This window comes from Haliotis rufescens, unplaced genomic scaffold (assembly GCF_023055435.1).
Source record: "Haliotis rufescens isolate VD_foot unplaced genomic scaffold, xgHalRufe1.0.p SCAF_22, whole genome shotgun sequence".
Classification (NCBI taxonomy): domain Eukaryota; kingdom Metazoa; phylum Mollusca; class Gastropoda; order Lepetellida; family Haliotidae; genus Haliotis; species Haliotis rufescens.
The window spans coordinates 3,827,593-4,060,017 of NW_025963913.1; the positions used below are offsets into that span (position 1 = coordinate 3,827,593).

Here is a 232,425-nt window from a genome sequence, read left to right on the forward strand (position 1 = left end):
TTATTTGTAACGTTAAATAGTGAAGTATCTGCATGAAGTTGCAGAACCAGCAGCAGTGAGTAGGTAGCAGGGCTCAGTCCTGCCACACATGCAAACACAGGTTATAACCACATGGTGTCTCCTCACTTCCACTCACCCTGCAGCAAATACACACTCATCCCTGGTAGATTTGAAACCTTCTGCAACAAATAGGGAGCTTGGGTTGTATTGTCAGGCAGTGTAGTATGTTATTCTCACAGGAATCTATTCTTTTCTTGATTAATTATTGAAAACATCCATACCATTGGAATTTTTATTGTTGACAGATTTACATGTAAGTCTTGTAAAACTCTGTTCTCGGTGATAATAATTAGAGTTGGAAAAGTAGAGTACCCGTGTACTAGTGTTTAGAAATAAGACTTGATCTAAAGAAAATATTGCGGGATGCATAGTTTTTTATCATTTTGACATTCCATCTTGTGGTTGATTATTTTTTTTGTGTGTGATAATAAGACAGTTAGACAATGTAGTATCAATCACATCCTGATTTCCTAGTGTATTATACATGTATTATGATGAGTACTGATGACCCCATAGCTTCTTTTGGGAAGTAATGTAACATCTCAGTCTGTCCTACTCCTACCTCTAATACAGCACAGAATTTCTCTCAATCATGAGCTTGATATCAACAACCCAAATATTAGGCATACATCTGATTTCGTCCGAGGGAGCCCTCGATATATTTTAATCAAATCGGGAGACTTACAATGGAAACAATGGACTAAATGATTTCACAAGTATTCAGAAAGATTATCAAATTTATGTGACAGGCAACAAAAACAGTGGAGTACTGGAGAATGCTCGTAAAACATATTCATGCTACAAGGTTTTTTCTGCAACAAAAATGACAGTGTTGCAAGGTTTGTAGGCTCATGGTCTTTGTTAAAAGATATCTGGCTCATGGTTTTGACACTTTACCTGAATGTCTCATAAAAATAGCATCTGCCCACCCCCCGGATTTCGAATGGTCGGTCACTAATTTGAGTGGAAGGGTACATTTAGCATCGTTTCCTTCCAACTCAAATCGAAGCTAAGGTGGCGAATGGGTCCAGGGTATGTATCATTAGAATGTGAATATAATGCACTTATATATTGATAAGGACAGGGTTCATTTCTAGATTAACAAAACCAAAAATTTAAATCCATTGTGAATCTTGTCATTGTTGTCATGTATTCTCACTTACACACTCAGGGTCATGGGTTTATTGTGGGATACCATGCATGAACATCAGCATCTTGATGTAGGTCACAATAGCTTCATGTTTTTGGAGTTGTTGCCCGATGAACAAAAGGTCATTTTGACTATTATTCTCAGATTTCACACTTGGTCCAAAGATCCTACTGAGCTTATGGCATGGCGTGTCGCCCGCCTCTCTGTTTATTGTATATTAACTTTCAGAAATTGTTTTTTTCCAAAATGCAGCAATACTGTACATGAATGTTTTGTTACCATTGCAATGTTCTTTAAAGACTTTAAATTCATAAAGAATATTCCATTGGAATCATACAGCCTTCATAAGATGGCCACTCTTTCTTTACATGATGAATAGGTGGCTACATTTTTCACTTCATATAACATTCAGCCCAGTTGGATGTATCTTGATGGGCAACGGTGCCTTGGCGCATTTTGTTACAGCTAGATTCATACATGTATTGTAAAGTAAATCATTCTAACTCTTACTTTAAGTGTATTGTGTTTGATTTTTCTTTCTGTAGCCTATTGTTCATTAAAAGTTTATAAACTTGCTTTTATCTTTGTTATTTGTCTTCTCAATATTGTTATATGATCACATTGCACTTAGGGGAGCTAGGGTAGCCTAACAGTTGCAGGGTTCGCCTGTCTGGGTTTCATTTCCCATATGTCTATTTTTCAATCGGGAGTACACTGATTCCATGACATTATTGATTGGGTGTCCTCGATAGGATAGAATGCTGCTCATAATATCAATCGACAGGGTTGTCTTGTCCACCCTTGTATGTTTACATGTTGCTAGGTGCGGCATTAAACATCAAACAGCTTTCTAAGAAATGAGTGCCTTTTACGCAATTTTAGCTTTATTCAGTTATAGTGAGCGATGCCCAAGGATGGACTACACACATTGTTTCCATAGTGGGTATGCTTAGTAGGCATTAACCACGAGGCCATGTTGGTATTTTGGGCAGAATAAGTTGGGGGAGAGGGGTGGGGTCAGAATGTTTGACCTGGTTGATTGTGTGGCATGGATTGGTAATGCTATCAACCACTGGTTTGCAAAGATAATGACTATAATGTCATTTACGTCATGTATGCTGAACTCTGTACTATTCTGTACCTTTTCCCATGAGAGATGATATGAAAAATTTAACCTCATTCAATATGAATGCAGCTTGCAAAACCTGTCAAGCACAAAGTTACTTCTTTTGGTAACAAGTGTGTGTTTGAGGCAAATGACACATATCCTTGGTAAGAGAGAAAATTACATATTACAAACATGTGAATAAAATAGAGTCATTTTCAATTGTTTTCAGTTGTGTGTATGTGGCAAGCCCTACTTGCATGTAATGCGGGGGGATATAGCGATCAGCCAGTCCGTCTGTCCGTCCGTCCGTCCGTAATCATTTCCTCGAATCTTGGCAAAGCTATCAGGCACATACTGAACAGGTGCCTTTTGATATTTTGGGATTTTTCTATTTTCTATTTTTATAATTTTTTTATGGAATGAAGTTGGACATAGACTCAATTGGGGATGGTGTTTGTTTCCGGGAAAGAATTCGAAAACCATTCAGTGTATTTGATTGAAACTTGGCAAAGCTATCAGGCACATACTGAACTGGTGCCTTTTGATATTTTGGGATTTTTCTAAATTTTTATTTTTTTAAATTTTTATGGAATGAAGTTGGACATAGACTCAATTGGGGTGGGGTTCGTTTCCGGGGCAGAATTCGCAAACAATTCAGTGTATTTGATTGAAACTTAACAAAGCTATCAGGCACATACTGAAGTGGTGCCTTTTGATATTTTGGGATTTTTCTAATTTTTTATTTTTTTATTTTTATGGAATGAAGTTAGACATAGACTCAATTGGGGTGGGATTCACTTATAACAAGTAAACTGTTAAATATTTCCTTGCCAAACATTGCATGTCTCTCTGCCGGGGGATATGTCATCTTTCTGATGACTCTTGTTAAGTTTACATGTTTATGTTTTTGTTTTTGGTTTGGTTTGTTGTTTAACGCTGCACTCAGCATTATTCCAGCTATATGACGGCGGTCTGTAAATAATCAAGTCTGGACCAGATAATCCAGTGACGGATATAATGAGCATTGATCCACGCAATTGGGATCGATAACATGCATCAACCAAGTCAGCGAGCCTGACCACCCGATCCCGTTTGTCGCTTCTTACGACAAGCATAGTCGCCTTTTACGACAAGCATAGGTTGTTGAAGACCCATTCTACCCCGGATCCTCACGGGTCACATGTTTATGGAAACAATTCTGGCAATTCTCGTCAGACCGATTTTCAAGTGACATGTAAAGAATCTTTTCAACATTAGCGTTATCCTTTGTTCTTGTGTGACTACAGAAAGTTGACATTTCTTCTCGGAATGTTTTCCCAATAGTCGCACATGACATTTTTGAAATGATCACAGTAATCTTGTCGATAAATTGCTAACTTCTGTCAAGACAATCACAATCTCAGGCGCACGTAAAATCTTTTACAACGCCACCACACTCCAAATGTGACAAGGGTCTCGTCCTGTGAGGCGCATCACTAAATTAACATAATTATAGAATGCATATTACTGACACTGGTATTGTCTTTTATCACTCGATCTAACATTGAAATCCCTATCTACAACAGGTTTCCGAGCATGTGCAATGATACCACATGATATCTTGGAAATGACATGAAGCGTGTCTGGAGTAGCCTAGTGGTTAAAGCGTTCGCTCGGCACGTTGAAGACCTGGGTTCGATTCCCGACATCGCTACGATGTGTGAAGCCCGTTTCTGGTGTCCCCCGCCAAGATAATGCTGGAATATTGCTAAAAGCGGCGTAAATCCTTACTCACTCACTCAATCAGTCTGGCAGACAATAGAGGCATTTGTGACGGGACGGAAAAGAAAGAAATTGTGGATGAAGTGATACTTGCAACCCTCTTCTTAGCTTCATGGAAGGAGATATTTTGTTTGTGCTTGAATTTTAGGATTTGGGATTCTCGTTGCCACAATGCGCAGAATATAGAAGAGGCTATGTAGTTCCAACCGCAGTTTGCAGTTTTCTTCCTGATGTCAGTGCTCTCGTGCTCGTCATCACAGCGGTGGCAAACAGCAGAGGCATGGCATGACTTGCATACACGTTTGGCAGGAGTAGCACCGGAGTGGGTTCGGGAAATACAGTGCCGCTCCTATAACCAGCTTTGACAGATTGAGGGATAGAGGTTCCCAGCAAATGTGAAGAGATAGGTGTTAGTCGGGTTCAATCTCACACGTTCGTTCTTTACAGTAAATCGTTTGACAGCTGTGAGTGTTGTTCATGTTCCTTCTGATCTTCTGTCGAGCCGGACATTGCGAGTTCAGTGTCTTGTGCACTGACACAGCAAGCTTGATATATTGACAAACTATTTTAATTTGAGCAGATATCGGTCTCCGTGCACTTTCTACAAGGAGAGAGACAGATCGAAGCTTTTTGTGATATTTTTAACCTCTCAGCAGATACCAGTGGTTCCTTTTGGTGAGTGCAAATGGATTTAGTTTCATGGGTTCTTTGTCACAAGCTTCGATAACCAAGAAACGGGGCCAATAACCAGATTGAATGAGCATATTCTCGACAGACGAGGAACTTTCAGAAGCAATGTGTGTTCTTTTTTTACCCAGGGTGTTTGAACCAGCCATGTCGAATGGAAACCGATTCTGCACCCCTTTTCCCCACCCTCCACCGAATGTCAACGAGGTCTTATTCTGCAACGGATCTCCAAGCTGCTAAGACCGAGGATAAAGGGGTGTTATACTCCCGGACATTTTACATGAAAAGCTATAGCTATCTATCAAATGAAGAGTCAGGCTGGTTCGGTCCATGACAATCAATTGGAGACGTACAGTATTCGGAGGTCAGGATTACCAGATTAGATTGCCACCGTCTTCTCAGCATAGCCCTCTAAGTATGTTGATAGATGGATACATACATAATAGAAAGTTAAAATGAAACGTTTTGTTTGGCCAAGAACAATTTCAAAATACCAACATTTTGCGCAACATATTATATGCACAGGGCATGACATGACCAGCTGATTGATAGAATCAGGCCCATTCTATCACACGTCTAGATACAGTAAGGGTAGAAGTGGTGTGTTATTCTAAGGAACACTGTTGCCGGTGTCACGAAGTATATTCGCCCCCAGAATAAAATCTCCCCCCGGCCAATTTATACCGGTACAGTTCCGCCCCTCTCGAAATAAACTCTCCCCCCACCTACGAAGTAAAATCTCCCCCCAGAATATATCCTCTCCCTCCCCCCCCCCCCCCCCCTAAACCTTCGGTCGTTTTATAAATACTTGCCATGCAGTTCAATAGTTAATAGTTGAGGGCATTTCCTAAAAGTCGGGCGGACAAAAGTGTTATTGGCTAATTACTTAATTATCGGCGATCATACCTACATATTATTGATGCAACATACACATATGCCATTACTGAACAATCACCAAGCAAAAACGTGCACCATAATTAAGTAATTCGGAGTAAATCACTTGAAAACCAGAAAGTGGAGCTGTGTGTAAGCGTCGCTATCGAGGTAACATGTAAAAGATCAATCGTTAAACGAAATAAGATTTGAAAAGTATCAAATACTTCAAGCTATCGTGATACAAATTTCCATCTGTCGGCGTAGCGTTTATATTCATAGGAACGTACTATATCTAAGTAAATACCACTTAATAATGTCACTGTTCATCGTATTTAAACCAGACGCGTTGGTTAAAGTAGACCTCTTCTCCCCATACTCTCAACAGTCTCACAAGTGTTCGGTCGGTGTTGGCCCGGGCCGTCAAAATTAACTTAAACCCCACAGATCTAACATGAAATGAATTCACACCTATAGATTAGTATTTTATCTACCTATATACCACTGTATAGTGTCTCAGATCGCGGATTTAAAGAAAACAAGGTGCTCAAAGTGAAGCCCTTTTCCCTCTACATTCTCAACATAGTGTTTGCAATTTGCAATAATTACAATGCCGACAAGTGCATCCATGTCAACTGCAAATACAGACATCTGTGTTCCTTCTGTCGTAAACCCCACTCTGTCCTGAAGTGCCGAAGTCTAGACACAGAAGAAAGCATCAGCAAAAGAAAAGATAAAACATCTTCAAAGAAGAACTGACTAGGTGCAACTCCCTCCCCGGTTTCCGTCCATCGCCTATCTGCCAACATGCTCAACCATCCAGACAATGACTTCGTGACAAGACTAATAGCAGGGATGACAAAGGGATTCTTTACGGGTATTCAAAACCCTCCTGCTCAATCAAAATTCTGCAAGAATCTCATCTCTGCCAATAAGGATCCAAATGCCACTAATAACTTATTACAAACGGAGCTAAATAAGGGTTACCTTATTGGTCCGTTCACAGAGTCCCCGTTTCCCTATCATCGCATCAATCCCATAGGGATCGTGGAAGGCAAGTATTCTCGGAAACAACGCATGATTGTTGATTTATCAGCACCGCATAACGACCATCACAATCCCAGTCTAAACTCCCTCATCGACAAAGAACAGTACTCCCTGGTGTATGTCAAGCTGGATGACGCCATACAAATCATCAAACATCTTGGACGACACGCCTATCTGTGCAAAGCTGATATTGTGGATGCTTTCAAACTGATACCCATACATCACTCTCTCTGGCATCTACATGGTATCCATTGGGACAATTGCTTGTACTACTTTACCAGACTGGTTTTTGGATCCAGATCCAGCCCTAAAATTTTTGACCTGTTATCTCAAGCCATCTGTTGGATCGCAACCTACGTGTACCACATTCCTCATATTCTTCATCTACTTGATGATTTTCTCACAATTGACGCAAATAAGAACGAGGGCAATGCAACCATGAGCAAATTGCGACATCTCTTCAACAATCTCAAGATTCCTTTGTCACCAAGGAAAACAATTGGCCCTACGACATGTTTAGAGTACCTTGGTATCATCCTGGACACTGACAAGATGGAAGCGCGACTCCCAGCTGATAAAGTAGCTAGAATCTTTGCTGTCGTCGATTCAGTCCAAGAGAGAAGGAAGGTCACCAAACGACAACTGTTGAGTGTGTTAGGACATTTAAATTTTGCAATGCAGGTAATTAAACCAGGTAGAGCCTTTGTTAGCTACCTGCTCAAGCTGGCACATTCTGTCCCCCAGCTACATCACCATGTCAATATTACCCAGGAGTGCAAACTAGACTTCTCGATGTGGCGTTCATTTTTAACAGACTGGAATGGCATATCATTCTTCTACGAGGACGAGATCGCAGCACCAGAGATAGAACTCTACACAGATGCAGCAGCATCCATCGGTTATGGTGCTTATTATCAGGGTAAATGGTTCGCACAGCAGTGGCAAACAGACTTGCTCGATATCCTGAATGGTGACCTGTCAATAGCACTACTTGAACTGTATCCAATTGTCATGGCTGCTGCAATTTGGGGAAATTACTGGTCAAGGAAAAACATTAAATTCCATTGTGATAACAGTAGCACCGTAGAGATCATCAATAAGTGTAGATCAAAATCACCTTTCATCATGAGACTGGTCAGAAAGCTCGTACTGACCGCTGTTTGTGGTAACTTCCATTTTGTTGCTGCTCAAGTACCAGGTAAAGATAACTGCATAGCTGATTCTTTATCTCGATTACAGATGGACAGATTCAAGAAGCTAGCTCCCAAGGCAGACAGTGTGCCTACCCCATGTCTTCCAATCACAGCAATCACCATTCCACCTGCTCAGATCTCAACAAACTCTGGTCACAAGCACTCTCCACGAAAACGCAGGCGGTTTATAAATCAGGACTTCATAATTTCCTGAACTTCATGGCCATGTGAAGTGTACGCTGGTGGCCTGCTGCTTTGCCTCCTATCACAGAACAAACCCTCTTGTGCTTTGTAGCACACTGCTTCTACAAACTACATTATAAGTGTACAACAATCAGGAGCTATCTCGCTGCTGTGAGGTTTGCTTATCTAAGACATGGAATTGAGAATCCATGGTCAGTATGTAACACTCTTAGGCTAGAGACCATCATGAAAGCAATTCAACGGATACAGAGCGTGCCGGCAGCAGAGCGTTTACCTATAACTATTCATGTGTTGCACAATTTGTGTTTCCAATTGGACAAGCGTTTGTTCAATCATTATACTAAGATGTTATTGCAGGCTGTATTTAGTCTAGCCTTCTATGCCTTTTTGAGATGTGATGAATTCACTTGTGCCAAATATGTGTATCAAAAACATTTATCCATGAATTCGATTACCTTCAACGAGGAATACACCTGCTTTGATCTGTTTCTCAAGCAATCAAAGACTGATCAGCTAGGGAAAGGTGTGACAATTACTGTACATGCAGTGCCCGGACCAACTTGCCCCGTTCAGGCAATGAAAAACTATGTTAACCTGCGCAATCAGTCTCAGGCCCGTGCCTCGGACCCATTGTTCCTCACCGATTGTGGTATACCTCTCCACCGTGACTATTTTATTCATAAACTACATCAAACTCTGGCGGCAGCAGGATATGACTACAAGAAATTCAACGGACATTCTTTCAGAATCGGAGCGGCCACTTCTGCAGCTGCAGCTCATGTACCAGACCATATGATTAAAGCCTTAGGACGCTGGAAATCAGACTGCTACGCTCGGTATATCAGAGTCGATAAGGGCTCCATAGCGGCAGCTCAGCGCAATATTGCTCATACTTAGCATGCTCAGCAGCCCGTTTATCCTTGGCTATTACATTGTGTATATACTCTTTGTAGCAGTTTCTATGCAAATTCTTTGCTTCAGTGATAGTGCACTAATCTTATGGTTGACTCTTACTTTGTCTGACCTTGTCAATCTTCCTGTGCAGCCTCTCAATGGTGTAACTCCTTCAGAGTAAGCCTTGGCGTTATAGTCCAAGTCCAATGTCGTTCAGGCGTAATAATCCTATATGCCATTACTAGGTATTATTTTCTTTATGGGGTATTCTCAGCCAGCTGTATCATGGTATTTTATTTTATCCACATCTGGCTCGAATTGTGGCCTTACTATCCTCCTCAAATTGCTGGGATAGTTCCCCCTAAAGTTCAATAATCCACATCCAACTTGTAGGCTACTTGTATGCTCATTTATCGCACCATTTGTACCGTTCTGTGTAGTCACTCGCTGTGCTCTGAGGCTCAGAACTATAGCCAGCGTTTGATCCCAATGCTTGGGCATGACCGATGCTCGATCATGTACACACTTAGTGCCAACGATTTGGCCGTGTCATGTTATTATTTGCAAGTGGCCAAATCGTTTCCAATGCTTGGCATGATTGATGCTCAATCATGGGCACCCGTAATCAAACCTGAGAATTCCCCATACGCCAAATTTATAATTTTGTGTTTTATCATAATAAATGTTTGAAACTACTTTGTGTTTGGTTGTCGTTATAAATTGTTGAATTAACATTAGATAAGGTTGAGAATTAAGTGTGTGTTGTTTCAATACATCTTAGACTGGTGAGTCGTCTGCTCGATGATAACCAGCCTACTCATATTTTTACCCTTTTCCCCATTGTTGGAAAGTGTGTCGTCTGCTACCCCAGCTGGAGCCATCTGGTAACAATCAATCACAAGCTGTCAATATACAATACATCATAATGCATCAAGATGGCAGTTTCCATGTAAAGATTAAGTATTTCTAAGCAACTTAAATTTGCTTACAAATACTTAATCTTTACATGAAAACTGTCATCTTGATGTATTATTCTGTTTTGTATATTGACAGCTGGCGATTGAGTATGAGGTTATACTGTATCATTTTTACTGTTTTAATATTTTGTAATATGTTGTGGTCATCAGTTATGCAAATCAGTTTCGGTGTATCTTTTTAACAAGGTGTTTTTCATTAAGATTCACCGCCAGCCCGATTGTAACAATTACATGTACACTTTGCTTTGACGATGCCAGTTGATGTTGTTCAATACAGGCTGGCGGTGGGTGTTTTAGAATCTATTCTACATGCTAATCATTTCGGGAAGATGATACACATCTCTCTATATTTTGGGTTACTTTGCTGACATAATTTCCTATTATCATTCTTAGTTTTACTTTTTCTCTTTTGCGAAAGGGACTAAATATTTATTTAATGTTTTAAATATCCCCTAATCAGCTGTTTTACAAATGAAATACGAAATGCAAATCACACTATACTATTCTATTGTTTAGGACGTCACGATAGGCAACATATAACACAAGGTTATCGGGAGACCCCTTTCAGTATAGGGACTTGAACTTAAAATGTTAATATCTCTCTCTCTCTCTCTCTCTCTCTCTCTCTCTCTCTCTCTCTCTCTCTCTCTCTCTCTCTCTCTCTCTCTCTCTCTCTTTGAATTCAGCCCAATGCACGTATATGTGGGGCTTGGATCACAGACATACTTGTTGAAATGCCTCTGTAACTAGTCACGTGGTAGGCTGTCATAAAATGCGCTGATGACAGGCGTTAATAGTCGTTGCTCAAGCTGCATTGCACCAGTGCGCCGCTGTGAATTGACAGGTTGGTTCTGGTGAGTATATTTAGTACTTGTGATAATGCAGTCAGTTGGTATATATCTGGCGTTGTAATCTAAAACAAAAATGAATATATAGTCATGAATTTATCTGTATTAAGTGCATCTCTTTGCTATTAATTAGCCTGGATTTCTACGTTTGACTAATTTCCGGTTGATAATAATATGGAAATTACAGCAAAACATCTGTATTTTGAATTTAAATGCGACATTTGGTTTTATAAAAAACGACACGTGTGTTTTGTGGTCTTAACGCCAGGCAACGCCAGGTCCGTGACTGGGTGCTAACCCTGAGTACGATTTTTGTACTCAACTGATAACACAAACAAATATTCGATGTCAGTCGCATGACATGATCGCCATTTTACAATACAGTCCAGTCTAACACACGTCTGATTGTGTAAACGTATTGTAACGCATGGGCGGATACAGAGGGGGGTGGGGGGTGTTCTGATACTGTCATGGAAGTAGAGTTTTGCTCATGACAGTAGATCATGAAGACTGCACCAACTCGATGCATGTCTGCCATGGGAAGTGTTGGAAACTGTTGCTTTCTGCCACAACTCAGAAAGTTGTTGATGTGTAATTTTATATATGCACAGAATGTCGGATGTGTGACATTATGCTGTACATTTTCATATTGTTATGGAAGGTAATACAAATGGCTGTATGAAAGTAACTATTGAACAAGATAATTTATTTGTCATGTAAGAGGGTTTATATTTTTATGACTAATACTCAAAGATTAATTACTTGGGAGATTATTCTTCAATGGACTTTTTCAAAATGTTCCTTGGGAATTGGTTTGGTAAAATGTCCATGTCACAAGACAAAAACGTTTGTGGTTACGCTTTCCAAGAAGGGGGTATTCATGCATTTATCAGAATTGTATATGCCTACTTTAAGATGGGTACTTGCTTTGTTTAGGCTTGGGTTAAAATTATTAAAGGTTAAGGTCAGTGTTCCGATATTTCCAAAACACATTTTAATTATTGTATGAGGCATAGTTTTCTCTGTAGACATGAAACTATATATGTACATATGTCTTTACAAGCACTGCCACATTAAATGTTGGTGCTATATATGTCAATGTTCAAGGTGGCATAGGAGGTTATTGTGACACATGGTTGTATTAATTGTATTACTTGTGTAATACCAAGATTGGGTTATATTTGGATAAAGAAATTGTGATGGTTTGGACTCGAAATACATGGTAGTATTTTTAGACATTTTGAGTAAATGGGACTTTTCCTGATTTTGCAAGTATTTTCAAACATTTGCTAGTTACATTGGTTTGCATTCTAGAAAAAAATTATTCCAATGAAAATGATGGGTATAATGGTCTTTGTCATATACATGTAACCTCCAGGTATATGTCCATTCAATGTTTAGGAGCCAATGGATATAATTATTCATCTGGCATTTCTTGTGTGTTAGATTATTTTGCTGACTTATTTCAACAAACATACAAAATATTTGTGTCTACCAAATTAAGAGCTTGAATACCACATATTATAATGCTACTTTTCGCAGATGATTTTATTCTAGTGTCAGATACTGTTGTTGGTCTTCAAAGGCAATTAAATATTTTAAGTACATACACGAAAGAATGGAAATTATCAGTAAACTTGGAAAAAAACAAAATTGTGATAGTGGTCATTCGATGGTCAGTTAGTCAATATAGTAGATCACTACTCATATTTAGGAATCTGGTTCTCACACACAATGAATTGGAACAAATGTGCCCTTGACTTGTCCTTGCGTGCAAAGAAAGCTTTAATAAGTGTAATTTCTATTTCTCATAAAGTGGGATCGATGTCACCTAATATCTTCTTGAAGCTTTTTGATACCCAGATACAACCAATTTTATTGTATGGTTCTGAAGTATGGGGATTTCAACGTTATGACTGTTTAGAGAAGGTTCACTTATTAGCATGTAAAAAGTTTCTTTGTGTCGGATCTTCTACACCAAATTGCATGGTTTATGGTGAATGTGGTAGATACCCATTATATATTAACTCTCAGATCAGATGTTTAAAATACTGGTTTAAAATTCTTCATATGCATGAACAACGTCTCCCCAAATTAGCTTATAACATGCTTCTACATTTAGATAACATGGGAAAGAATACTTGGACATCGCATATAAGAAATCTTTTATTTTCGCATGGTTTTGGTTTTATATGGCTATGTCAGTCAGTTGGAAATGTCAATATGTTTCTTAATGAATTTCGGAATCGGTCTATAAATATGTTCTACCAAGAATGGCACTCCACTTTAGAGGATAGTTCACGTTATGAATATTACAAAACTTTCAAGTCTTTACTTCAACCAGAAATATATTTATCAGTACTCACTACGGAAAACTTAAGAAAACAGTTAATTAAATATCGACTTGGTTTGCTAGACCTATTTGTAAATGAAGGAAGAAAACTGTCCATTGAAAAAATGAAAAGAATTTGTCCATTGTGTAATCTAGAGATAGAAAATGAAATTCATTTTGTGTTTGTCTGTCAAGGACAAAGAACGAATCAAATATATTAAATCTTTCTCTTTATGTTAAGCATGCATTAGCCAAAAGAAATGAATTAATCAAACAGCGTGTATATCCCAATGTGTAACAAATATAATTGTATCAACATGCGTAACTCTTTCTTGTATATGGGCCGGTAGCCTTTTGTACAATAAACTTCTTTGACTTTGACATATTATTTTACTATGCCCCAAAGTGAGATTGACCAATTAGAGAGCAGAACTACTAACCCCATATGAGCCGTCAGTAAAAATCCAAGATGGTTGTTACTGACCTAATATGAGACTGTATACCGTCAGTAACAGCCATTTTTGATTTTCCAACACTCACCTTACATATTTCACATGTAAATTCTGGTACAGAAATTCGTTATTCGACACTGTTTTGTGTTTTTATATCATTAATTTTGATGTGCAAGGACGTTGTTTTTTTTGGGATCACGTTCGTGACTTTAATAAAGATTATATAAACTTAAAACTATCAACAAGGTTTGGCCTCGGAGGTTTGAAGAGTAGTCTCCCTTTGACCCTTAACGCCTTAGGTTGTAAGTGTTACGTTTTGAGTTTTAAGGTTTGACATGACATGTGCGACAAAGAAACCAAATAGTGTAAACCTTTCGGCATAATATTCGTTATGGTGTCTTTAGTTACTGTATACAGTGTCATATTAGGTTAACAAAAGAATATGACATCGCATACGGCAACCAAAGACCATAACTAATAATATCTAACATAATAATCATTTAGTCTGCCTCATTGCAATTAACATGGGTTAGAACAGGAGGACCCCAGCAATCTATTCTAGTCATAACATCTATAATAAATAGATTGGGCTGTCAGATTTGATGATTTTATTGATTGTGTGTCACCGTACCCCGATGGTGTGTATCGTTGCTCATAATAGGAATGGCTGATTTGTCTGGTCTTGATTTACAAACAGGTGGCTGGAACATGGCTGAATACAGCATTAAACAAGAGTGAAAAGATATCAAATATAAACTATCATGTAGTATGCATATGTTGCTGTTAGCTAACAATTTCTTATATGTTTTTTTTTTTCTTATGTGCCTTAGGTTTGTCATCAATAATATACAAAGGTTGTTTTGTATTTTTGTAATAAAACATCTTCAATGAACCTCATTTCTTTTGTCACGCTATGCTGAAATGTGCCCTGTGAAGTGAATACACCAACAACTAACCCCAGGAGGTGATGGATGTCTACATTCTGACTTCTCAGAAAATGTCCACCTTGACAAATGTACCTTGAACATGCTTATCTATGTTCAGCTATATACACTTAATTCTTGTATTAAGTTATCATTGAATGAATGTCTAATCGTGTGTCACAAACAAAAAGCCAATGTGAAGCTTACATCATCCCTAATTACACTATTAGAGACACTATTTAGTTCCTACATGGGAGTATTCTCTTCTTTCTTCAGATTTGAACAAAAATTTAACAGCAGACAAAACGCATGTATAATCTGATGTCAAGAACGTGTTCTATTCATGGTAATACACGTGCTTCACAGCCATTGTATATATGTGAGTGTAAAACTAATAATATACACAGATGTAGGGCACTGGTTCTGCTGACTGGTACTATCATTAGCTTGTGACACCACCCCGCCCACATGCCAATGTGTATACTTGGTGCCCTCTACCGTGACGTGTCTGGCATTATGCTCATAGCAGCATTAAAACAAACTACCTCACTGCTGCCACACTTTACTCTATTTATGTTTTCACGGGATGTCCCAAACACTTACATAGACATAGATGTCTTTTAAACAAACTGATACATTTGTACTGTTTAATTTGCCTAACCTGCACAATGGGTAGCCTGTTAGATTTGCACCAGTCCCTCAGGCCAAAATTATTAGATTTAAATATTAATTTCTAGATCATGTAAAGAGTAAGAACATGTTGACATTGGATTCATCTAGACTTGCCCATTATGAGTATAGAATTACTATACATCCATGGACTTTTCTTTCAGTACAGCCTTGGAGCAAGGCTAGTAGCCTGTATACAATACTTCTCATGCATACCAAAAATGCAAAACTAAACTCCAGTGTATTGATTAAAAAACATTATACTTTATCTGACCCTGACATGAACACCAAGACATAAACACCAATTCCAACTGGGAAGACCTGCAAACAAAACGAAAACGAATTCAATTTATTTTTTTATGGATTTACAAAACTGATATTGATCAATCATCTTGTGTGTGGGTGACACATAACTTTCTCCTCTTTCAAACTACCTGATGGGGAAGGAAAACCACTGACATTTAACCATAATTAATGTAATAAATATGAACATTATTAGCCTGGATTAGAATTTGAAATTTTGAATTTAATGTTATACTGGATATGTTTTTAAGAAAGTTATTGCGTCCATATTTAGCCCATCTAAACACACCACAAGTGAAAACGCTGAAGGAAACAGGGAGTGCATGAGAAGTAGTTGATATGGAACTTGATATATACGTTGCTATACGGGAGTTATGGCATACTGCCAACGAAAAGGAATAATTCCTATTTTAATGCCCAAATCACAGTATTTATTTTGCATGACACAATGGCAAAGTGAAAGGTGATACTGAGAATTAAATTCCTTAAAAAACACAATTGCTTACAAATACACCAACGTTTTACAAACATTTTGAGATATTTCCTCATACTTTTGCATAAAATAATGATAGTTTGCAGATTGATAAAGAAGGAACGTTTCTTCAGGTTAGGTTGTAATGCAAACAATGCAGTCTCACCGCACGCTGTGTGCTGTCACAACTCGGCAGAAGCACGATGCACTTCCGGGTTCAGGTGTGAAGCAGTGCGTACGAAATAAGTGTCACGTGCACATATAAGCCACGCCCACTCATGAATATTGTAGACTTAAGACCATTGTAGGGTTAAGAGCACAACAGGCGTCGTTCATCTCAGTGTCGTCTGTCTGTTCTGTATAAGACGTGTGTTTCGTCGTCGTAGTCCTGAAATCCCATCTAACAACAAACTTTCATATTCCAATATATCGCGTTCAATTTAACACCCGAAACGCAAGGAGTTTTATTTCATTTCAAATACAGCGCTATTTTTCACTGTGCGTTGTTGATAAAAACACAAACACATTGAGGGTTAAGACTTCGTTTCCTGGAATACTCACACCGGTAAGTTTATTGAGTAACTATAACAATTCATACCATCTGCTAGAAAAAGGTACAGTATTATTTATTACACTTGATAAAAAACCTGCCAGATCAAAATACCTGGAAGGTCTAAAGGTTCCAGGTCTTCAGCGTCCTCCTGCAAGTCCCCCTTCACTGCTCTTGTGTCCGTCACACAGTTCCACATGAATGTGGGCCACAACCAGGACCTCTTTCCTCTTTCGTCAGACATACGTAAGGGACCTAAATGGATTACTTAATCAATTATTTTACAAAAACGATAATGTTGTGATTAAGAGCCTATCATCTTCACTTACTGATTTATTAGAATGCAAAAAGCCTAAAGCCATGATTAAAATATGTTTGATCGGAGACATTGTTCTACACATGATATATTCGGTAAACGTGTCTTTCACATTTCGTTTCTTGCGATATTAACGCAAATGCAAAAATGCATACCATTTAATGTGTTCATTATTGTTGTTTTTTCACACAACAAATGTTTTGTTTGGTTGTTTGTTGTTTAACGCACTCAGAACTATTCCAATATGAAGGCGGTATGTAAATAATCGAGTCTGGACCAGACAATCCAGTGACTGACATCATGAGCACCGATTGGGCACAACCAATGTAGATAAATAACGTCTTATATGTAGATTGTACCTACCCGTTCTAGAGGGGCAGCAAAGTTTGGCCGTCTGTAATAGAGCTGATACGGGGTGAATGGTTTGGTAGTCTTGTTCAGCCCGTTGTTCTCATGGGGTTGTAAAACTCTTCTAATGGTAAGCCAGGGTAAGTTAGGATATGACCTGACAATTAACCCGGTATGACTAAATATGAGGTCCGCCCAATGGCGCGTATCATTGTGAAGAAAGGGGTAGCGGGTGGTCCGCGACAAGGAGTACCAGAGGTACCCTGAGACTGTGAAAACGGTGACAGCAAGTTTGCATAGATAACTGCATTTGAGGAGTAAAGTGACAATGAAGGGAATTCATTTGCTGTAAACATAATATACTTTTCTTTTTACTCCGGAGAAGACCCTTGAAGATGCGGGGTAGAAAAGGTCTTCAGGAACCCATGCTTGCCATAAAGAGAGACGATTCATGTCGTAAGAGGCGAATAGCGGGATTTGGATGTCAGGGTCGCTGACTTGTTTGATGCATGTTATCGTATCCAAATTGCGTGGATCGATGCTCATGTTGTCAAACACTGGATTGTATGGTCCAGACTCGATTATTAACAAACAGTTGGCATGTAGCTGGAATATTGCTGAGTGCGGCGTTAAACAACAAACCAACCCCAGAGAGCAATAACGAATAAAGTGTCACGTCATTCATCAAATGATTGTGAAGGTTGAAACCCTAACGTAGTGATAAGTGATTGTTGACTCAATCACATAATCCTTATTTAATCCAATGTGATTGTTTTATGGAGTTTATGCATACTGTAAGCATAATGTTGAGATAACTGGATAATCATAGCAATGCCTGATTATTTTTACGTGCAGATGTCCACCTGTTCCGACTGGTCAGACCAACTACTGGTAAACCAGGATAAGTTGAACCAACTCACAAAACGAGTTTCAGACAAGTAGGCATTGCACAAAATTTGGGCAATTAAACATGCCAAAGCTAGGTAAGCATGGCCAAATCACACATACATGTACGATTAAATCGCTCAACTCTTCCCTGACTCTGTGGGTGATAGCGACGTCCGTGCAATTGTACCGTTTCAAATTCTTTATCAACAGCCTCAAAGTCTCCATTGCGAAACTCTCGTCCATTATCGGACTGTAAAATAAGCGAAGCACCAAAAATATAGATGAAGTGAAGTAAACCCGCAGCTATTTCCTTTGCTGCGATCGTCTTGGTAGCATTCCCGTTATCGAATCTTTAATAGCAGACCACGATGTTGCATACGTAGGTGTGTCCTTTGTTTAGGGGGGCATCTTCTTTAAGTCTATCTGCCAACTTGATTTGGGATAGGTTTTCTTGTTCTCGTAGTTTTGGGGAGTTACACTGCACTATCGCATTGTTCGCACGAAACGTGAACGTCAAATTAGACATTGATTTTCTCTTTGTCTCTCTGACAACTGGGATCATAGAACAATGGACAGATTCGAAAATAGCGGCAGATTTTCGATGATCAATGTTGTAATTTCTCTGGATTAGTTTTGTCTTTCCTATTTGGAACAGCATCGTCGATGCAGGGATTGCATATCGGAACTTTCCTTAAAAACGTTTGTTGTGCCCTTAAACCACCTTCCCCGAAGTTTCGTCATGGAAATAATGTATATACATATACATTGTCAGGGCGGCGTATCAATGTTAAACTGTGGCATGGTAACCTCAGTGCGCCTGCACTATTATATTTGCTTGTTTGCTGCACTGCCGCATATGAGTGCGGGTCGACTTACTGCGTCGCTAAATAAGTGCAATAGTCTTGTAAATACCTACTGAATCAATACACCTCACCTTTACACATACAGTGCATCTTACACATATATCCCGTGAGTATACTCGAAATCTGCACTTCGTGTGCGCATACCCTGATTCAACTTGGAATGCACGGGTGCATCTACACCTACACTCTCTGCAACACACATTTATACAATTGGGAGTTTTTTAAATTATATACAATGTATTATCAGCGTGAAATATAACAACACTAACACAAAATCACTTGAATAGGTTTCAACAAAAGTAACACGACTTGAAACGCGCTAAAAATAATTTGTTGAATGATAAACCCCTCCTTTGAACAAATGTGTCAACGGCGCTTGGTGCGCATTGCAGCGCAAACAATTGTAGCACGTATTGTCCCCGACCAAAGAAATCTTTCTATGCCATTGAGTACATTGAACTGAAATAGATTTCCCAACAGCCTGCACATAAACTGATGTGTATTGCGCATGTATGGTTACTGTGAAGAACAGCTGTATGTGGACTTGCTGTTGTTTCGTGGAAGTCATTCCTTTTCCTGGAATTACGACTTTGGAGCTGAAGCTTGTCATGTGTTATGTGGTATTGATTCAGGATTGGTTGTGACTACGCTGTGAGTGCTAGCTGCGGAGAAGCACCTACCCCATGTAGCGAAGCGAATTACATTGATGCACCTTTTATGCGGTAGACAGGTAAGATATCATGTTGGGGGCACTTGGACATTGTAACATTACCCTTTTGTTCATAAGGTGTTGTTTATGATAAGAAACAAATTGTCCCTTGGACTGGAATCTGTCCTTCAGACATGGCAAGGAACAGCATGTACCATTAACAATTCAAGGTTTTTAAAAATTCAAGATGGTTGAACTAGAATTATCCATAGGTAGAACAAACTGACATATGGGCTCTTGTCTACAACTGCGAAGAGCGATTTTCATGTTTTATTCAAGGATTCCAGTGTCAAGGAATGTGTTCCGATTGTCTTGTAATCAGATAAATAAATCCAAGATGGCATCCAGACTACTGCTGATAATTAGAGGTTATTATCATGAATATATGGCAGTTTTCATATCATACTTTAGACCCTTGAAGATCCGGGGTAGAATAGGTCTTTTGCAAACCATGCTTGCCGTAAGAGGAGGCTAACGTGATTGGGTGGTCAGGCTCGCTGATACATGTCATCGTATCCCAATTGCGTGGATCGATGAGCATGATGGTAATCACTGGATTGTCTGGTCCAGATTTGATTATTTACAGACCACAGTCATTTAGCTGGAATGTTGCTGAGTGCGTTAAACAAAAAACAAACAAAAAAAAGCAACAACAAACAAAAAAACAACAACAAAGATATGGAGTATGACATGAGTTGTTTGTTTGTTTGTTGTTTAACGCAGCACTCAGCAATATTTCAGCTCTATGACGACGGTCTGAAAGTAATCGGGTCTGGAACAGACAATCCAGTGAGTGACATCATGAGCATCGATCCATGCAATTGGGATATGATGACATGCATCAACCAAGTCAGCGAGCCTGACCACCTGATCGACACGCATAGTCGCCTTTTACTGCAAACATGGGTTGCTGAAGACCTATTCTACTCTGGATCCCCATATCAACCCGAGACTCCCATATCAGCCTTGAGGGCCGAAGCTCTAAATAAATATATTGCAAAGTTCAGTAACATCAACACAGATTTCTATCTGGTGGAACTCTATCACATATGGGCATATGTACCATGTCACAGTGAGATATGTACCATGTCACACTGACATATCTACCATGTTACACTGAGATATGTACAATGTCACACTGACATATCTACCATGTCACACTGACATATCTACCATGTTACACTGACATATCTACCATGTCACACTGATATGTACCATGTCACACTGACATATCTACCATGTCACACTGACATATCTACCATGTCACACTGACATGTACCATGTCACACTGACATATCTACCATGTGACACTGACATATCTACCATGTTACACTGACATATCTACCATGTCACAATGCCCCAATCATCCATGCCTCAGGAATTGTAGTATGACTCTATATCATCGCAGGCTCTATATTATAGTGGTATCATAATCTACACACACTTTCGACCATCTTCCTGCGGCAAGGGAGTTAACTGTCTGTAAAAATCCAGTTTCCACCCTTGCCGTACTAGACAGCACTTATTGAGTTATGTTTTGGCTGGACTAACAAGTCCAATCAAAAATCTGTGAAGATCCGAGGTAGAATAGGTCTCCAGCAACCCATGCTTGCCATAAAAGGTGACTATGCTTGTTGTAAGAGGCGACTAACATGACTAACGGGATCGGGTAGTCAGACTCGCTGACAAGGTTGATGCTTATCATCGTATCATGGATCGATGCTCATGATGTTAATCATTGGATTGTCTGGTCCAGACTCGATTTATTTACAGACTGCCGTCATATAGCTGGAATAGTGCTGAGTGTGGCGTTAAACAACAAACAAACAAACAAATCTTATTTACCTGCTTTAATTTCAGATACAAGGAGTGACGTTTTTGATGTAGCACAGTGGTGAGCCATCCAAGGAGGCTAGCCATGAGTCAAGGTAGGTGGGAGTCTAGTCAAAATGTCAGCAGTTTTAGACAGGTTATGTGCCAATCATTTATTGTGAAGTGTATATTTCAAAAAGCATCCTATGTATCAACAGTTAGGTACATTGTTTAGCTGACTCATAGTAAGGGACCCGCTATTTGATATTCTGCTTCAAAACATGCAGTATTTTTCTGTGAAAGGTGGAGTTGATCTATTTAATGTTTTTAGGATACAGTGCATGTCAAGTTCACAATATATTTTGTGTCTGAAATCTATAAAGAAAATTAACCTTTATCTGGACCATCATTTTTTTTATAAATATTGTGTGTGCGTACATTCGTGCATGTAAATACCAGTGAAAACTAAGCTAAATCTTGTGAGTACATTCAGGGCATTGTGCTGAATTTGGAGAAAAAAATTAAAATACTCATTCTTCATACTCATTCATACAATTGCATATTTTGTTGGATGTTGCTATGGCCACAGATGAAGTGATAGTCACATTATATATAGGAAACTGTTCGTGAAAGTTTCACTTTTTCGATGACAGTTGCTAATTTCATAATTTCAATTCGACTTGTCCATTGTTGTAGATATGCATCATTTGAAAAACGCAACATTCCATTTTTTACCAAACATATTTCATATTATGCTGTAATATTGTGCACATATGCAAGTGACATGATAGACCTGGCAGAATCAGACATTCATGATTCCTTCTGCTATCTAAATGGTTTAGTCCAGTCAAGTGAATTCCTACTACAGTGAGCTTTCGATACAATGCCCCTCCATGTACTGACACCTTGGATGCAGTGCAGGGCATCCCTTGCCACCTAGGTCTTCAGCAACCCATGCTTGCCGTAAAAGGCGACTAACCGTATCGGGTGGTCATGCTCGCTGACTTGGTTGGTGCTTGTCATCGATCCCAAATTGCGTGGATCGATGCTCATTATATCAATCACTGGAATTATTTACAGACTGCCATCATATAGCTGTAATATTGCTGAGTGTGGCATTAATTAACAAACAAACAAATCTCATTTCATCATACTTCCCTGTGTTTGAGTTTGATGCATCAGAAGAGCCCATTAGACCCAGTGTATGTTCTGTACAGTGCTACTGACTCTTATCTAGGAATGATAGAATTTTGCTGGTCAGATGTTTTATGTCCTCCAAATTTAGCTCTCCTTCACATCGTATGAGCTTGTGTCTCTGATTATCGTTCGTCAGTCAGTCTGAAAACTAACATTTACTATTGAACCTATCACAGTTCATGTTCTACATATCTTTGGCTACTTAATTAGAAGACATTTCATTTGGAAAAATATGATATGGCTAACAGAGCAGCTATTTTTTTTTAAAATACAGCCTTCACACCAGCCCCTTGTGCTCAGAAGCCATGAGACATATTGTCAGCTAAACTGGTCCTCAGGACCAAAGTGAGCTTATGCCATAACATGACGTCCGTCGGCCGTCCATTGTCCGTCTGTCGTCCATCCATTGTCCGTCCGTCCGTATGTCAACATTTTTTTCAAACGACTTCTTCTTCTGAACCACTAATTGGAAATAAATGAAATTTGAGGTCAAATAGGGGTAATTTGGCTATATTGCTTTAAGCGTCTTCTCTGGAACTAAGAGAAAGATATCAACCATATTTGGTTGGGAGCATTCTCCAGTGGTGAGGTTCAAAATTGTATAAATGGAGGGGCTGACCCCCCAAGGGACTGAGGGGCGGGGCCAAATAGGGGTAATTTGGCTATATTGCTTTAAGCGACTTCTCCTCTGGAACTAAGAGAAAGATATCAACAATATTTGGTTGGGAGCATTCTCCGTTGGTGAGGATTCAAATTTTTGTAAATAGAGGGACTGACCCCTCAAGGGACTGAGGGGCGGGTCCAAATAGTGGTAATCTGGCTATATTGCTTTAAGCGACTTCTCCTCTGGAACTAAGAGATAGATATCAACCTCATTTGGGTGGAAGCATTCTCCGGTGGTGAGGATTCAAATTGGAGAAATGGAGGGTCTGAACCCATAACATACAAACATAGCAATAGCATATGATCCCCACCCTATAATAAACAGATACATTGTATACATTTGTTTGTTATGAAGAGAATAATACATTTATGCCAATAGGATTCGCCCTGGGGTCCAGCCTTGCCGCTGGAAACTTAGATCCTGGATCATAAAATGGAAACGGTTCAGATCTTTATAAATATTATAAGAAGTACATTTTCATGCAGTCTGATTTGCCATCCTCCCCTTTTAAATGCTGACAGAGTCAAAATTACGAAATATTTGCAGTATTATATTACATGTACAATGCCAATGTATATTTTGTCATGATTGCATAAATATCCAGGTGAGCCTATTGGCCTCGTGTTTTAATGTGTTTACAATGTTCCATTATATAAGTCACGAGTTAAAGTTGAGAACATGACCGCAAAAAATAAATAGAGATTATGGTATTTCCATACCATAAATACCATATATTAGCAACCACACAATGTATTATACTAGCCTTTGGGGAGCAAAATACATATTTTTTTATATTATGATATTTATGGTATGGAGGCACATTGGGGTATTATTAATCTCTTTAGCAGTTAATGTGATTCTTAAAATAATTTTGTTTAAGACGTAATTTTGCTCAGTGAATTAACCTTAGAAATCACATATGAATAGAGCGGTGCCAAATGGTTTGCATCCATGTTTGTCTGCAGGAACACCCACACAAGGGGAAACTCCTATCAACACTAACTGGGAATGAACTTAGCCAATAGTTTATTGAGCAAGCAGACATTGCATCTCTGTGTGGAGTTTAAAAGTTGTTACATGGTGACCTCAGTTGCATGTCTATCGAATCGTGCACTGCATGGCGACATATGGATGTGTTCAGCGCCAATATAATATTCCTAATACACTGCATATGTATATAATAATATATGTATACTAGTTCCCATTTGTAACCATTTTAGCCACTTGAATTACGAGAAAAACAAAATAAAAAATGTATATAAAATAAAAGTGCTTTCGTAAACTAGTGCTTGCTATAAAATGCGCCGCTGCAGGCTATATTTAGTAAACAAATATTCAAAACTCTCAACACCGCTGGGCGTATTCAAAGCCCTGGCATGTAGAGATGATAGATCACTGGGAGGAGCTTATGCACACTCGATGACCCGTGATGCCACAGGACATTGTTTCGCCGGTGAGACTTGCCAAAAATACTACAAATTACGTAATAGGGTACTGTCACGTGTTTGAAAGGCTCGTGGTACTGTATTCTAAAGGTAATTATTGTTTGTCAAGTGTTGCACAGTAGTTGGTAATATTGATTGTCAATTACTGTGGCTGTGAAATAATCACCAGCTGTGAATAAATAGCGATAAATATTGCATAATCAACTGCAAGCCATGAGATTTATGACAATCACTAGCATTGTTCATGAGAGGTTATTTTAACCTTTGCATTGATAAGCCTGACTTGTATGTTCGGTGCTGTACAGTTTTGTTGGCCTTAGCAGTAGTTCCCATGACAACAAGCATAATGGCTGGCATGAAAACAAGGGACAACATGTCAACAAAAGACAAATCTGACGAAAATGAAAAGATGAAGATGAAACTGATATGCAAAGATACCTTTGGAGATATATGGCGGACAGATTTTAACTGGCTGTGCTGTGATTAGTGCATACGTTTCATGACAGATTGAGGCTCAGTTGTGCACTTTGTGATAAAAGTATAAAACTTGGCACAGTTGTAAGTAATGACATTCAAAATATTTTTAGATACGGGGCCAGCCCCCTAAAATCCAATATGGCCACCACGATCGAATGAAATTCTAGTATAGGTTACACACAACCAAAAGTTTTCTCATAGGCTTCTATAGTAACGTTATGTTTTGTTTGAACTATCTGAGGCTATTACATGTACATGTGTGCACAGTCTGGCCTTAAAGCAGCAATAAAAACAAAAACAATTGACTAGCTTTGTCAGCTCCTTTTCCAAGTACAGGGCCCCGTTCCACAAAGCGATCTTAGCGCTACGATTGCCGTAAGTCAGTGTTAAAGAATGGGAGTTACGATCGACTTAGCGCTAAGATCACTTTGTGGAACGGGGCCAAGGAAGCTAAACACACCACCCCCAGTTCAACACTAAATGTCACTTGCTTGAAAATATCTCTGGTCACAAGTCATCATGTTACAAAAGACAGCACTAAATATAGAAAAACATGGTCAGTGTTAATTACTGTATGGATGTGCATTTAGAAAATAAAAACTTTACACAAAATCATCCAATCACTGCTGCCAGATGATTCAATCTGCACTGAAGTCTCTACAAAAATGGCTTGTCGAACAACTGATTCTGATTTGGTGTAGTAGAACCTGTATCTCGTATGAATATGATCCACAACCTAAATATATAAAGAAAAAAAGAACATTCTGGAATGTATTTACCCAACACTAGATTTGTTAAGTAAATAACCTTATCATAATAGACTATGTATCTTGATTATAATAGGTAATCTAACGTGTGAAGAAATTTAAAAAATATGCATTTCTTTCTTCTTCAGCATTTCTTTAAGACATGCTTCATCAAGGCCAATTAACTATTCCAATACTTTATTCTCATATGTTGAACACAGTGACAACAACAGAATATTTAAAGAACAAATTTTATATTTATTGAAATATGCTGTAATGGCTAATTGTTTGGTTGGCAAGGGACAATTAAATGTGATCACAGTCGCCACTACATTTGCAAAGTGGCATACTAATCAAAGGCATACTAATCAACACGGATCCTTCCACCTTGCTCTGCATCCTCTCTCCGATTTACAACTGCATCTCAGAAGCTAGCCTTGCTCCAACGCTGTACTGAAAGAAAAGTCTATGAATGCATAGTAATTCCATCCTCCTCAAATAGGCAAGTCTAGATGTGGACAGTACTCCAGTCTCCCATAGGGACAACTTGTTCTTATTATTTACAGAATCTAGAACTTATGATTCAAACTAATAATTATTGCCTTAGAGACTTGTGCAAGTCTACTCAGAAGCCCTTGGGATGACGAAGAAGCTTGTGATAGTGATCATAATGATAGGTCTGCAAATGGAATGGTTGGTGAATTGATTTCAAAAGTTTTTCCAGTCCAATCTGCTTAATTCTTAAGTCATGCAGTTTGTGACGAAGATTAAATCTCGTCATTTATTTATTTTTTGAAGGAAGTACACAACTGACTATTAACAAATCAAAATGTGAAATTTAATTATAAAGCATTTCTATTTGTTTAATGATGATGATATCTACAGGATCATCAGTACTTTCATCCTTATGGCCACAAATACTTACAATCCAATTCATGTCCCATTGGATGCAAAAGAGGTTGGGTGTTGCAATGATTGAAACTATTTAATTAAAAACATGATGATGCTTGATTTATCTAACATTTCTCTTGTGACAAATAGTGTTGGGAATTTGTTGTAAAAACATGACTGATGACTGGAAATAAAGCACAACAGTGTCAATATGTTATTCTAACTTGTATATATTTCAGACTCCGAGTCTGATGATGAAGGGTATATGTGCATGGAGCTGCCCACCCTCATCAAGCAGCTCAGGTCCGTGCTGGACCAGTACCCTGATGATGGGCAGATACTCAAGGTGAGTCCGTGCTGGACCAGTACCCTGATGATGGGCACATACTCAAGGTGAGTCCGTGCTGGACCAGTACCCTGATGATGGGCAGATACTCAAGGTGAGTCTGTGCTGGACAAGTACCCTGATGATGGGCCGATACTCAAGGTGAGTCTTTGCTGGACCAGTACCCCGATGATGGGCCGATACTCAAGGTGAGTCTTTGCTGGACCAGTATCCAGATGATGTACAGATACTCAAGGTGAGTCCGTGCTGGACCAGTACCCCGATGATGGACAGATACTCAAGGTGAGTCTGTGCTGGACCAGTACCCAGATGATGGACAGATACTCAAGGAGAGTCTGTGCTGGACCAGTACCCCGATGATGGACAGATACTCAAGGTGAGTCTGTGCTGGACCGGTACCCCGATGATGGACAGATACTCAAGGTGAGTCTGTGCTGGACCAGTACCCTGATGGTGGACAGATACTCAAGGTGAGTCTGTGCTGGACCAGTACCCCGATGATGGACAGATACTCAAGGTGAGTCTTTGCTGGACCAGTATCCAGATGATGTACAGATACTCAAGGTGAGTCTGTGCTGGACAAGTACCCCGATGATGGACAGATACTCAAGGTGAGTCTTTGCTGGACCAGTATCCAGATGATGTGCAGATACTCAAGGTGAGTCTGTGCTGGACCAGTACCCTGATGATGGACAGATACTCAAGGTGAGTCTGTGCTGGACCAGTACCCTGATGATGGGCAGATACTCAAGGTGAGTCCGTGCTGGACCAGTACCCAGATGATGGGCCGATACTCAAGGTGAGTCTGTGCTGGACCAGTACCCAGATGATGGGCAGATACTCAAGGTGAGTCTGTGCTGGACCAGTACCCTGATGATGGACAGATACTCAAGGTGAGTCCGTGCTGGACCAGTACCCAGATGATGGGCCGATACTCAAGGTGAGTCCGTGCTGGACCAGTACCCTGATGATGGGCAGATGCTGAAGGTGAGTCCGTGCTGGACCAGTACCCCGATGATTGGCAGATACTCAAGGTGAGTCTGTGCTGGACCAGTTCCCTGATGATGGGCAGATACTCAAGGTGAGTCTGTGCTGGACCAGTACCCTGATGATGGACAGATACTCAAGGTGAGTCCGTGCTGGACCAGTACCCAGATGATGGACAGATACTCAAGGTGTGTCTGTGCTGGACCAGTACCCTGATGATGGGCAGATACTCAAGGTGAGTCTGTGGTGGACCAGTACCCTGATGATGGGCAGATACTCAAGGTGAGTCTTTGCTGGACCAGTACCCTGATGATGGGCAGATACTCAAGGTGAGTCTGTGGTGGACCAGTACCCAGATGATGGACAGATACTCAAGGTGAGTCTGTGGTGGACCAGTACCCTGATGATGGGCAGATACTCAAGGTGAGTCTGTGGTGGACCAGTACCCAGATGATGGACAGATGCTCAAGGTGAGTCTGTGCTGGACCAGTACCCTGATGATGGGCAGATACTCAAGGTGAGTCTGTGGTGGACCAGTACCCAGATGATGGACAGATACTCAAGGTGAGTCTGTGCTGGACCAGTACCCAGATGATGGACAGATACTCAAGTTGAGTCTGTGGTGGACCAGTACCCAGATGATGGACAGATGCTCAAGGTGAGTCTGTGGTGGACCAGTACCCAGATGATGGACAGATGCTCAAGTTGAGTCTGTGCTTGACCAGTACCCTCATGATGGGCAGATATTCAAGGTGAGTGAGTGATGAACCAGTACCCCGATAATGGACAGATATTCAATATGAGTTAACAATTTAGGATGACATGTCATCTTCATGTGACTAAAATCAAATCTTGTCAAACCTGAAACTTTAAAACACATTTTTCCTTCAAGATGTCTGTCTCTACAACATCAATATGGAGTGTGACTTTGTTATTTTTACCAGGAGTTGATCCAGAATGCTGAAGATGCCGAGGCCAGTGAGATGAGAATACTGTATGATGTCAGACATATTGACCCTGATTCCAGACTACTGAAGAAGAAGCGTTACCTAGCCTCATTACAGGTGAACTTACTTGACAGAATGTCAGTGCAGTATCAGACTAAATCCATAGGGTAGCTCTTACCAGCTTTTGAGCATACGACAATTGGCCTTTAAAAACCAAATGGATGGAAATTTAACTACAGGATTAGAAGAATAAATGTTTTCGGTTTCAAAAGAAAACATTCCTATTAAATTATACATGGATGTTAAATGAAAAGCTTTAAAATATGACGGATACTAATAATTGCTCTGAAATAGATATTTGGTTCTCATGGTTGAATGACCCCTGACCCTGGACAAACTGCCATCAATGCCTTGTTCACAAGTAATGTACTGAACAATGTTTCAGGCCCAGCCCTGTGTGTACAATGATGCCTTGTTCACAAGTAATGTCCTGAGCTATGTTTCAGGCCCCTCCCTATGTGTGAACAATGATGTCCTTGTACACAAGTAATGTACTGAGCTATGTTTCAGACCCCAGCCCTGTGTGTGTACAATGCTGCCTTGTTCACAAGTAATGTACTGAGCTATGTTTTAGGCCCCAGGCCTGTGTGTGTACAATGCTGCCTTGTTCACAAGTAATGTACTGAGCTATGTTTTAGGCCCCAGGCCTGTGTGTGTACAATGCTGCCTTGTTCACAAGTATTGTACTGAGCTGTGTTTCAGATCCCAGCCCTGTGTGTCTACAATGCTGCCTTGTTCACAAGTAATGTACTGAGCTATGTTTTAGGCCCCAGGCCTGTGTGTGTACAATGCTGCCTTGTTCACAAGTAATGTACTGAGCTATGTTTTAGGCCCCAGGCCTGTGTGTGTACAATGCTGCCTTGTTCACAAGTATTGTACTGAGCTGTGTTTCAGATCCCAGCCCCGTGTGTCTACAATGCTGCCTTGTTCACAAGTAATGTACTGAGCTATGTTTTAGGCCCCAGGCCTGTGTGTGTACAATGATGCCTTGTTCACAAGTAATGTACTAAGATATGTTTCAGGCACCAGCCCTGTGTGTCTACAATGATGCCTTGTTCACAAGTAATGTACTGAGCTATGTTTCAGGCCCCAGCCCTGTGTGTGTACAATGATGCCTTGTTTACAAGTAATGTACTGAGCTATGTTTCAGGCCCAAACCCTGTGTGTGTACAATGATGCCCTGTTCACAAGTAATGTACTGAGCTATGTTTCAGGCCCCAGCCTTGTGTGTGTACAATGATGCCTTGTTCACGGAGAAGGACTGGCGCGGAATCAAAATGCTACATGACAGTGTCAAAGAGGAGGAACCTCTCAAAGTTGGACGGTTTGGGCTTGGATTTAAATCTGTGTTCCATGTCACTGGTAAGACCTTGGTGATTGTTTTCTTTGATCAGATGTTGGAATCAGAAAGATAACATAAACAAATGATAGGATTTAGATTTTGGAAGGTTCTTTGCATGAAATGAGTGTTGATAAGTCATTGGCTTCTTGACAAGTAAATGAACATGAACACTATGTCCTGATTAAACTTGTTCGCTTTCACAAAATTTAATGTTTCCTTTTTAGATTTCAGTTGTCTGTTAGTCGTGCGCAACCTCATTCTTGTCGTCTATTGAAACATAAACACAAACTTATATGGCTGGCCATTCGGTCAAAAAATACTAAGTTGCAAAAAAGCACTAAAGTACGCAATTAAGGTCAAATATGACAAATAAAGAACTAAATGTAACTACTAAAGGTCAAAATACAATATTAATAGTCAAATGTTATGAAAAGACGTCATAACAAGAAAAGAAAGAACAATGTGTACAAAAAAACGTCAGTGATCACGAAAGGACGTTTTCAATGAAGAACATCAGTGAGCACGAAAGGACGTTTTCAATAAAGAACGTCAGTGAGCACGAAAGGACAATGTGTACATTTATTTTTTGACCGAATGGCCGCCCATAAACTTATAGCTTCATTAGCCAATCAAATGCCACAGAATCACTTGTAATATATTTTTGGAGATATTACCACAACTGTTGCGGGTTTACATTTTGGAAGATTCCTTACAGATATTTGAATCTTCAGTTGTTATGTTGTGGAACATTTGACATGCAAGTGATATCACAAACATTATTTCATCATTAAACTTCTTTCTAAAAACTTTTCAGATTTCCCATGTGTCATAAGCGGGGACACTGTGTTGTTCATCAACCCTCAGGAGAAGAATAGTGACCGAGTCTGCTACATGAAGAAACTGAGAGATCTTTCCAATGAAATCAAGAAGATGATCCTTAATGTCTTCAGTGGCATCTTTGACTTCACATCAGACACGGTACACAAGGGCTATTACAGTGGAACCATCTTCTGGTTCCCCCTCAGAACCAACATCTCAAAGCTGTCGGACAACCTTTACACAGAGGAGAAAGTCAAGGATCTTTTCCAAGCGTTTAAGTCTGAGGCGTCCATCACTCTCTTATTTCTGAAGTCAATAGAGAAGATACAATTGTACCAGAGACTGAGCAGAAAGATACAAGTCCGGTTCTCACTGCAGCTGTCTCAAGACTGTCTCCAGCATGTGAGGACAGAGAAGCAAGATTTCATGAGAAAAGTGAAGCAGGCACAGGGAGGAATACCAGCAGCATCTGTAGAGAGTCAGTTGACTTTAACTGTGGAAACAGTGAATGTTGCAGGGCCTAAGTCCTCACAGCAATGGATTGTCATCAACTTCTACAAAGGAGGAACTATGAGTCCAAGGTTCAGAGATCTTTGCAGTGACAAAGCTCTTTCCTACGCCCCCTATGTGGGTCTGGCTGTTCCTCTGGGTCAGCAGTGTAAAGGTCATGTGTTTTGTTTCCTCCCGCTCCCCCTGGAGAGTCGCAGTCCCACAGGGCTGCAGGTTCATGTGAATGGTTTCTTTGCTTTGAATCAGAACAGGAGACACGTCAAGTGGCCAAAAGCAGATCAGCTTCAAAATCAGGCTCACACCGACAAGGCTATGGAGTGGAACAAGTGTCTTGTGAGTGAAGTTCTGCCTGAGGTGTATTATAGCATTGTAAATGCTCTTGTTCAATGTTGCAAGGTGCATACTAATTCAATTATCATCATTCAGCAAATCTACAGAATGATACCAGACATTGATGATGTTGATGTGAATTGGAAGCCCCTTGTTTCAACATTGCTGAAGCAGCTACACAATATACCTTTACTGTTCACACCGAGTCACCAGAGGATGGGGATCAAGATGAAGGACGCCTTTCTTGTGGATGTGGCCAATGACGCTTATTCGTTAATCGTTGAAATATTTACTCTGTACAAGAAATACATCGTCCCAGTACCTTCAAAACTCATGAAGACTTTAGAAAAACATTTCAGCTCCCACATTCACAAAGTGACACCTAAAGATGTCTGTGACACACTGAGATTGAGCAACAATTTTACAAGATTACCAAGACAGAAGAAACTCATGCTGTTGAAATATCTCCTGGAATCTGATCAGTACAAGCACCTGGAGGGTCTGTGTCTTCTTCCAGTGGCTGATGGCAACTTTGTGGCGTTCGGAGCACCTGCTGCTGTGTTCATCTGTGACCAGCCAGAGGATGTCAAACTCTTCCCAGGCCTGGAAAGTCAGTTGGTTTCACTGGACCTTCCTGAAGATTTACACCAAGCTCTGATGAAACGGGCAGGTGGCGGTAGGTTGCTTTTATCTTGATACAACCAATAACAGCCGTAGATATTTGCAGTTCTCCTGAAACAAAGATTCATGGAGCTTATATCCTGTCAGGGGCACGGGTGGCCCAGTCGTCTAAGGCGCCGCAATACGCTGTGCAGAGTTGCGTCCCTTAGGCACGCCAGAAACCTATGATTGTGGGTTCTAATCCTGGTTTTCCCCGATTATGTTTCTAGGTTTGTGGGTTTCACCGAAGTGGTAAAAGTCTGAGACCTGCATCACTTGGGGCTTTCCTCCCACATTAAGCTGACACGCCGTGATATGACTGGAATACTGTTAAAAGCGGTGTTAAACCCAACTCACTCACTATATCCTGTCATGTTTTCCTTTGTATACTTTAGGTTTTGGTTTTTCTGAATGGAGGCTGGTGTGTGTTTTTGCCACTTCGCATTATTTGATGTCCATTAATCCATCATTTCATCGCACATTAACTGTTTCATCATCTCGAATATAGCATGACATGTAGCATAATGGTACAACTATTTGTAAATCCCAATAATAAAACATTATTTGAAAAGAATAGGCGAACTCATAACACGACTAATGCATAGGACTACAATAGTGACCAGGATATAGATACATATTCATGAGGTCCAAGTCCAAATGATACATGGATACATGTTTCAAGTGGAAATTTTTTGGTCATTCCAGGAAAGGTAGGGGTGGGGCTACTGTCGTTTTTGCATGTAATGCAAAAGTCTTTCTACAGTAAAAACACCTATCAGTAAAAATAACCACATGAAAAAATGGCACCCTGAATCACATTGGTAGGCTATTTGACAGCTGACACATGTCCCCAGCTTGTAGACACTAATTAGCAGCTAACAAACAGTAGTTAAAAACATAACTGACAATGACATGAAGCATTTGAGCAATGCAAAGACTCATCATGGTGTATTAGTGACTGAAATGAAAGCTGATGAAATAAGGTCGTTTGTTAACTCAAGGAGCCCCAAGTAAGCCCTACACCTACATTTAGCAAACCTTACCATTGACATTTGGAATGAGGGACGCTCTTTTTGGCAATGTGCTAAACTTCGATTTGAATTTCGTACTGTAAACATTATTTCCTCAGAAATCACTGGATCAATGAAGCTGAAACGTTATCCTATACATAAACATAATGTGAACCCTTCTATTCAAATTTGGTACATGTGTTGTTGGTAGAGGGACTCAAAATGTATTTTCCATATTTCTCAACATTTTATGGGGTGACAAAAGATAGGATGGGAACCTGGAAGCAACAGCCTTGGTAATGTGCACCACATAAGCAGGTCAAGTAAACTGACAGCACATGTGAACGACCCATGAATACCAGACAGAGATGAATACCACAGATAAATCGACATCTAGGACGACAGTCTACCAGTGTCCACTATGTGCGAAGCAGTATTAATTTTGTCCGTGTCAGGGTTCAGGGGTCCAAACACAACGATTCGATTTAAAAGGCGAGTGCAAATGCATGTTTTAAGTATATATATTCTGTTATGCTTAACGTCCTCTAAATGTATGTGATAGTGTGATGTAGGATGCTTACAACCGATTACCTTTCTCTCGCAGGCCGAGGAGTACAGGGCATCTAAGAGACAATAGTCATATACAATTAATTAATTTATAGGTTAATTTTAATAAATGATAACATATAGATCAACTAAACTTCCATAACAATTTCTTCGTTTTAGTTTGATATATCTCGACCTTTACAATTTATATTTTTAGCAAAATATGTGCTATCTTGACAACAATGCGAAAATGTTATGAGCTCCTACAACAACCTATATATTTAGGATAGTATAAAAAATTGCAATGCACATATAGATCTATATCTTTAATTATTTTCAGAACTTTCATCATATTTTATTATATGATATTGACTATCTAAGGATCTAGATGTTACTAATTTTTATGAAAATATGACAAATATTATCTTGAGAAAAAATTGTGAACATGGAGGTTCGGTGAACAGTAAGCATTAGAAACTAAGATAAAAATGGATGTTTTTATTTGTCCGTTTTGACGGATAATTTGGCATTTAAAAAACAAACCTTCAGTCAATTCAACAAACATTTTGCCAAAATCAAAATTATCAAAATCATTATTTCTGAAAAGAAATAGTTCAGTAGATTTTCTTGAAATTGTGATTAAAACCCATGAAGATTATGGAAGACCTCAATAATATTTCCATGTAACCAAAAATGTCATGATATACGTAAGTGAAAATCTAAAAAAAAAGTATATTTCATATGATACAAATTTGCATAAATTTTAAACACACATAGTTCTTTAATCGGACCAATGTAACTAAGGACTTGCTTAATCCTCCACTTCATAAATTGATGCATAAATTTACAATTTTGCTGCTACTATACTTTGAAAGGACAATAGTTTAATCACGAAAACAAGACATTGGTAGCTTTCTTACACATTCTAAGTAATGACAACTCTTACCTTTAGTTCATAAAATGCTACGTAGGGGCTGCAATCTGTAAAAATCAAAACACAATGTCTTCAGATAGTGAATTACCTACGATTCTTAGTGTGCCATAGCCGACCGATGAACCCCTGCTCTGGCAATTAACACATCTCAGACCAGTGAAGACAATCAGAACAGACTGGTTATCCTACCTATATACATCTTTGGTTTGACCTTTGTACTTAAGCATGTGACCTATGAAAATCCGGGATAGAATAGGTCTTCAGCAACCCATGGTTGCCGTAATAAGCGACTACGTTTGTCGTAAGAGGCCACTAACGGGATCGGGTGGTCAGGCTTGCTGACTTGGTTTACACATGACATTGTATTCCAGTTGCATGGATCGATGCTCATTAAACAACAAACAAACAAACAAAACTAACGCAAGTTCCTTTCCCTCACAAAGAAGATGAAACTTGATCCCACCAATTGTTCAAGAGATTCAAATACAGTTTTCAATTTGGCAACCACAACAGCCATTTTTAAAAACCTATTTATTATTCAGTCGTTTTCACCTTTTGGTTGAGATACATTTTACGAGTTTTAGCTGACCTGAACTGAATTATGTCCGTCATGTTTCGGTTCCATTCCAACCTACCTAATGTGTAATGCCACCTAATAAGTTGTTTAGAAAATGAAATGGGATTTAGTTTTAAGGCAATATGTCGTTGAGCTATATGGATTTGTATGCCATATTTTAAATTTGGACCTTGATAACATAAAGTCCTCTCAAAATGCATTCTGTATGCTGTGCAGGAACTAGTCCAAGGAAGATTACATTTTGCAAACATTGCTAGTACTGATGACAACATTTATCCAAATTGTTCTGGTTCATTAGTTAATATTTTGATATATTATCTTATGTTCTGATCTTCCAGAAATTCCAGAAGAAATCTGTTTAACTACACTCAGCTTAGTGGCTGTATGACTACACTTATCTGATTTGACTGATTATAATGCTTTCCTTTTAGGATGGAAAGGCCTTTCCGTGATGTCATCTGCTGCCTTCCCTGGCCTGCTCCAGAAATGTCTGTTGAGGCATTTCCCAGAAGGTAAAGCTAAACTCCCTTCCCCATCCTTGGATGTCAGCTGGCTCAGGCAAGTGTGGATCTATATTACAGCCCATGGATTTGATGTTGAATCTGTGTTCAGTGGTTTTCTTATTGTGCCGGATATTGATGCCTCTGGAAGAGGAAGACTCCACAGCATCGATGACGTCTTCATTGCTCAGTCAGTGAGGCACTCTGAATCTTTACCTCCAAATGTAGGTGCAGCGCTGAAGAAACTAGGCATTGTCCATTTAAGGTATGTTCCTGACTTTGTGCTGAAAAATTCACATGTTCTTGGGACAATCATTCAGTACTCAAATCCAGTTGGTGTTGTAAGAGCATTAGAGAAAGTATACAGGAGGAAACTTATCACAGCTGTACAACTGTTCAACTCCGAATCCTACAAACAGGAAAGGTCTGCTTTGGTGGCCTACATGAGAACCTGCCAGCGCCAGTTGTCCAAGGGAAGTAAAGCAGTGTTGAGGAAGTTACAGCTATTTACTGCGACAGACAACAGTGATTGTTCAGTGGAAACCTTATGTACTCTGGCTCCTGATGAACAAATACCTGTACCCTACCCAGAGAGGTACATCCAGTGTTCATCTGCTGCAGTGAGACACCTGGCACTGACACTTGGTGCAACAGAAAGGCCATTTCTTGATGTCAGTCGACAAATCCTTCAAATGATGCTGCACAACAAAAGAAAATATACAGAAAGTCATACGGTAGATTTTATGGAGTTTCTCATGGAGAATCACCTTCATATTGTGAATAAGACCAGGCAAATTGCTTCAGAGGTACGGTTCCTTTCATCCAGTGGAGGGTCATCTGGACTGAGAGCTTGTGATCTGTTTAGCCAAGATGACCCATTCCTGAAAGACTTATTCCTGGGAGAAGACAAATTCCCAGCAGATAGGCACACACAAACAGACAGACTCAGAGAAGGATTACTTCTTCTTGGTCTGAAAACAGAGAAAGACATCTCAAAAAGGGATATTGTATCAACAGCAGAGACCATTAAAAAGCTATTTCAAACAAAAAGGGAATCAGAAGCAAAGTGTAAAGTGACAGCCTTGATTCTCTTCCTTAAAAATAATATTGAATGCCATGAGGACATTAAGACTGCATTACATGATATATCCTTTCTACCTGTTCTCAAGTGCCCCCCTTCCTGGCCTTTACCATGGAAAGGTGAAAAAGAAAAAAGAAAAATAGTGGCATGTCCAAAGGAATTGTATGATAAGAATCTCTCGAGTTTGGTAGCATGTTCTCAGCTAATTCTTGATCACCATGTTGACAGTAACTCAGGATTTGACATTGAACTCCTCTCCAGGCTTGGCGTTAACAGAAGGGAAGATGTTGATGTGAGTGTTGTAGCAAATCAACTGGTATATGTTTCTCAGGAAATGAATTCATTGACCAGTGATGAGAAATTCATTGAATTGGAGAGAATATGCAAAGACATATACAAATTCATGAACAAGATAGTTGAAAATGATCAGAAAAATCATGAACAGACTCTACAGTTTTTAAGAGAGAAAGACGCAGTGCTAACTGGAAAACAGATGATAAAACCCTGTCGGGTAGCTTTCAATCTTCCATGTGATTTATCTCCATTTCTGTATGAAGCTGACAAAAGTTTAAGTGTGTACAAATCATTTTTAGTGACCATTGGTGTGAGAGATAGCTTTGAAGTGAATGGAATACTGAATTGTATAGAAAAAATCACCAGAGAAGCAGATGCTAAAACTGTTTCTGAGGAAAGACTGACATGGTTAGGGCGAGCTACACTCTATCTTTCAGAACTGGTTACATCTGTGAGTTTACCAGAGGGCATTATCATTTCATTACCAGATGAATATAGAATAATGTCTCAAGTAGATTCACTTTGCCTAGATGATTGCAGATTTGTTTGTAAAAATGAAAAGATGCGATTTGTGCATCCGTGTATTCATCAGTCTGCAGCCAAATTGTTAGGTGTCAAAGGGAAGCGAGAAGTTGATCTGAAAGAAAACATTCAAAGCTTCTCACCATGTTTCTCTGAATTTGGAGCTGGTGAAGATCTTACAACGCGACTGAAAGGACTTCTTAGTGGATACCCATGTGATTCTTCAATCCTGAAAGAACTGCTACAGAATGCAGATGATGCTGAAGCAACAAAACTGATGTTTCTAAAGGATTTCAGACATCTGCCAACAGAAAAACTCCTCAATGATCGACTGAGCTCTGTTCAAGGCCCTGCACTCTGTGTTTATAACAATGCCTACTTTACAGAAGATGACCTTGAAGGTATTCAGAAATTAGGTGTAGGAAGTAAGAATGATGACCCTTTAAAGACTGGACAATATGGAGTTGGATTCAATGTTGTTTATCACCTGACTGATGTCCCCTCATTCATCACTGCAGGACCAGGAACGGACAAAACTATATGTTTCCTTGACCCACATGTGAAGTATGTACCTCATGCCACATCTGAAAAACCTGGAGTTCGAATATCACAGTTGAATGAATTGAGAGAGAAATATACAGACACATTTTCAGGTTATCTTGAAGATCGTGTTGTAATTGACATCTCAAAAGAAAATAAAGGGACACTTTTTCGATTTCCTTTAAGGACACGAGAAATGGCTGCTGAATCAAAGATAAAAGTCAAAGAAGTCAGTCCACAAGATGTTAGTGAACTTTTAGATGAATTCAGGGCTGACATGCCCGAATTTCTTCTATTTCTTCAACATGTGAAACAAATATCTATTGCCAGCATTACAGAAGATGGTAGACTTGATGTAGAATATTGTGTTGAAGCAACAATGAGTGAAAATGATATGTCTGTACATGATGGGTACATGTCTCATTTGAAAAATCAGACTCAAAAGATAAGAAATCCTTCCGTTGGTTTTGGTCTTGAAGATGTATCGCCTTTGGAAGTTGAGTTGTCTCTCAGTATCAAAGAATCTGAAGGTAGACGGCAACATTGGGTGGTATTTCTCCATTCTGGATTTTCTAAGGCAACACCTATTCCAGAAGCCCTCATATCAGCTTGGGAGGATGGAGAAATTCGTCTATTACCAAGAGGTGGTGTTGCCATGCTACTGTGTACTGAGGAGAAAAAGGAGGTAGAATTCCAAGGTAAAGCATTTTGTACCCTGCCTTTGCCGATCCACACTGGGTTGCCTGTTCATGTCAATGGCAACTTTGCCTTTGATCATGAATCAAGAAGAAACCTATGGTATGACAATAAGGACTACAGGTCATGTTGGAATGAACATGTTGTAAATGCCATCATAGTTCCTGCGTATATCGCAGCTATGCAGTCAATGAAGACAAGAACTGGATCGACCAAGGTCAAGTCACAAAACTGTGTTCATGAATATCTCGACTGCTTTTATAGCTTCTTTCCTGATAGAAGCCACACAAAAAGTCAACTATGGAATGATCTTGTTGTTTCATTTTACACAGATGTTGTGTCAAAAGAGAGAAAGCTTTTCGCTGTCGTAAAACCATCAGGAGGAATGTTTGCTGATTTCAAAAAAGAAGATAAAGAACATTTAAAATGCAAAGTTTTGTGGGTACCAGCTTCATGCAAGAAAGGTTTCCCTGGATATTTCAATAACCTTGAAATATATTTCCCTCAAAAGAAATCACAGAGTGATTCAACAAATGATTGGATCCAACAACTTCAACCACAGGAAGTCGCTTGCAGGCTTACCGAGATACTCAAAGACTTGCAGATGAAAGTTATATATTCTCCAGGCAGAATTCTGAAGATTATTGCTGACACATGCATGGAAAGTAAAATGAATTGTGTGACACCAAAATCTGTCATAGATTTTCTTAAATCTCACAGTTCTGTCTCTCAAGATAGATGTAGCCTTGGGTCAGTGGCTTTGCAGTTAGAACTCACAGTTTTGAAACATCTTAAATCACTTGAGTTGCTGACACGCTTCTGTCAGCTTCATGAAGATTTTTCTTCTGCGTTACAATCTTTACCCCTGGCAGTTACTGAATCTATGAAACTGTGCACGTTTGATGCATCAAACCCTTTTTTTGTCACAAGGTTTACAGATCTGCTTGCAGGAACACCTGATCTGCTACTGCACAAAGATATTGTTGGACTGTATGAAAACTATATAGAAACAACACCTGTTTTCAAGGAGCTTGACATTATTGCTTTTTCAAAGTTGATAGAACAAACACTTTCTAAGAATATATTTTGCACTGGAAGGCCTGTTCCTTGGCAAAACTCAGATTTTCCATCACAACATTGGATCCGAGACTTCTGGGAGTTCTTGTTCACACAGACGAACAATAGTACATCTCCTTTAGATCTGACATATGTAGAAGATTGGTCATTGTTTCCATCTACAAAAGACAATGGTGAAAATCTTATTCTCTACCCTATCAAAAAGAGTGGAAGTGTTATCGATAGTAAGTCAGTTTCCCCAAAGAAATTCGAAACAGCTTTACGTAACATGGATGTTCCACAACTTGACAGTTCTTTGTTTTGTGGCAGTGTTGATGCCACTAGAATCACTTCATCCATTGCAGCCAGCTTGACTATGCCAGTAACAGTATTGAAGTTGTTATCAAACTTTGATTTCAGCACTTGTCGGGATATCACTGCAGTAGACTGTCGAGCATTTTTACAATTCTTTAGTGAAAATGTTGACAAGATAAATGATGAAATAGGTGAACAAAGAACAAAACAGCTGCTTACACAGATTCCCATTTTCGAATCAATGTCTGAAGAACTGGTTGCTCTGCATACTCACCAGAGACACTTTGTAGTAAAGGATTACTCTACAGGGCCTAGTGATGGTGTCAGTGATTGGACCCGTGGTACAAGTATGGTATTACTTAAAGGATTTGATTCATGCACAGAACTTTACAGCTTCATGGGTATACATGTGCATACACAGGAGCAACTATATACAGATCTTATTCTTCCAAATTTTCAGTATCTGCCAACGTCTGTTCTTCCAGTACATTTGACGTATATACGTGATGAGCTGTTGAAAAAGTCTGCGGAATTTAGTGATGAGCAAAAACAACTCATTGAGAAGCTGAAAAGTGTAAAATTTATTGAAGCATCAAATGGAACACTCCAGTGCGCTAGTCAGTTCTACAGTCGGGATATTAAAGTTTTCACATTGATGTGTGACCAATCTGAATTTGCACCTCCACCCTATGATCAAGAGGTGTGGCAAATGTTTTTGAAATATGCAGGTTTACAAGACCATGTTACTTCTGAGCATTTTTTGGCATATGCTAAGCAAGTTGAAAAACTTGGGCGACAGAGAATGACTACAGATGTTGAAGAGAAGTCAAAGGCTTTGATGGCATGTCTCGGAATGATGCATGAAGAATATATTGAGGATGGATATGCACTTTCACAGATTAAGAGTATCAGATTCTTATTACCACACAGTATCACTGATGAATGCCTGGGAAAAGAATTGACAGTCATATACCCTCAGTTTGGTGAGGGAAAACATCTAGTTTCCTACTCAGAATCACTTGCCCCACATCACTGTCATTATGTCTGGACAAGCTGCCTGATGTTCCACCATGATGCAGATCCATCCTCATGGAGTTTTGCAAGGAGAAATTACAAAGAACTGCGGTCTTTATTTGGATTGCAAGACGGTCCTCACCCCAAAAAGGTTTTAAGTCATATCCAAAACATTTGCACTTCTCTTGCGAATATCCAAAATCAGAATTCTGAGGGAAAATTGTTGTCACTTGACAACACTGTTCGTCATGTCATGATGTCAATCTACAGACATTTACTCAATCCTCGTGTCCGCAATAAGATCAAGCATTGCCTGAAAGATCTTTCAATCATGTACGTTCCAACTGTACCGTGTATGGTTTCAGCTGATAAAATTGTTAAAAACATACACCCTGATGAACTTGTAAAAGGATACATGTATGCACTGCCAGATCAGTTTACACAATTCCTTGATGTATTCATTGACCTTGGTTCATCAAGGGATGTACATGCAAACCTGTATGCCTGTGTGCTGAAGACACTCTACTGCAAGACAGAAGGAAGACCATTGAATTCTAATGACCTAGGAAGTGTTAAAAAAGCAGTTGAGTCAATGTTTAATTGCCTAAAAAGGGAAAAGAAAACTGAAGAATGCACATTACAGGTGTCCTCTCTGTATCTTCCTGACAACAAGTTCCAGTTAACAGACTCTAGACACCTGGTGTTTAACAACAACACTTTACTGTCTGAAAGAGTGAGATCCCTTGATTTACAGTATTTTTTAGGATTCCAAACACTGAATTTATCCGAAATGAATATGGATCCTCTGGGTTTCTTAGCTATGCTACCAGAACGTTATCGACTGCAGACGTTGACATCTCTGGTTGAAGAAAATGTTGATCAAGGCAGTAAGCTAAGAGCATATGCAGGTGATTCAGTCAAGAAATACAAGACTAGTGTACAGGGGTCTGAATTTGTTGAAGCAATTGTGAGACTTGTCAATCATGAAAAATACCAGCAAAATGAACAAAGTCTGGAACCATTTGAAGCAAAGAGCATTGAGGAAAGCCTTGCACATTTAAAAATTCTTCAGGTCAAAAACTTGCAGACTGAACTTAGACGGAATGGAAATCTGGTGCATCAGAGTAAGGGAAAAAAGAGGTTTTGTTTGGAAAGTGAAAAAGAAGGCTCTATTTCGAAAACATGTCTATACATCAACTGCGAGATACACCAGGTGACATTACTTGTTGCTTTAGAAACAATGATTGATGAACTGACCTTATTCAAACTGGGAAGGTCGATTCGTTATGTGCATCACATTTTTAACTCAGTTCCAGAAATGATCAGAAGTCATTTAGATGACTTTGAAATTAGGACATATAATTATTTTGCAGGACAAAGAGAGCAAACAATTGTTTCTTCAACTGGGGCGTTTATACCAGAAGAAATGCACTGGCTTCTGGACAACAGTTTTGATGTGTTTAATGAAGGGGAATATGTTGGACTGGAGGTTTACGATCCCATCACTGACCCTGGTGTACAAGATGAAGTTCCTGAAAATGCCAACCCAGTTTATATCTATGCTGTTGTGAAGAAAGTACTGAGGAAGGAGGTCTTGCCAATCAGAAGAATGTATCTGGTTGAAGTTGGGGAAGGTCGATTAGAGGAAATGTCTGGACTAAAGCTTTACAACGTTTTGAGGAAAAACGTAAATCAGTGTGGAGACTCCGCATCACATACTGATCAAAGGTGTGAGGAAAATAGACACAGTCTTACACCCTTGTGGAGGAACTGTTCAGATGAGAAGGAGAGAAACACAGTGAAGAAAAGACTTTACTTGGCCCAGCACCCTGACAGGAATCCTGATAGGGAAGCTTTCTTTACCAAAATATGTTCGGACATTAAGAGAACTGCGATGGAACTTGAAAATGAGCATGCTGGGGCAACATATCCGTTCTTCTTTGAACATTTGGACAAGAGAAGTTCTGAACAACAGACCCGTTTTCAGAACTATGAACGTAGACGTCCAGATCAGGATCCATCAAAAACTAACCCACAACCACATGAGGCAAAACGATGGCTGAGACAGGCAATTGATGACTTGGCTGCAGCAAAGGATATTTTTCCTCCCTGTAGAGGTTTTAATTGGATCTGTAACAAGACTCATCAGGTATGCTTTATGAAAAACACCATTCCTAATAACCACAATGAATTCCAGCTAAACAAATAAAAGTGACAAAAACATTTCCATAATCATAAGAAATCTCTACTGAAAGCATTGTCTATGTGATTATATCAGGTGTTCGCGAAAAGGTGAGCATATCCTGCCTCAAATGTTTTAAACCCGTTCCTAACGTTCCCCTGCTAAACCCAGCATGAGGTGCGGTGACATGGGGTTTAAAGTTCTGTTCAGGACTCTTTAACTTGTATCGTGACATGCACGCACATATGTGTGTATCCATCCCTATTCCATGTACTCCTCCCACCAATATCCCCACAATGTACTCCTCCCTCCTACCCCCTGTACTCCTCCCTCCTACACCATGTACTCCTCCCTCCTACACCCTGTACTCCTCCCTCCTACACCCTGTACTCCTCTGTACTCCTCCCTCCTACACCCTGTACTCCTCCCTCCTACACCATGTACTCCTCCCTCCTACACCCTGTACTCCTCCCTCCTACACCATGTACTCCTCCACTCCTACACCATGTACTCCTCCACTCCTATACCATGTACTCCTCCACTCCTACACCATGTACTCCTCCACTCCTACACCATGTACTCCTCCACTCCTAAACCATGTACTCCTCCCTCCTACACCATGTACTCCTCCCTCCTACACCCTGTATTCCTCCCTCCTACACCATGTACTCCTCCCTCATACACCCTGTATTCCTCCCTCCTACACCATGTACTCCTCCCTCCTACACCCTGTATTCCTCCCTCCTACACCATGTACTTCTCCCTCCTACACCCTGTATTCCTCCCTCCTACACCCTGTACTCCTCCCTCCTACACCCTGTGTTCCTCCCTCCTACACCATGTACTCCTCCACTCATACACCCTGTACTCCTCCAATCCTACACCATGTACTCCTCCCTCCTACACCATGTACTCATCCATCCTACACCATGTACTCATCCCTCCTACACCATGTACTCCTCACTCCTACACCATGTACTCCTCCAATCCTACACCATGTACTCCTCCCTCCTACACCATGTACTCCTCCCTCCTACACCATGTACTCATCCATCCTACACCATGTACTCCTCCCTCCTACACCCTGTACTCCTCCACTCCTACACCATGTACTCCTCTCTCCTATACCATGTACTCCTCCCTCCTACACCATGTACTCCTCCAACCCTACACCATGTACTCATCCCTCCTAGACCATGTACTCCTCCAATCCTACACAATGTACTCCTCCCTCCTACACCATGTACTCCTCCAATCCTACACCATGTACTCCTCCCTCCTACACCATGTACTCATCCCTCCTACACCATGTACTCCTCCCTCCTACACCATGTACTCCTTCCTCCTACACCATGTACTCCTCCCTCCTACACCATGTACTCCTCCCTCCTACACCATGTACTCATCCCTCCTACACCATGTACTCCTCCCTCCTAGACCATGTACTCCTCCAATCCTACACCATGTACTCCTCCCTCCTACACCATGTACTCCTCCAATCCTACACCATGTACTCCTCCCTCCTACACCATGTACTCATCCCTCCTACACCATGTACTCCTCCACTCCTACACCATGTAATCCTCCCTCCTACACCATGTACTCCTCCAATCCTACACCATGTACTCCTCCCTCCTACACCATGTACTCATCCCTCCTACACCAAGTCCTACTCCCTCCTACACCATGTACTCACCCTCCTACACCATGTACTCATCTCTCCTACACCATGTACTCCTCCAATCCTACACAATGTACTCCTCCATCCTACACCATGTACTCCTCCATCCTACATCATGTACTCATCCACTCCTACACCATGTACTCCTCCAATCCTACACCATGTACTCCTCCAATCCTACACCATGTACTCCTCCACTCCTACACCATGTACTCCTCCAATCCTACACCATGTACTTTTCCACTCCTACACCATGTACTCCTCCCTCCTACACCATGTACTCCTCCACTCCTACACCATGTACTCCTCCCTCCTCGAAATGTACTCCTCCACTCCTACACCATGTACTCCTCTACTCCTACACCATGTACTCCTCCACTCCTACACCCTGTACTCCTCCACTCCTACACCATGTACTCCTCCACTCCTACACCATGTACTCCTCCACTCCTACACCATGTACTCCTCCACTCCTACACCATGTACTCCTCCACTCCTACACAATGTACTCCTCCCTCCTACACCATGTACTCCTCCCTCCTACACCATGTACTCCTCCCTCCTACACCATGTACTCCTCCCTCCTACACCATGTACTCCTCCACTCCTATACCATGTACTCCTCCACTCCTACACCATGTACTCCTCCACTCCTACACCATGTACTCCTCCACTCCTAAACCATGTACTCCTCCCTCCTACACCATGTACTCCTCCCTCCTACACCCTGTATTCCTCCCTCCTACACCATGTCCTCCTCCCTCATACACCCTGTATTCCTCCCTCCTACACCATGTACTCCTCCCTCCTACACCCTGTATTCCTCCCTCCTACACCATGTACTTCTCCCTCCTACACCCTGTATTCCTCCCTCCTACACCCTGTACTCCTCCCTCCTACACCCTGTGTTCCTCCCTCCTACACCATGTACTCCTCCACTCCTACACCCTGTACTCCTCCAATCCTACACCATGTAATCCTCCCTCCTACACCATGTACTCATCCATCCTACACCATGTACTCATCCCTCCTACACCATGTACTCCTCCCTCCTAGACCATGTACTCCTCCAATCCTACACCATGTACTCCTCCCTCCTACACCATGTACTCCTCCAATCCTACACCATGTACTCCTCCCTCCTACACCATGTACTCATCCCTCCTACACCATGTACTCCTCCACTCCTACACCATGTAATCCACCCTCCTACACCATGTACTCCTCCAATCCTACACCATGTACTCCTCCCTCCTACACCATGTACTCATCCCTCCTACACCATGTCCTCCTCCCTCCTACACCATGTACTCACCCTCCTACACCATGTACTCATCTCTCCTACACCATGTACTCCTCCAATCCTACACAATGTACTCCTCCACTCCTACACCATGTACTCCTCCATCCTACACCATGTACTCATCCACTCCTACACCATGTACTCCTCCAATCCTACACCATGTACTCCTCCAATCCTACACCATGTACTCCTCCACTCCTACACCATGTACTCCTCCAATCCTACACCATGTACTTTTCCACTCCTACACCATGTACTCCTCCCTCCTACACCATGTACTCCTCCACTCCTACACCATGTACTCATCCCTCCTACACCATGTACTCCTCCAATCCTACACCATGTACTCCTCCACTCCTACACCATGTACTCCTCCACTCCTACACCATGTACTCCTCCAATCCTACACAATGTACTCCTCCATCCTACACCATGTACTCATCCACTCCTACACCATGTACTCCTCCAATCCTACACCATGTACTCCTCCAATCCTACACCATGTACTCCTCCACTCCTTCACCATGTACTCCTCTACTCCTACACAATGTACTCTTCCAATCCTACACCATGTACTCCTCCAATCCTACACCATGTACTCATCCACTCCTACACCATGTACTGATCCCTCCTACACAATGTACCCCTCCCTCGTACACTAATTACCCCTCCCTCCTACACTATGTACTCCTCCACTCCTACACCATGTACTCCTCCACTCCTACACAATGTACTCCTCCCTCCTACACCATGTACTACTTCCCGTCATACCATCATTTATCATGCCTCCCACCATTACGCATAATTCACCTCTGATCCTTCTACAATCAATGTATTAGACTATATATTGCTGTCTGCGCATCATTATATACTTGTCACCATGCTCCTCTCCATTCTGCTATTGATCCTAACAATGTTCAAGTATATGTATGTATGTCCGTGTTTGTGGTTCCCAGGCTGCTGAGAAGGCGGTCCTAGCAGTATGGTACAGCAGAAGCTCAACCACAGCAGACACACTAAGAAGCAGCAATGCACTGACAGAAATCACTTCAGGATTGGACAATTCACAGTTGTTGGATTTGGCAACTCAGCTTCAATCTTTAGTTGGCGACTACAGCAGAATGTGCTACCCAGACAGGTTGTCCTTTCCAAGTATTCCTGCTGCTGTATACACAGAGAGTCACGCAAGGCAGGCATGTGTACTTGCAGAGAGTATTCTGGAATTGGTGAAGGAGTTGTTTGATGTATCAGGCGACACCCCTTTGCGTTTTTAGGATGTCAAGAACATTGATGCAGGTGTCAGGTGTCAGGTACACTGTACGTCTGTGTACTTTATATTGAACTTACTTATAAAGTAATAACATGTGCCTACACCATTAGGGTGAGTTTTCCCGTGATTCAGTAGAGTTGTTTTTCCATGTCACACACATGTATATGCACATACCGATTTTAACGATTCAGTACAGATAAAACATGTTAGGAATATTTTAAACAGTCCCAGTTTTTTGGGTTTTTTTGTATTATTATGTCATACAAATGAGCTTGTAAAAATGTTGCGTCATTTTAGGCCAAACCAGAATACCAGAAAAATAACAGTTTTTTGCCCAAACTGACAGCGACATATGCATACCTTCAAGACTGAAACTAACTGCAATCTTGTGTGTAGATTTCATAAATTTTACCAGATAAAACATATTTCAACATAATTATGAAACTGTCATCATGTGTACGGTTTTCATCTTTTGAACTAGATTAATACTATTGTATGTAATAAGTATTTAAATTAATGAAACCTTAACATTTGCATACTTTTTGCGAGTGGAAATTAATGAAACAAATGTCATGTGTGTATGTTTCATGAGTTGGACTGTATTTATGTACATAGTATTTTGCTATAACTTGTTTTTAAATTTCAAGAAAGGAACTGTAGATCAATCTTTATTGTATGTGTATATTCCACAAATTGATCTGGATGAATTGATTATATTTACATCAACTCAAAGCTACATGTACATACTATGAGCGGATCTTAGGTGTATGTATTTCATGTTTCAGCATACTGAAAGCTACATGTACATACTATGAGGGGATCTTAGGTGTATGTATTTCATGTTTCAGCATACTGAAAGCTACATGTACATACTATGAGGGGATCTTAGGTGTATGTATTTCATGTTTCAACATACTGAAAGCTACATGTACATACTATGAGGGGATCTTAGGTGTATGTATTTCATGTTTCAACATACTGAAAGCTACATGTACATACTATGAGGGGATCTTAGGTGTATGTATTTCATGTTTCAACATACTGAAAGCTACATGTACATACTATGAGGGGATCTTAGGTGTATGTATTTCATGTTTCAACATACTGAAAGCTACATGTACATACTATGAGGGGATCTTAGGTGTATGTATTTCATGTTTCAACATACTGAAAGCTACATGTACATACTATGAGCGGATCTTAGGTGTATGTATTTCATGTTTCAGCATACTGAAAGCTACATGTACATACTATGAGGGGATCTTAGGTGTATGTATTTCATGTTTCAACATACTGAAAGCTACATGTACATACTATGAGCGGATCTTAGGTGTATGTATTTCATGTTTCAACATACTGAAAGCTACATGTACATACTATGAGCGGATCTTAGGTGTATGTATTTCATGTTTCAACATACTGAAAGCTACATGTACATACTATGAGGGGATCTTAGGTGTATGTATTTCATGTTTCAACATACTGAAAGCTACATGTACATACTATGAGGGGATCTTAGGTGTATGTATTTCATGTTTCAACATACTGAAAGCTACATGTACATACTATGAGGGGATCTTAGGTGTATGTTTTTTCATGTTTCAACATACTGAAAGCTACATGTACATACTATGAGGGGATCTTAGGTGTATGTATTTCATGTTTCAACATACTGAAAGCTACATGTACATACTATGAGGGGATCTTAGGTGTATGTATTTCATGTTTCAACATACTGAAAGCTACATGTACATACTATGAGGGGATCTTAGGTGTATGTATTTCATGTTTCAACATACTGAAAGCTACATGTACATACAATGAGGGGATCTTAGGTGTATGTATTTCATGTTTCAACATACTGAAAGCTACATGTACATACTATGAGGGGATCTTAGGTGTATGTATTTCATGTTTCAGCATACTGAAAGCTACATGTACATACTATGAGGGGATCTTAGGTGTATGTATTTCATGTTTCAACATACTGAAAGCTACATGTACATACTATGAGCGGATCTTAGGTGTATGTATTTCATGTTTCAACATACTGAAAGCTACATGTACATACTATGAGGGGATCTTAGGTGTATGTATTTCATGTTTCAACATACTGAAAGCTACATGTACATACTATGAGCGGATCTTAGGTGTATGTATTTCATGTTTCAGCATACTGAAAGCTACATGTACATACTATGAGCGGATCTTAGGTGTATGTATTTCATGTTTCAACATACTGAAAGCTACATGTACATACTATGAGCGGATCTTAGGTGTATGTATTTCATGTTTCAGCATACTGAAAGCTACATGTACATACTATGAGGGGATCTTAGGTGTATGTATTTCATGTTTCAACATACTGAAAGCCTTCACATTTGCACGCGTTTCACTATTAGAAATATGAGTCAACCTCTATTGTATGTGTATATTACATTAATTGAACTGGATGAATTGCAAACATTTACATAATACTGAACTTAGTGATAGCTGCAGCATGTGCATACCTTGAGTAGAACTTAATTCAAATCTTTGTCAGACATATATATTTCGTGATTTGAAGTAAATTAATACTCTTCTATGTAATTAGTATTGAACTTACTGACAACCATAACATTTACTTACTTTTCACTACTGGACATTAATGAAACCTTTGTCATGTGTATATATTTCATAATTTGGACTGTTTCTATCCGGGGACTCAACCAAAAAAAAGTACTAGAATCTGTACTTTATTAAGAAAGTGTTATCCCAAATATAACATTTGTTACATTTGACCACTTTCTAAATGGCATTGTGTATTCTTAATATTCAACATACTCAATGCCATAACATGTTCATACATTTCAAGGAAGCAACTTATAATAAACCTTTTTTGTATGTGTATATTACAGAAATTGACCTGGATGAATTGCAAAACATTTACAAAACACTGAACTGAGTGATTATTAAGTTGCGATATGTGCAATCTTTGTCATGTGTATATATTTCATGATTTGGACTGTTTCTTCTCATTGTTTATCAGCTTAATATTCAACATACTCAATGCCATGACATGTTCATACATTTCAAGGAAGCAACTTATAATAAACCTTTTTTTGTTTTGTATATGGCATAAATTGAACTTGATAAATTCAAAACATTTACATAATACTGAACTTAGTGATAGCTGCAACATGTGCATACCTTGAGTGGAACTTAATTCTATCTTTGCCATGTGTATATATTTATTGATTTGGTCTGTTTCTATCCATTGTTTATCAATTTAATATTCAACATACTGAAAGCCATAACATGTTCATACATTTCAAGGAAGGAACTTATAATGAACCTTTTTTGTGTTGTATATTACATAAATTGAACTTGATAAATTCAAAACATTTACATAATACTGAACTTAGTGATAGTTGCGATATGTGCAATCTTTGCCATGTGTATATATTTCATGATTTGGACTGTTTCTATCCATTGTTTATCAATTTAATATTCAACATACTGAAAGCCATAACATGTTCATACATTTCAAGGAAGGAACTTATAATGAACCTTTTTTGTATGTGTATATTACATAAATTGAACTGTATGAATGCAAACATATACATAATACTGGACGCAGTGATAGTTGCGACATATGCAATCTTTGTCAGGTGTATATATTTTATGATTTGAAGTAAATTAATACTTTTCTATGTGATTAGTATTGAACTTACTGACAACCATAACATTTACTTACTTTTCACAACTGGACATTAATGAAACCTTTGTCATGTGTATATATTTCATAATTTGGACTGTTTTTATCCATTGTTTATCAATTTAACATTCAACATACTGAAGGCCACAACATGTTCATACATTTCAAGGAAGCAAATTATAATAAACCTTTTTTGCATTGTATATTGTATAAATTGAACTGGATGAATGCAAAACATTTACAAAAAAATGAACTTAGTGATAGCTGCTACATGTGCTTACTTTGAGTAGAACTTAATTCAATCTTTGTCAGGTGTCCATTTTTCATGATTTGAAGTAAATTAATACTCTTCTATGTAATTAGTATTGAATTTACTGACATCCATAACATTAAAATACTTATCACGACTGGACATTCATGAAACCTTTGTCTTGTGTATATATTTCATGATTTGGACTGCTTGTTGCCATTGTTTATCAACTTAATATTCAACATACTGAAAGCCATAACATGTTCATACATTTCAAGGAAGGAACTTATAATGAACCTTTTTTGTATGTGTATATTACATAAATTGAACTGGATGAATGCAAACATATACATAATACTGAACTCAGTGATAGTTGCGACATATGCAATCTTTGTCAGGTGTATATATTTCATGATTTGAAGTAAATTAATACTCTTCTATGTAATTAGTATTGAACTCACTGACAACCATAACATTTACTTACTTTTCACAACTGGACATTAATGAAACCTTTGTCATGTGTATATATTTCATAATTTGGACTGTTTCTATCCATTGTTTATCAAATTAACATTCAACATACTGAAGGCCACAACATGTTCATTAATTTCAAGGAAGCAACTTATAATGAACCTTTTTTGTATTGTATATTGTATAAATTGAACTTGATGAATGCAAAACATTTACAAAAAAATGAACTTAGTGATAGCTGCTACATGTGCTTACTTTGAGTAGATCTTAACATTTTTCATGATTTGAAGTAAATTAATACTCCTCCATGTAATTAGTATTGAACTTACTGACAACCACAACATGTACATACTTTTCACGACAGTAAATTAATGAAACCTTTGTTATGTGTATATATTTCATATCTAAACTGTATAAAGTACAAATGAACTTGATATTGAACTAACTGAAAGCTTTAATATTTGCATTATTTAACGACTGGAAATTAATTAAAGCTTTGTCATGTGTATATGTGTCATGATTTACACTGTATTTATACACATTATTTATCCACTTACTATTCCAAATAGAACTTTAAATAAGCCCAAATTGTATGTTTATAGTACATGATGTGAACTGAATGAAACAAACAAAACTTGACATACAGATTAACTTCCTGAAAGCCATAACGTGAATGCATTACACGAGTGGAAATTAATTAAACCCATGGCATGTGTACAGTATATATTTCATTATTTGATCTGTATTTGTGTACATTTGTATAAACTTAATATTCATTATACAGAAAGCCATGGCATGTTTCGGTCAAAAGTCAACCTTTATTGTATGTGTATTTTACATAAAGTGACCTGAATGAATTGCAAATATTTACATAAACCTGAACATAGTGAAAAGCTGCAACGTGTGCATACCTTGAATATAACTTAATATAATCATGATTTGAACTACATTAATACTATTATATTTAATTAACATCGAATTGAGGGAGTGTGGTTGTGTGTTATTTTGTTGTTTTAGGGTTTTAGCTTGGTGAGAGCACGGTCTCGAGCTTTTAGATGCGGCCTAGTGGGCCTGTTTCAATTAAGAAAATACCTAATGCTTTAAACGTTTTGTAGGTCGTTTAGTGGGTTTAGAAGTGTTGCCAGAGACATTTGGTTGTTACAGTTTATTGTTGATTTGAGGGTTGTTCTGTGTTGTTGTTAGTGTGTGCAGTGTAATAGTGCATGTTCAGGTGTTTCTATAAGGTTACAGTGGGGACATTTATCTGTTTGGTGTTTTCTGATTTTGCGTAGGTGAGAGTTTAGTTTAGTGTGTTCTGTCTGTAATTTGATTATTGCCCTGTCAAATTTTTTCATTTATGTAGGGGGGTTTTGAGTGGCTTTTGGAGCATCTATTTTAGTTAACAGATTTATTTCTGATATTAGTTTTGCCACTTTTGGAAGATTGTACTCTTAGTGATACTTTTAATCTTGGTTTCAGATATTGGCAGGTTGATGCTTATTTCTTCAAATTTTAGTGATGCTTTGGCTGCTTTGTTGGCGTGTTAGTTACCAAACACTCCGATGTGGGCAAGGATCCATACGAATTCTTTACCTAGATTGTGGAGTTTGTTTGAGCTTTTGAGTATCTGTTGAGTTAATCCAGGTCGATTTTTTGGTGTTTTTGTTTTCAGTGGCTTAGGTCTACTTAGTGAGTCAGTGAGGATTATTTTTTTTTTAATTTTGGGGTTATGTAGAGCTGTGGCCATCCCCATTATTTGGCCGTGAAAATTGATTGATTATTTGAGAGTCTGTAGCATTTTGTTTCTTTTGTGGGTTGGTATATATGGATGCCGAATCCTGTGTGTTTTGAGCACAGGTCAGAGGACCCGTCTGTTTAGATGTGACACCAATTGGGCCATTTTTCGTGTATGTATGATAGTGTGATAGCTTTAGCGGTATTAGGGTTGGTTTCTTTATTTAGTTTGAAGGAGATTGTTGTGTCTATATTGGGGATTTGTCATTTGGGTGTGAAAATGTTGTTTGGTTTTCTGTTTAGTCTTAAATCGTTTAGGTTGTGTATGTTTAAGTAGTTGATTGTGCGTTGAGAGATTAGTGTTAATCGTGGGTTTTTCCTGCTAGTATTTGGTGTTTTAGGCTTATATTGTTTTTAAGGATGTGTTGGATTGGGGTATTATGTTGGGTTGAGACCCAAAAATTTATTGTTAACTTTCTCGGTGTTAATTCAAGGGAATTTCGGCCGTTAGGGCCTGCAGTGAGGTAAGCGAGGTGCCTTGTTGTGTGCAAGTGATTATCTTAGTGTTGTGTTTAAGCTATTGTATATTCGGTATCCATAGTCTATTTTGGATCTAATTAATGATGTGTATAATGATAGTAGGGTCTCCTTGGACGCCCCCCAGTTGGAACCTGTCAGGCAGCGTAGTGTATTTCTGTCTTTACTGCATCTATTTAGTAGGTCTTTAATGTGAGCACCCCAGGTTAGATGTTCATCAAAGATTATAGTCCTAGAAATTTGGTCTGTTTTGTGAAATGTATAGGATTATTGTTTAGTTGTACTTTGGGGGGGTTTGCAAGCATGTTTTTGTGTTTGAAAACTCTCCCTGTGTTTTTTTCCGGTATGTAGTGAGAAGCCCTATTTATTTGCCAATAATTGTATTCTGTTTAATGGTTTCTGCAATAATTTTTGTGCCATATTTATGCTTCTAGTGCGGATCCAAAGGGCCCCGTCATCTGCATATTTAGATGTTTGAACTTTATTTGATATTCCCTCGAATATTTCGTTTATCATAATGTTGAAAAGAGTTGGGCTTAGAATGCTGACTTGGGTCGTGCCATTTTCTAGGGGACACTGGTCCGATAGCGTTTGGTTGATTCCGACGGTTGTTTTGCGATTTGTTAGGAAGTCTTAACTATAGAATATTATTCGGCCCTTGAGTCCTGCTTTTTGGAGTTTTTGTATTAGTCTGTTATGCCACACCATATCGAAAGCTTTAGAGAAATCTATAAATATGCCTACTGTATATTGTTTGTTCCATTGACCCGTTTTAATGTCTTGTTCTAATCGGGCGAGGTTGTCTGAGGTTGAGCAGCCTGGGGTGAATCCACTTTGGTCCTGGTTTATATTATCTTTTTGGTCTAAGTTGTGTTGGAGTCTATTTTTGACCATTGCTTCCATGATGTTACATAAATTTGGGGTTAGGGAGACTGGTCTGTAAGAATTTACCTCGCCTTCTGGTTTGTTCGGCTTTGGTATTGGGATGACCAAAGCCTCTTTCCTTGAAGTCAGACGCTGACCGTTTTGGTAGATGAGATTGTATAGTTTAAGAAGTGATTCCAGATATTTGTGGGTAGTTGTTTAATTATTTGGTATGAGGTTAGGTCCAGACCGAGGGCTGTTCCTTTTTCCGATTGTTTAAAACATGGTGTGTTACTCTGTTGGGTATGGTTGATTTATTTCTAAGTCGGGTAATTTGACATTTATTTTCATTTTTTAATTGTTTTTGGAATTCCTCAGAGAATTACTATTGCTACTAATGCCTGAGAAGTGATTTGCTAGTTTATTTGCTTTTTGTCTAGGGTTTGTTGAGTTATTCATGATTGATGTTTTTTTGTTCGTTAAATGCTTTGGATTGCATGTTTTTTACGCCATACTGTTTTTGCGTCTGTGTGATGGTTTATTTCTTTGCAGAATTTTCTCCAGGTTTTGGGGTGTTTTTTTATGTTTTGACGAGGTTTTGTACTTGGTGTTTTAGTTGATGTGCTAGCTTTAGATGTGTGTGGTCTCGTTTAGCTTTGTTAAATGCGCTTTTGCTTTTTTTTCTTGTCCCTTCAATTTCCTTATGTTGATAATGAAGGTCATGCAGAGGTTATAATCCTTATGTGTAATCCACTTGGAGGAAATGAGGAGACTGCTTGTAATGAATGCTTTGTCGGGAGATATGACCTTTCATTTTTTTTAATTCTCACAAGTACAGGATCAATTTGATAATTAAATCTAACTTCGACTGGCTTATTCATTGCACAAATAAACGTGCATGGTACACGGTGCATAATTTGCCTGATGACTGATGTGGGCATCTATCACATCTATCTATTTCAACATTTCATTTCAAAGTTTTGAATGTGTCATCAGTCTTGAAAAATGAAATGATATTATTTTTCTTATATATATATATCAACATAATTCTAAACTTAATAATTCAAAATTAATCTCATCAAACATCAAATCACATATGTATTTTTAACTGTTACAGTGTGACAAAGGCCGTCAGTCTGGAAAACTTAATGAGATTTTTTAGTTCTAATATCAACCAGCTGATTCTTAACAGTAACTAAATAATTTGAAATCAATAGTGAATAATGATCAAATAAAATGTATGCATCTTGTCTCGACAGTGTGTACGTGGATGTGTGTTAGCGCTTGTATATGCTTGCTACAAAAGTCCAAAATAGTCTCAAATTCTCTCCATTTCTTGGGCCTATTTGACAAAAGGCACACGTAGTAAACTGACAATGTGATAATGTTACTTACTTGACAAACGGTATTCGATGTGGTTTTTAAGTAGTAAATAATACTGCATGCATGTATGACTAATCACTCGTGGTTTATATTGAATAACCTATAAATAAAGGCAATGGTTTGGAATACCATATAGATGTGATTTGAACACATCCACGTCTCGTACAAAACCTTGATACTGTTCAATTTTAGTCACAACAATGTGAATGTTCTACATACATTTCACACTTAGTTATCAGTACTGGATTTGGTTAATAGCTCTATATAATCTTAAGTAGATTACTCTTGATCCTTGCTAAACATACTCTATTTGTGTAGTTTCTATTTTTATGATTTGTAACAGAACAGTTGATAGTGTTAAAAAGAAAAGACTTGTGCATTTAGTTCATGTTGATGATTACTAGACAGTGAATATGATAACTGGTACTAAATATGATAACTGTATTGAATATGATGACAGTACCGAATATAACAGTACTGAATATGATAACAGTACTGAATATGATAACAGTACTGAATATGATAACTGTACTGAATATGATAACAGTACTGAATATGATAACAGTACTGAATATGATAACAGTACTGAATATGATAACAGTACTGAATATGATAACAGTACTGAATATGATAACTGTACTGAATATGATAACAGTACTGAATATGATTCTGTTTACCGCAAAAGATAACGATGACTGAATATTATTACCACAACTGAATAGTCCCACGTAAGATTCGGGTTAGAATTGGCCTTCAACATCCCATGCTTGTCATGGGCGACTAACAGGATCAGGTGGTCAGGCTTAGTGACTTGTACAGAATTATTGTCGTGATGTCGATCACTGGATTGTCTGGTCCAGACTCGATTATTTACCGGCCAACGTCATTAAGCTGGAGTATTGCGGAGTGCCACGTTAAACAACATACAAACTACTACTACTACTACTACCACTACTACTACTACTATTGTTGTAATGAACCTGATCACTGTTTTTGTTTGTTGTTTAACCTCGACACTTGGCAATATTCCAGCTATACGATGGCGGGGAAATGATTACTAGTACTGATCATGAATATAATGACTTGTACTGAATATGTATGTGCTTCTGCTTTTTGTCCCATTACCCAATCATTTATTAAAATATTCTAACTTTGTAAAAGTCGTTGTTTTATATCTCAACAGCAGTAATGTTATGAATATACAACATGAGTGAGTAAGTTACTCTTGGGCACGCCAGAAACCTAGGATTGTGGGTTCGAATCCTGGTTCGCCCCGATTATGATTCTAGGTTTGTCAGCACCATACCCGTGCTCGTGGGTTTCACCGAAGTGGTAAACGTCTAAGACCAGCATCACTTCGGGCTTTCCTCCCACATTAAGCTGACACGCCACGACATAACTGGAATATTGTTAAAAGCGGCGTTAAGCCCAACTCACTCTTGTCCTTGTGCACCCAAAGAATACGTCTTCATGGTTTTATTCTAAAAAGATAATTTCATTAAAAAATTAAAAACATAATACGATAAAATTTGCATAATATACAACTGCTGATTGGTATCTTAGACATATTATCTTCGAAAATCTTTAAAATTACTTCTTTTTTTCAAACATAGTAGTTGCCATGTGGTTTTAAATTCATTGCTTATTTATTTTTACACAAAATTACCAAGCCACAGATTACTTTTTACAGGCTGATGCAGGAATGACTGATGGTTAAATCGACACGGGAATCGATTTTAACAGCAGTTCTTTCAATTTTCAATTCCATAAAAAAGCTCGGTATATTTTCTTTTGCTCCACTGTTTGGTTACTTGGCAATTATATTTCCCTTCTGTCAAACAAATCTGTAAACTAGGCAAGAATATACGGACTGTCACGTAAATTATCAGCCTTAATGGGGTGGCTTATAAAGATTACGTATACCTAGTAGACACACTGACATAGAAGATGGTCAGGGCGCACTTGTAGGTGCATACAACGGACACGTTATGAATGAAACACAGGGAAACAAGGGAGATCACCCTGAAATCCTTGTCTACACGTATTACTTTGTGAAGTAGTCGTAATATATCAGAGGTTCGGACACCCCGCACTGGAAGCAAAATAAACTCTTTTACTTTTGGTGTGGTGTTTACATGCGATTGACGATGGAATGCTACAAGATACAGTTAACCTATAGCTTCGTACATTGGAATAAATACATTTTTCGTACATATGTCTTATTTGAGGCAAATAAATTCATTAATAATGTTTACCGAGCCTGTTATAAGCGCTAGCCTTTAATCGCACAATCAACTGCTTTTGGCAGATATTTCTTAAGAATGTAAAAAGGGTTTTGTCGCTTTTATTTAATAAACTCCAAATCACGTTTGAAATAACTGATTTCACCCTGGTATGAACAGAAGAACTAGCAATAGCTTCCGTGGTATCGTTCTTTTTTAAACTCATTGAAATGATGGCGCGCTTGTCAGGACTTCCCCCAGAGAGGAATCGTACGGAGTAAACGATCTGATTTTAATGAGATTGCGTGTTCTCGGCGCTCTCCAGGCGCTCTTTCGATGATACGCCGTACGAAGGTTACCTGAAGCCACGGACCTATACAAGTCCGTGCTGAAGCGCACAACAATTCACTGTTAAACCGCGCGTAGCACGTCTAGTTAACAGGTTCAAAGATAGCTATGTAAAAAACCCATTCCGTTCCATTTGCAGAACGCAAATTATTGTCAACTAACGTGTCATAAGTTCATAACAAATGCTACATGGTATGGTCGTGGGTGTTCTACGAAATAGAAAAGGCAGTGAGTAGAGGTACCCATGTCAGCTGTTTGTTATTTTATAAATATAAAATTGCTAAAAATCGGTGACAGTCATCATCATTTTCATCATTTATGAAAGGACGTTCGATTTCAAGATAGCTTAACATTACCGTTATCATGACCTAGTCTTTATCAGATCCAATTAAGAAGATACGCAGAAGTATTGAGGAGTGACAGAAACGTTTACTATTAAGCAATATTTGTACAGATAATCGGGAAATGGTATGCCATGTGCTTATACAATGTCCGAATATAACAGAAGGATTTAATCGGGATTCGACAAATTATAAAGACAAAAGATGTGTCCAAACTAGCCTAAAACGGGCTTTGGGCAATCTCCATAACATCAGATATTTTGCACCCATATCCTACCTCTCTGCCTGGAGATCTGACAAATCCTCCATAGAAGATCGGGTGGGGTGAATTTTTTCAACTGCCATGCATTCAGCGTCGAAGTTTCTATATTGTCGGAACGGACGGAAGAAGCATTCAGAGTAGCACATATATATATTTCTGTAATTCGAAAACAATTAGAATTTATCTTCAGCAAGCCATACTTGTCTTAAGATCCTACTAACGGGATCGGATGGTCAGGCTCGGTGACTTGGTAGATGCAAGCCATCGTATCTCAATTACGTAGATTGATGTTCATGATGTCAATCACTGGATTATCGGGTCCAGAGTCGATTATTTACAAACCGCCGTCATAATTTTAGTTGGAATATTGCTCAGTGCGGCGTTAAACAACAAACAAAAACAAACTCGATAGCGAACGTATACGGGCAGTTCCAGGTGGAAATAAAAGTTTTTAGATTTGTCTTCATACAGAGGGGTACCTATTCTGATTAGACTAATTATTTAGCAACAAACAAATTGGAAAAATGTACAAGTTTGTTTGCAAGAAAATAAGACCGTATTATAGCACGAATACACGTTGTCGGTTAGTAATAAAAGAAATTATGTGCACATGCGATAGAGAATATCCCAAGGCAATCTCACAGTCAGTGAACGGGCATGATGTTACACCAAAGTCCGGCTTTATCCTGGCAGGCAGATGGAATAGAACATCGAGAATGGACTTCACATTTTGTATACCCATGCGGGGAATCGAACCTTGGTCCGAGACGACCTGAAGTTTTAACCAGAGGACAAACGCATATGCGTGTACTATTTAATCCCTATTCTTAGATATTAGTAATTCATGTTATGATATCGATAAAATAATCCAACCCATGCTCGCCGTAAAAGGCGACTATGCTTGTCGTAAAAGGCGACTAACGGGATCGGGTGGTCAGGCTCGCTGACTTGGTTGATGCATGTCATCGTATCTCAATTGCGTAGATCGATGCTCATGATATCAAACACTGGATTTTCTGGTCCAGACTCGATTATTTACAGACCGCCGTCATATAGCTGGAATATTGCTGAGTGTGGCGTTAAACAACAAACCAACCAACCAACCGACAAAATAATCATTGATATCACACAAAAATTGAAAATATCATTGAATAGTTACGAAATTGTGTTTTCTGAAACCCATTAATGATATATGAAAGAAGAATTACTGTTGTCAATAAATATGTGATATTACAAGTTTTAGTTTAAGATATTGCTAATGAGAATTCTTGATATCAATAAATGAATTTTTGATATCACATTATTATAGAATAATAAAACGGCGCCTCGTAGAATTTTTAAGGCATCCGACTCCAATGTGGGCATCTTGACTCCAAGGCACCTGTGAAGATCCGGGTTAGAATAGGTCTTCAGCAACCCATGCTTGCCGTAAAAGGCGACTATGCGTGTCGTAAAAGGCGACTAACGGGATCGGGTGGTCAGGCTCGCTGACTTGGTTCATGAATGTCATCGATCCCAATTGCGTGGATCGATGCTCATGATGTCAATCACTGGATTGTCTGGTCCAGACTCGATTATTTACAGACCGCCGTCATATAGCTGGAATACTGCTTAGTGCGGCGTAAAACAACAAACAAACTCCAAGGCGGGCATTTAGGATTAGAATTGGACCCCAGAACCTATGCTAGTCTAAATCGAAATTATTCCGATGGTCAGGCTCGGTGACTTGGTTAACTGTCTGTCATCGTACCCACGATGCTCACAGTATCAATCACTGGTTTAGACCCATAAAGATCCGGGGAAGAATAGGTCTTCAGCAACCCGTAACAGGCGACTATGCTTGTCGTAAGAGGCGACTAACGGATCGGGTGGTCAGGCTCGCTGACTTGCATGGTTTGTCGCAGACTGGAAGAGTTGACAGGCCGCCGTCATACATGTGGAATATTGCTTGATGCGGGTTAAACAACAACCTAGCAAACAAACGAAGACGGTGACGAGTGAAGGTAAAATCTATAATACAGGTTCTGCATGATTGATGCCTGTTCACTTCAGCAGAGGTGACACGACATTGACAGAGTCGTGTGCCAGCTGGAAAGATACATTTATAAGTCACATGTCAGTGTAACCGTGGTCTTCGTTAGACCCCGTAGGCTCTCTGGAGCAGGAAAGGCATCCATTGCCCCATGCTTGTCGTAAACGTTGACCCTAATGGAGATCAAGTGGTCAACTAATATACCCGTGAAGATCCGGGGTGGAATAGGTCTTCAGCAATCCATGCTTGCGGTAAAAGGTGACTATGCTTGTCGTAAAAGGCGACGAACGGGATCGGGGGGTCATGCTCGCTGACTTGGTTGATGCATGTCATCGGTCCCAATTGCGTGAATCGATGTTCTTGGTGTCAATCACTGGATTGTCTGGTCCAGACTCGATTATTTTCAGACAGCCGTCATATAGCTGGAACATTGCCGTGTGCGGCGTCAAACAACAAACAAACAAACAAACTTATGTTATATATTGTCCTGCTTCGTTTTTTTCCAAATCGAACAAATTAGGAAGGTAAATTTAGAAGAAAAACATTTCATTGACATATTGAAAATATTTAGGCTGACTGTATGAATGAGGGTTATTTCCCTTTGTCTAATATATGACACTAAATATGAACAGGCTCGCTTTGACTAGCATTTGATGTGATCACCCATGACGGTGTGGGTTTCTATATGTACATAGTATATGATGTATACATGCTGATAGGATGTCAAAAGATGAATATGAAGACTAGGTACTTGAATGAGGGTACGTCTTGTGAATATAACATAATTTAATATCTGATCGTTTGTTAAACAAATAAAAATGGACTACAAGGTTTTCATTTCTCCATGTCATAATACTTCTTTTTGTCTTTATAGCGCACAAACACAATAAATAAAGTAGCAATTGATTTCTATTTAAACGGACATTTTCTACCCGCTGCTGTTAAACTGTTAAACCTGCTGTTAAACTGGGCGTAAATTATTTATTATTCTATTGAACGGTTGGAATTGTATACCAACAAAAGGTAATTTACTCGTTGTTGATTCCGGGACAAGTTACCATTCCATAACAATGGAGTCGTCAAAAAATATCACGAACTTGTTTTGTGGAAAGCAGCTGCGTTAACAATTTTGAATGGTATGCACTGTAACAAAGTAAATAATGGCATACTATAAAAGAAAAACATTAGATTTTTTACTGTTGTAACTCTATTTGAACGAAAATAAATTATTATGATACTTTTTTCCCTCTTGTTGGAAAATATTTCATTTCAACGGATAAAAAAAGTTTTCAATCAGCTTTCATAAATATGTATAGACATCACACTGAAAATGTCTGTCTCATCTGTATTGATAAAATATTCAAGAGAATTCAACGTTTTGATTACGCGTGATATCAACACCTGGTTGGCCGTAGCGGTTTAGCAGACGACGGTTTTCGGAACAGGTGCTTGTTACGTCATGCTTATCACGTGACCCGGGTTTCCCCAACAACACCCTATGCTACACACAAATATGGCGGACAGGCGCGGCAAGCATGAAAGACTAGCAACTATGTAAGTATGTATGCTTGAGTTTATCCTTGTAAATGAACAAGGGTAAGAGAAAAATCTATGTGTTATTGTCTTGTCGTAGGAACGGCGATGAGCGAGATCTCTGACAAAGAGTCATAAATCAGAAACTCTCAAGGACCTCGCGCTGTCAAGCCCCAGATTTCGACTAGGCAACGTAATCTTACTTGACGTGTGTGTTTGATTCGCTGATTCAAGTAGATCTTTACCTTACCGGACGAGTTGACATCGGCATGTATATGTTAAACGGACATTGGAGGTGCCACAATGGTTCTCACAGTCCTTATTTTGTATTTAGCAAAGTTATTGAAATTGAATATTACGATGCCTATTGACAGCCGTGTTACATGTAAAATTGACACCTGTTGAATCAGTTTCGATTATTTGTGTATCTGTGATATGTGTAGTGTTTTCCTGTGTGATTAGAATGGTGAAACAATTAATTTGAAATTATGCTCAATTGGTATTCAAAGAATTTTTCACTGTTTTATTCATTGATGCATTAGAAGCAACTAATTAACATTGTCATTAATGATAGCATTAGGGCTGGGATGGGTAACTCGGGTACAAGGGTCAGGTGGGTCCTGAGTAGGACCCGGTTACCGTGATATATTGTTTAATGACAAAAACTCACTATTAAACAGTGGTTACACTACAAGTTGCTAATTTTTGCATTTCTTTCTGACGATGCACACATTCCTTTTGACTTGTATATGTTTGAGAAAAGATAAAGCTTCACTCAACTTCAGTGAATGCATGGTCTGATTGTTTAATAAATGTATTGAGATAGTTTTGGCCCAGGACTGCAATAAAACATTAACCAATCAGACATTTTTTTTCCAACTCTTGAGACCTGCAGTGGGTACCCGGGTAGGGTCGGGTTATAGCTAGGGTGTCGGGTACCCGGGTAGTAAATTTAGACTCGTCCCAGCCCTAGATAGCATAAAGGTTTCTGGCCAAATATCAGCTGTTTGAAAGGAGCATGTGACTAATATTCGTCAGCGAGTTTATGTATAGTGTATGATATTTGTTACATGATCCTGTGGTTTCCTGTATTTATATTTATGCATTGAATAGATATGAAGCAACAATGTAACTCTTGGATTTAATTATCCTTCAACCTTTTGTTATGTGAGAAACAATGTGCAACATTGTAGATATGTGATATTTACAAATATAATGACAACACAAACACAGTCACATAAATAAACTTCATATTATTTGTAATAAAGTTCTGTACACATTACAGAAATACATATGAACAATTCCTCATTATTATCAGCCATGAACATTGTCTCTCCACCTATTCAAGGAATTCCTGTTTACACTTCTCTCACACCACAAGGTCTAATACGAAATTCGAATTTTTAAGCTACCCACACATTTACCCATGGTGATGTCTTTCATACCCCATTTGGTTTCAACAAAGACTTGCTCCAGTTAACATGTGTGTTTTTTTACCCCCTGCTGTATGTTCAAGGACAATGTGTTCAGTATACAATAGCACCATGAATTCTGTTATAATTCACACACACACACATACACACACACACAGATATTAAAAACAACAACTTCAAATAAAACTTTTCAAAACAAGGAATGAAACCTTTTTTAGCACAGATACATGAAATACTGTAGGCTGTTTGTCAGTTTCACTTAGCGGCATTTTTGGAAAGTACAATCTCTCTGCGACTATAGCTGGAGGTACATGTGGATTTTGAAGAGCACTTCACATGACTGGTTTCTTAGTGATGTGTTAGCATCATGAAATGATTTCATTATCAGTATTTCAAACCCATGGTACCATTCAGTGTGTATTACTTATCAAAGTAGTTGGTAGATAATGATTGATAAACATACATCAAGATTTTAGAATTATAAAAGTAGCGTAGGATATCAGCAAAATATTTCTCAATTACAATTTCAGTTATTTGGTTTTGAAGCCCCCAGTTTTTATCTGGATAAACCCGATGACAAGTGTTGCAAGTTGATTAATATAGTTTTAATCAAGCTCCAGAATGGTAAATCACAGCCAGTACCTTGTAGGTCTCTGTTAGTAACAAGTACATTCATTTCTTATCATGCAGAGGCTAGACCTTGGCATATGGGAGTGTTAAACCAAGTCGGACTGTTTACTTATGTTCTAGCCTATGTAGACAAATTGTAACTGTAAAAGATTAAGGAGCACGGTAGAGGTTGGTGTAATTCAAAGATAGACAAGTCTAAACCCCTTTTGTGGCAAACTTGTTATCACAAGTCTAAAATATCTACATTTGTCAACCTTTCCCTCCTTTATGCTTTATATCTAAAAATATATTTTGTTTTGTTTTTTATTTATTTTTTTATCTTGCTAACAATGTTATTGTTGGAAAATATGTGTTAATATACAATTAATGTTCTTTCAATGTATGTTTTTCTATGCTGTATTTTCTGAGAGTGCCACGAGATATTATTTTAAGCATACACTTGATAAAACATTGCAAAATAAAGTCTGTTAGAAATATATAACACTGAGCTGATGTAAAGAAGTTTTCTATATTAGAAAGGCCGCAAATTATGGTTGATTGGGTAATATGATATTTTCTATGTGCCTTTGTTGACATTTTGACACAACATTTATGAGATTATTTTTGAGTTCATAAACAAGCGTGCTTGATAAGAGCCAGCTATGGGAAAAGACTGAGGCGTCACATAACACATGCCTTGTTGACTACAGCACTAGCCTTGGTAACTAAGGACCCTTATTGATGAGTGCCGATGTATATGGATGTTAATTAGTGGCTCAGTGACTCTCACTTGTGACTGTTCTGTACACTGGTGATACGTACCAGCAGTAGGAACAGTACCAGTGATTTACAGTGGAACAAACATATGACGTACTGTAAACCAGAGCTCCAGATAAGCTTTTGGTGTTGTGGGTATTTTACCCATGCATTCTAAAATCATTGGGTATCAGTAATTCTATCTGGGTATTCAAATATCTGTTGCCCACTAGTTTTTACACATGTGGGTATTTAAGTTAAATATTTGAAAACACTATTCATCTAGTGCCTGCAAACTGGTGTTGTGTGGGTTCATGAGCTTTATAGGACTCGAAAATACCACGATACTTCCACAAGAAAGTGTGATGGCAAATGATCATGATGTTACTGTCATTGTGGAGTTTGGCAAGGTTGACGGAATGCCCGTTTATAATTTCAAAATAAGTTGCTGATTTGCTAATCGAATATGCATGGTTACTTCACAATATTTTGATGATACGCACAAGTTTTATTTTTGTAGCATATCTGTAATGTTCGTTGCGTATTTGATACGCTTGGATTTTATTTTACTGCTTAATTCTGCATTTCTGATGCGTATTTTACGCAGATACGCAGCTTATCTGGAGCTCTGGTAAACTACAGTTATGACGAACTCAAAGGGACCACGGATTTTAGTTTCTTATAACCGTAGTTTGTTATAAGAATACACAGCACATATGCAGCAAATGGCCGGGACCAAAAAACATTTTCTTATATCCATCCGTTCGTTATAAGCATGTTCGTTATAAATGTAGCTTACTGTATATCAAATGTAGCCACGTGTAATGCTCCTGCAAATAGTCTTTGACATGGAGGATTTGTTACCTGGTGATTGCAGGAACAAATCATTTACTTTCGTGTCGGATTCGGGTGGAATGTGAGACTTGGTGCACTGGTTTGCTATATATTCGTTTCTGATAAATCACAAGATGTGTTTATTCATTCGTCACCACTCACTAAAGTTAGTCCTGATAAGAGACCAACTCTAAAATAATACAGTGTCTATTATTTAGTAATTAAGTTAATACAGGCTGGCTTTGGATGTGGGTCCAAATTAATTATTACACTGCTTTAAACTGGAGAAAAACAAACTAAGTAACAGAAGCCATACCTAAGAAGGGATCAAGGGCTGGCTCTAGTAGAGGACATGCATGGTTAACTAACTGAGGAAGCAGTTCAAACGTTCTATGTTGGATAAAGACCGCCTCCGTGGTCTAGTGCTAGAGCGTCCACCCAGATAGCAGAAGGTCCAGGGTTCGATGACCGGCCGCGTCATACCAAAAGACGTTAAAAGATGGTATTTGTTGTTACCCTATCTGGAACTCGGCATAAAGAAGCTAAAACAAGGACTGGTCGGCTCGGAGTCAGTATACTGTGTCCAAGAAATAATAATCATATAGATACACAGTCCAAGAAATAATTATCCAATCAATACACAGTCCAAGAAATAATTATCTAATAGATACACAGTCCAAGAAATAATTATCTTATAGATACACAGTCCAAGAAATAATTATCATATAGATACACAGTCCAAGAAATAATTATCATATTATAATAATTATTTCTTCGACTGTGTGAAAGCATCCAGTATTAGGCAAAGTCAAGGCCAATATAAGTGCAATCTCAGCATGCGTTTTTAACAAATCATTTTGAAGTCAAGATTCTGAAATCTGTTTCAAAATAAACATCAGTATGCCATAGAAAGTCAGATGCATCCTTTCCAACAAATCAGTGATCTGGCACCAGTGTAACTAAGAGATATTAGACTAGAACTATATAAAAGTTTGACCTGCAAAGAGAAAGTATTTCTTATGCTTGTATCAAAAGCCTTTGTACTTACTATCCTGATGAACAGTGTTAACTGAATACAGATTGCATGAATGTTCCATTACAGGGATAATTAGGAGTTGTTTCCCTTTGTTTGTTCTCTGCTTTAGTGACTGTGGTGTTGACTTTCAGACCCTCTGTTGTCTCACTCTGGTGTCTCAGTCAGGTATCGCAACTAGCCCACAACTGATATTGATTAGTTATTGATAAAGACTTCGTAATTTGAATCCATTGTTGAGAAATAATAATATATCTTAAAGAAAAGTAATTTCTGGCAGCTATTATTAACACAATGTAAAATTAAAAATTAATAATTTGTCAATAAAACTGGAAGAAAAAACATATGAATCTAGCTGACATGCAATACAGATATCTAAGATTTGTTTTCCATTTCAGTTCTTACTGTTATTCAGTTAACTGTATATAAATTCTCTAAGAGTAATAAAATTAACCTATTGATAGGGCAGTATTTGATCATTTTTATATCATCCTTATATCATCCTTCAATTGAAGAATCTCTGAAGCATTCACTTTAATATATAAGGGTGTGTCTTTAATGGCTTGAGTTGCGAAGAGAAAAACAAAGCTTTGTGTCTGTATCTCTGTAACTTAGAGGTACCTTTACTGTATTTCAGAAGTCCAATGTTTCACATTAATGTTCATGGTAAAAAGGTGACTAAATTATTCAAGTTGTTATTCATTTTATGACCATCTTGATAAGGACAGCGGTGACACATGGGCTGAGGTAGGAACAACACTCTAATTAACACCCAACCTCTTGGGGCTGCGGTGGCCGAACCCACCAATTTCATTACCTGAGAAAAGGATCCAACTGTTTAAAAATTAACAAGTCTCTTGATTAAACTCATGAAGTTAGCATGTAATTGACTTCTGTGAAGCACTATAGGGCAAAGATTGATTGATTGATTGTTTCACTGCCCCAGTACTGGCACTCATATGCAAGGCCAGGAATCTTTATAATTTCTGGTGTCTGGTCGTGGTGATGGGCGATGTGCATTTGGCTATGGACATGCTATGAACACTGATATGGTGCAACTGGGCTGAGGGGGAGGCTGTATACAAGCAGTAGGTTCTGGGTATGTGGATACACATGTGGATTACAATCTCTGATGTCGATGTTGTCAAGGAATGGAGACATGGATGCAGTCATTCAAGGATGTTAGTATATTTTGATTTTGTGAAGTGATGTTTTGTGGGTAAGTGTTTATCTCCACATCTCTACTGAACTCTTTGGTTACTATTTTTGCCTTTTTTTTCATTAAATTTGTGACTCGTAAAGATATGTTCCAATAGAATTTTAATATAGCAACCATTAAACTTAAGTGTTAACCAGTCATCACACTCTATCAATTTACAATCGTCCAGTACCACAAAGGTCATTTGTCCTTATCCATACTTATTGAACATGCTTTCTGGGCCTTTATTTATGCAAAATTCAAACAATTTGAGAGAATAATAATTTGTTTTATAAAAAGGACTAAATAATGATGAGGTCTAGATGTTTATCTATTTACATTTTTAGATTTAAAATCATGATCAGTTGATTGTATTGTCAGTTAATGATATAAGTTAAAGAAAAACTTCATTAATCCACAGGCATACGCAGCTGTACACACACAAAGTAGTTTTTATATTGACCCCTGTATCCCTAGGTTTCGTAGGGTACATGGGTCTAAGAAAATAAAATTATTCTCAATCTACCCATATCATTTTCAGTCAAATATCGTCTCAGATAAATGCAAACAGATATTGAAAATGAATGATGGCTTGACCATTTGACGACGTGTTCAATCCCACCAATCGTCAGGGTCCCTCAGGATGCAGTTTTGGCAAGATTTTGGTTCGGTCTGGTAATAGGGGGTCGGGTACCTGGGTTGGGTCAGGTCATAGGGGGTCGGGTACCCAGGTTGGTTCTGATAATAGGGGTTGGGTACCTGGGTTCGGTCTGGTAATAGGGGGTCGGGTACCTGGGTTGGGTCAGGTAATAGGGGGTCGGGTACCTGGGTTGGGTCAGGTAATAGGGGGTTGGGTACCTGGGTTGGGTCAGATAGTAGGGGGTCAGGTACCCGCGTTGGGTGAGGTAATAGGTCCCAGCCCTACGTGTAGGAGTCGTACACAGTTAGATCAGCACCAACAGTAATGACAATGAGGCCCATCAAGCTGGGGATCTCTTGTTTACACAAAGGGAATCTCCCAGAAGGAATTAATTTGAAATCCATGTCTCATCGGCTGTGCTATTACAATTAAGTGTAATTTCCAGCATTGTTAGCATGTTGTATGAATGAGCTTTACTGATTAGCACCACACTGGCTTCCTGACACTGATCTGGTTGTCACCATGCCATGGTGGGCTTCCAGCATCAGTGTTTGTTAGCGCTGATGTTGTCATTATCGCCATGGTTACACCATGCTGTACTCTGTATCAAGTCCCCAAAAGGACTCAAATTGAATTAATCATTGTGGTATCTGGAACCCACATTTGATATGTGAAATCTTTCTGAATTGAATTGATGTTGTTTAAAACAGCTTTGAACAGTTATTGAACATAAAAAATAGTCCCCAGTTGAAATCATGAATTATTAGAATTGTGCTATATCGGTTTAATGTTATCCCTTTTTTTTGTCTGACAGTTACCTTGCCTTAGAAATTGACTCCTTTTATCCCCCACAACCCGTTTTATGGGGGTATTATAAAGGACGTCTGTCCTTGTTTCTTTGCATCCCTGCATCCGTCAGTGCAAGATGTCTTTTCCGCAGCAGATCTTGAAAAACGTACAATATTTCTGCCAAGATTCGAAGATATAGCATAGTTCCTTGGTACCATGCTTGTTGTAAGAATTCATTAGTATAATGAATTGACTGAACACAAAGACTGTTACTTTGATGGGCATGGTGTAAAGTCTGTCATGAACTGAAACTTATGATATACCATGAAATCTAGGAAGTCCATGGTGGAGACTAGGGTTTTATGAGTAACACTAAATACTATCAATAGATAGAACCTACAGATTACCAATATCCAGAAAGTACATTTATACACATGATAGAATACATATTATTAAAAAGAAACATTGAGAACCTCAGTTCTCCAGAAAGCATTTACATTCTATTGAACTGTTTTCCTTGGCTTCAGACAATTTGCATCTTGGCTCCAAACACACCTTCACACAGAAGAAAGGACTGAAATTGCTTCACATGAATAATAGATGAATGTTATTAAGCCATGAATTGTTGCTGACACTCCAAAGTTTTCAATTCATATGCATATCTTATCAATAATCATCTGAATTGAAACATGGTCAATAGGTGTGTAAAGGAAGAGATATGATTTCACCGGAAACAAGAGTAATTTTGTACTGATCAATTTTTAAGGCTTTACAAAATTGCCTCCTTATTAACAAAACAGAGACTTTGGCCATAAAATAACAATGATGTCTTTATTTCTGTTATACTTACATTAATGACACATAAACAAGCAAGAAGGCTTTCACATCCTAACATTATTCATTGCGTCTTGGAAATATTATCAGCAATGACAATTCTAATCTCCCCATATCACTGATCCAAATTAAATTAATTTAAAATCATGATCAGTTGATTGTATTGTCAGTTAATGATATAAGTTAAAGATAAACTTCATTAATCCACAGGCATACGCAGCTGTACACACACAAAGTAGTTTTTATATTGACCCCTGTATCCCTAGGTTTCGTAGGGTACATGGGTCTATGATAATAACATTATTCTCAATCTACTCATATCATTTTCAGTCAAATATCGTATCAGATAAATGCAAACAGATATTGAAAACGAATGATCGCTTGACCATTTGTCAACGTGTTCAATCCGACCAATCGTCAGGGTCCCTCAGGATGCAGTTTTGGCAAGATTTTGGTTATCCAAGAATATCCAGTGCATTTATCCTGACACAAATTGGTTGCCCTAATTTCATTAAAATAGATTATTGTTTCTGTTTCTACTGATAATCCAGTGAACTGTTGTATTTCTACTGATAGTCCAGTGAACTGTTGTATTTCTACTGATAATCCAGTGAACTGTTGTATGCCTACTGATAGTCTAGTGAACTGTTGTATTTCTACTGATAGTCCAGTGAACTGTTGTATGCCTACTGATAGTCAAGTGAACTGTTGTATGCCTACTGATAGTCAAGTGAACTGTTGTATTTCTACTGATAGTCCAGTGAACTGTTGTATGCCTACTGATAGTCCAGTGAACTGTTGTATGCCTACTGATAGTCCAGTGAACTGTTGTATGCCTGCTGTTTGTCTAGTGAACTGTTGTATGCCTACTGAATGTCTAGTGAACTGTTTTATGCCTACTGTTAGTCTAGTGAACTGTTGTATGCCTACTGTACGTCTAGTTAATTGTTTGTTTTTACTGCCTTCTAACCTTTGGAAATTGAGGTATATTACTAGACAAATATGATGGATTATATCTGGGACTGACTTGTATGTGAAGTACATTTGTTTACATAGCTCAAACTTATATGCTTACAAAATAGGACTTCGATCTCTCAGTTTCACAATCTATGGAATATAATACCAAGTGAAGTGGTATGTCTCCCATTCCCCCGACTGTTTAAGGAACAGCCAGGCAAACATTCCGCTTGGTTTTATAGCCTCCTTTGCATGCTAGCCAGGCAAACAGTGGCCTGTTGTGGGTGTGGCGATGTCAGTTACACCAAATGATGTCAATCTCTCTAGAACACCATACAGACCTAGCATGCTTGTACCTCATATCTTGTTGTAAATTGCCTATTCAAACTGACTTTAGGCATAAACTGGACAGAAACATGAAATTTAGTGTGTGAAAAATAGAAGTGGAAGTAGATTTTTTCTGTCAACAGATGTGGGTACTTGTGAAAGATCTGCACAGATATTGTGCTGAATACTGACAGTTAATCCTTTTATACACATGAGAAATACACTTTCTTTGGTACTATTAGACAAACTCGTGCTATTTGGAGTATGTTAAAAGGAAAATCAACTCTGATATTTTCATTGTCAAATAACAATTTGTAACCGCCTATTCAAATTTTTAAATTCTCTGTTAAGAGTTATATAAATTAGTATTTGTAAATTCAACCAGTACCTCTATAACACTTTAAGAAGTCACATCAGACCACAATATGTCACCTTCATTAATAAACTAATACTAAAAAGTGAAAAGGAACATTTTAATCAATATATTCCTCTCACTTGTTTCTGTCACCTAGCAACAGTTCCATCATATCCGTAGTTAAGGATATTCAAGCCATAGTAGCACAATGCTATATCAGATTTCAACATGGCTGGGAGTATGTGAACAGTTCCCGGGTGGAACATCCAAGGGTCCTGTGGATTTAGTTAGCTGCTCTCTCTCTCCCACGTAGCTATGGCTTTATGTGAAGGATGTATACCGAGCAGTGCTATAAATCTTATATTGGGGAGCTCCGGCGTTTGCATGACGGCATTAGCAACGTTAAGCCTATTGATCTTGGTGTGATCAGATCCGGTCCTTAGCGGGCCGTTATGTTTACAGTCGGTGGCCTACCCAAAGAACGGGGTAGAGGCATGCCTAAGTTACCCGCCGTTCATAACCATGCTTGATGAATGACAGCCAGCAGTTAGTGACTCCCCCCATTTTGTTGACTTGCATGGGCTTTGAGTCCAACATTGGAAATAAAATACCGCTGCAAGAATGGATGAAAAGATAGGTAAGATATCAGACTTATTAATCTTTATTCCATACAACAGAACTTTCATGATTGAATAGGTGTGTTACGGAGGTATGTATGTTTCTGACACAGTGTGAGTGGCCTGCACCCACTTATAACAGACCTAATCCATCAATGACTGGTGGTGTGTATTAACATAAGACTTAAATGGACATGCTGGAAGACTGTAAGGACTGTCACATACAAGTGGCTATGCATGTGTTGCATCTATAGGAAGGGACATTGTTATCCCCATGGATGGATGTGTTAGTGTTCTACAGGGCCATCCATGCATGGCAGAACACTTAATCAGATGACAAGTTCTTCGCTTAACATGGTTTTTTACATGATTTTCTGTTAGCATATGTCATGACAAACTTAAACTTTAAAGTGGTCTTTTTGGATTTTACTTATGATGATGTGATAGGAAAATATGAGAGCTTTTATGATTATGGCATTGCCTTGGTGTTAAAGTGTTGTGATTTGTTGAGCAGTGTCGTTATTTCAATCGTATATGTCATCACAATGGCCCTCAACCCGATATACGTCTGTGCGCATTAATGATCGTGTTTCTGCAAGTGTCCGTCTTTTTCTAGATTAACTGTTTCATGACCTCAACAAAGGTTTGTGTTTGTCTGTAACAGCTAGAGCAGATCACTGATTTGTGATATTGTCATACCCAGGGAAATATATTAGCTCTCCCTAGCTTGCGCATAGACATTTGCTGTCTGTAAAGTTATAGATAGCCTTAGGACAGGTCTTATACCATTGTGCCTGTTTGTTCTCATTGCTGGGGATTGTGTTGAAAATGGTCAGTTGTTTTCCCAGCTTTGTTGCTTTAATTAAAGCCAAGCCTGCTGTAGAGTGCAGTGGTTTGTGTTGCACCTAGCTCATCACACTACCACTGAGTTCGCTATACACTGTGGGGGCAAATCCTGGTAATCTCACATCATAATGTTAGTACAAACTTGCTGAAAGAAACATATATTGTACCACAACCGACATTAAGGATGGCAGCTTGAATAAAATTGAAGGATGAGGGTTAAGGATTAGTCTTCACAAAATATCACTATGCCATAGAATTTAAATATAGTTGCCATAGTTACCTGCCCTTGACATGTTCCAGAAAAGACCTGATTGAAGGTGCAGACCATCAGTTGTGTCAAGCTGAGATGACACTCCTAATGCTTGTGAAGTGTTACATGGAGAAGAGAAATAGAGGTGTCACTGTTATGACTAAAAAGTATCATGATGTATCGATATATCGATTAACAATAAATCTCCAACAAAATGTCGGGGGTACATAGTTAAACCAAGGTTCTGTCCGTCCGTCTGTCCGAAAACTTTGTCCGCACGATTTCTCTTAAACTATTCAGTGGATTCATCTCAAACTTAGTACATATAATCTGTGTCATATGGAGGGGTGCAGTCAAAAGAAAAAAAATGTTTTTTTTAATTTTCCATTTTTTTATGAATTTTTCAAACCCTAACCCTATCCTAGCTATTTAATTTGTAACCACTGACACACTATTATTATTAGTGAGCCACACTCACGCTCACCTTTGCACTTGTTTCAATGTGTGTATGAAGACAAAATTACCTAGCTAGAACTGTCATTAATAAATTCAATGCTAAATATGATCTTGGTGGAACCATTTCATGCTTAATATTGGACTTTCTGACATTTGATTGTCCATATGAATCACGATAATCTTAATAAATAATACAAATTCTGTGACAATAAATTATTAATTTAGAAAAATATTTCATGAATTTGTATTCACACACCATAAATATTACAAGAAGAGAAGAAAGATGTTTGTTTCTTGTGTAATACAGACACCAGTTCATGTTGTTTAACAGTTCCATTCAATGTAGGAATTGCCATGACCACTATATTCAATGTAGGAATTGCCATGACCACTACATTCAATGTAGGAATTGCCATGACCACTACATTCAATGTAGGAATTGCCATGACCACTACATTCAATGTAGGAATTGCCAAGACCACTACATTCAATGTAGGAATTGCCATGACCACTACATTCAATGTAGGAATTGCCATGACCACTTCTCAAATGACTTTTAATGATGTGAAAGCTCAGTGCCTTGTGTGACTGCTGCCCTGCCTGGAGGTACAACAGATGGAGATACCATCAGGCTCAAGTGTGATTGCTTGCCGAGCATGGAAACACAGCTTTTAATTGCATTCAGCAAACACATAAACTCCCATGTTAATCTTGTGATTGTATGATTGGCAAATTGTGTTGAAAATATAAACACTTAATTTTTCTCATGCTGATCCACGGATAGCCTTAATTCATTAAAGATATCTCAATTCCCAGTTAAATACAGGCCCAGAGAATGGCACATGTAAGTTATGTGAATGATTTTCAATCATGATTGGTCAGTCAGAGGTTTCAAATTATAATAACCACCGCTAATTGAAACAGCTGTTATTAACATTTGTAACCTTATGTAGCAAGTTTGGTTCCAGTTATGTCAACAGGTTACCTAGCTCGACATTAAAAACACAGTAGCTTATTTCATAATTTCCATCATCAACCCCTACTTTTTAAAAATTTTGCTTTACAGATTTATGTATTTTGATTCCTGATTGGTGGGTAGGGAAAAATGAACATCAGAAGGAAATGCAAACATGAGTTACTTCTAGTGTAACCATAGAGTTCTAGATATTTTCACCATTAAACAATATATCACGTGGCTAACCACGGGTCCGGGTAGTCGTGTGGGTACCCAGGTCCTACTCAGGACCCACCCGACCCAAGTACCTGAGTTACCTGCCCCAGCCCTACTAGATAAGTGCCTGCACATGATTGCGTTAGTCAGTGCTGAATTAGGACAGCATGTGAATCATATTAATACCAATGCCATGAGAGATTTGGCCTGATGGGAATACTTATAGGCCAAGTGACCATTGCCCATGACAGCAGATATATAGTGTGAAAGGGCCTATGTGGCTCAGAAGTGAAGGGTCGTGTCCGTGACCTTGACCTCATGGCAGTCTGAAGCACTGTGACATGGGTTCAGCTTGTTGCCAATGGTTGAACATTTGTCCATCATGCCTCTTTCATCATTAATCAAAAAAATTCCTGAGTGTAAGTGCAGAATTGTTTTGACCAATGGTGCTGTGCCTGAAGGTAGTTTAATGGATTTCACAATCAATTATTCATCTTCCTGGAATGATCGTGTGTTCACACACCTCCACATTTCAGTGCAACTCAGTGCCATTGTCTGACTGGAAACCGGTTTTAGTTCACCTGGAACATGATAATCTGATAATATCATTATTTATCAACCTTTTGCCTTAAATCCTTTTTGGTGGACAATATTCAGTGCTAAATAGTTAATCTTACCAGTCAGGAAAAATTCTGTTTGCAGTTGATTCATCTTAAAAATTTAAAGGATTATTGAAACTGTGTTCTTTCTGCTTCCTCTCCATATTATATTTTCGCAGCTGTCTGTCTAGAAATGGTTATTGTGTAGTTGCAGTGTTACCTATGTCATGAGAACATATGTACCCCAGGTACGTTCCTGTGTACAGAAATGTACCCTAGCCAAAATCAGAGCACAGAAGGGTGCCCTAGGACAAGTTCATTCCGCAGTGCGCTTCATCTGTTCCTTAACTCTGAACATGGAAGATTTTCTTCAGTTTCTGGATTGGAACTCTCATACTGTTGTATGAAATGCATTCCAGCCTGCTAGATAAAAAATACACATACACACAGTGACGTATGCACCTATGCTTGCTGTAAAAGGCGACTATGCTTGTCGTAAGAGGCGACTAACGGGATCGGGTGGTCAGGCTCGCTGACTTGGTTGATGCATATCATTGATCCCAATTGCGTGGATCGATGCTGATGTTGTCAATCACTGGATTGTCTGGTCCAGACTGGAATATTTCTGAGTGCGGCGTTAAACAACAAACAAACAAACATAATCAAGCGAACCGGAACTGCAACATGACCGTTTGGGGTTTAGGGTTGAGGAATATGGACTCGTCTGCCGTATGGGGTACCGGGTACTGTTCTGTATTCTGATTTTGGCAAGGGTACTTCTCTGTATACTGAAACGTACGTGAGGTACATATCTGTCCTACTCATGACAACATGACCCTTCAGCATCAACATGTCGCTTGCTTACGACACGTGCGACTGTGAGTTTTGGTACAAGGGGAGGTTTGCAGTTCTCTGAAGAGATAGCTTGACCTCTTTGGCATATAATCTGAAATTATTACTGACCAGGCTTTTGAGTGAGTGAATGCTGTTTCATACTGTAATATATATAATACAATATAGTTTTATCAGAAGGATAAATATTCCAGTCCTGACCAGCCACCCAGTGGTTGATAGCCAAAGCAAAGGCAGACACACAATCAGCAAGGTCACACATTGTGAGGGACCAACCATTTGATATTCTTGCCCGGGTTGCCTAGTATCTAGTATCAAGATTAGATATTTTTTCAGATTTAGCTACAAAACCAGCTATTTTATATCTAAAACTATGAACCTGAATTGTTTTTAAGAAAAACACCTTGCAACAATGTAATGTTTGTGGCAGGCAATTTCTTTGTTTTTCAACAGTCTGAAGCATTATTATTTTGTTTAATAATCTTTGGGGATAATATTTGTGAGCTGATATTATCCCAGGTCCCCCCCCCCCCCTTTCACACACTCACACACACAGAGAATAACAAATGGTCGGTCCCAAGACAACCAATTACCATTGATTCACCTCCTGCCACAAGCATGTACTGGTTCAGATCTGCTCAGCTCATGAGTATTACCTACATTTTTTGTGTTATTTTATGGGGATATTATGTTCCTCTTTTTCCTGTATCGTTAGTCAGTGTTGAAGGTGTGTATGCGTTAAATTTCTTTATCCTATACGTAACCTTAACACTGGTTCAAAGTTTTTGTGGTATGTTAGTAAGAATGTGATAATTGTTTGTGTGGTTGTGATCTCTGAGTCAATAAACGTGAGCGCTGCACTGATATACCAGTGATTGATATTTAGGCCCCATATCCAGGTCCGACACAAGTGTCACGGGGCCTCAGTGTTTGGTTTCTCTCCAGACTTGGGGATTGAGTACTCCTTGACCTGAAAGACATTAATAACCCAAGGTGAAACTGGGAAACAGATAAGTCCACTTGGCCACAAGCAGTTTCAGTTGGAAGTTGTAGCTGCGCATGATATGGCATGACTCCTGTTGACTGGGACAAACAACTTGTTCTGTCCTTATGTCGAGGGAGGGATGTCATAATAGAGGTTTTTTGCCCAAAGGCTTAAGAAATGAGGAAACTTTGAGAAATTGTTATGATATTCTATCTTTATGAGGGCGGTCTGTAAATGATCGAGTCTGGACCAGAGAATCCAATGATTGACAGCATGCGCATCAATTGATGCAATTTGGATGCGATGACATGCATCAACCAAGTCAGAGAGCTTGACCACCCACACTTGTTAGTCACTTCTTTAGACAAACATGGGTGTTGAAGACCAACCCGGATCCTTACGGGGGGTGAAAGTTATCAGATATATTTGTTTAAATTTGCCTCTTTAATGCATTTTTGCTGTTTACATGTCTCAGTTCATGGCTGCCTCATATACTGCAATGGTTGGTTGGTTGGGAACAGGGTGGTCAGGCTTGCTGACTTAGTTGATGCATGTCATGATCCTAATTGCGTGGATCCATGCTCATGATGTCAATCAATGGATTGTCTGGTCAAGACTCAATTATTTACAGACCGCCGTCATATAGCTTGAATATTTCTGAGTGCGGCGTTAAACAACAAACAAACCAAACATGTCAGTGTGTATTTCTGTGTTACTATGTTGAGCCTATCCTTTCACTGCGAGTCATTGGAGGATAAAAATTAACCACGATTATTTATTAATTGACCAGGACCACACTTGGGTAGTTTGACAATGCCATCGGGAACTGTTTTGAAGGCCACAAGTGATTTAGTGAAGCTGTGTGGAGGCTGTGTTAATTTTGTATATCAACTATGTTCCCAGTGTATGTCCTGTCTGTCACAAGGCCCACAGCCCTGATGAAGGGGAACACTCTCAGCATTGAGCCCGGGGTGAGGTCAGGTGGGGTATCATGCAATACAAAAAACATTTCTCATTTTAAAGTCTATCTAGACATTTTAAAAGTACAAAAAAACTGCAATAAAATGGCCCCTCCAAATCTCTTTTCGACACACTGAAAGGATAAGAGTTTAGTGCCTCGGTCGTCAATATGCACCTATTGCTCAATGCAATGTTTGACAGAAGTCTGTTCTCAGTAGGTGATTGATATATGGGTAATCAATACCACTGATCCCGTCGTCAATAGCCTCGGTGAGTAGAGCTTGATGACATAACAACCCTGGCGTATGAACCTGCACAGTGTTTGCGGAGTAAATCTCGCATGGTTCTCAATGTTTCCCAGAGGTAATGATCCTAGTAGCTCAGCTGCGCACAAGATTGTCAGGGACACAACCCAAGAGACTAACCATGAAGATCTAGGGTAGAATAGGTCTTCAGCAACACATGCTTGCCGTAAAATGCGACCATTCTTGTCGCAAGAGGCGACTAGAATACTGTCACTTTTGTTTTACAATTAACGGATCCTGATAAAATCAGTATTTCCCCATGCTGGTTCCCAGGCAGACTAATCCCTTCATGCTTGTGTAACATCTGACCATTTTGTTTTTGTTTGTTTGTTGTTTAATGCCGCACTCAGCAATATTCCAGCCATATGACGGCGGTCTGTAAATAATTGTGTCTGGACCAGACAATCCAGTGATTGACATCATGAGCATCGATCCGCTCAATGTGGATCGATGACATGCATCAACCAAGTCAGCGAGCCTGACCACCCGATCCAGTTAGTCACCTTTTACGACAAGCATAGTCGCCTTTTACAGCAAGCATGGGTTGCTGAAGACCTATTCTAACCCAGAATCTTCACAGGTCTAACATCTGACCAGTGAGGATTAGGTGGCTACAGTTGTCACTTGGCTGATTGTGTGTCGTCGTGCCCCCAAGGCGTGGATTGTTGCTCCTGCCATCAACCACCATTTTGGCCCAGACTATATACAGGCCGCTATGGTATGTTACTGACTGACGCATAAAACAACATACTCACTCACTTATGGGTCCAGACTTTATTATATACAGACCGCCATCATACAGCTGGAATATTGCAGAGTGTGGCGTCAAACAACAAACAAACAAACAAACAAACATTCACTTATGAAATCATTTGCAGCGTTAGAAATTGGCACTAACCCTGTATTCCTTGCCAAACTGCCCAATACTTAGGTACCATAAGGACTAGTAAACATTAGCCATTATTAAGGGTTTTGTTATATGTTATAATAAGGGCTAGTGGACAAAAACTGTTAGTTTCTAACGCTGTCATTTGTATTCCTCATGGTTCCTAAAAAATGTGGTTTGTCTTAACCTTGTGTTGTGTAATCAAACAGGTTATTGTGATACGATTTGGTCGATTATTACCAGCCATCACACCAATTATTGTTAAATCTCACTTTCCTATCTTCATGTACCAATTAAGCATGTGCTTGTCCCCAAGGTTGGTGTATTAATATCATTTATTGTTTTCTGATAGAATACACAGCTTCATTGTTTGTATAGCACTGAGCATTGCTCATTAGCCTGAGGCTATGGATTTGTTAACACAACATTGCTGGTGTCATTCACACATGTGCAGCCCCAAGGGGACATGTCATCACACAACTGGCAGATTGTGCAAGCAGGACGGGAAGAAGTGATCATGTCTGAAACGTCTCTCGCCTATTATGAGGCTAGATCGATTGTGGTCGTTAAGGACCACCGCTTTGCCTCTAGAGATTGAATCATTAAATCGGAACACAACAATAGAGCCTAGAGAGTAGGGATCATGCATCAATAGGTTTCAATCGTCACAGTTGTGATTTGTTTAGTTGGGTCCTTGGGACATTCATAGGATATATTTTGTTTTTACCAGTTTGAAATTAGAAGAAAATCAGATTTTTTTTCTATGGAATTTCATTAATTTCTTTTTATATAAAACTTGTATTTCTAAAAATTAGCTCATGCCTGGAATATGCCTGCAGGTTTTGGTTGATGATAATTAAAAAATAACAACTTTTTTCCAAAGGGACAATGAATTCGTACTAAAAGTATTCCAGCAATATCACGGTGACCTGTTCATAATGGTGTCTGGGCAACAATAAACCAGCATGTGATATGATCCACAATGTCGGCCATGACGGTCACACATTGCGTAAACCGCAGGTCCTCATTAAGCTGTCTGATCCTCATCAAGCATGGAGCACTAGCAGGGACGTGTAGAATACTCATGCCACTTGGGGCAGCCTCATTGTGATGGTGTGCCATTACTACAGACAACTGCATGTCTTATTGTTTCGGTACACCATTGTGGTTTATAAGACCCAACACTTAGACCAAGACAGCTGTCTGATTCATGGAATATATTTGTGTATCAAGTAACATGTTTGTTTGTGAGTGTTCAATGCTAGCTGTGTGCTGTAGCATTGTGTAGGGCTGGTGATACATTCCACACAACTAGTCAGGTTATAGGTGGTCTGGCGTTCCTCTGATCTGACCTCCACCCGTTAAAAGTTCTCAAATATCACGTCAATTCGCAGTTCTTTATTTACTTAGCAAACAGTGACTTGTATGTCCATTTGGTATATGCCACATGAAAGGTACTTCAGTTAGAAATGAAATGTGAAAAGTAACATGTAGTAATGAGTATTGATTGAAACCTGCATTTTCATTCATCCTCCAGCGGTACAGCATCTATGTTAGACCATGATTTTGCTGATGAACTCTTCACAGCAAAGGATAACATTTATTAAGAAGCATTTCTTTTACAAACCCACCCTGCTGACAATTTCAAATACTGAGCTGACTTTATAAACGTTGCTAAGAAATGACCAAGGGAATGAAAATTCATCCAGTGCCCTCTGGTCCAATATCTCTAGATTAGACATAAAATTTGTTGTTGCCAAAACATATCGTTCCTTAAATCATAATTTTGTCAAAAGTAATATACTGTGACCTGGAAATTCATCAGACGTTTCGGCATGCAAAATTAAATTTACTTTCAGTCTTGTGCTCATGTTTTACAATGATAAATGGCAATTAACAATATGTTTTGAATGGTGACTTCGCCAAATTAACAGAGTGCCGATTTGATGGTAAAACCTTATCCAGACTCTTTTGTGAGATCAGTAAATAAAATAGGCTGGTCCATGTGACTTTTGTATGAGGGAATTGCTTAGTCCCATTATACTGCGTCGTCATATCTACCGCGTCATCATGTCCACTGCGTCATCATGTCAACTGCGTCGCCATGTCTGCCACGTCGTCATGTCTACCGCGTCGTCAAGTCTACCACGTCGTCAAGTCTACTTTTTGGGGGTTAAGACCCAGTTCAGGGTTACACAAAGTATGTGATCTAGACTACAGGTTGTGGAAGCCTCAGTGGCTGAGTGGGTTAGATCACTGACTTTGTGAGCTGGATATTTAGGTGCTTCACACTGGCAGTGTGGGTTCGAATCCAGGATGGGACTCAACCCCCCAAAAGTACTAGCATCTCTACCTTACTGAGAAAGTGTTATCCCAAATATAGCATTTTTTACATAGAACACTTTCTAAAATGGCATTGTGTATTTATAAATTAATATTGAAATATACACATGTACTTTGGGCTGGATGCCTTGAATACTGTTCTAAATCAGCCAAGATGAAGTCGTGAGACCTCACCTTCAACTGCTGGAATCTAGTCTCAAGTTGCTTGTACTTTCGCTTCTTCAGGGGTCTCTTGCCTCCAGCCTCTTATTAGAGCAGTTATGTCTCGTTCTTCTTCTGCTGATCTTCTGCTGATCTTCTGCTGATCTCAGGAAGTTAACAAACTGGAAGATTCTTATTATATATTTACAATATCGAAACAAACTCCATAATCTCTATTTGCTCGTAAGACAATAACTGCATGTCCAGTTGAATTAGATTCATACCAGGAAGCTTTGGGGCGAAAACAGTAATCCTCTGGCAGGAGCAGCATCTTGAAGTAAACAGAACACAGAGTTTGCTTCTTGTCGGGAAGGAAGAAGTCCACGAGAGGAAAGTCTGACCACAAATGTGTATATGGAATACAGTCGGTAGAACAGCAGGGGTGTTACGTAGCAAGTTCCATCACCATAAATTACACTAGTGTTGCAGAAACGACAAAGGTTGTCTGTTGCGAATCCTTGTATTTTGTTGTTGCCGCCGTCATCTATTAGCAAAACATCATCACCACCTTCTGTCTTGTGGAGCTGGTCTGGTAGTTCTAAGTCCTGTCTAGTTTTAAGTAATTGTGGAAACACATTCTTTCTGGATCGGTAGACCGTGAACTTCTTGGAGTGGAATGTTGGCATGGCCGAGACCATGACTGCTTTCTCTTCGGTCCACACTCCATCTCGCAACTTGTTGACCTCTTCTCTTTAGTAACTCATAATTAGTAATCATAGTACATGATTAATTATGTTATCGCATGTATCAACACAATTAATTAAACACAATTTTCTAATATAAATACCTTTATTTCTTCCCTTTCACAATAATGATTGTGTGCACTGCGAACCTTGGTGATGATGTCACTGGTTGTGGACAGTCTTGCAGGACACGTTTTCTTCCTACTTTCCCATGACTACCAGGCTTGTATCTTGTTAGATTTGAACATGTATCCATGAAAACATGGGATAAGTCTTATTTGCCATGTTGCAAGTAGAGAGTAACATTTCTTACTTACATTTATGCCCCTTACCCCTCTTTGTTTTCATGTCAGAACGTGAACACTTCCCTATGCTTATTAAATGAAAACTTCAGTCATTATCAGAACCTTTTTCACGCTGTGAAATGCCCCCTGCCCCCAAAACACCAAGCTAGTGAGTACCAGCATCCAAGGCTTGCCACAGGTCGGCCTTGTGACTGTAGATCTCTTGATCCTACCCAGGTCGGCCCCATGGCACGCTCCCATAACCCTTTGGAACAAGATTAATCTTTAGAAATGATGATCAATTGAGTGATCTCAAAAAAGTGCTAACTAGGTGTGAAGTACATTTCTCACATGTAGCACTGCTAGTGGAATCCAAGTAGCTGGTGTACTTTGTATTCTCTACAACTGAACAAAGTTTGTCTATGTTGACTAGATGATATGATTATGAAAATGCTGTTTTGTCTGCAACAATATTTGTTTATCATTTATAAGGCCATGTCAGTTATTGTTTGAGTTGAATCAATGGGCGATCAAAGAGCTTTCAGAGTAGCCATTGTGATGCATTCACTGGAACACACGGGGTAATCAATTTCATGTAATTGACATCCATAACATTGATGTTTTTGTCACTAAACAGTCGTCTGTGGCGTGTAGTTTTCAGTATCTGTTGACAGAACAAATATACAGCACAATTGGAGACAATGACCAACATATATATATATAGCACAATGGGAGACAATGACCAACATATATATATATAGCACAATGGGAGACAATGACCAACATATATATATATAGCACAATGGGAGACAATGACCAACATATATATATATAGCACAATGGGAGACAATGACCAACATATATATATATATATAGCACAATGGGAGACAATGACCAACACATATATATATATAGCACAATGGGAGACAATGACCAACACGGTTTCTAGACTAACCAGCCTACAGTAACATCTCAGTTTGTTTGGCAACTTAGACTTCAATTATTTTAAAATATTTATGCATTTTTTTGGTCTGGTGGTCTTTGCTCAAAATGTTTTGTTTGAGTACATGGCACATTTTATGGATGACAAATTCTTTATTCTTTGTAATGATTTTTCAGGGCTACTTCTCGCCTCTTCTTGTGTGTAAAGTCCTCGTGTTCTTCCAATTACTTCTAACTGCCTATCAAAGACTTGTTCATAATGTTCAACCATCTTGTTATGGTCTCCATGAAGCCTCTCATAGTTGGACTTTAACCACTAGTCTGATGCCTGAGTCTAGTAAAATTCTCTTTGGTCTAGTAAGATCAGCTCATAAAATACCATTATTTGCTAACACTAAAATGTACTAAAACTGATGCTAAATGGCAAGTTTGAACTTGTAGACTCAAACGCTTTTGGCATGGACTGTTTATAACATGTATCCCAATATATAAAGTCTAAAGCTTTGATGATGCTATATAGAAAAAATGGTTGGGGTACTAAAAGGGAATATAAAGACTAAACTTGTTATCACTACCATAGTAACACAAAAGCACTTTCTATTTGTTGTATTTTCACAAACAAACAAGGTGTCATTTCTTTGAATCCTGAGTCACAAATGATATTTGCATACCTTTAGACTTTCATCAAACCCTCAGTCATTAAGTTATCTTCAGATTGTTTGAATTCTTGCATGCTATCATTTAATGCCTCAAGTCCTATACATGGTTTTAGTGGTCCTTGTGGGTTATCTACACGGCCATAGTTGACCAGTGCTGACCAATGACTTGATCCAGATCCATGGGTATATCACCCGGGTTGATAACGGTCAATGCAGGAGTGATAACGCCAGATAGCAGCATAAAGCAGTGTTCACTGTGGTAGCCAGGGCTTCATGGCCTGTTGTGACTGAGTCATGTGTGGTGATTAGTGAGGGCTGATATGTACAGTATACACTATGTAGGTCAGGCTAGCACCGCAACAGTGGGCCAGTCTTACGTATGTTCTCCTAGGGATATGCTAATACTTTTGAAAGTTTGAGGGAAAATTTATATCTTACAGTCAATGTGTAAAATGTGATTCATGTATGCAATTTACAAAATGCCTAAAAAATATGGCTATTTATTTGACAGATTGACTGAAAATATTAAGATGTCAATTAATTATACTAGGATTAGAAGTAACAAATATAGATTCTTACCTTAAATATTTGCTTTATAACTGTTGCACCAAACACTAATTAGTAGTGAAAATGTAAATGTTTTCATCAATTGTGCCATGATTGACACTGTCAACTGAAAATCGTCAGTGTGCCAGGTATTTGACCATCCTGTCTATGAAAAAGAAGGTGCACGCACGACAGACAAGAGCACATGCAAGTATCATGATGCGTTTCATATCTTGTGCAAGGTATCATGATGCGTATCAGATCTCAGGTTGTGTATTGTCCCTGCTCTACAACCAAGTCTCCATGCCTGATCACCCAATGCATTTGGTCACCGCTTACGACCAGCATAGGTTTCTGTGGACCTATTCTAACCTGAAATCCCAATGGGATTACCGAGTTCAAGTGTCATCAAAGTTTGTGAAGCTCTGCTTGATTGAACAGAGTAGATTACAGTAACAATTTGATACCCATGTTGGTAAAGCCTTTGCCTTGGAGTGTGCACGGCACTGAAGAACAATTGTCTCTGCCATGTTGTAACCTTGAACAAGGTTGTGGCCTTACACTGTCCATCTTACTTCAGAATGGGTCCCCGGCATTGCCTGGGTGTTTAGACAATAATGATTGGGCTACTAAAGGATACAGAATGCATTATCTGAGTGAATACAGGTCAATGACCACCATGAGCAGGATAAAAAGCGGTTATGAGTAAGAAAATATTTCCCTTCATTTCATTGAGATTTTCTGAAACCCCACATTTATTTGGTGAATTATACTGTGCATACCAGATGTTCATTTAGGTATTGACTTTCACTTTGTGTAAGTTCATTTGATTGTGAAACTGTATGAATGTCAGAGCTTTGTGACGTATGTCGTGTAAACTTAACATAAAAAAATTATATTCTCAACTTTGTCTAGTAGTTGTTCAGTTCAGTTCTATAAAAGTACATTTATCAAATGCTTCATATAATACGCAAGGTCAAAAGTTCACCCTGTTAAAGGGTATGTGATTTCCAAGTGTGGCCTTCATGCACTGGATATTAATTTGACCTTACCATTCAATTTTACCTGTGCCATTGGCACTCTTATACAAGGAATTTGTAACTATGTGTGAATGTGATAAGGTTAATAATTTTAAGTGATAATATATATTCATATAAAGCAAAAAAAAGACAAAGAGATTCAAAGTAGCTTAATGAAATTTAATCAAGAAGCTGTCCCGGCTTCATATCTGTCACTTATGACGTGACCTGTCTGGCTGTCTACAGCTTGGTTCTCTGAAGTAGTGTAGGATCCAGTACATGGTCTGGCTGTCTACAGCTTGGTTTACTGAAGTAGTGAAGGATCCAGTATAATATGGTCTGGCTGTCTACAGCTTGGTTCACTGAAGTAGTGTAGGATCCAGTACATGATCTGGGTGTCTATAGCCTGGTTCACTGATGTGGTGAAGGATCCAGTACATGGTCTGGCTGTCTACAGCTTCGTTCACTGAAGTAGTGTAGGATCCAGTACATGATCTGGGTGTCTACAGCTTGGTTCACTGATGTGGTGAAGGATCCAGTACATGGTCTGGCTGTCTACAGCTTCGTTCATTGAAGTAGTGTAGGATCCAGTACATGATCTGGGTGTCTACAGCTTGGTTCACTGATGTGGTGAAGGATCCAGTACATGGTCTGGCTGTCTACAGCTTGGTTCACTGATGTGGTGAAGGAGCCAGTACATGATCTGGGTGTCTACAGCTTGGTTCACTGATGTGGTGAAGGAGCCAGTACATGGTCTGGGTGTCTACAGCTTCGTTCACTGATGTGGTGAAGGATCAAGTACATGGTCTGGCTGTCTACAGCTTGGTTCACTGAAGTAGTGTAGGATCCAGTACATGGTCTGGGTGTCTACAGCTTGGTTCACTGAAGTAGTGTAGGATCCAGTATAATATGGTCTGGCTGTCTACAGCTTGGTTCGCTGAAGTAGTGTAGGATCCAGTACATGATCTGGCTGTCTACAGCTTGGTTCACTGAAGTAGTGTAGGATCCAGCACATGGTCTGGGTGTCTACAGCTTGGTTCACTGAAGTAGTGTAGGATCCAGTACATGGTCTGGATGTAACAGCTTGGTTCGTTGAAGTAGTGTAGGATCCAGTACATGATCTGGATGTAACAGCTTGGTTCGTTGAAGTAGTGTAGGATCCAGTACATGGTCTGGATGTAACAGCTTGGTTCGTTGAAGTAGTGTAGGATCCAGTACATGATCTGGGTGTCTACAGCTTGGTTCACTGATGTGGTGAAGGAGCCAGTACATGGTCTGGGTGTCTACAGCTTGGTTCACTGAAGTAGTGTAGGATCCAGTACATGGTCTGGGTGTCTACAGCTTGGTTCACTGAAGTAGTGTAGGATCCAGTACATGGTCTGGATGTAACAGCTTGGTTCGTTGAAGTAGTGTAGGATCCAGTACATGATCTGGATGTAACAGCTTGGTTCACTGAAGTAGTGTAGGATCCAGTACATGGTCTGGATGTAACAGCTTGGTTCGTTGAAGTAGTGTAGGATCCAGTACATGATCTGGATGTAACAGCTTGGTTCGTTGAAGTGGTGTAGGATCCAGTACATGGTCTGGATGTAACAGCTTGGTTCGTTGAAGTAGTGTAGGATCCAGTACATGATCTGGGTGTCTACAGCTTGGTTCGTTGAAGTAGTGTAGGATCCAGTACATGATCTGGGTGTCTACAGCTTGGTTCACTGATGTAGTGTAGGATCCAGTACATGGTCTGGATGTAACAGCTTGGTTCACTGAAGTAGTGTAGGATCCAGTACATGGTCTGGATGTAACAGCTTGGTTCGTTGAAGTAGTGTAGGATCCAGTACATGATCTGGATGTAACAGCTTGGTTCGTTGAAGTAGTGTAGGATCCAGTACATGGTCTGGATGTAACAGCTTGGTTCGTTGAAGTAGTGTAGGATCCAGTACATGATCTGGGTGTCTACAGCTTGGTTCACTGATGTGGTGAAGGAGCCAGTACATGGTCTGGATGTAACAGCTTGGTTCATTGAAGTAGTGTAGGATCCAGTACTTGATCTGGGTGTCGACAGCTTGGTTCACTGAAGTGGTGTAGGATCAAGTACATGGTCTGGATGTAACAGCTTGGTTCACTGAAGAAGTGTAGGATCCGTACATGATCTGAGGATACGACACAGCACCTTTTTTAATTACCACAGACTTGCTGCCGTAAAGCCCTAAGGCAATCGACAGTCAACTGTGTGTAAAAACTGAATCTCTGGTTCATATCCCAAAACTACATTATTGATGTTAGTCAATTGGAACAGCACTTGCACTACACATCAGAGCTTAGTAATTGTTTAATCTGTCCCACATTGACTATTATCAATACAGAGTGAGTTCTCATTTGGCGTACCAATGACTTCCAGGTGTTTTCATTTAGAGAGCCCTATTCTCTATACAACTCGTGTTGACTCCATTCTTCCAGTTGAATACCTTCACAGGGCAAAACAACACAGCTAGACAGGTATGATGGATTTGTTACAAGACTAATCAGCTTGACTGTGAATGTCAACACAATGCTCTAGCATTCTCGTCTGGAGGATCAGTTCACGGACTGAGAATCAGGGGACCTCCACGGGATTATTATACTAATAGGGCATTGAATTTTAGTGCTTACGCATGATTGTACAGATTATTTCATTATTGGCCTAGATGTAAAATCAAGCTGAAAATAGCACTGTGAATGTGTATCCCTGTGGGAACAGGCTGTTTTACCTGGCTAAGGTGCACGAGCCATGGGGACCACATTTTGGGAAGTTGTAAGGTATTTATTCTGGGACATGAATGTTAAGACGCTGTCTTGATAAGAACCTCGCTATGAATATCAGTAAAACTTTAATTGCTGATACAGCACTAAGCCATATTCATTTACTCCCTCACTTGATAAGATCGACTGGGCTCCAATCCACAAAGTGTTTGTAGCACGTCATTCGTAAGCCTATGATAAATTACATGTGTATATAGTTATGATACATCGTAATGCTTCAAACGCTTCAGAGTTTCAACAGGTTATCCCAATGTTGAATCAGCCTGCTTTCTTCTTTGAGGAGCATTTAGAAGTTGTTCATCAATATGTCTTGTCCTTACTTAGCCAGTTTTCATACTTCCTAAATATTATGTATATATTTACGGAATATATGCTTTTTCTGTAGATAGTTACTTTCTTTAATAGGGTACCTTGTGTGAACCCATTCCTGGTTTTGCTGGTATATTGCTAAAAGTGGAGTAAAACCCAACTCCCTCACTCACTTTTGTCATTGAAGCCTTGCTGAGAATTTGGTTGACTGGAATCAGAAGGCAGTCGACTATAAAGGTCTATAAAAGTTCAGTGTCATGAAACTTTCAGGATGAGTCAATTTAGTTGTTTTGCCTGTGTGCCAGTCACTAACTCTATAGTGCCGACCAGTGTTGGACGTGAGTATATGATGACGGCTGTGCTGCTGCATGTGCCAGTCACTAACTCTATACTGCCGACCTCTGTTGGACGTGAGTATATGATGACGGCTGTGCTGCTGCATGTGCCAGTCACTAACTCTATACTGCCGACCTGTGTTGGACGTGAGTATATGATGACGGCTGTGCTTCTGCATGTGCCAGTCACTAACTCTATAGTGCCGACCAGTGTTGGACGTGAGTATATGATGACGGCTGTGCTGCTGCATGTGCCAGTCACTAACTCTATAGTGCCGACCAGTGTTGGACGTGAGTATATGATGACAGCTGTGCTTCTGCATGTGTCAGTCACTAACTCTATAAAGCCGACCTGTGTTGGACATGAGTATATGATGACGGCTGTGCTGCTGCATGTGCCAGTCACTAACTCTATAGTGCCGACCTGTGTTGGACGTGAGTATATGATGACGGCTGTGCTTCTGCATGTGCCAGTCACTAACTCTATAGTGCCGACCTGTGTTGGACGTGAGTATATGATGACGGCTGTGCTGCTGCATATGATGACGGCTGTGCTGCTGCATGTGCCAGTCACTAACTCTATAGTGCCGACCTGTGTTGGACGAGAGTATATGATGACGGCTGTGCTGCTGCATGTGCCAGTCACTAACTCTATAGTGCCGACCTGTGTTGGACGTGAGTATATGCTGTTGCATGGGTCATTAGGCTGGCAGTAGGACCTTCAATGTATTGTCAGTGTTTCGTACTTGAAGTCCTCCAAGATCTGATATATACCCATGCCTCACTAACTTTCTATACAGTGGTTGATCAGCTTCTGGTTGTAGCAGATATTCTACATGGTCGTTATATTGCTGCCTTTGGAATGTTGTAGGTTTCAGTGTCACTGGAATTGAGGAGAGTTTGTTTCAATACATCAATTGTTATTGAAGAATTGTAAATATTTAGCATACGTTGGTAATTATGTACGTGGTTGGTTGCAAATTGGCTAAGAAAACAAGTAGACAGTCAACTCAGGATATAAGCTTGTTATATATCACCACTCCGTGAAGGTCACATTTGGGTTTGTTGTAGGTGAATGTTCACCAATACACATGTCTTCATTATATCTGAAGTATTATATTTGCATCTGAAATGTTTGAAAACAAACGGTCATGGTAATCACTGAGGTAGAAATACTGAGTGTAAAAACTTTCCGATATTTGAACATGTGTATTTCAGTGTTTCACAATATGCTGATTGATCTGTTGAAGATATGTGACATCACACAGAATTGAAAGATCGTAAATTTTGTGGTCTGGCGAACACAGAAAACAATCGCTCTCAGTATTTGACCCCTTTAGATGTATATGTCTCTTACAAATAATACTATGTGCATGCTTGCACGTATTAACTTACATAACTACGTATTTGTATCAACGCATCTCCACATTAAAGATGTGTAAAAATTATCATTGACGCCCATCGTTCCAAACAGGAAGTACCGGTAATCAGCTGGTAAAGTTGAAAAATAAAATATAAACATTCACTTTGTGTTTGTGATTTTCAAATATTACCTCATATTACTTACGTTTTTTTGGTTGATAGTGATGATATATATATATGATAAGTTAACTTGCGTAATTCAATACGGATTCGTTGATATTCTATTTTCGATAACGGATCATTACAGTCAAATACTGACAACCTGAAATGATGCTAAAGAAAAGTCTATGTGTATTATTTACGAGAGACATATTTTTTCTAGAATTAAATTGCCCATAATTATGGATGTTTTATATACACAAGTCCATATCATACACGAATAAGTAAGTTTTCTGTACATTGATCAATCGGAAGGGGCACTCATTGGGATTGTTCACTTGCCAATATATTAGCAAATATCGAGACGGGGCACTTATTATGTCAAATGTATATATTTCTTGTATATTGTGTGTTGCTTGATAGGAATGTGGCTGAGCTGAGCTGAGCTGCAACATCTACTTATGGGAATTATAAGTGATGAAAACAGATTTGATCAGTATCATGAAATGGACCTTTCCCAGCCAGTGCCTAACTTATTGCTTTTGGATCAAGTTGAAATGAGCAACACATGAGCAAGGGATGAAATAATTATCAGCAATTGTATGGACAGGTATTTGCCATATTTTGCAGCTGATTTGACACTCTGTATGATCATTGTCACTTTCAACATTGAATTGTATAATTAAAATCCTCGAAGAATAATCAGAATCAAATAAGATATACGTAAATATATTTGAAAACCAGTGTCTATTGATACCATGCCTTCATACTTAAACTCCTGTAAAGTTCCAATTCATTTCTATTCAATTTATTTTCATTGCTGTGTCACAGGGGCCTATAGTGTTCTGAATAGAAAAGGTCAATGGAAACACATATTTTTTCATATGATATTTGTATGTGAGCAGAGCATAACGTAGAGTGTGAGTGAATGCCTAGCCCCTTAGCAACAAACATTCCCTGCACCCTTGCTACGGACCAGCGTCAAGTACCGTCACAAACACACAGCGTATATTACAGCTGACATTGATTTCGCTATGTACGACATAGCAGCTGATTGTGGGTGCTTGTATATCATACTCTAGAATGAACCGACAGAACAAATGGCACAATGACTTGGGGAAAGGGAAGGTAGGCTACACCTAGCTGTATGTACTTATGCTGTTGACAGTGAATATGGTAGTGCTACCACTGTGTTAGTATGGAGACTGTTCTGGTTTCCAGGAACTCTCATAGATGTCGTAATTCTTAAAATGATATTTATTCAACTTATGTTTTGACAACCACCAGCTGGTGTAATTCATGGATACCAGTATCGTGTACACTTCAGTGAACCTTCAGTGTCTGCATGTAAGTAGGACGAGATGTCATTGTTCTAGATTTGGATTTGCTGTAGCAATGAATTCAAGTTTCAATTAGATATCCACATTTGATGTTAATTAACCTTCTTTTTCTCATTGTATTGATGTTTCATAGAAACTTAGTCACTTACGTTTGATGTCAGTTCAACAAATATACATTGGATCTCTGTATTGTTAATGATATCTTTTTTATCAGGTTTTGCCTGAAGATCTGATGAAATCCTATTTGGTGTTGTTTACACTACGAAAGCCAAGCATGACCTGTCTTTTGAAGTTTGGAATATGTTTTGTTATGAAGGAAACACTGTATGCTGAACTGGGGGGAAAACATTTCTTGCTCAGTAATCAAAAATGTTTGGGTAGCTTTTTCCAGTAAATCTATTAATTGATAGCTTTATAGCGTGGTGTAGCCTATTAAGGGTTTAGTCATCACATTGTAAACCTGGGCTGCATGCCCACATTGATTTAGTTTTTGTTTTTCATTAATGATCTTGTTCATGAACTTTAGGAAAAAAATTCAAATGGTAACACCAGATGCATTTTTGTGTAAAATGGGTTTTTCGGGTTAAACATTAAAAAAGTAAAATATAATTGTGTTTCAAAATGGATGAATTGTTAACCATTTGAGAAATGGCTTTTTTAAGGGAAATATTCAAGAGTGTTTTCACTGTAAAAGTTCAGGATAGTGTTTTTTTTTATTATTCATTGATTGTTCATGTTCATTTCAATGAAATAATCATGATATTACTTGGGCAAAAAACAGTGACATTGGTGATATCTGCAATTCCATTGTTACTAAGTGATAAGGGATAATAGCTCTCAATGACACTTGGCCAAACACTCATTATTATGATTCAGTATTTTTTGTGTCAAATCAATGTAATTTGATAAATAGTGCGCAAATTAATATGATTGATCAATCAGAAGACCTCCATGATTCTATGGCTTCAAGGATGAATATATCAAATAACTAGAAGAAGTGGTATTTCCAGCTCCTAGTGATTTTTTCAGTCGTAACATCTCTACCAATTATATTACAACATCTTCACAAATGTTCTTGATGTTGCAGGACCAGTGGGTGAGGAAAAGCCTTCCCCAAGTCAGGACAACACCAGAGACCCAAGAGAAACCTTACCTAGACTCGAGTCCACCAGCACCTGCACACAAAGTGGGGACAGCCTGAAGGCACAGGATCTCAGTCCTACTACACAGCTGGTGAACGCTGCTATCCTTGAGAGTCTGTATGAGCTTCAACTAGCTGGGGAGATCTCTCTGTATTCCTCAGACTCCGATCTGAACAGATCCCAGCTCGAACCTATCCTTGAGGAGGAAGGGTCTGTGATCAGTGAGGATAATCTTGACAAGGAACGGAGACAGAGTGTGTTGGATGAGGGTATAGCTCCTCCAGTAGCTGAACCTTCAGAGACTCCGAGGACAACACAGATTGTGAATTCTGAGGAGTGTGTAGATAAGTACCAGAACCACATAGAAAAGGATAGTGTTTCAGGTTCTGAAGCAACAAGGGAAGATCTTGGTGGTAAGAATCCTGAGGATACTGTACAGGATTCAGGACAAGCTTCAGGTGATCACAAGGAGGAAGATTTGGAAGTGAGTGAGAAGACTGAGAGTGGATTAGGCAGATCAGTTGAGACAAGTGAACAACTTGAGACTGCCACACCAGACCCAGACTCAGAAGCTACTCAGCCAAGTCAGGATCTTGAATCAGAAGCTGCTGAGGTGGATAAAAGTGGTGGAGATAATTCTGATGAATGCTGTCAGGCCGTGAAAAGTGACACACTCGGGAAAAGTGAAAGAGTTGGCGATAGTCCTGGACCAAGAGCAGAATTACCACGATCCGTTGAAGGCAGCTTCCGGGAGGGAACTGAAACAAGTGATGTTGTGAATGATAATCTACGAAGTGTAGAAAAGTTACCTGAGCACAATTCCAAGGATACTGCGAAAGAGAAGGAGGATTTTCCAGATGGAAAGGACAATGTGACAGGTGTTGAGACTGAATCTAAGGAGACTACACAAGCAGACAGCAAGAAGCCCCCACCCAACACCATGGGGTCCGGAGCGTCCAAGGATGGGGAGTTTGTGGAGGATGGACAAGATCGCCAGTATGCCCAGAGGTCAATGGCTCCCATTTCAGGGATGTCACCTTCAGGGAGCCAGATCACTCAGAGGTCAGGGTCACCGCTGAAGAGGAAAGGGTCGTCCCTCAGTAGGCACCTGTCAAAATCGCAGCTCGGAATATCAGGGCTCCCTCCATCAGTCTCCCACTTTAGCTCTTCAGTATCAAAGTTTATAGGTGAGTGATGATAGTTTGTCGTTTTATAACATGAAGGCATGAACATTCTTTTGTGATATATCAGCAGAATTTCTGCAAGTTAAAAACTGTAGATTTGAATATTCATTGTTTTTAAATCTGGATACCAGTTTTCGGTCAAATGAATATAAATTGAAGAATTGTATAGAATTGATCAGAGGTGTACAAGGGTTGATTGATAAGTTCTGAGCCTCATGTAGAAGGAATTGTGTAATAGTGATATGTTTCGGCCATTACATGATGCCCTAGAGGTATATGTATATAATATCCACAAAAACTTGAGTCAATTGAACAGAACAAAAATAGAAACTTGATCTGAAAGTAACAATCACAATGGAAACAATATACAGAAATGTAGGTTAATGCTGACAAGTGCCTTAAGCTCTGCTGACGTAGCTGATCAACATACTAGGTGAGCTGAAGTGCAATGCTATTCATTTTGTTCTGTCAGTTTTGTGATGCCAATATCCTGCAGTTTCAAAATATAAGGTTGAAGATGATAATTTTGTCCCCAAGGTAAATTGAAAACTGATTCTTGTTATTTCTTGATTCAGGCAAGTTAGTATTGGTCTTTGTTGACCTTAAAATAAGGACAATTGAAAAGAAATAACTGAAAAAGCTCTACACTTTTATTTGCCAAAGGCTAAGTTACGTGTTTCACCACAAGCAAATACACAGAGCAACAACGTATTCAGTCAACACTTTTATGAACAAAGGGAATAATCTGAGAAAAAATTTTTTATTTGTATTTACCCACCAGCCAACCAGAATTAGCCACACAAAACCAAGAAATTAAGACCTATTACCTGGTGGAAATACAATTTTATGCAGTAGCAACTGAAGATAAAAATATTCTGTTCAAATTCAGACTCTTGGTATTCTTTTGTTGTGTTCATGAATATATACATATATCACTGGAGTTATGACAATGATAACTTGAGGTCATAGTTCGAACAGTTATTCATTCATTCAAGTATTAGACCCTGTACATATGGTAACCAAGCCATGTAACCATGTCAATATTATGATCAACATGTAGTAATGATAATTAATTAGAACTCATATAACACTCCATGGTGCAGGTATAATCAATAAATCGCATGCTGTTGTGCCATACCTCTATCTCACAATAATCCTCAGATCTGAGATACAGGCTGCTCACAGGGCTAGCAACAAGGATGCTATTGGCAGTTATTCCAACTAATAATGATCTTTGTTGATGTTATCCATAAAAAGAGTTGTAAAAGTTTTATGAATGACCCCTGGTGGGTTTATGACCATTTATTGATATTGATCAATTTGCTGGCCATGTTGAGTGTTTGGATTGCTGTGATAGTCAAAGTGGATAGAGAACATTAAGAGAGTTCTCTGGTGATGCCATGTTGTGTGATGACATTCAATGTTTTTTGTTTTATTAAATTTATATCTAAAATTTAACATATCAGGATATGTGTCTGATTGTAATATAGAATTTTGACTATTCATTGATGACTATTCATTGTTGCTAGGTGTGGTTGGTTACATACAAAATATGATTCTCTGACTATTATCTCGTACAAATCATTATAACAATCCACACACCAACCATGTATACTCCTTTGAGAAATATGTCTGAAAGATGACATTTTTACACATTCTGTTTTTTGTTCTATTTTTGATGATATGTATACATGTTATCAACAACTTGGGGGAAAAAATGATGAATCCAATATGGAAATGTGTTCATTACAAGGATGTAGAATATGTTTTGAATTCCAATTATCATCCCTTATTTGTATTTCCCCCTGTCTTTGCTGGTCGTAGGCTCTGGTGAGTAGATCACATCACAAATTATATAACACAAAGTGCATGCTGTATTGGAACTGACAACAGGTGGAATAGACGAAGATGCTTTCTAGTTACACTGGAGTTGCTGCTGTGCAGATAGCACCTAAAATACATGTTTCTTCTGACATATTAACCTGCACAGCATTTCGCGTGTTGCATAATTTCCACTATTTTGTTTCCATGGTTACTGTTCAAAAATCTCAAATGTGTTTCCATTGACATTAACCTGCACAGCACATATTTGCATTGCACAATTTCCACTATTTTGTTTCCATGGTTACTGTTCAATAATCTCTGGTGTATGTCAACAAACTACCAACTGCTGTAGTGTAGGAATGTTTAGGTAATCCAGTGTTTCAGATGGATTTATTTTCTAGGACATTGAGTGATTGTACTGAAAAATGTCGTGATGATATCTTTCAAATTTGGTAGATGAACAGAAGAATGTCATAAAAAGTTAATGCATCAAAAGTTAATACAATCATGACAATGTCCTAATACTATTTTCTATAGCAAAGTCATTGATGAAATCTGATACATTTTGGTCTTTACCTAATGTTCTTATTCAAAATATTTGGCGGGGGGGGGGAAGATGAAATCATGGTTCTTAAACACTTATAAAACTTTGGGCTTTTTGACAGAAGTGTGGAAATTGGTTCAAGTTGCTTAAGAAAAGTATTTTGGTGTGACTCATAATGCTGGGCAGTAATCATGTTTATTTGAGTCAAGTAGATTCATTTAAAAAATTATTAAAACATTTTGACATGAGAATTATCAGTGATTATGTGAACACCACATTTGGTTGAATAATGAAAGTAACACTCAAACTGTAGTGTATCCTGATGACAGTTGCAACAATGTAATTTATCCTGATCACAGTGGCAACGATGTTGTTTATCCTGATCACAGTTGCAACAATGTAGTGTATCCTGATGACAGTTGCAACAATGTAATTTATCCTGATCACAGTGGCAACAATGTAATTTATCCTGATCACAGTGGCAACAATGTTGTTTATCCTGATCACAGTTGCAACAATGTAGTTTATCCTGATCACAGTTGCAACAATGTTGTTTATCCTGATCACAGTTGCAACAATGTAGTGTATCCTGATGACAGTTGCAACAATGTAATTTATCCTGATCACAGTTGCAACAATGTAGTTTATCCTGATCACAGTTGCAACAATGTAGTGTATCCTGATGACAGTTGCAACAATGTAATTTATCCTGATCACAGTGGCAACAATGTTGTTTATCCTGATCACAGTTGCAACAATGTAGTTTATCCTGATCACAGTTGCAACAATGTAGTGTATCCTGATCACAGTTGCAACAATGTAATTTATCCTGATCACAGTGGCAACAATGTAATTTATCCTGATCACAGTGGCAACAATGTTGTTTATCCTGATCACAGTTGCAACAATGTAGTTTATCCTGATCACAGTTGCAACAATGTTGTTCAGAGCTCCAGATAAGCTTTTGGTGTTGTGGGTATTTTACCCATGCATTTTAAAATCACTGCGTATCACCTATTCTATCTGGGTATTCAAATTTCTGTTACCACTAGTTTTTACACATGTGGGTATTTAAGTTAAATATTTGAAAATACTATTCATCTAGTCCCTGCAAACTGGTGTTGTGTGGGTTCGAGAGCTTTATAGGAGTCAAAAATACCACGATACTTCCACAAGAAAGTGTGATGGCAAATGATCATGATGTAACTGTCATCGGGGAGTTTGGCAAGGTTGACGGAATGCCCGTTTATAATTTCAAAATAAGTTGCTGATTTGCCAATCGAATACGCAGGGTTACTTCACAATATTTTGAATATACGCACAAGTTTTATTTTTGTAGCATATCTGTAATGTTCGTTGCGTATTTGATACGCTTGGATATTATTTTACTGCTTATTTCTGCATTTCTGATGCGTATTTTACGCAGATACGCAGCTTATCTGGATCTCTGGTTGTTTATCCAGATGACAGTTGCAACAATGTAATTTAGCCTGGTCACAGTTGCAACAATGTAGTTTATCCAGATGACAGTTGCAACAATGTTGTTTATCCTGATGACAGTTGCAACAATGTAGTTTATCCTGATCAGAGTTGCAGCAGTGTGGGTTGGTCAGGCTCGCTGACTTGGTTGATGCATGTCGTCATATCCGAATTGCGTGGATTGATGCTCATGATGTAAATCACTGGATTGTCTGGTCTAGACTCGATTATTTACAGACCGCCATCATATTAGCTGGCATATTGCTGAGTGCGGTGTAAAACAACAAATAACATCACCTGCAGCAGTGTATTTTAGCCTGATCATAGTTGCAACAATGTACTTGTCCTGATCACAGGTGCAACAATGTAGTTTAGCCTGATCATAGTTGGAACAATGTAGTTTAGCCTGATCACAGTTGCAACAATGTAGTTTAGCCTGATCATAGTTGGAACAATGTAGTTTAGCCTGATCACAGTTGCAACAATGTAGTTTAGCCTGATCATAGTTGGAACAATGTAGTTTAGCCTGATCATAGTTGGAACAATGTACTTGTCCTGATCATAGTTGCAACAATGTAGTTTATCCTAATGACAGTTGCCACAATGTAGTTTAGCCTGATCATAGTTGCAACAATGTACTCGTCCTGATCACAGTTGCAACAATGTAGTTTAGCCTGATCACAGTTGCAACAATGTAGTTTAGCCTGATCACAGTTGCTGCAGTGTAGTTATATGTAATCCAGATAACAGATGCAACTTTGTTGTTATGATCCAGATTACAGGTGCAACTTCTTGTTATGATCCAGATTACCGGTGCATTTTTCTTGTTATAATCCAGATCACAGGTGCAACTTGCTTGTTATGATCCAGATCACAGGTGCAACTATCTGTACAAGATTCAACAATCTAGTCATTATCCTGTAAACATTTTCTTTTCTCAGATGGATATGAAGAGGCCATTGTCAGAATAACAAAAGTTGGATTTAGTCTGCCAGAGATTACAATAATGGAAGGCCAAGTAAGTATATGATCAAACATATGTGACAATAATACTGCTGCTGACCTGGGTGAACAAAAGTATGTGACAATAATACTGCTGCTGACCGGGGTGATCAAACGTATCTGACAATAATACTGCGGCTGACCTGGGTGATCAAAAGTATCTGACAATAATACTGCTGCTGACCTGGGTGATCAAACGTATCTAACAATAATACTGCTGGGTGATCAAACGTATCTAACCATAATACTGCTGCTGACATGGGTGATCAAACATATCTAACAATAATACTGCTGCTGACCTGGGTGATCAAAAGTATGTGACAATAATACTGCGGCTGACCTGGGTGATCAAACGTATCTAACAATAATACTGCTGCTGACCTGGGTGATCAAACATATCTAACAATAATACTGCCACTGACCTGGGTGAATGTGCACCCATAGTAGAGATTAGCTGAGGCCCCTGGAAGAAGTCAAAGTTATACCAGACACCGGCAAGAACTTAACAAGATGTTTGCCTCCAGACTACAGTGGGTAACAGTACATTGGTACCAATCTACATGTACTCTATGTGCCCAACATGTCAATATTCAGTATCACAATGAAGACTCAAGCTCAGTACCCTACATGGGTACCATGTGAAGTTGATTTCTGGTTGGAATGTATGGTGGGAACATTGCTACAAGCAGTGTAAGACCCAACTCATCTTCTCCAACTAATCATCTTTTTGTCATTAACCGCATAGTGAAGCTGAACATCACTATGATTTGGACAAACTATGTACTGTTATACAGTCCCAGGCAAATTCAGCAATCGTGCAAAGATTTGCAGAAAATGTGACTGACCGAGAAACATTGCATAAAAACTGGGGAATTTGCCTTTTTGTATGACTGAATACACTATTTTTCAGTATTTTCAGGCTTTTCTATCAAATTTTGCAGACGAATGATGATCAGATATTTAACATGTGATTCAAACACACACAAAATGAGAAATAAATCATTTTCGCTCGCTGACTTGGTTGATGCATGTCATCGATCCCATTTGCATAGATCGATGCTCATGATATCAATCACTGGATTGTCTGGTCCGGACTCAATTTTTTTTTGACTGCCGTCATATAGCTGGAATATTGCTGAGTGCTGCGTTAAACAACAAACAAACAATACTTTTATACATTCATGTGGTATTATGACTACAATAAGTTGACATGTTCAACCAAACATGAAATGTCTAAATTCAAGAGATTAAAAACTGTAAGGAATTCAATTAGTTTGTATTAATTTTTGAGGGGGAAATGGTTGTTTTAACATCTGACTTTTCCACATAATTTTTATGATTTTAATGCAGAATTCATCTGGGACTGTTCATTAATAATCAGTATGATCCTGATCAGATGTCTCTAGTTTCAGTTCTGTATCTGACGCAACTTGCCTTCCATTTTCGTTTGCACCTACTTAAGTATCACAACATAATGTTTAAATGAGCATTGTCTGCAGACAGGATGTTGGCGTTGTAAAGTGAATAGTGTTGATAACAGTGTGGGATGTACATGTGTTATCAATAATGTCTTACACTATTCCTGCATGGCATCAATGGCTGCCTGCTGCCACACACAGCACACTGATTGCTGTGGCCTGTGGACATTGTGGCAGGTATTGTTACCTGAAATAGCAGTTTCCAGAGCTGGAACCATCACCTTGTTGACAGAGTGGCAGGTATTGTTACCTGAAATAGCAGTTTCCAGAGCTGGAACCATCACCTTGTTGACAGAGTGGCAGGTATTGTTCCCGGAAATGAACCATCACCACCTGGAAAGTCTGGTGGGCAGATTACCCTGGCCACCACACATTGATTACATGTATTAGCTCAGTAATTGACAACCAAATGCATACATTCACAGGGGGGGGTAGGAAAAGATTTCCTTACACAGGTATATGATGACAGAGATAAAATACAGTCCAAACGTCATGGCTTTATGAAAATTGCAAGTGAGCTGTTTTCATCTTGGGAAAATCAATAGATCAAGTGTGCCTATACAGAGCTCCTCAGAACTTGATTAGATATTCAAGATAGTTGAAGATACTAAGCAATTGTTTTGAAAAAAAATAATTCTAGTTTTCTTTAATCTGTGTTAAAGGCTCAGTTGTCTCACAATTCGCTGTGCAGAATTGAAACTTATGATTGATGGGTGGAATCCGGGCTTCCCTGACCATGTTTCCAAGTTTGTCAGTACCATACCCGTGATGGCGGGTTTTACCAAAGTAGTAGACGTCTGTGACCCACATCAGGCTGACACATCATGATGCAGCTGAAATACTGCTCAAAGCAGCAGACGTCAGACGCAACTCAGTGTTAGAATATAAGAGTGCTTGTCAAGGGGTCTTTGTTAAAAAGACCCTAGTGTTAAAAGGTCGAAAACTATTTTAATAATAAACTTCTCAGGTTCCCCCTGATTGTTTCTAGGTTTGTCAGCACCATATCCGTGCTCGTGGGTTTCTCCAAGATGGTAAATATCCCAGCACTGCATCATGTCGGGTTTTCCTCCCACATCAAGCTGACTCCCCATGATATTACTGCAATACTGTTCAAGCGTTGTTGAACCCAACTCAATCGCTCACTTTTGTGAACTCATGAATATTGTATAATTCCAGCCGGTTTTCATGACTTATAGGACTGTCCTGGATATTAATATATCGTGAGCCAATATGTGTGCTGGGGCCCTACACAGAGACTCATATTCACATAGTTTCAAGGCAGTTCCACCACAAGCCGCAGCTAAGCTGCTTACTGAATGAAAGGCCCTGAAGGCGGCATGATTAAGCTCTACTTTGATACGGCAAACTTGCCAATAAGCAGGATTATTCTCGGATAAACTGTATTTGTTTGCATACTCATGTTTATGTCTGAATCAACTGAACCACACAGGCAGACATTGGTTGTGTGGCGATTTAGTTGAGCTGTCAAATTTCAATCAAAATGAGTGTGAGATATAGCTGCTTTGTTATTGGGAAGAAATGGGAAAATAGGATGTTGATATGAAACTTTTTCAATAATACACATGATATATGTATATATATTAGCAGTGTTAATGTGGTCCTGTGAACCATGAGGCTTGCTGCTGTAACCTGTGACTAGGAACCCCCAGATCTTTTATGGTTTACATCAGGGTTTAACAAATACAATTGACTGTGTCACTGAAATTCGATCAGCCATACAAATATACTTTTCCTAATGATAAGTATGATCATAGGCAAAATATAAAATTTGAAACTTTATCTTCATCGTCATGGTCAAACAGTTTGCAATGCCATGATGACAGAATGTCTTTGACTTTTACAATTTAAATGGATGAGTATGGTTGTACGCCACTTTTAGCAATATTCCAGCAATATCATGGCGGGGGACTTCAGACATTGTACCCATGTGGGGAAACAAAACCTGGATCTTTGGCATGAGGAGCAAATGCTTTAAACACTAGGCTACCCAACTGCCTCTTTTTTAACAATTTAAAACTAGATAAATTACGAGGTATGTGGCAAGTCAAATACATAAGAAAGAAAATGCAGACAGATGCCAGTAATCTTTGTGTTGGATGATGTTAGCCTACAACTGTTCCCTATCATCTGTATGTACAACACACAACTCATTGTCTCCTTAGTTCCTCTAGGGGGCATGGGTGGCTTCGTCCTCTAAGGTGCTGAAAGTTGCTGTGCAGAGTAACATCCCCTTAGGGGTGCCAGAAACCTGTCATCATGGGTTCAAATCCCAGTTAGGGGCGGTCGGGTAGCCTAGTGGTTAAAGTGTTCGCTCGTCATGCCGAACATCCGGATTCGATTACCGACATGGGTACAATGTGTGAAGCCCATTTCTGGTGTCCCCCGTCGTGATATTGCTGGAAAAAGCGTCGTAAAACCATACTCACTCAACTCCCAGTTTGCCCTGATTATGTTTCTAGGTTTGTCCGAACCAAATCTGAAGTACATTTCAAAACCATATTAAACCAAACTCACTCACTCACTCACTCACTCACTTACTTCCATCAGCAAGTGTATAAATTCCATGAAATAATGCTTGCACAAGGTGTTGAAAATAAGAAAAAAATTGCAAGTAAATAGTTATTTGTTGGGGACTGGAATGATCTGTTGTCTTGCTAATAATGATAAATAATGACATGTCCAAGTTTCACAACCCTTGATCTCAATCACAGAGGATGTGATACACATGAACATGATGGACAGGTCAATTCCTGTCTCTTTGCCAGACAGTGGTCACATTGCATATCCTGGTATGATATATAGGAAAGACTTGTGTTCCTGCGTTTACAGTGCCTGTGTTTTCTGTTTCCAGTCAATCACATTTGTGTGGGAAGAAAGGGTATCCATGATACAGGTAGGTCAATACTGAACTGTCGATATCCCCTATCAAGTCAGTCTTCAAAGGATGCTAACCAGCCTTTGATAGGAATATTGGCTAAACTATATGTGGACAGTCTCTAACAAAACTGAGTACTGCCCTACTTAATACTTACTGCCCCAATAATATTTGATTAATATATATGATATAAACATTGAATTTGCTTTATCTGAATATACAACAGAAGGCCAAACTGTTATTATTGAATGGTTGGACTTTTTGCTAACCATTTAGCTTGGATTACCGTAGTAGAAATATAAAAAAATATGAGTAATGGGAAAAAATCAATGCTGGTTCTGTTGAAGGTCCAGGATTTTTTCTCCTAATAAGAAGTTGCATTGCCTAGAGACTACTTTTAAAGGTTTATTTTTTTTAAATTTTGCTTTGGCTCCGATCGGTCAAATCTGAATATATTTTTTATTCACATATTTTACATGTGACATAAAGTCTAAATGTTGATACAATATGATCAACCTGTATAGTATGTATCTATGTGGTATTTAAGAAATAAATGACTTGTGGTCGTTGTTTATTGTACAATCAAACACTGCAAGGAGAATAAAAGCAGGGTGCAGCTATGTTTTCCCCTCATGGTTTATTCTCCCTGCAGTGTTTTATTGAATGATAAACAATGACCATGATTCATTTATTTCTTACATGAGATATCAACATTTTGTACAGCCTCATTAAAATGTTAATAATATGTACAAACGTTTACAAAATATTTACCCGTATTTAAATTATGATGACTCCCTGAATACAAACCAATCTCAACAGTGTTGGTCAAGTCTATTTTTATCAGGGGGTTACGTTTCGTATTTCCCAGATATTCTCACAATTTTTACGTAGACTATCTGTACCTTTTCTTCCAATACATATCTCTCCCACATTCTCCCACGTTCGACCATTGTGTTCATCTGCGTTGGCCAGCTATGTCTATGGGGAACAAGTCACTTCCCTCACAAAAATAGTGGTGTCCAATTTACGACGTCATCACGTTGCGAGAGCATGTTCGAATCTTCAGAAATGATGTCATGACAGAACAATATTTTATCATGAAATAAACCATGCTTCATTCTTTATTATTCTTTGCGATTTATTGCGTAGCTATCTTATGTGCATATTGTATATGTCTCTATGTTGTATGTCCATACCTGCAGGTAATATATGACGGAGAGAAGCTGCGCCCTGTGATTGGTGGGTATCAGGCCAGTCCCGATGAAACAGACGGACAGTACGAGCTACAGTTCAACCTGGAGGGAGAGTACAAGTTTGCCTTGTGAGTCCAGCTGTAGATTCAAACATATTGTCGACAATCTCATTAAAATCCCATCTTTTACTTTGATACAATGTTTCTGTGTGAGAACCTGAGGTCACCTCATTTGCAGGTATTAGCCTATAATTTAATGAGATTGTGATGGAGAAGAATGTTTGTTGCAGGGATAGTTACACATTCTGTCCATGTGTAGGTGTCTTCCTATGCAGAGGTGAATTGGTATTTGGTATTATGAAAATATAAAGGTTCTAGTTCTGCGGACTTCCTGTTTATAACATGAGCAAATTTGAAATGTATGCCTGTAGAAAGTAGTGGAGTGTATGAGGACAAAGCTGATTGAGAAGTAATGTGATTTTGGAATTCCTGCAGTCAGCAAGGATCTTAGTTCATGTAAAGTGTTCTGTTTACTTTTAAGGCAGAAGGATTGCTAATGGAGCACATTTATGTGTCATTTATCCAGGAATGGAGTTCGCTGTACCCCTCTGGCTGTGCTCGTCCGACGGCGGATGGACCTTCAGGCAGTTGTCACAGATGAAGGGTTTTCCCCAGACATCATTGAAATCTTCCAGGGCCATACGGTGAAGTGGTCGTGGAAGCAGTGTGCCGTCCCCCACACCATCAAAGAAGTCATCCTCTGCATGGACAGAGGCTCCTTCAGGAAACAGCCCACAAATGCCAGGTTGGTCATGAGTGCTGAAACACACCTCACGGGTAGTTAGACCCATTAGACAAAGCACCTTCAGGAAACAGCCCACAAACGCCAGATTGGTCATGAGTGCTGAAACACACTCCAGGGGTAGGTAGACCCATTAGACAAAGCACCTTCAGGAAACAGCCCACAAACGCCAGGTTGGTCATGAGTGCTGAAACACACCTCACGGGTAGTTAGACCCATTAGACAAAGCACCTTCAGGAAACAGCCCACAAACGCCAGGTTGGTCATGAGTGCTGAAACACACCTCACGGGTAGTTAGACCCATTAGACAAAGCACCTTCAGGAAACAGCCCACAAACGCCAGATTGGTCATGAGTGCTGAAACACACTCCAGGGGTAGTTAGACCCATTAGACAAGGCTCCTACTAGAAACAGCCCACAAACGTCAGGTTGGTCATGAGTGCTGAAACACACCTCAGGGAAGACCCATTAGACAAGGCTCCTTCTGGAAACAGCCCACAAACGTCAGGTTGGTCATGAGTGCTGAAACACACCTCAGGGTAGACCCATTAGACAAGGCTTACTCTGGAAATGGCCCACAAATGCCAGGTTGGTCATGAGTGCTGAAACACACCTCAGGGTAGACCCATTAGACAAGGCTTACTCTGGAAGCAGCCCACAAACGTCAGGTTGGTCATGAGTGCTGAAACACACCTCAGGGTAGACCCATTAGACAAGGCTTACTCTGGAAATGGCCCACAAACGTCAGGTTGGTCATGAGTGCTGAAACACACCTCAGGGTAGACCCATTAGACAAGGCTTACTCTGGAAGCAGCCCACAAACGTCAGGTTGGTCATGAGTGCTGAAACACACCTCAGGGTAGACCCATTAGACAAGGCTTACTCTGGAAACTACCCACAAACGTCAGGTTGGTCATGAGTGCTGAAACACACCTCAGGGAAGACCCATTAGACCAGGAACCTTGTCATCAACCATGGAGCCATAGGCAGATACTAGACCTGGTCTTAGCTGTTTCTGGGTAGGTCAACCATGGCATCAATGTTGTGTTTGGATAGATCAGACATAGGGCTCTGTTTACTGGTGTTTAAGCTAGGTACAGGCAAAGAGTTCTGTAGGTCGGACTTGGATTCCTCAACTCCATTAGGTATAACAGCTGAAAATATTGTGTATAACCAGTAGGTTGTATTCTCTGTTTCAGTGTGGTGGCCACAGTGTCAGGAAGCTACAGACATACCTTCCAGTGAGTACACATTCATGGCACTAACTACCGACGGTGTCTTACAGGGTCACTATTGTATCAACAGATAACAGTCTTTGACAATATCTTGAATATATGGTCCTCTTCTGTTGTTTTAGTATCCTATTTGAAGGTGCACTTGATATGAATTTAGAACTCCGTTGGAACTCTGCATTTGTTGGAGTTCATAATTTAAACCCTACACGCTTGTTGTGATTGTGTTTGTCTGTCTGTTCCAGACGCCCAGGCCTGTACTACTTCCAGACAGAGAGCATAGAACTGGGGCGGACACACCTGTGTGTGGTGCAGGTCCGAGAGGCACCGAGGTAAGTGGGAGCAAGAGAGGCTACAAATTCAATTGCTGTGAACTTGACCTTGCTATTTAGCATGGAATATAGGAACAGTGTTTGAAGCAACACAAACATTCACAAAATTAATATGTATTCATGGTGAAAATTTATCTATTTGTTATAGTGCCTGGCAACATTGCTTTTGGAAAACTAGACGTCCCATGCTTTCCCGTGATACCAAATACATCTTGCTATACCTCTGGTTGACCTGTTTCCAATTTGGACACCAGAAACCACTGGTCTATTTGATGGTCATTTGTGTTAATCGCTAAATTTCCTCCTAATGTTGATCATGTTTGGGCTAGGACCAGTTAGCTGCCTCCTTCAGGCTTGTTTTCCCCATACAACCTAGCTGACACAGTGCTGTTAGGTCATGTGTCCATTGCTTGCCTACAATCACCCTATTGTTTCAGAGAGCACAAGATCGAGATCCTGGACCGCTCCTTCCAGCCCATGATCCTGCTGATAGAGGAGGGAGACAGGGTCTGGTTCTACTGGGACAAACACAAGGTAGCACAACAACTCTCTGAAATGCTTTCAAGTACACATACATGAAATGGTTTGAAAAGATTTTCTGGAAAGATATATGGTTTCTTGTTTATGTGCATCTGTGGGTTCCTAGCATAGTAATGGGATCCAAACATCTGGCTGACATAAGCTGATCCTCCAACTGCTGCCTGGTATTGCTGTGCCAGGCCTGTCCTGTGCTACCTTCCTTACAACAGCTCCAATATTGATGAGCACATTGTCAAAATCTCTCTCACCAGCTGGTTAAGTATTTTATGGCACTTCAGTAAATATTCTCCTCCTGCTGTGTCAGATATTGGACTGGGTTGATCTGTGTGTACATGTAATTGAATGTATTTCCCAGTGTAAGAAGCATCACAGTATCTACCAAGTGGAAGCGCCTTCCATTGACCTCGATGAAGATGAACCTTACATTGTGAGTAAAAATGTCCTCCTTTGTCTGATGTGCAGGCGTAGATGAACTTATATTGTTTTTGTCGCTTTTCAAAGAGATCAATCTTCTACATGCAAATTTGAAATTGACATTGAAAAGTTCTTTCCTAAACTTTGAGAATGAGTTGGTGAGTAAATTACATGAGACATGTTCGTATGGACAAAAGTTTGCATTGTCCACTGTATGTTTCTCAATCAGCCTATCAAGGACGGGTTCCGGTGGACCGTTCCCAGCAAACAAGGAATGTTGTCACACGAGTTCCACAAGACGGGGGTGTACTATTTCTCCGACCAGAACTTTGAGGAGGCAGCAGAGTACCTGGGCACCATCATCGTCAAGCCCCGGCCCAAGGAACATCACATAGAACTCAAGGAAAAGGGCTTTTCACCTGGTGAGCACTAATGCTGGTATTAACTTAAAGTATTTTATTTTCTGTGAAAATGTTCTTCATGTTGATGGAGGTCATTTTCTCGCATCTGATTTAGTACCAAGTCTTGTTATTTTCAAATTGAACTTTTTTGTTTCTTGTGGTCCTTGCTACTAACGATGCTGTGAGGAATCGGCTGTGCTGGATCATGTGCCTGTTACTGTGTGCTTCCAGATCTGCTGTTTGCCAACACTGGAGACAGGATATGGTGGACATGGGATGGAGAGGGAATCGTCAACGTGAACGAAACTCTTCTGGTGCTGGAGGAAGATAAGTGTCTTAACCCCATCGCTCGGCGCCCATCAGCGGAAACTGAAGGTAGACATGTCATAACTTGACTGTAACTGCTACATCACTGTGTTCTCAAACTTGCTGATCGTGCAAGAACATGATTTATGATATTTCAAGTAATATTCCTGTGATATTATTTAATTAGAATTACTTGAAGATAAAAAACTGGTTGAAACATCTAGTCTGTGTTGATTATTAGTTTAAGAATTTATTTAACAAATTTTACACCTTTCCTGTTATAATGTCCTATTTTACAACATCCAATGTATTACAGCCTACAGTGCAGAAATGTACATAGATCTGGATGAGGCGTCAATGAAGCTCCTGACACGTGTTGGTCATGCAACGTATCACTTCACAACAATTGGCGTGTACAACTTCCGCGTGGCGGACACCGGCGACAGTTTCACCACCTGCTCTGTTGTGGTCAATCCAGGCTCCCGGGTAAGCTCAAACAGTGATTCTGTGTAGGGACAAGATTCAGGAAGTATTTCTGTAGTTTTGAGGTGACAGTCAGCTTTGTAAAAAACTGTTAATGCTGACGTATGTACTGGAGGCACGATCAGTTGAAAACTAAAATGCTGATGCCCAATAAAAGCAGTCTTAGATTAGTGAATCAGTCAAGTAGGTCCCAGTGCCTGTTTTGCTGTTGTAGAACCACACAGTACATCTGACAGACAACGGGTTTGAGCCAAAGGTGATCACGATCCGGCCTAACGACCGAGTGTGGTGGGTGTGGCAGAGTGGCAAGAAACAGCATAACATTATACAGGTACGTCTGAGGTAGATCGATGCTCATGATATCAATCACTGGATTGTCTGGTCCAAACTTGATTATTTACATGCTGCCGTCATATGGTTTGAATTTTGCTGAGTGCAGCGTTAAACAACAAACAAACAAAAATAGACCCAGTATGACATACAGGTATGTCTCAAGTAGCTCATTTAGATATATACTGTTATACGAGTTCATATGCACACCTGAGATAACGAGTTTTCTCCCTCCCCAACAGGTATCCCACCAAGGCGTACCTATCACCAATGGTTTCTGTAGTGGTCAGACGCGAGACAGTCCGTCAGCGTTCACCCACCAGTTCATCATGCCAGGCGTCTTCTACTTCATCAGTAAAAACCTGCCTAAAGTGTTTGGGGCTGTCGTCGTGTCTACACAACCTCAGGTGAGTTGTATTGTACTGATGGAAAAAGCATTCGTAAGGGCAATTGTGATTCTGACTCATTGCTGTATCTGGTTGTCTCAATGAGAAGAATTTTATTTGAAAAAGTAATATGTCACTTTATCACAGAACAATGAAATATTGACAAAAAGTGAATAGGAAATTTTATGGAAAGATAACTATTGTACCAATATTTACCTATAAATTAATCATCATTCTTCTTGTAATACAAAGTCATAGTATTACTTTCACCAATGGCTTTTGAATACAAATATATAAGTCAGTTCCAGTCCAAACATTTACCCTGTAAAACAGTGCTTTATGTTATTGGTTGGCTTTTCTTTGTTTGCAGGTCCATGAAATCAGCGTCACTTCGTCTGAAATCAAGCCTGACCCAGTTGTGATCCAGGTGAACGACATTGTGGCGTGGACGTTCCGCAACCCGCGGACGTTTGACGTGGCGCTGGTGGAGACGGTAGACCAAGTGCTGGATGCCCATTTCTCAGAGAAGGTGCTGACTCCCAGGTACGTGGCTGGAGATTGGCTCAGGGATGCTGTCTTCTGTTTGTGCTGTAGAGACTAGGGGAACTAGGTGGGTCACGGAGAGTATGAGCAGGGATAACCTCTAACCCTGGACATGACCTTGCTCAGTTTGCGTTCCATTACATGCACTTGATTCATGCATGTCTGCTGGCACTGAACTTTTCCTAGTTGCATTCACTAGTGGTGGAGGTATTTATCAGATATTTTTGCCTGACAACAATTGTATTACCCGACAGTTATGCACTGAAGTTGCAGTGTTGTGTGTTTCCTGCAGTCTTGATACAGATGAAACCGTACTTTTTACAGTCCTGCGTTGAGGCAGAGAAATATGAGTTTGTCCAGTTTACTTGTGCCAATTCCTGACTGGCTTTACATTATAAAAATCATCTCAGGGAATTGTTATTGTGTGGCCTCTAGACATGGGGAACTTACTGTAACCATGCCATTGTGATTTCAACAGTGCCGTTGTCCTTTTTAATCAAAGAATTTCAAACCTGGAAATAGTTCATGATTTAACGACTTGCCAGTAAAAACTGATGCTTGATTGAAAGAGATGGTTTTTTCCAAGTCATATCTCAGTCGTAAAACCTGTAACCGTCGTTCAGAATACCCGTGTTACATTTTTAGAGGTTGCATAATTAGAAAACACATTGTGACTGTCACTTACCTCATGTGGTAAGTGATCCTCTCATTTGTCGGATGAAAGGTCATTCTGACGTGACCTGTAATGGGATGTCCTCAGGTCTTTGTTTTTACAGCAGCTAGAACTAAGATCTGATTTTAATGAGATTAGTGACAGTGGTAGCCAGTAATGTCCGGCCGTCAGCAGTGTCTGGCTGTCTGCAGTGTCCGGCCGTCAGCAGTGTCTGCACTGTCCGGCCGTCTGCAGTGTCCGGCCGTCTGCAGTGTCCGGCCGTCTGCAGTGTCCGGCCGTCTGCAGTGTCCAGCCGTCTGCAGTGTCCGGCCGTCTGCAGTGTCTGGCCGTCTGCAGTGTCCGGCCGTCTGCAGTGTCCGGCCGTCTGCAGTGTCTGGCCGTCTGTAGTGTCTGGCCGTCTGCAGTGTCTGGCCGTCTGCAGTGTCTGGCCGTCTGTAGTGTCCGGCCTTCTGCAGTGTCCGACTGTCTGCAGTGTCCGGCCGTCTGCAGTGTCCGCCCGTCAGCAGTGTCTGGCCGTCTGCAGTGTCCGGCCGTCTGCAGTGTCTGGCTGTCTGCAGTGTCCGGCTGTCTGTAGTGTCCGGCCGTCTGTAGTGTCTGGCCGTCTGTAGTGTCCGGCTGTCTGCAGTGTACGGCTGTCTGTAGTGTCTGGCCTTCTGCAGTGTCCGGCTGTCTGTAGTGTCCGGCCGTCTGTAGTGTCTGGCCTTCTGCAGTGTCCGGCCGTCTGTAGTGTCCGGCTGTCTGCAGTGTCCGGCTGTCTGCAGTGTCCGGCTGTCTGCAGTGTCTGGCTGTCTGTAGTGTCTGGCCGTCTGTAGTGTCTGGCCGTCTGCGGTGTCTGGCTGTCTGCGGTGTCCGGCCGTCTGCAGTGTCTGGCTGTCTGCAGTGTCTGGCCGTCTGCAGTGTCCAGCCGTCTGCAGTGTCCGGCCGTCTGCAGTGTCCGGCCGTCTGCAGTGTCCGGCCGTCTGCAGTGTCTGGCTGTCTGCAGTGTCCGGCTGTCTGCAGTGTCTGGCCGTCTGCAGTGTCTGGCCGTCTGCAGTGTCTGGCTGTCTGCAGTGTCTGGCCGTCTGCAGTGTCTGGCCGTCTGCAGTGTCTGGCTGTCTGCAGTGTCCGGCTGTCTGTAGTGTCTGGCCGTCTGTAGTGTCCGGCCGTCTGTAGTGTCTGGCTGTCTGCAGTGTCTGGCTGTCTGTAGTGTCTGGCTGTCAGCAGTGTCTGGCTGTCTGCAGTGTCCGGCCGTCTGTAGTGTCTGGCTGTCTGCAGTGTCTGGCTGTCTGTAGTGTCTGGCTGTCTGCAGTGTCTGGCTGTCTGTAGTGTCTGGCTGTCAGCAGTGTCTGGCTGTCTGTAGTGTCCGGCCGTCTGTAGTGTCTGGCTGTCTGCAGTGTCTGGCTGTCTGTAGTGTCTGGCTGTCTGCAGTGTCTGGCTGTCTGTAGTGTCTGGCTGTCTGCAGTGTCTGGCTGTCAGCAGTGTCTGGCTGTCTGCAGTGTCCGGCTGTCTGTAGTGTCCGGCCGTCTGTAGTGTCTGGCCTTCTGCAGTGTCCGGCTGTCTGCAGTATCCGGCCTTCTGCAGTGGGTGGGATTGTTTAGACCAGATGGACTCCTCATTATTTCTTTAGCCAAATAACAAGGAGCAGTCAACCTTACAGTGTTTGAGTTGACACATGTGAATCAGTTTTTGGAAAATATTGCGAAAATAATAATTAGTACCCAGGCAACATAAGGCATGTTACATTGACTACGTTGTAGTTAGTTATTGTCATCTAATCAATAAACTTCAAGTGTACTAGGTAAGAAGGACATTTTAATTGGTATTCGGCTCCTACAATTGCTGAGCTCGATATCGGTATCGATTGTGAGGACTTTCTTATCTAAGCATTCAGAAAACATCTTTCATTTGGAAGAATGTTTAGGGCAGTGATGCAGTGTCTGTGACAAGGAACTAAATGTTGTGCTTGACTTGTTTATTTCCTACGATGATCCCTTGAGACTGTAGACTTGCTCCACTGAACTTCATCAGACAGGTGCAGGTAGTGACTACATGGCAGACTTGGCTTGTCACTGATGTCACTCACATACCATGTAGATGTACAGGGTCACTCACAGCAGGGAGTTGATAGTTATAGGAGACAGGTGGTAGTGACTACATGGCAGACTTGGCTTGTCACTGATGTCACTCACATACCATATAGGTGTACAGGGTCACTCACAGCAGGGAGTTGATAGGAGTTATAGGAATTAAAGCTTTATGGTAAAAGTCTTATTTAAAGGGTACTCTAGCTTGTTAACTGTAGCAGAAAACCTCAAGGTCATTTCTCAATCTTGTCGATGAAGTCACACGTTAAACTGACTGATACAATGTCTTTGTAACTTTCTTGTTATATTCTGAATAGCCCAGAAGATATGGGGAAGCTGTCCTTGAATGGGCCTATCGCTGTCCTGCATTTCATCTTTTACATCCAGGCTATGTCATTTTAAGGATATCATATTAATTATGTATTGTTAGGAACTGTTCTGGTCCACATTCAATATAAAATTTATTAAATGCATTTCTTGTAATGGATATGTTTTTCTTTCCACTGGTGGAAACTATATTCTTATATATGTTGTTGTTTTTGTTTATTTGTATGTAATAGGCAGCTTTCACACATTGTTTACTTGGTTACGTAATACAGTAACTAAATATTGATTTAAAATCAATAAACAAGATAGTGCAACAAGGCAATCAATATGTCTACGAAGAAAGAGTGTCAATGTTAGTGACCCAATCACTGAGAGATGTGACATCCAGTCAACCGGAGAAGAGTCTTGACAGCAGTTACCTGGGAAACATCTTGACAACAAGCTGCCTAGTTAGATACACTCTGTGAGTTACAGGGAAGGACTGGAATAATGAGGATGTGTTGTGTGGGTTGTCAGTCCTACAGCTGCTTCCGCTGGTCACCATGTATGTTAGGCATGGGAACTAAGCTGGCAGCAGCGTAGTAGTGCTGGGTGTTAAGTTTCTATGTAACCTGTGGACATTTCACTGTGCTGAGGGAACATGTTATGATTTCATGTGATTTTATGACTGTCTCTGTAGCATGTAAGTTGTTAATGATTTGTAATACATTCCATATGAATTGTCTCCCTTTAATTTTCAAACATTTGTAATTGTATGGCCATATTTGGTTCTGCATATGCATCTGGCACATGGGTTGAGTACTACCGACCTTCGCATTGAGTGTTTCAGTGCATTATGAAATAATAAATGTGGCATGGATATGACTTGAGATGGATTTTGTCCTCTTTTGTGACTAAAGTTGAATGTTGATCCTGATCAGCCTTGTGACATTCCATCACCGGCCTTTGTCAGAGAGTCAGTCTCCATCTTGTGTACTGATGTGATCTGTGCTGTTTCAGACGCTGTATTCCCCGTGCGCTGACAACCACAGGGATAAAACACTACCACAGCAAGTCCTTCCAGAAACAGAAGAGCAAGCAGAATGTAAGCACAATACCCAACGCCTGGTCACAAATACTCAAGGAATTATTCTTGTAATGTTTTGTTTTAAGGCATGGACCCTAGCTGAAGCCGAACCAAGTTTGTTTCTTCATCCCTACGTGTTGTAAACTAAGCCATTATAGTTGTGAAGACAGGATGGTTAATCTTATGAAAAAATGTTGTTTGTGGTTTTCTAAATGTTGGCCAACTCTGAAAATCTTGTCAGGCTAAGCTAAGCAAGACTTGTGTATTCATCTGGCTGTGGAGGCTAGTTGATCGGTGTAAGTTTTCTTCTGTTCCACTCAGGGATGTTTTATCACTGGTTAATCACTATGGCATCACTGTTGAAGTTTCTTTGACAACTTTTGTTGCAGTTTATGGCAGAAACCAAACTGAGCAGTGTGATAGCTGACGAGAGATACGACAACGAAGTGATCCGTGTTGATAACCAAGGCTTCCATCCAGCTCAACTCTTCCTGCAAAAGGTATAGCTGGATAGCTGGCCATGTATACATTCTGTATACTTCTTCTAGGAAGTCAGGACCATTGTTGTGCGGGCATCAGGAAATTGCATACCCAGTGGATGATTATAAAAGCTAAGACTTATCACATTTCAGGAATTAGAGTTATGTCCAGTAAGATTCAATTGACTAGAAGAGCTACTTGTCATTTTCTTGAACACTTGCTTTTTACGTGATGACACTCTCTAAGTCAGCAGACTAAGGGTTAAGGAATGCTCCATTGACTGGCCTGTATCAGGAATTAGAGTTATGTCCAGTAAGATTCAATTGGCTAGAAGAGCTACTTGTCATTTTCTTGAACACTTGCTTTTTACGTGATGACACTCTTTGAGTAATCAGTCTTAGGGTTAAGGAATGCTCCATTGACTGTCCTGTATCTATACTGCATTCCTTCATCTTCGTACTGTCTGTAATATGTTTTATGTAACGAGCAATGTGATGAGAAGGCTGATCCGGTGGGTGATCTAGTTCAGTGAGTATTTCCAGTCATGCAGTGTTCTACAGGATAAACTGTCTGACTGTGCTTGTCTGTACAGGGCCAGAGTGTGTTGTGGACGTGGAAGGGCAGCGACATCCCTCACAACATCATCCATGTCAACTCCCCCAACAGTGACGTAAGCTTTCCTTCTCTCACTATCACAATGTATCTACAATGTAATGCACAAATTGCCTGATTCAATATCTATTAATACAAAAATCTAAGAAAATTTGTTGTATTGTATTGAAATATGAGTGTTCCTGTCTGTACGGAATTGGTTTATACTTATGTTTGGAACTATTATTTTTAAGAAGTTGTCGTGTCTTGTCTGTACGGCATCGGTTTATAGTTATGTTTGGAACTATTATTTTTAAGAAGTTGTCGTTTCGTGTCTGTAGAATCCCCTGAACGTGATCCAAGGAGCCCAGTCTTTCAATAGCGGCAAGCCGGTCGCAAACAACAGCTTCCTGTACACGTTCGACGAGGAGGGTGCTTACACAGTTGCCTCACAGGGGGCGCCAGGGTTCGCCTGCACCATCTCAGTCATGGATGTTGGTAAGAGCACCGACAAAGTTCTTATTAAAAAAATCAGGACATGTTGGTGCCTAGATTGTTTGGGGGCTACAGGGGTTCAGGTTTTTTTATTCTATATCTGTGAATAAATTAACAGTCAATGTAAGATTCTCATTTCCGTTCAATAATTGAATGGTTACGACAAACATGTTGATCCAGTTGTATGTACTTGGATGGCAAATACATGGCTTCTCATTTAATAACTATTCTAATCTAATTTCCGCTTCTGTTTTCGAGTTTAGAATTATGAAAAAAATATTTCCTTTAGGCATTCAACCTCATTTTGTAAGAATTTATTACAGCATGGTTTGATGAAAGATTTCAGATCTTTTTATTAATGACTTTTTTATTGATTGAGTTCAGCTGACAAAAGATATGCATACTTTGATATGCTTGATTGGATTTTCCATCATTGACAGCTCATTATGTATTGATAATCAGAAGGTTCCCCCGTCATACATAGATCCTACCCTTGTAATCAATAGATCTGTCGTGGACACAACAGTCAATTGATGTTTAATCAATGAACTTTGCGTTTTGAATCTGATAATTCATCATGCCTAATATGTTTTAATAGCACCAAGGTGCCCGGAGCCTCGCATAACATCTGACTCGAACGGTGGCACCGTGAACCGCTACAGTATTGTGAAACTGGCGTGTTCCCTAGACGGTACATCCATCTACTACACCATAGATGGATCTCTACCTGCGCTGCACTCGGACGCAACCAAGGTAGGGGATGGGGTTGGGGTGAGGTGGAAGAGGGGGACAGGGTAGGGTAAGGTTGTGTGAGGTCTATGTCTAAGGGTACCTTTTGGGTAATTTAGGGCAATTAATGTTAATTGAGCATTTTTAAGCAACTAAGTTTTCTAAAACACTATATAATTGTTGTTGAGTGATAGTCTGTATTTCCTGGATGTGTCCATGTGATCTCCTATTGATGTGGTTCTCCATGTACAGAGGTACAAGCCAGAGCAGGGGGTTATTCTGAGGGACTCGGGGCTGAGTTTTGTCCGAGCCATGGCGGTTATTGACGGCTACCTCAACAGTCACATCTTCACATCCAAGTGAGTTCCACAACTTAGCCCTGTGTCTTTCATCTCTTGTTTCTTGACTCGGAACCTTTTTGCAGGTTTCTTGGTTTAATTTCATGCTATGGAACTATTTAAAGCATATTGAACAGCATATTGTTCATGAAAGGACTATGTCCTTGATGGTTTAGATCCATCATTATGATGGCATGTGTTCCATGTATCTAGTTTGCCATTGACAGTTTTATGTTATCAGTGTAGGCTGAGTGATATTTATTCGTGACTTTGAGAAAGTGTCTAAGAAAAGCTCTTTAAATACAAGGGTCTGTTTTTGACTGTTAACTGATTATGCCCTGTAACTTCCAGTCGGTTCTGGGTGCTGACGAGAGAAGAGGAGGGAGAGGGTGTTCCAGAGGACTCCCTCACAGAGGACATCCAGGACAAGCAGGAGACATCGGTTAGTTGTCAGGGGCAACCAGGGTTTAGATAGATAGTGAGCGGGAGACATCGGTCAGTTGTCAGGGGCAACCAGGGTTAGATGGATAGTGAGCGGGAGACATCGGTCTGTTGTGAGGGGCAACAGGGGTTTAGATAGATAGTGGCCAGGGGACATCAGTCTGTTGTCAGGGGCAACACAGGTTTAGATAGATAGTGGCCAGGGGACATCAGTCTGTTGTCAGGGACAACTGGGGTTCAGATTGATAGTGTGCAGGGGACATTACTCTGTTGTCAAGGGTAACTAGGGCTGTTAGATTGATCAGGGGACATCACTTTGTTGTCAAGGGCAACTAGGGTTGATATTGAGCAGGAGACATCGGTTAGGTGTGAGGGGCAACTGGAGGTCAGATAGTGAACAGGAGTCATTGGTCTATTGTCTTTGTTGCAACAGGGAGTATATTGATAGTGAGCAGGAAACATCAGTTAGTTGTCAGGGTAACCAGAGGAAGCAGGAGAATAAGAATTATTCTGAAAATTGACTATACCACTGTTAAAATGAACTCAGTGCTTCCATGTATTTACCAAAGCGTCTTATCTCAGACAAGTGCCTGGAACTGGTGGAACTGCTGCCCTACCATCAAGGGGTGCTTCACAGCCCCAGGAGTCATGGAGCTGTTCTGGGAGAAGCCCTCAGAGGGGGCACAGCATCTTGTCAAGGGATATCAGGTTAGTGTAGCAGTAGGTTTTTACTAACATTTGGTTTTATACATTAATTAACTGGTACACTTTTGTTAGAATTGTGTCTTTTTAGTTTGTTTCAAGAAATCTTAATCTTATTATCAAGCCATTGATGAGGTTGATTGAAAAAAGCTTGCATCAATCTCTTGTCTCTAGGTGTTCTTGAATGGTGTGACGTACTGTGAAATGTTCCCCAAGGATAACAACAGCATCAACATCAGCGGCATGGCGGGCAACCGTCTCTACGAAGTCTATGTGGAGGTCTATCCTAAACGGTCAACAGAGGAACCTCAGAAGTCCAACAAACTGGTCAGTTGAAGCTTGATTTGGTTTAAGATGAGACACGTGACCTGTGGTGTGGCAAGTGAGTGGTTAAGGTGTTTGTTTCATGAACACTAGTTCATCTGGGATACAGTAGAGTCACCTTGGATTTAGTTCAAGGTGCTGTCCAATGTGTCAGTGTCCCAAGAACTAGTTTGAATGTTTGTGTATGGACAGAATGTAACTTGACGATATGTAACTGATGTAAGTCCTCTCATCTTGTCACCAGCGTATGCGATGTCCGTCCACGACGCCAGAGGGAGGTCCAGTGATCTCTGTTGAGGTGTCGGAGAAGTCGGATGCCCTGACCATCGTGTGGATGTCCATGGACACACCAGAAGTCCCCATCGATGGCTACCTTGTCTTCCTAGATGACCAGCAGTGTGGACCCAAGGTAGGATGTTACGGACATCGAGTGGGCAACAGCATATTCCTCATTGTTCCGATCCTTCCATCAAGTAACGGCATGAGTAGCAGAGGTATCGCAGAACACCCACGTTTCCACTACAGTGGAGTACCATTTCTTGATAGTGCATCAGCTTCCAGAATCAAAGATATATTTTTATGTGTGTTGGTTAAGTACAAGTCATGGCTATGTTCTACTGGAGAATAACAGTTGTGTCGAGGCTGGCACCCGGGGTAGAACATGTACCCAGTACCTCATCCTTGTTGCCAGATTTGACTAAAACGAGTATTGGATGATAGAAATAGGTGATTTGGCTGATTGCAACCCCTGCTTTGCCTGGCCCAGATACAACTATTTATTGGTCACTGTGATAAAGCTGGAATATTGCTGACCCAATATACTGCACAATTTCTCATATTAAATGCATGATGTATGATGTTGTCTTCATGTAAGAGAAAATATTTTTGAAGCATTGATATAAATCCTCTCCATGCATGGTCCCTGTCAGAAGTGTTGGACAGAAACACAGTAGACCAATTGCAGTTACTTACGGCTGCCTTCTGAGAATGCTTTAATTATAACAAACTCTTTTTACATATATCAACTAACTGTTGAAAGTCCTTGGTTACGTTAAGCACTAGTAAGCAGAGGGGATATCTATCAGACATGCCACAGACATGAATCAGACAACGTTTCGTCGGTTGTCGGCACCAAAGGAGAGATAAACCTAAACCAAACATATTTATTGATTCTGCTGATAGGAAAATACAACGATCCAGTCTGAATGTGTCCCTTGGACACCTATGAGTGGGTTCTTATCTGTTGTGCAGTTAAAAACATTTATCTTAGAGCTTGTGAAAACCCCAGCAGGTTCATTGATTCTAGGATTGTAGTTGTTGAGACAGGAGGACTAGGTGAACTTGTGAAGGTGATATATGAGCCGAGCTATGACAGGTATATCGGCCCTATAGTTACATGTACACCTGAGTTGGTGCTGTACTTTGAGGTGTTCCTGGTAACCCGGAGACTTGGTGGGCATGTGACTTGGATGTCATCTGCAGGTTTACAAACACTGGTAGAAGGGGAGGTCTTGGTGCACCTTGTCCTAAGGTTGTGGACCTGTTGCTTGATGCTGTTGTTCTAGTCTGTGGTCTGATGAGTACAATAGGAAGTAGGTACAACATGGTTGTTGATTTTTGTTTTTTGTATATATTTTTTGTGAAACTGTATGAAATACACTGTACATAATGTTATGTTTGATATATATTCTTAACTGTTGCTTTGTTCTGTGGTATTGTTGTAGTTCTGCCACAGTAGTCAGTACATCTGATGGTTGAACCGGGCCTGAGCATTGCAATGTTATTGTGATAATTACATCCCTTCTGTCTGTTTCAGCTGGTACCGGATGAGGATTCCAACCGGTGTAAAGTGATCGTTGGCAGCTGTGAACTAGACAAAACCTACAAGATATACGTCCTGGCGCTGCTCAAAGGTACGACATGCACACAGTGCCACGTCATGGGGCATTCATGGGGAGCACTGGCCCCTACTACACCCCCTCTACACCCCCTCTACACCCCCTCTACATACAGATGTTGATAACCCATCCTCCAAATCATGTCTAAGTATCACATTCTCCCTCCCCATCTCTCCATTCCTTGCCTGACCTACCCCCTCTCTGGGTACAGCGGTTGATATCCCCAACCCCCAGACCAAGTCTGACCCACCCCCTCTGGTACAGCTGTTGATACCCCCACCCCCAGACCAAGTCTGACCTACCCTCTCTGGGTACAGCTGTTGATACCCCCACCCCACACCAAGTCTGACCTACCCCCTCTGGTACAGCTGTTGATACCCCCACCCCCACACCAAGTCTGACCTACCCTCTCTGGGTACAGCTGTTGATACCCCCACCCCCACACCAAGTCTGACCTACCCTCTCTGGGTACAGCTGTTGATACCCCCACCCCACACCAAGTCTGACCTACCCCCTTTGTGTACAGCTGTTGATACCCCCACCCCACACCAAGTCTGACCTACCCCCTCTGGTACAGCTGTTGATACCCCCACCCCCACACCAAGTCTGACCTGCCCTCTCTGGGTACAGCTGTTGATAACCCACCCCACACCAAGTCTGACCTACCCCCTCTGGTACAGCTGTTGATACCCCCACCCCACACCAAGTCTGACCTACCCTCTCTGGGTACAGCGGTTGATATCCCCAACCCCCACACCAAGTCTGACCTACCCCCTCTGTGTGTGCAGGAGTCGATGAGACGCGGATGTCCAACATCCTGGAGGTGGAGCTGCCCCTGGACAAGACTCAGATCATCCTGCCCGGCGAGGACCAGAGGCTGGAGGATGACGAGGTGTACCAGGAGTACCTGGAGATCCATGAGGGGTCCGGATACCTCCCCGAGATGGACAGTGAGTACCCCTCCATCAGTGTTCACATTGTGCATTGTTCACACAGCTTGCTATGAATGTTGTAAGAATTATGACAGCATCTGAGACTGATTGGTGTGTTTGAACATGAGACATGATTAAGGAATGAAGAGAAGCTCCATTAATACTTTGCTTCAAGGTAGCTCAAACAGATGAAGGAGCAACACGCAAGCAAGAGTTTTGTGAAGTATTCTTGAGTTGGATGTGCAATGGTGGTGCAATAGTCTTATTGTACCACATTTTGCTGTGCAGTTATGTCCCTTTGTTGTGTCTGGATCCACTGATCATGGCTATGAGTCCATGATTTACCCTGATTATGATGCTTGCCTGGTCTTTTGTCAGAATCGTCACTGGTTCCACCAAATGGTACACATTAAACTGACCTGCCAGGATATAACTGAAATTATGTTCATATGGCAGTAAACCCAAGTCACTGGATTTGAGTTGGACATTCTATTTGAGTAGCAGACTTTTCACCTCAGTTTTAGATGTAGTACTTGAATTATTTCACTTAATGCACTTTCATTCTCATATGTTCAGTTTCACAAACCTTTTAGACTGCATGATCATTTGTGTTGTATTGTGCTCACCATGTGGTTATATTTGCATGCACATGTCCGTATGACTTCCTTCCTCCCTGTAGAATCCCCGACGGAGGACGTGGACGGCCGGAAGGGGGAGAAAGTGGACACTTCACCACCTGTCATGCTAGATGCTTCCACGCTAGGTACACATGCACCCTGTATGGTCAACGGTAGCACCTGGCAGCATGGTGCACACTGCACTCACGCACTCGAATTAGCATCCGTTACTCAGCAAGAGGGGTTTTATCCATGAAAGTTATTATTGATCTGTTTTCATCCATTCCTGCAGGCATTTTGGTAATTGTGGTGACCATTTTGTCATCTCTTTCCTGTAATGATCTAAACAAAATCTGATTTATTTTCTGGGTCACTTATGTTTTCTCCTATTAACTAAAGATAGTTGTCTCATGGTTTTGATGGAGACTGCAGTGCAAAGACCCTCAAAAGAAAAGCTTAGTGTCTGGTGTCACCTCCTCCCTCTGTTTGTCATGGTTGTGTAAGGGTAAGTGTGATCATGCTGTCACCAGTGTCATTCTGTTGGTGGTAGAAGATATGTTGTAATGATGGGTGTTAGACATGCACTCACACATTGTTGGAATGTCTTTCTGTTGGTCTACATTGTCAGCAATAACTGAGTAGGTCAGCACACATTTGTATATTTATGTTATATTGACTCTTTAGTCACTTACCCGTGAAGATCCAGGTTAATATTGGTCTTCAGCAACCCATGTATGTCGTAAGAGGCCACAAACGAGATTAGGTGGTCAGACTCGTTGACTTGTCATCGTATCCCAATTGCGTAGATTGATGCTCATGATGTCAATCACTGGATTGCCTGGTCCATACTCAGTTTTTCTAGACTGCCATCATATAGCTGGAATATTGCTGAGTGTGGCATTAAACAACAAACAAACAAACAAATTTAGTCACTTATGTTTGTTTTCAGTTTCATGTACTACAATCAGTAGATTGTACCAGTAATACATTTTGAGAAGCAGTGTTCGAAATTAAACATGAAAGTCAAGGGATCCTTCTGATAGTTTTAAGGCTGATAGTTACAGCCCCTTTGGGATCCTAGATTCCATAGAATCATACCATAGAAGAACCCCACCCCCGAATTTTGAACACTGAAAAGAATTATGGTTGATATTTTATGAAGGCTTCATTCAGTTTGCCCAATTAATCGTCATATGTGTCTTGGAAATTACTTTACATTTTGAAATACAAGTAAGCATTTTAACACCAGCACATCAGAATATGCTACACTAAACTTATAAAATGTACTGGTACTTGAAACATCTCTGTTTGGCCTAACTGTACTGCCACTGACATAGAAGGTATGCATTATGTAACACCAGCCATGCATGGTCCGCCCTCAGGGCACGTAGGTCAGGTGAAGTGCTTCTGGCTGCAGTCATTACATGGACTTGTGTCACAGCATTTGTCACAAATTAATTAGTCTGAAAACTACTTCCAATTTGTCTTGCAGAATTTTATTGAAAGGAAATGACTTAATTAGTAAAAAAATATGTTGTGAAATAAATCCATTCGCAATCTATACAGTCTAAGGTAGAATTTTATTTTAATTCTTAATTTCCTATCAAACAAAAATATGTTGTTAAAATAGATTTTTATTCTCCATGAGATTAACAATCAGTTTGTACCACAAGTTACAAATTTTGATCTGATATAGAAAAGGACTGTGGCTGTGAAAGGGCCTGATAATTCAAGTGTAACAAGTTGTGTTTACTAGTTAGCAACATGATTGTTAATCGACACAAGTTTAGTGATGGGAAACTCATCAATGCTCATAAAACATGCATAGTGGTACCTTGCATGGGAGGGTTAATTAACTGGCTATCTATCTTGATTCTTCACGTCAATTTCAACCCTGATGAAATATACATGGTGGTTGTTGATTGTGAGTGGGTAACTAGGCAACTTGCCCACTTGCAACTGGCGCTTGTCAGTTCGCCATAGACTGGCCCTCGCTGTGACACTGTGCCATCTTGTGGTAGATACCGCAATGGATTCTCATGCGGACGTCCTTTGTGAGCTCTGTCAGGTAATCATCACTGTTGATAATGGGAAGCTGTAGTTGCAAAATTTCCCCTGGAATTTGGGTCATGTTGGCTGTTTTTGGTTTAGAAATTTAATGAGCCTATGAGTCATTTTGTTACATGCTTTTGGGTTTTTGAACTGAAACATTTTCAGCAAATCTAAATTATGTCTTAGATGTATGAAATATCAAATCAGATGACACTCACATACCGTATTTTCTTGAGTATTGTGTGCATTTTTTTCTCCAAAAAACACAGCTGTGTAGAATTGGTGCGCATTATAGACGCAATAATGAGTTTTGATGGTTTTTTCCCCCAACGGAAAGACATTACCGTGAGCATGTAACACTGGAAAAACCATGTCAACAAATCCATACTGAAGTATGCAAATTAATCATGTAATTACACAGTCTGGCTATAAAAAGTGTTCTATGTATATCTAGACTTATGTTTGTAACATATTTCATAAATTTTATTAAAAATTCCTTTTAATATTGTTTTAATTAATTTCGGCGAAATCATGTGTGAAGCAATCGGAAGATCGGACAACTCACCGTTATTAACACCAACGACGGTCAGATTACCGCTTTTGACGCCTTGAAACAAACTTTAGTTGACGGAGAATGGATTCATATATCATAAATGACATACTTTGACTCGTGAAAATTTGTATTTGTTATAGTTCGACGATTCAATGTCAACACGTAGTTCTCGCGATTGCGTGCGCGGGAGCCTCGACGGTGACTGGTCAAACTGGTTCAATGTGAAAAATAATAACCGACAATAGCGATCAGCTGCTTCGCTCAGGGTCATAATTATTTTAAGTATATTTAGTAAAAGCTGCAACTAAAATAACAAGATAATATATTATTCCTGATTTAAAAATAGTTTCAGATACAATTTTTGCCGATCCTTGAATTAAAATCCTGTAAAGTTATATCAAGGTAATCTTAATCCCTGGATGTAAAACAATGCCTAGCAGAACAAAAAATACATTTTAAACGGTAAATCAACATGTCTCGGGATTTTTTATCTCAAATTTCAAATTTGTACTGACCAAGTTTCTCATCACCCGTTCGTTTACCAGAATTGGCTGAAGGGGTACGGTGTAATTTTTTCTGCGCATAATATTCAATTTTTTTTCTTCTCCAAAACACTGAATCCGCTAAGGGGGGGGGGGGCATTATACTTGGGTGCGCACTATACTCAAGAACATACGGTAGTCAATATTTTTTAGCTTTTAACCAAATAATAAATAAAAGTAGATGCATCATATCAAAATTCAAATCAGTGATAGAAACTAACAGTTTTAGTCCACTAGTCCTTTTCATGATAACATGTAGCAAAACCCTTAAAAAAAGACAAATTTCTACCTGTCCTTTATGTGTGATACCCTAACTATTGGGCAGTTTGGTAAGGACGATAAGACTAGTGCAGTTTCTAACACTGTAAGTTGTACAGACTGTCAAATGCCTCTTTGTACACTGGTGCATGATTCATATTGATCAAATGCTGACATTGTAAGTTGTTTTTTCAGAAGAGAAGAATCAGCATGCTAGCACACTCCCACCCAAGGTTATTGAAGTTGAAACAAGAGGTCAGTGGAAACTTTTGTTGACTGTCCATTCATGCCATGTTCTATCAGTAAGCCAGAAACACCACCTATGTCTGACAGGTGTTAATGTCTATGAGATTCATTGGTCCAATTAAACATCTTCACGCAGATTTTGTGATATTTAATTTGAAGGGTGATGGACACTCCTCCTTTGTTCACTACCAATTGTGACTCCTGAAGATCCGGGGTAGAATAGGTCTTCAGGAACCCATGCTTGTCGTAAGAGGCGACTAATGGGATTGTGTGGTCAGGCTAGCTGACTTGGTTGATGCATGTCATCGTGTCCCAATTGTGTGGATCGATGCTCGTGATGGTCTGGTCCAGACTCGATTATTTACAGACCGCCGTCATATAGCTGGAATATTGCTGAGTGCGGCGTTAAACAAACAAACAAACGTACAACTTATATAAATTTCTAATGTTTCTTGTTCTCTTGGGGGATATATTAGTGACAGTCATGCCTGTTGTCCCATGCTTGTTGTAAAGAACAACTAAACTAGAGGTGATCAAAATGGAGGTGTTGATTGTACTGTAATGAATGACAACATGGGAAGACTGATGTTCCGATGAGGTCTGGCTGCTGTGGTGTAACCTTCTACTCCTGCAACCAAGGACAGTCATACTAATAACCATCATATGCCTGCTTCATCCTGATGTTATGTACCATGAAATAGCTGAACAATGTCTTTCTGTCACTTGTGCATGGTATTATCTGCTCACAATAGTCGCGACTAGACCCAAGCATGAAGTATTCAGAGACATTGCTGCAAGATTGTTATTGAGGTCAGAGATGGACTTATGCATGGTCAGACCATCTGGTTTCATATCCATCACAGCATGGACCTCATCACAGGCAGCATGAGAGGAGTTTATGAATGGTTGTGTCTAAGGTCTGCATGAATGTTTTTATCTCACGATCTGCATGATGCTCCCATGGGAAGAACCCCTGAGCTTTGTTCATTCACCAAGTTCACCATTTGATGACAGCCATGATGTCCACTTCTCGAACTGCACAAAGATTTACAGATTCTCCAGAGAGTTTCTTTCTAAGTACTGAGTGAAGCTGAAGGAGTCGTTGTCGAATACCCTAATTGAAATCAGTTAAACAAATAGCCTAGGAATGTACGGTGCTGGAGACAGTATTGGATTATTCTACAATGTACAAACCCAATTCCTTTGCACACGTGTAGTATTCGCTTCCTTGGTATATTTGTGTAGGCCAATTTCAATTTATGGTACATTTCAGTAAATAAAAGGTACCTGGCTTACATACCTGTAGTACTCTATGCGACAACGACCACTTCATGGGCATGCTGCATGTGTTGTTTTAACAGATGTCAAGTTTAATAATCACATTTGTGAATTCACTCTTTCACTGTCTGTCTCCACACAAGGGAGTTTCTGTATCACAGCATATGGGCAAAGTTTGTCGTTCACAGCATTCACCACATGGAATGGCATCACACCGGCACTTGAAATGTCTCTACCTCCATTGACGATTCTCTCTTTTTGTCATAACCAGGCCCACCATTGTTTCCCCACAAGAAGAGGAGATTGAGGAGCTATGCCAACATCTATGTGTATCAGCGAGTCAAACAGGATGCTGTTGAGCCCAAGAAGAGTGGCCTATCGCGCTTCAAGAAGTCCATAGCAGCATCAAGGAATGTCAATACATTTGGGAGGAGACCGTCACGGGCCGTTCCACCTGACCCTCCCCCAGAGCCAGAGCCGAGACCACATCCACGGTTCAGGAGGCAGGCTTCAAGAATTGCTAGTTTGGGAAAACTTGGTTTAAAGCACAGACATCAACCCCAAGAAGAAGAACCACAACCGGAACCAAGAGCAAGCTTTAGTTTCAAGTCCCTTGCTTCTTCTGTTCTTGAGTTTGTGGCAAAGCAGCGCAAGATTCAAAGAGCTGTTGCTCCTAATTCCACTGGTCGGGTTTATATTGACTGGTCCCGGCTCAAGAGTTTTGTGGGCAGTATGATGCCCAGAATGACTGCAATAGCTGCAGCAGCTGCAGCAGCTAAGATGTCTGCCCCGAAGCTGGAGGAGCCAGAGAGTCAGAGAGACTATGATGACGATAGGGAGGGTAGGAGGTACAGGGATGACCATCGGAGGCAAGGCAGTTATGATAGGTCACCCCAGAGGTATGAGCCTGAGTATGAGGACCACCGCAGAGAGGGCCATTCCTCCAGATCTCGATACAGAGACGATTATAGGCAGGGGAGCTTCGAGAGGTCTCCTCACAGAATGGATGGATATAGGCAGAATAGTTATGACCCTCCCTCTCAAAGGGGAGACAAGTACCGTCAGGCTAGTTTTGATCGGTCACCTCGGGACAGACAGGGGAGTTTTGATCGTTCACCTAACCGGTTTGATTCAAGGTATGATGATAGGCGAGGTGGGTATGAGCAGACACCAAGTCGGTCAGATTATGATCAGGATGATTATAGGAATTCTTACGATCGCTCACCTCATAGATCAGATTATGACGATGACCCGAGAAGATATAGACGATCTCCTGTCCCTCCAGATTCTGACTATTCGAGACGGTCCTATGATCGGTCGCCTGCACAGAGTGACAAACATGAGTGGTACAGACGGGAACACTTCCGTCGCTCATCTGACTACGAATCTGACGATTATATGCAGCCCCCAACTAACAGTAGGGAGTATGACTGGCATGTGTATAATGCTCATAGGCAACGTTCTCGAGACAAAGGGCATCTAAGGAGACACAATTCAGATCCCAGAGCAGACTCTAAAAAGTTGTCTGTTCCGGTGTACCGTGGTGACGAAGACTCGGATGACTTTGGTGATGAGGAAGCAGAGCATATTTACCAGGTCAATCGGTACAAGATGCGCCGAAAGTCAGCTGCGGAGGACAAGAGGCCGAAGGAAGTCCAATTTATGTTTGGGCCAGGTGATCATGGTGGTGATTCAGAAAGTGCCGACACTTTGACACCAACTCCAAGGGTATTTAACAGAGACCTTTTCTCACCTCGTCCAGATCAACAAAAACGGCCTTCAGATGGTCATTCAAGATCATCTCACAGGTCAAATACCAACCTAAAGTCTATCTTGAAGCATAGTGACTTCTTCCAAGATCCATCTGATAACATTGACATAAGGGATGAGGATGAAGGGGCCATAACTCCTCCAGGAGAATATGGGGGAATGCTTCATCGCTATCTGGAAATATTTGAGAATTCTCCCAAGAGAGAAGACTCTGACTCCTATTCAGATGAAGGTATTCTAGCATGACCTGTTGTTTGACCTTTCCAAACTGGAGTTTCTGTTGGTGTTCACAGCATTGGTTATTGTGTCACAGGGCATTTAATTTTTCACGTAATGTTCCAGTTGATCATTTAATTGTTCACGTAATGTTCCAGTTGATCATTAGCATAATATTTCTTTTTTGGGGAATCATTGGGACTCACATTCAGATTTTCAGTCTTGATACCAGTGTGATGTTTTACTTTTTGAGTTTGTGATGATAGTTTTGTTTTCAGCATGTGACTGTTTCTGTAAGTTTGCATTCATGTATGTTAATCTGTGTTTCCAGATGATTCAGATGGTAAGTGGGAAAATCTGAACCAGATTCTCAGAAATTACTGCTGGTTTCTTGTTAAATTCACTTGACAACAGTCTATTTAGTTTCCACCTTAGATGCTTGGCCAATGCAAAGTGAAATTCCCATGCCTAATGAATGCTGAAACACAGAAACTATAAGGGAAAACTTCAGGACAACATTTTGAAATCTTTTAGCTATAGTCAACTGCTGTCTAATAATGAGAATCTACTAGTTAGATAGACAAACTTCTCAAACACTGACACATTTAAAGTTTTTAATGGAATCATTGAGTTATTTAGGTTCACAAGTAGAGACAGGACAGGGAAACTAGGGCTTTAGTCGTGTGTAACATTAGAGACAGGACAGAGAAACTGGGGCTTCAGTGGTGTATAACAAGTAGAGACAGGACAGGGAAACTAGGGCTTTAGTCGTGTGTAACATTAGAGACTACAGGACAGGGAAATTTGGGCTACAGTGGTGTATAACAAGTAGAGACAGGACAGGGAAACTTGGGCTTCATTGGTGTATAACAAGTAGAGACCGGACAGGGAAACTTGGGCTTCAGTGGTGTATAACAAGTAGAGACCGGACAGGGAAACTTGGGCTTCAGTGGTGTATAACAAGTAGAGACCGGACAGGGAAACTTGGGCTTCAGTGGTGTATAACAAGTAGAGACCGGACAGGGAAACTTGGGCTTCAGTGGTGTATAACAAGTAGAGACTACAGGACAGGGAAACTGGGGCTTCAGTGGTGTATAACAAGTAGAGACTACAGGACAGGGAAACTGGGGCTTCAGTGGTGTATAACAAGTAGAGACTACAGGACAGGGAAACTGGGGCTTCAGTGGTGTATAACAAGTAGAGACCGGACAGAGAAACTTGGGCTTCAGTGGTGTATAACAAGTAGAGACTACAGGACAGGGAAACTGGGGCTTCAGTGGTGTATAACAAGTAGAGACTACAGGACAGGGAAACTGGGGCTTCAGTGGTGTATAACAAGTAGAGACTACAGGACAGGGAAACTGGGGCTTCAGTGGTGTATAACAAGTAGAGACTACAGGACAGGGAAACTAGAGCTTCAGTGGTGTATAACAAGTAGAGACAGGACAGGGAAACTAGGGCTTCAGTGGTGTATAACAAGTAGAGACAGGACAGGGAAACTAGGGCTTTAGTCGTGTGTAACATTAGAGACAGGACAGAGAAACTGGGGCTTCAGTGGTGTATAACAAGTAGAGACAGGACAGGGAAACTAGGGCTTTAGTCGTGTGTAACATTAGAGACTACAGGACAGGGAAATTTGGGCTACAGTGGTGTATAACAAGTAGAGACCGGACAGGGAAATTTGGGCTACAGTGGTGTATAACAAGTAGAGACCGGACAGGGAAACTTGGGCTTCAGTGGTGTATAACAAGTAGAGACTACAGGACAGGGAAACTGGGGCTTCAGTGGTGTATAACAAGTAGAGACCGGACTGGGAAACTTGGGCTTAAGTGGTGTATAACAAGTAGAGACTACAGGACAGGGAAACTGGGGCTTCAGTGGTGTATAACAAGTAGAGACTACAGGACAGGGAAACTGGGGCTTCAGTGGTGTATAACAAGTAGAGACTACAGGACAGGGAAACTAGAGCTTCAGTGGTGTATAACAAGTAGAGACAGGACAGGGAAACTAGGGCTTTAGTCGTGTGTAACATTAGAGACAGGACAGAGAAACTGGGGCTTCAGTGGTGTATAACAAGTAGAGACAGGACAGGGAAACTGGGGCTTTAGTCGTGTGTAACATTAGAGACTACAGGACAGGGAAATTTGGGCTACAGTGGTGTATAACAAGTAGAGACAGGACAGGGAAACTTGGGCTTCAGTGGTGTATAACAAGTAGAGACAGGACAGGGAAACGAGGGCTTCAGTGGTATATAACAAGTAGAGACAGGACAGGGAAACTGGGGCTTCAGTGGTGTATAACAAGTAGAGACCGGACAGAGAAACTAGGGCTTCAGTGGTGTATAACAAGTAGAGACCGGACAGAGAAACTAGGGCTTCAGTGGTGTATAACAAGTAGAGACCGGACAGGGAAACTAGGGCTTCAGTGGTGTATAACAAGTAGATACAGGACAGGGAAACTAGGGCTTCAGTGGTATATAACAAGTAGAGACCGGACTGGGAAACTAGGACTTCAGTCGTATATAACAAGTAGAGACAGGACAGGGAAACTGGGGCTTCAGTGATGTATAACAAGTAGAGATTCAACAGGGAAACTTGCGCTTAATTCATCACTCAGTTCTGTTGTCATTTCTGTAACACGATCTCGTTTTTCTGCAGTGAAACACATTAACTTCTCATGACATCTTATTTTACCTGTTAATGCCATTTTCACGGATCATTTCTGTTTCACAGTTATGGCACATTCAGTTATAAGTCTTATTGTCAGTGTTCTGATTACATGTATTTTGCTAGTATTTATAATGTTCTCATATGAAATATACAAATAGGATTGTTTTGGTGTTTTCATGTCTTATCATAAATTTAAAACATTCCTAAGATACCTTTGATTCAGGCAAAATTATATGAATTTAGTGTTAAAAAAATATTCAGTCTATTTCAATTTGTTTTCTCAAGATTAAAAGTTAAATATTGGCTATTCAAACACTGTATTCCTGTGATATTAAAAATTATGAAATAGTTATTAATATGGTTCATTGCCCTCATCCTGGTTTTAATCAAGTATCATCAGTGGAATGATGTGATCTTAATTCACTAACGGTGACGAGAATAACACAGATGCTAACTGAAGCGATAAGACTTAACATGTGTCGTCTCATCTAATATACGGGGTAACATGGACCAGTGGCTTGCTGTGCATTGTTACGTGCCTTCGATGCTGTGGGTTCTATTCCCGGATTTCCCAGTTATGATCCTTGGTGTGCCAGGCCCATGCCCCTGGGTTCCCCAAAGTGGCACATAGTACAAACTAGGTCTCACAGGGCTTCCTCCAACGTCAAGGCTGGCAGCCATGATGTGACCGAAATACAGTTAAAATGACTGAAGACCAAATCACTTACTAACTATAATCATGTACCTGGTTCTGAACTTGCATGATTTGGTGGTCAGGAATGATTGAATGTAATTGGTAATTCTTGTAAAGTAGATCAGACCAATCCAGACAAATGAATTTAAACTTCTATATGTCTGTTCTGTTGAGATTTTTCCCTAACATTTACTTCAAGCATTTGCTCACTGAAAGACCTCTGCAGTTCTAATGCTATAGTTCTTGAATTATAACCAGAGGAAATATTGTAGTTGTTTCTTTTTGCCATCAAACTGCATGATAGAATCACACCGATCAAGTTATTGTTACTCCAGAAACTTCTTTAACAATCTCTATAATGGACAGATTATTTTAAATATATATAGATGTGTATCAAAACAACTATGGAAAGAACTAAACCCAGTTTGACGTTCCATCAAAGTATGTATATTTTTTGTGTGTGTCTGTAACATATGATGTCTGTCCTCACCAGATCAAGGGGTCATGACCGATGACAACCTGGAGAAATCCACGCAGACTCGACGAGGTCGCGGTAAGCAAGGCCAACGGTTTGATGACAGCCCCTTGCCTCAGAGCCTGATTGAACAAAGTGAGTCCGAATCAGAGAGTGAGTCCGAGTTTGAATCTGAAGAAGAAGACTTCCCTCGCAACAATGTTGTCATCCTGGATGCAACCAAAAACCAGGCAACCGACTCCGGCAGGACTGAGAAGAAGCGCACTTCAAGACCGCGCAGACCTGCAGATTCTACACAGTCGTCACCACGGAAACGCTTCTCTCCACGAGATGGGAAGTATATAGAACCAGAGGACAATTTGCTGGTGACCCACCCCGACGAGAGGCAGCCGAAGCGTAAACGTACCATGGCCATTGTGGAGGTGCAGCAGCAGGTGGAGCTGGACGTGGACAGAGTGGAGGTGCAGGGCAGCTCGGACCGACCAGACCGCAAACTGGCAGTACCGGGAGCACACGAGGGGGCCAGCATGATGCAGATCGGAGAGGGAGAGGTGAGAGACAGTCACATGTTATGGTGTCATGTTCAGGGGCTTCAAATTCACAGAATACCATCCATTCTTGATTAAGAATAGCTCATTACAAGTTGGCATGTTAATAATCATCCATGCCTCCAGATGAGTAAACAGCACGCTGATTAAGCAGTGGTGGTACAGAATCAGTGTGAGCAGGAATCCCATTTTATACATATGAGTACAAGACATCACTCTCCTGGTTGTTGACACTCTGGTGGTGTTGTTCCAGTTCATCCTAGGAGACGGGGACGGCATCCTGCCTGCTCCGTCCATCATGGTGGAATCCCGTGGCAAGAATGGCGTCAAGGTTGCATGGGAGCTGCCCAAGTCGGTCGACTCCCAGTACAAGCTTCTGCTGTACGTCGTCAATGTTGTCGGCACAAAGTTCACCAGCGACATCAACAGTGACATCAGGTATGGGTCCTTGACACTGTGTACACCAAAACATAGGACACACCCAAAGATTTTAGTTCAAAGTAGCTTTTGTATCCTTACAAAACTCATATCTTCCCGAAAAGGTACATTTCTATGACTCCTACATGTTGTGGATAACGTAATTTGAAGTGCTTGTTCAGTGTAGATTCTGATAGTCAAGTCAGTTCTCTGCACTGGACTCTCTGCTTTGTTGAGCAAGCTCTGTGTGGTTGTGTTGTAGCTTCGAGTGTAACCTGGTGGAGAAGGGGAAGCCGGTGCGGGGTGTTCAGCACTGCTGGAACATCTCCGACAAGCAGAAGTGTACCCTCAGGGGGCTGGTGCCCGGACTCACCTACAGGTAGGAACCGTCAGATGTCCGAGTATCTCCTGCACCACCTGCTGTGCCTAGCTCCTGCTCCTCCAAGTGTGTGGAGGTCCCCAACTCAGCTGATGAAACTAAACATTCACATGTACAACCCTAAAATGAAATATGTATCGAAAGAAGAAAGAACACAGTTTCAGTTCATTTAGTCACACATTGAGACATCTTTCCTTTCAAAATTCATCAAGAAGATGAAATAATGCTGATGCAACATTAAATTTTATCCACTCATAAAGAAGAAATATCCAAAAGAATCACCTTTCTATGATCGATCCCAAGATGTGTTCCACCTTTGACTGGTCCATGTGTGTTGCAGAGTGTATGTGATCGCCAACTACTCCATGGTGCATGGGCAGCAGGCGTGCGAGATTCAGACAACGTCCTCTGTCATCTACTATACCACCATGGGCCCACCCAAACCTCCCAAGATCAAGATCGTCAGTGTTGACCTCTACCAGGTGGGTCATAATATCTGACTTCTTGTTTGTGACTTGTGGCACATTCGCTGATATAACAAAGACTGAGTTATGTATCCATCTGTGTGGTAGTTGTCCTTTAGTTGTACATTAAGATTAAGTCAAGGCTGTGAACAAAAACCTGCAATAATCGGCTACCTTGCCCTCCAGGCTATTGCTGAGTGGGACCCGCCCTCCGTACACCCGGACCTCAAGCTGAAGGGCTACCAGATCTATGTGGACAACAAACCTCTTGGTGGTGTCCGGTCCAGCGACGTCCGGCAGATGGTCATCAACAACTTGATACCAGGTGGGTGGACAAGACTGTTGGGGAACATAGACTATGGCTTCTTGAGTTCTTTATATAGATGATTTACATATACTCACAGTGTAGCCAAGGTTATGGCAACTGTGCTCAAGGATTTACACCATAATAACAGAAACAGTCGCCAGCCTGAAGAGCAAAGGGTACTGATAGGTCTCTCTGGTGGGTGCCACATCAACCAGGTACTAATAGGTTTACAGTGACACTGTCAGTTTCGTCAAAGCTCAGTGCTTTCTGAAAATGTATATGTTTCTGTGTTGCAGGCAAGACTCTCAGTGTGTATGTGGTTGCCATAACATCGCGGGCAAGTCAGGAGAGTGAGCCGTCGCGGACGATGCACATCACGTGTCCGCGCCGACCCCCAGCAGTGGCTATCAGCCAACAGCCGTCCTACAAGAAGGGGTGTGTGCTGGTGGCCTGGGACAAGCCCAGATACACCCATGCTTCCAATGATGAGGAGATCTCTCTGTACAGGTCAGTAGGAAACAAACATGCTGGACATGACTGAAATCTCTTGCTATTTACTTCACTTATAATAAGGAATAATATGAAGTTAGTGTCTTATTTATATTAATGTCTAAATCCTCTTTGCAGGGATGTCAAATACTGACCAGTAAGTTTGAAGGCATCCATGGGAATTACATTTTACTCCCAGGTTCTCGCTAAAATGGGGTTTGGGAACTGCTAACTGAAAGGGCCAACTATTGGCCTGTCATGTTACCCAGAAGGTATTGAGTAGTTACTGTACTGAAATACTGCAGACTTTGGGCCACCACATTAAGGTTACCTTACTGAAATATTGCAGACTTTGGGCCTCCAGCATAAGGTTACCTTTCTGAAACATTGCAGAGTTTGAATGGAAATCCCATTCAATCATTCTTCCAAATTTGGAGGCAGATTCAGTCTGAAATATATACCTTATATAACCACCCCACTTGGTTGAACAGTATCTACATTGATGGGCACTGGCATGGAGAAGTGAAGGCCAACAAAATGAGTGACAAACAGGGCTACCAGTTCTTCCTCACCGATCTCTCTCCTGAACAGCCATACGACATCTCCATCAGGGTAGGTACAGGTTGAACATGAAGATGATCACACCACATACTTGGTGTATACCATGGTAGAGGCAGCCAACTGGCTTATCATGGCGTAGTGAAGTGAATGGGAGTGTGTGCTGCCATATGATTGGTGGAAAACATCGACTTTACTGTCACTGTGTATGCATAGTTGTCTTAATTAATAAGTTTGGCATGTGGTCGTCTGCACAACACACTGGTCACAAATCAGGTGAAGTTAAGCACCATCGGTTGCGGAGAGTAGTTGGATGGGTGACCGCGTTTGGCAGCTTGACTCCTGAGAGCTTTCTAGGGCTTTCTGGTCCAAGGGCTTCGGCCCACACTGAATCACATGAAGCACATGTAGCACATGTGTGTCTACTTAGACAAGTGACTTTGCTCGAAATGTGCCTCTGTTCACACAGCAGTGAATGGGTACCCGGTAGGATGAGATAGTAATGTGGCTGTTAACCTACTAGCTCCTCACAGGCAGCTTGGGTTATGTACTCACCATGCACGGAGCTGAGAATGAAAAAAGGTGCACACTTTTTCATTGACCAGGGTAATAATGTAGCCCTTTGAGCATGCTGTAGGGTGTGGATTTGGAGCATTATCAGTATGCACATTATTATTAAGTATCTTTTTTCCTCTCAATCACAATTAGATAAACCATGGCACACAGCTTATTGATTAGGATACTGCATTCATGTTTCAGGCCATCTGTGGTACCCGCCGCGTGGACTCTGATGCCCAGCACGTCTACTGCCTCAGTGACAGCGGCATGTCCAACATCGTCCCCGTCATGGCGCCAGCAGCGCCCAAGTCACCCAAGCTGAGGCTGGAGGGACTCCACCCGGACGGTATTGACTGTACATGGCAGGTGCCCCAGCAGTTCGGAGACGCTTCCATATCGGTAAGTGCAGGAGCAAGAGGGTACTTCTTACTGCAGGGAGATATGTTGTAGAAATGCTTGTTAAGATGTATCAAATCACTGAAATTACTGAGAATTTGGGGTATTAGATTAATTGTATTGCTGATGAATAGCTATATACTGAAAAAAAGTGATCATGAATATTTTAGGGGGATATGTTTATGAAATTGTGTGCTCTGTCAAAATATCCCCAAAATTATTCACGATCTCTAACTGTTTTATTTCAGTATATGTACCATTAGTTTGCCTAGTGGAGCTTATGATGTTTTGATTAGTTTTTAGTTAAGTATGATGAGTTTATGTGTGTCATACCCTATGAAATTGTCATTCAAATGACCAATATTTAAACATCTCATGACGACATAGGATGTCTCGTACATCCTAATGGCTCCTATCTGACATGCATAGTTTGTTGTATTTTGTATGATGCCACATGGGTAACATGTACCTCTCCTGGTGCAGGGCTACCAGATGTTGAAGAACGGCAAGCTGTATGGCTCCATCATCCCGCCGGACGTGAACAGCCTCCGTATCCGGGACATGATGCTGGGGGAGAAGGTGCAGCTGCAGCTCATCGCGCTCACCGAGCACCCCGTCGGGAAGGACACACGCAAGTCTCTGGACGGCGACTCCGGCATCGAGGGGGGACTCAGTCAGCCAGACGAGAGGATCACAGGTACGCAGACATGACTCAATGGCAGTTGTTTGTGAAGAGTCTACTCCTCATCATCAACAGTTCATTTGCAGTTTGTTTTGATCAATTATGCTTGTGAGAATTTAACTTGTGTAGTTTGTTGTAGTGTGAGTTGTCTAACCTTGTATTATCTGCACTTGAAGTAAACAGCTTATTTATTTATTTTTATCATTAGTAATAATTCTACAAATGGCTTTTTTGTAGAAGTTGTTTTTGTGACTGGATATTAGTGTGTAGAAGTATATGATAGATAGTATTATGTGAACTAACTTTTATCATAGACAGTTGCCCTTCACCCATCTGTAGAAAGACTGTGCAACTGTCTACCACTTTAGATGATAATCTTTGAATCAAACATGCCTGTTGACTGCACCGTGGCCCTGACAAACACCTCTGCCCAACTGTTGGATCATATGTCCATTTTGTAGTTACCCCTTCTCATTGCCAGAGTTGGCTACTATAAGAACTGGGTGGGACCTGGTTGATTAGGGGCATCCAATAACATGGATTATGTTCACGCAAATGTAGCAGAGCGTAAAGTCATCCCTCGGATGACATCCTTACCTTGTCAGCTTGCTAATGGGGTTATACATCTTTGGCCATGTGGACAAGGAGTTTGACCTTTGATCAGGTCCATGGTTCAAATCCCATCACAGGACTCTGAACTGTTATGGATCCTACACAAGCAAGCGCACCTAGGGTTGCCTGGTCCAGAGTGAATATTTCACTGGACCCATACAGCTAGAATATTGTTGTCTGAGGCATTAAGCTGCATTCACTCTCTCCCTTCTCCTACTAATGATGTACGTTGAATATATCTAAAAGGGTTCAGAAACAGTATTGTATCAAACTTGCTACACTTTCCAGGCAGGCTGTATTACTTTACCATGCCACTCTTCTTATAGTTGCACATTTCTGAGTCAAGTACATCAATGTTAGACTTATACAACGTATACAATAAAAGAATTGGTTCTCAGACATTTCGGTGAAATCATGACGTTCTTAAGTATTGTAGCATTTCACTGCCAAGATTGTGTGTTCCATATGTGGAATATTTAAAGTTTTTCTCTTTTTTTCTTTTAAAAATGGAAATAAAAACGAAATGTGCGGCAGACTTTAGGATGATGCGGGCGGTGCCTCAGAACCAAGACTATTATTTTTTCAGCCTTAGTATTGATGGTTTGTTGCATTTATCAGAGATACAAATCTGACAATGTTCATTGGCCTACAGAGCCTTTAAGTTCTTTTGCACTTCAATCTGTTAGCATTGAAAAAGATCTGATGAAGCTTTTAGACCCAGGTTTTCTGATCTTAGACCTGCATAGCTTTGATGAGTGTTTTGCTATTCAGCCACTGCGCCAGAACCACATAAACTTATTTTCCACGCACATGATGATCCTACGGCAGATCTGCCAGCTTCTGTTAAGGGTAACTATGGAAACGGAGTGGGCTTTGCTACACATTTGCTTCATGCAAACAAGTGCAAATACCAGACACAAATTCAGATCTTGGGGCAATGGCATCTCCCATCTTCAATCAAAATCAATTTAAAAAAGAAATTCAAGGAGTGCTCGTATGACATTAACAAATTTTGACAATCATTGTAGGCCATGGTTTCAACGTATTTGACAGCATTAATTCTGTTTCGTTTTCTAAAAATTGACATTTTTGCACTTGTTTGTTGATAATATCAACTTCCAACAGGAGGCTGTGTATCAAGAATGGGTGCCTCTAGTCTAGTCTCTAGGGTTCTGTTCTTCAAAGCAATCGTATGCTAGGTCAGTCGTAAGTCTATGTAAGGTATGGGAGTTCCTACACATAGTACTGACATTGCTTTGTGGAATGAGGCCTAGCACATTAGTAGGTTTAGTACTGATGTTTTCTCTTTCTTTCCAAATGTGGTGGCTTCGTAGCTTGTCTGCCCCTTGTAGACTGCAGCTCAGTCAACAGGAATACCTACAGCAACCTGCCGACACTGAGTTCCTGAACACTGAAACAGAATGTTCCAGCATGAAGGAGCAAACTTTATGTGTGCTGTGTTCTGTGTAATCATTACTGCGAGTGAACTTTCACCTCACCTGGTGTGTCGTATATAACCCTATAACCAACCAAACACTATTCTTCTGACGACCAGAAGCCAACTTGGGCAGTCTTGTACATGGCTTTCTCAACACAGTTGTATTACTTAAGGGACTCTTCATGGTGGCATTATAACATTATGTCAAAATCACTTTGAATGTCAAAATTTGAATCATGAAGTTCCTAATTCCAAAATTAACCTTTCCTCTCCATGTTTTATGGGGTGGCCTTGTTTGAGTGTCCATGCGAAGGTGGCCTGAGTTGTCTGTATAATATAACTAACTCTATCTCATCATCATATCACAACTATATCATTTTTGCTCATTTCAGTTATATCTTATGGGGTTTTCAGCTTCACACTAACTAAAGATGCCAAGCATTGTTTTCACCAATTAAAAACATGCTAGCCTACTTCATCAATTTGTACTAGATTGTCTCCTATTCAGCATTAATCATGATTACCGGTGTAAAGTCTGAAAGTATACCCCCCCTTCAAAGTATACCCAGGTAGATTCTGGGGCCTTCCAGAATCTAGCCCGGGGTAGATTTTGGGAGCTCCCAGAATCTACCCCCCTTTCTCAGAATCAACCCCCAGGGTATACTCTAGGAGTTCCCAGAATCTACCCCTGGTTATAACTTTAATCTAGGAGCTCCAAGAATCTACTGCAGCCCTGTTTGATTTAAACATTTTTATTTTATGAATGTACTTGAAGTTTTCTTTTGGCGGATGCATCTAACTCAGTCTTGACCTCTCCTGGTCAATTGCTGTAAAAACATTGTCATCTGATTAAGTTTATTGTTTTTAATTGATATTTTTTACTCCTGTATCCCTGTTACATATATATCTCTGTAGCCAGGGAACTACAGAGCTAAACATCAGAGAACAAAAACCATGTAGTACTTCCAATCAAGATACAGGTTTTGTGGGGGAGTTTATTTTACAAGACAACACAAAGACAGCATTCATTCACCATTGTCACATATTAGATCAGGGCTAATTCATAACATAATGTGAAATGTTATAACAGCTTCTCTAAGTGGTAATTAGTACGTGTTCTTATTCGAATAAACCATGACACATTGCCCATTGGGTAAGATCAAACTCAGCATCAGTCATAGCATCCTTTGTACATTGCCCATTTGGTATAAAACTCATTAAAACCAATTTTACTAAAATGAATAGTCTTTTCAATATAGTAACTCATTTTTAAATCATTCTTAAAATGTACAGTGGTTTGTTATTGTTATCCTGAGCCTGTGTCTGAGACCTGCTTGTTCTGTTGTAGATGTGTTCACTGGTGACCGTTACTCGGGGTGCAAGCCAGGGCCGAAGTTGGTGGTGCACTACACAGGACTGGTTCAACCCCCGAGGGAGGTGTGGTGCGAGCAGGTCACCGGACACTCCGCACTCATTGTGTGGAACACAGGTAGGCACCTCATGCTTTCTGCAGTGTTGCACTTAATAATTTTGACGTTTACGAGGTATACAGCTTTTCCATTGGACGACAGGTCAGTCACATGACTGAAACTGATGTTCATAAGCGCATGAACAACACATTTTGATGTGAGTATGTTTTCCACTAGACTGTATTCTTAAAATGACATAAACACTGAGAGACTACTTTCATATTCCTGGGGAAATTCCTGGTAATTCCCTAGCATGAATATATACGTGTTGTTTCTAATCATTTAGACCCTTTAATTTTGAATTCAGCATTTTAGCATATATTGAAAAATTACAGAAAGTTTGACTGCATGCCCTGTCACAAATATCCGTGCTACGACTCATCCTAGTGAACAAAACAAAGAAGTGCACATTCAAACTATCGACTAGATCTGTGTCTAGACTGACAGTGACACTCTTCAGCAATCTATGAATTCACCTCAGTATTTATTTGACACATTGTTATTATAACCTTCCAATGGTCGGCCAATGGATTCACTGGCACGGGTTCATCAACAGCTTTGGAAATCTCTCTTGGTAGTTCTTGGTAGGTCTTGGCATACCTTATCATGCACACATAGGCTCCTGTCACCTCTCCTTTTCAAGCTCTGACATTCATACAGTATGGACCTCACTCTATGAAGGTTCTTAGGTTCAAGCTCTGACATTCATACAGTTTGGACCTCACTCTATGAAGGTTCTTAGGTTCAAGCTCTGATATTCATATTGTATGGACCTCACTCTATGAAGGTTCTTAGGTTCACGCTCTGATGTTCATACAGTTTGGACCTCACTCTATGAAGGTTCTTAGGTTCAAGCTCTGATATTCATACAGTATGGACCTCACTCTATGAAGGTTCATAGGTTCAAGCTCTGATGTTCATACAGTTTGGACCTCACTCTATGAAGGTTCTTAGGTTCAAGCTCTGATATTCATATTGTATGGACCTCACTCTATGAAGGTTCTTAGGTTCAAGCTCTGATGTTCATACAGTTTGGACCTCACTCTATGAAGGTTCTTAGGTTCAAGCACTGATATTCATATTGTATGGACCTCACTCTATGAAGGTTCTTAGGTTCACGCTCTGATGTTCATATAGTTTGGACCTCACTCTATGAAGGTTCTTAGGTTCAAGCACTGATATTCATATTGTATGGACCTCACTCTATGAAGGTTCTTAGGTTCACGCTCTGATATTCATACAGTATGGACCTCACTCTATGAAGGTTCTTAGGTTCAAGCACTGATATTCATATTGTATGGACCTCACTCTATGAAGGTTCATAGGTTCAAGCTCTGATATTCATACAGTTTGGACCTCGCTCTATGAAGGTTCTTAGGTTCAAGCTCTGATGTTCATACAGTATGGACCTCACTCTATGAAGGTTCATAGGTTCAAGCTCTGATATTCATACAGTTTGGACCTCGCTCTATGAAGGTTCTTAGGTTCAAGCTCTGATATTCATACAGTATGGACCTCACTCTATGAAGGTTCTTAGGTTCAAGCACTGATATTCATACAGTATCGACCTCACTCTATGAAGGTTCTTAGGTTCAAGCACTGATATTCATACAGTTTGGACCTCGCTCTATGAAGGTTCTTAGGTTCAAGCACTGATATCCATACAGTATGGACCTCACTCTATGAAGGTTCTTAGGTTCACGCTCTGATATTCATACAGTATGGACCTCACTCTATGAAGGTTCTTAGGTTCAAGCACTGATATTCAAACAGTATGGACCTCACTCTATGAAGGTTCTTAGCTTCAAGCTCTGATATTCATACAGTATGGACCTCACTCTATGAAGGTTCTTAGGTTCAAGCACTGATATTCATACAGTATGGACCTCACTCTATGAAGGTTCTTAGGTTCAAGCACTGATATTCATATTGTATGGACCTCACTCTATGAAGGTTCTTAGGTTCACGCTCTGATATTCATACAGTATGGACCTCACTCTATGAAGGTTCTTAGGTTCAAGCACTGATATTCATATTGTATGGACCTCACTCTATGAAGGTTCTTAGGTTCACGCTCTGATATTCATACAGTATGGACCTCACTCTATGAAGGTTCTTAGGTTCAAGCACTGATATTCAAACAGTATGGACCTCACTCTATGAAGGTTCTTAGCTTCAAGCTCTGATATTCATACAGTATGGACCTCACTCTATGAAGGTTCTTAGGTTCAAGCACTGATATTCATACAGTATGGACCTCACTCTATGAAGGTTCTTAGGTTCAAGCACTGATATTCATACAGTATGGACCTCACTCTATGAAGGTTCTTAGGTTCAAGCACTGATATTCATATTGTATGGACCTCACTCTATGAAGGTTCTTAGGTTCACGCTCTGATATTCATACAGTATGGACCTCACTCTATGAAGGTTCTTAGGTTCAAGCACTGATATTCATATTGTATGGACCTCACTCTATGAAGGTTCTTAGGTTCACGCTCTGATATTCATACAGTATGGACCTCACTCTATGAAGGTTCTTAGGTTCAAGCACTGATATTCAAACAGTATGGACCTCACTCTATGAAGGTTCTTAGCTTCAAGCTCTGATATTCATACAGTATGGACCTCACTCTATGAAGGTTCTTAGGTTCAAGCTCTGATATTCATACAGTATGGACCTCACTCTATGAAGGTTCTTAGGTTCAAGCACTGATATTCAAACAGTATGGACCTCACTCTATGAAGGTTCTTAGCTTCAAGCTCTGATATTCATACAGTATGGACCTCACTCTATGAAGGTTCTTAGGTTCAAGCACTGATATTCATACAGTATGGACCTCACTCTATGAAGGTTCTTAGGTTCAAGCACTGATATTCATACAGTATGGACCTCACTCTATGAAGGTTCTTAGGTTCAAGCTCTGATATTCATACAGTATGGACCTCACTCTATGAAGGTTCTTAGGTTCAAGCACTGATATTCAAACAGTATGGACCTCACTCTATGAAGGTTCTTAGCTTCAAGCTCTGATATTCATACAGTATGGACCTCACTCTATGAAGGTTCTTAGGTTCAAGCACTGATATTCATACAGTATGGACCTCACTCTATGAAGGTTCTTAGGTTCAAGCACTGATATTCATACAGTATGGACCTCACTCTATGAAGGTTCTTAGGTTCACGCTCTGATATTCATACAGTATGGACCTCACTCTATGAAGGTTCTTAGGTTCAAGCACTGATATTCATATTGTATGGACCTCACTCTATGAAGGTTCTTAGGTTCACGCTCTGATGTTCATATAGTTTGGACCTCACTCTATGAAGGTTCTTAGGTTCAAGCACTGATATTCATATTGTATGGACCTCACTCTATGAAGGTTCTTAGGTTCACGCTCTGATGTTCATATAGTTTGGACCTCACTCTATGAAGGTTCTTAGGTTCAAGCACTGATATTCAAACAGTATGGACCTCACTCTATGAAGGTTCTTAGGTTCAAGCACTGATATTCATACAGTATGGACCTCACTCTATGAAGGTTCTTAGGTTCAAGCACTGATATTCATATTGTATGGACCTCACTCTATGAAGGTTCTTAGGTTCACGCTCTGATATTCATACAGTATGGACCTCACTCTATGAAGGTTCTTAGGTTCAAGCACTGATATTCATATTGTATGGACCTCACTCTATGAAGGTTCTTAGGTTCACGCTCTGATATTCATACAGTATGGACCTCACTCTATGAAGGTTCTTAGGTTCAAGCACTGATATTCAAACAGTATGGACCTCACTCTATGAAGGTTCTTAGCTTCAAGCTCTGATATTCATACAGTATGGACCTCACTCTATGAAGGTTCTTAGGTTCAAGCACTGATATTCATACAGTATGGACCTCACTCTATGAAGGTTCTTAGGTTCAAGCACTGATATTTATACAGTATGGACCTCACTCTATGAAGGTTCTTAGGTTCAAGCTCTGATATTCATACAGTATGGACCTCACTCTATGAAGGTTCTTAGGTTCAAGCACTGATATTCATACAGTATGGACCTCACTCTATGAAGGTTCTTAGCTTCAAGCTCTGATATTCATACAGTATGGACCTCACTCTATGAAGGTTCTTAGGTTCAAGCACTGATATTCATATTGTATGGACCTCACTCTATGAAGGTTCTTAGGTTCACGCTCTGATATTCATACAGTATGGACCTCACTCTATGAAGGTTCTTAGGTTCAAGCACTGATATTCAAACAGTATGGACCTCACTCTATGAAGGTTCTTAGCTTCAAGCTCTGATATTCATACAGTATGGACCTCACTCTATGAAGGTTCTTAGGTTCAAGCACTGATATTCATACAGTATGGACCTCACTCTATGAAGGTTCTTAGGTTCAAGCACTGATATTTATACAGTATGGACCTCACTCTATGAAGGTTCTTAGGTTCAAGCTCTGATATTCATACAGTATGGACCTCACTCTATGAAGGTTCTTAGGTTCAAGCACTGATATTCATACAGTATGGACCTCACTCTATGAAGGTTCTTAGGTTCAAGCTCTGATATTCATACAGTATGGACCTCACTCTATGAAGGTTCATAGGTTCAAGCACTGATATTCATACAGTATGGACCTCACTCTATGAAGGTTCTTAGGTTCAAGCTCTGACATTCATACAGTTTGGACCTCGCTCTATGAAGGTTCATAGGTTCAAGCTCTGATATTCATACAGTATGGACCTCACTCTATGAAGGTTCATAGGTTCAAGCTCTGACATTCATACAGTATGGACCTCGCTCTATGAAGGTTCATAGGTTCAAGCTCTGACATTCATACAGTTTGGACCTCGCTCTATGAAGGTTCATAGGTTCAAGCTCTGACATTCATACAGTTTGGACCTCGCTCTATGAAGGTTCATAGGTTCAAGCTCTGACATTCATACAGTTTGGACCTCGCTCTATGAAGGTTCATAGGTTCAAGCTCTGACATTCATACAGTTTGGACCTCGCTCTATGAAGGTTCTTAGGTTCAAGCTCTGACATTCATACAGTTTGGACCTCGCTCTATGAAGGTTCATAGGTTCAAGCTCTGACATTCATACAGTTTGGACCTCGCTCTATGAAGGTTCTTAGGTTCAAGCTCTGACATTCATACAGTTTGGACCTCGCTCTATGAAGGTTCATAGGTTCAAGCTCTGACATTCATACAGTTTGGACCTCGCTCTATGAAGGTTCATAGGTTCAAGCTCTGACATTCATACAGTTTGGACCTCGCTCTATGAAGGTTCTTAGGTTCAAGCTCTGACATTCATACAGTTTGGACCTCGCTCTATGAAGGTTCATAGGTTCAAGCTCTGATATTCATACAGTAAGTAAATTTATGTAAAGGTTGAGAGCTATGGTAGTGTTGATGCTACTATCACTTAGTGCTCTACTGAAGTAAATTTATGTAAAGGTTGAGCGCTATTGTAGTGTTGATGCTACTATCACTTAGCGCTCTCCTGAAGTAAATTTATGTAAAGGTTGAGAGATATGGTAGTGTTGATGCTACTGTCACTTAGTGCAGGTGGTTTCTGATCCTTCACATCAATTTCATTGGAACATTCTAAAACATATTTTTAAGCTGTGATATTCCCCATATTCATATAGAGCTAAAATGAACACAAAAATATTATTTTCACAAATAAACTTGTAGATGGTTTGTTAGATCCTATGGCTTTTATTTGGAACAGGTTTTATAAGGACATATTTCTGCTTTCTTAAGGATAAGGCATAATCACACTTCTTCAGGTTTTTTGGAGAAAACACACTCCTTTCCTTTGACATAAACAAAACATAATCTCCCCATAATGTCCAGTCTACATGTAAATGTGTCTCCTAGTTACTGAGTGTCATGCTTGGTCGATCACCTTCGACAGGCAATGTCAGCATTATGTCCAACATCTGTATACACAATGGCCATGCTACATGTAGATCTCTAGACATTGTTTTTGCCAAGCTGTGTGGGCCCCCCACTAGCTGTAAAACACCATTGTCGCTAGAGGTACAGCTGCCTTTATTGGCTGTCCCAGTCATATATGTGTCCATTATCAGTGGGTCTATTAACCAAGTGACCCTTGGGTAGGTTGCATTGTCAGGGGGTGCATGGGATAGCAATACACACCATTAGAAGCTGGCTGGTATTGCTGGTTAACCCACACTAGTGTCAGGGTGTGCATGGGATAGCAATACACACCGTTACAAGCTGGCTGGTATTGCTGGTTAACCCACACTAGTGTCGGGGGTGTGCATGGGATAGCCATACACACCATTAGAAGCTGGCTGGTATTGCTGGTTAACCCACACTAGTGTCAGGGGTGTGCATGGGATACCAATACACACCATTAGAAGCTCACTGGTATTGCTGGTTAACTCACACTAGGGCGGTCGGGTAGCCTAGTGGTTAAAGCGTTCGCTCGTCACGCCGAAGACCCGGGTTCGATTCCCGACATGGGTACAATGTGTGAAGCCCATTTCTGGTGTCCCCCGCCGTGATATTGCTGGAATATTGCTAAAAGCGGCGTAAAATTATACTCACTCACTCACTCATTAACTCACACTAGTGTCAGGGGTGTGCATGGGATAGCAATACACACCATTAGAAGCTGGCTGGTATTGCTGGTTAACTCACACTAGTGTCAGGGGTGTGCATGGGATAGTAATACACACCATTAGAAGCTGGCTGGTATTGCTGGTTAACCCACACTAGTGTCAGGGGTGTGCATGGGATAGCAATACACACCATTAGAAGCTGGCTGGTATTGCTGGTTAACCCACACTAGTGTCTGGGGAGGAAAGGAAAGACTGTAGGAGATATTCACAACCATTCAAATACGAGAGTAGTTGAAAGATAAAAGAAAAGTAATTAAAAATGATAATATACAGTTAATAAAATTTCTTCACTGTCTAGCTAAAAAGTTTAGGTTTCAGACTGTTAATTATAAAGATTCTGCTTTAACATAAGTTATGGAGGTAAGATAAGGGCAAATGTCAAATTTTTTATTGCAAAAACTTTGAAATATTGCTATAAAAAATATCAGACACGTTCAAATCAATCAGGCTTTCAACGTGCCTGTTTTCTTTCAGCAGTTTTCGACTGCTGTCATGATAAAATAAATAAGTATGGCTAAAAGGCTGATTTTCCAACTTCCGCATGTCTGTGACCCAAGATGAATTTTTACCATGTTTCTACTTTTTTTATGTACATTTCCTAGAAAAATCAGCTCGGGACAAAGACTGGTTCCTGTTTAAATATTAGAAAACCACTTTCTGAAAACCTCTAAGACCAGCCTTTTTGACATATGTAGGCCTTTAATGTTTAGTGTTTATTCGCATTCATGTGAACACATCACAACTTTCATATTGATTATGTCAAAAAGGGCCCTTACCATACCTTTATGGAGTAATATTCAACTGTTTTAATACTGAAATGTACACAAATACGTCCCCCTCACGTTTGACATGCTGATAGAAAGTGATAAATATTGTCTAATTATAATATCAGAATCTCCGATATCATGTCCTACAAGTGCTTGCAAATAGCTTGTAGTATATGAATATGTAAAACCCTGTGATATGTATCGATATCTATTCTGCGAGGGTGCTGCAATCAGGTGGATCGAAGTCAACGGGAGTACATTCAGCAGGTCGGGTTCTCTCCCTACTGTCTCTCTCCAGCCAGGCAGCATGCCATGTCTATTGTGGATATTGACACGGAGTGAAAGTCACGATCCATGGCTCGCTCTCCGACTTATTAAAGTCACCGTTACATCTTTTGTATTCCCGAGAATGGAAGATTGGAGTTCTTCACCTGAGAAATAATCTATGTTCTCATAATGGACGATGTAAACTTTTGTGGAAGTGAATTGAAAGTGACAAGGTCGTATATCTCTATGACATGCAATTGACAAGGCTTCGTGTGGCTATTGATATGGCTTGTTGAGGCAGAAGAGGTTATATTGGTCTATGGTGGTTACTACCCTGGTGTGTCTCAACTCGCAGTAAACAGCATGCGGTGACTGTGGGGTGGGGAGGAGATAATATGGGGATACCTTCTGGATACTAAACCTTGCCTGGTTTGCTCCACAGGAAGTGAATGATTCTGGTATGATTGTCTTTATTCCATTTCTTTGGATGATGTGATAATCATGAGCATGTATGACATATCGATGGTAAGACAGGCCTATTAGGAACAGTTGTTGAATGTCTACATGAAAGCTTACATAATTTCCAAATATTTGGAGTTTTAGAGTTTTGTTTTCTTGATGAGATAGAATGTGAATGGTAAGTTTTAGATTGGTCAGATTTTGTATAGCACCAGACGTTCATGGGATTGAAGACCTACTTGTTAAAAAGCGGTATAATAAATTGTAAATATGAGAAGTCCAAAGTTCACATTTCTTACAGTCCTAATAGTAAGATTCAGGCTTCATACTGCATATTAGGAACAGTTGTTGAATGTCTACATGAAAGCTTACATAATTTCAACTTACGAAAGATATAATACATGTTTTTATGCTAATACTAAGTTTTCATGTTGATATTAGATATGAATTTAAAACATAAATGTAAAACTTCAAGAATAATGTTAAGCTCCTTGAATGATCATAAGTTATAATGTATAAGTACATACATTTTCTTTTATAAACATTTACTTTCTCTTCTTTAAATAACATAATAAAGCGAGATGGTTTTTTATTTGTTTGTGAATTATCTTTTAACTTGAACAAAAAAAAGTCATTGTACCGGCTTGTTAAAGGGTTTCATACTTAGATACTTATTTATGGTTTGAAATAATTCCATGGTTATGTGACAACAATGAAGTGTGAAGTATCTGACTTTCATTCACATTGAGAGGTACACTGGCTACTTGCTATGATACAGAGTGGTGGGTGATTATCTTCATGGTAAAGTGGAGAGGGTGCTGAGTGGTGTCATGCTGAAGTGCACAATAGCAGAGAGGCAGTGTTTCCACTGTAATGGCAGGGAGAACAAACACCAGGTGTAGAGCTCTGCCACTGGGGGTGTGATCTTATCTACAGGATCAACTTCAAGCTTCTGTTTTATGCCAGGTGACCAGGTACATGTTTACGGTGTTCGATGTCGGAGTTGAGCTGGTTAAATATTTGGAGTTTTAGAGTTTTGTTTTCTTGATGAGATGGAATGTGAATGGTAAGTTTGAGATTGGTCAGATATTGTATAGCACCAGATGCTGATGGGATTTAAGACCTACTTGTTAAAAAGCGGTAGAATAAATTATAAATATGAGAAGTCCAAAGTTCACATTTCTTACAATCCTGAAGCTCAGGCTTCATACGCCATGTACAATCCAGATGTTCATGGTTTGTATGTGATGTAGGGCAAGTTATAGGATGCTGGTGGTAATGTGTATTGAGTGTCAGCTTTGTACGTCATGTAGGTCAAGTTATAGGATGCTGGTGCTAATGTGTATTGAATGTCAGCTTTGTACATGATGTAGGGCATGTTATAGGATGCTGGTGCTAATGTGTATTGAATGTCAGCTTTGTACATGATGGAGGGCAAGTTATAGGATGCTGGTGGTAATGTGTATTGAATGTCAGCTTTGTACATGATGGAGGGCAAGTTATAGGATGCTGGTGGTAATATGTATTAAATGTCAGCTTTGTACATGATGTAGGGCAAGTTATAGGATGCTGGTGGTAATATGTATTAAATGTCAGCTTTGTACATGATGTAGGGCAAGTTATAGGATGCTGGATGTAATGTGTATTGAATGTCAGCTTTGTACATGATGGAGGGCAAGTTATAGGATGCTGGTGGTAATGTGTATTGAATGTCAGCTTTGTACATGATGTAGGGCAAGTTATAGGATGCTGGTGGTAATATGTATTAAATGTCAGCTTTGTACATGATGTAGGGCAAGTTATAGGATGCTGGATGTAATGTGTATTGAATGTCAGCTTTGTACATGATGTAGGGCTAGTTATAGGATGCTGGTGATAATGTGTATTGAATGTCAGCTTTGTACATGATGTAGGGCAAGTAATAGGATGCTGGATGTAATGTGTATTGAATGTCAGCTTTGTACGTGATGTAGGGCTAGTTATAGGATGCTGGTGGTAATGTGTATTTAGTGTCAGCTTTTATATCACTTGTATTTATCAATGCATCTCGGACCTGTTCACAACATGTTAAGAAACTTTTTATGGTACAAAACATTAATATAATTTTTCAAAACAAATACCTATCATCTTTGGTTGCCTTAATCATTGAACTTATAATGAATGGGTTATGGTGTAATTCTGTAGTTAAAACGTATTCAGGATATCAGTATCAATCCTTCAATCATCATAGACAATATGGGTAAATTAAAACTGACAAGCTTTCTGTATTAGTGACTGTATTGAGTGCACGAGGTGGTGTTGTCTCCAGGGTGCTGTTGTACAAGGTAACCTTAGCGCTACGACTGTTGTAAGTCTATGTTAAGGTATGGAACTTACAATCACCTTAGCGATAAGATCGCTTTGTACAATGGCATCCAGGACTAGAGAATCAGACAGATTTCTCCCTCGTATATAGCCTAGCTGTCATACACCCCTGAGGAAAGGGCAAACAGTGGTGTCGTAATCTCCACCCTGAGTCCTCCTCGAGGGATGTTTGTGGGGATATCTAGCTGACAAGTTGTCAACACGATCCAGGTAACCTCTCGTCTGAAACTCATGATGTATGTTGTGTACATGTGGGGTGTAAATAGCTCTACCTTGACAGTATAGTAGGAAGGGAAAGTGTGTCTTTAGTCAGGAATTTAAAGATTCTGTTGCTGTCATCTTTCCGAGGCAAGGGGGATAACTGACTATAAAAGTACAGTTTCCACCCTTGCTGAACAAGGCTGGAATTACTGAGTTATATACTAATGAGTCCATGCATAGTCCAGTTAAAATTGAAATCGACATCCAGTTCGTAAATGGACGTGCAGACTTTGGTCGATTGCAGGTCTTTGCAAAGCTTATGTGCCATCAACTTAGCGTCAACAGATATTTCCAAATCTTTTCATGTTTTTAATCAAGGTGCTCACATGATTTCATGCACTTTGCAAAGTAAGACCCGTTTTATTACAATATAGATCTTGATTATCAATCGGATCGTCTTGACTGGACGCCGCCATTTTGTTTGAAGCAGATGCAAATGATATGAGAGGTGGAATCTGACTGGTCAATAGGAAGTTGCCTCGAGGGGATGGATGCTGTGTGTGTATTGAGATGTATTCAGTGTCCATCAGTGGAATGACAATGAAATTAGCAAGCCCATGCATATGAATGATATGACACTCACGTGAGAGGTCACTTCAAAGGTAGGTACAGTTCTGTCCCCGATTAGTTGTTCTCCCATTGCCAGCACAGTTCTTTGTTGAGGGTTCTACCCTGGAGTTACTGCGTGATCTGGTTGTATACAAACAGCTAATAAACCATTCATTGTGAGTGAGTGAGTTGGATTTAACGCCGCTTTTAACAGTATTCCAGTTATATCACGGCGTGTCAGCTTAATGTGGGAGGAAAGCCTGAAGTGATGCAGGTCTCAGACGTTTACCACTTGAAACCTACGAGCACGGGTATGGTGCTGACAAACCTAGAAACATAATCAGGACGAACCGGGATTCGAACCAACAATCATAGGTTTCTGGCATGCCCAAGGGACGAAACTCTGCACAGCGAATCTCAGCGCCTTAGATGACTGGTCCACATGTAGGTATGGGTCAGATCAGTATTCTCTATTTCCATGTAGAATACAGGATACATGCAGGTATATAGAGTATTGATGTAAGTCGCAGCTGACAAGGAATGGTGCAGTATACACAATGGTGGTTTTGTGCCATGTTTCCCCTGAATCATGCCCAGAACTCGAAAATGTTCCTATATAGGTCTCCCATTTTTATACTACTAATGGTGTATTTTAATATATTTCTCAACACACATGTTGGAAGATGGTTGTGGTTTCCCAGCTAGGAGCATTGTGCAGGCTGTGAGACAGTAGCCTTGTGCAGGCTGTGAGACAGTAGCCTTGTGCAGGCTGTGAGACAGTAGCCTTGTGCAGGCTGTGAGACAGTAGCCTTGTGCAGGCTGTGAGACAGTAGCCTTGGTGTGGTTTACCTGGCCTTCGGAGTTGTACCTTGCAATCAGCTCTTATCAGTACAAGTGGCTTCTCCGTGCCCTGCAGGGCTATTAGTTGTCAATATCACAGAATGCAGGGACAGTCAGGGTCAATCTGTCATCTTCTCATGACAGCGTAAGTGGCTAATCAATAGCAGCCTGATTTATGTCCATTTCCTTGGAGAACTAGTACATTTCAGACATGTTAGTTTCAGCATTGCTCTGCAAGAGTTAGCACTGTTCTGAAGTGCACTATGTACTGTCATCCAAGGATTTGAATTAACTCCCCCTTGGGGGAACTAGGAAAGAAAAATGATGTTTATTTCTTGGAATTACAGGGATTTACCTGGGTCTATCTATTTTCAAGTCAAGGGGACTCTCACTTATAAATAATTATTGGGGTCCAAGGCATAAACATAGGGTTGGCAACATGTGCCTCTCTTGATTGAAAAGATTTTTACTATGTCATGCTCTGAAGCCTGAAGCCTATGGATGTGGATTTCAATGTTAGATGGAAGAAATCCAACTACTGGCATACTAAACTTTGAATGTTTTTTTTACCAAATAAAAAGGTCAGTTAAGGTAATCAACAAATCAATAATTATAAATGTTATTATTCGAACAGCCATACTTGTTGCATTCCCCAGGACCTGCATTGTAAGTTGAGTGCATCCATTTTCAAGTTGTTTGCATGTGTATCGTGTAAAATTGTTTTTCAAACAATGCAGAATAACACCAATTTAAACTGTTCTATGTATTCTAGGTCTAAATGCTCCTAAGCAGTATAAGGCATGTATAGGTGGTGGTTGGGCCATGTAAATATGTTTTGCTGCTCAAAGAGTCAAATTGCTGTTTTGTTACAAGGGTTAACCAGTGAGTCAATAACTTATTGATTTTCCCTGATCACCCGATTAGACCCCAAAGAGCCCCAACTCTCCCTGTTGTTAGAGATGTAACCGTGGCCGGATTGTCCTGCTGACACCTGGTGTGGAGGAACACAATTGTAACCAGGCTGGGATGATGTATCGGTGTAATAACACTACATACTGAGTCGGCCATTGGGAGGAACCCGGGTTGATATAGCTGATACACACCGGATTAGTAACACTGTTATTACAGGGAGCTGTGTGGATTTTCTGCAGGATTAGGCTGGTTAATGATATGTTGCAGGCACGATGTAAAATAAGTGTTAGGTCAATAGAGAAGCAGTGCTTTCAGTTGTGCTTGTCAACCTTGATTTGACGACACTTCGGTCTGACTTGGTAGGTTCTATCAAAGGGATATCAGTTATTGCAGAGGCTTCAGTCTTTCTCAGTCTGGATTTAGCAGCTAGTTCTTATGGCTGGAAGAGAGCTTCGTTAATGGTTACCTCTTTCGAAGCAAATGTTTCCTGTGATGTGACAATCATTGTGATTTGTGTTTGATGGAGAAGATTGTTGTACCTGTGATTGGCTAGTCTCACATTGAGGCACACTTCATGTGTCATGTGGGTTGCCAGAGCCTGGGGTCAAGCGTCGCATTCTCATCACCAGTCTATGCTTCTATTCAAGGAATATGTAATAATGAGATACTCTCATCTGCAGCTGTATGCTGTTTTCTCCATCTGTCCATATCTTGTTGCTTGAAGCTTAGATTGAATCTGGGTGTGGGGTGTTTTAGTGCAGTATGTCTGCATTGTTAGGCAGAACAACCATAGATGATGGGCTCCACTTACTGGATCCCCCTTCTCCATCTGCCCATGGTGCCACAATATGCAGGCCTGGTGATATGCAGTGTTTCAAAGACTAAACCAGCACACCTCGAGGACCCAATGTCCCCCTTTAGTTCAAACCCTTGATATGTACGAGTTGCTACCTGCAGTGCTGGACAGCTCAAGGCCATCAAATAGACTGATTATTTCCAGTAGCTTGACACTGGGAAATATTTGAATGTGGCTTTGGCCTGAGTCATAAGAGATTGTTTCTGTAAAATCAGCCATGGTTCAGACAGTGCTACAAACATATCTCCTCATTCTGATAACGTGATATCTCTGTTGCAGATTTTGAAGCCAAGGCTCACTTCATCCGTCCGGACTGCTACCAAGTGACATGGTGGCCCGGTGACCGGCCGGAGGAGGAGATCAACAGTGATAGCACGACAGGTAACAGCCCTGCTGTAGACAGTGTGGTAGCACATGCACCTGCCGTAGACAGTGTGGTAGCAAATGCACCTGTTATAGACAGTGTGGTAGCACATGCACCTGCTGTAGACAGTGTGGTAGCACATGCGCCTGCTGTAGACAGTGTGGTAGCACATGCACCTGTTATAGACAGTGTGGTAGCACATGCACCTGCTGTAGACAGTGTGGTAGCACATGTACCTGCTGTAGACAGTGTGGTAGCACATGCACCTGTTATAGACAGTGTGGTAGCACATGCACCTGCTGTAGACAGTGTGGTAGCACATGCACCTGCTGTAGACAGTGTGGTAGCACATGCACCTGCTGTAGACAGTGTGGTAGCACATGCACCTGTTATAGACAGTGTGGTAGCACATGCACCTGCTGTAGACAGTGTGGTAGCACATGCACCTGCTGTAGACAGTGTGGTAGCACATGCACCTGCTGTAGACAGTGTGGTAGCACATGCACCTGCTGTAGACAGTGTGGTAGGCCAACTGTAGCATGTAGCCATGGAACTCACTCCAGCTCTGTCCACAATGATACTGCCAATATTCATTTACTCAAGGCCACTTCTATTTAGACAGCAATGCAGCCTACTTGGTGTCTCTACATGACATGTAGTGACTTCATGAGATGGTGACCATGTGGAAGATTGCCCATGGCTTGCATAACTGTCCTCTCTGTCCTAGTTGTTTAGATCCAGTGCCCGGCACCCCATGGCTACTTTATGCTCTTTCTGGCTAGAACAATTTAAACTTGGTTACCAGACTGGCAAGCTTAAGTTTCATATATTGTCACGTAATATATATAAACCTTCCTCCCCAATCTCAAACAGATATGTTCACTTGAAAATAAGATTGATTTCTAAAAACAATAATATTTGTTGTTATTCAGCTGTCACAACTTTTCACAAGCAGTGTCCAAATGCATCACATGGTCATTAAGTCATGTTTCTATTGGCTATCCTTCCTCCAAATTAATTGATATTGACTCAGATTGAAGTTCTTACCTTGTTGAAACTAACAAAATATGTTCTTTCTCTGCTACCAGATTTCATGTCATAGTTGGAAGGCAATGGCAACTTAATCTGCAATTAGCTTGTAAAACATTACCTAGCTAGCCTACCCAGCTTGTACTGATGAAAATTATTTCACACACTGTTTAGATCATTTGTACAAATTCAGGTAGTGCACATGACTTGTGTGTGACAGTTTCTATATGACTTAATACAACATTTGGTTGAACACACACATGATTCAGGCTAGTTACATTGAGTGAGGATCTGCTTCCTTCCATAAATATGGATTCTACTATACCTGTGATGTATTCAAATGCAAGTAGTCTGGATTTGGGAAATAACCCTTTTAGAATTTAGGCTGCCATTAAGCTGTAGACAGTCTTGGAACTCACAGACTTCCACTGTACTTGACATGGAATTTGCTGAGTACTTTCAGTTTGTTTATCTTTGGTCTTTGTATGACTGGGGATCTGGCATGCTTAAATATGAAAGTATATGTTTATCTCTCAGAAATGATACTGACTTTAGTGGAATAAGATAGTTTCCAGTTGATGTATATTGTTTGTTTCAGTCAAATCTTGGTTTTTGATTTGTTACTTACCTTTAATCATTGTAAGCATGTTAGGTTGTCATGACAATAAAACTGTGTATTGGAATTGGCTGTATTTAAAATAGTCTTCCTGCTTGTTGTTAGATTGGAGAGAACTCTTGTCACGTGCAGCTGTAGTAGTTGAGAGCTTCTATAAGGACTTTACTAAAATATCACACAAGGAAGTCCTCTCTCTGTATATGTTACTGATTTGTGAACACTAAATAACCACATCCAGATAGTTTGGGGGTGAGATGTGAAATGGTAATGAAGCAAGAGGTGGCTGTGTGTGTGTGAAGATGGCTGCGATGTGTGATGTGATCCTCGTGTGTTGTTACAGAGGATCATCTGCTCATCACCAGTCTGCGGCCATGCACCTCGTACACTGTCGTTGTGGAGGCCAGGAAAATGGAGAAGTACACCGACATTGATGAGGGAACTTGTGAGTACAGCCAAGTTTAGGAAGTAAAAACCTAATGTGTCTATAATGGTCATTTATGTTTGAAAAACTATTCAGTTCGTATATATGCTATGATGCTGTGATTTGACCCTCTTTTAATTCATACTAAGGCTAAAAAAGTCTTGGTTTTCAGGCACCGCCCACATCATCATAAAGTTTGCCGCATGTTTCTTTTTTATTACCATTTTTATACAAGAAAAATGTTAAATATACCAAGTCCAACAGTAATTACATACCCATTCCAGTATTTTTCTCATCTTGTACATTTAAGTAGGGAGGCCCTTTCCCAGGTTGATTGTACACAACTGTTTATTTGGTTACATACTAGTTTGAACAACCCCCCCCCCCCCAAAAACCCAAAAAAACAACAACAACAACAAAAACATATCACCCGCCCGCACTTTATTTTCAAAAGCCATTGCATGAGAACAAGTTCACTCTTTTTTTAAAAATATTATATTATTATTTTTCTTTACCGTATATTGCTGTGTATAAGGCGACCCCACGTATAAGACGACCCCCCTGTACACGCCTTAAAAATCAACCCAAAATCCTATACTCCGTGTATAAGGCGACCTGGAATGAAACACATCACAAGTCTGACTGATATACCGGTAGAAGATTTAACGTGCTCTTGCCGACTGTAGCGTATTTCGCACACGGACATCACAAATTAGTTAGTTAGTTACTTTGGAGATTTAATATGCGCTTTCCGACTGATGCGTATTTCGCACACATCACAAGTGCGCACACAAACCTTATATATGCAATAAAAATATGTTTATCTTGCGTTGTTTTTTTTCTACAATGATAGGTCGCGTGTGTAACTCCGGCACACGTCGCCATTTTGTGTTTACATGGTGCGACACCAATTTGGTGCCCGTAAAATAAAATTCATTTATTAAGTAATAACATATAAGAGACAATGGTGAGTAATTTAATCGCCAATTAACTATGTTGTAACTAACTAGGCTTATGTTTGCTTCACATTCAGCGTGTTTATTCCACAATCACTTGTACACACCGTCTCCAACACTTGTTAATACAACTGTAAAAACAGCGGGAATTGATTTCAGCTTCACCGGTTATCACATGTTAGGTCACATGTGCAATATGCAAATGCTTACCGGTACTTCCGGCTCTCTACTCACGGATGTTGGTTGTTTTACCGTGTCAGCTGGTTTGACAATCTGCATCCAGGAGAGGGTCATTTCAACTTTATTTGCAGAAATTATTAAACTTTATTCAAGGAAAAGAGATAAAAATCATGTTTATGTATGGAAATAGTTATTGGAACAGTTATTTAGGACGAAATGCGAAGTTTTATTGTCAAATGCTGGGCTGGCTATCGGACGCCGGTCGACATCGCCAGTGGAAAAAAATGCGAGATCTTCGACTCCGTGTATAAGACGACCCCCCTTCTTAGCCCCCTCATTTTAGGTACGAAAAACTCGCCTTATACACAGTGATATATGGTATATACCGAGGAGTATTCAGACTCCCTCATATTGTGGCCAGAGTAATGAAGCCATTGATTCTTCCAGGCACAACAGAGACACCTGATGGCCTTAATGCATTCATCCTGACGTCCAAGTCCGACCAACTGGCCGTGAAGACTGCCTCCCCGCCCGATGCCCCACGTAACCTGGGGGTGATCGCCACCACATGTAACAGCCTGAAGGTGGCGTGGGACCCACCCCAGGAGCATGGAGTGGAGGTCATAGGTGAGTTGGTGTCATAGTAGGATGTATTCTCTTCATACACTTCACTGTGGAATGTCCTTATTGACCTTATTTCTGAATTGAAAAATAATGATATAAATTAACTGAGTTTTACGTTCTTCTTTTATATTTTGTTATCACTACTTAATAGGTGCTGATGTGCATTTTATTTTGAAATACATGATCAACTGTTTTTCAGTGTTGTCAGCTTTGTATTGAATCATGTCAGATTGTTCAAATTCAACATTTCTCACATGAAAGTTGAATTAATAATCATTCAAATGTTTCAGCTAATGTCAAATTGTCCAAATGTTTCCCCATATTACCCAGCTGTGATCAATACTAACGTATGTGTCTTATGCAGCTATGCGGATTGAATGTGTGTCCCTCAACGCCAACGACCCGCACCATGTGTCGGTGGACACCATGCCGGACGCCAAGATGGCCATTGTGGATCATCTGCTTGAGAAGACAGACTATCTTGTCCGAATCGTCGCTGTCACGGATGAATATTTTGACCGTCTGCCTGACAAACACAAATACAAGAAGCACCGCTCCATACCCAAAGAGACCATGATCTCACCAGATGATTCCGTATGGCTTCCAAATGCCAGCATTCTGTCCAAAACTGCTGGAACGGAGCCACCAACCAACATCAAGGTCGTACAATCTTCCACAACATCTCTACGCCTGAGTTGGACTCCACCATTGGTGTATGGGTCAAACAAACTTCAAGGTCAGATCATCCGCTGGGCAGACGTCAAGAAGGGCAGGTTAAAAGATGAGGATTTGGTTGTTGCTAGTCATGTAAATCTTCTCGCTACAGAGGACAGTCTCACGATCGATGATCTTTCCCCAGGAGCCCATTATAGAATAGTCATAGAAGCTGTGGTTAGCATCAAAACTTCTCTGGATCCAGACAAGTGGGATTCTGGGATTGAGAAATATAGAAGGACAGCTCATGTTATGTCCAGGGCCCTGATGGCAAGGACAAGAGCCCCGATTGAGCCTCCCCGGCTCCTAGTGTCATCCTACACTCAGAACACTGCCAACCTGTACTGGGAGAAGCCCCCGCTGATGTCGGTGATCGGGAAGGATGAGGACGGACGACCCATCTACCTGAGAAGGTACCTGGAGGGCTACAAGCTGGAGATCAATGGGAAGCTGCAGTGTTGTCTGGGGCCAGCTGCTCAGAGCTGCACTCTCACCAAGTGTAAGCCAGGGAAGAAGTACGACGTGACACTGGTGGCACTCACCTGTACCGAGGACGCTAAGAAGGAGAGGAAACAGAAGGTGAAGGTCTTTGACAGGCTTGGTGTATTTGTAGGATATTGTTCTCATGTCTTGAGATTAATATCAAAAGTGTCTTCAGTTTATGTAGATCAAATATTTACGATTTTGTGTGACATTGAATTTCTGTCTCACTAAGAAGAATCAGGAAAACATAATGGGAAAATACATTCTTGTGTGACAGATTCCCAAAACCTATTCTGCTCCAAATTGATCTTGAATATGCCCTCACTGGCTACAGTAACCAAGACTTTAAACCAAGTTTTACTATCTGAAATAAGTTTACGTAAATGTATTCTTGTGCTGGCTCTAGTTTTGATGTAAACACTGAAAGGTAAAAGCATAGTTATAAAACTTTTCTTTAAGTCAGTTTAGTTTGAACAGTAATAACAAATGGTTATTGGTGGTCCTGCCTTGAGCATTTGCTGAAATAATCATTGAAGGTTAGTTACCTCTTCATAACATGGATTATTCTTCTCTATCACAGTACAAGGGTTTCTTCAAGAACACTAACCCGCAGGACCTGGACTATGCCACCATCTTGGACGACCCAGAGAGCCTGGACGAGGCACCATCTGACTCTGTGGAGGTGACACTGCCCAAAAACCAGGAGGGTAGGTAACTCTGTCACTACCTTTGGGCTCAGTCAGTGATCAGGTCATGCAGAAATTGAGCATGAAGGGTGGACTTGCTATCCGACATGTAAGACTGTGTTTTATCCTCTAAGGATTCCCTTAAAGTTTTGGTCTTCTGTTCCAGGCTTTATATCCACACTTACTTCTGAGTTCCTCCACCAATCTGAGAGAGACAACAAAACGTTTGGAGATGTTGTCTTGTCCTGGACCACTCAGGGGCAGATAACTCCACTCAAACAGTTCAATGTCGTGTGGTACTGTGAAGATAGAGTTATCCAAACAAAATATGTCCAGCCCACACAGATGCAGTGTACTATCCCCATCACCAAGATCAAGTGAGTTCAGTCTCTAACACTACAGCTGTTAGAAATGAGTAATTATTCAAAACTTTTGCATTTTCAAGCCAATATACATAATGGTGATGTTTTTGGGCCATTATTTGTGACTGTCACACAACACATTTTCTTCCATATCTTATGTGCAGAATGATTTCCCTGTTCCAGAGCCACGTACACCATCACTGTAGAACCAGTATACTTCACCGATGTCATACCTCAGACAGCCCAGGAGATACAGATCATGATCCCTGGGCCGCCTGATGCCCCCGAGATCTTCCTTAGAACAGTCGAACCAGAGGAGTTCATCATTGAGTGGGGCGAGCCCAAGTTGTATGGAGGGATCAGGATTAAAGGGTATCAGGTAGGAAGGAATGTTTAATAGTGTTTTGTTATAGTTGGGAGAGTAGATCCCCAGCAGCCTATGCTGGTGGTAAGAGGTGACTCAGATTGGGGGATCAGAGTGGTTGATTCCATGTCCTCGTAACCTGAATGTTGTTCATGATATCAGTCTCTGGTTTGTCTGGTCCAGACTCAAATATTTACAGGCCCCTGGAATATTGCTGAGTGCAGCATCATGCAACAAAGAAATAAACAATAATTTGTGGTACTGAAATTTGATAGAGTCTTGTGTTGAGTTTTTGCTGATTGTGTTTCTGCACCTTCCAGGTCTACTTGAATGACAAGAAGGCAGGAAATGAGCTGAGTAGCTCCCATAGGAAAGCTGTGATTCCTTGCAGGCCCAACAGGTAAGAACAAAGTCCTTTGGAATTTCATATTGGCAACATTATTTTTTTTTTGCCAAAGCTCTTATATTGGAAGATTGGGATGGTCCTTTAAATGTTCTGGTAGGTTGTGTGTTCATTTCCCTTGCAGAAGGGCTGGGTTTGTATCCAACCTGTGTTTAACTTGGATGTCTCACTCTGTATCCCCTTGTCCTGATGTAACTGCTTCATTGATAAATAAGGCTCGAACGTTATTAACCAATTCTCCAGCATATCTTCCATGAGTTCATTTGTCATTCTGCTTGAGCCATTTTTAACTTCTGTTTGAGGTTAGGTTGTTCCCAGACTCTTCAAATGTCTCAATCATGAATAAAACATGCCTAGGTCATATGCCACTAATATAAATGAATACCTGTGTTTGTAGGACATATAAGATCAACCTGGTAGCCCTGAGCTCTAATCCCGAGTACATGGACTCCCCCAAGTCCAATGGCCTGCTGGTGAACACATCGTCGTCTTCCCCCCGCCCCGGTGAGAGCAGCCTCAGCCTGGAGGACTGGTCCTCCACTGCTGATGACCACGAGATCTCCCTCAAGGTGACGCGCATCTCGGAGAACTCCATCCACCTTGACTGGAGCACCTTCCTGGAGACCGAGGGCGTCACCTTCTACAAGATACAGTGGAGCAGTGTGGCACAGCCAGCGGTAAGGGAGGCATGATGTTACCATTGGTTGCAACAGACCAGGGCCCACTTGCACAAAGCGATCTTAGCACTAAGATGATCGTAACTCCCATACTTTGAAATAGGCTTACGATAGTCTTAGCGCTAAGATCACTTTGTGCAAGTCTCATTTCTTTTTGTAAGGATATTGTTGGTCAGTATGTCACAAGTAAAAAAAGAACCACATAGGATATATGTTTACTACGAGAAAACGTCAAAAAGTAATGAGTAGGAATGGCTGGAATAAATGCTAAATAATATGAGACTGAATTATTTTTTATTTCATAAGTATTTCAGAGGACAGTAATATCCATCACTGTTTTCATGTTGGTGGAGTAGTGTTGGACCAAAAATGTCCTATCATGTCCCATCTGTGCTGCAATGCAACAGTGTTGATGTGATGTGACACCCTGCCCTGTCCTCTCCGTGACCACTGTTGAATGCCGAGTGTGTTGTTTCAGCAACGTGAGGTGCGCCTGTCTGAGAGGGACACCAACTGTGTCATCAACAAGTGTCTGCCAGGGACTACTCACTTCGTGCGTCTGGTGGCGTACAGCGAGGACGGGCAGATCATGGACAAGTCCAAGCAGCTGACTGTCCAGACGTCTGCCCCACCAGACGGACCAGTGCTTTCCATCAGGTGAGGACATAGTGACGTAAAACTCACAGCAGAAAACCCTGTGTCACAAGTGTCTTTTCAACCAAGCATTTTGTAAAGTTAGAGAATAACTTGAGATCTATGAGGAATTACTGAATATCCATCTAGAGGGGTATTAATTTTCTAAATCCCAATTCTTGGTGAGGAAGTTCAACATAGTTCATGATGCTGACTCACAAATTGTTTATTCTGTGTATTACTTATGGTCTTTCTGGTAAGAAAATGAAGAAAGTCATTAGTTTCCTGATCACAAGAAGAGCCAGCAACTCAAGCATTTGTTGGCTGATATATCTTCATTGGAGACATTAGCATTAGATGACGTCATGTCCAAATAGTTTCAACAATGCACTGACACGACTTTGCAAGCAATCATTGCACTAGGTATAAATTATTCATTCTGCATGAGGCAAAAATTTTCTTTCTCAGTGGGACAGTAAATAATTTCTGAAGTATCTGCTCATCAATTGGTGATTTTCGATTGAAATAAATATGTAGAAATATCTTTTTCATGTATCACGTGTATTTATTCTTGTAGGGCATGCAACTTCCGCTACATTGCCATCCAATGGGACAAGCCCAACACATATGGGGACGCTCTAGTCACAGGCTATAAGGTCTATGTTAACGGAATTGTGGAGGCCATCTTGAATGCAGACCAGCTCAGCTTCACATTCACACATGGCAAGTGGTGCCAAGAATACTCCTTCCAAGTGCAAGCCCTGACTGCCACGGAACGCCTCAACAGCAAGCCCTCGGAGCCCCTGGTGGTGCCGTGGCCGGGGGTGAAGCCACCCGCCATCTTCCGCATCCCCTCCGTGAGCAGCTCCACCCTGAGGGTGGGCTGGGAGGCTCCCTACATGACGGAGGGCATCAAGGTCAAACACTACCGGGTGAGTCAGACAGCTGTACAGTGAGGATCAAGTTAATAGTGCATGGCTGTGTGAGACTGTGATCTTTGTTATCTCTTCTCTTGTATGGATGCACAAACATCCAGATGCGCGCAATGGTGCACACCCACGTCTTTTACAGTATTGTAAACATTCGTGCATTTGGAAGTTTTATGGATGGTCAGGGATATTAGTGTAAAAATATTATACTACTCGAACTATCTCATGGTGATAAACAACACAACAGTGACAAATAAAATATGCACGCCTCCTCTGAGAGAACTTCTGGATCCACGCTGATAGCCATCGGTAAGTCAGTGAGATTGCTAGACACATATATATGGGTGGTACATATGGTGTAATGCCAGTTGTGTGTGACCGTGTACACTTGTTTCAGCTGTGTTGTGTGGAGGAGGACACTGAGAAGCTGGTGCAGAGTATCGGACCCATCCATCCAGACACCCGCGAGGCCGAGTTTAAACATCTTAAGAAGGGAAATTACTCTGTCTACCTTGAAACACATGTGAGTTGCAGCCATCATTGCATGATTCACTTGTGAGGCCATTTATACAATGTTTTAGATGGTTTTGAGGGCGTGTGGGGGGTGTAGGGCTGGGACGAGTCCAACTTTGCTACCCGGGTACCTGGGTTCCTGACCCCCTATTACCTGACCCTACCCGGGTACCCACTGTAGGTTTCAAGAGTTGGGAACAAAATGTCTAATTGGGAATTGTTTTACCACAGCCCTGGCCAAAACTATTTACATACATGTATCAAATGATCAGATCATGTGTACACTGAAGCTGACTGAAGCTTTATCTTTACTCCAATATAAAAAAGTCAAAAGGAATGTGTGCGTCTTCAGAAAGAAATGCGAACAGTAGTGACTTTTGGTCTAACCACTGAGCTATAGTGAGTCCGGGTAGTCCTGTGGGTACCCGTGTCCTACTCAGGACCTGCCTGTCCCAAGTACCCGAGTTTCCCATCCCAGCCCTTATGCCAAATAATTTGTATACCAACTAGCAAAAATTGAAAGGCCTTGCTTTATTTACTTATCCATTGGATAAACTTGAAAGGGGTATTTACATTTCCTAATTCTCTTTAAATGAATGGATAATATTGAAATGTTTGTTTGAGGCTACGTGTAAGAAATCCCCAGGGTATGTGTGGCCGTACAGAGCTGCTGTGTACCTGATTCAGCTGGAACCATTGAACCTCCTAACTTACTGCTTTTACCAGTGTTTACTAGTGTTTCCTGGAAGTGTCTTGTTTCAGTTATATGGTACGAGTGATGTGGTGAGATCGGAGATGATCCGCATGCAGCCTGCCCTGTCCCCCGACCCCCCTGTCATCAGCAGCACCATCGCAGGCCTGGAGGAGCGCAGACAGATCGAGAAGATCACCTGTGATCTCGTCAACAAGCGGGACAGGTGAGATCCAGCTTTTAGACATCATCCATCAAAATGACTGTTTGAAACTATGTTGGAGGCAAAGGATTTAACAGGTTTTAAGTATATTTAAAGAATACATTAGGCCAAATGGCTTACATAATTGTAGATATGTGACCCTGTTCTTACTAATTCCAGACCGCCTACGTGGTCTAGTGGTAGAGTGTCCGCCCAAATAGTGGAATGTCAGGGGTTTGATCCCCGGGCGCGTCATACCAAAAGACGTTAAAAGATGGTACTTGTTGTTACCTTGTCTGCCCCTCGGCATTAAGGGGCTAAAACAAGAACTAGTTGGCTAGGAGTATACTGTGTCTGAGTAGGGTATTCATGTTAAAATGTGGCATGGTATCTCAGTGGGCTAGCACTATGAAATCGGCATCAGTCTGGACTAGTACAAGCAGCCACACTCACATGTGCATGCCTGTCACTATAAAAGTGCAATACTCTTGGACGCACCTCACCTCACCGTTTCACTTCCAGGTTGATACGAGCAGTGGGCCATAAGCTGAAGAAGATTGGTGCCCTGGCTCATCCAATCAGAGCAGAGAAAAATGATGTAAGTTCATAGAGGTATAACTGAATGAGAAAACCCACTGGAGATCTAAAATAAGCTGACTGATGTGTGAAGTGATTGATTGTATGTCAATCCACCCCCGCTGAATGGATTGACTTCCATGGTATCAACCAGTGTTTTGCCTGACCAAGACTTAATTATTTCCAGGTTCACATTGTACATGTTGAAAACGTAAACATCATAAATCTTCACCATCCTCATGTTGCAGGACATCATCCTGGGAGCACACACACTGACCAGAGTTGAGGAGCTTCTAGAGGACTGCTTCAATGCTCTCGAACAGTACACGGGTAGGTGCTTCAATGCTCTCGAACAGTACACGGGTAGGTGCTTCAATGCTCTCAAACAGTGCACGGGTAGGTGCTTCAATGCCCTCGAACAGTACACAGGTAGGTGCTTCAATGCCCTCGAACAGTACACAGGTAGGTGCTTCAATGCCCTCCAAGTACACAGTTAGGTGCTGCAATGCTCTCAAACATTACACAGGTAGGTGCTTCAATGCTCTCAAACAGTACACAGGTAGGTGCTTCAATGCTCTCAAACAGTACACAGGTAGGTGCGGCAATGCTCTCAAACAGTACACAGGTAGGTGCTTCAATGCTCTCAAACAGTACATGGGTAGGTGCTTCAATGTTCTCAAACTGTACACAGGTAGGTGCGGCAATGTTCTCAAACAGTACATGGGTAGGTGCTTCAATGTTCTCAAACTGTACACAGGTAGGAGCTTCAATGCTCTCAAACAGTACACAGGTAGGTGCTGCAATGCTCTCTAACAGTAGAAGAGGTGGTTTGCGGTTTCAGTTGCATATCCTGTTACACTGGGCATGTCTGTGTGAGTAGGCTGAAGTTGATATTCACTGTGTATTGCAGGTCACCTGATTGCCCATGTGAGCTGGCAGTGCCCGCAGTCCAACCCCGACATGGTCATCTCCAGCTACAAGGTCCTCATTGACGGCAAGCAGTACGGGAACGCCATGCACTCCGGGGTCAAGACAGTCAGGATCAAGGTGAGGAAGTGTACCACACAGCTGTGTGTTCATGACTGTAAACTGTAGGCCTTGATCTTAGAAGTGACAGTTGCAATCTGAGATCTTGGTATTCAGCTGTAAACTTGTTTAATCAACATACGATGACTGGGGTCATATGTGGCCATGTTGTCTTACGGCACTGCACTTCACTGTGCAGAGTTGTGTCCCTTGGGCATACCAGAATCCTGTGGCATGGTGTTTTTGCCAACACTATACCCATACCTGTTTGTTTCACCAAAGTGGTAAACATCTGAAGCCTGCATCACTTGAGTCTTTCCTCCCACATTAATCTGACAACACTCTATGTAACAAACAACAGTTCAACCCCAATAGACCCAGCTGACTGTATTGACGGATGTGTGATGTTGCCATGTTTCAGCTGGGCCTGGAGCAGTCCAACTACAAGCTGTCCCTGGTGTCCATGAGTGAGAAGCCCCAGGGCACCAGCGAGGAGTCCAACACCGTGGAGCTGCTGGCCACGCCCTTCAAGCCCTTCTCCTTCTACTGCTACCACGCCATACACAACAAGGACACCACGTGAGTCCGCAATGTCTTCTCCTTCTACTGCTACCATGCCATACACAACAAGGACACCACGTGAGTCCGCAATGTCTTCTCCTTCTACTGCTACCACGCCATACACAACAAGGACACCACGTGAGTCCGCCATGTCTTGCTGTCTGGCTGTAGTCACATCCTCAACACATCAGATCAGATTACCCAATGTCACTGATTGAACGTCACAGAAATACTTTGCCTGGGCTGTAGGCTTCATGTAAAGTAACCGCCTTTACCCAAGTATTTTTAAGAAACTTTTTCCTTTAATGTAAACCTGTTAAAATCGTCTTGTATCTTTGAAAGGAGATTCAGCACCATATTACATGCCCTGTGGAGATTCTGGGTCCCGACTTCCCAAAGTTTTCTCTTATCCTGCATTCCATAGGTATTGTAATCTCTTGCATTATATGGAATGCAGGATAATTTTATAAATATCAAATCAGTTACAAATTGATAAATCATTAACTCATTTGCATATAATGAAATCGATTACATTACCTATGTAATGCAGGATAAGTATGTTTATGAATATCATTGTAATAGATATTGATAAATTTCTTGTCAATGATGACTTCAGGAATTAAAATGCATCTGTGACTCTGATGATGAAGGTTTTGCCACGATGGGTTACACCTGACTAAACGCTGTATGTGTGTCCACTGCCTGCTGTCTTGCCTGCATTGATCTGGAAATATTTTTGGCCAATTGGACATTTGCATTTTGGTCACGGCCAACTCATATCTGAGTTGCTGGATGTTCATGCATGAATGAAACGAATAAACTCAAGGGTCACTTTCATAACATATATACATGATATTTATACAATTTTTTAGCCATTCAATGACACATAGATCTAATATATACAAGTTCAACGTATCAGGATGTAGGTTTTGCTAAGTTGGCTATCGGTTGCATTCAACCGGCAAGCTAGTAATTGAACACGTTATCATGCAGGCAAGTTGCCTGCATGATCCATGAAGATCCAGGTAGAATTGGTCTTCAGCAACCCATGCTTGCCATAAAAGGCGGGACCGGGTGGACAGGCATGCAGACTTGGTTGATGCATGTCATCATATCCCAATTGCGTGGATCGATGCTCATGATGTCAATTACTGGATTGTCTGGTCCTGACTCGATTATTTACAGACCGCCGTGGCTGGAATATTGCTGGTGCGATGTTAAACAACAAATAAACGTGGTCAACAACTGGCTTACCTTCGTGCGGTCGGTTACACTTCACAGCTTGCTGGGGTATTCCTGACTTCAGCAGCCAAGCCCATTGACAGGTGCATTAGGTGTTTGGGGAAGCCTTGGCTTGCGACGACCAGGCGTGACAGGTGTAGCATGTCATGTTGTGTGTTGCAGGTGGCCGTCGTACGGCTGCTGCAAGTACCAGGACTCCATCATGTATGAGCGGCAGGTAGCCAAGAAGCTGGCCAACCAGGGACTGCTGCAGAAACACGTGCCACCGCCCGCCTGCAGCCTCCTGGATGTGTTCGACGGGGTGTTCAAGCCCCTCATGGGAGCACACAAACCCCAGCATCCCACTGTGCTACTCTTCTGGACACCATGGTGAGGCAGCTCTGCTGTATCTCTATGTAGCCTTATAATGTGTACGACGGTTAACTATTCATCGAAGACTTTTTTGTTAGCCATAAAGGTTGCAAGTCAGCATGTCCTACCAACTTCTAAATGCCTGTAAAAGACTTCATCTAAGTATATTGCACATCTCAGGACTAAATAGATATTTGTACTTTCACCATGTCCTGTGTTTGAATCTATTGACTTTTGTTTTATTGAGATATTGATTGTTTGTTTGGAGTATGCATGTAGAGTTTCTTTCGTCAAGATAACCTTGCTTGCTTTTCATCTATGCAGGTGCCTACCTTCACAACAGATCATGTCCTTCTACACAAGATTTGCCAGGGAAACTGCTAAAGAGGTAAAATAATTATACTATTACTTAAGGATGTACCCATACAGGTGTCACACGATACAAAACATATCTTGATACAGAAGCCACGATACACTACATATCTTGATACAGAAGCCACCATATGATACGTATCTCATTACAGAAGCCACCATATGATACGTATCTCATTACAGAAGCCACCATATGATACGTATCTCATTACAGAAGCCACCATATGATACGTATCTCATTACAGAAGCCACCATATGATACGTATCTCATTACAGAAGCCACCATATGATACGTATCTCATTACAGAAGCCACCATATGATACGTATCTCATTACAGAAGCCACCATATGATATGTATCTCAGTATTGCATATTTGACATTCTGTACGGAAAAAACGAAATTCTGTCATTTGACAGAATGGAGTCCATAGGCTCGCTCATTAAGGTTAGGAGGGCAACTGGTAACTGACTAATACCCATCAACATGACACTGAGTCAAGCCTACTATTCTGTATAAGAAAATAAGAAACGAACAAGTTTACGTACGGTATTTTGATAGGCAGCCGTCAGTCTTGCTATCAGGCAGGTTTCGTATCCGAAACAAGACAGTTTGGAGGAATAATAAAAATAGTATGTACTTGCTTATTGATATCTATGCAAGATCAACATGGACAATCAACATGAAGTTAAATGAGAATCGATGAGAATAAGTGTATCGGATATCGTATTGTGCAAGGTTTGCCGACGATGCACCGGTGTACCGGTGAATCACAACAAAACTACTATTACTGGTTGGTGGAAATAGTCTCTGGGAAACACTACATGTTGAATATTGTGTATCCAAACTTATATATACACTTGGACACTTGGACTTCCAATAATTAAGCATGGAAGTCCTTGTCATAACCCTGATGTCAAAGATGCTGACGCTCTCTGGATTCAAATACTTTAGCAGGAGACCTGAAGATCCTAGGACAGCCACCTGTGTGGGTAACATTTATTTCTCTGTGTTACAGTTTACGTTTGTTGCCGTGACGTGCGGCATGTCCGGCGTATCGGTGGCAGACAGGAAGAGCCTCATCCATCTCATCACCTCCAATGGTTGGCGCGAGGACGGCATGGTCTGGCACTGCACCAACGAGTGTGCATCCAACGTCTACGAGGCTGCAAATAATGTCCGCAAGACGCCTACTGGTAAGCAGGGTACATTGTCATTGGACTAGGATCACAGTAACAATATTTACTTTAACATATGACTGAGATTCACAGCTGATTCAGGTCAGATGTTTTAGCAGATGATGATAGTATTTTTATCAGCATTACTAACTCAGCTGCAGCAGCTATAGCTACAGTGGTATCCAAGATTTGGTGATATTTTTTGTGTATTCAGCCATTGTTCCTGTTGGTCACTGTATCAACGTTTGAACTTTTCTGAAAAAGTGAGGCCTGCATTGAAAGGTCCTTGAAGTTAGATTCTGCCTTGAAAATGGATAATTTGCCTTGAAAAAGCCTTTTGCCTGGCAAGTGCCAATCTCAAAGTTTACATTACATAAAAATGTATGTATACTTTCATAGTTCAAAATGTCTTTAAAGATCAGTAAATATATAAATTTGTATGCAATCTGTATATGGTCTGCAACCATCAGGGATGAGAATGAATATTTCCCTTTTCAGCTGAAACATCTTTGCAATGGAGCATGTCCATAATTTGGGGGTGTTAAGGGGGAAGCAATGAGATTTTAACAGATTCGCAGTCACTAAAATTCGCGGAAATTCGCGGATCCGTGGAAGATTCTCACCCCTGAACCATAGGGTTATCTCCCGTCCAGTGATCGTCAAGTGCTGTTGATAGTTGAATCTGCCAAATTCGCATCATAGAGAAGGGAACGTTCTAAAGTACACCATGTTTTAATATGCATATGATGAGATTGCGTTTGCAATTGTGACATTTAGCCAATCAGCATGGCTATAATTTAACATGCATGGCCTGGGAACAGAGTCTTAATAATGCCTTGTAGGTCTGTGTAGAAACCCTGTGTATGTTGTAGGTATGAGACTAGAGAGTGACCTGGAGGGCGAGCGGCAGATGGAGTTGACGGAGCTGCTGGGTATCGCGGGTGTCCCCACCTTCCTCTTCCTCCACCCTGATGGTAGGTCACGGCGGATTGTGAGGGCCGTAGTGGACTCAGGGTCACAAAAGATGGCTGTGCTTGCAATTCTGAATAAGTCTGTTAAACTCCCTGTCATGCATCAATATATGCATCTTCAACAGTTCACAGGTTTGTATACACTACACTCCTCGTTGATGGAAGAATGTAGTGTTTACAAAACCTGTGAAGTACTGACAATGCAATATATGATGTATGTTAGAGAACTGTTTTTGTAGGAAATAAAGGGAGCTAATCTACAACTCCCTGCAGAGGGGCTGTGATGTTGCCAATTGTTCATGTTTCTTTCTCATCCTGAAAACTCACGTTAGATTCCCTAAATGGGTCCATAATAGGAAGTCCATTCTTGGTGTCTCCTAATATGCTGGAATATTGATAAAAGCATCATGCTTGATGTCCTTTGTGCTTCACATGCTTGATGTCCTCTGTGCTTCACATGCTTGATGTCCTCTGTGCTTCACATGCTTGATGTCCTCTGTGCTTCACATGCTTGATGTCCTCTGTGCTTCACATGCTTGATGTCCTTTGTGCTTCACATGCTTGATGTCCTTTGTGCTTCACATGCTTAATGTCCTTTGTGCTTCACATGCTAATGTCCTTTGTGCTTCACATGCTTGATGTCCTCTGTGCTTCACATGCTTGATGTCCTTTGTGCTTCACATGCTTGATGTCCTTTGTGCTTCACATGCTTGATGTCCTTTGTGCTTCACATGCTTGATGTCCTTTGTGCAGCCTGTAATGAGATGCTGTTTTGTTTTCTTGCCTCAGGGTACATCGCCTGGCATGGTCGGTACAGTGCCTATGACTACGCGTCCTTCTCGGCCTTCATGCGTCACACAATGAGTGAGGTGCTCCACCAGCCCTGCCCTGTGTACAACTGTGACTGCTGCAAAAACGACATGACCCTGGATGACGAACTCTTCAACTCAGGTGGGACCATCTGTTAGCAGAGTTGGAGACATAAACAAAATTAAAACATAACATTTTCCTAATTGTATGCTTGCAAAGGTTCTGTTTAATATAGTGAATTGTTTAGAAAGTAATATGAAGAGATACTACAGATTGTCTGTTTGTAAGATGCTATACAGTTCCGTTGAAAAGAATTCTACTTGATAGCATCATGTCTGGTGATATTTGAGCTGTTAAAGACGTCCAGCCTGGGATGGAGTCATGATATATGGGTCGCGCTCCCAACACCCCACTACATTCAACCTTTACTTCCAGTAAAATTGGCCCCCAGTAACATGTGCTTGTTTAAGGTGTAATGTGTAGGCTTTGTGACTTGGCTGAGTCCGTCTCATCATGCTTCCATGGGTCGGCATTCTTGTGTAGTCACTGGTCTGCTTGATCAAGGCTTATTTACAGGTCACCGTGATATAGCTGGCATATTGCTGACTCTGGTGTTAAATAACATTAATTCACTTACATTCACCTTCCAAGTTCCATCTGCTTGGCTTGTAGTCCAAGTCACTGTCAGCCATGTTACTGTTAGACACCACGCACCTGTAGCCTACATGTCAGGAGACTAAATGTGGAAGTTTTCCCATCAATGTTTTTCACTTACTAGTTCTTCCTTATTTCAGGACTTATATTCACCAATGAGAACAGCCGCCACGGCTCACCAAAGAATGTGACCATCATGCTGGGGAAGGACGACCCAACCCTTCCTGTCCCTGGGTCTAAACACAGCCCGTCTCACGAGCTGAAGTACGTTCCGCACAACGGGTACGCCGATAACGCAGCAGGCACAGACAGGGTGTTTCTACGCAGGAAGCACTCACCCAAGAGGAAGAAGACACGGATCAGTGTCAACAGTCGGCCATTCTCAGCCTCAGCTTCCGTATCCCCCCCTCAGTTACAGAACAGTCCGTACCTCGCCCGACTCCGCCCAACATCACCCCGATCGTACAGGACTCGGAACAGGCCAGTCAGCGCCAACAGACTCAACCATTATGTATAGACCTGTGTCCATGTGGTCGTCTCACATTAATTACGTTGTGACCACTGACATCGAACTCGGAGAATGTGCTACAGTGCATATGAGGATATATGCATGGAAGTTCTGGAACAGACAGCATTGCAGTAGTGCAGTCAAGAGATTATCTTGACCAGAGTTAGGCTCTTGGAATTGCAAATTTATTTATTTTACACATACTAAGTCTGGTCTTTAATTTTAAGGCAGCATTTGGAGAATGACGTGCCCGTAGAATCAAATGTTTCCATGTCAAATTCCATTCTAGAGCTAAATTTGCCTTGATTTGCCATGAAAATATTTAATATTATGCAAGTTGTTATTGAGCATAACTTTGTAAACGTTTAATTCAGTCTGCAGTCATAATTAACATCCTGATGACGTTAGTGAATCATGTCATTGTCAGGACAATCACGTAGTTATCACCAGTACAATGACTGTACCATGTCATGTTTGGGACACTGGGCACTGTGGCAGCTTCAGGATTTTTTTCAGTAATGAACTACCACCAATTTTATCTTTGACATCACGAGAATCTGTTTTTAGCTCTATGCAAAATATGATAATTTTCTTGTTGGAAACATTTTAATGAAAATCAGAGCCAAATGCCAAAACAATACAGCATATGTTTTGGAAAATATTGTTTGAATTTCACAATTATCAAAACCATTTCATGAATTGGACATATCTTTCCATTTTTTTAAATAATGCAAAGAATCTTTCATTATCTTGATGCAGCTATCTGTGATATTTATTTATATTTAGAATTTATTACTATTTTGTCTGTGATACTGTTTTAGCAGTTGCATGTTGTAAATATATATCCTGAATGTTCAGAGGCCACTACTGCAAGCATCTTCAATGGCCTCCTTATGCCAAGAGCAGGCATGCATATTTGTAAACACAAATTGTTTCTCAACCTTTACATTATCACACACCTGATACTAGAATGTTACGTCTTAGTAATCTACCTCACATCCCTCCTTTCTAAACTCCAGTTTACTTCTTCGCTTGTTTAAACAACATAAGGATGTCTGACATGCACATGTAACCATTTCTCCCCAAGTACGTGGTGCTGGAACAGAAAGGCATTCATTGAAGCTATATCTTCACTGACATTATGCTCGATGGGTTTTGAATATCCAACTGTCAGACATACTAATGCTTGGTAGATTAATAAATTACCTATGTTGTATTTAGCCATCATATCTTTAAATAGTAGTGAGCTGTTGTGAGGATTAGATAGCTCATATTCCACAACCAAACAGAACAATAGTTGGTTTGTTACTGCTGTGATATACGAGTTGTGTATTCAACTCTCCACATATAGCACCAAGGCTGACAGTGGCTATAATCAAAACATGAGGCATGCAAGTCATGTAGATTGCACTGCTTGTCAGGAACAAGAGGGTCGCCCTTTTCAGTTCTTCGTCCATTTCATGTCTATTGCATGCTCAGTGAAATATGCAACCTGCAGCTGATTTTATGGAATATGGCATCTCTGATGCAGAAAGGTGTCAGGTCTGAGTTTGATATGTGTTTGTAGGATATCACCTGCTTTTACCCAGTTTATTGATATACAAAGTATTTAAAATCGACAGAATCTGTGATGAATTTCATGTCATCAATCATTTGATTTCACCGGCCAAATAAGTTGAATCCCTGTGTATATCTCTTGTAACATGCTTAATGGCACCAACATTGCTTTCAAGATAACTGTATATCATATTATTTTTGTATCATAGTGTAGACACATTGTATATTTCTATTGATTATTTGATTTGGAAACCTGAATGTGCAAATATACTTCCATGAATTAACATTGCTTGATTGATTATGGCATGTGCCCAGCTGGGTGCCTGTCGTTTCTGTGGTGTTGTGATGTATATATAACACACAGGACCCTGTAACATGCCACCTAACAGAATAAAAACCATTTATCATGTATTAAGCTGAGTATAAAGTTGTTGAATAAAATCTTGCAGTTGAGTGCATGTTTTGTTTTCTTCGGAGAACATTTGTTTGACAAAGTTGCCATCTGACAGACACAGGGAATCTCCCTACCATATTGCTGAAATAAATGGTTTGTGAAATGGAAGAATATGTGACAACCAAGGAGGTGAGGTGAAATGGGGTTTAACGTCGCGTCCAAGATTATTGCATGTATAAAGCGATGTGCATGCATGTGTGTGTGTGTGTCTGCTTGTACTAGTCTGGACTGATGCGGATTTACAGTGCTAGCACAATGAGATACCATGCTGCAGTTTAACGTGAATACCCCACTCAGGCACAGTATACTGACTCCGAGCCTACCAGGCCTTGTTTTAGCCCCTTCATGTCGAGCGCCAGACAGGGTAACAACAAGTACCATCTTTTAACGTCTTTTGGTAAGACCGAGCTGGGCATCAAACCACAAACTTTCCGCTCTCCGGGCGGAAGCTCTACCACTATACCAGGGAGACGGTCCTGACAATCTCGGAATCCTACTCCATCATATGTTATTTCATTTTATAAATGCAGCAGTGTATCAACATGATCAAGCAACTACTTGGAAGACTGTAGCAAGTATTTCTAAATGGGCAGCAGAGTGTATGCTATGCCATGCGTGTTCTGGGAATAATGGCCAACCATCATATTAAAGTTTAACAGTAATTTAATGCTGTTTAATCCCGACCCCCAAAAGGAGAATCTCTTTTTACACAGAATATCCTCACTCTTGTCTCATAGCCCTCTGAACTGAACAGAAGTTTGTAGCTCGGGTGAAAGTATGGTCAGTGTACAAAAAATTCTCACGTTCCTAGTGCTTGATATCTCAAACTTGCTACTGATGCAGTCAGATTATCTCCCTGTTCTTTGACCAGATCAACCTGGCTTAGGTCTCCTCGCTTAAATAAAAATATGGTTCAGTAGAGAACAATTCTTGCTAAACTTGCTGTTAAAAGCTGTTCTGCTTCGAAAATTTGATGTTAGTGCTTGATCCTGCAACTATGCAGTCAGGTTATCTCCCTTTGACCATATACATCAACCAGTCTCCTGGCTTAATAAAAGTACACAAACTTTGTGTCTTAGCCAATAAATCATGATACAGCAAATCTAGAGAATGTGTTTATTTCTACATCAGAGAATATAAATAAATATCTTACAAGCATGCATAATTGCAAGAAGCATTTTGATAATTTACAATGTGAAAAGAAAAAAGTGTGGAAATATCTTCATAATTTGTGTAAATTACACAAAGATACTGACTTTTTTCTAGCAAGTTGCTGCATCTATTTTATTGGGCAAGTTAATATTCAGAGTAAAATCTTTTCCCAGAATTTCGCTTTTTATCCAAAACCTCATCTTTATGTAATAGTACAATTTTTATTATTCTAATATGATCTATGACAGAAACGATGCACAGAACATACTGAAGTCAAGATACTAGATGCATCTCAGTACAATTACACATCTCAATACACTATATCAGAATAAGTTCTGAATATATTCTAATTTTGATGAAAAACCAAAGGTGGTTAATTTTCCAAAATCCCTTTGTGATGTCAAGTGTTATGTTGACAGCACCACACAGAACAATTATATGGTAAAACCAAAAAATGTCAATAACAATTTGAAGACAATTCTGTTCAGATACTTAAAACAATTTATGAAACAACACACAATACAATTGTATTCCTGAAATTAATATTGCAGTGCCTCCTTGAATCGAGTTGTTTCAGCCTCAATTCAAAGCACAGAATTTTGAACTGAGCAAAAAAAGTATATCACTATCGCAGTTAGACACAGCAATTTTATTAAAGTCTCAATCAATCATAACTTCTAGTGATTCAATACCAATTACAATCAGATCACAAAGCACTACATATTTGACAGATGCCCAAGTTGACTACAGAAGAGCAATAGGCTGTTGATGTGACATCTGTAATTGGCTCTTTGAACACGGAAACAAGACTTGATGGTACAATAAATGTTTCAATATTTCAAAATTTCAGCAACTGACATTATACATGGTGAATTAAAACATTTTCAAACTACCCCAGGAAAAAAAACGTAGGAAAAAAAATTCTTAGTACAAAATGTAATAAAAATATAAAATGGTTTCGCACACACCACAAAAATTCTAAAATATTTAGTATGTCAATGTTCATATCAATATAATTTCATACTTTCAAACCAGATAGGCATGACCACGATTGTACATTATAAACAAATTATTTCTTTTCTCTATTCAACACAGAAAAGACTAACATGCCTCCCTTGCCCTTGATTCGGAAATCTTAAAATCACTAGTCCTTCAACCAGATTGGTATTGTAGTTCCATATTCAAAAGTACTGGCTGTCATTGAGACACTTTTACACTGAATCTATTGCAGACAGACAGTTTTGAAAGGGAACCCATTCTGCTTCAAGCAGTAGTTGCAAGGGACCCATGAGATTACAGGTAGAGCAGGTGATTGTCTTGAAACCTGCTACACAGTCCTGGGTTTAAACGTTTCATACCTGAAACACAGTTAACAGATCTACAATGAAACTGTACACATGAAAAGCCATCGATGCTTCACTGATGGGATCATGATAGTGTCTCTCCTTTAGTTATCTGAAAAGAAAGATATTTGTTTCATGAGATAATGGAGATAATTTTCATGGTAATAATACACCTGAAATTCATGCAGTGTATGAAAATGATGAACATTACTAGTCCAGTAAGAAAGTTAAAATTAAAACAATCAACTAATTAATTGAGTGAGTGAGTATGGTTTTACGCCGCTTTTAGCACTATTCCAGCAATATCATGGTGGGGGACACCAGAAATGGGCTTCACACATTGTACCCATGTCGGGAATCGAACCCGGGTCTTCGGCGTGACGAGCGAACGCTTTAACCACCAGGCTACCCGACCGCCCCACTAATTAATTGAAATGTCAAGATGAAGGAGAGCAAAGGACAAGTTTGTCCAACAGGTTTTATAATAAATAGGCTTAAGCCGCTACATCAGTTTGATTCAGATGATTAAGCCATAATATAATAACTGATATGCTACTCAACGTGGATTGAACATCCCTGCGTCAATTTTAAGAATGTACATATGATGATGATGGTTGTGTATATCTGCTATAGCAACACAATGATGCTTGAATCTTTGAAATAAATGTGTTTCATTGCAGAAGCAGGAAGAGACAAGGGGGATTGCTCAGAATGTATGAATTCAGAAATTTAGCATGTTAAAACTATAAGCATAAGCTTAAGGCTAATAAAACAAAATAGTCTTGGTTCTCTGGCACTGCTGCACCATCATTAAGTCCACCGCAGGTTTTGTCCTTATTTCCATTTTGAAAAAAAAAGAAAAAAAAAAGGCAGCGCTATTTTGCCAAAAGCCATTGAAGCCATTTTTTAAGCCTTAGTATTCAGATTTAGGGGATCCAATCAACCTTTATGCAGCTGGCAAGCAATATTCAGAGGTAAGAATCCAGTGATCATTGGTTGTAAACTTGTATATCTGCATCACTTCTATTTCTAACATTGAAGTTGAGGCAGGCGGGACATTGGACATGTTAGATGTAAGTATCAAATTTTCAGACAACAAAATGGCATCTAAACAAACTCAGGCAAACAATGTAGACATGGAAAAGGAACTCATTAAATTACATTGTATATCTTTGTTTATTGAATGTTTGTAATAGTTATATTATAACACTTTGGTAGCAGATCTAAATGTGTGGTTTTTCTACAATATATTCTTTTCAACTTGTTGAACACAGTCTGCCATGATCAATTACAAAACTTCTCCAGATGGTTAAGAATTGCATTACATCCAATGAAAATGTTAAAAAGATTACCACAGTATGAGTAATGAGTAATATTAACATGACTAATACATGAGCTTTACTTTTCATAAAAGAATTAAACATCAGAAGAGTCTTAAACATGTTAAAGGTTACTTTAAAGGTGAGTGAGTGGGTGAAATGGGGTTTAACGTCGCGTCCAAGATTATTGCACTTATATAACGACATGCATGTACGTGTGTGTTTGCTTGTACTAGTCCGGACTGATGCCGATTTATAGTGCTAGCTCACTGAGATACCATGCCACAGTTTAACATGAATACCCCACTCAGACACAGTATACTGACTCCGAGCCGACCAGCCCTTGTTTTAGCCCCTTAATGCCAAGCACCAGACAGGGTAACAACAAGTACCATCTTTTAACGTCTTTTGGTATGACGCGGCTGGGGATCGAACCCCGGACCTTCCGCTCTCCGGGCGCATGCTCTACCACTAGACCACAAAGGCAGTCGTTACTTTTAAAGGTTTAAGAGGTCGTCTTCTGCCTAAGCAATTTCAGCTGACCTGCCCCTCTTTGGGACTCGTGTATGAGTAGGGTACACATATTTATTGGGAGTGTTAGTACTGATAACATTTCTGATTTTGTATTGATAGGATTTTTATATTTGTATTGATATGATTTGATAAGAAGGGAAGAGTGTACTCACCCTTGCTTCGATATACTCCACCCTTCGCTCTAATTCTGACAACTTCTCATTCAGAGTGGCAAGTCTTGAACGGCATGACATGTCTGAAACAAGGATGACAGAAAGTTCAAGTATAGTACTCTACAGTGTAGGTGAGGTGAAATGTGTGGCTGCTTGTACTAGTCTGGACTGATGCCGATTTATAGTGCTAGCTCAATGAGATACCATGCCGCAGTTTAACATGAATACCCCACTCAGACACAGTATACTGACTCCGAGCCTACCAGTCTTCGTTTTAGCACCTTAGACAAGCGCAGGGTAACAGGGTAACATCAAGTACCATCTTTTAACAAGTTTTGGTATGACGTGGCCCGGCATCGAACCCCAGACCTTCCTCTCCCCAGGTGGACGCGCTACCACTAGACCATAGAGGCGGTCCTCTACAGTGTAGTAAATGCCACATTATGTTCAGAGAAAGAGGCAAAGAATGAGCACAACTAGGGTTGTGCATTGACAAAACATGTAATGCAATATATTGTGATACAGATATCTGTATTGCAATACCTGTGCGAAATAGATTGGGAGTAAAAATGTCTCATAGTGAATGACACCGACTACATGCATACATCCTTTTTTCTTCATACTAAAGTAAATCATACACAGCATAGTCAGTCGCCACCATTTTGTAGTCAAAGATACAGGCAAGATAACAATGCAAGAGAAAAATTACTTCCACGTTTTCGACACTTTGTCAACAACAGCATGATCAGTATTATATAAAAAAACGAGTATTGTGCTCCATCATATCCATGGTTTGGATCCCATTTCTAATTACCCTATTTGCGCCGTCTATGGCACGACCAAACATATAGGGCCTTAAGTGCCCCCCCCCTGTAGGAACCTTTAAAAAATGCTAAAATACATACCCCCCTATATTGCACTAGTGCCATGCGTATCGTTTTCGACTGAGATATCGGTGATGTTTTAGCCTGCACCCCAAACATAATACTATTCCAAGTATTAAGACTCAACTTGCTACAACTGGACAGCGAGGCCTTGTCCCAACTATGAAAGTAGTAGAATGTATAGGTCCTAAACCAATGTCACCATATTTCATTGACTAATCTACTATTGTTGACATTAGACTTCCGACTTTAGAGGATGTGTATTGTCATAGCAGTGTCAAGTGTTATGAACCAACACAATTTCACGAGCATGATACAAACTGGCTCACCAAATGAATTCAAGAAATCTGATATTTTCTTGATGCTACAGGTTATCACTTCTATGTATTCTCTGTTAGCCCAGTCTTGTTGAATTGGTCTCTGATGAGGCGCAGGTTGGTGGTGAGTCGCCATATTTCCTGGTTTCCTATGCTGAGTAACGTATCGATGAGTCCAATTGGGTGAAGATAATATATGAACCAATCAAAATGAAGCTACTATGGCCATGGGTGTTTTTTGCTGAAACCAGCAATGATTGGTTGCAATAAAACCCAATTAACCAATCAAATAAAACGTGTCTCTACACGCAAAACGCGTCTGCTATCAAACTTATTCCAAGGAAGAACCTGCCTTGTGTCTTAGGTGAGACCTATTGTGCGGAAAAGGGTGATTTTGTTGTCCGTTTATGTCCGTATAAGGTAATTCATTCTTTACCGTATTGTCTATGTTTTGGATTTAGTTTTTAAACTTTTGATTCTGACGTATGTTGCATCAATGACGGGTGTCAACAATAGTGAAGTTGTTGATGAATCGTTTTGTTCTACTGAAGCTGTACTAGCCATAACAGACTTGGTATCGAAGGGTACAATGCGAGTAGTCAGTCGTATTTCGGCAAACAGTAGCATTTCTTAAAATTGTTTACTGCAAGGGGATACACGATCAGACAACTTGTTCAATCCGTCAGTTTAAATCTGTTATGATTCCGTTAGACCACGGATCCTTTAGGCCTAATGACAGATTGAGTTGCTCTTGAAAATATTACTATAACATATTCAATGTCATAGAGTTATGCATATATGTATGAAGATATTTTTCTAACATACCAAAATATATAGATTATAAAGTCTCCTATAGATAAGACCAGTTGTATTAAAAATTATTGCCTGGGTAGGGAGGCAGGATTATAGTCAGTTGATAGTTGGTATTATAGAATCTGTTCGCCACCTAGATCTAATTAGTTTCCTAAAAACTAGATATATCTCAAGAAAACTTATTTAGTATAGACATATTTACGCATGCCTCTTCAATCCATAGGGTTAGTTGTTTCAGGGTTAGGATAGGTAACCCCAAAGCTTGGATCCTTGACACATATTACAGTCCATTCTCACTGACTTTCAATGTAATCAAATTATGTTTTTACTGTATTCATTGCAGCATATACAATGATTTAAGAATATCATTTGTATTTGATTACAGAAAGAAATCAGACATGAAAATGTGAATGTTCTCACATCGCTGAATTGGTAGCGGTAAAACTAGAATGATGGCGTTCAAGTCTCTTTGGAACAGACGATGGCTCTCCACAGACACCTACAAACCACCTGAAAAAGATGAGCATGTGATGGTTGCTGATTCTCTCCTCTCAGAACTAGAGTTTCATATTCGTGATATTGATAAAAGGAATAGAGATAGGGAGGATGAAGATAAACGCCGTACAACAGGAGTGGATTACTCTTGGCTAGTCAGTGTTACACCAAAAGCTTATGAAGTACCCCAACTTGAACGTCTGGAATTGGAGGAACTTTGCTACAAGGTGTCGTCTAGTGAATGTGGTAAAATCATCTCACTGTTTCGAGATGCTGTGCTTCGTGAACGACCTGTTCGGGAGCTACCAGGTGTAATGAGGTCGTGTGTTCTTCAAGTCATCGAACAACGACCAAGGGAGGAAACCCTGTCTGAATGGGTTACCAAAAGGACTATGAGTCTCACAAGTCTCAAACTACGACCAAATCCCAAAGTTGCCCCCAGTTCTGGGATTGAGGATGTTGAAATGCAAGAAGGTGTTCCTCGGGAAACACGTGCTATGAGCATGCCTGACTTTAGTGTTGAGAGATCTTCAACATGTACAATGCGATTCTGATCAAGAAGTTATTGAATAACGCTCCAGTCGTATGCCTTGCTCAAAAGATCAACATTTATTTTGTCCATTTGCCAAATATATTTATCATGATTTTTCATGTTATTTGTTTAAAATGATACAGCTTTATGTATACACAATTGTTTTTGAACATTTTGTTGAGGAATGTACAAAAATATATCCTGTTTACTATGAATAATATATAAAGGTGTTGACCAGATGTCTCTCAGTTCAAACAGAAAATACAGTATGTTCCGATATCAACTCTAAGCCATAAAGGAAGGTTTGCTAATGGTGCCAATAAATTAGAATGACAATATTAAGCCAAAGAATATACAAAGTTGACTAGCCAACTTGAGTCATGTATTTCTTAAGATTATGTTATATTTTACTTAAAACTATTATGACCATGATGACAGATTTGCTAAAATAACTGTAATGCATCTTAAAATTTTAAGGACAATTCGCACAATATACAACACATTAAGTTAATGCTTCTTCTAGACAAGTCTCATGTAGAAAAATATCAATATGTTTGAGATCAGCTCATTTTCTAGGACATTAATTGATTGCCATCCAAAAATATTTTTCAATTTTAGTGATGGGGTAGAAACATGTCTTGCCAAAATTTTATATAATTTAAATGTCCAAATGGCATACTTGTATGTCCCTAACCAAATCAATGATGTTAAGATTGCAAAATATCCACGATCATGTCATATGCAAGTTTAGCATGTTAACATGGTTAAGAATAGGTGTATTGACTGAACATTAGTGTTGGGGACATACAGACAGACTTTCATGACTGGCTAATTTAATGTTGTGTTAGTATAGATTATCTATTTATTCGTGACTTAGTTACAAGAAGGGAAACATTGCAAGACAGTCCTTACTTAATATATTCACATGATGAGATGAATTTGTCACATTGTGACATGGGGATATGGTTCCTGAGATAAATGATCCAAACAGTGTTCAAAATTAAGGATCAAAGCCAAAGGGTCATTGTCAAAACTTCTTGTTTAAGACAAAAGATTTAGGAGTCTTTGCCACAGTTCCATACCTGTTTCCAATCAAGAACTAGACATTGCAATTTGTGCCTTGTGTGAATCTGAGACATTGTCTCTGTGTAATTAGGGTTATTATTACCCGTTAGATTGATAAACATGATACATTTTCAGAAAGCAAAGTGGTGTTTAAACAGTTTCAGTCACTTTCTGGTACTGCCTAATGGCCCGAGCCAATTCCCCCTTTTATTTCTGATGGCTAGATCTACATGAAGTTATCGTTTTATGAGACATGTCTAAACACAGATATTGAGAGATAATGTCTGAACATGTTACTCTATCAACATGATCCAATGATAGAGGGGATATTCTACTTCTACTAGTGTTAGTCCTGATTTGAAGGAGATCGCCTTATTTTGCATATTTTCAGCATTTAGCAAAAGTTTGACTGAATTATTCTTGCTTTTCCTGTCATTCAAAATATTTGTTGTTTGTTTAACGCCAAACTCAGCAATATTCCAGCTGTATGATGGGCCCTGTAAATAATCAACTCTGGACCAGTCAATCCAGTGATTGACAACTTGAGCATAAATTTACACATTTCATATACGATATCATTCATCAACCAAGTCACCGATTCTGACCAGCCAATCCCGTTAGTTGCCTCTTACGAAAAGCATGGGTTGCTGAAGACCAATTCTAACCCAGATGTTAACGGGTCTCAAAATATTTAAGTATGTGTAGTTAGGTGTCATCATGATTATTACCTTAGAATATGTCAGTGTTTTAACATCAGCCTTATCTATGATTTCATAATCAAAATCGCCTCATTATGTGCAATAATCTTTGATGCATCCAATGGCTAGTGAATATTTATGATGTGAAATTATGAACATGATAACGAAAATGTGATAGCATCTCTTTAGCTTCCTTAGTCATGTTAGCATGGTTAGATGGTTGTGGACTTGCTATTTAATATTCTCGGGGTGGGGGTGTTGAAGAGAGAATATTTGTTTTGTCATTCCTTCAACATCTTCATCTTTTTCTCTACATGCTCTAAGAGGGAGAGTCAAACAATATTTTGTGGACACTAGTCCTATAGTCCTTGCCAAACTGCCCAATAGTTAGTGTTTCTAAAGACCTGTAGAAATTTGCCACTTTTAAGGGTTTTGCTATATGTTATCATTATAAGGACTAGTAGACAAAACTAGTTAGTTTCTATCATTGACAACCCATTTTGTTCTTGACATTCAGTAAACAATTATATATTTTTGTTAAAACCTGAAGCAAAATGATTTTTGTTTCTAGTATTTTCTGGAATAGTTTTTATTTTACCCAAAAAATCTAGGCTCCGTAGAATATTAATGTTTGGTCTGTCAGTACTGTAGTAAAAACAGTACAACTTGAAACAATATGTTACTGCGAGAGAGGCTAGGACATGTTTTAATATGTGATGACTTGAAGTTGGCAATGTAGATGATATAGGGGATTGATTATGTACTTAATATTCAAATGTATGCAACTTGCCATGTCTGTTACTATGTGTATGTTATAAATATAAATATATCTTCTTGTTATGTTACCATGGTTACATCATATACATGATGTAGTATACTATTAGTTTCCCTAGAGATGTCCAACCTGTTTAGCATGCTGTAGTGAGCTGAAACACATCACTGATACTAATGTAATACAATGCATGATAATGTCATGATTATACATGTATCTGTCATACCATACAAACTGTTTGAATTATCAACTACGAGTGGTACTGTTCAACAGTTATGGGTACTGGTATGTGTATTGGTATGAGCACTGCTGTGTGCACTGGTATGAGCACTGCTGTGTGCACCGGTATGTGTACTGGTATAGGTACTGGTTTGTGTATTGGTATGGGTACTGGCATGAGCACTGCTGCATGTACTGGTATTCATACTGGTATGGATACTGGTATGAGCACTGCTGTGTGCACTGGTATGAGCACTGCTGCGTGCACTGGTATGGGTACTGGTAAACAGTGGTATGAGCACTGGTATTTGTTCTGGTATAAGCACTGGTATGGACAGGTATGAGCACTCGTATGGGCATTGGTATGAGCACTGCTGCGTGCACTGGTATGGGTAGGTATGAGCACTGCTGCGTGCACTGGTATGTGTATTGGTATGAGCACTGGTATGGGTACTGGTATGAGCACTGCTATGTGCACTGGTATGGGTACTGGTATGAGCCCTGCTGCGTGCACTGGTATAAGCATTGGTATGTGTACTGGTATGAGCACTGCTATGTGCACTGGTATGGGTACTGGTAAACAGTGGTATGAGCACTGGTATTTGTTCTGGTATAAACACTGGTATGTGTATTGGTATGAGCACTGCTGCGTGCACTGGTATGGGTAGGTATGAGCACTGCTGCGTGCACTGGTATGTGTATTGGTATGAGCACTGGTATGGGTACTGGTATGAGCACTGCTATGTGCACTGGTATGGGTACTGGTATGAGCACTGCTGCGTGCACTGGTATAAGCATTGGTATGTGTACTGGTATGAGCACTGCTATGTGCACTGGTATGGGTACTGGTATGAGCACTGCTGCTTGTACTTGTATTCACACTGGTATGGATACTGGTATGAGCACTGCTGCGTGCACTGGTATGGGTACTGGTAAACAGTGGTATGAGCACTGGTATTTGTTCTGGTATAAACACTGGTATGTGTATTGGTATGAGCACTGGTATGAGCACTGCTGCGTGCACTGGTATGGATACTGGTATGAGCACTGGTATGGGTACTGGTATGAGCACTGCTGCATGCACTGGTATGGGTACTGTTATGTGTATTGGTATGAGCAATGCTGTGTGTACTGGTATGGATACCGGTATGAGCACTGCTGTGTGCACTGGTGTGTGCATTGGTGTGAGCACTGGTATGGCCATGATGCTTTATTGGTCAAGCTCACTTTGAACTATTGTTGATACTATATCTGACATGTTTACATGTTAACACGTTGATGGTAAAACTGGTACTATGTTTTGGTGGACTACAATTTTCTGAATGTATGTGAACAATATCAAAGGCACTACATGTATCAGCTTTTATCATGTTTTATGCAACATTGGAAAGACTGCATCTGAATTGTCAATATTTTGTGATTTTGATCTGGAGTAAATCATTCCTGCTTTACATTCCATCATTTTGTATTTACAAAGTTTTAGTCATTGTTTATTTTTTCCCAATGCCAGATCAGTGTTAGTTGTTTTACAGTTTTGTTTGTAAGGGTGTGCGGTATTATCAGTATTTTGGTAATTTGAGGTTCATTCTTTCCATGATACGTATCACAATATCATATATATCGATCACATATATTGATATATCAGTTGATGTCAAATAGCGATTTCTTTTTTAAAGGTTATTTTCTTGCCAAATGCCTTTGCTACCCTGCAGTATGCATCCAGGGCTGCAAGTTGGCTGTGTATTAATTGACTGAGTAAACATCATGTTGTACCAGCATCTTATTTTGTTCCATTTATGAACTTCAATTCATACCTTAATTAATCAGATTGCTGCTGAATTCCAAATTTATAACTATACAATATATCGTGATACGTATCGCCTTGTGCATCGCAAAATATTGTGTTACACTTTAAACCTCCAATACCTGTCCCTAATTGTTTGTATGTTTTACTTGAACAATTTTCATTTTTATTTTAGTCCTATTTTTGTCCTTTCCCCTATCTCTTAACATTATTTGTGTGTTGATTACATTTCCTGAGTTGCTCTTTAATATTTATTTTGTCTTTTTATGCAATTATTGCTTGCTAATAGAAACCATACAAACCATGCTATACGCATGCATTGTTTATGTAACCAGTACTATTTCTTTTTCCTTCTGAGTAACCAAATCTAAACTGGCGTCTAAAGTCCATGGTATTCCTTGTTTATAAGCAACTTGCTTTGCCATTCACTCATATTTGTGGAAATTAAGATTTAAGTATTAAGAATAAACGCTAGTGTGTATACATTGGGGCATGTCTGTCAGTGATATGTTTAATTTAAAAAAAAACATATTTAATGCAACAATAATACTAGAAAATCTTCACTGAATATTTTTTTAACCAATCCATCAAAATGCTTAAAAACATTGAACGTTTCTTAATTCGCTTCTTGATTTCTTAGAACAAAAATGTCATCGGCTATAGCTATTCTTAGGAATGTGTATAATGAATGGAAAATAGCATTGTTTTGCAGAGAAATCAATTGCTGCTATGAGATGTGTTTAATGGTTAGCATTTATAGGAGTGGCAACCATGAAATATCTTATCCTCATTCCATGTCATCATTCAGTTCACACTCTTAGATATTTTTGGCACACTTTTTGAAAAGTAATGTTCAAATGTGCACTATTTGATTAAATCCTGGCCGAAACACTGTGCTTACTTTCAATTCAAGCTTCCTAACTTCATATCATATGTTTTGTTAATGTAAGATGGAATCTGATAAACTCTTTGGTAATAATGCAAATCATTTTCTGTTACTTAATATGTTAACCATGACAAAATGTGATATTTTCCCTACTTTTGCCAATAATGTTGGTAGCTGTAGGTATTTATTGCCAGTTCAAAAGATGCATTTACCCCCAGTCATTGTAGTCATTATTGATTTCCTCAATAAAGACATTTCTTTTATTGATGTGTCCCATTATTTATTCTTTGGCCTACATGTACAGTTGATTTAACTTACAGGTAAAACTGGGAGTAGGGTGGCCCAGTTGTCTCAGGTGTTGCAATTCCCTTGAACGCACCACAGAGCGTTATGATTGTGGGTTTGGAGCTCCTGGATTTCACCAAAGTGGTAAACGTCTGAGACCAATATCACTTGGGGCTTTCCTCCCACATTAAGCAGACATGAATTACTGGAATACTGTTCAAAGCTGTGTTAAACCCAACTCGTTCATTCTATCCTTGAAAGTTTTATTTAGACATTAAGAAGACCATGAATTTGGGGATCAGGTGAACAAAAACACTCTGTAGTCTCTAAACTTAATATCTAATTAATGTCACAGTTGGACAGCACAAGGAAAGTAAAGTTTGGTGTGTTTTTTCTCCCATCTTTGCTGGGTCACCAGAAGCGTTCTATATGTGAAGCACACAGGGGGCCTGTTAACTGGCACTGGTGAAGGGAACAAGGTTCAATAAGCTCTGAAATATTTTTTCTCCCATCCACTCACAGGGATTTAGCGGTAAAAGCATGGGAGGATGGACTTACGACAGATGACGGTGCAGACAAATCAAATTAATTTCGATCTTTGTTGAGGAAACGAGGTTAATTCCAACGGAGATTCAATAATCTGACTGAAAGAACAATCAAATTGGGACAGGCGTTTCAGAATCTACAGGTCGGTAAGGACATTCTGATGATTCAGCACTGGGTCGGCCATTCCAAGGTTGTCATTTGAACATGTGGGTATGAACTTAAACATTGGTTTGCATTTTTGTAAATCTTACATATATTCTATGTGATATAACCTAGGTGTTATAAGGTTGGTTCATCCACGGACTTGTATGTAGGTCCGTGGTTCATCCAACGGAACTCCGGGGATCAATATCCCCTATTGGTACAGTGTATGTGGTCCATTATAAGGTTGTTCCCCGCTGTGATATCGATGGAATTGTGATAAACACTCTAACGCACGCAAAATATATTATTATTATTCTCATTATATCCATATAAATTACACGAAGATCTGTCAACATTATAAAGGCGGGACTAGGCTCGTCTCGTTTGGCAGTTCTAGCTATTTTGAAAAGTTTTGTTTTTTTACAATCTTTGCAAGAAACAGATGAAAAAACAAACATGTCCTCATTGAATTATTGGCAGAGAGAGAATGACATTTTACTGGCTGCGAGAAGGCTGTGGTTTGGGTACCTTTTTCCATCACCTTCAATCTTGCACTTTTCATTTTTATTTATAGTAGTTGTCCGTTTTTCCAGTTTCTCAAAAGCATCCAATCTGTATGAGATAGTCATAAGCTGCATGTTCTTCAGCTGTTAATCACACTGTCTTTTCATTTTTATTTATAGTAGTTGTCCGTTTTTCCAGTTTCTCAAAAGCATCCAATCTGTATGAGATAGTCATAAGCTGCATGTTCTTCAGCTGTTAATCACACTGTCAAGATACTCAAACCTGTTGACGCTTGTTCGCATATGTTCATGTTTGTCACCAAACATACCTTGGTGACCCTTCAATAATGATGCCGAGTATATATTAATCTATCATATTAGAAACAAATTCTCAGATTCACACACGGCTTTAATCACAACGTCCAGACATTGACTGAACATTGACATCTGGTTGTAGAGCAGCGTCCCTCTTCAAGAAATCACGATAATAAATATTATTAAAATTATCAGAAATATTCTTTCTATGCATCACAAAATGGTCCCATTTCCTAACGATCATGAGTGAGAGATCAGTTACTGGAAATACACGTCTATATAATGAAGAAAGTTTGACATTTGAAGTCAGTGGATGCTCCAGCACAACTTCATCAGTCATGCAACGGGATGCACGTCGATATCACAAAGGTCATCTTGGGCAGATTCAGATTCCTAATGCTATTCCATTCTAGGACGGTGTCTCGGCGCCATTACCTTCAGATGGTAATGTCAGAAAGAATAACAAGAAAATTGCGATGAAAGAAGACACTTTATCGATCATGGGAAGAGCCTTATGAATACATGCTCATCTTTGAATTAATGTTATGTGAGTGTAGAATGGGTCTGTGATTACATGTGCCATGAAGTATCTTGTGTATGGTCATAAATATTACATCTTCCATTGATTGGTAATAAAATTGAGACTTAACTTGCAAAACAGATTCCAAAATACAGAAACTTAATGTGGGCTTTTCATCTTGGAATCCAATTCACAACCAAAAATATTGGAGAAAGCAGTGATGTTCATTCTTGCGACGGAACTAATATAAATAATACCTTTAAGCGATTTGTATATACTCTGATATCCCATGTAAACGCTAGGATATAAGCTGTTTAAACGACACTCAAGTGTGTCATTTTACCGTGTAGGGATGTTGCAAGTCTATAAGCGAAGACTCTCTCAGAGACCTATCTCAGTCTATCGATTTCTAGTAGTGCAGAAATTGGCAGTCTTATCTTGGAGCCACAACCTTCATTCACTAAAAACAAGCTCTTGTTTGTGGTATCAGTATTAGAGGCGTCAAATCAACCCCCGAATGCGGCACGGAAATAGCACCGCGGCTATTATCGGTTCTATCAAATCTGATTTAGGAGAATAAAAATAAAGGGTATCTCGAAGACATGGAATGTAAAAGGATCGATTGACGTAGTACATGTGGGTATTAGAAGATGCTAAATCTGTCTGTGGTATTTATGGAAACAGTTATGTCTCATCACGCAGATATGAGCTGTATAAGACCTCCATTAACCCAGCCACAGACCACCACCCGCTCATCTGTGACTCGTTACGTATGATAGTGTATTGCCTCGTGGAATATATGGTGTAGCGTGGGTTGCTGGTGGTCGACGTCACAGAGGATTGTGGGGCTATTTGCCGACTGTATGAGTAACTGCACCACTTATCTGCTTCCCACTGTCATTTTGTGTTGGTTTTAGATTAGCTTAAGTTTGTTTTTAAAATTCCAATTCAAAACAGCTCTCTTGACGTATGCAAGTGGCAAACTATTTCACACAAGCTTTTCTAAGAACCTAAAGGCAATATATAATTATGTTCTTATGCAGTGGTTGACAGTTCACCATCGTCAATACTTCACAGGTTTTCAGAAATGTAATGTTTACATAACCTGTGAACTATTGGCGATGCCACCCAACATGATCAGGTCCAAGCTTCTCTATGACTCTATTGATGTATATCCTGTGATGGGTCCGGGTTAGAACTGGTCTTCAGCAACCCATGCTTCTCAAAAGAGGCGACAATGCATGTCGTAGAAGATGACTAACGGGATCGGGTGTTCAGGCTCATGATGTCAATCACTGTATGGTATGGTCTAGACTCGATTATTTACAGACCGCTGTCATAAAGCTGGAATATTGCTGAGTGTTGCGTTAAACAACAAACAAACAATACACAACACAATAGGTTTGTACGATTTTCCCCTATATTTTCCTATCATAACTCCATTAATTTGTCCCAACTCTGGAATGTAGGGGGGCACGGGTGGCCCAGTCGTCTAAGGCGCCGCGATTCGCTGTGCAGAGTTGCGTCCCTTGGTCACGCCAGAAACCTATGATTGTGGGTTTGAATCCCGGTTCGCCCCGATTATGTTACTAGGTTTGTCAGCACCATACCCGTGCTCGTGGGTTTCACCAAAGTTGTAAACGTCTGAGACATGCGTCACTTCGGGCTTTCCTCCCACTATAAGCTGGAATACTGTTAAAAAGGGCGTTAAAACCAACTCACTCACGCACTTGAATGAAGGACGTAACCAGACTAGGCCTGCTTCTATAATGAGACAGCCAGTTCATTGTCAGACAGCAGCTTGAGTCATGCCACTAAAAGTAACCATGGGATCATTACCTCCAACTCTATACACACATTACATGGAGATAAGTTTATGAGGCATAATTATAGTCTCTGCATGTCATCTAGGCCAAATTAAGTTACGTTCCATCACGCTATACTGTATGCCGACATAGCGACACAGACTGAATACCGCCATGTCTAACGGTGAGTGACGGCTGTGTCTGACAGTGAATGAGTTGAAAGTCACGTCGACAATATTTCTGCCATATATTTTCACAAGACAAAGTAATGCATTATTATTTTCTTTAAAAAAACTGCCATAAAAAGACAGTCAAACGACTAGTCACACCACAGGTTTGTTATTAAAATTAAATGACTCCACAATATAGAAATCAGGCTACAGATCGCCAGCACTCAAAAGATGGTCGGTCACCTTACCAGAGGCCATGGGGACTTATAGAACCTCTGCTACCTGCGTGGATCCCTAGCAGGATTTACGCCATATGTCTAAAAGAGGTTGGAAGATTTTTTGTTGTTGTTGTTGTTTAACGCCACACTCAGCAATAGTGCAGCTATATAAAGGCGGTCTGTAAATAATCGAGTCTGGACCAGACATTCCAGTGATTGACCATCATTCTACGCATTTAGGATAGGATGACATGCATCAACCAAGTCAGCGAGCCTGACAACCCGATCCCGTTAGGTGCCTGTTTTGTCATATTTCACAATGTGGCCGCTTCAGTCCAGTGACTTGCTGACGGCTGACTTCCACTCTGAGGTACCCTGCTACTCCCCGCATTTTGCAATATTCCAGAAATAACGCAGCAGGGAACACCAGAAATGGGTTTCACACATTGTACCCATGTTGGGAATCGAACCCGGGACTTTGGAGTGACGAGCGAACGCTTTAACCACGGGGCTATCCCACCGACCCCTTGACCCGAGAGGGTCAATCTCCAAAGAATATTGAAAGGTTGACTGCTGTTTATGGGGAGACATTCTGTCATATGCCACAAACAAAAGTCGTGAAAGAATGTCAGTGTGGGAGAGAGAGTTTAGAAGACGACCCCGCTCTGGTCTACCCTCCGTTGGCACCACAAATGAAAACAATGATAGCCCCAGGATATACATCTGATATCATTCTTGTCACCGGGGGCGGTCGGGTAGCCTAGTGGTTAAAGCTTTCGCTCGTCACGCCGAAGACCCGGGTTCGATTTCCGACATGGGTACAATGTGGGAAGACAATTTCTGGTGTCCCCCGCCGTGATATTGCTGGAATATTGCTAAAAGCGGCGTAAAACCATACTCACTCATTCACTTCTTGTCACCGATGTTTCAAATTTGAGACGTCCTACCATAAAACGTTTTGAAAGCTTTATTAAACAACGTTCACCATATATATTGTGTATATGCGCCATTAACTGCATGTTTTCTTTTATATTTCATTCTGTGATATTTCCTTACCATTTTATTATAAATGTTTTTCTGCCTTTTACGTGATCTGTAAAATGAATCAGTTTCGGCAGACAATCGAGACTGGTTGTTCTCTGGTGTTGACGTTTTGTATTTTATGAATATGTAATTGGTTCCGTCGCCATAATGCCGACATATTGCCGATGCGACATTGAATTTCAGCACACTCAATCACCCTATTACTTGGTCTAACTGATAAATCTACACAACAATTGGTGTTTCCTCGGGAACAACGACGATAATTTTCAAACCAGATCTAGAGCACACTCCATGCAGAAGACATAATAGCGACGAAACCCATTTCAACGGTATTTTAGCCGTATTGTGACTAGAACAGGCTGTTTAATAATAAAATAAATTAATATATATTGAAACCTGCCAACAGTGGGCAGTTCAGTAAGTAGCAATATATAACATGTACATGTTCAAAACTAGTTTGGTAATATTTAAAAGAGGAAACTATTACTTAACGACACAAGATAAGAACGAGTTATTAGTTAGGGCACCACACAAGGTACCGGGACGGTTCCTCTGCTATATGCATGGTGCCCCAGCATGATTTACACCATCCCTTTAGTCGTATGCGATATTCAAGAAGTTTAACTTAAAAATTAAAATGCCAAATACTACGTTTAAAAGTTTGACATGCATACAAATACTTTTAATGACGGCAATTTTATATATATACTCTTTCGGGGAGAGCAATCATTTTACGTTATTTCAACCCGCTAGTCGAGGGTACAGCCACTAATAATATTAGTTACTAGTGAGGCACTACCAATTGACAAAATATGAAACTTAAACATGGCATAAACATTTATAAATAATCATAATTCGTTTAAAAAGCACAATGATAATGACGATTAACCTCATTAAAACTGTCCTTGGCTGATGTTACGCTGATAATCTCTTGTGATGGAAACATGTCAAGCAGGACATCTCTGACCGTGATTCTCTCATCACAAGGGATACAGAACGGAGGATCTTCAGCTTACAACAAATACTCATGTGTATAAGGAGAATGGCCAACCCGACATCGTCGCATAATGACCTCTTCAAATCTGGCCTGACAATCCAAGTAGGTGTAACCAGATTGGTTGACTTATTAGTAGCAGGCTTTAGCCGAGATATCTGCTCTACAGTTGCCTCTGATGCCAACATGACCTGCAGCCAAAATAACATGGATCTTTTACGACTAAGGACAAATTGAAATGGCAGCTGGGAATGGATGATCTATTGTTCTATTTTTCATTGCATGTAGGAAGTCAGACTATTAGAACATATGATCAAACTGCTTTTGAAGATATTTTTAGATGTTTCAAGACTAAGCTGTAATGTAATTGTCGGCCTGTCATGTCTCAATAAACAGTAAACAAGAGAGACATTATTAGTCTCATTTTGATAACTTGCGTCTTACTGCAAGTGACATGATTGCGTTTGAAGTAGTTGGTACTGATGTATGCTATTTATATATGTTAATATTTGTCAATATATCTTTTCTCATTAATAAACTCATTAACATTATTATATTGATACTGGAGAGAATAATTCTACTAACCATGAATGATGTAGTCTCAGGGAATATGTCTAAAAAGCTTGTTAATTCAGGGAACATGTGTAATACGTGAAGACTTTCGGGATTAAGCATATTCCCTGCTTGAGTAACAGAATCTGTCACTAAATGATTATATTAATTACATAGAAACAAAATCTCAGATTCACACACGGCTTTAATCACAACGTCCAGACATTGACTGAACATGGACTCCTGGTTGTAGAGCAGCGTCCCTCTTCAAGAAATCACGATAATAAATATTCAAAATTATCAGAAATATCTATGAAATATTCTTTCCATGCATCACAAAATGGTTCCATTTCATAACGATCATGAGTGAGAGATCAGTTACTGGAAATACACGTCTACATTATGAAGAAAGTTTGACATTTGAAGTAAGTGGATGCTCCAGCACAACTTCATCAGTCATGCAACTGGATGCAGGTCGATATCACAAAGGTCATCTTGGGCAGATTCCGATCCTAATGCTATTCCATTCTAGGACGGTGTCTCGGCGCATATAGACTTGCCATTACCTTCAGATGTTATTGTCTCAATGGAGTTGGTAATGTAATTTCAGCTGGAACGAATGAAAAACTAACAAGAAAATTGCGATGAAAGAAGACATTTTATCGATCATGGGAAGAGCCTTATGAATACATGCTCATCTTTGAATTGATTTATGTAAGTGTAGAATGGGTCTGTGATTACATGTGCCATGAAGTATCTTGTGTGTGGTCATAAATATCACATCGTCCATTGATTGGTAATACGATTGAGACTTAACTTGCAAAACAGATTCTTAAATATACAGAAACTTAATGTGGGCTTTTCATCTTGGAATCCAATTCACAACCAAAAATATTGGAGAAAGAAGCGATGGTCATTGCGACGGAACTAAGTCCTTTAAGCGATGATATACTCTGATATCCCATGTAAACGCTAGGATATAAGCTGTTTAAACGACACCCAAGTGTGTTATTATACCATGTAGGACTGTTGCAAGTCTATAAGCGAAGACTCTCTCAGAGACCTATCTCAGTCTATCGATTTCTAGTAGTGCAGAAATTGGCAGTCTTATCTTGGAGCTACAACCTTCATTCACTAAAAACAAGCTCTTGTTTGTGGTATCAGTATTAGAGGCGTCAAATCAACCCCCGAATGCGGCACGGAAATAGCACCGCGGCTATTATCGGTTCTATCAAATCTGATTTAGGAGAATAAAAATAAAGGGTATCTCGAAGACATGGAATGTAAAAGGATCGATTGACGTAGTACATGTGGGTATTAGAAGATGCTAAATCTGTCTGTGGTATTTATGGAAACAGTTATGTCTAATCACGCAGATATGAGCTGTATAAGACCTCCATTAACCCAGCCACAGACCAGCACCCGCTCATCTGTGACTCGTTACGTATAATAGTGTATTGCCTCGTGGAATATATGGTGTAGCGTGGGTTGCTGGTGGTCGACGTCACAGAGGATTGTGGGGCTATTTGCTGATTGTATGAGTAACTGCACCACTTATCTGCTTCCCACTGACATTTTGTGTTGGTTTTAGATTAGCTTAAGTTTGTTTTTAAAATTCCAATTCAAAACAGCTCTCTTGACGTATGCAAGTGGCAAACTATTTCACACAAGCTTTTCCAAAATCTAAAGGCTATTTGTAATTATATTTTTATGCAGTGGTTGAGATTGTCTGTTATATTGCTGCGCCACTCATGGTTTATGCTCCCTGCAGTGTGTTATTGTACGATAAAAAACTCCCACTCGTTGTTTATTTCTCAGTTAAACAACGTTCACCATATACATTGTGTATATGCGTCATTATGTTTTCTGTTAGATTTGTGATATTTACTTACCATTTTATTATACATATTTTTCTGCCTTTTACGTGATCTGTAAAATGAATCAGTTTCTGCAGACAATCGAGACTGGTTGTTCTCTGGTGTTGACGTTTTGTATTTAATGAATGTGTAATTGGTTCCATCACCATAATACCGACATATGGCCGAGGCAACATTTAATTTCAGCACAATCACCCAATTACTTGGTCTAACTGATAAATCTACACAACAATTGGTGTTTCCTCGGAAACAACGACGATAATTTTTAAACCAGATCTAGAGCACACTCCATGGAGAAGACATAATAGCGACGAAACCCATTTACACAATCATACGAAATCTCTACTTATTGCAGAGTTCGTTGTTGTATTCCGTCTGGTAGAAGGTTTTAGATCGAATAAGGGAAGATTGTTATTTCGTATAACATCATCACATTGGCAGTATTTTAGAAAAACAAACTGGTTTGTGAGTATTTAAAAGAGGAAACTTTTACTTACCAAGACAAGATGAAAACGGGCTATAGATCACCAGCAACCAAGGTTAGGCTACTGTGCTGGGACCATGGGGACTTACAAATGTACGGTACCACCCCTACATGCATGGTTCCCCAGCAGGATTCACACCATCGGTTTTAATAGCTGGCGATAGTTAGCACGTTTAGCCAAAAGTTAAAATGCCTAACATACTACTTTTAAAAGTGTGGCATGCATAAAACTACTTAAATACCCTCAGAATTATTTTACGCTACTTCACCCCCCGATAGTGTACAATCATTAACAACTAATTTATCAGTACCAATTAATAAAATTTGAAACTTTATACACGGCATAACAAATTATCAAATTAATGTATTTAAAAAACCCAACACAATGTTAAATGAGGATTAACCTTATTAAAAGTACTTGACTGCTGTCACACATAACTATTTATCCCTTGGGAAGGAAAAATTAACAGTTAAGCTGGACATGTCTGTGATTCTCTCATCACAAGGGATACACATGGGAACACCTTTCAATAAACATTCATGTGTAAAACGAGAATTGCCAACACGACAAAAAAAACAAGATACCTATCTCAACTAAGGACTAATTGAAATGACAGCTAATTAAGAATGGATTATCCATTTTTCGATTTTGGATTGCCAGTAAGCAGGATAGACGATTAGACAGTATGATAAAACTGCTTTTGGAAAACGTTTCAATACATTGCTCAGCTAATAGTATCGCCTGAGCTTCTGTTGTGTAAATCGAGTTTCGGTCGTATTTACACAGCGCAATTGTTGGTGACAGCTGCAGCTATTACCTTCTCCCCATCTCTCGATCCATATGTGCAAATACTGGAATAAAAGGGATACTGCTTCTTTAGTTCATGAAGTGCTTGTTTATATGATAATTGACTGGCGTGAGACTTCTGCAGTGTCTCCAGTTGTAAGTTGATATCAGGTTGTAGAGATTGCCATGGAGGTATGGATGTAATCGCAAGTGCGGATCCGACATTTTAAAAACGGAGAGGTCCAAAATATCAAAATTCTCTCTCAGTCAATTTTACTGCCTACAACATACTACATTTGGTTTTCCAAAGTGTGGGGAGAAGGGGGGAGGAGGGCGGAGGAATGTCCGGACCCCCTGGAGCCACATTCGTCAATGGCAGAGAGAATTAAATGAGCATCTTTGAGATGAGGTTGCATGCGATGCCAAGTGGTGGAATTGAGTTTGGTTTCCTGTCATGTAACGCTGATGTGGAGGATAAAAGACGTTGTTGAATCTTGGACTAGATGGATTGGAGCACAGGTTAATCACATATTGCTATACCTCTATTGCTATGTATTCTCGTCTGAAACTAAGACAATGTATATTTGCCCCCACATGCAAACTGTCAGTGAAGCCCCTGGTGGTGAATGGTGTCACGTTCTCCGGTATAGTATTCATGGGTTGAACCGTAGATGAAACAGCCGCAATGGCACCACAGTTCAAAAGATATGCAGAAGTGTTTCTCCATCCCCTCCCAACTTAGCATTTGATATCACCCTAAAGCCCGCCCACACTAAACCAGCGCGACGACAGCAATTTTTTGGAATCGCCCAAAAAAGCGATTTTTTTACTGTTTGCCGCCCCAACGTTTTGGGAAATCCTCTTTACGGTGTCATTTCCGGGTGAAAAGAAAACACGTATTTTGACAAAGAATTCTTTCTTAAAGTAATAACGATGTCCAAATCACAAATGAAGAATTACTGATTCTTGAAGAACAGAAACATCCGTGTCAGTATATATGCCATTACAAAGACGCCGAAATTGCAAATAATTCTTGGACAGACATCAGCAACGTTTGTCAATTTAATGAACTGAAATAAAATCCCTTTGCACATTTAAGATCTGAAAGATTACGTATATCCAAGTGATATGTTATTTTCTATGTTTCTTTAACAAATTTCGTCTTTATTTGGTAATCGACATGTTCCCTGCATTGAAGGGATGCTAAAATGTGGGTTGTAATAAAACGCACCGACGCACTGCACTGCACAGCGCTGGTTAAGTGTAGGAAGGCCTTAAGAATATCAAGCGCTTTCAAACATCTAGCTTCAATATTCTTCATATGAGGGATAACAGATAACTTATGACTAAAAGTTATACACCAAAACCTGGTCTCCTTTTGACCACTTTGTTTGGAATGCTCATCAAAGACTTTTTCAGGCCTTTTCCTAGCTTTTCGAGCTCTTTTACAATCATCATTATACCATGGTGTCTGACACGTGGAATTAACAAGGTCTTCTTTCAGTGGCAATGCTTGCTTTCGATTTACTGCTGCATAAAGTACTAAAAGACAGACAATCCGCCCTGCCATTCGGAAATAGAATTATGGAGTGAGTGAGTATGGTTTTACGCCGCTTTTAGCAATATTCCAGCAATATCACGGCGGGTGACACCAGAAATGGGCTTCACACATTGTACCCATGTCGGGAATCGAACCCGGGTCTTCGGCGTGACGAGCGAACGCTTTAACCACTAGGCTACCCGACCGCCCCTTATATAGAATTATGGAGGTAGGAATGGTTTTAAGCACAGTAGGAAAGTGATCATTGCTGCACAAATTACCATGTTCTGACCAAGAATTCTTTTAAAGAGTTGCCCAATTTAGTCTCCTCTTACGACTAGCAATGGGGTGTAGGGGACACATTCTACCCCGGGTCCTCACGGGGGAGGGGATGTGTAGCCCAATGTTGAATTTCGAAATTTCGAATAGCGGCATAAACTTGTGGGACGTACGGAGGATGTTTCATTTTCATTTCATTTTCAGTCATGCATGGCGACAACAGACTTGTGCACAGTGCCTTGTCCTGGTTGAACAACACATCTTTGAGTTTCCCACGGGGTTTAGCCTTGATATTCTTACACAGTTGCCTGAGCAGATTAGCATGATATTGGCCATTAATGTTCTGACTTTCGGGATCTAGTCCACAAGTAGGATTTCTTTGCAATCCCAGAAAAACGAAGCTTTTGCTTCAGCTGAACTCATCATCCCCTAAAGTTGACACCATTACGCATGGATGTCTGTTAGAAGTGGCCCTTTCATTTGGAGATACTTGATGACCATTCGTGACCAACTCGTGTTATTCCGGGACAAGCCGAATAGTGACTCGTGCCCCATTCGTGACCAACTCGTGTTATTCCGGGACAAGCCGAATAGCGACTCGTGCCCATCTCGTGGCCATTTTTGTGACCGGGTTCCGTCTTAGCGCAAACGGGCATACCCAAAACAATTGTCAACTCGTTGCATAATGGTTCACATATATTTCCCCATATATTAAATATATTTCAGATGCAATTTAAAGCACATCGGGACATGCGGAATTATACAGTATGATTGAACAAATTTAACTGTGTCTTTGGTATATTTTTAGATGCAAGACATATGTAAAATAAAAAAAATATTTCTGAGGGATTCTTTGATGAAGAACTGAAATCATACGCGCATTCTGATTGGTTTGTCGTATTTTGGCACATAACATTCATCGATAGGGGGACGAGTCTTCTTCCAGGTTACGGAAAGGGGCGAGTGGTGACGAATGACTCGTGCCCCTCTCGTGGCCATTTTTGCGACCGGGTTCCGTCTTAGCGCAAACGGGCATACCTAAAACAATTGTCAACTCGTTGCGTAATGGTTCACACATTTCCCAATATATTATATATATTTCAGATGCAGTTTAAAGCACATCGGGACGTGCGGAATTATACAGTATGATTGAAACCTATTTAACTGTGTCTTTGGCATACTTTTAGATGCAAGACATATGTAAAATCAAAAATTATTTCTGAGGGATTCTTTGACGAAGAACTTGAAATCATACGCCCATTCTGATTGGTTTGTCGTATTTTCGCACATAACATTCATCGATAGGGGGACGAGTCTTCTTGCAGGTGACGGAAAGGGGCGAGTGGTGACGTCTTCTTGCAGGTGACGGAAAGGGGCGAGTGGTGACGAATGACTTGATGACAGCATGGTTGCCATTTTTGTTCATTATCATCAACAAAGAATACCTCGTCACTTTGATGCCTGCAAACTTATGCTGCCTGGTTGTGAATTGGGTTCAAATGCAACCTGAAAGCATAGAAGGTAGTTTGTTTAACACACGCAAACCGTTAAGGATACATGCTCCGACCTTTTAGTGAGTGAGTTAAAATTTACATCGCATCGGCAATATTGCAGCCATATCGCGATGAGAACAAGATAATAATTTCGATATTCCTGTCAACAAAGGACAGTAAAACGGTAGGGTAAATATCACAATTAAACAATAAAACAAACCAGATCAAATGTAAAACATCAGTAAATACATAGAAGAATAATAGCAATTAAAAATAGGCTATACACCACCAGCAACCAAAGTTAGACCACCTCACTGAGGATCATGGGGACTTACATTACCTTTGCTTCCTGCATGAATCCCCAGCAGGATTTAGGTCATCACTTTGGACACCAGTGGCTGACCATATGCTAGCCAATAGTAAAAAGTCACAACTGAATTTCTAAAACCCTAGTCAATATTATATACTTTGATTGATAATGGATTTATGTGTCACTGGCAGGAGGACAATATTTTTACATTACTTTAACCCCCGAGTGACACCACCATCTATAATCTCAGTTGATGATAATATTACACTAAATTTAAAACACATAGCAAAACTTCAAAATTTATCCATTAGTTCTATTTCTTTTAAAAAGCCAATAATTAAATGAGCATTTACATTATTAAAAAGATCCTTTAAAGAAGATGAATGATAATAGATATCCCTTGTGAGAGAAAAATCTACACAGTCAAGCAAAACATGCTTGACTGTGATTCTCTCATCACAAGGGACACAAAACGGAGGATCCTCGCCTTTTAATAAGTATTCATGAGTAAAACGTGTATGGCCAATTCGACATCGTCGGAGGACAACTTCATCACGTCTTGAATGACAACCCAAGTAGGTATAACCTAAAGTTTGTTTAATTTCATGAAGTTTGTTTATACCTACTTGGGTGTTCCACTTTGTTTGCCTCAACTGACGTATATACATTTTGATTGATGGTTTAAAATCAGAGTGAGGTATCAGAAGTGGGGAGATCTGCTTATCAAGAGCTGCTTTAGCAGCAGCATCAGCCCTGGTGTTACCCACAATGCCGACGTGACTCGGTAACCAACAAAAGACAATGTCGAACTGGCCAGTAGATAGATCATTGTATAATTCTAAAATAGCAAGTATTAATGGATGATTTGACGATATATTTTTAAGTGCTTGAAGACAGGAAAGAGAATCAGAGAAGATAATGAAGTGGTTATATTTAGATTGGCGCTGAATGTATTCCAAGGCAACGTGGATAGCCTTGGCTTCGGCAGTGAAAATCGAACTATTATCAGGTATCCTGGAAGATATGATTTTCGTTCCAACGACAGTGGCACTTGAAACAATGTCACCATCCTTAGATCCATCAGTAAAGATGGAACGATGACGGTCATATTTAGTACGTAATTGAACATATTCCTGTTGATATATAATTTGATTCGTGTCAGATTTTTTAAACTTAGTGAGAGAAAGGTCTACTTCAGGCCTGACTAATTGCCAAGGTGGAGTAGACAGAAGCTCGTATGGAGATATGATATCTAAATCAATAGCAGCAGCTGTAATATGTGGTTTGATCCAAATTCCAAGTGGTGGGATAAGCTTGGGCTTGTTTTGAAACAGTTCCTCATTAAGAGGATTAAAAACGCAATTATATGCTGGATTAGATGGGTTTGAACGTAATTTTGTTACATACTGAAGAGATAATTTCAAGCGACGTTGTGCAAGTGAAGGCTCATCCGCCTCCACATACAAACTATCTACAGGAGAAGTTCTAAATGCTCCAAGGCAGAGCCTGAGTCCTTGATGGTGTATACTATCCAATTTCTCTAAATTACTTTTAGCAGCTCCGCCATATACTATTGAACCATAATCTAATTTGGATCGAATAAGGGATCTATACAGGTGAAGTAAGGTTGCCTGATCCCCACCCCATTTAGTATTTGCAACCACTTTCAGTAGGTCCAGAGCCTTCAAGCACTTAGTTTTAAGATATTTTATATGAGGTAAAAACGTCAGGTGGCGGTCAAATATTAGACCCAAGAACTTGGTCTCCTCTACAACCTTGATGGGAGTACCGTTTAATAACAGTTCCGGGTCTTTATGCGGTCTATAATTTCTACAAAAATGTATACAATTTGTTTTTGCTTTGGAAAATCTAAAACCATTCTCAAGCGACCATTTTTGAATTTTATTGAGGCAAAGCTGAAGTTGCCTTTCTATCGTGTTCATATTTTTGCCACGACAAGATATATTAAAGTCATCTACGAATAGTGACCCATCAATTGAGTCATTCAATACCTTGGACAGACTGTTAATTTTGATGCTGAATAATGTGACAGACAAAATACTTCCTTGTGGGACACCCTGATCTTGATTATAATGATCAGACAGAGATGAACCCACGCGGACTTGAAATTGTCTGTCGGATAAAAAACGGGATATAAACTGGGGCAAACGGCCTCTCAGTCCGAAATCATGAAGATCTCTTAAAATGCCATGCTTCCAAGTTGTATCATAAGCTTTTTCTAAATCGAAAAAGATCGATACAGCATGTTGTTTATGTACAATGGAATTTTTTAGGAACGATTCTAAACGCACAAGATGATCAATGGTACTTCTATTTTTACGGAAACCACACTGGATATCTGTAATGAGATGATTGGTTTCCAAATACCAAACTAATCGATTATTCACCATACGTTCCATAGTTTTGCAAACGCAGCTAGTGAGAGATATCGGACGGTAATTTGATGGATCTGTATGATCCCGACCTGGTTTCGGTATAGGAACTACAATCGCATCATGCCACGAAGGAGGAAAAGACCCTGATGTCCAAATATCATCAAATATAGTTAAAAGTGTTTGGAGACATGATTCAGGCAAGTGTTTTAAAAGCTGATAATGAATATTATCAGCTCCAGTTGCAGTATCATGAGCTTGCCCAAGGGCGGTATTTAGCTCATGTATTGAAAACACTTCATTGTAGTCTTCACCATTATCAGAATTAAAATTTACCTTTTTCTTTTCCTGTTGTTGCTGAATTTTCTGAAATTTAGGGTCATAGTTGGATGATGAAGAATGCTTGGCTAAAGTTTCTCCTAATTTATTTGCAATGTCAACTTTATCTGTCAATAAATCATTACCATCTTTGAGATGTTTAATGCTGGATTTAGAACCCTTGCCTTTGATCCTTTGAATCATATTCCACACCTTTGATATAGGTGTGCGTGAATTGATTCTGGATACATAATTTCTCCAAGACTGACGTTTATTTTGTTTAAAAGTTCGTTTAGCCTTTGCACTATTTATTTTTACAATATTTAAATTATGGACCGTAGGGTGTCGGCGGAAAAACTTTTCTGCCTTTTTCCTATGCTTTCTAGCCTGTTTGCAAACATCGCTAAACCATGGTTTGCGAATGTGCGGGTTCACAGAGGACTTAGGAATTGTTTCATCAGCTATGTGTTTCAGTTGTTCTGAGAATATCTGAATAGAGTCAGGGATGTTTTTGAACGTTTCAGGTTTCAGAGTTTCAAAACAACGTGTTTGAAATAAGGGCCAGTTTGCTCTATTAAAATTCCACCTTGTTGAAGGTGGTTCATCAGTTGGGAAAATAGACTTTAGTATTGTGGGGAAATGGTCACTTCCACATAGGTCATCATGGACTGACCAGTCAAATTCGTGTATTAAATTAGAATCAGTGAGTGACAGATCTAATGCTGAATATGTTCCTGTTGCAGGATGTAAATATGTGTTTGCACCATCATTAAATATACATAAATTATTGTTTGTAATAAAATCTTCAAGGACCGTGCCCTTAGCGTTCGTATCGACACTTCCCCACAGAGGGTTATGTCCATTTAGGTCACCCATGATGACACAGGGTTGAGGGAGTTGGTCAAATAAAGACTGAAGATCAGCCTGCTGAAGTGGAGAAGATGGTGGAATATACAAAGAGCAAAGTGTGAAGGCGATGTGAAATGTTAGCCGGACTGCAACGGCTTGAAGACTGGTGGTCAGAGGAATAGCTCTATGAATTAAATCCTGTCTCACCAAGATTGAAGAACCTCCAGTGGCTTTTGCTCCTGGAGGTGAGAAGTGATTATACATGTTATATTTCCTGACATCACATTTATCTGTGTTCTTAATGTATGTTTCTTGTAAACACATAGCTGATGGTTTAAAATCTTGAATTAAAAGTTGTAAATCGTTAAAATTATTCCTAAATCCTCTACAATTCCATTGGATTATGTTAGACGATTGAGTCATGGTGGCTCAATCGGTGAACGTTCACGTACACGTGAGGATGAAGGACTCCTACTACTGCTCTGTGACGATGGGGTTACATCCATGTCCAGAGCATCAAAGGAGTTATTGAGAGGAACCTCTGAAGAAGAGGAATTTCTGATTGATTGTTTTCTATTAAGTTTTTTACGTTCTTTCCTTGTCAGAGTAACCTGAGATTCAGTAGGCGTAGTTTCTACAGCCTCTGGCGTTGTAGGAGCTGGTTCAACAGTATCAGGTTGAGCAGTATCAGCTTGATCAGTCAAAGGTTGAGAGTGGCTTATAGTTTGAGTTGAAGACGAATTTGAAGTAAGCACTGATGATATGCTGACAGGTTGATCTGATATGATCCATGTCAATTCTGTCTGAATAGAAATGGATGCAGTTGGAGGAGCGGAGGTAGTGACAGCAGCAGAAAAGGTTCTGGAAAGTGGACTTTGCAGGCTCTGACTTTCGATCAGCTTCTTGGCATCATAAAAGGATATATTTTGTTCATGCTTGAGCTTCAGGATTTTGGATTGTTGAAGCCATTCGGGGCATAACCTGGACGAGGCCAGATGTTGTCCTTTACAGTTCGAACATTTTATTTCTGCTGAGCAGTCGGTGCTGTCATGACTGGCACCACAGCGCTGACAGACCACTGAGTGAGCACAAGATCTGGAGCCATGTCCAAACTTTTGGCACTTGAAACACCGGAGTGGATTGGGGACATACACCTCCACTCCGATGTTTAGATAACCAGCTTTGATTGACGTAGGAAGTGCTGAAAGAGTAAAAGTAAGCAAATAAGTGTTGGACGGGATGATGTTACCGTCTCTAGATTTCATTGTAAAACGTTTTACTCCTGTCACTCCTTGAGATTTTAATTCGTCTGCAATTTCTTGCTCTGACATGTCGGACAGGCAACGAGCTCTGTCTCGAACAATGCCTCGGCAAGAATTCAAGGTTTTATGAGGGGACACATCAACCTCAATATTGGCAAATGTGGTTATGGACAACAAGTTGAGAGATTGTTGCTTCCGTGAGCACTCAACAAGGAGAGAGCCACTACGGAGACGTGTCACATTCTTCACTTCGCCGCAAATTCCTAAGACAGCTTTGGAAATGGCGAATGGATTAAGTTTAATGGGTTGTTTGTCAGCTGCCTCAATCACAATAAAGCAAGCCCATGAATCTAAGCCACGAGATAATTGATCATTTTGATCAATGTCATCAAGATCGACATGTCTACGTTTTGAACGGGTTGAACCAGGGTATTTGTGCGACATGGTGAAATATAGTAATTCAGCACCCCTGCTCCCCACCCACCATGGAGTGCCACAAAGAGCGATGTTGTGTTGCACCGGATCTCCAACATGCAAACACCAGGGATACAGGGATGATATACTCCAGCAAGTATGACGCAAATAGCAATATTTGTATACCAAATTAAATGCCAGGCTGGTTCGGCCCATGACAAGTAATCGGATACATACTGAATTTGGAGGTCAACATCACCAGATTGGCCCATGAGCCACCGCCTTCTGGCGTAAGACTCTAGGCAATTTATTCAATCAAAAATTGAGAACTCATACAAGTTATGCATGGCCAAGACCAAAATATACATGAAAATACAACACAGGTATGTATATACAATATTACGCACAGGGCCTGGCATGACCAGCCGATTGATAAGACCGGGCCCATCTTACCACCCGTCTAGGCGAAGTAAGGGTCGAAGTAGTGTGTTGGGCAAAGGAACGCAGTTCCAGGAACCAGTGCCCTCAACTACCAGACTCCCGTCCTCCGCCGACACAGGGACGCAACCCACGGCAAACGGGCTGCCCACTTTGGTCGCCTCTTACGACCAGCAATGGGGTGCTGTGGAATTATTCTACCCCGGTTCCACACGGGGGAAGAGCTATTAGCGCTACCCAGCACTCACCACGAGGAGGTTGCTCTTCACGAGTGCCTCCGACCTTTTAAGTAACCCGTCGTATGTCATTATGTGATAAGGGGGCACGGATGGCCTAGTTGTCTAAGGCGCCGCGATTCGCTGTGCAGAGTTGCGTCCCTTGGGCACGCCAGAAACCTATGATTGTGGGTTCGAATTCCGGTTCGCCCCGATTATGTTTCTAGGTTTGTCAGCACCATACCCGTGCTCGTGGGTTTCACCGAAGTGGTAGACGTCTGAGACCTGCATCACTTCGGGCTTTCCTGCCACATTAAGCCGCGATATAACTGGGATGATGTTGAAAGCGGCGTTAAACCCAACTAACTCACGTTATGTGATTAGATTGTATACTACTCAAAAGTTGTCAAAGAACAACCGATTCTATAGTAATATGAAAGAATCGGGTGTTCTTTAACTTCTTTTGTGTATAGTATGTTAGGTTTGGTGGTGTGTACGGAGAAGAATGTTGTGTACGGAGAAGACTGTTGTGTTGTTGGGTTAAGGGAGTCGATTGTGTAATGTGTGTCCAGTCTGGTTGTTGGTTGTTTAACGACGCACTCAGCAATATTCCAGCCATATGACGGCGATCTGTAAATAATCGAGTCTGGACCTGACAATCCAGTGATTAATATCATGAGCATCGATCCACGCAATTGGGATCGATGACATGCATCAACCAAGTCAGCGAGCCTGACCACCCGATCCCGTTAGTCGCCTTTTACGTCAAGCACGGGTTGCTGAAGACCTATTCTATATATATATATATTTCTGTTGCGAGTACCTTTTTTTGTTCGCTTTAAATATTGTTATTTATATCAAGTGTCTGTGTGTGGGGACTGGGGTGATATGAATAGTCATGCAGGGTGAGTTTTATGTTTTTAAGTTTGTATGTTTTTAATAGATTGTTAAACCGAATAGTGAATGGCAGTCTTTGCCCTTTTAATGAGTTTGACGTTTTGTATTATTGGTAGAAATTGGGTTGTTGTTTTGACTTGGTTTGCGTTTAATTGGGAGGGCCGTTTCCCCGTCTGTAGTATAAGAAATGAGTGCAATGCCTTTTTACTGTACCTGAGGTGATTAAGTGCTTTGTATTGTGGCGAGTCTGTCTTTGTGAGTGTGTCTGTTTGTGTGCAGATGCAGCATATTCTCACTGCAATAAGGGTATGAATATATACTCAACAACAAAAAAATTCCTGTGAAGCCAATATTTTAGTGTTTTTTTCCAACAAGTAAAGTTTGGTTTTCAATATTGTAGTACATGTATTGATTCAAGTCACAAAAACGCAACTGCTACAGAAAAGCATGCATTCCATGCAAACGTTGACTTTTCTGCAAGCCCCATGCATTTCACTACCCAAGAATGGGTATAAAAACATGTGCGTTAACGGGATTCCATATGCATTGTTTAGCATCGTGCTGATAACAACCACTTAGAAAAACAACAAATTTACGCAATTATTCAACATTACGAAATGCCACGCCTGTCCGAAAATGAGCGTCTGCGAGCCATTGGTATGCTTGAAGCGGGATCGAGTCAACGTGATGCAGTCAGAGACCATCCTCGGAGTGGCAGGCCACGCGTAACCAATAATCGACAAGACAACTGGATTCGAACGACACTCCTACGAGATCGATTCCAGCCAGCAACAATGACTGCAAGAAACATCCCTGGCCTTCGACGAAGATCTTCACAAACCGTACGTCGTCGCCTCAGATGTGCAAAGATTGTCGCCAGAAGACCCGCCAGACGTCCCATTTTTACAGGAAACCACCTTCAAGCACGTCTTCAGTGGTGCAGACAGCCATGCAGTGGGGACAAGTTCTATTCACTGACGAGTCTCGTTTTCACCTCAGCCACAGCGATGGACGGATTCGAGTGTACCGACGTCGAGGTGAAAGTTACGTCAATCATTGTGTCATGGAAGAAGATCGGTTCGGGGGCGGCAGCGTTTTGGTATGGGGTGGGATTACAGCAAGACCAGAGGACCCGTTTGATAGTGGTAGAGGGAAATCTCAGTAGACAGCTCTACCGCGACGAGATCATCAGCCCTGTTGTTCTACCGTTTTTGCGTCGTCATGGCCCAGGCATTACCTTTCAACATGACAACGCCCGGCCTCATATTGCTCTTCTTGTTCAGGTTTCTCTTCAACAAAAACGTGAATGCCATCCCCTGGCCGGCTCGCTCCGCTGATCTCTCACCAATCGAGCACATGTGGGATGAGATGGATCGGGGCCTTCGACAAGACACTCCAGCAGATATGGACAGATATCCCACAGGACTTTGTGCGACGCCTGGTCCATTCCATGAGAGGAAGATGTGCTGCTTGCATCGCGACCAGAGGTGGACACACACGCTATTGATTTATAAATTGACATTTTGGCATGTTCATGGTTTTTTTTTATGAAATAACGCAAGTCAGTACTGCAAATTAAACCATTTGAACACTTACAGGAGTCTTTTATCTGTTGCAAACCGGAATTGTTTCAGATTTGGTAAAAAAAACATAACTTTGCATTAAATCTTATTCAATGTCACAGGAACTTTTGTTGTTATATATATATATGCCTATTGTAGAATGAAATTTTGATGATTTCAGGTGTTCGCGAAAAGGTGAGCGTATTCTGCCCAACCGGTGAACATACACTTTTGTCAACTCGTGTTATGTTTGATATCATAAGACACTCGGGTGAGATTGTCTATGTACCGCCCCTGAAGAAGGGTTTTATAACCTTCTAATAACCCGTCCCTGTACCCTGTGTCGCTATTTATATATAGATATTTAACAAACAGTAATCTGAAATACCTTTTCATAGAATATATATGTAGTTCTAAATGCTGGTATTCGAACCCGATTACCGAGTGGCGTTACCGAGCTTGCCACTGAGGTCTTACCCACCTTGGACAAGCTTTGGAAGTAATGCCTTCGCAATATTCGATGCTATTAATTTAAATGTGTAATCAAATGTTTGTTTTTGTTCTTGCAAAATGATAATTTACTGAAATGTGAAACTGACATACAAATATCAACATGAAACATATCATTGAGTGTTTAAACGAATATGCATTTCCCTGTCCGATAGTTGTCGTAGTTTCATAATGTACAATGTCATGATTATCTAAACAAGGCAAAAAGTGATCACGGCTCACTAACACCCCGATCTCAACGCCAACATCAGATGAAGAACAATTTTGATATTATCTTAAAAAGTAAAATGATATGACATAGTCTTTGTCCTTTCAGGTCGGGAGAATAAAACTAAAATCAAACTTTGCACTGTACCTCTCCTATTAGTATAGAAAGTGTTCCAAAGGATCCATGCAATAGTCCTCAAGTTATAGGTCTCACAAATGTTTAATCAAAAACATTCTAAATAAAAAATGAAAAATATCTGTATTTTTGTCAGAAAAAGAAAATGAAATCAAACTTCGCCTTCGCACCGCACCTCCCCTATAGGTGTAGAAAGTGTTCACCAACTATGAAAAGAATCTATGCAGTACGAGTATTTTTCAAGTTATGTAGGTCGTAGTTTTCAAGTTGGAGGTGGCACACAAAAACGTCCTTGGATAGGACGGACGAAATTCCTTGGAATAACTATATATCCCGGTCCTTTTAGGTCGGGGTAAAATAAAAAGCAGGTTTGGGCAATCTTCACATTCTTTTGGGAATCCTTTTCTACATACTCGTACAATTGAAAACATGGTTTATATTTTGGGCACCACTATATCCACAGTATCCACTATAAATAGCGATGGTATTTCCTGCGACGGAACTCATAAATATCTAAGCGAGCCTTCTACACTCTGATGTCCCATTCCATGTAAACCTTAGGACAGAATCTGTTAAGAAGGCTCTTAAACTCAAGTGTTTTATCATTACGAGCATGGATATTGCAAATCTATCAGCGACGAGTCTCCCAGAGACCTCCCGCATCCCTCACGATTTAAACAGTGTGGCTGGTTAAACACTAAGTACTTAACCAGAACTTCCAACGTGTGACCTCTCTAAGAGAGAGATGTATCAAAACTCGGGTTTTAATACCACGTGTTTGAGCTGAGGTCAACCGTCGGTTTATGGTTCCTAATATTAAACCATAAGTTTATTCTCCAAAATTTAATAAACCTGTAGTTGGAATAGAATATAAATTGCCTGATAGTGTTGTGTATTTTACAGCCGCTTCATATACTTGTTGCTTTGATTAAATATAATTTTGTAAAGTATCCAATGTCTTTCTGAAAGAACAATAATGATTTGTTTCTTTCTTGTTTAACGCCGCACTCAGCAATATTCTAGCTTAATGATGGCAGTCTGTAAATAAGTCTGGACCAGACAATCTAGTGATTGATTACACGAGCATTGATCCACGCAATTGGGATCGATGACATGCATCAGTCAAGTCAGCGAGTCTGACCACCCGATCCCGTTAGCATAATAACTTGTTACGGCAAGCATGGGTTGCTGGAGACCTATTGTACCCCGGATCTTCACGGATTTATAATAATGACAATAGTCGTTTATGATCATTAATGCTCGTTGTTGCTGTCATACATTACTTAACCTATTTAATACACGCCGTCTCTATGCCGCCTATCTTATTATTGGAGGGTGTTATAACACTTACTGTCAGTTGTACTTGTAATAATCATGTTCATATTCGTTTTTGTAAGCAAGGACCCGTAAAGATCCGGGTTAGAAAAGGGCTTCAGCAACCCATGTTTGTTGTAAGAGGCGACTAACGGGATCGGGTGATCAGGCTCACTGACTTGGTTGATACAAGTATTCGTATCTCTAGCGGTATAACGTCCGCCCGGAGAGCGGAAGGTCAGGAGTTCGATCCCCGGCCGCGTCATACGAAAAGAAGTTAAAAGATGGTACTTGATGTTACCCTGCCTGGCACTCGACAAAAAAGGGCTAAATCAAGGACTGGTCGGTTCGGAGTCAGTAAATTGTGTCTGAGTGGGGTATTCATGTAAAACTGCGACATGGTATCCCAGTGGGCATCCACACACACACGCGCGCACGCGTCCATGCTCGTCGCTATTTTAGTGCAATAATCTTGAATGCGACGTTAAACTCCATTTCAAACGTCTAACACAGTATTGTGTGATGGCATCCCCCCATATCCCCACCAGCCTGCCTCTCAGTTCCTGTGCTGTAGTCGGGGCATGCGGTGAACGTCGGAGACAGCGGTCCATTTCGTCCCACGTGTTCAAGTGGAGAAAGTTCTCTCCCGGCAGGGGACATAATTCATTCTGCCTGGGTCCGAATCAATTTATGATAAAAATCATCATTCTGGCCCAGACCACATATTAGTCGCCAATAACAACTGTCACTGCTGATCACGAGTGAAAATTTGCAGACAAAAGAACCGCATCTTCATCTGTTCCTCCGAAGGCAGATGTATTCCCGATATTGTTATTCCAGCCGCATATATTTCTGTCAACCACACATTTATTTGAAAACGACCTTGATGGTGTTTATTCGACCGGTCAACTCGTAGTCCATGAGCTGACTGTAAAACTCGCTTTTAAGTGGTCTGTCAGCAAGATCGCGACGACTGCCTGGGGCGGGTGCAAGACAGACGTCTTTAGTATAATTGTCTTCATGTGTACAGAAATACTCAATAATTGGCCTCTGTAGGACAAGTGCAACTCGTATTCAATTCTGATCGTAAAGAGCTCGATGTCCTGTTGTCTGAGATCAGTGCGTGCCGGGATGTGGTTTAGCATCCAAAATAGACTGAGACAGTTGAATGCTGCTTTGGGAATCTATAAATGAGACGCTCGTTTAGTGACAAATGTCCAACACAGGAAAACGTGCTGCAGCAATAAAACGTGGGACAAAGAACAAACTATTTTAGCAACCTCTTATACAAGCATAGGGGAGTTGGAACTTGAATTACCATAAGCATGTACCTCAGATTATCATCATAGTGAGTGAGTGAGTGAGGTTTTACGCTGCTTTTAGCAATATTCAAGCAATGTCACGGCGGGGGACACCACAAATGGGAATCGAACCCGGGTCTTCGGCGTGACGAGCGAACGCTTTAACCACTAGGCTACCCGGCCGCCCTTATCATCATAGGGACATGATAACGTATGTAGTAATTAAACATTTGACAAGAACTATATAAAGAACTTACGAAAGAATATAGTTTTCTGGATTTACAAAATGCTAATAAACGTTATCAACTTGCAAATTCAAGAAACGTACATATATTTGTCAGAAATGCAAGGGCGGATCGAGCATTTTTAACAGAGAGGGGTCCAAAATGTCAAAACCTCTCTCAACCCCCACCCCGGGACGTTAATGATTGAACGATTGCTTGAACACAGCGTTTTAGAGCATGCCCTGGTCATCAGAGTAATTTCGTTTGCATAAAACAGGATGTTGTTTTACAATTGCTTTGGAAAGCAATTTTCTTATTTTTCTGCCATTTCGCCCACGTGAAGCTGATTAGAGTGCACATGCTCAAATAAAGTTCCGATTTCAAGCAGCGTTTGAATTACAAGAAAACCATTTATGTGATGCTGGAGAGAGATCACCTAATTTACCAAGTCCCAGAACAGTGTCTCCTTGCTGTCGAAGCCACAACTCTTTCGTTTTGTCGGAAGAGTTAAAAAGAAACCAATGAAAAAAAGGCACGATAAATCGACTTAGTTTGTAAATTGTCTTGGAAAAGTACCAGATCCCATCAGGGAGGCCATGCAGTCTCTCCGTGTCTATTGATTCATTCCGTGCGAGGCAGTGATTTAACAGGGAAGAAACGGTCCCCGTTACTGCCACACCATTCATTGCTTTTTGCAAAATCATTTTGAAATGTTTCTGAGCCGAAATTTCTTACTGTACTCAAATTTCGAGGTATTTAATTTTAGAACAAGCTGTGTGATTTCAAAGAAAACTCTGACAGTGTCTTTTCCAGATTGTTTTTTTCCCCATTCGTTAATCTCATTATAACATGATCAAAAAACGAAAGTTTTAACCCATTAAGGCCGAATTTGATTCAAACTCTGACTTTTGGTGCACTTTCTTTAATTCACACACGAAATACATTGACACTATTCATTCCAGTGTGGATGATCTTGTGTTAATGTTTCAGTAAGTATTCATTTAATCAATTGTTTATCTTGATTGGGCTGGGACGGTGGACCTAGTGGCTAAGGTGAGTGTAAATATTTAATGTTAAAGACTATAAAGTGTTTTTGTTCAGGTTGATCACCAAATTCTAGGTCTTCGTAAAGTTAAAATTATACTTCAAGGTTGGAGTCAGTGAGCGAGTTGGGTTTAACGCCGCTTTGACCAGTATTCCAGTTATGTCACGGAAAGTGACGCAGGCCCCAGATTTAGTAGCGTGTGCATCGAACGCTCATTATCAGCACGAAGTAAAAGAGAAAAACGTGCAGATGTAGTATTATAAAGCGCTTCCATGTTTACTGCTTAATACTGCCGATTTCCACCAGGATTGACAATTTGTAACCACGAGATCAAAACTCAATGATGATGTTTATCGCTGGTAAATTGGACATTTCTTGAAAAGCGAACTTTGCAGTTTTTGTCGTTTCTGTAAGCAATATTCCTTACCATTAGCACACATGCAGCTGTGTTAATTAATCATCGCGATATTTCAAGTGGCCAGATTATAGATTCTTGACATTATATGAGGAAATTCTACCTGATTGATTGACCAACGGCAGGTGACGCTGCACTTTTGTCAGGTTGAGTCTATAGGTGGACGGAGGTCTGTAAGTAATCAGGTCTGGACCAGACAACCCAGTGATTGATATCATGAGCATCGATCTGCGCAATTGAGACACGATGACATGCATCAACTAAGTCAGCGAGTGTGACCACCAGAACCCGTTAGTCGCCTCTTACGACAAGCATGGGTTGCTGAAGCCCTTTTCTAACCCGTTTCAATGTCACGTTCGGTTAACTGACAGTCTGTCTCTCCAAGATATGCAACGCGCCCCATCGCACAATGTATCTTTAGCTCCACCCCTCAGTATGTACCGGTAGTGATATGTTTTTTTAGTATGTGTGATACTATTTGGTGAAAGAATAAAGGAACTTTGCACAATAATTAGAGAAACATAATGCAGAATTTTGATATTTTGGACCCCTACCCTTTAAAAATGCTGGATTCGCCCTTGCCTACTATATTATTAAATACATTCTGGTAGATCCTTAGTCATTCTATAGACAAGAAGTGATCATATAATACTTATAGAAAATCTTTCAATAAAGTTGCTCTTTTTCCGAAGCCCCCATTTCCCACGATGTAAGGTCTAGAAAGAATGTTACAGTTTTGAAACTTTCCCGAGCTCGGCAGGTAACTGAACTATCCAATTCGTGAATTGCTGGTCCAACGTTCGACTCCACATCTGTCAAACCCAAATCTGACCGCCAGCCAGCCCTACTGTAGGTCCAAGTTTTATAACCAGGCTAAGGCCGATTTATCATTGGCTTCTTGTCCACCCTGAGTCGGAGCGACTGTAGTGCACGTGCTGCACGAAATTCGCGTGGCTGAGATGTGACACGACAACCCGGGGAAAACGGAAGGCTTTTGCAGTGTTAACCTATGTAGTCTTTCTATAAAACAAAAACTCTGGCAATGAAATTGTTGAATTGCTTGTCAAATTTACGAACCCACACCAAGCTTACTTCAGCGACGCGCCTGCTCATTAGTTTGCAGATTGATTATATAAAGAATAATACCTGGTAAACTGGCTTTCAGGCAACATTGTTTGTTTCAAGTAATCAATGCCAAGTGCTTATCATAACAAGGCCCACGGGGAAATCAGCAAGGAAATGTACAGGAGTGTTATATCTGTAGGTAAAACCACGGAGCCAAATACAGTCTCAACTTCATACCCAGCCTACACTGCAGACGAAAATGTCACGTTGATGGACTTTCAAGTACAAATATTTTTAAATACAAAAGATTTTGCTACTGCTGATGATGATGACGATAGCTATGACAAAAATGCTTATATTGGATTGAACAATATCCTTTCCGTGTGTTATTAGATGTTGTTTGTTTGTTGTTTAACACCGCACTCAGCAATATTCCAGCTTTCTGACGACATTATTAGATGTGGTATAAAGACGTGTGTATCTGCTTGATAAGAAATATATGATTAAACAGCATTATAATTTAGGTTAATATGGATTCCCACTTTATCTTAAACACAGGACGGGTACTTTAAGCTGATCGGGGGCACTGGAGCAGCAATTCTTAAATATAAACATTATTTGCACTTTGTGGTTAAGGGGCGGTCGGGTAGCCAAGTGGCTAAAGCGTTCGCTCGTCACGCCGAAGACCCGGGTTCGATTCCCGACATGGGTACAATGTGTGAAGCCCATTTCTGGTGTCCCCCGCCGTGATATTGCTGGAATATTGCTAAAAGCTGCGTAAAGCCATAACTCACTCACTCACTCACTTTGTGGTTTAACTATGTAAAACATTTGACCTAGAATACGACATCTTTCTTGAAATTGTGTACACACCCACGGTGATGGCACATGTTGATCATGTTGAGTTAGGTTATACTGGCCTCCTTGGTAATGTCTTTATGTTTGGCAGTACCATTTATACCAAATTCTTACCATAAGCAACTTAAGCCAATAAGGTGAATCTGACTATGCGAAAGACCAGTGAGGCACAACTATAACTAAAGCTCACTATCCAGTTGCCTAAAATTGTAAAAAAACAAACATCATTGTATCTAAATTATTGGGTATTACGTAATTCATACAAAACACCGAGTTTGGCAAGCTATTCATCCTAGACACCAACCTTCGCTGATTGAAGCCCCAACTAAGCTTTTTATCCTTGACTCGGTGTTGGTGGTACTCACCAACCAAGCTATTTCATCGTAGACTCATACAGACAGTGTTGGTGGTTCTCTGGTCAAACACACAAACCAAGCTATTTCATCCTAGACTCATACAGACAGTGTTGGTGGTACACTGGTTAAACCCACCAACCAAGCTATTTCATCGTAGACTCATACAGTGTGTTGGCGGTACTCTGGTTAAACACACAAACCAAGCTATTTCATCCTAGACTCATACAGACAGTGTTGGTGGTTCTCTGGTTCAACACACAAACCAAGCTATTTCATCCTAGACTCATACAGGCAGTGTTGGTGGTTCTCTAGTTAAACCCACCAACCAAGCTATTTCATCCTAGACTCATACAGACAGTGTTGGTGGTTCTCTGGTTAAACCCACCAACCAAGCTATTTCATCCTAGACTCATACAGGCAGTGTTGGTGGTTCTCTAGTTAAACCCACCAACCAAGCTATTTCATCCTAGATTCATACAGACAGTGTTGGTGGTTCTCTAGTTAAACCCACCAACCAAGCTATTTCATCCTAGACTCATACAGGCAGTGTTGGTGGTTCTCTAGTTAAACCCACCAACCAAGCTATTTCATCCTAGATTCATACAGACAGTGTTGGTGGTTCTCTAGTTAAACACACAAACCAAGCTATTTCATCCTAGACTCATACAGACAGTGTTGGTGGTTCTCTAGTTAAACCCACCAACCAAGCTATTTCATCCTAGATTCATACAGACAGTGTTGGTGGTTCTCTAGTTAAACACACCAACCAAGCTATTTCATCCTAGACTCATACAGGCAGTGTTGGTGGTTCTCTAGTTAAACCCACCAACCAAGCTATTTCATCCTAGATTCATACAGACAGTGTTGGTGGTTCTCTGGTTAAACACACAAACCAAGCTATTTCATCCTAGACTCATACAGACAGTGTTGGTGGTTCTCTGGTTAAACACACAAACCAAGCTATTTCATCCTAGACTCATACAGACAGTGTTGGTGGTTCTCTAGTTAAACACACAAACCAAGCTATTTCATCCTAGACTCATACAGACAGTGTTGGTGGTTCTCTAGTTAAATCCACCAACCAAGCTATTTCATCCTAGACTCATACAGACAGTGTTGGTGGTTCTCAGGTTAAACACACAAACCAAGCTATTTCATCCTAGATTCATACAGAGTGTTGGCGGTACTCTGGTTAAACACACAAACCAAGCTATTTCATCCTAGACTCATACAGACAGTGTTGGTGGTTCTCTAGTTAAACACACAAACCAAGCTATTTCATCCTAGACTCATACAGACAGTGTTGGTGGTTCTCTAGTTAAACCCACCAACCAAGCTATTTCATCCTAGACTCATACAGACAGTGTTGGTGGTTCTCAGGTTAAACACACAAACCAAGCTATTTCACCCCAGACTCATACAGACAGTGTTGGTGGTTCTCTGGTTAAACCCACCAACCAAGCTATTTCATCCTAGACTCATACAGACAGTGTTGGTGGTTCTCTGGTTAAACACACAAACCAAGCTATTTCATCCTAGATTCATACAGACAGTGTTGGTGGTTCTCAGGTTAAACACACAAACCAAGCTATTTCATCCTAGACTCATACAGACAGTGTTGGTGGTTCTCTAGTTAAACACACAAACCAAGCTTTTTCATCCTAGACTCATACAGACAGTGTTGGTGGTTCTCTGGTTAAACACACAAACCAAGCTATTTCATCCTAGATTCATACAGAGTGTTGACGGTACTCTGGTTAAACACACAAACCAAGCTATTTCATCCTAGACTCATACAGACAGTGTTGGTGGTTCTCTGGTTAAACCCAGACTATTTTATCCTTGACTCAAAGAGGCAGTTACCACAAAGCTGTGATTCCTACATGTTTGGTCCGATAATTTTTGTTTGGTCCTAAGTGTGGTGTTTTCTATACTATGAACTAATACTAGGGGAAATATATACTGTTACTATACATGGTGTTGTGGTACCGTTTCATCGTTTCTGATATATTGAAATACAACCTATAAGGAACCTGCTTTCGATTATTTTGCAAGAGACAACTGGCCGTTGGCCATTTCGTGATTTTTTTTCATTGGTTTCTATATTACCAAATTATAGATATAATTGGATGACAATCATTTAATGTCCTTGAAAAGGAACTGATGTGAAACACTGGGTATCAACATCGACAACTGTTAGAACATTTTGGATGCACAAAAACAAACAAATGCTACAATGCATTGTCGTGAGCCATAGCAAATTCTCACCACGCACATGACGGATACGGAGCTGCAATGTTAAGCAGAGCGGAGTTATGCCCCTTTTCTTTGTACACATTACAGTTAAGCATAGCGGAGTTATACCCCTTTATCTTTGTACATATGTAGACTTGTCCGTCGTAGCGGAAAATTGATTTTTAGCTACATAAAACAAGTAAGTTATCGTATCGAATGTGTCACGTTATAAATAACCATATAATTCTAATATATATGCCATTGTTTCTTTCAGATATAAGGCCGTAATTGTGTTCGCTCACATTTAACATAAAGCTGTCAAGTGAAACTTTTCGTCCCACAGTATTTTATCGATGTACGATACAAAGTGGCTACATTTGAGAGGTTGTTTCGTAAGCAAACCAGAAGACATTATTGATCACTTTCTGCTTTTCATTATTTAATTTTACACCATGAGGTAGAAAATCTAATACTATACAACTCTGTTAAATTTCAAAATCAGAGGTTGGCCAAATACTGCGCAACCGCAATTCCCACAGAGCGTTCTTTTTTTATTTAAGAAACGGCAACCAGGATTCCAGCAGTTATGCAGTGAATCACAAGCTTTTGGTCCAAGTCCTCACGAGATCAGAGTTGTATGCAACTTAACGCAGTGTGAATGCAAAATTGTATACAACCTCAGTTCGTACAAGTAATTGCATACAAGTTGTACCTAGTAGTTGTACCGTGTGTTTTAAATTTGTTTGAAATATGCCTCTTTTAACTCAGAAGTGAATGGGTACCCGGTAGGAAGAGATGGTGATGTGACTGTTAACCTTCTAGCACCTTATAGTCATCATTGTTTGTATACCCCCAAGGGAACTGAAGATCAAGTTCGAGTGCACACTGAACCATTGACCGGAGTGATAAAGTTGCAGCCTCATGAGCATACCGACAGTGGAATTTGGCGCACAAGAACGCGTGCACTCCGGCGCAGTGGGGACTTAGCACAATACCACTGCCACCGGCTAATTTGCATATCACGTGACCTTACCTTACTCTTGTTTGTAAACAAACGCGCTTATTCTGAAATCAGAACAGACTAGCCTCATGCAAGCCTTTCGGTACGCTTTACATATTGTTTTACGACAGCTACTACATTGAGGTGCATGACAATATATCTTTGTACATCAAAGTGGACGTATCGCTAGCTCTCCGTATGGCTTCGACGACAGCACGAGGAGCCGTTCAACCAATGTAGACAAAGTATGACTACGCAAATGGAAATAGTTTTTCACGTTTTGGGATATTTTCCAAATGAAGGTTAACCATTCTATGACATGTTTATCTAGATGTTTAACGCCACACTCAGTAATATTCCAGCTATATGACGTCTGTCTGTTATTGATCGAGTCTGGGCCAGACAATCCAGTGATTGCCATCATGAGCATCGATCCACGTATCTGGGATACAATGACATGCATCAACCAAGTAAGCGAGCCTGACACCCCTATCCCGTTAGTCTCCTGTTATGACAAGCATAGTCGCCTTTTACGGCGAGCATGGTTTGCTGGAGACCTATTCATCCTCGGATCTTCACGGGTCCTCACAAATGAAATAACAATTGGGGCAGGTGGTTACGTTTAAAGTATATTGTATCCTTTAACTGGAACTGTTAAAATTGTATGTTTCATTTTTATTTTATTTTTCACGCCGCACACAGCAATATTCAAGCTATATTAGGGCGGCCTGTAAAGAGTTGACTCACAAAACCAGACAATCCAGTGATTGATATCATGAGCCGTCGGGGTACGATGACATGCAAATCAACCAAGTCACCATGCCTGACCACCCTATCCATTAAGGTGCCTCTTACGACAAACAAAGTTAACCAGGAATCCCTACTTATCAGATCGCTTTCTGTATATGTGTAACATCCGATCTGCGTTGTTTTAATAAGAGCCTTAGCGAGGAATTACCATAACCTACAGGTATTTTTGGAGAGGTAAAATGAATGAATAGGCAATAATTATCTGTGACGTTAGGAGCCGACCATTTAATATTCGTGTGGAGGGGGGAAAGGGTTTTGTATGGAGATTAGATATATTTCCAGCTATATAATTTTTTTAAAGAAAAACACCATGAAACAATGTAATTTTTGTGGCAGACATAATTACTATTTTCAAGAATTTTCTGGAACAAAATATCTTTTGATTCGATAAAATCCCACCCCATTCCCACTCTCCATAAAGGGATTATCAATTTGCGTGTCCTTTAGTGAATACAAATAAAATGCGAATACACAAGACGCGTTCATCAAGCACCAACGTTTATCATTTACATTTTAAGGATATTAAATTATAATTTTAAATTCATGTATAAAACAGTATGTATTATTTATGTTCTCAAAATAACCCAAATAGTCCAAAATTGTTCGTCCGAAAGGTCCTAAAACAAGTAGTTCACACAACACTGGCACAGCAAACAACTCCAAAGTCTATCTCTCCGTGAAGAAACTCTGGAACATGTATTTCACACAGGACACAAGGACGGCCGAGCACGACTGGGGCTGATTGGATTCTTCACCAAGATCTATCTCCACAACTTGAGGGCGGGCTCTGGGGGCAAGGACTGGGAGGGAGGTCTGGGGGTCGGGCTGGGATGAGAGGGGGTTGACGGTGATCGTGAAGTCACTGGTGCGCTTATAAAGAGGAAATAGATGTCCTTAAATAATTGAAATCAGTATCAATCTATAGTTCAAATAGCTTGAACTATGAAGAAAATATCCGTTATTTGTATTCTACCTTATCTGGATATTTATTAAAACAAATAGGAAGTGAAGATATACAGCCAACAGACTAACATACATAAAAGCGACAAAAATATTTCAATAATCATAATAAAATAACAAAGTGTCCATTTCTACTAAGTATGTGTTTCTAAAACTTTGGTTATGTGAGGGAGAGGTAGAAAAATGCAAGTCGTCTTTCTTGTATTGAGTACTGGTTATCAGAATCTTCAGGTATTTCATATTTGTCTCTTTTTTTATCGTTTTATTTCTTTTTGGAGTAGACAAACAATACGTTTACAGATTATAGTTCACATACAATTTTAAATACATGCAAAGAACAAAGTATGTCTATGGATGATAACAATCAAAAGAATTGCAGTGTCAGGAAAGCAAGATCTAGTTGGAATTGTATAAGTTAGAGGATTACTCACATAACTAGTGAGTCTGTGACAGTAACCAAAATGTCATGAAGTGTGTGTATTTACATGGGGAATATAACGTATTGCTGACGATGTATTATAACGCGTGAGTTGGTTATTTCTGGTTTGATGTGATGGAAATTTGGTAGGGATTCGGAAATGTTTGATGTGAATGTTTGTTCAGTTATAGTTGTAATACGATTTAAACATCATTTGTTTTTCTTGATATCCTACTAAAAATACATATTAGTCTTAATAAAATGACTTGTTTCGAACTGTTGTTAGTCGCAAACGTTCTCGAAATTTGCTTTTCTTACTAAAAGGACACACTCAAACAACTTGAACCCAATGATGACCTACAGGATCAGGGACAGGAAGAGTCTTTTGGGAGACGGGGGCCTGGTAGTTCCTAAACCTGTAGAGATCGTCCTGGGCTATAATGGAATAAATAAAATATAACTTAAAAAAATAAAAAAGACGTTTCTAGGGACTGAGTGGATCCCCATTTTACAGACCAAATACAACAGACTATTGCCCAAACTAGACAGTCTACTGAAAGAAACACAGCGCTTGTGTGTTTTTCATGAGCCTAACTAACGGGATTCGGTGCCAGGAAGTTTGGAAAAATGGTCCCTTGAACATATTTGCCCATGAAAGACGTATACTTTACTAGTCGCTTCCCTTGACACCACGCTAAGATAGAAGCTGGTGTACGAAAACCTACACAACTCCCATGAATATTTTGTTTTATAATGGAGTTTTTATTATTATTAATCCCATAGAAAGGGGAAACATAGATAAACTTTTACTGTTACTTTTATCATTTGTCATGATACGTTGACAGTGAAGAATATGCATTTACAATTGGAACTGAAATGACATAATTACTATTAAGAAATTAGTTATAAAAGATAAGGGAATTTCCAAGCGTTGTACAAAAGTAAACACACATTCACATCCATACACATTCACAAGAGACAAATACTTGATCAGTTGTAAAAGACATAGTACACAAGAATATAATTAAAGTGGGACCGGCGACGTATATGAAATGTCCCATCTGCTGATGAGTATGTCAGTCATTCTCTTTCACTTATATTGTTACCAAATGTTTACGACAGATTCAAGTTGGGAATACCATCCGTCAAAAGGTACCAATCTGTAAACTTTGAAATCAAGACAAATAAACAAACATAAGTTAACACTAAGACCACTAGTAGATACCTTGATGATAAACCAAAGCAACAGTGGCATACATCGTGAAGAACGTGCGATACGTGCGGGATAAAGAGCAAAATGTAAACACAGACGTGGAAACAAAGTGCAGCAGCAAAAACCAAAATGGCGTCGTTTGTGAATAACGGAAGTAGCAACGGTCTCCATGGAGATCAATCGACGATCGTCACCTCTCGCTCTTTTCCGTAAACTGCTTATACCGGAATGACACGATTGATCACGATTGAGAAATCTATGTTATGACATTAGTCTACATGGAATCTTCCCAATCTTCAAATCAATATTTCTATTTCTTGTAATATAACTAGAGTTTGACAACAAAGTATGTTTCTATAAAAAATAATATATATAAACCTATGTCCATTAAACGTTTTCAGGGGCGTGTTTTCGCTAAAAAAAAGATTCAGCACATAACCTTCTTTACATCAGCGACCCGTGAAGATCCGGGGTAGAGTAGGTCTTCAGCAACCGATGCTTGCCGTAAAAGGCGACTATGCTTGTCGTAAGAGGCGACTAACGGGATCGGGTGGTCAGGCTCGCTGACTTGGTTGATGCATGTCATCGATCCCAATTGCGTGGATCGATGCTCATGATATTAATCACTGGATTGTCTAGTCCAGACTCGACTATTTGCAGGCCGCCGTCATATAGCTGGAATATTGCTGAGTGCGGCATTAAACAACAAACCAACCAACCAACTTTACATCAGCGATTATCATCACCGGGAATAACATTGTAATTCATCAAAGTTTGAGATGATCAATCGTCTACTTGTGTTTCATTCAGAAGCATGAAAAAACAGAAAACGATATTAAACGACCGGTCGTAATTAGCTGCGGTATCTCTGTGTTGCTCTCTATAAACGATGTTGATAGTGACTTGACACCACACTTAAATTGTTGTCATCCCAACTTGGTTCATGTACCATTAACGGTAAACACCGTGAGCACGTAACGCCGGGCATACCATGTCAACAAATCCCTACTGAAGTACAAAATTTAATCACGTAATTACACTGTCTGGTTATAAAAAAGGGTTCATTGAATATCAGGATCTATGTTTGTAATCCATTTGATTAATTTTATTCAGTACATTTACCTTAGATATTTTCTGCATTTTTACTATGGACACATTGATAACTATCTTAACTTTGAGGCAGGAGTAACGTGCTTTCTTCCAATCAATCAGTCATTTTGTCAAATCATCTTTCGCTCACGGTCAATGATCCTATGGTATCATCTTTTTAAGAGTGAGTGAGTGAGGGAGTGAGTGATCGAGGGAGGGAGGTTTTACGCGCGCTTTTAGCAATAATCCAGCAATATCATGGCAGGTGACACCAGAAATGGGCCTCACACATTGTACCAATGTCGGGAATCGAACCCGGGTCTTCGGCGTGACGAGCGAACGCTTTAACCACTGGGCTACCCGACCGTCCCCTTTTTTAAAAGAAACCTTATCATTGTTCCACATATGTATGATGATATGCGTACATACGAAATATATTCTAAAACATTCCTAACTGTAAATTATGACACGAAACATGTTGATGTTATTCGGCAACAATCATAAGAGGGAGGCACGCCCTGTCCTACACTGCTTTACCTGCCCTAGAGCGCTTGCACGTCTGGACCTGTCAATCCAGTGATTGACATCACGAACCTCGATCCATGCAATTGGTTCTGGTTCTGGTTCTGGTTTGTTGTTTAACGCCGCACTAAGCAGTATTCCAGCTGTATGACGGCGATCTGTAAATAATCGAGTCTGGATAGACAATCCAGTGATTGATATCATGAGCATCGATCCACGCAATTGGGATCGATGACATGCATCAACCAAGTCAGCGAGCCTGACCATGCACCCGATCCCGTTAGTCGCCTTTTACGACAAGCACAGTCGCCTTTTACGGCAAGCATGGGTTGCTGAAGACCTATTCTACCCCGGAATCTTCACGGGTCCCATGCAATCAGGTGGCTTACTGTATACGTGTAACATCCGATCTGCGTTGTTTTAGGAAGAGCCTTAGCGAGGAATAACCATAACCTACAGGTATTTTTGGAGAGGTAAAATTAATGAATAAGCAATAATTATCCTTGACGTTAGGAGCCGACCATTTAATATTCGGGTGGAGGGGGGAAAGGGTTTTGTATGGAGATTAGATATATTTTCAGCTACAGTTGCAAACAACTTTTCTTTTTAATTAAAACTATGAGCCTGAATATGTTTTTAAGAAAAACACCATGAAACAATGTAATTTTGGGGGCAGACATAATTACTATTTTCAAGAATTTTCTGGAACAGTATATATACTATGTTTCGATAAAATCCCACCCCATTCCCACTCTCCATAAAGGGATTATCAATTTGCGTGTCCTTTAGTGAATACAAATAAAATGCGAATACACAAGACGCGTTCATCAAGCACCAACGTTTATCATTTACATTTTAAGGATATTAAATTATAATTTTAAATTCATGTATAAAACAGTATGTATTATTTATGTTCTCAAAATAACCCAAATAGTCCAAAATTGTTCGTCCGAAAGGTCCTAAAACAAGTAGTTCACACAACACTGGCACAGCAAACAACTCCAAAGTCTATCTCTCCGTGAAGAAACTCTGGAACATGTATTTCACACAGGACACAAGGACGGCCGAGCACGACTGGGGCTGATTGGATTCTTCACCAAGATCTATCTCCACAACTTGAGGGCGGGCTCTGGGGGCAAGGACTGGGAGGGAGGTCTGGGGGTCGGGCTGGGATGAGAGGGGGTTGACGGTGATCGTGAAGTCACTGGTGCGCTTATAAAGAGGAAATAGATGTCCTTAAATAATTGAAATCAGTATCAATCTATAGTTCAAATAGCTTGAACTATGAAGAAAATATCCGTTATTTGTATTCTACCTTATCTTGATATTCATTAAAACAAATAGGAAGTGAAGATATACAGCCAACAGACTAACATACATAAAAGCGACAAAAATATTTCAATAATCATAATAAAATAACTAAGTGTCCATTTCTACTAAGTATGTGTTTCTAAAACTTTGGTTATGTGAGGGAGAGGTAGAAAAATGCAAGTCGTCTTTCTTGTATTGAGTACTGGTTATCAGAATCTTCGTGATTGTCAAGTATTTCATATTTGTCTCTTTTTTTATCGTTTTATTTCTTTTTGGAGTAGACAAACAATACGTTTACAGATTATAGTTCACATACAATTTTAAATACATGCAAAGAACAAAGTATGTCTATGGATGATAACAATCAAAAGAATTGCAGTGTCAGGAAAGCAAGATCTAGTTGGAATTGTGTAAGTTAGAGGATTACTCACATAACTAGTGAGTCTGTGACAGTAACCAAAATGTCATGAAGTGTGTGTATTTACATGGGGAATATAACGTATTGCTGACGATGTATTATAACGCGTGAGTTGGTTATTTCTGGTTTGATGTGATGGAAATTTGGTAGGGATTCGGAAATGTTTGATGTGAATGTTTGTTCAGTTATAGTTGTAATACGATTTAAACATCATTTGTTTTTCTTGATATCCTACTAAAAATACATATTAGTCTTAATAAAATAACTTGTTTCGAACTGTTGTTAGTTGCAAACGTTCTCGAAATTTGTTTTTCTTACTAAAAGGACACACTCAAACAACTTGAACCCAATGATGACCTACAGGATCAGGGACAGGAAGAGTCTTTTGGGAGACGGGGGCCTGGTAGTTCCTAAACCTGTAGAGATCGTCCTGGGCTATAATGGAATAAATAAAATATAACTTAAAAAAATAAAAAAGACGTTTCTAGGGACTGAGTGGCAGCCGCCATTTTGGATCCCCATTTTACAGACCAAATACAACAGACTATTGCCCAAACTAGACTCAGTCTACTGAAAGAAACACAGCGCTTGTGTGTTTTTCATGAGCCCAACTAACAGGATTCGGTGCCAGGAAGTTTGGAAAAATGGTCCCTTGAACATATTTGCCCATGAAAGACGTATACTTTACTAGTCGCTTCCCTTGACACCACGCTAAGATAGAAGCTGGTGTACGAAAACCTACACAACTCCCATGAATATTTTGTTTTATAATGGAGTTTTTATTATTATTAATCCCATA

At 40.2% G+C, this 232,425-nt stretch overlaps 5 protein-coding genes and 1 long non-coding RNA gene across 8 annotated transcripts in view; 4 read left to right on the forward strand and 2 right to left on the reverse strand.

Annotated features, from left to right (window-relative positions):
* The first annotated feature begins 6,446 nt into the window (after positions 1-6,446).
* On the forward strand, positions 6,447-8,093 carry LOC124136376. Its single transcript, XM_046502303.2, has one exon. The coding sequence runs from the start codon at positions 6,447-6,449 to the stop codon at positions 8,091-8,093; it is 1,647 nt and encodes a 548-aa protein (XP_046358259.2).
* An 11,318-nt stretch (positions 8,094-19,411) lies between these two features.
* On the forward strand, positions 19,412-58,472 carry LOC124136329 (sacsin-like). 2 transcript variants are annotated; one of them, XM_048401438.1, is made up of 8 exons: positions 19,412-19,648; positions 21,488-21,555; positions 27,099-27,205; positions 29,137-29,256; positions 30,414-30,561; positions 31,356-32,876; positions 36,359-44,094; positions 48,068-58,472. In XM_048401438.1, the coding sequence occupies exons 2-8, from the start codon at positions 21,546-21,548 to the stop codon at positions 48,383-48,385; spliced, it is 9,960 nt and encodes a 3,319-aa protein (XP_048257395.1). In that variant the 5' UTR covers positions 19,412-19,648; positions 21,488-21,545; the 3' UTR covers positions 48,386-58,472. The 2 variants fall into 2 exon arrangements, with proteins under 2 accessions (XP_048257395.1, XP_048257396.1); XM_048401439.1 differs by lacking the exons at positions 19,412-19,648; positions 21,488-21,555; positions 27,099-27,205 and adding an exon at positions 28,751-28,756.
* Positions 58,473-74,296: 15,824 nt separating this feature from the next.
* On the forward strand, positions 74,297-179,019 carry LOC124136325. Its single transcript, XM_046502225.2, has 66 exons — positions 74,297-74,457; positions 95,813-97,054; positions 98,876-98,881; positions 101,840-101,916; positions 106,251-106,292; positions 107,477-107,595; positions 108,053-108,271; positions 109,468-109,509; positions 109,746-109,832; positions 110,270-110,366; positions 110,728-110,799; positions 111,016-111,208; positions 111,419-111,562; positions 111,810-111,979; positions 112,191-112,307; positions 112,549-112,713; positions 113,063-113,235; positions 117,298-117,382; positions 117,754-117,864; positions 118,437-118,514; positions 118,777-118,933; positions 119,529-119,683; positions 119,912-120,018; positions 120,349-120,439; positions 121,021-121,146; positions 121,315-121,467; positions 121,709-121,873; positions 123,281-123,377; positions 124,151-124,312; positions 124,974-125,057; positions 128,512-128,571; positions 132,158-132,169; positions 135,683-136,215; positions 136,466-136,650; positions 136,892-137,008; positions 137,349-137,490; positions 137,659-137,797; positions 138,076-138,286; positions 138,760-138,880; positions 139,586-139,783; positions 140,264-140,477; positions 141,846-141,923; positions 143,861-144,001; positions 158,195-158,296; positions 160,265-160,366; positions 161,929-162,108; positions 162,470-163,398; positions 163,883-164,009; positions 164,155-164,365; positions 164,534-164,729; positions 165,035-165,114; positions 165,515-165,794; positions 166,273-166,451; positions 167,005-167,359; positions 167,754-167,879; positions 168,632-168,786; positions 169,285-169,360; positions 169,587-169,668; positions 170,249-170,385; positions 170,786-170,943; positions 172,330-172,536; positions 172,843-172,906; positions 173,907-174,084; positions 174,939-175,040; positions 175,827-175,988; positions 176,642-179,019. Exons 1-66 carry the CDS (start codon positions 74,442-74,444, stop codon positions 177,016-177,018), a joined length of 11,268 nt encoding a protein of 3,755 aa, XP_046358181.2. The 5' UTR covers positions 74,297-74,441; the 3' UTR covers positions 177,019-179,019.
* Positions 179,020-180,122: 1,103 nt separating this feature from the next.
* On the reverse strand, positions 180,123-184,894 carry LOC124136323 (protein BRICK1-like). The gene is made up of 3 exons (XM_046502224.2): positions 184,734-184,894; positions 183,521-183,603; positions 180,123-181,627 (listed from the first exon to the last, which is right to left on the reverse strand). The coding sequence occupies exons 1-3, from the start codon at positions 184,855-184,857 to the stop codon at positions 181,601-181,603; spliced, it is 234 nt and encodes a 77-aa protein (XP_046358180.1). The 5' UTR covers positions 184,858-184,894; the 3' UTR covers positions 180,123-181,600.
* A 135-nt stretch (positions 184,895-185,029) lies between these two features.
* Positions 185,030-192,268, forward strand: LOC124136322 (protein RD3-like). 2 transcript variants are annotated; one of them, XM_046502223.2, is made up of 2 exons: positions 185,030-185,085; positions 185,920-192,268. In XM_046502223.2, exon 2 carries the CDS (start codon positions 185,984-185,986, stop codon positions 186,581-186,583), a length of 600 nt encoding a protein of 199 aa, XP_046358179.2. In that variant the 5' UTR covers positions 185,030-185,085; positions 185,920-185,983; the 3' UTR covers positions 186,584-192,268. The 2 variants fall into 2 exon arrangements, with proteins under 2 accessions (XP_046358179.2, XP_046358178.2); XM_046502222.2 differs by having other exon boundaries at positions 185,037-185,141.
* Positions 192,269-231,051: 38,783 nt separating this feature from the next.
* LOC125383193 overlaps positions 231,052-232,425 on the reverse strand; it is a 1,980-nt gene continuing 606 nt past the window's right edge. The window contains exons 2-3 of the long non-coding RNA XR_007222683.1: positions 231,988-232,061; positions 231,052-231,109 (exon numbers count right to left, since the gene is read on the reverse strand). This is a non-coding gene — a long non-coding RNA (uncharacterized LOC125383193). The remainder of the gene's footprint in view (positions 231,110-231,987; positions 232,062-232,425) is intronic.

What these genes read in the sequence shown, in the direction of transcription:
- LOC124136329 (XM_048401438.1), top strand. An exon ending in ATGATGGGCAGATACTCAAG is followed by an intron (nt 27,206 to 29,136) that starts GTGAGTCCGTGC and finishes TATTTTTACCAG; the next exon opens with GAGTTGATCCAGAATGCTGA. An exon ending in GTTACCTAGCCTCATTACAG is followed by an intron (nt 29,257 to 30,413) that starts GTGAACTTACTT and finishes GCTATGTTTCAG; the next exon opens with GCCCCAGCCTTGTGTGTGTA.
- LOC124136325 (XM_046502225.2), top strand. An exon ending in AGCTACAGACATACCTTCCA is followed by an intron (nt 109,510 to 109,745) that starts GTGAGTACACAT and finishes TGTCTGTTCCAG; the next exon opens with ACGCCCAGGCCTGTACTACT. An exon ending in CTGTCTACCTTGAAACACAT is followed by an intron (nt 167,880 to 168,631) that starts GTGAGTTGCAGC and finishes GTCTTGTTTCAG; the next exon opens with TTATATGGTACGAGTGATGT.
- LOC124136322 (XM_046502223.2), top strand. Translation starts at nt 185,984, where the DNA reads ATGATGGCGTTCAAGTCTCTTTGGAACAGACGATGGCTCTCCACAGAC.
- LOC124136323 (XM_046502224.2), bottom strand. Translation starts at nt 184,857, where the DNA reads ATGGCGACTCACCACCAACCTGCGCCTCATCAGAGACCAATTCAACAA. An exon ending in AGATTTCTTGAATTCATTTG is followed by an intron (nt 183,604 to 184,733) that starts GTGAGCCAGTTT and finishes TCCTTGTTTCAG; the next exon opens with ACATGTCATGCCGTTCAAGA. An exon ending in TGGAGTATATCGAAGCAAGG is followed by an intron (nt 181,628 to 183,520) that starts GTGAGTACACTC and finishes CTTTCTTTTCAG; the next exon opens with ATAACTAAAGGAGAGACACT.
- LOC124136376 (XM_046502303.2), top strand. Translation starts at nt 6,447, where the DNA reads ATGCTCAACCATCCAGACAATGACTTCGTGACAAGACTAATAGCAGGG.